Consider the following 288,358-nt stretch of genomic DNA (forward strand, 5'->3'; position numbering starts at 1 on the left):
TTGAGGTGAATCTGGCTTTTTACATGAAGAATTAAAGTCAGATTAAAGGAAAGTTTAAACAAAAGTCTGTAGCTGATTGTAGTTTAAAGCTAAATAAAGCAGGACACTCAGTGAAAGGTAACCAGAATGTAACCAACAGCATCACAGAGCAGCTGTGAGTTCACTAACAGAGATCTACAGCAGCTGATTTGTTACTTCCACCACTGCTTTGATAAAGTCTCTGTGTTTTAAACAGGACAGTACAACCTGGATTTAGTCACTTACACAATCATCCAGAGCCCAAGAAGAGAAATGTAGCTTTACTAAAACATTTAAAGGAGAACAAAAACGTTTAACACTTTTAATATCTAGCCTGCACTCTAAACGAATCACTGTTCTTATGTTATTTTTCTTTTGGAAATGGCTAAAAAGCAGGATGTACGGTGAACCTGAAATTGTTCCACATGTTCCTCACATAATTGAATGCTGTCTTAATGTAGCTGGAAGAAAACTGGCAGAGCTGATATTTAATGGAGCTGAAATAATAAAAATTTTTTAGGAGGAATAAAAAAGGAATAAGTGATGTTCACCGAGGTCCACTTATAATATTTGTGTAGGATTATATACCAAAATAGTCATAAATCATTTTTCATCATCATTCAATGTATTTATTTAGGTTGAATAAAATTAGTTAATTTTCTTGTTACTATGTAAAATAATATTTTTAGGCTGAATTGGTGAGACATGTTTTACATGAGAGAGAGAGAGAGAGAGTTATTACAGCATGTACCAGTACAGCTCTTCATGAGTGCATCAGTGTTGTTATTCTTGTGTTCTGCAGTGCTGCACAGGGTCACTAACTAAGAGCACAAATACAATAACTACAGCTTCACTCAGCTTCCTTTACCACAAATACAAAATGTTACTTAACTTCACACAATAGAATAAGTTTTTCCTAAAAGGAATATTTCATATTTCATTTTATAACATTTCTGCATAATTAATTGGTTAAGATGTAAACAAAGTCATTGAGAGGAGATTAATGTGAAATGCACCATTCTAGAGAAACTTACTGAAACAGAATTGCTCACACAGTCAAAGTCAGCTGTCATTTCTTCTATCACAGATAAATATAATAAATACAGTCACACCATACAAACATTATAGAATACACTTTTCTGTACAATATACAGTAACTATACACTACAGCACCATGAAGCTCAGGAGAGCAGAGAAAAGAGACAAGCTGTTGGTCCACAGCAGCAATAGGGTGTGTATTTTTTATGTATTTTTATTTTTAGTTTTCCTCCAGATGGGATGGATGTAAACAGTCTGTGTGATGGATGAGAGAGATCCTTCCTAATGCTGCACACTTTTCTTTTATACTATTGGGTGTAGATGTCCTTAATGGCAGGGAAGCTTGATCAGTGTGATGAACTGGGCAGTCGCCACTTCCTGGCACTTTCTGTGAATAAAGAGTTTCGAGGCCTAAAATAAACTATTTTTTTTTCGTTGGTGTTTTTTGATAAAGTATTAATCAAACTAAGTGTTTAAAATTTAAAAGTGTACTACATGAAATGTTTAAAGGCTATGTTCATCAAAATATTACTGGATAACAGGGATGAGTCCTTAGATCAGAGTTAAAGTGAGTAACAGGGTTAAACACGGAGATCATATTCACCATTAAGACGAGATTCACGCAGTAAAAACATAAAAAGTGTGATCTTGACCCTGTTCCCACTTCAATGCTTAAGATAGTTTTTGATTATGTTCACAATGTTGTTTTAGCTATTGTAAATTGTTCTCTGTCAACAGGTGCTTTTCCAGACGCTTTTAAAACTGCCTTGGTGAAGCCTCTGCTAAAAAAAACAGTAGCATGGATCCTTCCACACTAAATAATTTTAGACCAATTTCAAACCTGCCTTTTTTTTAAGCAAAGTCTTAGAAAACGTTGTTTTCAAACAAATAAATGTGCATCAAATATCGAGAAGTTTCAGTCAGGTTTTGGTTATAACCGTACTGAGACAACATTGATTTGCGTTGTAAATGACCTCAGACTCAGCACTGATGCACAAAATCCTTAGTGCAGCTTTTGATACCGTCGACCGTGAGATTCTACTCCAACGTCTTGAATGCTGGGTCGGCCTCTCAGGCACAGTTTTAGAATGGTTTAAATCATATTTAGGTAATAGGCAGTTCATGGTTTCTGTGGATGTGTTCTTAGACTCTGGGCTCTGTTTTATCCCACTGTCACTAAAGTAGCTTTCTGTCATCTGAGAAATATTGCTAAAGCTTGGCCTTTTCTACCTCAGAGCGACACAAAGAAACTTGTTCATGCATTTGTTACAAGCAGACTTGATCACTGTAATGCTCTTCTTACTGGACTTCCTAAGAAAACAATACATTCTTTACAACTCATACAAAATATGTAAGCATCCTAACAAAAACAAAACAGAGAGATCACATCACAAGGGTTCTTTAGTAAAGACAAGGGTTCTGTCGAGAACCATGAGCACTTTCTTTGTATGCTGACATAGTTCTTCAGATTAATGGAGAATGTGCTGTAGAAGGTTCTATATAGAACCTTTTTATATATATGATTTTTCTAGAGCAAAAACAGCTTGTAGCCAAAATTTTACACCAACTGTTTTAATGAAAATACTGTTAGTAAACATGCACAGCGACTCTTTAGTGCCCATAATAACATCAAAGTATGGAACTGCTCTTTTGTCTTATTGCATCTGCAAGACAGACAGATAGAGAGACAGACAGATAAAGAGACAGACAGATAGCAAGATAGATAGATAGATAGATAGATAGATAGACAGATAGATAGATAACCTTTTTTTCCACAGATGAATCATAAATTTAAAGGTTTAATTAAGATTTCAGGAGTCATGTTTATTTATTACAAGTTTATTTTAAGAAGGGCAGTTCAAAGTGCTTTACATAAATAAAAGCAAAATAAAAACAGCACAATAAAATAAGGGGGAAATAAAAAAATAAAAGGAACTAAAAAGAAGTGCAAAGTCTAAACAGAAAGTGTGAAAGACACACAAAATAAAAAGAAGAGTTCAAAGATGGACAAATGAGGGGCAGATCAGAGATCTTCTGGCAGCTGTTTCCAGCTTCGAGCAGCAGGCGAGCTGGTTTACTGCAGCTAAACAGACGTTTATGTTTCATATTTTGGCCAAACCTGTTTCTGCTTTATGTTGAATACATTCTATTCAAAGAAATAGAGTTTTAAGAGAGTTTTAGAGTTTTAGTTTTGGTACGTTGTGTGATGATTGGCCACTTTGGGTCAGTTTTGGGCAGAATTCTGTTGGAGTGGGATCAATTTTAGACTGTAAACTTATGTGGTTCAGGTCACATTGAGCTTGGACAGAAGGTTCTTAGCCAAAATTCAGATCTGGACTAAAATTTCAGGCTGGATTTAAGGTTTAATTTGGATCCGTTAGTACACCCAGGTTTCTGACTTGGTCTTTAATCATTGGAGCTCTGAAGTGCTCACTGACCTTCAGTCTTTCCTCCTCATTGCCAAATAATATTACTCCTGTCTTTATTTAGCTGGAGGAAATGTTGACAGATCTTTTAATTCAATTCAAGATTTATTTCTAGAGCACTTTTTACGAGCGTCACAAAGCAGCTTTAGAGAAAATCCGGGTCCGAGCCCTAAATGAGCAAGCCGAGGGCGACAGTGGCAAGGAAAAACTCCCAACAGCAAGAGGAAGAAACCTTGAGAGGAACCAAGACTCAAATGGGGAACCTATCCTCCTTTGGTCGACTCCGGATTTGCACTGAGCACTGACACACAGTATCTGTGGGACCACAGTCATTTGGTGAGAGAGCGAAGTAAACCTGGGTGTCGTCAGGATAACTGTGATAAGTGATTTTGTTTTCTGGCAGGATTCAGCCTAACGAGAGCATGAAGAGAGGTGAAGAAGATGATGATGATTAGATAAACAAACTTAAAGAGGAATGAGGCAGCTCATTTCCTGAAGCAGGAGAACATCCTGGTGCAAATGGAAGGTCTCCAAGGTTTCTCCTTTTTTGAAGTCTCACTGTTGGCTCCACCTGCAGAGAGAAAATCTCACATTCAGTGTTTGCCTACCTAATAATTGAAATGGATATATTATTATCTATGAAATGTCTACTTTTAAAGTTACATTGCCATTTATTTCACCCCTTTTGCACGTTATTAAATCTAAACTATATATAAACTAGATTAACAATGCAAACTTACTCATATCAGCAGTGCGACGACTCTGCAAACGGTCCTGATCTGAAGTATGAGATCTGGCATTATTGTCCTTTTTGGATCTCTGTGATGTGAGACATTAATCATATTATCAACCTCGTAATCATTTAAGTCTTATCACAATTAAAATGTTAATACTAATAATGCATATAATATTATGCTACTAATATAATGCAATTAATATCACTGGGATAAAATAGCACAGTAAAACTACTCAAAAATTATTCTTTACCTTTTTGAAGATGTTGATTTTTGGCATCTTGAGATGGAAGTATAGGCTCTTGCGCAAAATATGTGCAAATTCCATCAATGACAGAATCGACGATTGCAAATGCCTTTACTGAGCATTCAGACGGAGTTGGTTTCACACTGGAATCTGTCTGGCTGGTGTGAGCACTCGTGAGCAAATGGAAAGAACTAACAAGGCAGCTCTCTGAAGACTTCAGTAGGATTTGACTCACTTCCTGAGCTGCCTTGTTTCGAGAGTCCTCACTCAACTAACTCCCTGATTGTGATGCACATCTTGGGAGGGTAAGTCAGATCTGTCACACTTTCCCTCTTGAGTTCTTTAGCTTCATTGATGGAGAAGATCTCTCGTATCACCTCTTTAGCACATTCCTGAAGTGAGTGATCTTCAAACGTCAGTTTCTTGGGTTTCTCGGTCCTCAGCTCAACAGGCAGTGACGAATGAAGGCGCTCGACTGACCTATGTTTGGATGCCAGGAGCTCAACCATTTCCATCACATTGCTAAGGAGCTCAACCATGTGAGAATCCTCCTTTTCATCAAGAGAGCCACCGATAGTCTTCACAAAGGCATTGACTACATCTTTGGTGACCGACTGCAAAGAATGACATGAAGATCCTGGTCTTGCAAAGAAAAGCGTCTGAGAGTCCATGTTCAGGACCTCTCCAAGCTTTGGAATGATGATTTTGTGCGATACGGTGGTCACAATCTTTACGATTCAATACTGACTCTTCTTTCTGTAAAAGACTTCTGCAAATTTACACACAAAATTTCAATATTTAAAGAAAATAAAGGCGAAAAGCTCTCCACACTAACTTACTGCATCTATTTCTTTAAGATCAAAAGCTTAACAAATTGCCATTTTGGGCTTGGCCAATTTTTTTGCCAAGGAGTGTAGATATTTTATTTTGTATGCATAGCAATGTTATTGATAGGTATATTTAATATTCGTATACTTGTACATACATTTGTATATTGTGTATGCATGATACTGTTTATGTAGAGTAAATTGAATTGAATTAAAATCCTGGCTGGACCACTCAGTCCTGCGTACATACCGATCAGTCAGGCTCTGCAAGAAACGGGAGACGTCCAGTGACAAAGCCGAGTCATCAGGCTCCAAGAGAGAACCTGCTGCTGTGTTAGGAAGTGCTTCCACCGCCATGTTAGACAGCCCTGAGATTTTAAAACATAAAAAACAAGAAATCAGGGAAAGAAATACAGGTAAACCTACCAGATTACACCATTACACATAGTTACCGACTTTATCCCACAGCAGCCTTTGTTTTGATAAGACACAAATGTTAATGTATTTTTGTCCTGCTGACAAAGTAGCATTCTCCACAAGTGGATGCCATTAGCAATGTGTGCGTTATACCAGTTTAGCAGTCACATCATTTTAAATGCATTACTGTCTAAAAAATCAAGCATAACTAAAACAAACTAGTAACAGATTATCAAAATTACAGCAGAAATCCTGTTTGCACAACAGACAATGTAGCATTTTCCACAAGGGATCGATATTAGCACAGTAGTTTTTATGTGCATCATTGAAAGGGGGGAAACCAACAACAACAAAGTTTGAGATTTTAAAACAAAAGTTTAAATCTGTGGATATTATTTTGGAAGATGTGTTAAAATTGAGTATTTGTACTCAATTACAAAAGTCCGGAGAAAAAAAATAAATTTTACTTCTTCCATTTTCGTTTAAACCTTCAAAGTACAAATCTAGTGGTAGCTTGTACAAGACCTTTTAAGTGAGTTTTGGCCTTGAGTTTTCACTTAAATATCTTTTTCCTGAAGTAAGCTGTATAAAATCTCTTCAGGAAAGTGTTGAAAGTGAAAAAATCCAGATTTGTAGCTGAAAATGTAAATTTAAATATACAGCTTTATATTTATCCATTAACCATTACTATTTGATTGGAGGTGAATGCTTTTTTTCTGTGTCAGCACTGACTGACACAAGCATCATAAAAGCTCGTTCTACACCCTCCGCAAAAGGTTCTACTGGGTTCCACTATAGATACACATCATCGAAATACATACAAACGGACATTTAGCAGCAAAAAGGTTCTGTGACTTGTAATAGTGGAACTCTGGTTATGGTTATTTAAGGAAACATACACATATAAGTTCACCACCATAGAGACTATACATGATAATAATAATAATAGGCCTAGTAACAACTAATAATAATAATTACAACAACAACAACAATAAAAATAATAATAATAATTACAACAAAAACAACAATAATAATAATAATACATTATGTAATATAGAAGACAATAATCAGCGTCATAAACTGCAACATAATTAGCACTGTACATATAAAAATAACCATTTTGTCAAATGCATTTTAGTGTTATCTATATTCTGCTTCTTTTACTATATTCTAGTTATATTCTAGTATATATATTACAGGGAGATTCACTCGAAAGAGGCCTATTCTGTAATAACTCTATCTAGGATGAATCAATCTGACCGAAACAATGTGGAATGAGCTCCTCAGTATATGGAGCTTTGAACAAGCCGGGATGCCCCTGCGTTGAAGTGATGAGGAAGGCGCCAGACAGCTGTTGTGACGTTTAACCTCCATTTGCAACTTCCGAATGCATACCCCTGTACCCCTTCATGTGTCTGGCAGAAAACGGAGATCACTTCCAGCATCACATGTAATGCAATCGATTACACATACGTCAAGGTATGTAGGGTTTTTTTTGGTTCAGATTGCTTCATCCTAACGGGAGTTACAACAGAATATTTGGGGCCTCTTTCGAGTGAATCTCCCTGTATAATATAATACTGGTTCTTCATCTCTATTCTGGTTCTTTATTTTTATTATAATTCTTTATCTATATTGTTTTTTTTTCTCTTTTTCATGATTAGGGTCCTGATTTGATTTTTCATTTTTGAATTATCTTCTATTCTTCCTTCTTTTTGTGGGAGTGGACAAGTTTAAACTGTAGTCACTTTTTATCTGATTGTGTACCAGAGAAGTTCCACGTTGTTCTACATAAGAACACTTTGGTTTCTACATAAATATCGCACATCCGAACATTACACGCTCAACTAACTGACTGAACACGAGGCCGGAAACTACAGCTATTTATGAGAAAGTCCCGCGTCTTCCTAACAGTATTCTATTGAAAAGTCCTAACTAACTCTCCTATAGCGCTTGTCTGCATAGGCTCATCATGTTAATCCTGTATATTTATCTTGTTTAATGGCGCCATCAGAAAACATTACTTATACCGTGCAGTTTTATATGGACAAAAAAACCCCTCTTTTCAATGAGTACAGGTAGTAATATGGTTCCTCATATTTTGTTTGTTAGACATAATACTGTTTTCTAAGGCCCATACATAATGTATTTTCCTCTGTATGATGTTCACACATCAGTTACTGTAAATCATTGATTAAAAATATCAAGCACACAAACTCCAAATATAAAGGATATTTATACTCATTCTCAGCTCTTTGCTACCATCTCTGAATTTCCACCAATCCCTTTGAATAAGCAGTATACTCTAAAACCCTAACATAAAAATCGGAGTGGAAGTTTATTGTGAGTGGTGTGCAAGGAGTCATCACATTACTGAGAGAGAGAGACAGACAGAGAGAGAGAGAGAGAGAGAGATACATAGATAAAGACGGAGAAAGAGAGAAGTTGGAAATGTAGCTATTTCAGCTAGAGATTTGTTAAAGGATTGGATTGGGTTCATTCCATTTTTCTCTCTAATATGTGATGCGGAATTTTCTGCTGACATCAACGAAATTCCAATACCTGGTACTGGATCAGTGCCATCTGTAAACTAGAAGTGTAGGCAGGCCACATGTGTTGACCAGCTTCAATGGGGCTTCCAGTACTCATTGTCATGGGCACAGGCAGTGGTCAGTCCACAGGCAGGCAGGCAGACAAGAAAAATCCATAATCTGAAAACAGCAGGGGCCAAATCACAGAAAAACGAAGAACTGTAAACACTGAGAAAGTTGAACATGAGAATTACAAGATTTTGCAAAAGACGAGACCAAAGCTAGAGGTATTTGTTATCTCGTAAATGAGTTTTTGATTCAGCTGCAGGTGTGTGGAATGTTGAGTAGGCGGAAAACAGGATGGTGCTGTTGCTGATGAGAGCCAATGCAGGAAGAGAGACTGTGATTCTGGCTGAGCTGGAGACTGGGGAGACCATCAGAGCAGGAGACTGGAAATCTGGCTGGGCAGCTGTGAAAATTGGGGCTCATCATCATCTGAGCTTCAGACACCACATTCCATTCTGTACTGTGGGGCAGAACAGTCCAAATTCCTTATAAGAATTGGGATGGATGTAGTGGAAGCCATGTGTCTATTCTCTCTGATAGCTTAAAAGGCTATGAAATGTGGCCAACAAAGGGGCTGCAGGAATGGACCACTTCTATCCATGCATGGAAATATCAGGTTAAAAAGATTGCACCGTGTACCTGTATATGAGGCTCAGGAGGATTCACCAGCAGTCAGTCGTAGGCTGGTCATTTTGTGTTCTGGATGAGACATACAAAGATCTGGTAAAGACTTGTGCGTAATTAGATCATGGATCAAATAAGTAAATACATAAAGAGACAGTGTAATGCCCACCCCTTTAATGCCAATTTTTTCATGGATTAGAATTTTAACAAGGCTGAATACTGCAGGTATTAAGAAATAGTTCTTATTCCTACTGGGATCCTGGTATTGCTCATTATTGTAAATCCAGTGGTAAAAAACACACCGATATTCTCTTTTAACAACAAGTTAAGGCATGTTATTTTTCTTCTGATGTTGACTTTCTTAATTCAATTACCAAATATTCTCTAGGTAATATGTGAATTTAGTATACCCTTATATGTATGATTGAATATATATAAACGTTCAGCCACAGTCAGAATGATGTATACATTTGGTGTGTCCGTTTGTGGCTAAGACAGGGGCTTCAGGAATTGTCCGCTTCTTCCCATGCATGGAAAAATGTAATTAAAATAATCAAACCTTCAACTTATACCAGAGTTTCATCCAGAGGAGACTTGGAGGCCATAAGAGAATGACACTGGGAGTGAGGCTGGCTGAGGAGACTGCGAGGCCTTGCCTTACTTCCTCACCTTACATTTTGCTTTTCCTTTTTTAACTGTCTCCTCTGCCTTTCCATCTTCACTATTCTCCTCTCTTCTCCTTTCTTCCGCCTCTTCAGACCGGATCTGTCACAGACAACATTACCTTGCTTTTAGCGTAGTATCTAACACAACAATACACCATACTAGCACAGGAGTTATACAGAGGTGTGCACCACCATCCCACACACCTCTGTGCTCTGGTTCGTTTTACAGGGAGAGCTGGTGCGAGTTCCTGTCTTCAAGATCAAACTCTCCAGTAACTGCACCCTATCCTCTCCTGTCTCACAGTCCTCCAAGTCTTTATGAAGCTGTGACAACCTGAAAAACACAAATAAAACCATAAAGAGTTATAAATTGTTAGATTTTCTCAAACTTGTAATATTATCACATAACAAGGATTCTCACGAAAGTTAAATCAAAACTGGGAATGCTTAAACTGTTCCTAAATATTATATAGAGCTGCAACGACTGATCAAAATCACTGATAACACTGATAATGAAAGACTGCAAGGAATCCAATTATCAATTAGTTAGATTAGACTGAAAGTGTTTCCACTTCTCATTTACATCACTTAATTCAAAGGGAAAATGTAGATGGTAGACACTACAGTACAAGGCTGTGCACGACAGGAAAAGAAAAATATGGCAACACCACTTTAAGGTCATCTAAAAAGAGGGTTCTCTATCTGATGTTCTATCTGATGATCTTACCCAGCATGGCAGAATGACTCATTGATTATGACGAAAGCCACCACCCCTTGTAAAACCTGCCATCCCTCTTTCTATTTGATGTTGCACTAACATTATTATGTGATATCCAAGAAAGTGTCTACTATACATACTTTAATTCCATCCATATTAGAAATTTACTTGCCAAGCTCCCTTGGATGTAGGTGGACAACCCCCACTTCCACCAAGTGGTTAGAAATTGTATATAGAATATCACAGATGATGACCAAACTGTTTCTGTGTGGTTAGCAATATCAGATTTCATTATATATTGTTACCAACCACCCAGAACTATTTCATTTATTTTTGCTTCATCATTAGAGGATAAATCATTTGAATAGCAATGCAAAGTTCTTGTAAAATCAACCTGCCTGCATAATGATTGTACTGCCATTTAAGACTTGTTTATGTGTTGTTCCATTACTCTTTCTGCCCCATTCACACTGAGTAAAGCAGTGTTTTGGAGGGAAATGCAGATCTGTTGCTGCGCCCTTGATAAAAGTCCTTTTGGTTTTTTTTAAATACGATTTAAACTATATGGTAAGACATAATCCTTGTATTTTTAATTTGTAAAACATTGTGTATAATATTGTGAAATATTAATTTATTGGGAGGCTAATAATTGCATTTTTTATTTCTTTCAATGAGTGACTGACTAAAGAAAGTCATAATGAGCTGATTAGTTTATAAAAACAGATGTCGGTTGCAGCTCTACTCTTATGTGGTATGAATTACTGCACAGAATCACTATATAATTTGCCCTGGTCTAGACCAAGTTCATTGTGTGGCTTCTTCATGCTAGTCTCAGCTTAGGCCTTAATGAAGCTCGACACTGACCTGCCTCTCCTCTCCATGCAGTTCATTATGCCAGCTGATATTCTGCATTTATTGTCTCTCTGTGCGTCTCGCTGTATCAGAGATGACATGATGTTGACCGAGGATGGTCTGCAAGGGGTCGTCACATTGCTGACAGAGAGAGAGAGAAATATGTCAATTTGTTGAAAATATCAGACAAACATTAAATAAATGATGAATTATAGTGTTACTATTATTTACTGATAGTGACAGATCTTTGAATGTTTCATTAATAATATAAGACACAAGAGGCTGTATGTAACAGTGATTTTGCACTGAAAAACAGCAACTAAATACAATATAATAAAATATACGTATGTCATTACTGTGAATAATAATTGCAGTACAAAATTCTTCTGCTAAGCAATGTAGTTTGTTAACTGCAGGTTATGGATGCCAAACAAGATAATGTTTAAAGAATAATGATACAGAACTCAAGTGAAATGTGTGGTCATATGTGTGGCTCGTCCAATTGGATTTTAGAACTGAAAAATCTCTTTAGTAATTTCTATAATATAAATGCTTATACAAATATTATTTTAGTCATTGTTTTAAAGAATGTCTATATAGCTCACTAGTGTGGATCTCTTCTGTCCTCAGGAGGTGGGCAGCGGAGAAAGAGGGACTCCTCCACCAGATTCTTCATCTTTCTTCCAGGATGTTTCATCTGTAGTGAGAGAAAAACAATGTGCTCACTATCAAGATCTTCTTTTACTATAAGCAACAACATGACCACCACACTTCTATAGATATCAGTACAATCTGCATCTGTTCTGAACACCAACCTGGTGAGAGTACCCATAGCCAAAGGACCCGTATGTAAAAGTCAGGTCTGCATCCAACTTGCACACTTTCTGAAATTATAAGAAATCAATCTTACATCTCTTTTCTTTCACATAAACAGAAAAAATTCATGTAATATTTCAAAAGCATGACTTACTTTGTTTCCAAGCCTCAAATCAATCTGCTGGCTAACCGATGATTTCTGCTGGAAAAAAAAGAATCATTATGTTAGTCATTATTGGTAATTAGAGACACTGAGTGGCTTAAAAGAAAACTTTCTACAGATGTGTGAATGAGGGTGTGTCTCACAAAAAGGACTTCCTGCAGCTTGATGGTGGTGCTGCCCATGAGTTTGGGGGCAGCTGAATCACCACCAAAAGAGATTAAATCCACCTTCACTGAGCTGGACTCCTGGACCCCTAGAGCCCCTTCTTTTTGGATCTGCAAACACAGTCAGGAAAGCCCAGAAGGATTTCAATTATTTTGGCAAAGCAGTTCTTCTCATCTGTGCAGTTTCTAATCATGTGAGCAGCCACTTACTCTGTTTGGATAATAATGCAACTTGAAACAAACGATTATCTTTTGCACAATTATTGTGGTAAATAATATTATTGTGCTAAATTAAAATAAGAAGTATGACATGTGAGCATTGCAGTGCTTTACCCTATAGCTTGCATTTTGTGAATCATTTCTTTGTACAGCTATAACGTTTGGTTTAGAATCATAGTGTATTGTCTTTATTTGTTGTTGCTGCTAGCTGTGTAGCCTTTAAATGACTAATTAGTAAAATAGAAGAGTAAAGTAATGAAGTTGTATCAGCAGTCCTGTGTAACAGAAGGAGTAGTTTGCTAATAAAATGTTATGATTTTAAAATATTAAGCATTTCAAAGTATCTTAAAGCTATATTGCATATTTACAGGTTTGAAAAGGCAGTTGCTTCAGATTGCATTGATTTGTGACTTCTGCCGCTGAAGTGAACACCTAAATTCACTCTATCCCTCACCCCTTCAAGCGCCCATCCAATAAAATTTGTTTGTGTAAATACAGTAATGATACGACCCTTAAGATGGCATTGAGAATGATTAATATCATTTGAGTGATATACAAATTTAATAAAATCTTTAATTGTAACTTTACTTATTTATCTGTTGTACACAAGAAGAAGACACTAATAAGTAATATTAACCTGTATGGAGAAGTGTTTCACTTCATTGAAGGTCAGGTTGTCTTCGAAGGGCTGCAGTCTGGAGCACTTCACCATTCTCCCAACAGTGATCCTCACCATACACTGAGTGTCTTTCTGTATACGTGCTGGTGCAGGGGTCAGGAAAACAGCCAAACCAGAACCAGCACAATTGATCCATGCAGACAAAATCAACCGATTATAGTTTCATGGCTAGATATCAACACAAACCCACAGACTACACATATAACAGTGAGACTGGAATAAACTCTAAGGATACTGTTTTTCCTGAAGTCTCTGCAGCTTCTTATGCGTATAGTCAGGACCCCAGTCTGTGGAAGGAAAAAAACATAAAAACATCCATTCGCATCATTCCCTAAGATATTCACGATTAAGATGACTTTACACTTGATAGCATCCCACCATGCGGACAGTGAGAGAGCCAAGGTGTAAAATGCTGAAATAAAGAGACGTTTCAAAATATTTTAATCTACTTGTTATGCTTATAAAATTAAAAAGACAAACCGGAGCTCCGAGTGGCACCAATGGACGAGATGGGGACTTGTCCTTAAGCTCCTCTTTCTCATCTTGAACAGGCTGAATTGAGAATTTTTTCCGGAACTGCAGTGCAGAATCAAAAAAAGGTAAGCAAACAAAAATATACAGAGTTTCAGTAAATAAAATGCTCAATTAATTTTTGAATCTGTACAACAACAAATTTTAATGGTGAGACAATTCATTCAACTCCTTGAATGAAATACTGTTTATTGTTTTATAAAAGGAGCAGATTTCAATGGCAGCTTTCCATGAAAAATATCATGTAAATGCATCTTTTTGCACAGTGAGGGAGGAAGCAATTACCTCTATGAAGGACTGAACTCCAGAGTGAATACTGGACAGAACACTGGACAGCACTCTCTGCACCACATTTTTCCTAGACGTGCTGGGTGCTGCAGGCTCCATCTGAGAGATTCAAACATGGTTTTGTTTACATATTATATAATCAAGCCACGTTACCAACAGAGTTATTCAACACAACAAAACAGAATGTGTGAGTTCTAGACCTCTGTGCATCTAAACAACCATCCAGACATCAGCTGCTGAGAAATATGACTTTGTCTTGGTTTCAACATATTGGCTAAAAATGATGATATAATGGCACTTAGTAGACTCATAAAAATTAATAGTAGTTACCGAATAATAAGCACAAGGTTCAAATGGATTAACCTCTTAAATGGCCAGGGTCCAAAGCTTTATTACACACTGTTACATCGTAAGCATAGCTCAGCCAGTTTGCATTGAAGCCCAGAAGTTACTGAAAAAAGGCTTTAGAATGTAATAAGCCTGGGATTTTAAAGGGTTAAGTAAGTTGAAGGCACTGGGCCTCATTCACCACTATCTTCTTATGTTTTTTTCTTTCATTTTTTCTTGAGAAAGGTCCTAAGAAAAAGTCTGTCAGGTTCATGATGTGTTCTTAAAGACTGTTCACACCTTTGCTCTTGAGTGTGCATAGATTCTGTTCTTACCTAAAAAAATCCCAAATAAGAACAGATGGCTGAATGTCAGAATCTACATGAATACTGCGTGGGTGAGTTTTAGAAAGAAATTTCTTTTTAAGAACGGTTGGTGAATGAGGCTCGCTGTTTTTAACCCCGACCACTCCTCACCCCTGTATTCTTTTTCTACAGGCCCATTTAGAAGGTGGGCTTGAGTCTCACCTGTAGGTTCTCTATCTCGATCACAACTTCTTTTCTGCTTTCTGTTGCCTCCTGACTCTCTCTCCTCTCTTTCAGCTGTTCCTCCTCTCTCTGCTTCTCCATTTCCTCAAGCAGCTCTTCTTCACTCTTCTTCTCCTTTACGACTTCCTGCCTCTCACTGACTGTAGCAATCTTCCTATCATCCTGCTTTTCTTTCTTTTCTTCCATTTCTCTTTCTGTCTTGGCTACAGTAATGATTATTTCTTTACAGATGACCTCCCTTTGTCCTGTCCTCTTTTCCTCCCTCTGTTTTTCTTCCTGTATCATTCTTTCCTTCATTGCTTCCATCTCTTTCTTCCATTCCTGCTTTGTCTGTCTGGTTTTTGAAGTCTCCATCTCTACTCCTGCTATTTTCTTCTTCAGGGTCTTCAGCTCTCTTTTCAGCTCTTTCTTTCTCTCTCTGAATCCCTGAATCTCCTCCTCGAGCAGTCTCACTGCCTCTTCCAGATCCCTGATCTCCTTATCCTTCTCCTGCTCCATATTCTGAGATTAATTATGAAATTATTTTGAGAAATTTTAGGAGATAAGGTCACAGACTACACAGTAACTTAAATAGCAGTATGCAATGAAGAAATTCTCACTTTATAATTAGTGTGAGTTCCACTGCTAAGATAATGTTCAAGTCTGTCAACGCTTCAATGTTATGTTAGCACCAAACTAGCGGTGGTTGACATTCACTTCTCAAAGTAGAGTTCAACACTACTTTAGCCAGTCCTACATAAACGCAGGCATTTGAAGCAAGCTTGCGACAGACAATGCAGTATCATATTCTTTACTTTTGTAGGTTTTATAGTGAATTCTTCAGTAAATGCTAACTCTCAGTATTACTGGAATGGCCAGTTAGCCTATTAGCAGCAAATCACTTCATATTCTTGAAATCTATAACTAACAGTTACAAACATACATGCATTAGTGCAATCCTGCTGTTGTGAACATTTTCAGTGAGACTTAAAACAGCGCTTCGAATGCTAATAGCGCCCCCTTGTGGAGAATCTGCTAAACACAGCTTTATAATGACCTGCGAATACCCAGTATATCATTTCATGATGAACTAATCACTAGGCTGAATTACCTTCCTCTGCCTCTCCTTCTTTCTCTTCTGGGTGGTTTCCTTCTTAGTCAGCTCCGTTTCTCTCCTCTCTGTCTGAAGCTGCTCCTCCTCTTTCTGCCTCTCCTGCTTCCTGCCCTTTTTGCGAAACAGGAACATTTTAGGGATGCAGTTGCACCCGCAGGCTGGGGGACTGGGTGGGGGGCTCAGCTCTCGCTCCTGCTTCATCTCCTGTGGAGCTGTTGACTTTACAAAACAAAATGGCTGGATTCATTCAAGTGTGCTCCTTCAGAGTCTGATAAATAACTTCTGTGGATTATTAATGTTATACCTGCTTTGTCTTTCGGTGTTTTCTGCTTCTCTTCATGACTTTTCTCTCTTCTTTTCTTTTCTCATTCAATCACTGATTTGGAGAATCATAAATAAGTAAAACTCTTCAGTGTCATACATAACAATTTACAGTTTTTTTGTCTGAAAATGCAACAAATGTTTCATTATCGGACAGTTGAATGAGAAATAATTTACTCTCCCAATGAAGCATAAGGCTAATTTTAAACATATCTACATACATCATCTGAAAAGCTTAGACAAAGAAACTCATCAATATTTTCAGATTATTAACTTTGCTTAATGTATATTTATTGTTTTCTTCCTTCTCAGCAGTATTTCAAAAGTCTCTCATAATTTATAGCTCATTATTTCGCAACAATATATGACCATTATGGAAAAATAAGTAATTATTTGGAGATAGATCAATATTTTAAGAATATGTTATTATTTTGAGACATTATGTTAATTTCTCGAAAAAATAAGTGATTATAAAATACTACGTTAAAATTTTCAAAACCTAAGTCAATATTTTGACAAACTGCAGTTAGTAAAACCTTAATAATGAAGAATTCACAAAATTGCAGTTTCAGCATCGCGTTCCTTTAGATACTAAATTAACTCCGTAATTATCGTCTATCGACTCTTAATCCCACGTAAAACAAACATTACTCTTTTAAAATCCAGTGGGCTTTGTTCACAAACAGTTAGTGAACTTCGGACTTTTTTGTGTGAATAAAGCTGCATAAAAAGACTCAGACGGACCTGTTTGTGCTGTTATTGTTGTAACGACGCGTTTCTGAAAAGAAAAACACTTTTTCTGGAAGTGTCAGCTGGTAGCTCCGAGTATGACTGCACAATGGAGCGGTTCCGTGACGTCATCTCTCAGTCATGTGACTTTTTTGACGCTGCTTCTCAGTGTTGGCAGGGTTCCAAACGGGCCGGGATTTGGTTTTATTGGGAAAAAGTGCCTCGGCGAGTGGACAACAATGTTTTTGTAAAACGAATAAACTGCGAACTCCCCTCATCCAATCAGTTATCAAAAGACTGGCTGAGCTTTGTTCACTCCTGTTGAGAGGAGGCCGCTGACACGACCATCAGGGTCGTTCAGTTTCCAAGGGCATGGCGGAGATTATTCGGTTCACTTGGCATTAATAACTGCTCATATTTCTGATACAGTGTAAAGTTGGAATGAGGTGTGATCTGATCTGATTCCCTCGTTTCTATCAATATTATTGTTAGTTATTAGCATGGGATCATCCTATCATATACAACACATTCAAACTAAACAACGTTAATAGACTGAAAACATTGATGGGTTTTATTTTATCGAAATGAGTTTCTTTGTCCAAGCGTTTTTCTGATCGTGTTTGAGACTCTAAATGACACAAAAGCGTTTGGTTCTTTGTACCAGTACCAATAAACACAAAAGAGTGACAGCGCCATCATCGTTTATTTAATGAGACCACAGGAACCCAAACTGGCTTAAAATGAAAGTGTTTACACAGGACAGACTCCTTCATAGGCGGGTTCACTGCCTCTGCCCTCACTAAAAATAAAAAAATAATGTGAAAACTACAGCTGGAGACTTCTTTACTACTATAATAATTATATCGCAGATATGAACTTCTTGTTTTTTTTCACTGTATTAATGATTGTTTGTATTTTTTTTATTCTGAAGTTTTCCAAGCATAATTTTTCTCACGTCTTTTTGTCTCTAAATTCCTTTGATTAAAAACCTTTATGTGGACATTGACTTTGACGTTGTGACAGTCTGTTGAGCCTCTTTTAGTAAAAATGCAGCTTTTTCTGAACTTTTCCTAAATGTTTGTGTGTTGTCAGTTTTACAGCGACATCCTTTCTATATCTAATGCTTCAAGTTTAAAATATGTCCGCAGAAAACGATAGCGCACTGCTAATGAACTAAAGACTGGTCTGAGGTAATGAAAGAAGTTCTGGTCAAATTACTGATTAAAATGACAAAAGAACATGATTTTTTGCTCCGTTGCAGAAGTGCTGGAGAACTGCACACAACAGCACTGTCCACCTCAGACATTTAGCTCAGAACGGCCACAAGAGGGCAGCACAGTTCAGCATTAAACAACCCAGTCTCACAGAAAAATGTTCACATACAACTTAACTGCAGCACCTGATACACGTTGCTGATCAACTGTACTTTAAATCCACTCCAACTGTAATATACAAGAGAAAAACACTTTTCTCAGGGCTCTGGTTAAAGATGTTTCCCCTGTATTCTCAGTGTGAAGGTGGTATAATATGACAGTTACTGAGTGAAGAGATCATGCACAGAAAGCGATTATCAGCATCATTATTGTACTTTAAATACACTCCAATTGTATCTTTCCAAGGGAAACCACTTTCCAAGGCTGCCAGTAAAACTTCTTCCCTGCTGTATTATTATTAAACGGAAAGGATAAAACTTGTTGTATTCAAAGGTAAAACAGAGGCTCACGATCACTATTGTTGCATTTTAATTCAATTTCAGTTTTGGTATATTGTAATATATTGGGAGAAACCTTTTTCCATCAGTACCAACTGTTCCCTCTGTGTTTAAACAACTGTGTTGATGAAAACTATAAAGAAAAGACACATCACTACCATAAGATTTAAGACTTGAGCTTCAACAGACTGTAAGGGAAACAATTTCTTAGATCCACTTAGATAAGTAGTCCTTAAAATAATAACAGACTAATTACTGTGCTGTGTAATTCAGTTTATTTATTTCAGCAATAAAAATAAAAACTGACGAGGCTAAGGGACATACAATACACCTCAAAAAATCACTTAAGTCTCAACAACAGAATGTGTCTATATTTATATGTGTGTATATATATATATATATATTGAGAAATGGCGTGCAGACTGCAGGTCACATAGCAGCAAAGTCTCATCTCGCTAGTAGCGAACGAAAAGGCAAAGAGAGAGATTTAGCTAAGACAAACATTTGGAGACGAGTGGACTTTTCGCATTTATAAGCGGCGCAGTTTCCTGGAACGTTAAATCTGCAAGGAGAGACTGTCAAACACTAAAAAGTTGCGAAGATGAAGTCGCTTCTCTTTCGAATTTCCCCGTTCCACCTTAAATGGTGCAGCAGCTACATTCGGTGCCTCAGGCAGAATTTAAGGTGGAACGGGAAAATTAGAAAAAGAAGCTGGAGAATGAGAAGCGACTTCAGCCTCATAAAACAACCGAAGACTGAGAGGCATTTTACAATAAGCTGCTCTACTTCTGAGGAAAAGTTTCCTGATGGAAAGGGGAGGAAAGCGGCTGTAGCTGAGCTAAAGCTTGAAACAGAGCGAAGTAAATCTGCGCTCTCGTTTATATTTTAGCCTATACTAGGACATCAGCACACCCTGAGACATACTATACATTAAATGTTGTGGGTCCCAAGCTGGTTTGATTTTTGCTTAAAGGACAAAATGGCTCTTATTATCATTTGGGTTGTGACTCCTGATCTAACCTGGCTTTAATGCAGAGTGTGTATTTCTCACTCAGTTGTGTTTTTGTTATGTGCCGCTACAGACTGTCCGGGCGCTGCCCTTACCCACTTCCAAGTTCCGCATTTTACATTCCGTCAACATTACGGAATAAATAAAATATTTAGAAAATCGATTTTTGACATTTATGAATCGATTCAGAATCGTTCACGTCCGCATCGCGATGCATCTAAGAATCGAGTTTTTCCCGCACCCCTAATATATATATATGTGTGTGTGTATATACGGTAATAAAATTAGAAATGGCTCATTAAATCTGTTACTCAGAGTAGTTGAAAGCAGAGCAAGAGCTAGCATTAGCAAGTTCACTCGCCTTGAGTTTGAGCATTAAAACCTCTGCCAAACCATTTTACATGAAAATTGTGAAACGTGAAAATTCTGAAACGTGAAAATTCGCTCCCTGAGAAATAGAGTAAAATAACGGTACAAACACGAACGAATTAATCCTATCTAAGCCCCGCAGAGGCTGAAGACGTCATGGTTTTGACTTGTGCAATGAGGGGAAACGGGGAACTGAATTTACCCTAACAGGTCCGAACATCTGTTTAGCTGAGCTGCGTATGAAGCCGTTGTAGAATAAACGATATGCCCACACCTGTTGCAGCCTCACAGTAACTGAACTCTGTATTAGCGCGTCACGTCATGAAAAATCCTTGTGCTGTTAATGGAATAATCTTTGAATCTAATGCTGCTCTCATGGACCACCAAGTATATTGATTAAGTAAGAACCCATCTTTTGTTTAAACTGATGGGTTTACAACTTATTTTCTTGACTAGAACTAAGCTGGTCAGTTAGCTAACAGGCTAAAAGATAGTGGACAGGCTCAACAACTCCATCATTAATATCACAGGCTTGAATTAAAGTACTTACGATATAATTCACTGTAAAACAGCAGTATAAAAGTCTAAAGAATGTCACTTGAATGGATTACACACTTTAAATGTCTGTGTTCGTCAGTACTCCCTAAATAGTGTTCTAGCTATGGAAGTTTAGAAATTCTAGCCTCTACAGCCAAGGAGGGCAATATTTGGTGGTGCTCCAAGTGGTGTTCATCGCCATTTTGTTAAAGCCATTTGAATTTGCATGATGAACATGCATTCATTATAAATGACCACTGGGTCCCTAAGACCCTTCTAGCATAGAGACAAGTTCAGTGACTATGATTCTTTCAGCAGAGTTGATTAATTTTAAACATTACTGCCTCCATACAAGGTCAAATCCATCCCATACAAGCACCATAAAGTGTAGTCATAGAGGCAACCTGCACATAAAACACAAAAAACACCCAATGAAGCGTTGTGAAGTGCGAGGAGTAAAGAAAATTGTGTATAAAAACAAAGTGGAAGTTAGATCGAAATAAAAGAAAATAGGGCAAATTAATTCTTTTATTAATTAAGTCTTTAATAAAGTATTATGTAAAAATACATGCTCCTAAGTGAAGTAAAACTACAATATGATTCCTCGGCAGATATGTAAGTAAAAGTTTATTTACTACTTCCATTTAATACTACTACAGTATTGTAAGTGTTTAGACAGTGGGCATTAGTTGGCATTAGTAATCAGTTGGCTGATGCATAGAAAGGCTCCCCGCATTGTCGCGCAGCCCCTATGGCCTCGATACGCTCTCTCAAAGCTGCCTCCCAGTTCTCCCCCCGTCCCAAATCTTTACAGCGAGCTTCCTTCGTCTCCAACACTCTAACTGCTTCTGGAAGGTCAATGGTCAGGCCTGCTTTTTCAACCGCCTCCTGAAACTTGGCTGGAGAAGCTGTTGCAATGCAACACCTGGGTAATGGACATCAATAGTTTTTAACAGATAGTATGAGACCCAACCTGAGATGCATATGGATCTTTACTACTACTAATATTAGCACTATTACAGTACTGTGCAAAACCCAGAGACCAACCTTTATTTGATTTCCAGTCAAAACAGCCAAAGTTTTCATTTTCAGGAGATATTTCTGAGGAGATTAGATATAAGGAAGGGAAAAGTCAAAAGAAAATATGTGGAAAAAAATCTGAAAAAAATTCACAGGTGGTTCTGTCCATCCATCCACTGTGAAAAGTCAACTCAGCACTATAAGTCAGAAAGGATGTGTAGCTGACAATAAACCATTACTGAGAAAATGAAGTTTTTTCCTGACACAAAAACATTAATAACTCAATGGCCGTTTTGGAAATTAAATACACAAGGGTGGTCTCTGACTTTTGCACATTATTGTACTTCTACTATAACTACTGGACTGGCAACCAACAAAGTAAACATAAGCAAAAGCAACAGAAGGAGACAGCAAAGGAGGACACCAGACGCATCATGAAAGGGTTTAAAAACAATAAAAAACACAACAGCACAGAGTGAACATGAGTGATTTAACTCCTTAAAATCCCAGGCTTATTACATAAGACTTATCCAGGCACTTCATCGCAAACAGGCTGAGCTATTCTTATGTTATAGAAGTGTGTAATAAAACCTGGCCATTTAAGGGGTTAAAAGCTGGGACAGAGGTCAGATCATGAAGACTTTAAGGGAGTAAACTCCAAAGTTAAGTAAACTGTGACACTAAGCTACTAAATTGTGTTTGCTCATCTTGTTACGATGATGTACGCTTGCCTTTCTGTTTGCTGTAATGTATTTGCATTTACTGCTGAGGAATTAATATTGGCAAATAAACATTTGACAATAAACGTTTGGGGACCTTTTTTAAATGTTTGATTTTCTTTATTTTTCCATTTTCAATGTTTGTTGTTATTTTAATTAAGAAAAAAAAACTAAAGGCTTTGTTTATATAAAACAGTAATTTGCTAATATTTTGGATATATTTAGCAATCATGTCCATCAAAGTAAAACTAGTACTGTCTCAAATAATGGCATAAATAATGTCACAAATATTTACAAGTGCAATAGTTGTCATTTAGGGCTACAGCAACTAATCAATGTTATTAATAACACTGATAATGGAAAATCAGTGAATCTTGTTATTGATTACTTGTCACTGATGTTAGTGCTCCCCGTTTACATCACTTGAATAAAGAAGGTAGAACACAGGTGATGGAGACTACAGTAGAGGGTTAGACATGACTCAGAAATAAGGGAACACTAACATCTTAAAAATACGAAAAACATTCAAGGTAGAAGGAAGCTTTTGGAAAATGTTCTCCAGAGTGAAGATTTTAAAAACATAATTTTTCTGTGTTTTTATATGGACAGATGTTTTTGCAAAAAGATGACATTGCATGTGTGCTTACTGCAGTTTGATGAGTGGTGAGCATGAGCCCTGAATGTCTGATAAGTTTCACTAGTATTGCTTTGACAAGGAGAAATAATTCAAATAGCAATGCAAAGTTCTTGTTCTCCATAATTGTACTTTGACTGCCATGTAAGATTTTTTTAATGTGTTGTTCCTTTATTGTTTCTGCATCTTTCACACTGAGTAAAATAGCGTTTTTGAGTGCAGAAGACATCTTGTGGCATTGCTGATCTTGATGGAGTGTCTTACGCTTTTGCAAAATGAGGAATAATCCTTGCATTTTTAATTAGTTGAAACACTGTAAGAAATATCTTCTTACTTACAGACAACTGGTCTTAATTATTCTTTTCCAAATTAATCTATTAATTGTTGCTTTGATTAGCTGGGGGATCATCATTAGCTGTTTTTTATAAAAATAAACTTGGTTAATGATTAATATTGTTATGTTACTGTAAACCACAAAAGAAAACATGCTGATTTGTTAAAAAAAAATGTTGAGAAGCTTGGTACACCCAAACTTCTGAGAAGCAGTGTTGTATTGTAATTTGTTGTATAGTGAGTGAGTGTGTTTGTGTATGTGTGTGTGCACGCATGCTCGTCCAACCTCTTTTGCTCGGGGAGGACAGGGCAGTGGTAGTGATGCCAGAGAGCCACAGCAGTATGAGGACACACCAAATACTGATTCTCCTCCCAGCACCTCACCATGGCCTCCATTATACCCTCATCAGACACAGAGCCTGAAGACAACATGGAACACAACTACACAGACAGACAGAGATGAACATCATTGTATACTTTTAAGCCCCAAAGGTCTAAAATAGGACCTTTTTATATGAACTAATGAACTCATAATCAATTAACCTGTAAATGTTAAGAGCTGTAACAATTAAATGTCTGGCAGTGTTCTGGTAAACTGAGGTACTTATAACTCAGTAACCACTGTGTTGCTTTATTTAAGCCTGCCTGTAATTTTGAGCTACAGATTTTTCTGTTACACCTTAAATGGTACGGCAGTCACCTTCTGGCACCCATAATCAGTTAACCTCTTCCGTTTACTCCTCTCATTTATTTACTGTTTTGCTGCTTTGACACTAGCAGGTTTTCTATTTTCGGTGGTTGAAGGAAACATGACACGTCCATGCAAAACAGAATTGCATATGTTGTATGTACTTCTTATTCTTCATTTTAAAGCAGCACTATGTAAGATTTGGGGATTTGGAGGCCTCTCTGGTGGAAATGGGTTATTGCATGCAAGAAGCTGAGGAATGATTTTTAATGTTGGTTGTGCTACAGACCCCTTCCCTGAGCAGATGATTACCAGTAAGTTAAAAGAGTATTCAAAAAGTCAATCAACTCAGTCAAAACTGGTCCACACCTGCAAAATCCAACTCGATGCCTCTGACTTTAAAATGACTATTTCCAGGTACTTCTTTCCATTTTAACAAAACATTACTTATTACTTATGCCAGCCCTACATCAAAAGAGTTCTCAAGCGATTTTACTGTTGCAGACAAATTTCATGAGAGTCTTGCTACAGTTAGTGTCATCTCGATCGTTTAGTGTAAGGTGCTCAGGTTGCCTGTCTAAAGTCACTGCGACAAAATCAACCGTGTTACCCTAATTGTAGTGTCTGGCGTGCAGGTTACTTTTTAAGTTTTGCATAAGAGATCCAATACTAATGTAGATAACAAGTAATGAAAGCTTAAGATTACCAATTACCATCATACAAATTGCAAGCCTAAATCATCAAATAGACTAGTCTATTTTGTATATTGTTTATATTTTTATTATTTTATGACAGACCTCAAAAGTCCTTAATGAAATATCAGGTCTGAAGAGGATATATAACAACACAGACCTGTCTGTGGAGTGTCTCAGGAACAGAAAGCCTGTGAGTCCTTTGAAACTGCTCCATCATGTCCTTTACTAATGCTCCATCTTTCCCCGACAAAAGCCAGAATATACGCTCCATGTTATAAGGGTCCTAAACAAAGGCAAGTCTGTTGGCATACATGAATTACATACAAAAGATCTATTAGTGATCCTACATTGGCCATGAAAGTTAGAGCACCTGAATGTCAATGGCTGGAGCCAAAGTTTGCTGGACGCTCCCTGCCATGGAGAAGTCTCCACTCTGAACTGTGCGGTGCACTATATCATTGGAATTCACCATAGCGACGAGTCGCAAAGGTATCCCCATCTGTTTCATGATGCATCCAGCTACAACGAGGACAACCCAATAATACAAACCCACACAACAGAAGTGAAAAATGAAGAATACAAATCAAACCATTTAAAAAATGCCCAATATTACACTCAAACATGTTAATCACATCTAACTATGTATGCTGATTGAGTCATTAAAGGAATAGTTTGCCAAAAAAAAATCACATTGACACCATTTTTCTCCTTATCCCAAATGTACTCAATCAGTTAAGCCATGTTTTTAGTCTATAGTTTGCTCATTTAATTTTGCATTGGAGCTACAGGCTAATGTAATTAATGAGTAATTAGCAATTAGCATGGGAGATGGAAGAGAGGTCCAGGAATGCACAAATCCCTGGCACTTCATGGTTCAAACCGATACTGGGTGCAACAGTGTGACTATAAAATGGTTCATTTTGCACCTTTATAGCCTACATTGTGATTTTTACCTAAATTTGGCCATCTTCACAGGTAGCGTTAGCTTTTAGTTGAATGTAGCCTATGTGGCATTACGTAGTTACGTTTCACCATCTAATCCCTATTTGGATTGGATTAGTTTATCAAGGAGACATCCGTAAAAAAAAAAATTACACGTCTCCTCAGTAATAAAACTCCAGACGGCAAAATTATTAAAGGAGGTGTGAGTTTTGGACTGTAATTTTCTACAAACTTAGATTTTTGTGTCACACGTGTTGAACATGCTCCATTTACATGAAAAATTGAAGATACTGTGCAGACAGAATGCTTTGATGATATTATGTAGCCTTCAGTCAGCCTCTGAGTTCTCACTTCACTGATACCTTATTTTGTTTCTGCTCCTACTCTCCCAGAGTAGACAGAATTGAGATGTTCTACCACCCAGGCCAAGTTTATGGTTGAAAGGCATCCAAAGCATCCACTGTTTTACGATTTGGAAAATGTTTAATATGGATATGCGCCCAAGAAGAATAAATGTGGCAAGTATTAGTGGTCCAAAAAACTATTTTTCCAATGTGTTAGCTTGTTTTGCACTTGAAATTGTTTTGATCTTGAAAATTCAGGACACTTTTAAATACAGGATACTCCAGTATTACTTTTAAATGTAACCCTGTCCAAACAGGTTTAAACTGAAATTAAACTGCATTATTTGATCTTTGTATGCAATATTTATTTATTTTTTATTTTATTTTTTTTGTAATGCAATTTTTATTTTTCACAAATAATAGCCAGTGGCAATACAATTTTAAAATTAGATTCTGTACACTCAAATAACATTTATAACATCAAAACATGTTTGATGTGTCTTATTTTATTTGTTTTATTTTATTAGTTACCTGGACTAATCATGAATGGACAATGCTATGGTGGCTATGGCCATTTAAAGCTGGCCCATCTGAACACAGGCCTGTGTACCTGTTATGTTGCCTGCGCCTCCTGTGGGCACCACCACCTCCAGATCTGGCAGACAATCTCCCTCAGTCTTCTGTATGTCACTCAGCTGAAGGTAGGCATACAGGAAGTGGGCCAGCTGCACCAGAATCCGCGACCAGTTTACTGAGTTCAAGCTCATCAGACCATGGCGCTTCACCAGGTCCAGATCTGTAAAGAGCTTCCTCAAGGGCACATCAATGTCGTCAGAGCTTCCATCCGCTATCAATTTATTAGAAAGAGAGGTATGTGGAGAAAAGGTGGTTCAGCAATAATCTGGAGTAAGTTCTCCATAAGCATCATAAAGCAAATAATAAAACAGCAAAAACACTTAAAACTTAGACCTAGAATTTATGAGTAACTTGAGAAAAAAAGCTTATTCTGATAAAATGCACTTAGATGCTTAGTGTGGATCTATCTTTTTCCCTTGTTTTAATTAAATGAAAACACAATAATAATAACAATACTCTGATCTGACCTCAGGGGATGTTTGAATTTTGGAACTAATATCAACACATAATAATACCCAGTTAAGCCATCCTGGAAAGAATAAATTCTAGAACAAACAAAGGAAATACATCAGAGAATGTATTTTACATGCGTGCGAACAGAAAATGAGTAACTACAGCTTTGTGCTTTTTGCTCAGGGGTCTTTTCAAAGGAAGCTTTGAAACCCATCAATTTACACTGTGATTTGGAGATGAAACATATCGAATAGGTATCTAAAACTGTCAAACTGAGCAAGAACTTGGTTTGCAGCTTTCCTCTGTTCAGCCTGACAACCTGCACTTAGTAGCTACCAAATTAGATGAGGTAAAAAAAAACAAAAAAAAAACAAAAACAACAACAATTTAAATCTTGGGGCCACGGAAGCTTTTGTGGTCATCTGTGTGGCCAAAAGTTGCAAAGGTTTGGGATAAATGTTTTATTCTGTTTCTTCTGGTTTTGTTGATATTAAATAATATTTCAGCTTTCAATTACCTCAGACTTAGCCTTTGCACTTGGCTAGTCTTAACAACAATTTTCAAGTCCACTTCATCCCAAGACCAAGACGTGACCAAGTTCAAATGAGTCGAGAGTTTATGATCTTGAGATCGGTCTCGAGACCGAGATTAGACTTGAGTACTACAACATTACTGGCACGGAAGATGCAAGTTTGTTTACTTGGTCTCCTTCAAATACTTTTACACTTTAAATGCATTTTGAGCTCCACTAACATTAACTGAAATGAAAAGATAACAAAGGCCACTAACTAAAGCAGTATTAGGCCTCTGTGATAAGTTCTTACACTTCACTGTTCACCTGCAAACACATGAACATTGTCCTCCATGTGGGTGGTCATCTGTCTCTCCTGTACTGTGGTGATGCGGCCACTAGGAAAGACGACCACCACGTCCACTCCGTTCAGTCCACATACACTGCTGATGGCTGAGCTTCCGGTGTCCCCAGACGTCCCTTCATAGAGAATGTAAAAGATCATGAGCAGAGCCCGCAGCTATGAACCAGCCATGCTCAACTTATTATTATAGTCTCCTATCAATTAATCAACTCTGCAACTGGCTGTGATGAACTACGGACTGTAGGGCTGTGCTGACACAGTTTTATGTTATTATTAAGTCTTTATTTGTGCAGCCTGGCTGGCTGGAACTTTCTTTACTTATTTAATGGACCAACAACGTAAATTTTTTATAATTTTTTACTTAAAGCTACACTATGTAAGATTTGGGGATTTGCAGACCTCTCTGGTGGAAACGTGTAATTGCACACAACACTGATTGTGCTTCGGACACCTTCCCAGAGTGGATGAATCTGACATTTGTGAGCAAACTGAAAGTGTTCAAAGAGAACAAACTTGGTGAAGGATGTATCTTTTGAAGATCTAATTGAATGATCTACTATTGTCATCAGATCCTTATCAGTATGATGCTGATTTTTGCGTTTGAGACCTAAACATCGATTCAGACCTTTTTGATCCTTTGTGTGTGATGTTAACACACAAAGACGCACGGCGAAAAACCTTTGTTAAATCTGTCTCAACAGATCTGACATGTAATTCACTATTTCAGGCTTTACAGGATGACCTGCAGCACACACACCATATTTAAGCTTGTTTTTTTTACTCCTGACTCAGTAATGCTATTTCTTTCAATTTTAACAAAAAAACTGTGCATTTATAATGCTTGTGTACAGTGTTTCTATCTGTACCTTTAAAACCTTTGTATATGCACAATCTCTGTTCTGATTGGATGATCCTTTTACAAGTGATTTGAGACACAGCACAATCAAAAAGGAATCCAGAAAGAAGTACACGGAACACAATGTTAAGTTTGAACTGAAATTTTTAAAGATGCTGTGAAAACCCACTTTTTTCAGTGAAGCTTCCATTCCAAAACACTGTACATCAATTTGAAACAATTTTGTAGATAAAGGGTTTTGTAAACAAGTAACAGCTGACTTTATTCGACAACGCATTCTTATTTCTCTTATAAAGGTGGCATTAATCACAATATTGCATTTATATCATGGGAAAAAACACAATTCTAGAAAATGATCTATTGTGTGTTTTGCAACAAAACCTATCAAGTATACAATCCCGACTCATGAAGGGCTTGTTAATTAGCTGATGGATCCTCTGTGTCTGATCAGGAAAAACACTAAAATATGCACAGCAGGATTGCTCCGGGACCGGGAGCTTGTCTCATGAAGCAGGAGTTCTATCTTATTCAGTTAATCTTAAACTTAGTTTGAGACCTTGGAGTGGATCATAGTACATGCAAAAACCAAAAGAAAAGAATGGCAGGGCAGCCACTTTGCCCTGTCCCCCTTTGTAATGTCTGCAAACAGATTTTGAAAAACATTGCTTTCCAACAAAGAAGCAAGGAATCATACTACAGAACTACAGAAGCACTACCATTAATATAGTGGCAGCAGCGACAGTGTTGCATTTTGCTGTTATACTTGTTTTACCTTTTTTTTTTTTGTTCCTCATCTGAAAAATAAGACACTCGACTCCTCCTCATGTTGCACATTATTGGCTGTTTGTTTTAAACATCAGGCTGGCATGGTTATTAATCCTAGAGCATCATATATCTGGGTTAACAGAGAAAGCTGGTAACCGCTGCTGTAAAACAAGGTTTTCGAAGCCACTGAATTAAACATTGATTAACTGTTTTCCTGCCTACCATCTACTCCTATAACTCTGCAGTGACAAGTAAGTCAGTTGCCAGCTGCAGTAACAACTGTAATGGGACAGAACTAGTTAGACGCTTGCGGGTACAATTCACAAGTGAGGCTTTACTGGTTTTAGCATAATCTACAGATGTAGTCGAATAACAGGCAAAGGTCCAGACAAGCCGAATACAAAAATGGACAAACATAACAAAAGACAAACCCAGGCAAACATAGTCCGAAGGGAGAAGGCAAAAGGCAAAAGGCACAGTCAAAAAAAATATATGAGCAGGGGTCAATGAACAGGTAATCCAAATACATAAATAATGCTCAGTATCTCTTGGAATAGAAACAATATCTCACAAAGAAACTCTGGAACCAAACAAGCTTAAATAATAAGAAACACAAGTGCAAAACATCAGTACTCAGGTGAGGCAGATCTGTGATAGGACGATGACTGTGGGGCGAGAGTCACATGATCACCGAGGGAGTTCCGGGAAATTGAGTCCATGAGAGAAGCAGGGCGGAAGGGATGCATGACAATAACCATCCTTATAACTTCAAAAAGATTGTACAGTTTTACCTGTTGTAGGTTGAACGGGAGATCCTGTGTAAATATGTTTATGGTTGCAACATTATAACTATGATGAATTCAAAACACGCCATTTTTGCAGCTTCCCATGCATGGACTGTACGAACTGGGATATACAATTGTATGCAAAAGTTTGGGTGCCTCAGTCAAATTACATATTTTGTTGCTTTTTTAAGTCACAAAAAGTACACAGCCACTACAGAGAAAATCAGTCTGCATAATTTAATGCACAATTATTGTTTATTTGCTGAATTTAACATGTTGGAAAAAAAACTATATAAATATATTTTTTTACAATATGTTAAAGCTAGTAAATAACTATAAACTGTACACTGAAATGTTCATATATGGTACAGCAAATAGTATGTTGTGAAATGTGCTATGTTTACATAGTACATAAACATTTTATTTAAAAAATAATGTATATATAGCTACTGACTGAGCACTGGACAGGACCAATTTGTGTAGTCCATGAGCTCAGAGCTTAGATCATCTAGTTGTAGTATTACTCAAACCAATAGGGCTACACAGATTTGACTGTAAACTGAGTATGCGAGTTACTGTGGGGCTTGCTTACCCACTAGGATGGTGGCACGACTGTTCTCCTTGCGCAGGAAGTACTCCAGGAAGCGTGTGGTGCACATCATGGCCAGATCTTTAAAAGCTAGTGTCTCTCCGTGGAACAGTTCCAGAATGGACAGAGAGCCCTTCAGTCTGACCATCCTCACTGCATCTGGCACAGCAAACTTGGACAGAGCACTTGATATGAGGGCTGGAATGAGGACAGAAGGAGAGATGTTAGGTGCCAGCGACCGTGTCACATCTGAAATCTGGTTTTGAAGATGCCACTTTGACTGAGCACAACACATTTTACACAGGCTTCCCCTTACCTTAATCAGCCAAGACATGTTTGGTGTATGATGTTTATTTCTTTATTTTTTAGAGTGGAGCAAGAAGTAATGGAAGCTTCTACCCGCTATTGTGCAAACTGTGTGCTTAACCTACATGTGGAAAACAGACAAAAGTACGGACACAATTCAAGGCATTAAGATTGCTGCTACATAATGTTTTAGCTAGTGTTTTAGTGTTCTTTTGACTTGGCTGATCAACTACATTTGAGAAAAGGAGGAAATTGTGTAAATCTGACATTTCGCTGAAGTTTTTTTTTGAAAATTTTGTTTTATTGTGAGTTGTCTTTTAGTTTAAACAATATGTCAGAAAAATCTAAAGTGTAACAATGCAATCAGATAAGACAAGAGAAATGCAGATGTGTATATATATATATATATATATATATATATATATATATATATATATACACACACACACACAAAAATAGTAAAAGATGTGACCCAGTAAAAGTGCATTTCAATGCTTCTGTGCATATTTAAGAGCAAAAAACATTCACACAGTTAAACAAAAAAGGCTAAGAAAAATTGTTTCGGAAAAAAAAGAATTTTTCCAATATTGGGGGAAAGCTGAGGTCGCTAATTGTTGCATCCCAGTGGCAAAATATGTCCTTTAAATTATTCTTATATTGGCATAATTTGTGTCTGGTATTTAAAAAATTGACTATGACTGCCTTTTAACATAAGTTCACTGGATATCATTGGCCACTTTGTCTCAAAATCTAATTCCTCGTGTCCTTTCATGCAAGCTTCAAGACACACTTAGGGTTTAGCATTAGTAGCAGAAAAGGATAAAGAAGGAGCATCTCTGTTACCTTCCAAGTCATGTTTGGGGATGAGCTGCTCAGGGATGAAGAGAGAACAGACTTCACAAACCAGCTGCTGGTAGGACAGAGAGCTCCAAGTTCGGAGGGTGGCAGGGACCAGAGAGGGAATCATCTCAGGCATGAACATGCCCCCATCTGGAGCATAGCCTGAAAACAGCACATCCCGAAAGGTCCAGCCCTGAACCCCTCCCCGTGTGCTGCAGTACCGCATCTCTCCTCTCTGATGAAGAAAAATGTGTGGTAATACAATATGAAACTGTAAGACTTCTGTAGAGGTGAATAGTACTTCAAAGTGTTACCTGCAGGCCAAAGTTAGCCTGTTAGGATGTTTGAACCTCACCCCTCACCCAATGAAAGAACAAACCTTTTCTGTACTATGTATAATTTATGACATTCTTAATGTCCTTTTAAAATGAAGTATTTTATTAACAAAATATAGTGTGATGCTGAGAAACAGTACTGTGCATAAGTTGCAGACCACCCTTTCCAGTCAAATTGGCCATTATGTACAAGTCATTCTTTTTGCAGTGTCAAAAAACCTCTAAACATATATTTAACAGGAAATTTCTCTGAGGCCTCAACAACTCCATGTAATTCCACATTTTCACTAGTTACTGTGCCCTTTTTTATAGTTTCCATTCTTTTTGGGAGACTTGCTTTCAGTTTTTCAAAGAAATCAGCAGGGATTTTTTTCCACACCTTCAAAGTTCAGTCTTAGAAGCTGGCTGCATTGTCTGCTCCTCATGATCCAAATAATCCCAAACACATTTAGTGATGTTAAGGTATGGACTGTGGGGTGGTCAGTCCATTGTTCTGAGAACACCAGCAGCTTTGTTTGAGTTGAAAAGGTTCTTTTTTGTCTATTTTCTTGGCTTCTTGGCAGCAACACATTCTTTAGGACTCAGTGTTGAGTTGTCTTCTCACAGTGGAAGGATAGACAAAAACACTTGTGGATTTTTTCAGATCTGAAGCAACAGTGGAGCTTGATTTTCTCTTCTCTCTCAGAGATGAAAGCTTTGTTTATCTGATGGTGACAGCTTTGGTGGTCTACCAGGTCTTGCAGGGTTGTTAAGAGTCTCGTTTTCTTTCTCCTTCCTTATGCAAGTCGATTATTTATTATTTTATAGCCAATCTCCTTTAGAAACAACTCCTGAAAATGAATAACTTGTAACAGCTGTTTTGACTGAAAGTTAAATAAATGAAGGCTGTTCTCCGACTTTAGCACAGTACCTTATCTACCTTGTTTAGTACTACAAAAATTTACCATATTTTCACCTCTGTATAAAATTCCTGTAGAGCTATGTGTAGTCCTACAGTGAAGATAGCAATTGTCTGAATGTATTATTCATTCACGATTAATACGCTGTCACAGGAGATAACAATTGAGAGAAGAGAAGTTTGCCCCCTTTGAAATGAGCTGGATTTCGGAATGAATGGCTCATAATTATTATTATTATTATTATTATTAGTAGTAGTAGTAGTAGTAGTAGTAGTAGTAATATAACTATTAAGAGAATACAAAGTGCAAGAAAACAGTAGACACATTTATGATACAGAAGAAAAATACTTAAATGAAAATAACAATAACAATAAAAACCCTAACAAGTATTAGCATTTTTACTATCATATACATTTTACCAATAGACTCCTAGGTGACCTATGTTCACATTTTATACAGGACTATCTACTGAAGGAGTTATTCATGTACAAATCCACCATTCCAAAACTTTTCTCTAGCTTGTCCTTACAAACTGTACATACATTTACAAATGTAATGCTTGTACGGTTATTATGAAGAGGACAATATGATGAAGAGGACAATAACAACACAGTGTAATGACCACTTCCATAGCGGATAACTGTGCTTTGAATTTTGCACTGTTCTACATACAGAACTGATTCAACACGTTGTTAATCACTGACATATGTCAAAAAAAGTAACAACAAACATACCAACTACATTGACTATGATATTTTACATTTGTTTATGACCTCCGCATTATTTTACTAATAGGTAATACAGAAATACCTCAGAACGACACCACAGTAGGAAGGAGAAAATAGTCTGCGCACAGACGAGCACATTTCAGTGTAGCACCGCCTCAAAGTGCAAAGTAACGCATCTCTATCGCCCCTTTGTGGTTAAGACAAAAATAGCATCTAAAATCTAAAATTTAGAATACTTGGAGATTAAAAGATTTTATTTCCCCTCACTCGTTCACATTTTTTTTCTCTGCAGTGTTAAATTAGTTGGTAAATACTGTAAACAGTCAAAATGGACTGCAGGCTATTTCGTTCCGTTCAAGATATGATCTACTACGTTATAAGAAACTGTAAATTTGTTTTGTATAATATAAACTTGGTCTTGCCAACTATTTAGCCTCATTTGAACCATTCTGATTTCAGTAATCCGGCCCTAAACCGCCACCATGATTTCGTTTCTTCAGTGACAAAAAGAACGGCCTTCCACCTGCCAGCCTTTGTAAGACTAACCTTTGAAACACCTCATTCCACAGAAAACAATGGCGACATTTATCAGTGGAATAAGCTGCCTTTTCTATAACCTCATTGTTTACTGAGAGGTTTAAAGCTATGATGCAAATGAAAGTGATTAAGAACAACCTGACTCACTTTATTTCTTGCAGGCTCGCTCAGTTCAGCTGGAAATCTTGAATGGTTGAGGTTGAACCTGCTGAGGTGAATGACAGGTAAGTTTCTGGTGGGTGTCGTCAGTGCTTGTTCCAGTTGGCCAGTCTGTTTGTCAGACTTGTGCTACATACTTTACTTAAAGTGACCAGGTATCATTTTTTCTGCTTCCAGTTATTGCATGCTGAATACATATTTCAGGACTGGGAAACATGAAAAATCACAAATTAGCTCTGTGATAGCAGTATTGTAATTCTGGAACTGTTCAGTTACTGACATTTAGCTTTGTGGTTTACTCTGTTGATTGTGATTATTGTAAAAATGTAACTTGATTTGAATTTGTTCTTTGTCTTTTCTCCAAAGCACACAATGGCATTTTCTGGGAAGTATCAGCTCGAGTCTCATGACAACTTTGAGCCTTTTATGAAGGCTGCTGGTGAGCAACCACAGAGCTATTTTGAGCATTTTTATTGAATGTATTAAATAAAATTCAAGTCTCTTGATTCGATTATGTGTCTACTGTCTTTAAACAAAACGTTTAAAAAATATTTAACAAGTACTCTAAAGTAAATATGTCGTTCTGTATTGCTTGATATGAAAACATCCAACCTGATCATCAGAGCACATATTTTATCCCTTTATCCTTTTAATATTGCTTAAATGACACTGTTTCTGAAACCACTGCTTTCCTGCAGGTCTGTCCGATGAGCTCATTCAGAAGGGGAAGGACCTCAAGAGCATCTCAGAAATTGAGCAGAATGGGGATGACTTTAAGGTCACTGTGACTACTGGCAGTAAAGTCATAGTGAACTGCTTCACTGTGGGGCAGGAGTGCGAGCTGGAGACTCTCACTGGAGAAAAGACCATGGTGAGATCATTTCTGTAGTGTGGAAATAGAAATAACATGGACATGCATACTCATTTATAATATGCTATGTATGTACATATATATTGTGGACATCTGTATAATGTGATGTAAAAGTGTGCAGCACCTTGGCGTCATATGCATTGCTTTATATTATCCTGATTGAGGTTATCCGAAACCTAAAATGTGTTCTTGTAAATGAATTTACAATACAGTGGCCACAAAAACTGTTTGGACATTTGTGCCATACTTAGAAATGCATTCAGTTAATTGTGTTAGGAAACATTTTAAACCAAGTAGCATTCATTTAAATTAATCTATTCTAAGACCTTTCATAAGAAGACTGGTGTTTCAGATTGTTATTGTTTAAGCAGTTTTTTACAGACTTCTGCAGGTTTATAGTTAATTCTAAGTTCATGATCCCATCAATGAACACAAGTTCGCCGACACCAGCCCAAGCCCCAGACTTTGGCATTTCCACCTCTGTGCTTTACAGTAGTATAGTCTGCGCAAAGGGTCTACCATCAGTTTGATGTTGTGCTAGAAGTGTTTTTCCCTGAAACAGATATCATTTTGTTAAAGAGTCCATTTCATGAAAAACTGAATTTGTGATGTAGTATGTAAACATTGTTAAAGTTTCAAAATGCACTGTTCACTTGAGAGTCCGTATATGGAAACTAAGCGTTATTAGTTATTTGTTTTTGTGATGTCACAGAAACCAACACATTTACATCTATCTGCATATTCAGCAAACAGCAGTTTCATCTCACCCATTCATGCTGAAGTTATAAGGATTGTTTCAGCACTGCTTTCTGAATGAAGCGCAATACAGGCAGCCAATCACAACAGAGCTGATTTACATACATAAGTCTTAAAGGCACAGTAACTAAGACAGCTTGTTTAATTCTAAGGAATAAGGAAAGGTTGGAAAATGCCCATGTAATCATTGGTGCACAAACCCACTCAAATGTTGTAAAATATAAGAAAAAAAATAGGATGTGGACCCTTTTAAACATTTTATGAAGTAACCTAAAGAAAGTTTACCAATGTCCAAATACTTTTTGGGCTCCTATATGTTCTCCATTTCTCTGTGTTTTACAGGCTGTAGTGCACATGGATGGGAACAAACTGACCACTACAGTGAAGGGCATTGACTCTGTTACTGAGATAAATGGGGACACCATTGTTAATGTAAGTAAGAATTACTGCATAATGATAGATGGCTTTTTATATGTTGCTATTACATGTATTGAAAGGGCAGTACTCTGCTGTAAAATCAAATATTCACAGTTTATTCCATATATAGCACCTCCATGTGAACAATGAACACTGAATGTTATCTTTTGTTTTGCTTCCTTTGCATTTCTAGACTATGACACTGGATGGCATTGTGTATAAGCGGATCAGCAAGCGTATTTCCTGATGTGCCACTTGATAATTTGAAAATAAACTGCGCACTGTGAAAATCATCCATTTTTCTTGCCTCTTGCAATTACATTAGGTCACTTGTAAAACCGTGAGTATAATGAACTGGAAGCACCTTTAATAAAAACTATTACTTGATGATTTCAGTGTAGTCCAAGGTTTATTTACACAAAATAATCCAAATCATAATCCATTTAGGCCCATTTACAGCCATTTGACATTATTTGTCTTCAGTCACAATATTACCAAATGTAGTAGCCTTCATTAATTAACCACTTTAAAGGTTAGTTCAGCATTGGGTTGGAAATATCCATTTCGCCTCATGCACTCAAATGTGCAGAATTGCAAAATATGCTAGAATAAGGAACACTGAATAAAAAACTGTGATATATGTTACCCAGCTTGGTTAGCAACTGTGCATTAGGAACAGTGTGCAAGCATTCAAAGGTCTATTTGCTCTTGAACATGTCTTTACTGGACTTTTCCTCCTCCTACGGGCTTGCTGCTGAGGACTGCCTCGCGCATGCTGTGGTACACATGCTCGTTCTCCTTGAACAGACGCAGCTCCATCTCTGTCTGCATGCGCATTGACTGGGGAAACAAAGACACATTTTATTCAGTTGATGATTGATCTGTACTGTAAGTTTTGATAAGTGCAATAAAATAAATACAACCATTCTTTTCTGGGCAGACTCCATTAGTCTGATTTCACCCATGGAATACATACAGTCATATGCAAAAGCTTGAACACCCCTGGTCAAAAACAAATTTTTGTTGATTTTCTAAGTGAAAATAAATTAACATGTCGTCTACAGAAAACAAACCGTGTATCTCCATTTGTTTTTTTTTGTTTTTTTTTAGGGTTTGGAAATGCCAGTTGCTCTTTATAATGTGTAAAAAATCCAAAAAGGAGCAAAGGAAATGTTCCAAAATAACGTTGAAAAAACAATCAGGCTCCATTAACTTCCCTTCAAACTTAGAATGTTTTTTTTCCTTCTCCTGTAAAGTTACCATTTTGGACAAATTTTAGTATACAATTGTGCACAATTTCTGTTTTTTTAGTTTAACATATTTGAATAAAAGAAAATACAACATCAGGACATGATAGCCCTATCATTGGGAGATCACAAGTGTGATCCCTGCTAATGCTATAGCCATCTGTGGCCAAAAGTCCAAGAGAGCACAATTGGCCTCGCTCTCTCTGGATGGGGTGGTTGGCCCTCCTTCTCCCCATAACTCAGTGCGATACTAGCCAGCACAGGCATCTTTTAGCTGGCGCAATAGAACTGGTGGTTAGTGTTCTCCTCCAAGCGTGTTCAGCTGTCCAAAGATGTTGCGTTAATGGCAGTTCAAAAAGATGTGGTGGCTGGGTTCACATCATTCATAAGAAGCTTGTGTTTACCTTCACCCTCTTAACGCTGGTGGCATCGTGTGATTCATGTGATCATGTGACTAACTAGTGGGTGGAACTGGATATGAGTAAACCGGGATGGAAATTGGAGCGAAAAAAAGAAAATCAACATGTAATTTGACCAGGGGTGCCCAAACGTGCCTACGACTGTTCATACAATATACTAAAATTGTGTCTCTCAAATGGTTGTTTTAGTTAATTAAAAAATATAGATAAGCTTGAAATGTGGGGCTTTTTGTGCTGGAAAAGCTATGTTCTGTATGCCTTTAAATCAGAATCAGATCTGTTTAGCAATTCATTTCTTCATCAATGAAAAACATATTTTTATAGCAAAAAGTTTAAAATATTATTAGTCAAAAATGAGTATTCAGCTGATGCATTACCTCTAGATCCTTTGTGATTGGGTGGTGGGGGCCATGGGTAATCATGAGGATTGCATAAGCTTTGCAGATCATTCCATGGCCCACCTCAATCAGCCCAGCGTGCCAATGTATCACACCTGCCTTCATGGTGGCCATGCCCAGATGAGCATTGTTCGGGTGATAAAGTTTCCTGATGGAGGACAGGAAAACAATCAGTTTAATTCCAGGTCACTTCAAACACTGATGCACTCAAGTTTCCTCAAGTTTCTAGATACCAAAACTAAGGTATTAAGACACCTGCTCATGCAACATATCTTCTGAAACGAAGGCAATCAATAGGGAGTTTGATCCTTCTTTGCTGCAGGAACAGCCTCTATTCTTCTCGAAAGGCTTTACACTAGATGTTGCAACAATACTGTAAGGATTTGATTGCATTCAGCCAAAAGAGCATTAGTGAGGTCAGCTACTAATGTTGGATGGTTAGGTATTGCCCAGAGTGCCTCAGCTTAAGAGCTTGAAATATTCGTCCTAACCCAATGAGGCCTGACTATACATATACTATGGACATCATTCCACAAATTTTGTCAGGCTTGAGTCAGGTTCAAAGTTAATATTCGTCCTAACCCAATGAGGCCTGACTATACACATACTATGGACATCATTCCACAAATTTTGTCAGGCTTGAGTCAGGGGTTTCTTACATCTTTAGCAGATTTTGGCCTGTGTTTACCCCTGCTTTAGATTTGGCATTCTGGAGTCACACTTCTTGTTGGCCATGAGGTCAACCAAATCAATAGCCTATGTAAAGTTTATCCACTCTAAAATCTTTTGGAATGTTGTTTGAATGCATTGACTGATTAATATATTTGTGGAAAAAAGTGGTATTTCAACTTTGTCACACTGATAATTTTCACTGATAATCTGATGACAGCTGTCATTGTCGTTAAAATAATTTAGCATGCATTATCATGGGGAAAGTAGAGTTGTTACTTGGTCGCTTGTCGGTTGTGATCACGTTCAGGTCAGTTTTGGGCAGAATGTTGTTCAGTTTTAAACGCTGGTGCTCAGGTTTGTGCAGAATGTTCTTGGGCTACATTCAGGTTTTGATTAAAGCTCTACTTCAACTCATCACAATGTCAGCGGTGGGGTGAAAGTCTTATTTCATTGTTAAGTTTTGTTTGGAAACCAAAGGGTTAAACTTTTTACATGCCCAATGGAAAATGATCTAATTGGAATTTTTTTGTGGGTTCTAGGTGGACACGGTCATGATAGCTCCCCCACTGGTTAGGAATTCAGGAGCTGAACAGAAGACCTAATTTGTCAATTTAACCCCAATATATTTAGGAAGTGACAGTGGAATCAGTCCCCTTTTGATTTCCAATGAGTTTAACCAATTTTGTGAGAAAAAACATCACTTTAGGCCTTCTAGGAGATACATCACTGAGTGCAAGAACGAGTGCTAGCCTAACCGATGCAATTCAGTCAAATGTTAGAAATGGAAAACAGCAACAGCAGCTCAATGTTAGGATTCTTTACTGAAAGGGTCACTGTAAAACTGCTACAAGATCAAATATGTATATCTATTAAAAGCTTAAAATAAAACATGGAATGTTTGTGTGACTTGTCACTAGCTTAGTGCTAACATACTACTAAAAAACCATAGCAGCTCTAGCAGAAATTTGCATTATCGTTCTTTTTTTCTTAGTTTTGACCTGTTATTGACATATATGTCCTGAACTGACAGCCTAGCTCTAATAGTCACGGTTCATCATTGTGTGTCAGCCAAATTCATTTATTAGAAGAGGTGTATGTATAGTTTTGGACATATTTTAGCAGTTTCAAAGATGAAATATGGAATATCAGACGGATCAGCAAGGAATCGTTTGAAGTGTCCGGCTCAAACATGCATGCTTACGTGTAGCCTTCCACCATTCTGCGTGCATATTCTGCAGCCTCCTGAAACATCTGCAGATAGGAGAGCACCTCACTGGCAATACTGAGCACACGCAGCAGGTAGAGATGAGTGTCTGCCAGGACCGGTTCCTGCTTCTCCAAGCACTCATGGCAGATTTTAATCACCTTAACCGGGTAATTTATAACAAAAAAAAGCATAAAAATGTCTACATTAGAACTTCAAGGAATATGTGTTTGTCATGAAAAAAATGGACCAAACCCAAAAATTAATGTTTTTTATGAATGGTTTTGGTCTGGTTGGAGTCCACATTTAAACCCTATACAGAATATTTGATCTCACATTAAACACAAACTAGTTTGCCAATGTTTTTCAACTGTTTGAAGCCATCAATGCTGAGTGGAACACTTCTTGCTGTAAAGAGCTGACTGCAAATTTAACCACAAGACTTCAACATTTAAAGAAGTCAAAGAGAAAAACTATTGCATACTAAGTTATTTATTAGAGTGTACATGAAAGATTACTCAACATCTAAATTTCATCATTTTTTTCCATACTTAGCCTTAAACAGAGATGCATGATGCCGTTGAATACTAGTACTGGCAGATACCCTGAACAGTATCAGACATTTAAATATTTAGATTTGACTAACAAATCAAACTGATATTTCATGACGTATTTATACGTTATACTACAATTTACATGTATATTGGCTTTGGCAGAAAATAAAAAATATTGGCATCAGCCCATAATTCCCATAACAGAGCATCCCTCCTTTTAAAGAAATATTTAACCCAAATAAATGCTATATGTCTTTATATGTCTATATTTGTCTTTTCAATTGACCTACCTCATGGAAATTTCCTACAGTGCGGGCTTCCTCGATCTTGGCCAGTGCCTGCACACTAAAATCTGTCACCTCTTTCACCAGCTCAGCAGAGGGCTGAGGACAGAGAATGGCGACATTAGACCATCTCCAAGATAAATTAAAGAATAACAAGACAAGCAGTCTGACATTGCTAAATACAACGTATCCCTTCATTTTAAAACACTATAAAGTTGTGATTCTAGGGTACAACAGGGCCGTAAAAGTGGGGATGCCAATTTTAGTTGGAGGTTACGTCAACATCAACACAGCTAACATCAACACAGCTAATTAGCTAGCTAACATTAAATATCAGGAAAAACTAGCTACCTAGCATTACCCTAGCCCCTGAAAACATTACCTGTCTAGCAGATTTAAACTGCCTTAAACTCTCTTTGCTCTTTATGTTTCCATACATGTGTTCACTCTTGTCACCTCTGGATTGGTCATTTTCGTTTCACTGTTTTTCTTTTCTTGGTTTGCCTGGCAGTGTGAGCCATCATAGGCAGTGATAGAACTGGTCACTTTGGTTTGTTTTTTTTTGTCTGTCATCTCTACTAGAAAAAACATCGTAGACCAGCATGGCTGGTCACAAGAAAAACCAGCATATGTTGTGTTTTTGGATGCTGGTATGCTGGTCACCAGTAAAACCAGCACAGCATCGCTGTCCAAAAGAATGTATCTTCATTTTCTCTAATTTTTACTTTTCTACATACACAATAGCTGTTCTTTACACTGAGTGAAAATATCATGATGAATGGACCAATAGAAATGCTCCAAAATTGCTTTGAATAAAATCTCTTTACATCAACTTACATTAAAAGTAAAGAACGTTTTTGCTTTCTCCTGTAAACTTGAGATGCTTGTTTTTCAGCGACAATATGTTGTGTTTTGGATGCTAGTATGCTGCATACCAGCATCAAGCCAGCACTAGGTGAGCATAAACCAGCATCAAACAGGATGGAATTCTTGGTGGTCTGTGCTGATTTTTTCAGCAAAAATTGTTCTTAGAAGAACTAAATGGCTGTTATAGGGGGTCTTTTCAATACTCATGCTTGTAGCTTGCTAGCTATAAGACTAGCCTATGGCTCTCTGGTCATGCATAGTGGTGTAACTGGCATCTCATGCCCCCCAAACAAGTTGATGCTCTCAAAGCATTCCACGCCACCCACTAACATCTAATAGTAGCCTTAATTTTCATGTTAGACTATCTATTTAAAATGTGAAAATGATAAATATTGAGTATGCATTTTATAGACAGCTGCCCAAATGTAAGGAGAATTTCCTTAAATTTTACATTAAATGTTACACAAAAATGTTCTGATATAAATCAGTGACCCCACTTTTAATTAAAGTGATGACATACCCACAATGGGTGGCTATGTAATAAAACTGTAAAATGTTTTCTACTATACTGGTGACCTAAATACAGCAGCACTACTGTAAATCCTGTCACAGTCAAATCACACTATTGGCTATGGAAAATTGTTTGGGATAAAAATGAATAGGGCATGCATAAGATCCTCAGCTGCACAGTCTTATAGCCTTTTAGCCTTATATGTTAGGCATGATCCATAACTAATTCTCTAAAAGTCACATTTCTCTGCAGTGTTCATTTCCTCAACTTAAAGGAAGAAACAAGGCCATTGATTTTACAGGCCATGTCCCTTTTATGCCCATGCTACTTCATGCCTTTTTGTCTCCAGAGGTATCTATTTTCACAAAACAGTGTTTTTTTTAAATGCCATAATGTCTTCTTGAATAGTTCTTAGGATGTTTACCAATGTGACAGCATAAGAAACATTGACATGTTGTTCATGACCCCACCTTTTTACCGTCCTTCTCTTTGACAGCATTCATAAGGTCATCCTTGATGCCTTTGCTGCAGTGCTCGCACTTGCAGTCGAAGTAGTACTGTTGCTTGAGCAGTTGCTGGCGGTCCTTGGACACGTTCAGGAAGTCCACGTAGCTGACGGTCAGCTCCTCACCCTCTGGGATCTTTCCCACGGCACGCAGCTCGATCCTGGCATGAGAAAGGCAAGAAAGTATAGTGGATGAAGCATTGTGGGGAGAAGAACAGCCGTTTATTGATTATATCTGTGGTGCTCATATTTAATGTGTGTGGTGATGAAATCTGTAAATGTGCTAAATATACAAAGCAACATAGAAGAAAGGAAAAGAAGTCATTTTGTCCTCAGAAGCGGTGGCGGTGGGTAGTGGGGGGTTGCATATACAGATATAAGAGTTTACTTATTTAGCACCCATATTCTACATTGTCATTGCTTTTATTTTTCCCCCCTAAGTCAACATACAATGCTGATTAATGTACTACAAACAGTTTGAATTCATTTTTGTGACCATTTTCTAACCTCTCTATTTCATAACTTTTGTTACTGTGCCTTTGTCAGAACAGAGGTAAATGACCTCTGTTCTGACAACATTTAATCATTTTCCAACCCACTTCTTCTATTCCTATAACTTTGCTACAGACTGTCTGCAGTAAAACTCCTTATAACTTCAAATTAGAGTGGCTGAATAGGTGGTCATATGTAAATACATTAATAGCTGTGACATCAGAACCACGATGAAGTCAAAACAGGCTTTTTGGTTAGCTTAGTTTTCATATATAGACAGTATGGACTACACTGTAAAACACAGTTTGTCAGTTCAACCTAAAACAATACTTCTTCAACTTAAACAAAAATTTTGAATGAAACAATGCAAAACAAAATACATGAGTTGGATAAACAAAAGCAATATTTTACATTAATTTAAACCTTAAAATATCTTCAAATCAACTTTTTACAGTGTAGGGAGTATGTTTTTAGACTTTAAGTTAAAATGTTTATATAGTACTTCAAAAGCTTGTTTAAAAAAATGCAACACAATTCAGTTTTCCATGATATGGTCCCTTTAAAATTAAAGATTTTAAATGTAGCAATGTGTAAAAAAGATATTACTTAATTCAAGCATGTGTTTCTGAAACAGTCAAACAGAAAGTGTTAGTGAATAAGACAAACTGTAAGTTACAGTTCATTAGAAGTCACAATGCAAGTCACGAATTCAGGGTACAGCAAGACACAAAGCGTCGCACAAAGCTTATCACAAAGCTCCATTCACACACATGCCTTTAGGTTACATACATACACTTGAACTGAAAGTCCTCATAGGGATAAACTGATAAAAATGGATTATTCCACATTACACGAGCCATTCAGTTTAGTAACATTAACAACAACACTCATGATTATGAAAGTGGCTTCATAAAAGCCACGTAAGAATGAGTTTGGAATTCTGGATTCAGTCCACAGCATTAAAGTCAACATGAATCGGAAATCATAGCACATCTTTTGTCCCTTATTTGACATATTTTTCTGAGTAAAACATGGCATCAGGCAGGGCTTCTGCACTAGCTGAGCATTTCCCTCAATAACATGTGAGGATGGTGGAAAAACATGATATTATTGGTGGAGATTGTCTTTTTCCACTTGTTGGTTCTTGGTAAGGTAGTCAAACATCGGACTATGTTTTAAAGGCAGACAAAAGTCATTACATTTTTTGAAAGATTACAGAAAAATAAGAATTTAGCCTTTTTAAAGATATGATGTGAGGAATCATGTTTCACATTAGCCATAATATTTCTTTTGGAGAAGGTCCCTCAGTTGAACTATGCCTTTTTTTCCTCAAAAAATGTAAACTGAATATATGTATAATTAATTAATTATAAATATAATTATATAATTAATTGAATTCATTTATAATTACAAAACCATGAACTGGATTTTTGTCTTTGCAGGTGAGCAAGCAAGTCAACAAAGAAAAGTGTTTTCATTGTATTTAATTACTATTTTTTTGTGTATACAATTCTTTTGATAACAAGAAAGCTGCAGTTGTGCTGTCCATTTTATCTTGGCCCGGCCATCTGTGGAGAGGTGTGAACAGTTTTAACTACAGGGGGTTCTCACACCTCCCCTCCGCACTGCTACTAGCAGCTCAACCCAGAGTCACAAAATGTCTTAGTTAATGTCATAACAGTAGCAGGGGAAAATTACACTGATTAAAAATATCACTCGATTTCCATTACGCCAGTGGAATGGCTGCTAGTGGGCCTGCAGTAAGAGCATAGACATAAATTAACAAGGTAAAAAAAGGTCAATTCTGATTTCAGGTTGACTTTAAGTAATCTGTCAGGGGAGAAAATGCAAGAACCTTGTGAAGATGACTAGCAAAAGAGGCTATATGTTCATGAGATCAATGCTTAAAGGTTAGTTTATGCTCCACTAACCCACCTCCTCTGAGAGTGGAGAGCTGTGTCCAGAGCTGTCTGACTGGAAGAGAAGGCAAGAAGCTAGATCACAGATAAATGCAGAGCAATACCTTTTACCCACCTAGCTTAGCATGACTGGGCACTACGTCAACAAAAAATTACAGATTAAACAAGTATTCAGTGTCCATTTTCAGTTTATGGACAACGCTGTCAAGAGCAAAAGTCAAACATACTTTGGATAAACATTATATGAATTTCTTTCGGACCGCATGACTAAGCAAATTGAGAGAGTTATAGCACATAATGAAAATGTTCTACTCACTTGCCATGGTTGAGTATAACTGTACAGTTAGGCCAGCAGTCATGGTTGACCAGACAAAGGTTTGGGAAGATGCCTACGCCCACTGCCTGAAGCCCCTTCTGGTCACTCACAGTGAAGCCATTGCACTTGATCTGAAAAGAACAAGCAGATGTCAAACTTAATCTTCTTTAAAAAGCACACAGACTGCTCTTGTACCTCATTTACCGTCATATCAAGTACAACAAGTTATGAGTTATTATACGTGTACTTTGGAATTGTATTTAGTGTTGTGTTCAGTTTAATTGATAGTTGGTAGCCTGTCAGGCTCCTTTGGTTTCTTTTAACCCACTACTTTTTGTGTAAATGCAGAGGCTTATTGGATTCAAGGTAGTTGTCCCTAAAATTTTTATACGCTCTGTGTATCATAATCACTAATAATCAATAATGTAGCCATGGCCAAATATGTTGAAAACTAGCTTACTCACATCACCTACAGCAGTACAGTAATAGTCTCCTGACGGAATTTCTGGTTTAAAAACAAGGAAAACTTGCCTTCTGCAACTGCAACTGCTTCAGGGTGGATTTTTGGTGGCAAGCTGTTTTGAAGACTTTATTTGTTTTGTTTTTTGTGAAAGCAGATGGAAGCAGAATATCTTATTGCTGTAAAACTGTAGTTTTTGTAGTCTTCAAATCATCTTTGTAATAGAGAGAATGGATTACTCAAATGACAGAAATGATTAGTCAGATTATGAGGACAACAAGCTAAAAGCTAAAGTTAGCAAGGTAGCTACCTGGCTATCTTAGTTTGGTTTCTTTTCTCTGAGTGAAAGTGACATTTGTGGTGTCTGCTAATGCTAACTTATTTGTATTTATTAGTCTATATATCAACAGCTAGGCTAGCAGACTGGATTGGTTAACGCCACAGGGATTCACATAGGTTATGTCATGTGTTTGTGTAATGCATGCTGGGTATTGTAGTGAGAGAACATGGATAACTGAAAACATGAAATGATGTAAAATTGCGAATTCTGTCAAACCAATGAGGCTGAGGGATACCGTGCTGCGCTACAGGATAATGCATACCATGACAAATAATATATTAAACTAGATGCCTCTTAAATTTTGTATTAACTGAGGGCAGACAGAAATGGCGTGCCTACCACACCAAAGATATGCGAGATGTACTCGACTCCAATCTGCTTGCTGTTGCGTGGCCAGTACTCCAGGAATTTCTGGACATCCACCTCGAGTTCTTTAAGGTCCTCTGGAGCCATGTCGGAGATGTGGTCCTCCAAGAGGTCAAGGGTGGTCAGCTGACTGTCAGAGATCTTGCCAGTGTGCCTCTGCATGCGCCATAGAGTGCGAGCTGCCAGACTGAGGTGGAGTCAGGAGAGCCATAACAGTGAAGCTCATAGTTTACATTGACATGCATGAGCATGGGCTAATGTAAAAGCTTTAGGTAACTGCCAAAATAATGGAAACCTAACTACATTAATTACTGCTACATTGACAGACACTTATCTGTTGTATACTCAATTGATATTGTGAGACTTAATTTGAGATCCTACTGGTTCCAAGTTAAGTCACTGGTCTTAAGAGGTGACGTTGTTGGGCCGAGGGATGAACTGCTGTTGCTTCTCATGACTGTTTTCTATTTGTTGTTTTTTTATTCTTAGGAAAATTTCATAATGCCCAAAGGGACCACATCTGGTGGATCTGTGTGGAAAATTATGAGCTTTAACTGGACAATGGCTTGTGTGGGTTACTATAATGAATGTGTGATAAAGAAAGACATGCAGCCACAGTGTGTGGAACAAACTAGCCTAAAGCTTCCTCTGAATTTACTAGTTTACCAGGAGGAAGTTGCTAACAAAGTTGCAAATACAAGGGGTAGACTGGGGTTCCATGTTTCCTAAGATCAGGAGTGAGCCAGGACATTCTTTGATACCATGTAAACACAGTAGACCAAGCTGGCATTAGTTCATATGTATTGCTCACTTGTTGAATTTACGAGTGGCCAATAACCATCCGACTGTAGTCAAGTTGTAAATACAATTTGGTGACAAGATAATTTTCTGACTTTCAGTTGATGATGTTCATCTGAATGTACCATGACCTTGACACAACTATTGGAATTTTGTCAGCTGCACTCTCATTGGCTGTTTGTACCCCAAACTTTTGTCTGTTTAATGAGAAAGAAGCTTTTGTTTATGAAGCCAGTAATAGCTAGTTGCCTGCTCTCCACACTGTGACAACAATGCATCTTTCTCATGTATCTGTTTTTGCTGTAGCACAGTTTTGACAGTCGGTCTGCGGTTGGTTGTCTTCCATGTCAGTCAGCTGGCCCCTTTGATGTCGGATAAGGGAGTTCTTGCCCATGTTGAGCAATGAAACACACTATACTTTCTGGTAATAGCCAGAAGTCTGGTTTCCATGGTGAGCTCTACTTACCGCACGTTTTCACTGGGTGCTGTGCCTTGCTGCCTGACAGCAGCGCACTCCAGCTTGTGCTCCTCCCAGGCAGCACGCTGGCATGTGCGGTCGCAGTAGTGTGCGAACTTGCACTGTGCGCAGCGGTGCGGGTTGGCCTGTCTGCGGAAGCAGTTGTGACACACCTGCAAGTACATACTAGAGGGAAGAGAGTAAAGGGGTCAGACAGGACAAACCTGTGGTCAAAACACAAAGGTCTAATGTAATCCAGGTATCAGCTGTCAGCTGAGAGTTTTACCATTATCAACATTACAAATAAAAACTCAAACACATGTAAGTCAGGTAATAGCTAAGACAGCTAACAAATTGGCTGTATTTCTGTTGTAGACATTCCAATACCTGGTTCCTATCAGCATCACTGTTAAGAAATCATGTTATGCATACCTTTTGGAATTTTCCTTTAGTTAGGAAAATCTACCTATTTTTTAAGGGTCTGGTTGGAGAGTGTGCAGTACCAGGTCTATAGCTATACCCCACAAATATATAATCAAATGGGAATACAGACAGACCATCTGCTTATTAATTTGAAGTTAGAATACAATAAATGAAACATTATATGATGTATAACCTGTGTTAGAAGCTCAGCTCATCAACAACATTCTTGTGCAATGTGCAAAGTAAAGCCACAAATCTAATAAATAATCTCCAGATGACCTCCCGCAGTCTTTCCTTTCTTTTATTTAGCCTATTTGTATGTGTACACCTGCCAGCCTCGGTTAGTTAAATAAACATATACACTTGACCCATTGGCTTTCTGTTGTCTTTATGGCAATCAGCCCATGCTAGCAGACAAGAGTACTCCCACCCATCCCTGCCATAACACAAAACAAATATGCTGTGGACCACCCTTTATAAGGGCAATATTGAACTCTGATCTAATCCCAAAGGGTATGATGTCAAATAAAGAGCCATCAGGGACATGGTGGGAGACGTTTTTGTTTTATCTTTGACCTATTAAAGTCACCATCCTGATTTCATTTTAATAACTGCTTGTGCTTCATTTAATATAGGGCAGTGTGTTCCCATGCTTTCATGTATATCAAGTCATTTCTGGTAATAATGCTTTAATGTTGACCACTTTGAAAATAATTGAAAAACAATTTTACAAATCTAAGCTTTGAGTTGTATGCCTCAATTTCAAAAAAGCTTGGTCAGTATGTGAGGTGCAAGTAAAAACAGAAAGCAGTGATGTGTAGATCCAGTTTGACACATATTTAAATAAGAATAGTATAAAGAGAAGAAATGTAATGCTTTACCTTTATAAACTTCCCTGAATAATATAAATATATGTTCATTCTGAAACTGTTGCCTGCAAAAACATTGGGGCAGGAGATTTAATATTAGGAATATTGGTGAAACGTTCAAAGAAATCATGCTTGGGTATAAAAGGATCTTCCAGGAAAAGCTTAGTCCTTTTATAATAAAGAATGGGTTGAGGGTCACTTCAGTGAATAATCCAACAGTTCAAGAACAACTTTTGCCCGCCAGGATTTTAGATATTTCACCTTCTACAGTGGATAATAACATCAAAAGATTTAGGGAATCTGGAGAAATCTGTGTGTGTAAAAGTTGAATGCTGAATGGACATCACCAGATGGCTCAGAAAATCTTTGACAAACCGTTTGTTGATGCATTCACAAGTGCAACTTAAGACTACACTATACACAGTGGCAGCCATATGTCAATATTGTCCAGAAATGTCACAGCCTTCTCTGGGCTTAAGCTTATCTGAAAGTGGACTGATGCAGTGTCGAAACATGTATTTTCGGTCTAACAAGTCAACCATTCAGACTTTCAACCTTACAGTATATGGAAATAATGGATGTTCTCTGGGCCAAAGAAGAAAAGGACAATCCAGATTGTTACTACTATAAGGTTCAAAAGCCAGGGTCTGTCATGGTGTAACTTGCACATTTGTGAAGGCACCATTAACGCTGGAAGATATATACACATTTTGGAGCAACATATGCTGCCTTTTAGGCAATGTCTTTTTCAGGGACATCCATACCTGTTTCACCATGACAATGCCAGCCTCTTCACTTGTTACAAAGGCATGGCTGCATTAATAGAGAGTGTGGGTGCTAGACTGGCCAGCCTACAGTTCAGACCTCATCTTGCGCTAAAAATTTGTGTTGCGCATTATGAAGTATGAAATACAAGAACAAAAGCCTGTGCAATGGAAAAATGCCAAAGATTTCTCCCTTTAAAACTTGATCACTTGGTGTCTTTAGTCCCCAAATGATTATTAGATATTTTTAATAGGAAAGGTGATGTAACAAAGTGATAAACATGCTGTTCTCTCTATTTTTTGGAAGGGATCAAATTTGGAATGAGCATAATTTTTACCAAAAAACTATAAAGGTCATGAAGTAAAACATTAACTGTCATGTTGCAACTCATACAATACAGGTCAAACAGATTTTCATAACCACTGTTTTCTGTTTTTATTAGCATTTCACATACTGTCCCAACTTTTTTTTGGAATTGTAGTTTGTACTATAAGCATCCTGTCAGTGTAATCTTACAATCTTAAGAAGTATTGGATGTTGCCAGTGTTACGCAGTTGTCTATTTTAAGAAGATAGTACTGTACCTTGACGACATGTCAACGCATATACACTCTCTAAGTTTCTTGTTCCTCCAATTTGGAAGTTACTGCATGGCTCTATTGCTGCTATGCCCTGTCATCCACATCATTCAAGCAATAATGGAAACAAGTGTTTCTGTTTACAATGACTTTAAGTGGAGAGCTCTGTGTGCTAGCTTCTGTCCTGCAGAAGCCAACCACTATGCAAACTCTCCTTACTTTTTATGGAGGTGAAATGGTGATCCAGTCACATGAGAGTGGAATCTCTCTCACCCTTTTGCTGTTTACAGTACATAAACAAGGCTAAATGTTAGGTGCCATGGCTAGTCTTGAACCTACAGCACATTAATTTATTTTATTCAGAAAACAAATAGTAATCTGTTGCCTTATTAGAAAGGCTTAGCTATTGCCTTTTTATAAATGCTCACCTATTGGCTGCTCAACAGATTAATAAAGGCATAATCCAGAGTTTTGTTGTAGGTGTAAACCATAGGAGTCATACATATTTGAACACTGAACATTGCTATTGTCTAAGAATAGTCCTAAAGCATGTCGTCATCAAGTCACAGGGTTTAAAACATGCACCTCACGTAACCCACCCCTCCTGCCACTACCACCCATTCACTACAGCCGAACACTAGAACCAAAACAATGCTCAAATACCAGCTGAAACTAACATGTCAAACATGTCAAACATGGCAAGTCGCTTGGTCAAAGATCCCTTTCCCACTTTGCCAGGCTTTCATTGCAGCTAGATGACTGCTGAAAGTCAGCAGGCAGAACTGCTGTCTAAATTAGAGTCAAGAGAAGGCTGACCATTTTGGCCAAAACATCATTGCCGGATAACATGAACAGAGATGGCAATTTCCAGTGTCTGGAATCTGCCCTGACACTCTCCAGTAATTTCCTAATGTCACACACTACCATTCATTTAAACTGATGACTATGTTTTACACTTGCAGTTGCTAGTCTACCAACGCTTAAAGTTTGCCAGCCAGGGTATCATGTGGTCAAAAAATGTGCCCTCAAAGCACTGGCCCCATCTGTGAAGTGCATAGGCCCAAAGTAGAAAGCTTCCACCGAGCTTTACACTTCCAGATAAGTTCTATTAGTTTACTGTAGCTCTATTAGTTGCCTATTAGCTTTTCAGTGCTAAATATTAGCAGTAGCCATTTACTTTTCAAAATCAATTACATTCCAATGCTGTGTTGTACTGACTAAAGTCATCATGATTGTATGATGTTGTTACAGTGTTAGTACGCTCACAGTGTTAGCACTAATTGTGAATATACGTAACAGCAACTTGCAAAGCTCTTCTAGAGCCTGGTTTCAGGATGATGATACCACAAGTTCCCTGCTGTGTGAGATAGTTGTCATATATTTCAAGCCTCTGGTGCAGAGATGGGGTATCTGTGATCAGCATTCCAAAGGCCAAGAGACTTCTTACTGGTCTAAGGTTAAAGTCAAGACCTAGTTCAACCACTACCCTGCTGGAAAAAAAGCACAGACCAGCATGCATACCATGCTGATCTAAGCTGGTCTAGTGCTGGTTTAGCTGGTCACCCAGCATAATCATTCTTGTTTACCAGCATCCGAAACACAACAGATACTGGTTTTGCAGGTGATCAGCCTAGTTACTTCCATTGCTGTTGACCAGCATACCATCATCCAAAACACATCGTTTCTGTCCAAAGAAAAACATGTATCTCATGCATGTCAAAACTTGGAAAAAAACTGTACAAGAGAAGGTAAAAACATTCTTGGCTTTTAATGTAAGTTAATGTAAAGAGGTTTTATTCCAAGTGATTTTAGAGCATTTCTACTGGTCCATTCATCATTTAAAAAATTCCACACAATGTAAAAAAAAATGCTCAAACGATGAAGAAAAACAAAAATTGACAAAAATAGAGATAAATGTTTTTCTTTGGACAGCAACAATATGCTGGTTTTGCTGGTGACCAACCTTTTTGCTTCCATCCAAAGTTTCCAAAACACATTGCTGGTTCTGCTGGTGACCAGACATGCTGGTCTGTGCTGGTTTTTCTAGCAGGGAAGGTCTAGTTTCTACCGATCCTGGATCCGATGTGAAAGAGTAAATATAAGATAACTAGCAAGACCTTGCTCTGTGTCCTATAACTAACCCCCAAAGCCTTCTTGACCATGGTGAGACAAAAAGGGAAATTTACAATGTAAGTACAGTGCAAATTTAAATGTCAAGATAGCTTTGGAATTTCAATGCACCATTTTCTCTGTCATCTATTTGTATATCAGGAACAGTCAAGTTAGATCAATTGGCCGCATTGTAATAGATCAAATTGTACCTTACTGCAATGATATGCTGATTTTTCCCAGTCCAGCATGATAGCTTTTCATGAGGTAGTTATTGTTGGACCCCCTTTTAATATTACAGTCGACCATTCAGTTCCTTCAGTTCTTTCAAAATTCCTGCCAGATACAAACCGCAAGATTAAATTGCTAACTAATGTCTTTTTTAAAGGTGCTTCCTATTCTACAGCCCTTTCATCCAAAAGATAAACCAAATCTTTGGTTGCAGCCCTCAGTGTTGTTCAGTTGGTACATTAACTACAGAAGTAGACAATCCAAACAGTGGGCTTACCTATCAAATACTACGGCAGCAAAGCTGGCCTCCGTGAAGACCACTTCGCCAGCCTGCATCTCCTTGGTGGTCCGCAGGCCCCGGCCTTTCTCTCCAGCCGCAAACACCTCCACGGCATCCTTCTTCTGCAGGGTCATTTCACGGAGACAAACGGGCTGCTGGCTGCTGCTGCTGAGGGAGGAACTGCAGTGCACACACTGACTATCCCCTGAACTTACCTAGCCACGCAAGCCCTTTCAACCCAGCCAAAAATAAACACACCCCTCACTTTCTGAGCTGTATGTGCCCTATGAAGGGGGGCTGGAAGTGGGCCTATGGAGATGGAAACGGAATGAATACTTCGGATGTGTGGGAGGAAGGTGAATACACTTGATTCTATGAGTGTGTGTGTCCTCCCCTTCTTTGGGAGAAGCTAGGCCTGGCCTCTAAGTGTATTTTTAACCAGCAGCTGTGTCTGCCTGTCAAAGGAGAGATGTAGAGAGGAGTGGTCAGACGACAGATAGACACTCATCACACAGGCTGCAGCAGTCAACTTCACCACCTTTCCTTACAGTTATTTCTGTGAACACAGTGTATTGAATAGTTTCACAGCAGCTGTTTGTCATCAGTGAACAATATATTTAACAGCATTTAAAATTATTGCACAACTAATTTAGTTGTTTATTAGTTGTTAAATTTTAGGCTAGGCTTCTTTTCTACATTTCAAATTGATGTAAATGTTAATTTTCCTAGCTTTCCTAGCTATTTTCTTAACACATTTACACATATGGCTGTTATTTATTTTTTTCTTTTTTCCACGCCCGAATGAAGAATGTCCTATACTAGTTTAATGGTTTACTCCCATTATGTGAATTGCAGACTCATTGTAATGTTTACTTCTCAACAGCTACAGTTTCATTGTGGCAACAAAATGCCAAAATAAAAACATGAAAACATGTATATGTATTGATAACATGTATAGGCATTTGGGAATAATTGTTACCCTTGTAACAGTGGAATTCCACTGATTTCACACACAATATATCAGCATAATTCAAAGGTAAAGATGTAAACAAAGTCATTCAGACATGTTTGATGTAAAATGCTCTGTTATAGAGGAACTTACTGAGTCAGAAGTGTACACATTGCTGGTTATAGGAACCAGACAGACACAGCTGAAACCTTTTTCACCGAAAACTATTAAATGAAATGGTAACAAACATGTCTGATGTCTAAGACACTGTTTTACTATAGTTTAAAGAAGGTTTTGGTCAAAAATGTATTTTTAAAATCTATTCATGGTGGAATGTACATGCAGTGCACTGTAAGATTTTTTTTTTCAGATTTTCCATCATCAACATTACATATAAAACTCAGAGGACACAGGTGAGTTCACTGGTGGTTTTACTATTTACTTTGTGTTGTAGACATGGTAACCCCTGATTCCTATCACCACCACTGTAAGGTTTTTCTACAATTAAGCATTTTGCATCAAACCACTCTGAATGACTGTGTTTACATCTCACCCACTGAATTATGGACGATTTTTAGAAAACTTGGTGGAATTTCCCCTTAAGCATAAGCACGTCACTCAAACCTAGAAACACTGAAAACAATACTGAATCCAAAATTCTAGACATCATTCTGACAGTAATGCACTTTGACCTTCTGTGAAATAAGCCTTTATGAATTGCAGCAGAGTTTATATTTGAGTTTATATGTGAGAGTTTTTTATTTGGCGCTTCCACCAGTGATTAATTTTCGGAAAAAAGTGTCATCGCTCCAAACAGGCGTAAATGTTTCCATAATCTCACTGAAACAAAATGTTTACAATAGGAGTGCGGGAAGGTGGTGCATGTGTGTTGCATTTGGCCAGACGCTTTCCAGAGGCTGAGGAGGACTGGGGAGGATCAACAGAGATGTAAAAGGTGCAACAGTTTGCAGAGTTTGTAGTCAGTGGTGACAGGCATGAGATGAAAGAGTATCTGGTACTACAACTCATAGTGTGACATTAATACTCCCTTCACTCATATCTCCAAAGGCTGCAGGATGGAAAGCAACTGGTGGCCACTGCAGGGAAGAACATCATTTTTCTAACTCGGACTGCTGCGAGTCATCATGTCTCATCACCATGTTAACACCTGAACCTTTCTAATAACTCGTTCTTTTTTTATCTTGACAGTGTATTTAAAGTGAAATCTCTACGTTGTTCAGTTGTTCATCAACAACGTAAATATAGTCATTTTAATTACTACCCAATATGTCCGGTGAACCAACATGTATCCTCTGAGTTTTTATGTACAGCTTATAATGATAAAAGGGTAAATCTGGGGGAAAAAGTTTTCTTTGGGGATTATGTTTCTTTACAACGCCTGGGACATACTCCTCCCCCTTGAATCTGAAAAACAATGACTCAGGCATCAGTAACTGTATTCATAATGATTAAAGATAATAGCTCTCTGTGAGGGAGCTTTTAAAGGCATTTAATGCTTCAGATGTCTTATTCCTATTATCACCATTGTGAAAAATTCTGACTCAGTACATTTCTTTAGAACAGAGCATTTTATATCAAACCACTATGATTAACCCTGTTTATATCAATTATTTAATTATGCAGAAATTTAAATGTACACTTACATAGATTACAAGCATAAGCAATGCTTTCATAACTAAAGGCTTAATTATGAAATGCTTAACAGAAATCAGTCAGGAAAAACTGACCTAAACTGGCACTGACTGATAATTAATATTGACAAAACTATTAAAACATTTAGCCCCTGAATGAATATTAATAGTTCTAAAATGTATTTTACATGCTTGCTTATGGCAAGCTGAATAGCTAAACCATAAAAAAAAGAGATGTAACTGCCATTCATAATCACAAGTCAGCAGAACTCAAATGCTGATTTAAGAATAAATATTTATTCTGGAGTATTCTGTAAGCAAAAGTAATTGGTGCCTATTATTACATTATAATGATGCTTAAAACAGATAACAAGCAAAGAAAATGACTAGAGATGTCAATAAAAATTTCAGACCATAGTGATTATAAAACATTAACTTCAACTTGCTTTACACAACTTCTATTCAACAAGACAAGAGGACACATGGTTGGGTATACAGGTGGCAGGAATGAACTGTGCAGACACAGTTGCATGTTGGTCATATGTCTCTGAGATATGTATTGAGACATTTAAAGATAAACACATAGATTATATATAATTTTGTATTCTAAATACAAAAAGGTCACAAGAACAAAAGTGTGTAAACAATGCACTTCTGAAAAGTAAGGTGATTATTTGTATGCTTGCTTTCAGAAGTTAGGAATTGTTGGCAAAAGAAATTTCAAGGAAGGACAATTTTCCCTTCAATTCCATGTAAGCCGGATATAAACAAAGAAGTGAGCATGTACTGATCCAGTTTTTTGCCCCTAATTTAATGTTGATTATCAGCTGATACTGACCTGATTCAATCTTGGTATGTTCATAGATCATATGGCTACATGTTTTAAACAAGATGTTGCTGCTGTCAGGACAAAACCTTGTTTCTCCATATCCTTTTAAACAGAATGTTAAAATGCCATAAAAAATGTAAAAGTAAAAATTAACTTCTTGCCATAGTTTTTGCCATAATTAACAGAGTGCAGCAGATATAGCCTGTTCTCAAATGTTTGGCATCATAACATATACCCCTAAATGTGTTACAACTGACTGTTAAGTGTATGGCAGCATATTTATTGGGTGCAGCTACAAAGTAAGTGTACCTAATAAAGTGTCTGGTGTATGCACGGCACTTTGAGAATAATTCAAAAGTCATGGGAATCATTTAACAATTATGCATAGTCATGAGAATAAAGTTTCTGTTAACACAGAACAAGTTAATATTATAAAGGAGGAGACAGGTCACTGGTTGAAATATAGATAGGAAAGCTCACAACACTCAACTCAATTGCGTCTGTATATAGATAAAGTTGCGTCCTTCAGTAAAAACAGCCAATCAGCCTGCTGGTTAACGTGCAAGAAGGGAAAGCCCCCCTCCTCACTGTGGAGATCTATGCAAGTAGTAGCGCAGTAGCCAGAACACCTCCAAAAAAAAACAATTTCTGCCAAACGCTACAGACCGTTTAGGTTTTTGCCAGATTTGATCAATGATTTCAAATATTCCTAGTCCATGTATTTATTCCATACCAACCCTGCTCACGAGCCATTTTATACACAAACTCTGGTCATCAACTCCTGAGGCAGGAGTCGACTCCAGAAGACTGGGAGTCGTGCACCACTACATGACTATGCACAACTGTAGCAAACAGACAGAAAGCCATATAAATTTGGCAGAAAACAAATGGTTTTATTCATTCACCACATTAAGGCTGGTGGTGGTAGTTTTGTTTGTGCTTTTATTCCTCAGTCATGTCTCGAGTCAGAGTATCTTGAGTGCGACCTGAGTCTGCTAGCTTAAGCCCTGTCACTGTTGCTGAATAATTTATATTTCGATACTGATTTGTATCCTCAAATTTGTCATCTGTTGTATTTGGTAAAATAATGTCAAATTTTTTGTGGCTTCAGAAATATTTTTGGAATTATTTTATAAGGCCAAAACTGTAAAAAGTGCTTCCATTAATTTAGGAGAAATACTGAACAACTTGTAAAATAAAGAATTAAAGTAAAACAAGTAGAGAACTAAAGTTATATTAAATTAATAAGGCACCAAGTAGCTCAACCCACTAAAACTACAGCAGTAACAAAAGTAAGGTCAGCATCAATTTAACTCAAATGAGGTTCATTATGTCAATCACCAGCATAATTTGGAATGTAACAGCTATTGGATTTGTGACAGAGATGCACCGATACCATCTTTCCAAGTATCTACCTGTTGTAATCTGTGGATAATTGTGTACAAACTCTAAGTGTTTCTTTTTCTACTTCTTTCATTCTTGCCTAAATAAAATGCCCACTCTATCTGGACTATAGATGAAAGTAGGTTAGAAGATGAAATTAATACAACATAATGCTATCATTATTACCGATAACCTAATACTCCTGCCACCAATAAAGAGTGTTTTTTGTGTTGCTTGAGATACCAGTACTACTATCGGCATCGGTGCCTCTCTAATTAGTACAACAGAGGTTTTCTTTTAGTAATGCACCTACAAATCGTAAAAGTCTAGGTGGGCTCCGGAGGGGTAGTCATCCTCCAGCAAGACCTTTATCAGCTTGGCAACAGACTCCTCACAGGTGAGCAGGCGGCCCTGAGAGTGCATATCAGCAAAAGAGTTCCTCATGTTGGGGTCTGCTGAGCTGGACCGGGCCTGGAGCTGCATATCTGTGTCCAGAGGGCCTGGGAAAATATAATGAGATTAATTCAGATCAGCAGTACAGTGCTGGACAGAAGCTACTGGCTACTGTTGAGCAGAAAGCATGTGATAAGTATAACAATGGCATACAAGTTTCCAAAATCCTCATTTCGTACATTCTAGACAAATGAGCACTGACTCAATCTTAAAAGAATAATTCAGTCAGAAAAAGCTAATATTGCTACCTGTTGCTAATGAATGAAAGAAAACAGCCTTCGACTATCCCAAAAGGACTTATTCAGTCAGAAAAGGCTAAATGTTGCTAATAGCTGTCAAAGAATGAAAGCAAATTATGCAAATAATGTCATCCCAATTAGGTGCTGCTAGTTGCCATAACCCTCATATTTGTTGTCCATTTCAACAAACCATTAAAAGATTTTAGTACATTAGAACATTTGTTGCCAACAATGAATGTATGCAAATGTCCACCAATTCGAATTAAGTTGAAAATTTAAATTGAAAATTACATTGGGCCTCATTCACCAAGAAATTTCTTCTTAAAACCCACTTACACAGTTTTATGAAGACCATTCTGCCAGTACATTCACCAGTGTTCTCCTATTTGGGATTTGTTCTTTGGTAAGAACAGAATCTACACACACTCAAGAGCACAAAGGTGTGAACAGTTCTGTAGTTTAAGAACACGCCATAAATCTGATGTAGACTTTTCCTTAGAACCTTTCTCAACAACAAATTGGGAAAAAAAAGCAACTTATTTTGACAATATTGGTGAATGAGGCCCAGGGTCCTGATTGGTGGCTTCCCCATCACTGTTAACCACATTAGCATGCTTGGTCAAACTATTCCTTTAAAGACAGCTCTAATCAGTTTCTTGAAAAAATGTATATGTTCTAGACAAATGACTGGACCCTGCTGTGTTTCATTCCAGGTAATGATTGCTAGCCTATACTTTCAGCAAGTTGCTAAAGGTTTTGGGTGCTTACCAGGTGCGTAGTTGAGCACCCTGAGCTCTGGCTCTTCCTCAGCCAGGACACGGAACATCATGTCACGTGCAGCTTTACCCGTACAGTACAGCACCCAGGATGGAAAAGGCTTCACAGCACACAGTGAGCTCACATTCACTACACAGCGCCGCAGACTGGAACGTTGAGGAAACTGACCCAGAATGCTTGACGTCAAGCACAAGGCCGAGCTCACGTTGAATGACAAGTAGGAGTCCACTTCGTCCATGTCTGTGAAACTTTGTGCATAACGAGACACGTCACCAAGTGAAGCTATTGGAAAAGAAATGTTTTGAGACATAGATTAGTAACATTGGTCAGGCAGATATGGTGCACAGTACAAGAAGCAAAACCCTTTGAACTAGACTACAATGCTCAAACGTGGATGATTTTGCACATACAGTGTGGGTCAGTGGGTGGATGGAGAGATATCATTTTTAGCCTAATGCAACTAACATTATGTCACCATGTTAAGTTGTTCAAGGGTATCTAAACATACATTATTGTTCATGGAACAGCCTAGCAAACACTTTAACCTCTTTGAGGCAGGAGTGTCAAAATTTGGTCCTGAATGGCCACAGCCCTGCAACAGAGTTAAGCTTCTTATCTGAATTTAACTTATGAAGGCCTTTGTAATTAGCTGAAAAGTTGTTAAATGAAGTAGTATGATGAATCAGGCAACCTCAAAGTGCCAATAATAGTTTATGATCGTGTTTCTTCACTGATGAGTTCAGGATTAGTTGTGTCGTGGCAAGGAATAGAGACTAGAGGTGGGTAGCAGGGCAAAAATGTAATATCACAATACACAAGACACAATATGGCATGACATTTTCTGAAACATTGAACAGATTGAATTCAATATTTCACATACTGTGCTTCACTAAATCCACTTAAACAGGACTAATTATGCTCTCTTTGCAGTCAAACATGCAGTGGTGAAGTGTTTTCAAGTACTGATATCCACGATATGCTCAAAAAAAGCATTTTGTGACATAATTTCTCACGATAACTATAAATATTGTCAAATTGCCCAGCCCTAAAGGAGATCCACAGTTCTGACTGAAATCTGACTAACAATCTGACAAACTTCTTTACTTGGTTTTGCCTGATCTGAAGCCCACAGTCTCGCTAAATAAGTACTGGCAGAGCTGACCAGCATTCGGATCCACGCGGCTACCAGATCAGGCAAATTTGCGGAAACATAGAAGGAAGTGTCACTGATCTTTTTGTACGCTCCTGTCTGACAGGTAAAACTGAGATTTAATCTTGTCACCTGCGTTATTGAAAAGCAGCAGATGGTCGAGATCCTCGCCGGGCGTCTCTCTGACCTCTCTTATAACGCTCTCCACTCCCTCTTTGTGCCCCAGGTCCGCCACCACACAGCGGACCAGCAGTCCGGCTTTGCCCGCTTCAGACGAGGCTAAATCCGCCTGCAGTTCCCGGAGTTTATCGCCGGATCTGGCAACCAGCAGCAGCACGGAGCCTGGTTTGAGGAGCGCCGCTATTTCTCGAGCCAGACTCCAGCCGAAACCCCTGGAGGCCCCTGTTATGACACAGAGCGCTCTGCCGAAGTCTCTCACCTGCGACGGAGCCATGTCTGAGGGGCTTTCGGCCTCCATGCTATGCTGCGGACTGAAAAACACCGGCGGTTTATAAACCGGGCTGTTTCGTGATAAGCATCTACAGCACTTCAACGCCAAAATAAGATCGCCACACTTCCGGCACCTTGTCCAATCATCATCCGCCACGCCCCCCAAAGTATGAGCGATCGATATCCATGCTGAAAATGCAGCAAAACACGAGTAATTAAAAACGGAGCGTAAACATTTCAAATGCGATGTTCGAAATGTCACGCACATTTTTACTCACGATCACATGATTAGCTAATTTCACATGTATACATACATCAACCTGATTTTGGTCTGGTCTCACTGCTGAACTCTACCAGTATCGCAGGCTGGTCACAAGCTCTGGGCTGATTAATGCTGGTTTTCCTAGCAGGGATATCAGAGGTAAAGGGAAATGGGGGAAATGGGCCCTTAAAAACAGTGTTCGTTTACTGTAAAGCTAAACCACATTGGTGTCTTTATCAGGTACAAGGTGATGATGCATAAACCTATGCACAGTTAGGGGAAATAAACTGGGACAGCAGCCAGTTTTGTTCTTAACAACACAAAGAAGAAAATCTTAAAATAGGACATCTTGCCTCACTACTGGGGCCACACACAGTGTACAGCTTACAGTTGTGTACAAAAGTTTGAACAGCCCTGGTTTTCTTCATTTTCTGAAAGTGAAAATAAGTTAACATTCTCTTCAGGGAACAAACCCGAAATGGCTTTTTTTTTAATTATTATTATTTTAGTGCACAACATCTATATATTTAGTAAGTGTAACATACTGAGAAAAAAGGTAAAATGTGCCATAACTTTAGCACTTTTTTGGCAAATATGTTACATTCAGCGAATAAACAGAAGTGTGTTCTGTGTAGCGCATGTGTTGACTTATTTTCACTTTGAAAATCAACAAAACATGTAGTTTGACCAGGGGTGCCCAAATTTTACATATGACTGTAAATGCATGGATCACTTTTCACCCACTTTTAACCCAAAATGTTTCTGAGGCAATAAATTCTAGAAATAGGTATACATACATTTTAACAGCTCCATTTACCATATATACACACTTTGTAGTTCTACAATTACAGACTGTAGTCCATCTGTTTCTCTGCATATTTTGTTAGCCCCATTTTACCCTGTTCTTCAATGGTCAGGACCACTGCAGAGCAGGTTTTATTTTGGGTTGTGGATCATTCTTAGCACTGCAGTAACACTGATGTGGTGGTGGTGTGTTAGTGTGTGTTGTGCTGGTACGAGTGGATCAGACACAGCAGTGCTGCTGGAGTTTTTAAACACCTCAGTGTCACTGCTGGACTGAGAATAGTCCACCTTGTGCTGCGACCCATTCTACTGCCAGTGTCTATGGAGATTGCATGGCTATGTGCTCGATTTTTATACACTTGTTAGTAATGGGTGTGGCTGAAACATCTGGACTCAACAATTAGGAAAGTTGTCCATATACTTTTGACCATATACTATATACATAATGGTTAAGGCAGACGGAAAGACTTTAATATTACTACACATGAAGAATAGATGATAAATTGTTTCAATTTCATTACAAAAATAACAGTAATTGCAATCCAAATTAACTTTTATCAGATATTGTCCTTTGCAATAAGTGAATATGAAACTTTGTTTATGTATTTATATGTGTTTTCATGTATTGTACATGTATTTATAGTGCTTGTACTAAAATTAATTCATTATGCCTTTCACTCAGATTGCCCCACATACATACATATCAGTGTGACCAGTGCATTCACACAACCTGCCAACCTTCAGTTCCAGACAATAACTGTAGATTATTAGCCTGACATAAATTCATGGGCACACTTGACAACTAGCCAAGATCAACATGATCTTTTGAGAAAATGAATAATTACAGCCAATAGCATGCTCTAGTGGCTAGCTTTGTGTATCACCACCACCTAATTCTATATTGAACAGTTGATTTTTGTTTAAATGAAAAAATTAATAGATAAACACTCAAGTTTAAAAGTATATACATACATACACAGACCGTAGGTGAGGTCACTTAACATTAGGTTTGCAGTTTAAAGATCATTCAGAACAAAATGCACAAATCTAACATGCATTTTTGTGTATTTGTTTAACCCATTCATATCTAAAATTATCTGTTGTAAACATGCATTACTCACTTCCTACAGTGGTGCCACAATAATCCTGAGAGTGAGATTTTCCAGTTTAAGGACTACAAAAAAAAAAACTCTGAGGGCCGGAGGAGCATGTGTTTTGGGTACTGGTATGCTGGTCAACTAACTTAATCATGCTGGAGGACAAGCTAAACCAGCACCTGACCAACCTAAATCTAGACCAGATGGCCTAAGCTGTTTTAGCAGGGAGAAGAAAGCCATATAGCTGAACGTTACTGCTAGAAAGCTGAATATCACATCTGCATTTATTAGCCTCTACATTAGTGATTCCTAATGGTTGTATGACATAAGAGCTGAGAGAAAACTGACAAAAACACCAAAAGCATACAAAATCGTGAATTTTGTCTAACTGAGGCTGAGGGATGCAGAATTTGACATAATATGACTAATAACACATTAAATGCTAGCTTTAGGCTGAAATGCCCCTTTAATGACTAACTGTATAAAGTAAATCTACTGTTTTAAACATCAATTACGTTTTCTGTGGTTGCTCCTCTTACACTGCAGACACAGCAGGGGGCGGTAAACAGCGCACATTGACCTCAGTGTATCAGCGAAGAAGACTTAAACCGTTTTAGGAAGAAAAAAAAATCACACGGGGGACGCAAGCATGGCTGTGGACATGAGATTACCGACTGTCCGAAGACAGATAGCTCTGTCAGGATCCCAGTCCATGGACGGTAAACACTTGGTTGTTCCGGGAGATGTTATTACCTCCGACACAGGTTTTATGAGGTAAATATGCGTTTAATGTAAGTTAGGGGTTTCTTCAGGAGCCGGTTTGATGCAGGACCCCCTGTCTGATGTTAGCCTGCTAGCCGACTGATGTTTGTAATTCCTTATTGCCTGCTGGCTAAATATCGATTAGCATCAGCTAGCACAAATTAGCACCTAATAAATAAACTTACATGCTAGCTTCCGGCTTTCAGCGACCTCTCAGAATCGGAATATTCATTCGTACACGTGCAAGATGTACGAATACTTTCTCTATGTGCAACATAAATTTCGGAAATATAGTATACATAGAAAATACCTAGCATTTAATACATCAGACTATAGTATTGCAGTTCATATATGCTTTTACCGTGTAGGTACACTTTGTAGTTACAGACTCTAGGCCATTTGTAGTCCGTCTCTGCAAAATTTGTTAGACCCACTTTATCCTGTCCATCAGTGGTCAGGACCCTCACAGAGCAGGAATTATTTGGGTGGTGGATCATTCTCAGCACTACAGTGACACTGACGTGGTGGTGTGTTAGTGTGTGTTGCGCTGGTATGAGTGGATCAGACACAGCAGTGCTGGTGGAGTTTTAAAACTCTAGTGTAACTGCTGGACTGCGAAATGTCCACCAATATCCAGGGAACAGCATTCTGTAGGCAGCATCCTGTGACCACTGATGAAGAACTAGAGGATAACTAACACAAACTGAGCACCAGCAGACGAGCTGTCCGCTCTAACTTGTCTACAAAGCAGACCAAAGCGGCAGGTATGTCTAATAGAGTGGACTGTAAGGGTGCGTCCACAGTTGGCAGATTTGGTTTGATTAAAACAGTTCTTTTGCGAAATGTACCAAAGACATCTAAATAGACCAAACACGAATGCATTTATCTTTTTTTTCATGAGCTTTTCTAGTCTCTAACTTTACACCTACAATGTGGACAAGCATGGAAGGAGTGTTAAATAATGTGTACACAGTGTTTGGGGGGAAAAATAACGTCAACACTGCTGTGTCTGGTCCATAACGCACATCATTGCGCTGAGAATGATCCCCCACCAATATAGTACCTGCTCACTGGTGGTCATGTAGGTTTTTTTGCAGTTGGTTAAAGTGCTTATATGCAACTGATTGTAGAAGAGGGATGTGAGAAGGGCCCTTGTTTAGCAGGACAATAACTGGGGAAGGAAATTGCACAGGTGGCAGTTTCGCTGAGTCTTTATCTTCAGTCTGTGTTTCTTTTAGTGATACAGCTTATCATATGTTTATCATACACTTTAATTTTAGTAGCGCATTATTTCTCATGAGTACTGTCTTTCAGGGGCCATGGAACCTACATGGATGATGAGAAGCTCACAGCCTCAGTGGCGGGGGAGGTTGAACGTGTCAACAAGCTGATCTGTGTGAGACCACTCAAGACTAGGTACGAATTTTGATGATGACTGATCCATCCACATAAAAGTTAACACAAGTGTGTTTGAGATTATATTCTTTATTTTTTCAGGTTCAATGGTGAAGTTGGTGATGTGGTAGTAGGCAGGATTACAGAGGTTTGTGAAATGAGTTCTGACAGAGAAAAACGAGTTGATATGCTAGTAATGGACCACATGAGGCTAACAAGAATGTTTGACATCTCTGTCGTATTGTAGGTTCAGCAGAAACGTTGGAAAGTGGAGACCAACTCTCGGCTAGACTCTGTATTGCTTCTGTCATCAGTGAATCTTCCAGGAGGAGAGTTGGTGAGCAGGAATACTGTTTTTATATTGATGCACAAGCTGTCCTGATTTTTGTCTTGAACAGCTAAAGTTGGCCTTACACAGCGAAACTTTCATGCATGTAGTTGCGTGCTGTGAGTTGCATGCAGCATAATTTCCATAATTTAAAAACACCTAAAGTTGCAAGTAGAGCATTCAGTTAGGCTGGCTTTACACAGTAAAATGTTCATGCAGCAAGTTGCATATTGTGAGTTGCCTGCAACCTAATTTTAGTGCAACTTGGCAGTTACGTGAAGCAATTCAAAAACAATGCATGCAACACATTTGGATAACTTTTTTAATGGTTTAATGTTGTTTTTGTTTTTTGGATAACTGTTTTAATGCTGGTAAGCTTTTTTTTAATTAAGGTAATCAGAGCTATCAAAATATCTTTCCTGGAGTTTCATGTATGCCGCTACCTGTAAATAATTGATACGGTGGGACATTTTGACAAGTTAGTCTATTCCGTCAGTGGGTGAAGGTCACGAAGATGAATCATAAGATTTGAAGTGTTGCCCCCTTTCGCAGTGATTTTCTTTCTGCATGTTCTGCAGACTGGGTGACTATCTTCAATCAGGTTTCCCTCTGCACTCTTAAAAAAAAAAACAAAACAAAACATGACAACACTTCAGATGTGGTCCTCTTAGAAGGCTGAAAAATCTCTAGTGCTGTCACTGGCCTCTGCCATGTTTACACTGAGACAAAACAAACCCACGCTGTGTGCTGCTCCTGCGTCTGGGATGCTGTTGCTAACCTTGTTGCTGGACAGCATTTAACTTGATTTTTTCAAAGCTGGTATTCAACCACGATTTTAATGATGCTTAAAATTGAAAAAACGGTATAAACCATCTGTAATTTTACCGTGGTTTATAGTGAAACTGGATAACCGTTTAATCACTAGTTGCATGAAAGTTGCTAAAGTTGCATGAAAGTTTCACCCTACTTCAATAGTCAGCCCAATTAGCTACTCATTTGTGAAACATCACATTGTTCTTGCTATGTAAAATCATCTGTGGCGTGTTATGTTTGCGTGTTTATCGCATTGTTGTCATCTTTGAATAATTTCTTTAGCTGTCATTGCTGTTCCGTTTTCTCTATTTATATATGTTGTAATTATTTGTCTGTTATTTTGTACTTTAAATTAGATGGGTCTAAAGAACTTTAAATTAGATGGGTCTAAAGAGAGGTGAGAATGAATAATCTTGTTCAACAGTTACAGCAGGCTAACAAAGTGGAATAAACACTGGCACAAACAGTAAAGCCAGATAGCTACAGAAACATTAGCCTTGAGAAACTCGCGTTTGTTATTATGCCTCAGATAACTGACATTATGAAGAAAAGCTAAACTTGCATAAGTTTATGCATCCAGTGTCTGAAAAAAAACAGCTTCTATTTTATATTCTTGATCAGATCAGTTGTTTGAAATTGTCATTCAGTATGATCACAGTGCGTTACCCATATTTTGATTGTTGACTTCATTAAACTTGTTTTACAAACTTGCAGCTGTTGCAGCTGAGTTTCAGACTGCTTGCAAATTACATTGCCTTACATTGCTGTAAATCAGTCCAAATTATTTTTGTTTAAGCTTCAAACAGTTTAAGGCTGCCTAAGTGTTATGAGCTGCTATACTGAACTCCCAGTCAATGATTTTCAGCAAACCTTGAATGTTGATTTCTTAGAGGAGGCGTTCGGCAGAGGATGAGCTTGCCATGAGGGACTATCTTCAAGAGGGGGACCTCATTAGTGTATCCTGACAAGTACTGATTTATTCATAATGTTATAAGGACTTTTTATCATGCAAAAGCCCTTTTCACAATAACCCTGTTGCTTCTGATTGTGAAAGAATTTCCTTGACTCATTCAAGGCAGAGGTACAGTCTGTATTTTCAGATGGAGCCCTCTCGCTTCACACACGCAGCTTGAAGTACGGCAAGGTAAGGACAACATCTAAAGACTGTTTTGAGGACTATGTGTTTAATTGAACAGGCAGAAAAGATGCATAGAGCCCCCCCAATATGTTAAACTCAAAGTAGATAGAAATTGTAGACTTAACTTTGCAGAAAAATATTTGTTTGTTACTTGTAGAGGGTGTGTTACATTTATTTTCACTTACAAATTCAACAAAATGTTATTTGACCTGGGGTGCCTAAAATGTTGCATACTGCATCTATCCGTCAAAGACACAGTAACAAAAACAGCCTGTTTACTAAAGTAGATGGTCATAAAAAATTAAAAATCATTAAAAATAATTTCTGCCTGTTTTTGGTGTGTACATCTACGTAAATGTCATAAATGGACCTCAGGGAAAAACATAAAACACAAAAATGTAGTATATGGGCTGTTTAAGTATAAGCCTTCTGTTCCATGAATAAATGTATATTAGTGTGTTTTTGTTTGTGTTTATCTCTCTTAGTTGGGACAGGGTGTACTGGTGCAAGTGTCACCCTCTCTTGTGAAACGACAGAAAACTCATTTCCACAATCTGCCATGTGGAGCGTCCATAATATTGGGGAACAATGGCTACATCTGGCTGTACCCTACACCAGGGCAGCAAGATGAGGAAGCAGGGGGGTACTACACAAGCCTGGAGGTGAGGAGAATGTCTGATATGATTGAACAAATAATGGATGGTTGAAATGCATTGTATTACAGATTGTGAACTGGGAATTGTAACGTTCCATCTGTGTTCAGGGCAGGTTTTGAAATATCCTCTTTCAAAATAGCAGTTTTATGCAGTACAGTTAACAGAACAATGAAATCGTAGGACATTCTGAGAGTCCACATGATGTATAGAATTATAAAGTTTCATCTGGAAGTAAACCCATACTAGAATGAAAACAAAAGCAGACTATTTTAGATACAAACACTTTTATCCTACATACTTAAATATAAAAATTATATAAAATTTAGATTTTAAATATACTTAATATATATGAAACTAATTCAGTGTAATACAATGTAGCAACAATTACCCAAAATGTTGCTGAATGCCCTGGTATGGTATTTGTATTATCTTGATATGTCACACTTAATTGTTTCAGATATATATATTTTTTTAACTTCATTTTAAATGTAAATGGAAAAAAACAGTAATGCATTCATTGAGACTTTATGGGACTTATGAAACCAAAAAAGTTCTTTTAACTTGGGGCTCTAACTTGATTAGCAGGCAGCACTGGGCAATGTTTATGTTTATTATTTACAGTTTTTAAATGATCATTTCATTTATTGAGGGAAAATATTATCCAACACCATTTGGCACTGTGTGAAAATGTATTAGCTCTCTCAATCAACCAATTACCCAAATTTATTTGAGCATCATATGAAGTAGGCTAAAAGGTCTCAACGAGTAGCGCACCATGCTGCGATCAAAAGATATTCTGGAAGAGAAGAGAAAGAAAGCTAATAAAATATGCCAGTCTGGAAAGGGTTACAAAGCCATTTCTAAGGCTCTGGGACTCCAGCAACCACTTAGTGGGACAAATTTGCAAAAGTAGAGGAAGTCAGGGATCAAATACTTTTTCATGTCAGTATAACTGTATTAATGTAACCTGATAAACAATATGCTCTTCTGAACCTTATTTCTGTCTTGCTTTGGTGTGGCTCAGCCTGTTCCTCTGCCAGATCGGGAGGTCATTTCTCGGCTGAGGAATTGTTTGCTGGCCCTGGCAGCCCACAAAGTGCTGCTGTATGATACCAGTGTACTCTACTGCTATGAATCATCCCTCTCCCATCAGGTATTGCCTGACCCAGAAAACAAGATTTAATTTTTTTTTAATGTGAATCAAAAAAAAAAAAAACATTTATCAAGAATGCATAACTCAACAATAACTTTTATACATCTTTGGAAATAGCTCCCTTTCTTTACAATGTCCCAACAGAACTTGTTAAAAGAAACATTGTGTATAATTACCTGCATGTGGCATAAAGTATATATACATAACCGAAAATCTGACCTGAGTTTTAAATAAATCTCGAATGATTCAGACTAACTGACATAACTAGCAGCTAACCTTTACCAGTCAGACAGCGGCAAGTTACCTGTCTCTTTAGTTTGCTCATGCGTAGTAGCTAAAATGTTATGATATTTCCCCAAAATTGGCTTTAACAACATAGTATACTGTGCTTTTGTCTTATACTAATGACACCACCCAAAAAATACACAGCTAGTGCAGAAGCATCTCATACTCTGCAGTAATACAGCATTTAAATACATTGTTTTAGGAAATGATCACAAACAATTACATCATTCACATTTTCTTCTTTCCAGTTGTAATTTTAACACTGTAAAGTTTGGTCAGTAAAGGGAGCGAACTTTATAAACTTGACTTCAAACTGTAACTATGAGCACAACCGCATAGTTGAATTAGGGCATGCTACATGGAAATAATATGTAAATAAGGTGTTGCTAGGCTGGCGCTTGGTTAAGTATTGAAGCTTATCATTTGTGCTCAAATCTCAAGGTTTAATGAATCAGACGCAGAGAAGTTTGTACCCCATTAAAGGTGGTCAAATCTATGCACTTTTTTTACGCAGCTTTGATAAGTTGAGGGTCGATGTGTTCTTGGTGTACAGTGACTGTGTTAAGATGTGTGTTTCTGTGTGCTTTCTGCAGATCAAGGATATTTTGAAACCAGAGATCATGGATGAAATTGTGATGGAGACACGGCAGCGACTTCTTGAGCAAGAAGGGTAGAGTGCTAGTAGTGGACAACATGAATTGAATACAAGTACCGGGCAGCTGACTGCAGGCGTGGCATTCCTCCAGACCTTTGCACACTAACAACATGGAAAAAGTTGTCTTTTCACTCAGGGACAGCAAAGTTGTTAACAGTTAAAAGTGACAGTGAGTCTTGGCATGTAGAAATGTGTTCTTTTTTGTGTTCTAACCCTTCTCACCTAGATGAGTTCTCTGAATTCTTTGCTGTTCCTTGGCATTTGCCTGACTGAGAAAGAAGACGCAGCTCATATTCATCAGTTTCAGGGAGATCCTCAGCCCTACAGTGTTTTCTCGGGCCACATATTACTTTCATTTGCAGATTTTGGAGGTGCTCGGCCTTGAGCGCTACCCTTGGAACAGCACCCCCAATTTGGAGTCATGTCTTTGAGCTCACACATCATTCAACTAAAATACTGAGGCTAAAGTTAAAGGAGAATTCCACCAATTTTTCAAGATATCTGCACAATTCAATCGTTGAGATGTAAAATTATTTAGAGTGCTTTTGTATGAGGTGAAACTTACTCACTTGGATTTCTTTACAGTGGTGGTGATAGGAACAAAGGGCTGTTATGCGTACAATGCAAATATAGCCATTTTATTTGCTATCCAGAATGACCAGTATGCCTACACACGTCTTCAGAGTTTATATATATAATGTTGATAATGGTAAAATAGTGGCAAATACGAAATAAGGTTTTATTTGGGACTATATTGACATACAATGCCCTGTGTGTGTTTCTGTGCCCTGAATATATTTAAAAAAATGCATTTCAAGGTAAAAATGTGTCTCAAAACTATTTAAAACGATATCTCAGACATCAGGCAATGTATTTGTAACCATTACATTAAAATACTTTCTGAGACCTAGCTTTAAGGTATGAAACTCTTTGGATGTCTGGTTTCTATCATTATCGTTGTGAACTATTCTGACTGAAAGTTTCTCTAGAATAGAGCATTTCACATTAAACCACTCTGAATGACTTTAGTTTATCTTACCAATTGAATTATGCATCAATTTTGGAAAAAGTCATAAGAAAGGATTCCTGCTTTTACAGCAGTATTTTATGATAGTTTTGATACAGTATAAAGGTTTTGTATATAGAAGCGTTTTTGATGCTTTTGATTCTTGTTCAATAAATTGCAGTGCCTTTGACACATGAATTGGTCCAGTGTGTACTGTGTTGGCACAAACTGGCTGGATACAACGAAAAATGACACGCATGATTCAGTACGTCACCGCAAGGGGGCTGTGTTCGAGTATAATTATCGGTCTTCGTACGGCTGCCCTCTTGCTGCCGCAAATAGGATTACACCACAGCTTAAAAGTATAACTTTAAATACAAGACGGCAAAACTTTATAGATATCGAAAAATAAATAGCTATATGTATGATTATATATGAAAGAATGTGGGTATTTTATGCAAGCTAACATTGGCTTCTACCTCTAAAAGATTCTTTCCGTTTACTATAGCTACGTTAGTCAGAATTAAAATTCAGTTTAATGCAGGACGACGTTTAATTCGTCCTCTGACCCCCCTAACGTTAGCAGAAAAATGTGAGGTACTCTAGGCACATATAATACAGTTTTATACAAAAGATTTATACAAATTTAGAGTTCCAGCAAGTTCTAGTTTTCACAGCCTTCTTATTGCAGATAGTAGATAGTTTTTACATAACACTCCACATCTTTGTTATAACATAACCAAATAATAGATTACGTAAAAATATTCATCTTTCGGTTCTCTATAATAATTAGTAAACCCAAATACAACACTTTAATAGTAGTTCAAATCCATTCGGAATAAAATCCAAAACAGAATTATACATATTTTTCCATGATCTTCGAGCCAAAAAAATAGTCCTAAATATGAGGAAAAAACTTCTGATACTATTTTGCCTTACAACGCCCTAAAATAATTCAGAAGACACGTGTGAAAAATAATCAAATGATATAAGATTACTGATTTTCAATTCTTTGTCATAATTAGTGAACCCCTCATACATTTTTTGTGGAAAAATATAGGCTAGTTTTTTTGTATAAATTCCAAATCAAAGTTAAAGATATTTTACCATCTCGACTAAAACTATTTTCTCTGTTTTTATGTGTAATGCTGATCATGGCAAAATAGTCCTAAATCCAGAAAAAGTTTTCTCTGGGTGCGACTTTACTTACTACAGCTACTTCACTGTACACTACAACAGCCTACATTAACAAGGCATGTGAAATAATTAAGTAAAAATATTCATTTTCTCATAATTAGTAAATCCAAATACATTTTGGAAAACTGTAGTTTAGCTCAATTCCAGTTTGAATAAAATTAGCAGTAAGTTTGAGATGTTTTGTTATTTTCGAGTCAAAAAAAAAATCTTTTTTTTTCTGTTGGCGGAAGAAACGCACCGTCTGACGTCAAACGCAAAACGAAAAACCAGCCCACCTTGCGTACGGAAACATGGCGGCCCCTGCGTCGACGACTGTTCGATAGGCATTTATCCCTCAAAAAATGGTGTGAAGACTCAGAAATACAGGAGGACACTGAGCGCGTTTATATCGAGAGTGTGTGCCTTACTCGTGCGGGCGGTTTAAGAGGGGAACCGGTCCGAACAGCGCCCCGGAGAGCGGCAGGTTGGGTGGCCGAGCTGCAGTGCTTGAGCTCCGGGTGTAATCTGGAGCCCGGGGGGAGAGACGGACCAAAAACCTTCGGACGCGGAAGTTGAGGGAAGGAATTTGGCATCGAGTAAAAAAGCTGCCGGTGTGTCTGAATTGTTTTGAGCATGGGTTCGGTCTGCAGTCGTGCGTTATGGTTATAACTGCTGCTCAGGAGTTGCTGCAAAACTTGCCAGCTGAGGTAACCTGTTGTTGTTGAGCAGCGCTTGAAGTTGAGGCGGAGTGTAACACAGACTCAGGCTCGCTCAGTTCTCTGACACGTTCCCAAATAATTTTATACTGTAACGTTCAGTCGTAGGCGAGTAATATATAATATGCAGAATTCTCATCCTGTGAGTCTGTTGAGTGATAGCTCGCACAAATCAGAACAAAAAAACAAAAAAAATATGAGGATATGCGTCCATATTCATTTGGAGATAAGAGACCAGTTCTTCCCTTGAGACAAATCTCCAGTTCCTCCCTTTAGGTTAATAACCAGTGTCTCCAGGTAACCAGTTCTTCTATTGAGATAAATATCTAGTGCCTCCTAACTTCTCACAGCCAACTACTGACTGCTGTTAGGCTTGAGATGTTCTGACTATTCAGTTTGTGAAATATTATTCAGGGTTGCTGTGAAATATCAGATTGCCAGAATATTCTAAGTGCCTTAGATAATCCAGAGACATACATGCATTTGTCAATCAAAACTTTGCATATTAATAGGACCTACATCTCTGCACATGTTGAATTGTTAACAATAAGAAGACAAAGAGTGTTGGCCAAAGAACAATGATGGTCTTCCCAATTTTGCCAGAGTCCTTATAGCTGCCTCATACATTACTGTGCACATAGATGTTGTAATTGTATCGCAAAGGTGTTCAGATTGATTATCAATATTTGATCTAACAATACCTCAGGGGCGGTGCTGAGTTTGCCTGTTTTTAGTGGTCCATCTGCAGACATTCACTGCTAATACTGCAACCAGTTACTGTCCTGCTCATCAACACTACTATGCAGAGAATGTAGTTTGTCCTTAGCTTTGTAACTTTTAATGTGTTGTGGTGTGATTAGATTTTTTTTCTTCACTTTAGGTGCACTACAGTGTTATGTAGATGTTGAGGATGTGTTGCGCTTGTGCATGGTAATGTTGAAAAAGCCATGCTTTCAGGTTAGAGTCTGAGGTTAGTTGGTTTATAACAGTCAAATAAGTCCATCACTCAATGCATGACACAGACAAAGAGATATCAAAGATCTGGGTACAGGGTCTGCCTTACCACACTGGTGGACACCAAAAAATATTTCACTGGTGTCAGAAGTGGAATTCGGGATCTGGAGGTCCTGACTCCCACCCTGCCACTCAATCACCAGCCACACTGACGAAGAGCACGCTTGTTGAGGTGGTCTGCACCAAGCTGGTTTCCTTCAAGTTGGTTTCAGTCTGCCGTCTGCCTCCCTCCAAGGCCGTGACTGACATCAGCGGTGCCTCCCGGCTACGGCCTGGCAACCTGCCCTTATGGGGCAGCAGCCAGGGAAGTTTGTTGGGGACCAGAGGAGACCAAGTCTGCCTGCTCTGAACTTCATCAAGGGTGGCGGGAAGCGAGACTCGTCACGGCATGGCGCTCAGCACTTCAATGTGTTTGCAGTTCACGGTAAGAAAGTTTCAGTTCTTGTTTGCTAGCACCTAGCCTTGTAGTTCTGCATAGAGCCCAACCAGTACAGGATTTTCAAGACCAATTTCGAAATTTGAGCATTTAAAAATGTGTTATATCTTAAATATTGGCCAATGTTATTTTTTTCTTCAGAAATACAGAACATAAACAAAGATTTTCCCTAACATTTATTATGTGTAGTTATTTAAGAGATCTCACCAGATTGTTCAGAGGAGCTTTCTTCTGTCTCTCCATTTCTTTTGTGATTGTCATTCATTGGCTGGTAAAACACCAATACCAGTTTATCTGCAAGTACCTCATAATGGCCTATAATATCAGCATGTCGATTTATTGTTTGGGCTCTAGTTCTGCATTTAACACATTGTTGTCGCAGTAAAAATGCTGTAATGCACAGCCCGAATGACAGCGAGAACAATAGAACATTATAAAATCCCGAGTAATGTTAGATAATGTTTTATTATCAATAATAATCGCAATAAACAGTTATTCATCAAGCAATATGGTTTTGGTTACTGTGGTTGCTAATCAGCATAATGGTTGAAGAATATTCCAATAACAGCAAATATTTTTAAAATACTTTGGTGCATTAATACAGTTCAGTTATTGTGGTGTGGTCATATACACAAAATGTGGTCTGTGCAAAAAGAATGCTTTTGCTTTTGAGGAAAGCTCAGCCAATCAGAAATTAAAACCAGAGTTGTGTTTTATGAATGTCATTGTTTTATAGCACTTGCCTAATCTGAGTTCTTTTTCATATAGTTTTTTTTTTTCCCTCAGGATTTAGGATACGTTGTCTTTGTCAGTCTTGAGTTATGATGTTAGCTCTAACTGGTAAAAATGTTGGCTTTGCAATTAGATCTGAGGAGATCCTGCTCTGCTGTGATGTGATCATAAAGCATGGTGTTTTTTTGCCCTTACTGTTATCAGTAATTTGGTGTGCACTAAAGCTGACATTGTTTACAGAATATAGCATAGGCTAATTCTAGTCTCACCAAATAAAAACTTTTTTCAAAAGACTTTAATCAGTGCAAAATTGTATATCCTGAATACGCAACCCTCATGAGTTCTTTATGAATCTAATAAAATACCACACAGTCTAATTCAAGATTTATATAAAAAAAAGCATAATGAAGTTTTTTTGAAATAAATAGCTTGAGTTTAACTTTGTTAACTGATTATCCAAAGCACTGCCTCAACCTTTGTTTTTGGAAAGCCTGGATGACTTTTACGTCCTGCTCTAGGATGCCTGTCCACATCGATCCATGACCTGGATGTGTGGGCTGGTGATAACAGGATCGGTGCTGACTCCCCTTTTGTTTGAGAGGCATACCAAGCCTGACTGTCCTCAGCAGTTCCTTCCCATAACATGACCATTGTCACGCCAGGCAGAAAGATCTCAGATTCTTGGATTCTGGCGAGTCTTCTTGCGCAACAGAAGTTTGATGGGTTGGGGGGGTGGGTTGGCAAAATAACAAAACCTCCTGCCAGCTGCCAGTAAGCAGAGAGAGAGCAGCGGCTTTTGTAAATTAACAAGAGGGTCAACAGTGGGATTATTTTCGTTGTCTTTTAGCGTTGTTCTCCTGAATGGAGCCGGAAGAGTTGCGAGGGGATATGAGTCACTGAGTGAGCACAGGGCCGTGTCAGCAATGTGATCCCGAGTGCTGTTACGGAGCCTACTCTGGTTGGAGTTGTCTCTCACCAAGCAGGTTAGAACTCCACTTGCTCTGTAGTGGGACAAGCAAAAACCTGTCTGACACATCCATGTATGTGTGCTCTATCCATCGGAGTACTGTGATGTTATACACTCGTACGAATAAAGGTGCTCTGGAGCAGTGCCATAGAGCAACCACTTTTGGTTCCCTAAAGACCTTTTCAGTAGATGTGTTTTCTTGTTTATATTTAGCATCACTCTGCAGAACCCTTTTTTACACTTTTTTTTTTAAGAGTGTCAAACCTAAAGTGCAAGGCAGTGATGGATAGCTAGAAAAATATTTTCCATATTTTTGTATGCAAGGTTCACTTTTTAAAAAAGGTGCTACTGAGAGTTATTTGAGTAATGCCATAGAAGAACTGTATAAGAAACTTCATATAATGTAAAGGTTCCAGAAGCATGGGGTGAGCAAACCTTTTGTCTTAGGGGGCCAAAGTGCGCTGTTTGTGGTGGGCCAAGAGCCAAAACGACAGAACAACATACAAAAAAAGAACATAGGTAGGCTTCATATTGTGTTTTTAAAAATCTTTCTATAACATTACACTATATTTTGTTACTAAAACCTCAAAAAGATAAGAATTTAGTAAGTTATGTATAGTATAAAAATGTTCTCTCATCGAGTGAGTAGGTGCTGTTAGGGTAACCGTCCTATTTCCCGTGGGCCACACTGTTCTATACCAATTGAAGATATCTTCCTAAATGTTTACATTACTTTGAGCTTCTTTAAACTTTAAAAATGTTCTTCACACTCACAATCACATTTATAAAAATTGTTCTCTAAGGAACCATCCTTTGAAATGTTCTTTAAGAAACTAAGAGTGGTTCTTCTATGGAATGACATAAAAAAAAACACTTTTAAGCCCCTTTGTTTTTAAGAGTGTAGGGTTGCAATAATGTGTTGACCAAGGCTATTAGTTGTCAGCAGTGCTGATTATGGAGAAATATTGGTGTGCCTTTTACTGAAATAAAAAAGCACTTTATGATGTTCATATGATACACACAGTCATTCCAACTGATCACAGGGCACGGTGGCTTCTGTTGATTCATTATGCCGTAAAAAAAGAAATTGATTGTCGTACAGACAGAAATTTAAATGATGGTGGCGCTGTGTCGGCCAAAGTGAGAAGAAAGGCGTAGTGGTTTGATTGTTCAATTATATCAGATGACACTTGTTAGATGAACTGATCATATAAACAATTGTTAGTTGCAGCCCACATGTCTTGTCTTCACGTTTTCAGGCATTTTTATACATGTAAAAACTTTTTTGTTAGTGGTGGACAAGCCTGCTCAGTTGACTTGAGTATGATCATGCATGTTGTATTTCATATGAAAGTTCATGCTAAAAGAGATACAGTTCTAAACCAAGCTCTGTTTGATGGATCTAGTCGTTATGGTAGTTCATGTCAGCCTAGTAGCGCAGTAGTACAGTACGGGTTATGGGAGTAGTTAATCACTGTAAAGTAAGAAGACACATCAGGATGATGGTTTTGGAATTGAAAAAGAAAGCAGTAACTGAAAGTTGATAAAGCTGTCTCATATAAGTGAGTAAGTAATCATTTTCTGAAGATGACGGAATTTGGATTTTCATTCATTCATCCCTGCAAGGTATTTACCTAAGCGGATTGTTATTTCTTTATCAGATTTTGGAGTGCTGTGCTATTGTATCGCCACTCTTAGCTTTGTGTTAGCTCTGTGCCCAGATTCCCCTCTAAGCCAACAGCTGTGCTAAACATGTATGGACTGTGGTGGAGTGGACCCTGGCGTTTCTCACTTTTTTTCCCCCCCTTTTTTGGCTGGAACTTGTGGAATCTGTACAGTCTAGACACCAAAGCTCCCCCATGATTCCTATGGGTCTTGGAGACATGGGTTTATTTTCGACTAGGGGGGTTGAGAGGCAGGCGTCTCCTGGTAAGATTTGCAACTCGTCTCGGCCAGCTGTTGGGTTACGGTGGCTTGCAGTGTCCTGGACATGTCGCCGCTACTCAAACCGCCGTTTTACAGCTACTGCTGTTGACACTGGATATGGACCGGACTAGGGTGTATCGTCATGGATTCCTTTTGTCTTTTAGAAATGCAGTTCAGTCTTGTACATATCTGTCTGCCTCACAGAAAAGTGAGAGTGGGGAAGTCCAGTAAGTGGCAGCTGCACTAGGTATCACTTGCTGTCTTTTTGATTTTGGCACCACTTTTTGTTTACCCTAAATTAAACTAACTGTAGAGTGAGTAAATTGTGTAATTCAAATGTTCTCCTCAAAATGTAATCTATTGACACTGCTTTATGCTTTTTACTTCTCTGTTTTGTAAGGAGAGTGAGATGATGTTTCAGGTCTGCAAAGATCACCACAACACAGCAGTGGTTACATGCTGATCACTGTGTTGGACACATCACTATCATAACCCGGCAATGTTAGCTGAACCAGAAGAAACAACCACACCGCTTCTGAACTACACACCTTCTACTCTACTTGTAATCTGCTTCTGTGGTAAAGTCAACCAGAAACAACACAGACTTTTTACCTTGCTACTTTACTATTCTTTAAAGAAAAACGGGCATTTCCAAAATAGTAATTGGACAGGAGAAGGCAAAAATGCAAGTTAATGGAAAAGTGTTTTATTCCAAGTGATATACTTTTATTGGTCCATTCGTCAAGAAATTGTAACAACGATGTGGCAATCCATCAAGGCGAATATTCTGTTAATTATGCCATTGAATGCAGAAGCATTGTTTGACCACTAGTTTTCATAAACAACAAATCAACGGCCCATACTGGCATTTATTAGTAAGCTGTGCAACATCATGGTTATAGTGATCATTTCTCATGATCCAAATTTTATTCAGAATATTATGAGAATATGAATTGTGAAACCAGTATTGAGAATAGAATAAAATCTACCCTCGTGTTGAGTGTATCCTTCCACCCGTTTTCATCGTTTCATTTAAAAGACGAAATTCTACCTTTCACTCCCAGATATCATCCATTGAAAATGCTCAGCTGGCTCAGACCCTCCCTGATACCATGTATTCAGAAACATCACAAAAATCATCTAAATCATTTTGATTTTAATCCATTTGACCTTTTATACTGGCTATGTGATGAGCAGTGTTTGCTCTTATAGTGCAGACTGGCCGCAAACAGTAAAAAAGAGGCATGTATAAAATACATTCCCGCAATTTTTTATGGACAAAATGGGCAAAAACTCATTGCCATGGTTTTCCCAGGGCATGAAGCAGGGTGAAATCGCTGTGAAATCACTTTGCCTCGAGTACAGCTTTCATTAAATGTCAAACACTTGGTGCATTAATATGTTACGCAATTGATGTGTGTGGTGATGTGTGTAGCCTGTATATGATATTTTACAATGCTTTGAACATGCCTAAACTACATTTCAAAACTGAAACTGTTTATAGTTACTGATACATAGCCCTTGAAACGATGATAAATGCACCCACATGTCAAAACAGTGCCAGAAATTCGTCCATTGCACATTTAAAAACTGGTTTAAAAACAAAAGCTTTGGAAAAATGTTCTGCTTTGCAGCTATACTGCTTTGCTTCTAGTATAAAACAAGATCGTGAGATTGCACTTCATTATTCTATTCTGTTGATATTATACACTTGCTGACCACTTTATTAGGCACATTATATTTACACTTTTTGTATAGATACATGTCATACTTGTGCAGTTACAGATTGTAGTCCCATCTTTTTCTCAGCATGATTTGTTTTCATCAACAGTCAGGAAACCTACGGGACCAGGTTTTTATTAGGTGCTGGGTCATTCTCAGCATTGCCTTGACACTGACATGGTAGTGGCATGTTAGTGAATGTATTTATTGCTGGTGTTTTTAAATCCAGTGTTTACTTAGGGTGTGTTTAAATTTGTAGTTTGGTTCCCTTGGTCTTGACCAAAGCAGAAAATGATACATTGTTGCATTTTATTTCTGGTTCACTTAGTTCATGTTCACACTGACTTCGACTTTGAAATCAAACTGAAAGATGTGGACCAAATGGGCAAAAACTCGTTGCCATGGTTTTCCCAGGGCATGAAGCAGGGTGAAATCATTGTGAAATCACTTTGCCTTGAGTACAGCTTTCATTAAATGTCAAACACTTGGTGCATTAATATGTTACGCACTTGATGTGTGTGGTGATGTATGTAGCCTGTATATGATATTTTACAATGCTTTGAACATGCCTAAACTACATTTCAAAACTGAAACTGTTTATAGTTACCGATTCAGAGCCCTTGAAACGATGATAAATGTACCCACATGTCAAATCAGTGCCAGAAATTCATCCATTGCACATTTAAACAACAATATATAGAGAGGAGATGACAGTATATTCTGTTTGGTCCATTTAGATATCTTTGGTTCATTTTGCATTCATGTTTGCAATGAACCGTGCCAGCGTTTGTTTGGAAGCGCACTTACATATTTTAACAAACTATGCTAACTCAGCAATTGCACCAGGGTTTGTTTTAATCAGAACAGATCTGCCAAATGTTGACATGCTCTTACTGTCCACATTTTTTGACAAACCTGTTGGTCCACCCAGCATGCTTGGGTAAGCTAAGCTCTAATATGTCATCAGCGGTCAGTTTTTGGCTACAGGATGCTATTTGCTGGATATTTTTGGTTGGTGGACTATTCTCAGTTGTTGTTTAAAGAGTTGGTTAAATGGCCACTACCATGTCAATGTGTCTGCAGTGCTGAGAATGATTCACCGCCCAAGTATTACCTGCCCTGTGTTGCTCCTGTGGGGGATCTGACTATTGATAATGGTACATTTAAAAGGAGGGGCTGACACTGAAGAGAAATAGAGTGCAAAATGCACCTATATGGTAAGTGAGGCTGATAAAATGGACAGTGAGTGTAGATATGAGGTAAGTGTGCCTAATAAAGTGGCCAGTGATGCGCACTAGGTATGAAGAATGTAATTGGCCTGTTTTTTTTTTTTTTCCTGAGGTTTTTAATGTGTGCTAGCCTACCACAGTACTTAACACATTTATGGTATCAAATATCATGATAGTAAGACATCCAAACGTCATGGTGTTGAATATTTCACACCACAACAACTTCAGTACATGTGCTGTATTTTTTTTTTTTCTGGTCTGGTCAGGTCCTGACCACCTGGAAAGCAGTTGTTGTAAGTTGTGACACTTGTGCACAAGGACTGACAAAAGCAGGTGCTCAAACCTTGGTGCCCTGAGGCTCCCAAAGCTCCCTGCATGCACTTCATAGCCTCACAAGCATGACCCCATAAACCTAGGCCCGTTCAACTCCTGGGGTTACTTACTGCAAGCTCTGCTGAGTCTGCTCAGCTCACTTTTCTGCTCTGCACTCTCATGCCATCATGGTTTTGCTAAGTTTTCTTTTTGCTGGATTGGGACCATGCATGTCAGGTTCAAGCCAGGTCCCACTGATTGACCATAATCTCTTCCCCTAAAGAGGTTAGCCCGCACCTTTTCTCAAGTGTTGTTAAATTACAGGGCACTTACTCGCAGAAATATTCACATTGTCCTAGTGCGCTAGACAGTCACTGAAAGAATAAAGTTTTTGGTTGTTTTAAGACCTTTTGTGAGCCACAAGATTATATCTTTTGGTATCGAAATGCGATTTTCAAAACACATTGAACTTACCAAGGGGTTCACTGGTGTTTTCTCTAAAACCTGATATCTGCGGTTTGAGAAAATAGTACACATTAAACCTAGTGAGTGATGACAAAGTTTGGAAGGCTAATGAGTTTAGTCTCAGTGACCATCTTATCCTAAGACCCTCTGGCACTCATATACCCATTGAAAAAGATCCACTTTTGTCTGAGCAGAAGTGCAGGCTCTTGAGTAATTCTGCCTGTTTTGAAGGCATAGTTGAACATGGGGCAAGCCACAGCAGTGGAGTCAGGAATGTGACCTCCTATGCATTCCTCTCAAGTCTCTCTCTCTGTGTCTTTCTCTCTCTGTCTCTCTCTCTCTCACTGTCTCACTTTCTTTCTCTCCACTGTCCTGTCTCTTACTCATTATAGCCAAATGCATAGCTATGTATTTAAAACAGAAATAAAATTACATGCTGAATACAAGGCTTAAAGTAAGACAGCACTTGCTTTTAGCTTTCTTTTTTGAACTAAAGAGAGCATTTGAGTTTACAGCTGATTGTTTTTCTAGTATGATATGTGTGTTTCAGTATTTGTATGTTAGGATTGTGTTATTTTTTGTTATCCAATGAGAAAAGTTAAACATGCAGTTCATATGTTTTCAGACTGAGCTGACATGGTCTGCTAATCAAATGATGAGCTATATGGAGGTGTTACAGTGTGTATGTTGAGCGCCATTTACTCCCATTCAGTGAAGACTCCATTGCAAGTGCCCTCTGCTGTTTAGCAGTCCTGTTTTTGATATAATGGGGGGAAATAGGAAGTGGCCAGGCTCCTCATAAACCAGCTCTGGTCAAACTCGAACAGTAAAAGGGCCATATTAAAAATCAGAACAGGCCACTGTTTATTTAAAATATGCCAAAACTGCAACAACAAAATAGGCTTTGAATACTTATACAAAAATAATTCTAAATAAAAAATAAATTGTTTTAGGTAGTTTTATTTTAAACTGCCTATTGTGTTTGACACATGGGTTTTAGCCTGATGATTTCTATTTTAGCCTCATAATTGATAGATAATGAACATTGTCAATGATGCTCATAAAAAAGTGGTGTCCCTTTCATCCAGCTGTTTTGTTTTTATTTATACTTTGTGGTTTTTATGTAATTTTGTGTATGTTAATATGTTTCGGGACAGTTTTGGGCTGTTCAGAAAAAATTAGTCTGGAGCGCTGGAAATGTGGTAGCGATAAATACTGTCATATTACCACCCCTGGTCTGACAGTATACCTTTCTATTGAAATATGTGAATTGTTCTTTGGCTGGGAATGAAGTGAAAAGCTTGGTGTATTCCTCCAGTCATATTTGCCTATTCATTGCATTTTTAAAAAAAAAACTTTTGAGCCATGCCAAAATAATCAAATCAAATTGAATTGTGGAGAAATTTGTGGTTTCATGATGCATTTCCTAAAGACAGGTTGCTCAATTATTTAATCCTGTTGGCTATGCAAAACTGTTTTGGTATCAACTGATCATGCTTCAGTTTTTAACCTGATATTTTCTTCCCGTGTCATTCTGCATGCGTATGTATGTGTGCACATGCACAAACGCAGAAAGCGCTGTCAGGGTCCACAGTACCACTCAGCAGCACAGCTGTTGTGCTGAGCTTTGCCCCTCTTGAACCCTTTCTTACCTATGATGTGAATTCCAGCCAGTGATAAAAATTCCGTCTAGTCACAGCTTGTTAATGCTAGGCTCTGTCCTTTTGGAATGCTGTGGTTGAAGATTCTTTTCAAATCTGCTCTCAGTTTAAAGCGATTTATTTATTTATTTACTAACTTTCTCAGAGAAGAAAAACAACTTAGGTTTTGTTTTTCCAAATATTGCTGCTGCCCCATCTTTTTGCCATTTTTTTTTTATTTTGTGCTTGTACAGGGTGTTTAAAGTGCTCTGTGATTATTAATAGGCATTAATTCTTGTGATTTTGGTCTTTGCATGGCAAAGTGCTTTTACATAGACTACTACAAATGGGTGTTAAAAGGAATCACATAAATTTTCTATGAGTGTTCTCAGAGTTCAGTGGCTGGAGTCTGACAGATATTCACGTTCACATAGAGTGTCTCAATAATCAAAGATTTTCAGAAGAGGTTTAATGCCACAGATTTTTTGTTTTAGGATTTGTTAGATTTTTTATATTTTAAGTGTTAAAAGTGTCTTGATTTTACGGAGTTCGAAAGTAACGAAATAAACACTAAAATTGCAGCCCCTAGAATTTATAAGTGACTCCAGAAAAAAAAAGCTCTAAAAATCCTTTGAGTGTGGTTGTGTGCATAAACCCACTTCCCCATCCCCTCCCACTTTACTCTGATCGGATGCAGCCAGATGCATAGTCTGCATTACTGAATTCACAAAAGGTGGCAAATGAGTAACCCTCAGAAGAGACCGAGCGGCTACCAGCCATCGATTCAAGTGTCTGTTTGTTGTGTCTCAAGTCCCTCGAGTGCCAGGTATTGCATTGTATGAAAGTAAACCCCTACTAAAAATCTGTCAGGTTCAACACGGCTTCAAGTAACAAGCCTTGTCATAGAAAAATCCTCAGTCTGAACAACAGAACTGAAGCCCTGAAATGCAGTGTTCAAAGGAAAGAAGCAACTTGAAACGATTGGTTAGTCTGTAGTTTGTATAGCAGCTGTGCTAACTAGCATAATAGCTAATCCAGCAAAGTGATCTGTAACTCACTAAAAATTAGCTAGATCAGCTGAAAACTTAAGGTAATTTAGCATTTGTGCTAGCTGGCATACTTGATGTCCAATCTACAAGCTATCCAGCTGTTTCCAGTTGTTTTGCCTCATACATTGCTTTTGCAATTTGTAGCTATTTTTCTGTCCATCAGATTGAAGGCTTTTCTGTACTAAAAGGGTTGTTATTTAAAGTCCCTCTCAAGGTGGAATTTCATGAGTCTTTAGTTTTGAGTCTGATTCAGGTACTCAAATCTGGTATCGGCATACTTTTTATTTATTTTTATTTTCTGTTAATGAATCAAAATCATTTGCCCCTGAACTTTCAAGTATGAGGACTTTCCTCAGAATAGTTATTTGGATGTACATGGTCAGTGGTGGAAGGATGATAACTGTCCACTGCAGCCTGTACTGGGAGGGTTGCTGGGCTTCAGCTGGTTTCATTTAACTTTGAGACACCACGAGAATGAGAGAGACTGAGAGAGAGAGAGCTCAACACTGCAACCACTGCCGCCACACTCTCCACTGGCCTCTACTGCTTCTGCCAAAACAACATCTGCAGGACATCCCACCATTGTCCCCCACATATAAAGGAGTCGAACCCTCTTGTCGCCTCTTATTGCAGTTAAATTACTTACAGTTCAACCAGCGCTGCTGGCGGCAAAATGTTCTGGTGAGGCACAGGCATAGTTGTTAATTTTAGGTTTTAAAATGGTACATTCTGTTAGGGTTTTTTTTTTTTTGGGAGATGCGTCAAAATAAACACTACTTTTGGAAAACAGTAGTTTGATATGTGACATAAATTATGTGGAATAACATATTGCTAAAGCTATTTTTGCAATTGTTTGTAATCCAAAGTAATGAATTTGATCTAAAACTTAAAATATCTAAGTTTGTTCTGTTTTTGTGTACTTCACATCAGCTTCCATAACTGTCGAACATTTAGTCTGATTTAAGTAGTTAACTTACCATGTAACTTGAAACATAGCATTGTTATGTAAACAGTTGTTAAGGTCCGCTGTTGCTTCCAGTCTCTAGAAAAGTGCTTGATGTGCATGTCTTGGGCTGTCTCTCTATTCTCTCACTAGTTCTGTATGTAGTGAATCGGTACACAGTGAATACAAATTCGGTCACTTGTTAAGTCTCTGGTAGCAGGTACTTCGGGACACTGGCAGTTCAATTACATGTGACACGGATGCGGAGACAGCACGGCACCAATAACATCGACTGAGAAGCTCTCCCATTGTGTTGTGCTTAGCCATTCTTTAATTTTTAGGATGGGATTCGTCATTTCATGAATGTTTTTGTTTCGTTTACTCCGAGACCCAGATACAGCCATGTGTCGGTCACACATACAAATGTTTAATGCAGTTAAGCCTTTCTTCATTTGATTAACACAGCTAACATAATGCTTCTTTCCAATAGTACTGGTATAAGGTTGTCCAGTGTTTTGTTAACGCCAGACTAACCATGGTTCATCCAAGCAATTTATTTCAGTGACATTTTCATCTGACCCTTTCAGTACAGATGTAAACTTAAAGCCTGTAACTGAAGATTTGTGAAGGGGCCTAAGTAGCCCATTAGCTGTTAGCTATTACTCTATAAGCAGGTCAGTCTGAAGCTGTTTGAGGTCTTTAAGACACACTCTTGGAGAACTTGCTTTGACTAAAGAGCTAGGATGGTTCCATTCTATTGGTGGGACAATGAAAATTTACAGCCCCATTTCCAAAAAAGTTGGGACGCTGTGCAAAATGTAAATTAAAACAAAATGCAATGATGTGCAAATCATTTAAACCCTGTATTTCATTGAAAATAGTACCAAGACAAGGTATCAAAAGTTGAAACTGAGAAATTTTCATCATTTTTTTTTTTATTTGCCCGTTTTGAATTTGATGCCAACAACACGTTCCAAAAAAGTTGGAATGGGGCAACAAAAGTCTGGTAAATTTGTGTATTGCTAAAAAAACACCTGATGGTTAATTGGCAACAGGTCGGTAACATGATTGGATATAAAAAGAGCATCCCAGAGAGGCTGAGTCTCTCAGAAGTAAAGATGAGGAGGGGTTCACCACTTTGTGAAAGACTGCACAAGCAAATAGTGCAACAATTCAAGAATAACGTTTCTCAATGTAAAATAGCAAAGAACATTTGCTTTTCATCATCTGCAGTACATAATAACATTAAAAGATTCAGAGAATCTTTTAGTAAAAATAGACAATGAATACATTATGAAATGAAAAATATGACAAAGGAGACCCTGGACTGTTGAAAAGCTGAAATCCTATATCAAACAAGAATGGGAAAACGTTTAACTTTCAAAACGTCAGCAGTTGGTCTTTGTAGTATTTTCCTTTAAAAATATGGTTTACATGATTTGCATTTCATTGCATTCTATGTTTATTTACATTCTGCACAGTGTTCCAGCTTTTTTTGGAAATGGGGTTATACTTCCAAATGATGATTTTCTACCTGTAGCCCCATTCACTTACTTTTCTACTGGGAAAACTCTGACTATTAGAGGTAGGCCTTCAGTTTGAACCAAAAATGAGGAAAACAACCACCTCTAAGATAATATTCATTTCTGCTGTCGTCCTTTGTAATTTTAGTAGTATGTTGCTGCTAAGCTAAAATTGATTAATAGTGATTCTTGTGAACTTTTTTGACATTTGAAGTTTGTACAAGACATTCCATGTTTGTTTTGTTTTTATTTCACAGTAATCATTAGACCTTCTCTGAAGGCCTAGAAGGCCCTGAGGGTACCCTGCTGATTTCTGGATGGCTTTTTTGTTAACTCTGACGTTATAAAGCTCATATGTGAATTGATTCTTCTAGTTTTGTTTTTATCCATCTAGCGAACAGTGACGGCTCTGGAGACATAGACATAGACTACTGAAATGTTACCCATAAACCATCTACCACTATTTACAGACCCAGCCTCTGTTATCCATCACAGAGTTGAGGTCATGTTAACTGTTTGAATGTTCAAAGTCATACGCACTCTGTCATCTTCTGCTGATCTTTATGTTATGAAGCTTTTGGGAAACGGGTCCTGCATGATGGGGCCCCAGCTCAGACCTTATCTTTTGTTCTCCATGCCTCTCTTAATTTGTTCCGTGTGATTTTGGGTCTGTTTGGTCTTGCCGTGTCAGCTAATGCATTGATTTGGGCACGCTAGCTTTGTAGATGAATTCTCTTTTCCAGGAATGTCAGCTGGACCATAAGGGTCAGTCATTTGAGGAGATGTTGAGTGTGTCAAGGAGATAGTCTGTGGTGTAATCCCAGTCTTTGACAATGTGATGTAATGTTATGACAAGATTAATTGGGCAAATGACTCTTTACGTCCTTGTCTTAATTAGGGTGCTTTTACGTTCCTTGTGTAGTCTTTTGTTTCGCCAGGGATTCTGAGCTGAAGCTGATCTGTTGTCTACTTCAGCATGCCATAAATATTTCAGTGCTGCAACTTATCATCTGAATAGTGTTGCATGCCATGTCCTGCTTCCATCATCTTATCTCTGTTTTGTTAACATACTGTCGAGTCCTAGAATAAGCAAATTTTGCATTGAGATAGGCCTTGGTGTTCGTGCCTAGACAAACCAAGTTGTCAAGGAAAAGCTTGCACCCTTATTTCCTGTGAAAAATACACTCAAGCACAAATACTATCTATAGCAGGAACTGGCAGTAGTCTGTAAAATTGTAAAGCTACAACTTGCAAAGTAGAAAATATTTTGTTTGAATATCTTACAAGCTTCAAATATCCGTGTTTAATGCTAAATCTAGTGTTTGAAAGTAATAGTGAACCGTCATTTGGTTGGTGCTGGGTGAATTAAAATGTTACTTAAAGAGTAATTGCACCCTGAAGCCATTATTCCATTGACAACTGAAATATATTGTTTTGCAATAACAAATGACATTGCAAAAAATAGTTACACTCCCACCTGGTTGAAAAACGTATGCTCTCTTGAGTGCCGTTTGCATGCTTTGCTCTCTTTTGTTTCTCCCCTTGTCTGCTGATTCACAGCTCTTTCTCACGGCTGACCACTGATGCTGATTTACCTTGCTCCCTCATCCAGTGCCGACCAGGACCAACGGAGTGGAACCCTCCTCTCAAACTATGGGCGCCGACGCTTACCAATAGCCTACGGTGTCTGGCAGCCAGTGGTTGGTGCGTCAGGGTGCTTATATTCATGGAATTTTAGCATGTGTCTTTAACCTCGGCACTCAAGGAATGAAGTCATTTTGCCCACATTTGTTGACTCTGAAATGATGATAACCACTACCCGTCCCTCGGCTCTTCTCTCGTTGCACGTGCATCAAGCTAGTGAGCCTCTGGAACTCAAAACGCAAGCTGAGCCTGGGCCAGAAAGGCCCCAGACACCCAGATGGAATGCTCCAAAGGGCCCTGGATAAACACTGTCGAATAGCCAGGCTGGTTGCTGGGTGCCTGGGACTTGTGACTTGTGAGAATTCTTGCTAGTGGTGCTGGTGGGATGATGTGATGGAATGAACCTGGTGCATAGCTTTGTGTATTAACCACAGCTGGGCCTCCACTCTTCTTTCATCATATTAGCATGCTTGAGGTAATATCTTGACTTTCCCTGACCAAATTGGGTAGGCTGGGTGCCAGAGTTGATGCTGGCTGACATTTCTGACATTTCAGACATTGTAAGGTGGTGTGGTGTTTCATCTTTCAGGGTCTGTGGGTGCAAGTGTGTGCTGTGTGGTGCGTGGTTGTGTATGTGTGCAAAAGTTTGATCTCAGTCGTGCTGTGATGTCCCAGAGGCTTCCTGCACCTGGCTCACGTTTTCCCTATCCATTAAGGCTGACCTTGCTGTGAGCCAATGTTGAAACCCTGCAGACTTTCCAATTTGGTGAAATGCTTCACATTTAAAAGACCTTTTAAAGGACGATAGAGCTGTATAGGCCAAATAAGCAAGCGGTCCGTGGGCCTTCGTTTGCTGGTGCCCTAGGGTTTGGAAAAAGAAGTGAGCTAAGAGAGTGAAAAAAGAGGGGAGAAAAAAAAGCAAGAGAGCATACTGTGTACGTCAGCTAACTGTTAACATACTGAGAGTGGGATTATATAAATCGCAATGGAGTGATTCTCCTATGAGCTCATCACAAAACAATGTGCTTCATGTTTCTCCATCTGCAACCTCCCCCCACTTCTCAAAACCTAGCCTCTCCTCGCTCACTTTGCTTTGTGGCCGAGTCGAGTTTCCAAGCGGTTGAAGTTGCTTGTAGGTGGTTTCGAAGTTGAACGTTTTAATTTCTCTTTGATTAATGTATGTGCTTGATATGAGGCTTAGCTACATAGTTAGCATGCCAGTGATTGTGTAAAAAGTCATAGAGCTCCATGTATTACACTCAGGTTTATCCAGAGATTGCTAACGAAAGCAGGGTCATTCGCTGCTAAATCACTGGGTCTTGACATAACCATAATCTCAGTTACAGATCTATGAGAGATTGCATTAAAAGTTGGAAAAGTGTGTTTGAGCATGAAGTTTCTCAAAATGCTTTGTTCTCAAAGCACTTTTAGGAAATTTTAATCAAAAGTTACAAAACCAAAAACACAAAATAATTGACCAAGCAATCAATCATTTTTTAATCTTGAAAGATTGCATGCAGTTTAATTGGTTTAGCACTCAGGTCGACTGACCTTTTTTGGTATGTGGACCGTAGTTGCTTTTGAACAGAGATCATTTCTACTGTTAATGAACCAAGGAGACTGGAATACCATCAAGCCCTTGTTGCAGTCTAGGTGGTACGGCTCATTTCATACCTCAGTTCTATTCTCATTTAACTGGCCAGACTACAGAGGTGGAATTGTATCATTGTCACATTTTCAGCCATTTTCGCTCTCTTATGACTGGAAAGTCAAGAGAACGTATTGGCTGGCCAGCACGCCTCTGGGCTTGAGTGCTGCCTGGGTTCCCGCCTGTCTGGAGACACCAGTTGAATGGTGTAGAGGCTGGTGATGTCAGCTCCAGACGCTGTCCCAGAGAAACACTAATGCCCCTTTTCCACATGCTCATGGAGGAAGATCGTAGCATGGAAATCAGTATTAACGTGGAGATGCACCTTATGCAGAGCTACACAGTGTTGAGTTATCTCTGGTTTTAAATAAACAACTTTGAGTTCTGGTTTGTATCTTGACTCTTTGAAACTGAGACTACTGCTCATGAACAATTAATTGTAGATTTAAAAAACAGACAGGTGACAAAAAATAAGTGCACTATTAACAGTTTTTTGTACTGTCTTGCACGTTGCATGACAAATGCAATATAAGTTGAAAGTTGAAATCTATTTGCTTATTACACATGTTCAAATGCAAGACTGATATCATATCCACTGGTTCTGAGTAATACCAGTCTCAATACAATATGTAGAATTTTTGACACACAACCAAAATATTAACGAAAAATACTATTTTGCAAACATATTAACAGAGCCTGCACCGATATGAAGGCTTGAAGTAATAAAGAAATTCTAATAACTCATATATCAGATAACAATTTTATGTTGTCAAAAATGAAAGTCTTTAAATGTTTTAAGTGTTTTTTCACTGACTGATAAGTTTGTCAGTTGTCAGCTGTGAATTGTCAGATATATTTGTAACAGCATGAGTTCATATGAGTTTGTCACCATGTTCGGCCCCTCCACATCTCTCTGCTGGTTTACGCTTCTGTGTCATTTCTCTTGTGAAAATGAAGGAAAAGAACAGGAACAATATTGAATGTATCTGGGTCAGTAAACAATCTGATACACTGTTTTTGTTGCATCCCTGCTCAGATGATGTAAATTACGTCCAGTCAAACATCTTCTCGCCAGATCTTGAATGTCAACAGTTACGTATAACACCAAATTATTATGTAAAGCTGTTATGTATTAAAAGGAGAGAAAAACAGCCATTGGTGCCTCTCTCTGCTTTCAGAGAAAGTTTGAGGCATATGACAAAGACCATCTACTTTATGCATGCACAGAGTGGATCTGGCCGAGCTTTCCATTGAGATGAATATAATGTTTGTAAGCAGATGCGTACCCCAAGTTCTCAGTTGTCAGCAGAAACTCAAAGTCTTGAATGATATAAATATTATAGTACAGGGGCGGAGCCTCCGGGACCTTTTGCCAGTTCCGTGGGTTTCTGTTAATTTGTTGTTTTTTTCTATTCTTCTTCAGTTTTCCACACATTTAGTTGTTGTGAGCTTGTTGCATTTTATATGTTTGGTAATTCACTTGTGTTTACCAGTTTAGGCTGCGTTGCTGTATTACAAGTAAGCAGCCGATAAGGCTTAACTTAAGTTTCTGTCCAGGGTTTTATAAAAACATTAAAAGAGACCATTAAAATCCTCAAAAAAGTGATTTACCCCACATCAGAGGTGTATTCATTATAACATTAAACAAGTTAAAACAGCTTAGGCAGTAACAGTGTTTCATTGACAGTATTTTCGTTGCTAAATAGAACCCTCATATCAGTGATGCATTTGTGGTCATGCAGTCCTCATTTGTGCATGCCTGCCAGGCTATAGGTTATCCCGCATCTTATGGTGTTCAAAGGTCACTCATGTACACCCTCTGTTATGAATGGGTCTGAGCACTATAAACCTTATACAGTATACACCACCAGAGGGTCAAACCTGCATCTTATGTTTTTGACAGAGTTTCTAGTTTAAGTACAAAGAAGGAAGCATACAAAACCACTACTGCAGCAGGCTAAAGGCTGCTGCACACCAGTCTAGAAGGGGCTGGGTCTGGGTAGGAGATGATCAAAGCACAGCTATAGCACATATGAAGTGTTGAAGAAAGGCGCAGAAAAACAAGAAGCTCAAGCTCAGTTTTCACTGTACTTGTATAGATTTGATGAAAAAACTTAATTTAGTATTGGATGTCTGCTAACTATATCATTGGCAATCTTCCTGTTTTTGAATTCAAAGCTATGAGGTGAAATACAATGCAATTAGGCTTGTAATGTAAATATGTGTGAAAACAGACATTTAGCAAGTCAGTTTATCTTAAAAACTTGAGATTGAAACCTTTCCTCCATGTAAATTTAAGCCATACAGTCTAATTTTTGTTGTTGTTGAGTTTAATATAGTACAGTATTAATGAGATGCTGATTGGCATCACTGTCTCTGGTGTCGTCCACCCAGTGCGTCTGGTGTGCAGTAGCCTGTAGACCTTACTGGGGTAGTGATGGTTAAAATATTTTTCGAATAATGCCTTAAAAATTTGAATGTCAAATTTGACAGAAACCCTATATATACCCTCTGTGCACCCTTTAGCACGGACCACATCAGTCTGGTCCTGGAAGAGGACTACAGGGCTTAGGGGGCGGTTTAAGGACAGGTCTACAGAAACAATAAAACATTGATTGACAATGTTCTGCATGCATAGAATTTTGCCTGGCTGGTTGAGCTTGTGAGAAAAATGTGTAGCTTTACTTGCACAACTTTTACCAAGCACAGCTAATTTTATTAATGAGCTGTAGCTTTACTTAATGAAGTGGCTAAATTCTGTCACTAGCTTGAGGGATACATTTTAGATAAAACTGAAAACATTGACTGACTCCATTGTGCCACCTGGTCTCTGTTCGTGTTCTGATCATGTAAATCATTTCTTTAGTTCCCAAAACGGCCTGTTGCCTAGTTAGGCTAACAAAACAAAAAGGAAGAATGCTTGTCATGACACTTCACAGCACACTTGGCAGCCACAGCTTCAGGCGCCTTTCTTTGAAGCTGTAAACATTTCAGAATAGAGCAAGAGACTATTGGTGCCTGAGAGAGAGAAAGAGAGAAAAGTGGAGATGGGGGTTGTGGGGGAGGGAAGAGGTCTTCCATAAAATGCCTTGTGACTCTCCAGCAGGAACGACAAAGGCAGATTCCTGCTGTAGCCTTCTTGTAGCATATAATTTCCCAAAGTCTGACTTGTGGTGGTATTTCAGTGCAGAGTGTGCCTTGGTGTTCCTCTCTGTTGATGTGTGCATGTTTGAAAGTATGTGTGTGCGTGCATGGCTGTGTTTGTATGTGTGTTTTTGGGGGGGAGGTGGGAGGATCCAGCCAGCTGATGTCATTCAGTACAGCAGGCAGTGCCTGAAAGGGGCCCTTTGTTGGCAGCGAGCAGCACGAGCACTCGGCTTCTCCCGCTATCATACTTGCAGGCGACAGGACAGCAGGATGGCAGGATCAAGAGAGCACGTCTTTACGTCAAAGTGTTAGATTTGGCTCTTGACTACGTCTCGGGGACAAGTTGCCCGTGTTTGGATGGGTATTTTCCCAGCGAAAGAGCGATCGAGCGAAAGCAGACTGGGGGAAAAAATGGAGCCTCTTGGACTGGAAACTCGGTAGTACAGAGTCATAAAGTGGATGCAGCTGTGGAGTTTTGGGATGTGGATATCGGCCTTTTCTTTCGAAAGTTGGTTTCTGCATTTGTCTCCGCTTTGTTGTCGACTTAGGACACCGCTGAACCCCTTTTAATTTTTTTATTTATTTATTTTTTTTAAGTCGGTAATCAACTTTTGGATGACGGATTACTAGGACGTGTAACTTGAGGGTAAAAATTGGACTTTTTCTTTAAAGTGGAAGCGTAAGAAAGCAAATGAAAATGTTGGAGATCTGTCTGAAATTGGTGGGGTGTAAATCTAAAAAAGGCCTCTCGTCCTCTTCCAGCTATTACTTCGAAGGTAAGAATTTGGGGTTGCGTCGGAACAGATGAAGAAAGCTAGCATGACTAGCTGGGGGTGGGGGGTGTTGGGGGAGGTGTTGCTTTTTGCGAAGAAGAATCTCAATTACAGAGGAGGGTAGTCTGAAGAAGACCCAGGAGCATAGATAAAGCAGCCGAGGGGAACTCGGGTTGATGGTCTTGCGAAAATCATAGACTCCAGCTTCACTTTGAGGCCTCCTAGCTGACTCTCCTTCGCCTGGCCGTTAGGAAAGTGGAGGGGGGAGGGGGGTGCGAGCAAAGCCAGACACTCTGGCTCGCAGCAAAAGAAAGGGAGGAAAAAAAAGTGAGGGAGGAGAGAATACTAGGAAATCTGACTCCTGCCTGACTGCCTGTGTAGGTTTGTTTTAAGCAAACAGTATACAGATATTCATATTCACATTCACGTGTGTAGATCTAGAAATGTTGTTCTTTTGCTATTTTTGTGTCTGTATATTGTTTACTGAAGTTTGTTTACAGAGGGGAAAAAAGAAAACTTTTAAAACTTTGAAAACTTCTGAACCTTTCTTGGATATATAGCAAAAGGTTAAAGTAAATGAAAAATCCTAGAAAAGATCTTGAGATTCTCCAATCCTTGTTTTTGCATGTCTTGTTTCTTTGTAAGCAAAAATAATAATGATACTTCCTTATGTCTATGCTCACGTAACCAAGGTTAATAAGTCTTTGTGTACGGTAATAATATGCTAGGAACAAAGGCTATTGCTGGTGAAAGTCCTGTGGACGGTCCATCAGATGTATTAAGCTGCTCATTAAATTATTACTGTTTTCAAGATATAGTTCATACATAAGTCCCATAAGTTTTTTCTGAAGAACTGTGTGGAATACTTTCCTGTTCTGGGTGACGTTTTACTTTTACCTCGGCCTTTTGTGGTAGATCTCAATCACATTTTCTTCATTTTAGTATGAGATTAGTCTTGGTTCATGCTTCCTCTCTAGTCTTATGAATGTTTTGAGAGTATTCCTCATGCTTGGGCTCATCTTTGGCACTCTGCCTCCAGCTCTTCATGAGAGATTTGCTGTCCCTGTCTCTGCTAATTAAGTTTGTGTCTCTTCCTTCCACCACCATCTCTCTTGACTTCTTCTCCAGCCTGTTGTGGTGATGCCACACTTACTGAGGAGATCTTTGGTTCACCATGTGGTCAGTAGTCCTCAGGCTCATATGTGGTTCAGTATCTCCATTATACTCACAACTAGGACCCCAACAAATACTCAAACAATAAGTTCTTTATTAGATAAACTACAAGAAACATGGGCATGAAAAGAACCCTATTATGATGTTAGTTTGTCCAGTCCCCTTTTGTTCTTCAGCTCTTGCTTAACAGAGGAATCACAGCCAGTTCTCTCTCATTTGTTTATCTTCTGCTATCACAGACTCATTTCCGTGCCAGGCCAGACGCCCCCGTAATGTCTCATCTTACAAATAAAACCATTTTTCAATACGCAGGTCCATTAGATGACGTCTCTTTCAGCAAGATGTATTTGATTCCTGGAATTTAACAGTTCGGAGAATTAAAAACTAACTGCAGACGTTTATCTGTGCCTAAAAGTACCAAATCCTGGAATTATCAAGGAGCACAGGTTAATCAACAATGTTAAGTTTTCCATAAAATAACCACAGCTTCATTTGGAAATGGATAGTATCACTGCCATTTTCTATTGTTTTTCAACATCTGTGTGAGGTCCAGGGTTCTTTGTCAGTCAAGTTAGTGTATAGCAAATGCTATGTAGTGAATAATGAGTTAATGAGTGAACCATTCTGAGCACAGTGTATCTACATAATATTAAAGGGTATGTTTGGGAGTTTTTTCTGATGCTTGGAACCCCAATTGAGACTTTCAGCATGGTGTGGTTCTTCAGACTGAGGCTGTGTGTGTGCGACAGAGAAGCATAAGGTGACGGAACACGTGCGGGGACAGCTGAGCAACTTGTTGACTGTGACTGTGCATAATGAACTCACAGTGTGGGCTATGCTTTTTTACACCGCTTAATTTCATTTATCTAATCAAGCAGAGACATATTAGTGTTCAGTTATGTAAGGGTAGAGGAATTTTGCCAATGTTGAAAGTCATACCATTTCTTAATCCATTTTGCCCTGGAAACTGCAGGTGTATTATTCAGTTATTTACCTTAAAGATTATTGTTCAGTAACTGCTGTGAGTTATATGGTAACTACTACAGGACTGTGCAAAAGTCAGAGACCAACCTTCATTTGTTTAATTTCCAGTCTAGATAGCCATTAAGTACAAGTTATTAATTTTTCAAGAAATGTTTTTGAGGAGATTAGATATAATATAGTCCACTTGTCAAAGGAAGGGAAGAAATAGGACCCCTAACCACCCTATAAGACCTGGTAGGTTACCAAAATTGTCACCCTCATATAGACAGTACTTTCATCTTTGAGAGATAGGAGAAAATGAAACTCCACTCTTACTTCAGATATAAAGTCCACAAGTGTTTCTGTCCATCGTACCACTGTGAGAAGACAGCTCAGTGCTAAGGGTCTGAAAGGATGTATAGCTGTCAAGGAGCTGTTACTGAGAAAAGGAAATAGACAAAAAGCAGGAAGAATGCACTAGAACAGTGAAACTGCAGAAATTGCAATGAACTTCTAAGACTGAACTTTGGAGGTATTTACAAGAAGCATGGGAAGAGTATTTAGTGGCTGTTTTGACTGGAAATTACATGGAGAGGTCTCTGACTTTTATAAAAACGAATGTATAACTTACGTAGTTACTAGAGTGAGGAAGTGAAAAGTGGGCCTACATAACCTTGCAGGTTAAGCATTTACTGAGTAGTAACACTGTAAATTGCCTGACTACACTGCTTGGAAAATTGTTAAATATTGTTAGTGATATGAACACAGTAGGTCTTTCCATTACATACATCTGTGTTATTAGTTTCTAAAGTCTGTATGTTGTTACTTGTAGTGATTCACTTTTGTTTTGCACTTTCATTTGCAGAAGCTCTTCAGCGGCCAGATTTTGAGTCCCCTGGTCTGTCTGAGGCGGCACGCTGGAACTCCAAAGAGAACCTGTTGGCGGGGCCCAGTGAAAATGACCCAAACCTGTTTGTTGCACTATACGACTTTGTGGCAAGTGGTGACAACACACTTAGCATAACTAAAGGTAAGGCATCAGAACATTGTGTATTCATGGCTTTATTTTTTTTTCCTGTAGTTGTTTGTCAGCTAATACTTTGTGAGAACATTTAATAGTGCCAGCAGTGAGTCAAGAGGTTGTCAGTGATTTCTCAGAAACACATCCTATAAAAGAATGAATTCAATATCACCTGTTCACATAGTAATACAAATGACATGCCAGCAGTCATTAAGAGTAATCACTGACACTAATAAACATCAGTCAGATACAAAAGTGTGTAATCAACCTGTTCAAGTGTAACCGTTGGTGATATTTTTTAGTTTATTATTATTTGTTTTATTGCCGCTTGCCATGTACTGCATTGACTAATATGCCATTTAACAATAGAGGAAAATCCTTGCCCCCTCCTGTCTGGCTCTAGGAAAACATTAGCCATGAACTCACACATTCAGTTTACCTTACTGAAATCGAATCCCTAATCATTATGAAACAAACAGCAGCGCAGCCTTGGATTCATCTGAAAGAAGCATAGTCTGCTATAGGCTTTGAGCTGAGAGGCCTAGCGCATCCTCTCAGGGGAGGCGAGTGACGCTGCTGCCTGGAAATCCACATATTTGCCTCACATTCTCTATCTCCCCTCCGCTTCCTTTATTTTGTGCAGCACGCGAGTTCTTTCCACTCAAGTTACTGAAAAACAATAAGGCAGCTGCAGCTTTGGCCTGGCTAGTCAAAGCATTTCGTATAAAGGAGAGTTAATGCTTTATACTTAATGTACTTGATATTAATGTATTTATTAATTTAGTATGCTTAGATAACATGGCTTTTTCTTGCATATCTCACTAGTTAGAAAAATTGAGTATATTTTAATGAGTCAGTACATTTACCTTCAAGTTCATACACATATGGAACTTAAGTGACCCACATCTTACATTTGTCTTGTACTTTTGTCCCCCCTAAGGCCCACTTATGCTGTTTGTGTGGGTTTATGTACCAAAAATATAATTCATTTTTAACCAAAGGTCATTCATTTTTATTTTTAGACCTTTTTTCAACCTCTCTGTATCCCTTACAATTAAACATCCTTTTTATTACACTGCCTTTAAGATTAAGAGTTCAAAATGGGCTGTTATTGAGGCTTAATTTCCATAGATGGACCGTACGGAGTGGGAGGTGAATATTACGCTTTGAAACTCTTTCAAAAAAGTTAGGAAAATTCAGTTTTCCATGATCTTGGCCTTGTAAGTTCTGTGTAGGTTTGCGAAGGTCACTTCTCTAAGTAATAAATGCTTTGCTTATTGCTAATACCAAGGTAACCATTAAAAAGTTTTACCACCGGATGAATCTGCAGGCAGTAATGTCAACCACAAGAACTTGTAATGACACATGGAAAAACCTGTGCATCGTGGTTAAGGCAATCATGACGCAATTGAGAGGATTCTAGTGTGCCAGAGTCACAGCCCTACCAAGGCATACTGGTCATTTACTCAGCATGAGTCTGTTCCAGGTCATGTCAGGATGTTGTTATATGAGTCAAGTGTGATTGTGTGCTGGTCTCTGTTTTGATTAGGTCAAGAAGGCCCTTTTGTTTAGGTGTTCTGTGGCAGAAAGTGGTTATTAGTTAATGAAAAACTGTCTCTTTTCTTTCTGCTTATAGCAGCATCCAGTAAACCATAATCAAAATATTGTGGTACATTAAATAGTGCTTAGAACATTAAATTATGGATGGCCGAATAAAATTTCTGTACAGTCAGATTGGCCAATATCCAAATTTTTGGTCAATTTCTAGCAACCATTCTAAGCAAAAGTTCACACTTCTTGGGCTAAGTGAACACATGACACACGCTAGCACATTTCCAGTACTTTCTATTAGCTAAAGCCACAATGGAAATAAAATTGTGTGTGATATGTGGGATATTTTAATGGGCCAAACTGTAAATGGGAATCAGTTGCATGTTCAAATAACAAATGAAATGCTACATCAGAAGTAAGAGGCAGCTAGCTGTTTAGTGCAATGAGTCATATATAATTAATGCTCTGACATTTGTTATAGGTGTAGCAGCAGCATTCAGCGACAGAGCGAATGCACTTGCCTCACTCACATAATGAATGCCACTAAACTGCAACACAGATCTGCCAACATCAACATAATGAATTGGCCAATTGCCAATCAGGTTGTTGAGGACCAAACAGATATATGTGCTATTTTCTGGTATTTTTTTAAACATGTTTGAAAAGTTGTTAACATGGCTGATGTAAAGGTACTAAAGATTTAGCTAATATAGATGCTGTGTAATAAAGTATGTAGTCGGTGCAGGTTCAGCCTAAGTTAGCTGACAGTAATAGTGTTTAAATGAAATAGTATCTTCAGTCCTTTACATCTCTAGAACCAACTTTTTAGGTCAGTAGTAAGCAATGAGCAAGAAAAAAGTAAATCTTAAGGCATTTTGTATTTAATCAGTTAATTTCTACGTTTAATAGGCCTACATGCATAACCGTTTCTGAGTAATCACTGAGTAAAATTGCTCTGACACCCACTTCTACATGACATCATGTGAAGTCACAGCATATCAGAAGGCTTTAACAATCACTTTGTTCAAACCTAATATCCTGTGTGTTTTGAAAGCTGAAGGAGGAGCAATGCTGTCATGTAACGCCACATAATGCAATGGTGCAATTCTCTGGTTTCTCAGGAGAGAAGCTCCGAGTGTTGGGCTACAATCACAATGGGGAGTGGTGTGAGGCGCAGACCAAGAATGGCCAGGGCTGGGTGCCCAGCAACTACATTACTCCAGTTAACAGCCTGGAGAAACACAGCTGGTACCACGGGCCGGTATCGCGCAATGCTGCCGAATACCTGCTCAGCAGTGGCATCAATGGTAGCTTCCTGGTGCGGGACAGTGAAAGCAGCCCAGGCCAGAGGTCCATCTCACTGCGCTATGAAGGTCGGGTCTACCACTACCGCATCAACACTGCCTCTGATGGCAAGGTAAGAACATGAGTAGGCATTCTGTACCTTGAGTGGTGAGCTCTTGGCTTGTTTGAGACATTCAAGTTGTTTGATTGTTGACAAAGTCTGGTGTTTCATCCTTCAACATGGTAAAGAACTATATACAGGGTCATTTGACTGACCCTGCAAAATGACCAACAACGAACTCTAGTTTTTCCATGACGTGTAGAGTCAGGCGATTCTCAAATTACAGCTGTATGCAACAAATTTGTATGTGTTGGCAAACATAAGGATGTTTGGCTTAAATTCTACTTAAATGCTTCAGACAATTGTAGAATAACTTTTTTTTTTTTTCTGATCAGACTGATGAATGGTGCAAGGAAGTGCTTATGGCATTGTGGTCAATGGCACTGGCATGTGGTCAATGAGCATGGAGCTGACAATTGCAATAGTATGGCCAGCTGACTATACAATAAATACCAGATATCTTCATTTGACCCCCTGTGTGACTAGCTTAAAAAAAAAAGGTTTAAAACATTGACACAATTTTCCCCTTACTCTAAATGTAGCTGATTAGCCAAGATAGATTGCTGTCAAATGTTTGCTTCTTCAGTTTTGCACCAGAAGTACGAGACTAAAGTAGCTAATGAGTAATGGAGGCTTAGCATGCCTAAATCACTTCCTTGTCTAAGATTGTGTTGATATGTCAAGTAATCTCTATCTGACAATGTATAACAATGGCCTTCTTTACACTTGACTTTAACATCCGATTGTGGTGATTGGATCATCATCCAATCAAGAAACAGGACATTTACATTTGCCCCTCTAAAATGTACTTTCTGTAGTCATATATTGATTGGACCTCATTTCCCCACTCAGTATTTATGTTTTTAAATCAGATTGCTGTGGCATCAGCGCAGATTAGGCGGAGCCGGTATAAGTTGTGCTCTGTCTAGTGCTTTATAAAACATTTTGTTTTGTTGTACAGAGTGTTCCAGGTATTTTAAGCTACAGGGAAAGATAGCAGTGATCATTTTGCATAGCAACCACCACTGAGGTACAGTTGAAAGAAAAATATGCATTAAAATACAGTCAGGATTGGTGACAGAAATGTGTGCTGTTCTTTACAGCCGACAAATGCCATTTCAAATTTCATGTTTGTAAGTCTGTGTTTCAGAACACTTACAGACACCTAAAAGAGTGTATTTAATAAGAGAGGCGGCAACGAATTAAAAGCGGTGCATGGGACGCATGTAATTTTAGACCACAAATGTAGCCTAGCTAGTCTTGTTGTGTTTACACACTCATACAGCCGATCTCAATGCGTGCTCAACTACCTGTAGATCAAGACACTTAGATTCAAACATGTGCCAAACACAAACATGATTTCTCTTGCCTTTTAAATGCAAATATAGACAGCATCCAGATACTGGACACATTTTATTGCCAAAGTTAAACCCTTTAATGCTTATCACTATCCAACATTAGGCTTAAGCTAAATTTGGAAAACTCTTAACGTTTTGAATCGCTTGTTGTATATTAGAGTTCCCCATTAATTTTACAGCTCCAGATTCTTCCCAGTGTGATGCACCCTTTAAGAGCATCGGTTTGCACCCTTTAAAAGCATCAGTTTAGTTGTGATTGTACATTTTGCCAGCAGACTTTAGTTTCTGTGTTTCCCTCTGAGAGCGCTCAGCGTTAGATACCTTGCTGCACACACCAAACCACCCATTCCAAGCAAACTCCTCTGGCCCGTTAAACTGTGGGAAGGCCAGACAGATTCTACAGCGGAGTTAAATCACCCCTGGAGAATGCTTTTTTAATACTCCCTGGCTGTGTGCATGATGCACTCCCGGCCCAAGGCTGCCAGCCCCCTAGTCCAGCTGGACAGCGGTGGGGGAGCACGTCCTGTCCACTGTAGTCCCACATTTCTCAGTGATCTGAGGTGAAGCTGTGGAATGGCATGCACGAGAAAGATGCCTGTGGTGGCTTTTGGGTTCATTTCGTGAAAAGAGGACGTGCTTCCCCTCTTCAACTCAAACTCTGAACCCCACAAGACAAGCTGAGCTTTAAGCAGTCACCTGTTTTCTGACCAAACTGGTTAATTAAGTAGATTGAATAGCCTAGATTCTGTCTTGATTTATTGAATTATATGCTTTTAAGGCTTATATTGACCATCCAGATAATTTCAGGCACTTCACCATCAAGAAGTGCTGGGTGGTATTAATGAAAAATCAGGTTTTTCCAAATATATCTCACTATTACAGTATCAGATGATATTTTAAACTATTTTAAAATGACACAAAAAAGAGCCTTACACAGTACTGTAAATGTTAAAAGACGGAAACTGGATTTCCAGAAAGGAAACTTGGTATTGATTTAGTTTTCTGTATTTTGAACAGTTCCTTCAAAACAATCTTAAGCATGTAGTAAATAACTGCAAATAACAAAGTTTTGGCCATCTATCAATAATGCTAAGTCTAACAGTCTCTATCAGTATTAGAGATGTCTGGGTATTGGTATTGGGCCGATATCAAATCTAACCTGAAATGGCACAGGATTGCTTCTAGTACCACAAAGGAAAATAAATCCTGTTATAATATCAGTAGCCACATGATCATTTCACATAGAAACAGTAAGGACGGTACTTTTAATATATAAATATATATAAACATGTAAATGTTATAATTTTAAAGCATAGTAGTTTCTGTTTTAAAAATTTGGATCAGTTCCAGATGATGGTTTCATTGTCCGTATTGGGGGAAAAAAAAAATTGTATCACACCATCTCTGAATACTGCGGCGTGATACCAGTGCTGTTATGTAAGTATAGACCAGGGGTATTCAACTAAAACTTGGGTAGGTCCAGTTACATCAAATTTCTTGCTTACTTGCCAATAATAAAATGAAATAAGACACATCATATATGTTTTAATAAACTGTTTCTTTTTTTTGTACATATTTTTTGTAATTTTATGATCATTTTGTGCTGATCTCAGTTTAAAATTGTATGAGTATCTGCTATTGGAAAATTGAAAATCTTTTTGGAAGAAAAGATTCTTAAAAAGTTTTAAAAATCTTAAGTACTTGTCCTCATTTTGTAAAAATAAATTAGTTCAAAATAAAATTAAAATAAATTATAAAGGCTATTATTAATGAGAATTTCACACTCTTGTGCTGTCAGGGAATGGACAAGTACTCTGGAAGAGCTTTTAGGTTGAGCCTTGGGTTTATTTTATTTGTCCTCAGAACTGTTTTTTCAGTAGGTTAATTCGAAGTGATTGTTTTTGCAGTGGCGCTGATGCTTAACAGTTTTACCTTTTGAATCTGAACAGATGAGACACATCAGGGACAAAACGCAGTTCTTTGTTTAGTAGTTTTTAAACACTTTTTGTCACTGAGTTTTCCTTTTTTTAAAAAAAACACTGTGCTGTTACTTCACTCCACAGACCAGAAATTGTAAATAAAATAAAAAATCAAAGAAAATATTAACGTCTGGCACGCTGTTTAGAACCACGAGTTTAATATAGAGCCATTTTGTGCTAAAATGCTTCTTTGCATGGTGAAATGGTGCTTCAGATTGATAGGGAATGTGCTGTATACAGTACTATATAGAACCTTTTAGAAAACAGTTCTATACAGCACCAAAAGGGTTCTTCTATTGTTACAAACTTGACATCATAACAATAGCAGAACCCTTTTTGGTGCTATAGAACCATTTTCAAGCATTTTCTTTTGTGTATGTTATTTGAATCCAGTATTCTCTGTTAATGTTTAAATATAATCATCATTATGCCAGTATTGAGTCTTTCCTTTATTTTTTTTGCCATACATACAAATGCAATTACTAACTGATTTTTCAATTTATTTATTTATTTATTTATTTATTTATTTTTTTTAAAGATTTCTCAGACCAATGTTGTTCAGAAAAGATTTGCTCACTATAACGTGCACCAATAATAATCCTTGCCAATTATATCACAAAACAAGTCAGGCCTTTTGATTTTCTTATCTCCTCCACCTCATCCCTGCACAGCTATACGTGTCTTCGGAGAGCCGCTTCAACACGCTGGCTGAGTTGGTCCATCACCATTCCACTGTGGCGGATGGCCTCATCACGACGCTACACTATCCAGCACCTAAACGCAACAAGCCCACAATCTACGGGGTTTCACCCAACTACGACAAGTGGGAGATGGAGCGCACAGACATTACTATGAAACACAAGCTGGGTGGAGGCCAGTATGGCGAAGTGTACGAGGGAGTCTGGAAGAAGTACAATCTCACTGTTGCTGTGAAAACACTAAAAGTTAGTATGCCTGTGTTCTTTTGCAAATGTATGCATGGAACACAGTGTTTTTGTCCAAGCATAGCTATAATAGTGAGTTATAAATATGTATAAGAGCGTATACAAAACACATCTAAAATGATACTAGACTGTCCCCATGGATGTAATACGTCTTCCTGGCAGCACTGCTTGTTTGAGCAGGACTAACTTTTGCTTTCTCCTTTTCCTTTGTCCTGTAGGAAGACACAATGGAGGTAGAAGAGTTCCTGAAGGAGGCTGCTGTCATGAAAGAAATCAAGCATCCCAATCTGGTTCAGCTATTAGGTGAGTCTAGTCTTGAGGAGAATAGAGTCATAAGCTTAACTATCTGATTTAGTCTTTAATGAATGCTAGATTGGAAACCAAATGGCATCAGATACTTTACAATACTTTAGTTAGATTGAAAGAAAAAACCTGTTCAGTTACCAGTGTTTACAAATAAGATTTTTTTTATATTTTTGTTCATTATTTGACTACCTTTTATAAAAGTCAACGAGCGCTAGCATATACGAACCTCTCTGTCTTAGGTGTGTGTACACGGGAGCCTCCTTTCTACATCATCACAGAGTTTATGACCCATGGTAACCTGCTGGACTACCTGCGTGAGTGTAACCGTGAGGAGGTGAACGCTGTGGTGCTGCTCTACATGGCCACTCAGATCTCCTCTGCTATGGAGTACTTGGAGAAGAAGAACTTCATCCACAGGTACTGACCGAAAACCAGATCCCTTCAAGTTGAGACATGTTAAAAGCATGTTTACCAAGGCCTTTGTCAATAACAGCTTGTATTTAATAACATAGTATATTTTTTTCTGTTTCCATGTGTACACATTGTCTTATTCAGTTACGCATTCCTTTAATATAATAAAGTTTTTAGTTTGACAGCTTTCTGGCAATAACACTAAATTTCACCGGAGTGCTCTTGTTATATAATTTTCGTAATAGCTTGACAATAGATGAGCTCCAATCCAATCCTTGTAAAGCTGCTTGGGACAGTTGTAAAAAGTGCTGTATAAATGAACTTGAACTGAACTGAATTGACAGTACCAAAAAGCATTCAATCTGTTACTGTTCTCATGGAAATCTTCATATGAAATTAACAGATACCATTTTGCATTCCTCCTTCAGGGACTTGGCTGCCCGCAACTGCTTGGTTGGGGAGAACCATTTGGTGAAGGTGGCAGATTTTGGCTTGAGTCGTCTGATGACGGGGGACACATACACAGCCCATGCTGGAGCCAAGTTTCCTATTAAATGGACTGCGCCAGAGAGCCTGGCGTACAATAAATTCTCTATCAAGTCAGATGTATGGGGTAAGAAGATGAAATTCTTTTAAATTAATTGCAGTAGCATGCTGCAAGATACCTACTGTTGTCAAGGTGCCATGAAATAACTGTTGAACTTATTTAAACAACTGGAATTATGTGCACTTGCTAAGTCCTTATTGTTCTGCCTGTGCCTCAGCTTTTGGAGTTCTGCTGTGGGAGATTGCCACCTATGGGATGTCCCCATACCCTGGGATTGATTTGTCGCAGGTATATGAGCTATTAGAAAAAGACTACCGAATGGACAGACCTGAGGGATGCCCGGAAAAGGTCTACGAACTTATGAGAGCCTGTGAGTAACGACCATTAGATATTGCCACTTTTGAGGCAACATAGTTATTTATTGCAGTATAGCACTTAGTGTTATCTTAAGCTGCTTTTCTGTTGCACTGACCTGGTCTTTGGCTAATAGGTTGGAAATGGAACCCAGCAGAGAGGCCATCCTTTGCTGAGACCCATCAAGCTTTTGAAACAATGTTTCAGGAATCCAGCATCTCAGATGGTAAATAAACATCTCTAACTACAGAGTAACCATACTTTGTGTTTGCTTTGTTCCAGTGTATAATAGACAATTTTCCTGACTAACATCATGTTCTTTACCTTTGGTAGAGGTGGAGAAAGAATTGGGGAAAAAAGGTAAGAAGCTGACGCTTGGCACTATACAGCAGGCCCCGGAGCTGCCTACCAAAACCAGAACACTACGTAGAAACATGGACAAAGATGGGGACAGCCCTGGTGAGTATGCCATCGGTATCATGCACTGTTGTAATCAAATTCTGGAGAAGATCAAAAATTGTATATTCTTAAATTTGTTTTTAAAGTTGGAAATTTTGACATCACAGTGTCTCTAACAAATAAAACACAAACAAATAAGCAGTATACAAGAGTAGCCTACAGCTAACAAGTGGTTATATTGTTTTGATGTGTGTGTATTATTACCAGATGCTGCTGACGCAGAAGTAGCCATATCACCAATGCTTCCACGAAAGGAGAGGCCTTTGGTAGATAGCAACCTAAATGAGGATGATAGACTGCTGCCCAAGGACAAGTCTAAGAGCAGCCTTAACCCCTTCAACTTGATCAAAAAGAAGAAGAAAACTGCCCCTGCTCCTCCAAAACGTAGCAGCTCCTTTAAAGAAGACCGGCACCTTGACCCCAGGGGCTTGGGCGCTGACGCTAGGGAGGATTTCAACAATGGCTCCCCGATTACTGATGCCAATCTAGGCATGGATCATTTAAAATTCCTTTGTTCCAATAATAATGGAGCTGGAGGTGTCACCAATGGAGCCCCCACATATCCTGGTCAGATCTTCTCTTCGCAACCACGGAAAAAGGTCACACCAGCAACTCCTGGCGCTGGTGGGAAGATGGCCACAACACCCCCCAGCGAGGAAGATTTCATGACATCCAACTCCAAGCGCTTCCTGAGGTCCTCTTCTGCTTCCAGCATGCCTCCAGGGCCTGACCGTACAGAATGGAAGTCAGTCACGCTCCCCCGTGACCTGCAGCCTCGCCACTTTGATTCAGGTACCTTGGGGGGCAAGCCCGCCCTGCCTCGAAAGAGGGCAAATGAGGTCAAACCAGAGAACGCCCCACGTGGCGGAACGCTCACTCCACCCCCACGCCTGCCCAAGAAGACTGAAGATGCTTCGGATGATGTTTTCAAGGATGCTGAATCTAGTCCGGGATCAAGCCCCCAAACCTTAACCCCCAAGCTGGGTCATCGGGCACAAGCGCAGAGTGACAACTCAAAAACGAGTGCCCTGCAAGCTGACCTGCTCAAGTCCAGCGCATTCCCTGCAGTTGGGGCAGCTGGAGAGGAATGCAGAGCACGCAGACACAAACAACCTCTAGACCTTTCTGCTCAGAGGGAGAGGGATAGGGGGAAATTTTCAAAACCCAAGCCAGCTCCTCCGCCGCCACCTTCGAGCGTCAAATCTGGAAGGATTTCGAGGAGCCCCACTCAAGACCTGTCCTCTGACTCTAAAGTCAAAGGCACTCCTGACGTAAGCCCCTCAAGCTCTGGCTCGGTTGAACAAGGAAAGCCCCTCGCATCTCAGGAAGGCACCAAAAAACTTGCCACCTCGAAAGGACAGTCGTCAAGGACCTCTTCGACTTCCCCTACTAGTCCACCACTGGGAGTAGGGTCAAGCTCTCCTGTTGGTGATCAAGCGTCGGCCACGGCTTTCATCCCTCTCATGAATACCCGCCGCTCCTTGCGAAAAACCCGTCAGCCGACCGAACGCATCTCCAACTCGGCCATCACCCGGGAGATGGTCCTGGAGAGCACGGAGCTCCTGCGTGCTGCTATTAGTAGGAACTCTGAGCAAATGGGCAGTCACAGTGCAGTCTTGGAGGCTGGAAAGAACCTGTCCAAGTACTGCGTGAGCTACGTGGAGTCCATACAGCAGATGAGAAACAAGTTTGCCTTTCGCGAGGCCATCAACAAGTTGGAGAGCAGCCTGAGGGAGCTGCAGATCTGCCCTACAGCCACTGGGGGTGCCAACACACCACAGGACTTCACCAAGCTGCTCTCCTCGGTCAAGGAGATCAGTGACATTGTCCAGAGGTAGCGGAAGTGCCTGAATCCTACGCTATTTCTTTTGTTTTTTTTCCCTCTTTGTGGTAACCAACAGATTAATGATCTCATCAAAACAGATCTAAAGCGGGGAAGCTTTTTCTGAATGGCTGTGACATGCTATATACTTTATTTACACTAAACAGACTGAAATCACCTCTTGCTTTCACAAAATACTGGAGGACTCACAAAAAGTGTCTTGTTACTGTGCACAGATTTCAAAGGAACCCGAATGCCTGTAGGGTTTTGTCCTCAAAGAATCTTGAAATATGAATGCGATTCAGTTTGGCCTTCTTGAAAAGGTCCAAGCCCGTGTCTTAGTTACTTGAGAACAGTTGGATCCTTAATTCCACTTCTTATCTCTTAATGTTTCTTAATGTGCCTTCTTTCACATTGCCAGTGACAGTATCAAAAAGTCAAACCTCATATGCCGTATCACCTGGCTCCCACTTTACTGGGATCAAGATAAATCCAATTTTCTAGGGATCATGATAGATCCATTTTAATTACACAATAAACATGGTTTTGATAAAGACCGTACGTATGGCTGAGACATGCAGCTTTCTTCTAGACTTTTGCTCCCTATCTAGGCTTTTCATTTCTTTCTTGTGGTTGCAAATGTTGTAAAGGGCTTTGGTGAGTGATGTGAATGGTCCCATGATGTGAGGAATGGTTGTTCATATTGAGCCCAGTTTTAAGTATTATGGATATAACACTGTGCCATGAAGATTCCAGATTAGTGTGGTTCTTTTCACTGTGCCACTAGACTATGGAACAAGCGTGCCTTAATTGCTATTGCTTGAATCACATGCAGTCGCTCTTACAGACTGTCTCACCAAGAATCAGCAACACAGCTTAGGGAAAAAAAAATATATATATGTATGACTGAACTTTATAAATTATGCATTCGTCTACGGTAATGGACATGGATGATTCTGAACACTACTGTCTCCAGCAGCTGGAGAAAGACTAGTAACTAAGACCAGCAAGGCAAGAACCTATGGAACTGAATGTTTTATTTCATATAATGTTTTGAAAGGAACGCCAGCCACCACTCATGATGTCATTTCATAATGCTCTGGACACCACTCTCAGAACTGCCAAAAGGCTTTAAGGATTATAATCACTTTAACATCAAGGATGTCCCTTGAGGTCTTCTGCAGCAAGTCTCATGGTTCAGCAGCACCATCACTTGTCTTATAAACGTCATTGTTAATAGTAAGGATTGATGTATTGAGCTCTAAGAAAATGATCTGCTTAACAAACCAATGAACCTTCACTGCTAAGTCAGAAACTCATACTAAAACATTTGTTTTTGTTTTTACTTGTATTGTTGAAATAATACAATTGTTTTACAGTATTAGTGTTAGCATTTCCAACACTTAGCCCTCTGACTGCGATGCTTGAGGATGAAGCCAACCACAAGCTGCCTTTGTTTCAACATGGTACTGCCAATGTTGATGTCTGTTTTTTTTTGTTTTTTTTGTTTTGTTTTGTTGTTTTGGTCATAAAAATCATGCCACTACTCTTTTCTCTTTTGTACGCGAGCACCACAGTTTTGTACACTAATATGCTCGCCCTTTGTAAATACACATTTCTTACTCTTTTTCTTTTTCCCTCCCTGTAACCATGGTGCAATTTGTTGCATAAAATACAAAGCAATTTTGCTACTTGAAAGATCGCAGTTTTTGTTAATGGGTAATCTGTACTGGAAAAATCAACTGATTTTCACTGATTTTCACTGAGAAACGGCAGTAGTTCTAGGGCTTACACATCACAATTTCATTCAATATTTAAGGTGGAGTTCCACTGAATATTTTTTTTTTAATGTCTGCATAATCAATTGCTTAAGATATAAACAAAGTAATTGAGAATGGTTTGATGTGAAATATTCCATTCTAGAGAAACTGGATAGGAACTAGATGCCTGATGAGTTTAAAGCCTGTAAAAGCTCTCTCATGGGATGTTAATAGATGGACTGGTTCTAAATACATCGGCTGTATGTATATAAGGTTTTGGCTTAAAACATTTTTTATGCATTTGCAGCGGAGAGGTACATGCAGGGCATTAAAAGGCAAAACAGTCCCCAACGATTTTTTTTTCTTATTATTTATCAGTTGTTCACCATTATCAACATTACATACAAAAACTCAGACACATGCAGATTCATTGTGGTTTTGGATAGTATATTAAATGGCTATATTTGTTTTGTAGACATTGTGACCCTTGATTCATCACCACTGTAAAGAAATCAGAGACAGTTTTTCCACATTGTACATTTTAACACCAAACCACTCTGAATGACTTGGTTTACATCTCAGCAATTGCATTATGCAGAAAATTACAAAAAAATGTGGAATTCCCCTTTAGGTAATTATACAAGTGAGAAGTTTGCCAAAGAGTGAATTCTTACAGTGAGAATTGTGTCTGAAATAGGAATCATGATGCATAGTGTTGTACTTTGCAGCATATTTATACTTCCAGCATTAAGTGTTGCTCTGAGCAGCATGAACAGTTGTTGCAGTTACAGGGTGGACAGTAAGGTGAATGTTAAGAATCCAGTTGATGTTGATGTTAGCAATACAGTACTGCCCAAGCCTGAGCTATAGCACAAAAAAGTCACACTCAGTAGATCCAGTAGAATGTTTTCTGTCTAGAACATTTTATTATCATTATTAAAATCAAAATGTCAACATTTTAAAATCATATACACGCAAGAACGCATTTTAAATGTTAGCACAGCTCCTTCAGATTTTATACATATGTATAAATTTATACATACGTTTTAAACTTATGTGAACATATAGAAGTGGTCATTCGGACAGCAAAGAAATGGACAGAGCACAAGGAGGACTCCACCCTAAAACCAAACTCTCAACCACTCCTGTTACCAGACAGCACAACCTCCTCCTAAACAAGAACTTTGGGCATAAGAGTTCAGTGAGGAGATGGACAGACACATTTTGTCACATATAAGCCAGGTTTCAATTGGGATACAAATTGAGTGCTGCACCAATCCCTGCTTTCTGAGTCTGCTACTACTTCTAGCCAGAGAACAGGTGCATAGTGGAATCTCAATAGAACACTCAGCACAGAAAGAGTCTGTCCACGCACGCACACAATTAGTCATAGAAAATGTTAAAGAATTTCCTAGGCAAGAGTTACCAGTGACTCATAACAGCTGTACATTGGAGTCAGTGCTGCTGTCTGTCTTGCATTATCACCAACAGATATTTAGCCATATATACAGCTGCTGAATACGAAGTATTTTATAATGGTACATGAGTCAGATTCCCCATTCTAACACTGCAGCGGAAGCTGGTTTGGTGGGATTTGGGGTTTGCGCTTTGCTGTGTTATTATACAAGCCTATATGACAGCAGCCAGTCAAATTTACAGCCAGAATGCGAGACAAGCACGTCTATCACACAGCGTTCACTAGAACTTTTTCCTGTCACACTCTTCTCCAAGAGCTAAAATAAAATGTAGCGATATTGTAAAACAGTATGTTTTATTTTGACAGAAAGAAGTCCAATCTGCAGTATGTAGAGCAAGCGCAACAAAGTAAGATTAAACAGTGATGGTAATAATATTAACATTAATCATAACAATAAGGCAACAACAACAAAAAATGCTGGTAAGGACAGATGGAGTTCTAACTGATATGGTTGAGAAGAAGGGATAACAGGTGGAGGAGGGGTTGGTGCAATGAAACAAATAGTCAAAAAAAAAAAGTCATGTAAAATGCAGGGTGGGGGGAGGTGTCTTTCATTAAAGTGTCATTATCTGAGTGAGAAGACTCCATCCCCCCATGACCCCCAAGAACTAGCAAACGCAATGAGTTTGTCCCCCCTCCCACCCAACCCATCCACCTATTCATCCATACGTACAAGATTACATTACTGCAGATTTGCCCCATAACCTTTTCTATCATGTTCTCCCTCTTGTTGAGAAGCTGTATTCAGGTGTTGAGGTGGCTGTTTCGCAACAATTCAGCGTTGTCAGGATCTTCAGCATTTGGAGGCACTGTTTTGAGATTCTGACTGGATGTTCTCTCAGAGTTACAGGCCCTTCCGGACTACTTGACAGTGTGGACCACAGATAAGAATTCTCGTTGACCAACACCAGCTCACGCTGCTTTCACTTGGTCCCTCGTACACACTTTCAAATGCCTTAAAATGAACAGTCAACTATTACATGCCACAGCATTCTCCTGTGGCTGCCATACATGAATATACAAACATCTCTATCCCTCGACACTGAAGGCTGAACGTCATTATTGAGTTCGGGAGAATCTAATTCTCATTTTCTTGAATAACAATAAACTAAACCATGCGGGGGAGAGACATAAACCGAGCACTACTTCCTATGATGCTCTGGATTCTCAGAATCTCATGAAGAAAACTGATGTGTAAATTATTGAGCTATAAAATAAATGAATAAAAAATAACCTGCTTGGTTCTCTCAGCTGTCTCTCAGACAGTCAATGACCTCTGTTCTTCCTTTAACAGGTCTGTACCACGTGATGTATCCATGGATAGTGAACAGTGACGGGTATAGTCAGAGCATGACAGGGAGGGAGAAGACCAATGGGGGTAGACAAACAGGTGAGAGTGAGAGAGATGAAAGGGAAGGAGAGGATAAACAGCCAAGCCTGTCCGTTGTTTCCTCCCTTGTCGGCCCCTGCTCGTGCTCCCCTGCAGGTCAGGACAGGGCGGACTGAGGCCCAAATGGGATAATAAAAGAGGAGTAGTAGATGCGGAGAAGGTTTGGGGTTGGTGCTGGGTAGGATAGGTAGGCAGGCAGGCAGGTGGTGCTGGTCATTAGCAGCCGCATCCTTCCCTCTGAGGTTGTGGTTCGCTGGTTAGCCGGCCACCCTGAGGCGCAGAGGGCTTGTGTTGGACCCCTGATTCAGCTGCATTCAGGTCAAGGCTGCCATCCTGAATGTTTTGGTAGATCTTTTTTGCCGCTTCCAGAAAAGCATCCTCCACATTTTCCCCTCTGTCAGAGACAGACACAGGTAAGACAAGGTAAGACAACTAGAAATGGTCCCTTACAGTCACAGCAGCAGTGGCTCCCAAGGAGATACACCCTCCTGAGAGGGCATGTTCAACCCCAGCTCATTAAAGCAATGGCTAAAGCCAAAAGTCAGAATTACACAATTTCCGCTTGAATCCAGATGTAGTTGACCAGCCAGGGCATGTTTGTTTCTTTAGTCTTGCTCTGGGGCTATGTAGCAAAAAGTAATGGGAAATTACAGACAGACACACTAAAACAGCAAACCAGTGTCCACCTATTTGAGATTACTTGACAACTCATTAAGATTTAAAGTAATTGATTTAGGCATGCAGTTTGCATAATCTTAATCTTTGGCTGTAAGGTTATATATAGTTGTTGGCTACATTAGCTGCAGTGAAAAGTAGCAAACTTTGGATACTAAACATGCCTTGGCTTATCGACTACATTTGTGAAAAGGAACAAAAACTGTGAATCTGATTTTTTTGGACGAACCATCAAATCTGCATATGAGAACAAAGACAGCTTTGGGCTGAACTAAAAAAATCAGCTCTCATCTCACGCAAAACACCACAGTTATTCTCGGTACTGTCAACTTACGTTTTTGCACTGGCTTCCAGGAATAGCAGACCTGCAGAACAAAGGACAGACATCAGTAAAACCAGCAATTCTGTATAGCACTTTTTTTTTCCTTTTTCAGGAAGCTGTTAAGTTGCAACATATTCAATCATAGTCATTTATACACTGTATGTCCAAATGTTTCTAGATGCCTTCTCATCCAACATTTCTTCTAAAATTAAGAACATTAATAGGGAGTTTGTTCCCTTTTTGCCATGGTAAAAGCCTCTACTCTTCTGGGAAGGCTTTACACTAGATGTTTGAACACTGCTGTGAGCATTTGACTGCATTCAGCCTCAAGAGCATTAGTATCAGCACTGATGTTGGATTATTAGTTCTGGATCACAAATGCCAATCCAAATCATCCCAAAAGGTACTGGATGGTAGCCCATTGTTTCAGAGCACTGTTCCACAGCTGAGGGGCTTTTTTGCTTCTATTCAGTGCTTTGCATTAGGAATTGTGACCGTAGACACATGTATGGCTGCTCCAGAGCATCCCATTCTATTGGCAGTGCTCTTCTATGGAGATTTTACAAGCCAGGTGTGCAACTGAGTACATGTGTCGGTAATGGGTGCTTCTTAAAGTAGATGAATCTGGATGCTTTTGGACATAGTTTATTTTATGCTCAGTGCTGCTTTGAAATAGTAAAGACAGCTGCGCCTGGCATAACCCATCTCACCATTCTCCTCAGCAAACTGTTTGGCTTCTTCATACGTCACATCTCGCTGGGCCTCCAGGTCTGCTTTGTTGCCTATGAGAATGATCACCTGACAGACACACACACAAAATTTTACTTTCATGTCCAAAAATAAATAGCCTGACAATGACTGGTTGAATCTGAAGACATTCATGGTTGAGAATGAAACACCATAACAATGATATTTAATCACTAAATTTAATCACAGTGTTGTTCCACTCAGCAAAACAAAGGCGGCCCTGGCTGTCTACTCACAGTATTAGGGTTGGTGAGGTTCCTGGCATCAGTAAGCCAGCTGCTGAGGTGGTTATATGTGCTTCTCCTGTTGTATACACACAGAAAGAGAAAGAACACTGGTTGTCATGACAGCAGTCAAGGACACAAAGCGCACCAGCAGAGCACTGCAGACAGATGGCATATAAACACCTGTCATTAGAGACCCCCAAGTGACCTATCAAAACAGTGCTGACACTAACCTGGCTGCTGCAGCGAATCTTTGGTTTAGCCCAAAGTTTTGGATTCACCAGTTTCAACTATATCCTGTAACCAATAATCTTCCTTTACAAAATGTCCATTGTACAGAGCTGCCTTCTAGAGCATTTTCATAAGCAGAAAACACAACTCCAGCGTCTGTTCTGAGATCATGAAGGAGGAATGGACATTAGTTGTTGTATTATTTGCAGACAGCTGCAGGGAACAAGTAACACTTCTCTTCAGCTTATTTATCTGTGGTACTGATCTTATTCATATTATCCTTAAAAAAACACTTGAGGATAAGTATGCATCTAAAGTAATAGTCAAAAATAGGCAAAAAAAAAAATCGAATACATAAAACTTCCCTCAAACCACTAGGGGAGCGCGAATACAATTTATTGCATAGCGTGGCTGCATCTAGGGATGCATCGATACCATTTTTCTTCAGACTGAGTACATGTACATATTTTTTTTAGTACTCACCGATACCATACTGAGTTACCCACTTAGAATTAAGTAGTTGTTAGTGTAAATAAGAGCAATGAAACTTAACAGTTAAATCATTAAAATCTAGCTGGTTTTAAATGAAATGTATTAGCTAGCTATGCTATTGAGTAGCGCTGTAGTGGAGAAAAGCAGGTTTTGTTCCATGTCAGAAAAGCACTTCTGTAGTTTTGATCTTCATCTGAACTTTTCAGCAAGAGTCACTGTAGCACACTGTCAGCAGGAATCACATCCAAGGTGTTCACGTGTGGAGTCTGTGTCTTCTCTCTGTCTTTTGAGTGGCTGGTTGGGCTTTAGTTGATTGTCCTCTGAAGCCAGATATACAATGCGTGATAGTGAGAGCCACTACCTCCACATGGAGAAAACACTGAACAGTGGTGAATCTTCCCAGAAGTGGCCAGCCTACCAAAATTCGTCAAAGAACACAGCGACGATTGCTGCAGGAGGTCACAAAAGAACCCAGATGAACAGCTAGGGAACTGCAAGCCTCACATTCTTGATTCTACCATCAGAAAGAGACTGGGCAAAATGGTATCTACTGGGGAGGGTTGCAAGGCGAAACCCACTGCCAAATAAGAGAAACATAAAGGCTCATCTCACACTTGCCAAAAAACACCTTGATGAAGCCTTTTGGACTAATGTTCTGTGGATAGAGGAGTTGAAAGTGAAACTTTTTGGAAGGAAGGGGCCCTGTTACATCTTGCAAAAAGCTAACACAGCATTCCACAATAAGAACATCATACCAACAGCCAAACATGGTAGCGGCAGTGTGATGGGGTGGGAATGCTTTGCTGATTCAGGACCTGGCCAACTTGCCATAATTGACAGAGCCATGATTTCTGCTCACTAACAGAAAAACATGCAGGAGAAATGTCTGGACAACAATCTATGACCTAAAGCTCATGCGCAACTGGGTTATGCAGCAAGACCATGATCTGAAGCACAAGACCAAGTCCAGCGCTCAAGAAACAAATTTAAGAATTTGGAGTGGCTTATTTGAAGTTCTTACTTGAACCCCACTGAGACATTGTGGCAGTTTATGCTCGAAAGCCCAAAATGTGGCTGAATCAAACGAACTCTGCAAAGAGGAGTGTTCCTCCACATCAATGTAAACACTGCTCTTCAGTTACTGGAAGCATATGGCTGTAATTGATGCTGATAAAAATGGCACAATCAGGTGACATTTGGGGGCAATTACTTTTTCACATGGGAGAATGAAATGCTTATTTAAAAACTGTTTTGTGCTTCTTCACGTCCTCCTTGTATTATATTACGTTCTGTATGAGGATCTGAAACCATTTAGTGTGGCAAATATGCAAAAATAGAGGAAATCAGAAGGAGTGCTGTATTGTCATCTATAAAAACAGACAACTAAAAACAGTAGTAGCAACCATCTTGAAGTGTGCACTGTGTGTGTAATGTGTGTAATGATTTATGTGTTCAGTTTGTTCAAGGGTGACTGGTGGGGTGTAAGCTATCATTTGCTCTTGTAGGTCCAACACAAAACTGTAAAAGTAAACTTCAAACATCCCAAAAGAGACTACATTTAGGGTAAGAACACAATTGTAAAAATTTCAATGTAGCTCCAAGTAGAGGCCAACATATATAAATGTCTGTTAGAATTACAGAGTTGTCTATAGAGGAACCCTATGTAGTGTTCTTCTTGTTTTTTGTTCCATTACAGTTCCAGTTGGAACCTTTGGCCTAAAGCAGAGCGAGGTGAGATCAGGTAACACACCTGGTGATGTCGTAGACCATGAGCGCTCCGGCGGCTCCCCTGTAGTAGCTGCGTGTGACGGCCCTGAAACGTTCCTGCCCTGCCGTGTCCCAGATCTGCAGCTTGATCTTCTGCCCGCTCACCTCGATTATCCTTGTCCCAAACTCCACGCCGATCGTGTGGGGGCAGTCTGCCATGACTGTGGGGAAAGAAACGATTTAGGATTTGGATTTGAAGACACATCCTGAATGAAAAGTATTTCATTAAAAAGTCTACAGACAGAATTGCTCCTTTGAGAATGGAGACAATTGGAGGATCACTGGAAACACATGGTCAATTTTTCATGAGGCATTTGCTGACATCTTTAGAATTAAATCATCATGTGCATGTTTTTTTAACAAATTAAGTGCCAATTATAAAGCATCCTTGACAAAGCACAGTACCATTCAACAATCATGCGATGCATTACACAACCTAATAATGCAGTGGTTCTCAAACCAGTCCTCAGGGCCCCCAGAGGGTCTATATTTTTGGCTCCAACCTAACACAATGCAAACTGTTAGATCAAAAATGTAGACTGTCTGGCGGGGCCTGGCAAACGGTTTGAGAACCCGTTTTCCAGGCTGGCGTCATTCATACACATATATTGACATGAAAACTTGCAATGAAGAAAATAAGTAGTTCAGAAACCAATCCACTATAGCAGGGTTCAGTGGCATCATTCGTAGGAGAAAATGTTAACTGAATGTTACTGAAACTTATGGTGTACATTGAAACTAAAATACAGGGGTACGTGCTGTGGAATTACTTGGTTCACAGAGTCATGTCCAACATTTTTACAGTTTTCTTGGTTATTTTTGATTTTTTTTAGTAAAAATCTATTGCTTACCATACCATGTTCAAAAAGAACAATTTGTAACATGTTTTGCAGACATCTTCTTTGGAGATCCCACATCTATTATAAATAGAGGCCATTCTAAAAACTATGCCCACCTTTTGTGTTCTACTGGTTCCATAATGGCACTTTGTGCTTGGATCCTGATGGCCACCATTTGTAACATAAACTGTAGAAGGTTGCAAAGCTCTCATAGGAGTTACGAAAATCTACAGAAATCAATGTATTCTGCATCACTTTCAGGCGAAAATTAAATAGAAGCTGATTGTCTTGGTTGGTAACATTGATGAAGCTACTGAAGAAAGGATTACAAATATGCGAAAATGAAACTTCTTCGCTCACAAAACAGCTGTTTTCATGTTTTGGTAAAATTCTGTCAGTTCTGATTTGCTCATAAAGAAATAAATACCTCATCTGTAGGTAGAGCTGGGCAATATGGCCAAAAACGTTATCACGATAAACAAAATTCATATCGTTCTATATCGATACATATCGCGATAAATGTCAAATCATGATTTCTTTCACGTTTGAAGGCTGATTTTGCTCCTGGGTGGTTAATTGTAGTTTTAAACTATCACTCATGGTCCGATCATGACAAACACTCGGCAAACAGTGGAACATTTCACTAATCTGTCATGGGAGAGTGGGAGAAAGTTTCTGAGCTGTTTTTATCAGCTTGAAAAGCACAGCTGCAATTTTTGTAATAGTCATGATTTAAGAAAGAAAACAGATTCTTTTTAGCTGTCTGGTGACGAGCACTTGGCTACCCCGTTACAAATGCTAAACAAGTGGCCAACAACAGTGCTAAACTCTTTAGTTTCTCAACAACGTCAACTACGGTTCGGTAGGTCACTGCTGTCACTCCTACCACATCCATGTCAGAGTATATCACAGTACTCAGACACCAGCTAGCGACGACTTGATTTCTCTATGCTATCTTAGTAGTTTAAGGGGTGAACCGCAGTATATCTGACGTTCGCTGTGTAAAAGCATTATCTGCAGTGTGAATCTCTCACACCAGTCACAGAGTCCTCCTTTTAGGCATGTTTAAACTGAAAGCGGTGATTTTGTGTCTCGTTTGATTTACAGTATCATCAATTCACCGTGTTGTGCCGGAGCGCTGCTTCAAGTTAGCCAGCAGCTAAAAAACAGCTAGCCTGGAAAGACAGCGCTCTCCCGCTCTCCAATGCCTCACAGCTTCCTCAGTTTACTTTCGAACATGAACCCACTTCTTTCTTTCACTTTCGTTGCTCAAGAATGCACTAATACTAAAATATGACAGTTTAGCGCTGTAACACGGCGCTGTAGACGTGATTTAACACCGCTAAAGTTGTTAGGATGCACGGAAAGAGGTGAGTTCACTGTAGGACAGTACAGTTACACCACTGACCTCGTCACTCACACTCGGTCACAGGAAAACAGATCGCCGGTCGCTCAACTCAAACAGGGACTGTATAACTCCGCGTTTCAGCTGTTGCTAAAGTATATTTGGCGACCCTTACTTGTGGCCCCCTCCCTCTCTAATCAAGTCGAAAAATTCGGAAGTGCGCCCTCTCCTGGCGACAGCAGAGTAGTGTCGCTTTCCTTGCAGCAGAAAGCGCCACCAGGGCTTTCGCTAAAACGTGGAAGTGTGAGAACGATGTATTATATTGAACATTTATCGAACCCGTCTTATCGCTCTATCGAGGAAAAGTTATATCGCGATAATTATCGTTATCGTTTTATCGCCCAGCCCTATCTGTAGGTTGGCTTAATATTGACTGTAAACTGCTGCTGTGTTGTATTTGTGATTCACATGAACTGCCTGTTCATCATTCAAAATGATGAGTTTGCATGCATGCATATAAATGAATGACACAAGCTGACAAATATTGATTTAGCCAAATAACAGGCTAAGAGACAGCTGGCTGCCTCATCGGCATGGACAGCTGAAGGCCATGTTGGAGATCAACACTAATAAAATGCAACATGTGGCTCTCTCATTCCAGGGTACTTCCAACTTGACTCCATTGGTAGAGCTGTCCTTCCAGCTGTAATTAACTTGCTTATTTAAAGCTTTAACACAGTAATTCTACCAGTTCCAATTCACTTTCTCCCAATGCAGCAGAATGGTCCCACTGAGACACATAAATGCTTCATCCACGCACATTTGCATAAACAGACATGTCTGGGTTCATTTTTATTCAAAGGAGTATATTTCTGTAACTATAAAGGGTTGCAGACGTACACCACCAAGATCGTGCCAGCTCCCACAGAAGAAGACAAAGAGGCCAAACGAAAATGAACAGCAATATCTCTCTGCCTCAGCGAAATGAACTAAAACCCTAGAGCAGCTGGGGTTACCACTTAACACACTAATTCTCAATTTCTATGCCTTTTTCTCCTTCTGTTGCACCCTGCAAGCCTTTCTCTTCAGAGTGCACATGAGGAGAGGCAACTCTTCAGACCTGAACCTCCACACAGTTCTCGTTTGTTTCGTGCTCTCAATGGATCGCTTGTGCACCATGATGCAGGATGCGTCCTCAGTGAATGATGAGCGCCGCATCTGCAGTTCCGCTCGCTTATTTAAGGACCGGCTCTTACAGTGAAAAACTGCAGCATTTTCTGGCACACAGACACCTCATCGTTCTCCACATGAGCAATCATGCACTATTCACCATTGCCTATTAAGAGCACCATCTACAGCTGCATCTACATAAATTACCAATTTAGAAAAATATTATCCTTACTTGTCTTACATATAAATATCAATGAAGACACCTTATGAAGTTTGATTCAGAAGGGAAAGGGGAAAGAGCGATACTTACATTTCTTTTCTGTAAACTGGTGAAGCAAACATGACTTTCCTACCCCCATATCCCCTGAGGAAAGGACAGAAGGAACAGGTTATATCCCACACAGAGCCATAATGCCAATATTTCACAATACAGTGCCTCTTTCTGATACTGCTGGTGAGAAAGCTAATGATGAGAGAAGGCAGCTGAAAGGAAGCAAAGGTAATGAATGCATAGTCATCAGAGATCAAACATGAATGGAATGCCGGCTGCCAGCAGAGTGCATGAAGTGTTAGCTATGGACCTATATAGTTATCTCCATCTGACCCACATATTACCTCTATGTTCTCTCAGTCTTACTCACCAATGATGATGTATTTAAAAATGTAGGAGTAGTTGTACGGTGCGGTGGCCATTGTGGCTCTGAAAGAAGAAAAAAAAAAAGGACAAACAGTCAAAATGCTAATCTAACTATTTTCCTGCATGTAGATGTCACAGTTTTCAACTGTGTAACAGATTCAATGGTTTAATGTTGAGCTGCACTGCATCCATTAACTGCATTTCACCGTCTTTCAAATATGTACCTGAGGCAACTCTGTAGCTGCACATAACATGCATAAACACTTGAGGAACAATCTACTCAGCAATCTACTCAGTGAAGCCATTTACACCTTTCATTAACAGTTACATTTTTCACTGCGTGCCCAGTGCAATCAGATGAGCTCTGCTTTTACTTACAAAATGAAGAATTTGTGGCCAGGATAACAGAAACATGTTTATTATATATACATCGTATTTACAATTAACAAACATGCTTCAGTACCAAAAAAGTATCAGGCGTTGCTTTGAAAAAGGACATATTTTTTAAAAACTTTACATTAGTAAGAACACTGCTGTTGTGGTGAACCCCCACCTGTCTGGTCCGCCCCAACGTCATACAATCTAGTTTGTCATGAGGTTCTGTTAAGCTACTGCAGTGACAGCCTCTTGCTATATCATCAGTTTATTTTTATTTAACACTTTATTTTATTTGAGATCTAACTTCACAGAGTGAAGCTAATGGAACAGCATCTACGGCGCCAGGCGGACCAGCTCAGTGGAGGGACCATGTAACCATGGTGGTTACAGGTTATGAATTCTGACAAAATCTGATTTCATGCAATTAGTTCCATTTCCAACCAGATAGTTTCTTAAAAGAGAAGGCATTTGGCCACTCAGAAACATTGTGGCCAGGGGCACTAGGCATCCTGGTGGTGTCCGATTTACTTCTGTTTACTTTTTTCTCCCATTATATGAAATAAACAGACAAGCTTGGCTTAAATGTCTTAAATCGTAAAAATGCACTTGGTTTCAGCTTTGCTGGTTAGTTTGGTTAGTCAGCAGATGCATTTCCGCTCATGTAATAGTATGTGGACATACAAACCTAATTCTAAAAAAGTTAGGACAGTTTGTGAAATGCTAATAAAAATAGAAAGCAGTAATTCGTAAATTCAGTTTGACATGTATTAAAATTAAATTTTTGTCAATATATGTTCATTCCAAATTTGATATTTGCAACACATTCCAAAAACGTTGGGACAGGAACATGTCTAGTACTGTGTTATCTTTCCTTAAACAACACCTAGTAGCCTAAACGTTTAAAAAAGACTACAGACACAAACTGATCCAGTTTTGAAAGCAGAATGTTATGCCATTCTTCTGTTACACAAGCCTTCAGTCTGCAACCGTACAGGGCCTTCGCTGTCTGATTTTGAGCTTAATAGGACACACGTTTTCAATGGGAGACATGCACCCACATTCTCTGATTACATAGTCATGCTGTTGTAACATGCACAATGTGGCTCGGTGTTGTCGTGTTGAAATAAGCATGGGTGTCCCTTAAAAGATGGCGCCTAAAAGGCAACATGTTGCTCCAAAATGTGTTCAGCGTTGACGGTGCTTTCACAGATGTGCAGGTTACCCATAAATGCCACCCTACACCATGACAGCTCCTGGCTTTTGAACTTCATGCTGGTAACAATCTGGATGGTCCTTTTCTTCTTTGGCCTGGAGAACGCAGCATTCATTATTTCCACAAAAAATCTGAAAGGGTGACTCAGACCACAATACACATTTCCACTGTGCAACAGTCCATTTCAGATGAGCTTGAGTCCAGAGAAGTCGGTAGCATTTTTTTAAAAACTTTTGACATATGGTTGTGACGCTGTGCATAATACAGTCTTAACTTACAGTTGTGGATGTAGCGACAGATAGTGTTTACTGACAGCAGCTTGTCAAAGATCCATGTGGTAATATCCATCACTGAAACATGCTGTTTCGTTTCCCTTAATCTTTTGATGACAGTACGCACTTTAGAGGGTGAAATACCTAAAATCCTTGCAATTGCTCATTAAGGAACGTTATTCGTAAACTGTTGGATTTTTTGCTGATGCGTTTTTGGCAAAGTGGTGAGCCTCAACACATCTTTGCTCATAAAGGACTAGGCCTTTCCTGGATTCTCCTTATATATCCATGCATGATTGCAAAACCTGTTTAAGATGTTTTTTTGAATATTTCACAATGTTCCTAGTCTTAAATTGTTCCCTTCCCAACTTTTTTGGAATGCGTTGCAGGCATCAGTTTCAGATGTATGTTTATAAAGATAAATAAATAGTTGATCAAAAAAATAAAACATTATGTATCTTGGCTTTATATTTGTGTTCAAATACAATCCAAATATGGTTTGAGTGATCCAATCATAATCAGATCAAAATGTGACCCGATCATGGTAAACGCATGTTCATGCAAGAGTAAACAGCCTCAATACATGATGCTTAACAACAGTTAAGCATCAACACAAATATATACTTTTTGAGGGTATGGCAAAAATGTCATGACTGATTAAGCCGAGTTGGTTACAATCCCAAAATTATCCATAACCACACCAAAAAATGTGCTGGCTATGAGTAATGTCCACTAAACTATGAAACTCAAGATTTTTTTTGTTCCATTTCTGTGTAATCTTTTTAGCTGGATTATTGTCCTCACTGTTTAATACAACTACTTTTTAAGTGGCCCAAATAATTTATTACTGCATTATGTATAAATTAAGACTTCAACCAAACTCATTTTATTTTCCCGCCGGTCCACTTATGTTTGTATGGATTTATGTGCCAAAAATGATCGCAATTCATTTTTACATAATCTTTATCTCTTCGAATTACACAGGCTGTTTTTGTCATTGCGTCTTTACGACCAATATACATAAATGAGATTTGTTTTGATTGCTGCTTCATTCAAAAAAGCAGTCTAGTGGCCTTGTGACTTTTAAGTAAATGGATGGATGTAAATGTGTAGATCTACACATCAATTATTTCCAAACTGTTTTTGCAGAACAGCTGGACTCTAAGACTAGGGAGTGAATGGCATATTTTATAATGTTAAAGTTTACATACTACTTCTAACTTCTTAGTTTAAAAAAATGCTTTTCCCTGATATGGGCCATTTAAGTTGACTCAATTAAATTACCAAAGAAGTTATAACCTCATGGATTGTACCTGGCTAAATAAAGGTTAAATAAATAACAAAATAACGAATCAGAGCCAACAGCAGCGGCAGAGAGCGGCACTTGCAATACAGAACTCCTGTCAGACTCTGCTGAAAAAAATTCCAAGAATCACTAATCCAATTCTGTTAGGCAAGAAAGCAGACAGCACAGACTGTAATAAGAGGAGACAAAAGCCAGACTCCCAAAGGTTATATCATTGTGTTACGCCTTAAGAGCTATATTTCCAGTAGTAATCTGACCTGTCGTCCATCAGCTGGAAAGAAAACCTTTGGAATATGACTGAACAGTGTTCTATGCTTTTGGACAAGGCCTAAATAACAAGCATAAGTTCTATAACATTACTGCATGACCCAAAAAGCCACACAAGCACAGAAACGAGTCTTTAAAACACACCAAGTGGCCTAAATATTATTTCATGGAAAAACAATGAAGCTACACATCAGAGCAAAATCTGACTTTTGTGGAAAGTCTTTTTTGGAAATCTCACACTGAACTGCAGCAAGCTTTTCTAAGAAATGGTGTCACTGTAAAGCCGTCAAACCAGTCTTTGAGATTATCATCAATTTTAAGAAAAGTATAATAGGCTACTGATGAACAAGCTCATCTTGCAATGCACAAACCTGACAAACTGAGCCTATGACAGTTACACTGGTTCAAATCCTTCCTATGTAGTCACAGACATGGTACCACAAACATTATTTTACGGAAGGTCCCTAGAATAAGCTCTAAAATGCTCCTCAGCCTGTTTCATTGCCTCCCCTCACATGACCCTACATCATGAGGTGCATTCATTAGAACACATCTGAGGCATGGCACAAATCTACTGCCACATTCCCACTCTCCTTCGAAACCTTCCAGCATCTCATCAGTGAAGTGACATGCACCCACCGTCCTTCACCCTGAGCAGCAGCTAATCCAAGTCAAACCATAAATCTGAGCTCAGAGCAAGGAAGGAATGAAAACTCTACTAAATACTCCACAACACTGTAAACTGATAAAATATAAACTCTTTCCACTTTGAACTTCCTGAACAGGGCTAGGGGCATCCATTACGGAGAGGCAGAGGAAAGCATGTGATCAGACTGCAGCCTCAGCACTTCCCTCCTCTGATTCAGAAACCTTACATCTTCCCTCAAATGCCTTTCTATACTGTTTTCTCTTTCAACACCCTTAACACAAACATTCAATAGATTAAAAGATTGCAATAGCTTGTCGTTATTAAGGGCACTGAACTGTGTGCTAAAGTGACTAACAATGAGATTAACCAAATGTATTAAGAAACAGTACAATACACCCACAATCAGGAGCACTGTAAATCAACAACCCTTCCCTACACAACCTCAAAGAAGACTGACTTTATCAGTAGCATAAGCCACTGAGTATCTGAAACTGAAATCTGGCAAATATCGATAGAGGCTACCAGTAAAGATGACGAATCATTCTCTTACGTTAAAGATCATTAGCGAGATGTCTACAATAAACCTGGCGAGAAACTGAGTCTGTGGTTTCTCTCGGGCCTACTTGTCACAGTTCTGGTACGATAGTTAACAGTGAGCAAAGACTGATGGGACATCTAATGCACTTACACTTAACCCTATTATCTACATTTCTCAAGCAACACTGGGTGGAAACTAGTTATCCCGTTTCAAGAGCCAAGTTAGCTAGCTGTAGCTAGCCTAAGCTAACGAACACTGTACGACAGTCGCTTAGTCAGGACAGTCAAAAAAGGGGTAGCTAGGTACTGACTTAACCTAGCTATTTAGCTAACTAGCATAACACTTATCATACAGCACTGCATTAGTCGGTTTAGGCATTTATCTATAAATGTCACAATGCTTTTACTGAGAGAAGCAGTGGCGTCAATAAAAGTAACGTTATGCTTTAGAAAGTTAGCTACTGATAATAATGGTTTCTCTGCCAAGCACCGATTAATAATCTCGCTATGGCAGATAAATTAACCGGACACTAAATGACACTCATGACAACCAAGGCTGCCGCAACGTTAATGTTAACTGAATAGCTGTCCCTCTGCCTCTGCCTTAACCAACAACCGTTAACGTTAGCTAACCTAAATATTATCTAACGTTAGCCGGCTAGCTAGCAAGCCGAACAAAATAAAAACATCCCAATACTACAACATAACAAACTCCGTCAATTAAGGCATAAAACTGGATACATACGACCGGATACTGACTCAAATATAACAGACCGAATGTAAGTTATGACCAAAAAATAAGGACATTTGGGTGTAGTCCCATCACCTCCTTCCTGTTTTTCCTAGCGACACAAACTGCCCACCAATTTCTCTTTGCACCAGCTAAGCTAGCTTGCTATCTATCTAGTCTAGCTAAGCTAACTGAAAAGCTAACTGAAAAGCTAGCTACCTGGACAAGTTAGTGGTGTAGCTATGCTATCTGGCTAGCCAGGTGTTGTTCCTCCAAATGTTAGGCTGTGAAAGGTGGACAAGAGAGACGTTTTTCGTGCCATCGGTACCGTAGTGTCGGACAAAATTACGAGCTTCTACTAATACTCTCTATGTCCTTACCAGGGATTGTGTTGTTTATTTCAGCGCCTTGAGCTTCCCGAAGGGATCTGCAGGTTTTCCTGAGTTGAACACACACAGAGAGAGAGAGAGAGAGAGAGAGACTGCTTCCAAGATGGCGGTGCGTACGGCACAGGGTTTCCTCTATCGTATACAATGGGCTTGTGGGACAAAGGGCATCTGTGCAGAATGTTAATTCGTTTAAATTTAGCAAATACATGATGATGCTGTTAAATTATTTAGCGTTATAATCTTCTGTTGAAATAGTTACAATAATTTTACGCGTTGTGGATTGATAAAGTTTAGAATGAAGATACATCCATATCGATCGATTTCAGAAATCACAGCCTGGAGACAGGAGGCCAGTTGTTACAAAAATAATATTGCTTGAAAAGATAAAGTAGGTATTTCTGTATGTTTGTTAGGCAAAACTGTGATTTAATGGACTTATTTTCTAAACATTTGTTTAGAAAATGTTTTGTGGGTTTATGTACGAGATACAGTCAATTAATTACCTTTCAATATCCCTCACAACTTAAAAGACCTTTTTGTTATTCGGTCTTCATATATATAAAAGAGCTCTATTCTAATTTGCTGCCCTGTGTTGTGCCTCATTCAATAAGCAGTCCACGCTGAAATACTCCTTATAACTTCACTGAGAATGGGGCGGGGCTAAAGTGCTGTAGGCTGAATAGGAGGATATATGTAAATATGTTGGGTTTCATGACATCACAAAAACAATGAATTCAAAACAGTGGTTGTGCAGCTTATTTTCCATACATAGACTGTACTGACTGGGGAGTGAATACTGCATTTTGAAACTTTAATAATGTTTAGATACTACATTAAACTCTGTTATTTTAAAAAGTGAGAGGACGATTTTTCATGATTTGGGACCTTCCGCTCACCCACAACCTCTGAACTCATTAGTTAAAGGTTGGGTATCAGTAGCAACTAAAATAGCAAGTAGGCCAAATCTATATGTGGTGGTTAATTATTCATGTTGTTTTGTAATGGAAAAAGTCACCACTTGTGTTTTAAAGGTCAGAATAACTTTTATCTTGAAAACAAATACACATCCTCCAGTGATTTCCTCCATCCAGAATATGGCTGTTCCACCTCTTCAGGGTCCTTGGGCTTTGGCCTGATGAAGACTTTTTATTAATTGACTTTCAATTATTTGTCTCAAACTATAGTGCTAACCAATATATCATCTATAATGGTGTACAGTATTGACACTCTGTGATGTTGCTTTTCAGTTTTTGCAGTATATTTGATAGCTAATGGGCATGACATCTATGACTCCAAAAACAGCAGTGTTCCTGTTAACCTAGCAGTCATACTCTACTTTTTGCACTTTACACATTTCACATTACGCTTACAGTTAAATGCAAATTCCACAAATTTTTCTAAATTTCTTCATAAATAAATGATTATGATGTAAAAAGAGTCATTTAAAGAGGTTTGATGTGAAATACTCATTCTATAATCTAATACATTCTAGAGAAAATGACTACATTGGTCACAGTGGTAGTGATAGAAACCAGGCGTCTGAAACATTTAATGCCTCTAAAAGCTCCAACACCTAAACTCATTACATGAAATGGTTATGAATACACTGCTTGATGCCTGACATATGCATTAAAAGAATTTTGAGTTAAGCTTTTGGCCTAAAAGATATTTAAAAAAATCTATTAATGGCGAAAGCATACATGCAAGCAAGTTAAAAAATAGTCCCCAAAGAGCCCTTATTTTTTCAGATTTCCCCCTCTTGTATCATTATCAACATTACATAAAAAGACGTGTAGGTTCACTGGTCATTATGGATAATAAATAAACCTTGTGTTGTAGACCCCTGGATTCTGTTACTACCACTGTAAAGAAATCCACATCTGTAAGCTTCTTCATAGTGCACCATTTATTTATTTATTTAAAACAATTTAATTAAGCAGCATATGTAAAAGATTTGTAAGAAATCCCCTTTAACTGCAATGAGTGTCATTTACTGGGTGCTGTATTTGTAAAATCTGTAAAAAACTAAATAAATAGAAAGTTTACTTTCTGTGAATGGTTCATATTAATGCAACTGTGTAAGGTTCCCTTTGGTCCAGTCTAATTAAAACAAGCTATGTCAAGGCTGTAAGACATTTTGTTACCATACAGCAGCAGCAATCAGGACACATGAGCTGATGAACTTCATTGATGCAAATTTAAATATAATCTTAACAGGATACATATCGGAAAATATTGTGATGTTGAATTTGATTAATACTGCCCAACGCTAACATAAACTAACACCTGAAAACACTTTACATCACTGTTCCTGCTGTACAGTTAGAACATCAGTTCATTTGAATCTCAATGAGAAATCACCAGAGCGGAACCCATCAGGGCTGTGTAGGCCTTCAGAGCTGGCCTAATGATTTCTTGGAGCAGAAAATACATGTAAAATTTTTTTTTCATGTTTATGCAACATAATCATGCTTGTATTTAAACACCACAAGTATTCTTGATTCATTATTAAATTTTTGATGGAAACAGAAGGGTTATATTCTTGAAACATCCAGCCAATCAGGAATTATTTGTCTCTGTGGTATCTAGGTATATCTACCTAATCCAACTTTCCTTCAAGAGCTGAAGCAAAGTTCTAATGCCATAGATTAATCACCAGCATAATTTCAAACTGACAGTGGTATCAATCAACCACATTTCGATTTCCAATAGGTGAGACCAATTTTATGAGATAAGACAGCACTCTAGGCCTTTTTGAAGTCCTACATACCTTCACTGACAGTGGATAGTAGGGGCGGCCTTATTTAGTGGGCTGTTAGAAATGGAATACCACAGCAGCAACTCTGTACTAGCCTCTCTATAAAACGGTCACTGAAAAACTGTTACAAGGTAAGATATATGCTAATATGTCTGTCACAAACTTAAAGTAAAACATGGAATATATTTTAGAAGCTTCAATTGTCTGTGTTTAATCTTGAATGGCCAAAACACAATAATGCAGATCACTGTTTGCTTAACGCTAACAAACTAATAGAATCCTATAGAGCATTTTAGTACAGGAAGAGAGACTGCATCCCTGTCCCTCATGGCCACAGGATGAGCAATTTAATCCCATATTTTTAAGTAAATGTGTCCCAAAGTCTGAAAATCATGGTGTAGCCTATGAATTGTCAGTACCGAAACATATTTTCTGCAATCAACTTTTTGTGTTTTAATGAAAAAATATTATGATTTTATGTGTGTACAACTGTTCAAAGCTGTGTTTGCAACTCATGTACTGACTAGCATTTTTGAGTTATGCTCAAAATTTGCTAAAATTGTCACTAGCAAAACATCTGGTAAAGTTCTGGAGCTGTTATTATTGTATTGGTAGTGACAGTTCTTATTATATTATGTTTAATAATTTCTTTTAATAAAAGAATGATAATTAAGGTATAGGTTAATTGAAGCAAAAGGATTTTAGTCTAAAGTCCAAGTCAGTTAGAAGTCCAAAATGGGTTTTCAACTGTGACTTTAAACAACTTTGGAAGAATGATACAAGCAAATCAAAGTCATTGCCTGAATTTGAACTTTCTGGGTGTCTTGAATTAATGATACAAACAATGACCCACTTTCCTTTAAAATTCTTTAATAATAATTGTATTTAACTGTAGTAATTTTAAAGATCTCTTCATTTATATACAGTCATAAAACAACAACAAATTCATGCAATACATGGGACTTAGTATCAGCCCAAAAAGGACTATCTGTATATGAAGAAAATTCAAAATATTTGAAAAACCACATGATGATAGAAAATGTAGTCCATGCAAGAACATGACTGGCAAATGACATCTGATCACACGGCTTTAGAAACAGACCTTATTCATGTTCGTAAGAGCAATTGCACATCAGTAATGATAAGCAAATAATGGTTACAATGACCAGAACACAGTTATTTACAAAAAGCACAAAACTTTTCCACTGTCCTGTACTGCACCACACACCCCTCCCCCCTTCCCATACTGGAGGTCCAGATTTGTCTCAAGAAATGATGGTTGATCTGAGTTGTCCAACCATCTTCTGATAGTGCAACTAAATTTGAAAAAAAAATTAAACTTGTTTTCATGTGGAATATGAATTCTGCCCTTCCTCATGTAATTCAATTCCTTTCCTGACTGGCAGTGGAAATGCAATATAATGACACGTTATTCAAAGCATAAATATAGAAGGACAAAACATGAGAAAATTTTGTTTTCCATTGAACTGCCACTGATACTATTTCCAGGGAATGGTTGTAAACAGGTCCTGTCATCCTCAGGCAATATCCTCATCACAGTTGCATCCACACCATGGTTAGGCTGACCAGCAGGCAGATGTAATGCAGTAAGCCTGGGTGTCGGGAGGGGGCGCCGTTACACAAGTCAGAATCGCAGCAGTGGATGCTCACTCCGGGCAGCTCCTGTTGTTGGCAGTGGCGGGAGGTAGCGCAGCCACTAGTCAGGACAATGCCCAGAGCCGCTGTGGAGGCAGGGAAAGAGAGCAAGTGTTAAAGTCAATATGCAATCAAAACTGACCTCTGGTAGTTCATGTGCCTGGTTATGTTATGCACAATTCCTCATATCATTTAAAAGACAAAATTCTTGTTTTTGTTAGATTTTCTGACTACGTTACCAAGCAGAAGCAAGCAGGGAAAAACAATATTAACCAGTATCATGTTTCACCTTCTACTCCCACCACACCACCTTTCACTGAGCAAAATGATCAAATAACTGAAAGACCCTCCCTCATGCTGTGTTTTACTTGGAAATCATGGTACAGAAGGGATATTCATTACAATGTCCTATTGTTGTTGACTTTAAAGGAAATTCAGCAGTTAAGATGTAAGAAAAGTCATTCAGAGTAGTTTGATGTGAAATATTTCATTGCAGAGAAACTTACTGACTTGCATTTCTCTACAGTGGTGTATATGTAATGTTGATAAGGGTAAAATAGTGATAAATCAGAAAAAATAAGGGGACTGTTTTGCTTTACAAACATCTTGCATGTACCCCATCTACCATGACTTTTAGGCCAAAATCGTGTCTCAAAACTATCATTAAAAATGTCTCAGGCATCAGGAAGTGTATTCACAACCATGTCATGTAATAACTTGCTGTGATGGTGCTTTCAGAGATATTAAACCCTTCAGATGTCTGATTCCTATCATGACCACTATGAACATTTCTGACTCGGTAAGTTGCTTATTAGAACAGAGCATTTCACATCAAACCACTTTGTTTGTTTATTTATTAACCATTGAATTAAGCAAAAGTTTTGAAATATCAGTGGAATTTTCCCCTTTCCCCTTTAAGAATGCTGACATTAGTCTACAAATGACATCGCCAGTACTTCAGAAACGAAAAGGGAGGGATGCAAGAGTATGCCAGCCTCTAAATTCTGTTTTCCATTCAAACTAAAGATGGCACCGATCTAATCCCGTATCAGTATCAGGCCAAGATCAGCAGAAACTACTGCATCGGAAATTGGAGTTGATGTTGTTAGTTGATGTTGATGTTGTAAGCTGTGCATTTCTTCCTGTGGGGTAGTAGCGTTTTTGAGTAGTTTTAGATGCACGTCTCAAATGAAGTGCTTCAATTAAAGATTCAATTAAAGAAGCTCATTTCAAGCTTAGTATTTTTAATGAAAAATATCCAACTGGTATCAGCTAATAGATTTCAATATCAAATATTGTCAGCATCTCCAATTCAAACTGCTTTCCCATAGCTCTTCTTCTTAGGTTTCATCAGAAAGGCTCAGGCTGTCTCTTTTCACAGACAAAATACACTTATGCATATATTTACAGTGGTTATCTGTTTAATGTAGCAATGCAATCTCTTGTTTTAAATCCATGCCCAATTGTCCATATTCAGCAAGCTTGAACAAAGCATTCTCTTGCCTACTCCAAAGAGAAAGATGAATGAGTCATTCCTATTGCAAGTCCAGGTGGACAACAATTGCCTGGAAGTCAAGGTGAAATTCAAGGAATCCTTGAATAGTCATCACCTGCTCTCATTATGAGTTCTTATGATGAATTTTAAAGAGTCCAGGCAAACCAGTCACCTGGAAACAAAGGCTATTTCAGCTACTTTACACAGTAAAGCAGTCATTGTCATCACATATTTACAATCAAAAACGTTTTTTTGAATATTAAAATTATTATAACAATTCAAATGACATGTTGGCCTTTTTGTGATTTGATTTGTTGGTAGACTTTGACATGTCGGTGGCATCTCAGTTCAATTCACTTCAGTTGGTTGAATGAAATGATAAAGTAACTGAATTTTATTTTTTCCTCTGAGGTCCACTTATATCATTTATGTGGATTTAGGTACTAAGAACAGTCATAACTCATTGATACACAACCATGTTCCAACCTCTCTATATCCATTAGATTTAAACAGCCTATTCTTTTATGGTGCCTTCAAGACTGATATTTGTAAAAGAGCTCTGTTCTGATCGGTTGCCCTGTATTGTGGAGCTCTGTTCTGATTGGCTGCCCTGTGCTTCATTTAAAAAAAGGCTGAAACACTTCAGTACACAACTTCAGTGTTAACGGGCAGAGCTAAGCTTCTATAGGCTGAATACACAGGTATGTACACCAATCAGGCATACCATTATGACCACCTCCTTGTTTCTACGCTCATTGTCCATTTTATCAGCTCCACTTACCATATAGGTGCATTTTGTAGTTCTACAATCTTCTCTGCATACTTTGTTAGCCCCCTTTTACCCTGTTCTTCAGTGGTCAGGACCCCCAATGGACCCTCACAGAGCAGGTGTTTTAGGGTGGTGGATCATTCTCAGCACTGCAGTAACACTGAGGTGGTGAGGGTGTGTTAGTATGTGTTGCGCTGGTCTGAGTGGATCAGACACAGCAGTGCTGTTGGAATTTTTCAACACCTCAATATCACTGCTGGACTGAGAATAGTCCACCAACCAAAAATACCCAGCCAACAGCATCCTGTGACCACTGATGAAGAACTAGAGGATGACCAACACCAACTGTGCAGCAGCAGATGAGCTGTCGTCTCTGACTTTACATCTACAAGGTGGACTGACAAGGTAGGAGTGTCTAATAGAGTGGACAGTGAGTGGACACAGTGTTTAAAAACTCCAGCAGCACTGCTGTGTCTGATCCACTCGTACCAGCGCAACACACACTAACACACCACCACCACCACATCAGTGTTACTCCAGTGCTGAGAATGATCCACCCCCCAAATAGTACCTGCTCTGTGAGGGTCCATGGGGGTCCCGACTACTGAAGAACAGGGTAAAAGGGGGCTAACAAAGTATGCAGAGAAACAGATGGACTACAGTCTGTAATTGTAGAACTACAAAGTGCACCTATATAGTAAGTGGAGCTGATAAAATGGACAATGAGCATAGAAACAAGGAAGTGGTCATAATGTTATGCCTGATTGGTGTATATATTATTTGGAGTTCACATAAACATGAAAGGTGAATTTGCACATGGACTGGGAAGTTAGTGGTATATTTTGAAACTTTAACAGTGTTTACATACTACATCAAAATCATTTATTTAAAAAAAGCATAGACAACTTGGTTTTCCATAATATGGGCACTTCTGTAGCTCTACTTGACCTTAGTTCTGACAGCAACCAAGACAAACATTACAGATACATCCTTGAAAACTCAAGCTAGACTAGGCAATGAAGTAATATCAAGGTAGATCAAAATGTGACATTTCCACTATCCTGGTTCACTTTCTGCTGAGATAGTTGCTAGTAATTGCTTTCAGACCCCTTTTTCTAAGAAGTGCAGTTTGTATTAATACACAATGTCCAGGAAGCATGGTGATAGTCCAACCTTTCGTGGTAATGGAGGACAAAGGAGTGTAGGCGGCTAAGCATGTTACGCAACTGGCCCCTAGCAGGAGCGAAACGCTCCTTTGTTGGGATTAAGACAGTGTGCAGGTCCAGATCAAACCCAAGACAGTGTTCAAAGGCGTCCTGCTGCTAGCTCAAAGCAGCCTTGTCCGACATGTCAGTCTACGTACTTACTGACGAACTGTCATCAGCAGTCTCTGACCCTGTTATTTCCCTGAGCCGGTAGAAAACAGTGCTACCTCAGCCGATTGCCAAACACATCCAGCTCTCCAAATGTCTACAAGATTGACGCTGCGTCTTGGGTGCACGTCAGCATGATTCATTATTGACTATGTAAGTCTTTTGAGGTTCTGCACCCATGCAGAAAGATTAGTGGATCGGGGATGAATTTGGCATATACTTTATGAGCTCATGAGTTTAATGCCGTAATGGCAAATTAAGGTGATCATTCTGTTTGTTTCTAATGGGATGTGAGTTCTACAAGGCCTGTTATACCCATTGTCTTATCTGTAGTGTCTGTTACAGATAAAGAGCTGTGGACATCGAGAACAGGGATTATAACATCATATAGTACAGATGTATAGTCTTTAAGATTAGGATTAACAAGGAGGCTGTATGTGCTAATTTTATGTAGAATGGATAAACATGCCCCTAGACTGAAGATTAAGATCGAGGATTTGCAGTACATGCAGATGTAGGTCACTACAGATTGATTCACATGACGTCTTGCAGACAACTGACACACAGTGAAATAAACAGATTTTCTTGAATTTTCAGGATGGTGAACTGTCAAGGAAACTGTTGACAATCAGCAAACCTTATACTAAAATACTATTTAAATAGTAATACTATTTTAATACTATTTGATGGATGGACTTTTCTGCTATATCTCTGTTCAGATCGTTTGTCTTTAGATCAATATTACTATGAACTGTAAAAAGTACTTACTGCTCTCTGTCTTGATGCAGAAGCGGTGCTTAAAGCCTTTGTGGGAATGAGTACAGGTGATAACCTCAGGGTTGGAGCAGCCCACATCCACATACCTCTGCCCATGGATAACATTACAGCCATAGCACTGCAGTCCATGGACTTTAAAAAGAACACAGAAGTTTATTTTGAATAAGTGCATTTGCATGTACAAAAGTGTAAAACTGAATGGAAAATGTGTGGAATTGTGTAGTTTTTCTGTTCTCTCTGACATACGAGTGAAGAAGCAAGAAGAGTATGGAAATTGAGATAAAGGCATATAGAATCTGCTCATGAACAAGGAAAAAAGGCCTCAAAGAGGCTTCACAAGTAACAGTTCTCACTGTAACAGAACCACATGAATATTACAGTATAACAGTAAAACTATTTAGTTGCACTGCCTTTGCATCAGCTTCCCCTTTCCCTCCTGAAATTATTTTATTCCAGAAATTGACCACTAGATATGATCCAGCACTCTAGCTCTAACTGCAAAATCTCAAGGATTCATTTCAGATGAACTACTGCTCTGCACAGAATGATGTTTTAGTATCTTATACTTAGTATATGTATGCAATATTTCGCATTTTGATCATACAACTTGATCATTCAGCAGGCATCATTTCTGAAAACAAGCAAAATTATCTGCCAATTAAATAAGGCACTTTTACTAGACAAAATGCAACATAAAGTTGAATAAAAGATCTCAAAATGAGAAATACAAGATATTTAGACTATTTGAAAATGCTACGATATATTTTTGCAATATATTTGGTTTGCTCAGACCTCCTTATTTTCTCCATTGACAAACGAAAACCTATAGTTTCCATTAAAAACAAAATCCTTTTGTTCTGCTCTAATGGTCATTATGCAAAATGTGAGAATCTGAGCATGTATAATCTTCACTCTTGTCTCCTTGTTGATTGAATGTGCCATCTTTGCAGTTAACAGCAAATGCAAAGCATTTACATTCATTACATACCTAATACATATCAAATACATTGATTAGATCTTAAAATGACAAATATCTTTTCTCCTGAGCTACAAGTAGAAGTCTTTATGATGATGCAGGCTCAGCTCCTCATATCCAAGTCCTTATCTCAGAATTGTTCCGACCAGCCTATACAGCAGTTTCTCCATACAATCAGCACATGGGCAGAGGCATCAATCAAATTTGTAAGCATGAAATTACCACATTTTCAGAGTAATGACCCTGGAATGAGACCAGAGTCACTGAGACTGTTCTAGTGTTACATGCTTGTAAAACTGTTGAACTTCTCATTTCTTACATATTATCCCATTTCCATCCAAAAGACTCTTGATATATCAACTACTCATGAAACAAATACCACTCAAACACGTGATGTGCCCATATCTAAGTTTTAAGTCCAAGCTATGTATAGTTCAGAGAATTACAGTAAATTGCTGAAAAACACACCTGTTTATCCAAGATAGATTTGTTTTGGGCTATTTTTAGAAACTGAAAGTAGTACCAATAGTAGTACCAATTTCAGCATTTTGGTGTTCCTAAATTGTGGTCCTGCATCTAGTATCTTTTACAACATTGAAGCAAGAAGCTTATAATAGCATAGAGAATAATTTACAGAAAAGTATCATGAAAAAAAATAACTAGGTAATATTGTAGAACAAAGTATACAGCCTAGACCTTGTCCCGATTTGCTTTTTAATTAATCATATTAGCTCAAAAACATCACTCAACTATGATTTGAGTACAGACTTCTCTTGGAAGGGTTTAATGAGTTTAACAATATAACTGATTGACTTTATGAAAACATATTATGGAAGTTTTTTCACTACGCAGCACTGAGTTGCTCGACAGTACTGTGTAGGGGTAGTTTAAAGGGATGTGGTGGCATTTGTTGTGTATTTCACATGAAAGATGGTATGTAAGAACCTCAGCTCTCCAAGGTGCTATCACATAATAGGGAAGAACCACTTTTGTTTCCTTAAGGGACCTTTCAATGCACGGTTATTCGAAGAAGCATTTTTGTGAATGAGGTATGTGAGTGTGAAGAACATTTAAGCCAAGAACCATTTATGGAACCTTAATTAAATAGTCTATGTGGAAACTAACCTCCATAACGCCACAACATAAGTACCCTGGGATAGTATAATAGAATATTTGTCCAACGAATATTTTTGTACACCCAGGAATATATATGTTTTTTGTGCCTCTATAAGGCATGTAGTATACTTGTGTGAGGTTTTTGTGACGAGATGTAAACTTGTTTATGCCAACCTCTAAACTATCCTATCAGACATGGTGGCTCGGCTTATGATAGTGGAACTTGAACTGTATGTGTCCATCATTGTAGAACTACATGAAAGATGACTTTGTTAAGATCATCTGGGGACCTTCGAGGCCTAGGACCTGACTGAAAGTGACTGATCAGGATGCTCATTTGAGACTCATGACAGATCTTTGTTTTTTACAAATGGTGGTGTCAGGAATCAGGGGTTGTGATGATTACAACACAAATATAGCCATTTTATTTATTATGTAAAACTACTAGTGAACGTATTCTTGAGTTTTTATATATAATGCTAACAATGGTAAAATTGTGGGAAATCTTTCTCGGGGGGACTATTTTGCCAACAATACCCTGCATGTACCTCTCCACCATGAATGGATTTAAAAAAATACGTTTCAGGCAAAAACCTCAGAGAGAACCAAAAATTTCAAAATTACCGTACATATATACATTATACATTAAACCACTCTGAATGACCTTTTTACATCTTAACAGTTAAATTAAACAGGAATTTAAAAAAATGGAATTCCCCTTTATGTCTTTGTATGGGTGGTTATGTGTGTTTGTGTGAATGTGTTGACCTGTGTTTTTTTTCTGCTTTTTTATGCAATTTCTTAATCATATTTCCTTTTTATATTCCTGTAATTCTGAACAGCACTTTTTTGTTTTACAATCTTTCTCTTTGAATCTCAATTTGTGATCTTCTCTATTTTGCCTTTTGGGATCTATCATACAACCCCATTTGCAAAAAAGTTGGGACGCTGTGCAAAATGTAAATGAAAACAGAATGTAATGATGTGCAAATCATTTAAACCCTATATTTAATTAAAAATAGTACAAAGACAACATATCAGATGTTAAAATTCTGTATTTTTTATTGTTTTTTAGAAAAATACGAATGAATTAATATTTGAATTTAATGCCAGCAACACATTTCAAAAAAGTTGGGACAGGGGCATGTTCACCACTGTGTTGCATCATCTCTTCTTTTAATAACACTCTGTAAGCGTTCGGGAACTAAGCAGACCAATTTCTGTATTTTCCATGTGGTTTGGCATTGTCTTTCTGAAATAAGCAAGGCCTTCCCTGAAAAAGACGTAATCTGGATCGCAGCATATTTTGCTCCAAAACCTGTATACATCATTCAGCATTAATGGTGCCATCACAGATGTGCAGGTCACCCATGTCATGTGCAGTAATGCACCCCCATTTCATCACAGGTGCTGGCTTTCGAACTGTGTGCTGATAACAAGCCAGATGGCCCCTCTCCTCTTTAGCCCGGAGGATGCAGCATCCATGATTTCCAAAAAGAATTAAAATTTTTCTCAGACCACAGGACACTTTTCACCTCAGTCCTTAATCTTAAATGGGCCTAGCAAAGGCAGGATTTCTGGATACTTTTTATATATAGTTTCTTCTTTGCATGGCAGAGTTTTAACTAGCCTTTGTGGATGCTGCAATATACTGTGTTCACAGTAGTTTTCAGAAGTGTTCCTGAACCCATGCGGTGATTTCCACTACAGAATCGTGTCTGTTTTTAATGCAGTGCTGCCTGAGAGCCCAAAGATCACAGCCAGCCAATATCGGTTTTTGGCCTTGTCCCTTACATACAGAGATTTCTCCAGATTCTCACAATCTTTTAATGATATTATATACTGTATGGTGAAGTTCACGTTCCTTTACATTGAGAGACGTCATTCTGCTGACACACGGCACATGTGGCATGGCATCCAGGCCATCACCAACTACAAATCACCTCCACCTGCTTGTGACAGTGATGCCTCCCTTCCAGACGCGCTAAATAACTTCTATGCTCGGTTTTAAGCACAGAACGGCACGACGGCGAGGAAAACCACTCCTCCTCCAAGTGAACAGGTACTGTGTCTGTCCACAGCTGATGTGCGGAGAACTCTACACAGAGTCAACCCATGGAAAGCACCAGAATCTGACAGCATACCGGGCAGAGTGCTCAGAGACCGTTGTGCCGTACAGCTGGCTGATGTTCTCACGGACATATTCAACATCTCTCTGAGCACTGCAGTCGTTCCAACGTGCTTCAAGTCCACCATCATCATCCCTGTGCCGAAGAAGTCTCCAGTGTCCTGCCTCAATGACTACCGCCCCGTTGCACTTACTCCAATCATCATGAAGTGCTTTGAGAGGCTTGTCATGAGGCACATTAAAGACCAGCTCCCTCCTTCACTGGACACACTGCAATTTGCATATCGTCCCAACTGCTCAACAGACGACGCCATCTCCACCACACTCCACCTGGCTCTCACCCACCTGGACAATAGAGACACCTATGTTAGAATGCTGTTCATAGACTTCAGTTCAGCATTCAACACCATCATCCCCAAGCAGCTGATTGGAAAACTGAGCCTGCTAGGCCTGAAAACCTACCTCTTTAACTGGGTCCTGGATTTCCTGACTGAGAGACCTCAGTTAGTCAGGATAGGTAATAACATCTCCAGCACCACCACACTGAGCACCGGTGCCCCTCAGGGCTGTTTGCTCAGTCCGCTGCTGTTTACTTTGCTGACTCATGACTGTACTGCAAAGTACAGCTCAAACCACATCAAGTTTGCTGATGACACAACTGTGGTGGGTCTGATCAGCAAGAATGATGAGGCAGCGTACAGAGAGGAGGTGCAGCGGCTAACAGACTGGTGCGGAACCAACAACCTGTCTCTGAATGTAGACAAAACTAAGGAGATTTCCGGAGAGTACGAGGTGACCACCGCCCACTTAACATCACTGGCTCTGCTGTGGAAATCGTCAGGAGCACCAAGTTCCTCGGTGTCCACATCACAGAGAACCTCACTTGGTCCCTCAACACCAACTCCATAGCCAAGAGAGCCCAGCAGCGCCTCTACTTCCTGCGGAGACTGAAGAAGGCTCATCTCCCCCCTCCCATCTTCACCATGTTCTACAGGGGGACTGTGGAGAGCATCCTGAGCAGCTGCATCACGCCTGGTTTGGGAATTGCACCGCCTCTGACCGCAAGACCCTACAGTGTATAGTGAGGACAGCTGAGAGGATCATCGGGGTCTCTCTCCCTTCCATCATGGACATCACGCCACACGTTATATCCGGAAAGCCACCAGCATTGTGGACGACCCCATCCATCCCTCATACAGACTTTTTCACTGCTGCCGTCTGGCAGAAGGTACCGGAGCATCCGTGCCATCACTGCCAGACTCTGCAACAGCTTTGTTCCTCAAGCAATCAGGTTTTTAAATTCACAAGGACTGAACTAAATCCCCCTCCCCACCCACACACCCACACACACCTCTTTTGATGCACTGGAACATTGCTGCTAATACTGTGTTTACACTGTTTTACTACCTCAGTAACTGCTGTGCTCACGTACGTTATCTGACTGCGTAAACTCACAGATCACAGCACGTTAAATATCTCTGCACCTTATTCCACTACTTCATGCTCAGAAATGAGTGCTGTGTCGGCGCTGCACTGTCCTGTCTGTTTACTGTGTCTAATGTCTGTTTAATTTATCAAATTTATTGTATTGTTTCTAGCTTAATTTTTTGTTTGAACACTATGTCTGCACGTTCGCACTTTGTACTTTTTGTTCCTTGTTGCACCTTGTTCTTGGAGGAACGTAATTTCACTCCACTGTGTACTTGTACATTGATGGAATGACAATAAAAGCCTCTTGACTTGACTTGACTTCTGAATTGTTGCACTTTTGCCTCTGCTGTCTTTTACATAGTTCTCCTGAAAGACTCAGCCTCTCTGAGTGAGTGTTCTATACCCAGTGATCTTACTGACCTGTTGCCAGTTAACCTAATTAGCTGTGAGATTTTACTTTTACTTTTATCTTTTGTTGCCCCTGTTTCAACTTTTTTGAAATGTGTTGCTGGCATCAAACCCAAAATGGGCATATATATTTTGAAAAAACTAAAAAATCTGTCATTGTCAACATTTGATATGTTGTCTTTGTACTATTTTCACTTAAATATAGGGTTTAAATGACTTGCATATCATTGCAGTCTGTTTTTATTTACATTATTGCACAGTACCCCAACCTTTTTGGAAACAGTGTTGCATCACAGAAAGTGTAATTTGGTGTTTTTCCATTCAATTCTACATTTTTATCTTCATCAGCTTGCTGTGGTACATTGTCCAATATAATTAGCAAAGCAAAGAGAGGAGAAAACTGTGTGTTAGTACATGATATGGAGAACACAATGTCCAAGTCCTAAGACACCTTAGATTCCCACGGTTACTTTTACTTTCTTAAGTATCTGGCAGGTTACCAGCATTATTCCTTTAGGCCTAAAAGGATTGTTGGTGTGGTTGGGCCCTTTCAGCACCTGCCAATGACCTCCTGCAGTCTTGTGAAGTAAACATTTGTATATTCCTCTCCCGTGCCTGTCAAAACATCCTCTTCATCCCCTGCCCCTGAAGCGCTCTGCTATGGGACTCAAGCTGCACTATCCCGCCACTCCGTTAAATAGCCAACCCAAAAGCTCTCAGCCAGATTTCAGAAGCCCATTAATCCCTACCAAATGCTCTTATGAAAATCACTTGGGGGGGGGAAACTGTTGAAATCAATGTAATGCCTTAAGGGAACTAAAGCCAGGTCTCATGAAGTATACACTCCTGGAAATAAGGTAGCTTTCCTGAACATACTAATGTAGTAATATAAACTTTATGAAATCTCTTTAGAGGGTTGGATGTATTCAAGGTTGCTCTTTTTAAAAATGTGTGCATTCTCTAAGAGGAGATTTTGTCAATTTGGTCAATTAATAACAAAGCAGTTGATGTTGTGGACCTGTTCTCAATATGACTAGCACATTTTAGAGGTTTATTGCTGTTTAATTCCCCCATTAGCTCAGCACTCAGTTCAGTGAATTACTCAGTCATGAATGATCGATGCATCTTTTATATTTGGCAGGCAAAATGGATGTGACTTCATTCAGTTTTCCAATTCCTCATTAACAGCATTAACATCAGCAGCATTATTTGAATAATTGGCTCTCATTTTAGCATATTGTGAAAGATAATTTTAATGTTGGCATTGACCTATCTTTCTTCAAAGAAGCATGTTTCTCATAATGAGAATAATGAGAGTCTTTAATGTAGTACAGTTGCTGCAGATTGAAAATAGAAGTCTGGGTGTGCAGGTGCATATACGTACAGGTAAAACAAGTGCAATGTCTGGACTTAATGTTCACAGAATTTTGTTTCACAGAATTAATTTTCTTGCCATTGTCAAGGTAACTACTCTCATTCCATTGCATGTCAGTAGTGCTGTTTTAAGAGCTGAAACGTTGTAAGTTAACCTACAACACAAATCATCATGTTTTAGACACAGCAGTTTATCTTAAATTTCAGCATTTTCTCTCCTACATGTGTCACCATTGAAGTAACTGTCCTTTAGAGACCTAGTCCTTAGTGTGACTGTTTAAATTAGTTTAAGGTGAAAAAAAGGCATTTCAGTCTCGGTAATATACATTCATTCATTTGTTCCACTTTGCTGTTTTTCTTTTTCATCATTCTTACACACACACACACACACACACACACACACACATTTTCTTTTTGCTCTCTTTGTATGGTGTCTCTACTGACTTTTGCATTATTGCAGGTTTCTTTAGTAAAGGGATTGGTTCTACTAGGACCATGAGTTCTATATGGAATCGTTTCATGCTTAAATGGTTCTTTGCATGCTGAAATGGTTCTTCAGTTTGATGAAGAATGTGATGTATATGGTTCTATATGGAACCTTTTTGAAAATGGTTCTCTATACCACCACAAAGGGTTCTTCTATTGTTACAGGCTGGACATCATAACAATAGAAGAACAGTTTTTGTGTTATTTAGAACCATTTTCAAAAAGGTTCTATATAGAACCATATACAACACATTCTCCAATAATCTGAAGAACCCAGTCACGATGCAAATTACATTTACACATGAAATCGTTCTATATAGGACTCAAGGTTCTAAATAGAACCATTTCCTTTACTTAAGAACCCTTAAATGACCATCTTTTTTAAGAGTGACAGAAGCCTGACAACTCACTCTTTTTTTTTTTAATAAAACCCTGTACTGTTACAGGTCCAATTACCTTTTTGGTGAGAGTGTACACCTAGATCAAAGTCTAGCTTTTCCCAAAGGAAATCTTTTTTTTTTTTTTTATATTTCACTTTATCAAATAAGCATTTAGATAATAAAAGCTTTTAGATTTAAACGTTCATAGTTTCCATGGTCCCAGGGTCATTCGCTCCCCACTGAGAGCTAAATACATGGCTGCCCGCACACTCCCAAATCCCAACTTTGCTTTCAGCCACTGACTCACCGTGTGTGATGAAGAACGCTGATGCCAAAGTGAATCCAACCCCGTACAGCAGCCAGGTCTGTAAAGTCATGGGTGCAGCTGTGCTGAGGGTCCCACCGTCAGGGGGCTGGAATGCAAGAACCAACGAGCGAAGCGCCGTTTTCATCCGAGTCCCCGTCTGACTAGAGCTCCATGGAGAGCGCGCGCTGACCTGCCTGCTCAGCCTCGCGGAGGCGCGCGCGCTCTCAGCGCGAGCTAGCAGCGGAGGGCGGGAAACGCATGAGCGAGCTCGCGCAGTACAATCACCTCTCTCTCCTCTCGCGCTGCCCTTAAACTCACAGAGGATGACTCTCTTAATGTGTTTCTGACTGAAAACCAAAAAACAGCCACGTCTCCGGCTCTGTGCTGCTCTCTCCTCCTGTTTCTGAGAGTTTTCCTCAGAGTCTTCGACAGGAGAGTGGAGAGGGAGGAGAATGGGCGAATTTCCTCATAGATTTTCGAGTTTCTGACTGAAATTCGTGACTGAAACGCGAACAAACGACGTCTTTAACACTGTTTCGCTCACAGAGGGGGTTTCTCCTGTTTCTGAGGAAAACGCGACTCTTCGTCGGTCTGTCGAGAAGAGAATGGAGAGAAAAAGAAACATGTTCATTAACACGTGGGAAGACTAAAAAGCGAGATCCTCTCTGCTGGAATGGAGACGAGAAAGGGGATTAATTTTTCATTGATAATCCACGATGTCTAATAATAGCTCTATCACATTGTGTAGGTGCCCAGTGCTGATGTTCACCGTAATAGCGTGGCGAGCTCGCAGCGTATTTTCTCCCTCTGAGCTGGTTGTATCTGTTCAGTCTATCGTCCCGCTTTCGTTCAGTAGAGACATTCTATCTAATCAAGAATTAAAGACTAAATCCTTTCTTAGAGTCTGTAATGCTGCGGATAAGTCAGGCTTTGCGGTAAGCTCCCGTCCCCTCTCCACCCAAAGCAACATATGGTCGCGCTTGATAGATGATTGCCCGCGATTCTCTCTCATACCGAGAGAGATATTTACAAAGATCGTGACATATTTCACTCAGGACGGCTTTATTTCTTCTCTGTTTTTTAAAAAGTAGGCCATTCATGGTTGAGTAAGAGCGAAGGGGCTTTCTGTGGCCTTATTCTCAGCGTGGGTGAGTTTAGTGTCCTTGTGGAGGGAGATGGTGAGTGCTAAGGGCTTTTGGAATCCTTATCAATATTCAGCTCAGACCTTTGTGGAAATGGCATGTTATTTCCCGCTGCCACAAGCCGTTACACTGTCAGTGTGTTCCAAGTGTTTTGGCAGGAAGATGTAGCTACCACCATCTTCGAGGGGGATACAAAGATGGGACATAAGGAGGATCTATACTCCAAAAACTCAGTTGTATGTTGTATGGACTATACAATAATGCCGCACATTTCCATTCAGTCAAATTGAGTAGAGTCAGTATACACAGATTTTGTTACCTCACGTAAAGTTCAATTGCTGGTGGAACAAAATTGAAACATTCCAGTAAGATTTATTTGGGTTTCATTGGAATGAAATTCTCTTTGGATCAACGTTTTCATTCATTGCCATGTACTTTCTTTTTTTTTTGTCCATTTTATGTAAACCAGAAACTTAAAGACAAAACAATTTGTTTATTTGCTGTTAACGTTTTTTCAGTTTCAGGCAAACAACTCCGGTTGTTTTTTTTTTTGTAAGTGTAGAGGGCTTATTGGGGAAAAACAAAACAAAACTGCCCCTTCCAGTCAACATGTTTAATAACATGGATGATTGGTTCATCTATGAGGAACGTCAAGCCAAAATGTCTAGAGGCCAACCTGACCTTTCAAGCAAGAAATTTGTATTCAGGGGGGCTAACACATCTTCTGAAGCCTTTACTTCCGATGGTGAAAAATGGTCGGGCTGTGCCGAGATGAAAGCAAGCCTCACTTCAGCAGCTTGCTACTTATCTAAAGTCACACACCAGCTTTTAAAAAGTCGTCCCTTTTAAGTACCTCAGCAGAAGAGTGACAGCTATAGAGGATATAGCTATATTGTGCAGGTTGCTGAACTCTCAGTGAAACTGCAATTAATGGGATGGCAGGAGTGCAGCTGGAGGCGCTCAGAAAAAGAGCATATTACAGAAGTGTGAACATAAAGCGTGAAATGTTAAAAGAGGCTCCAAGGCTCTTCTTCCTAGCTTCTGTTCTATCTTGTGCCTCCCTTTCCATGGAGCAGCTGATTCATGTGTGCTTACCAATCATTAGAGGGCAATACATTGTTAAATGATCATACTGGATGGTTAAAACACCACATCCATTAATTCTAGAGGATTCCATGTGTATTAAGTTTGCATGACTGAATCGCTATTGGTTTAGTCATAGGCAAAATCCCACCCTGCCTCTGTGGCACACTCTAGGGATAGATTTTTTCTCCTGCTTTTGTCACATGCGCTACGATTATCGCCTTAATGCTGGCACTTGGAGTGAGATTAACAACTGAGGACTAGGCCAGACAGAGGGGCCTTTTGCTGCCGGAACATGTGGAGTAATTGAAAGTTCAACTGCATGGTGGTGCCTCTGCAGTTTTACAAAAGAGGAGGGAGGAAGACCAAATCCTATGTGACCTTAGGCAGCAAAGAGCTTTTTTAACAAAGGGGCCAAGCTGTTTTTATGAATGGCAAGCAATGTGGTATTTAAATGACAACTGACATATGACAGTGCTTTTCCTGACTGAAGGACCCTCCATGGTTCATTCGGCAGATGCATGTGACAAAAAATATTCACAGTAGCAAAAAAATACAAGGCTTGGGTTTTCAATCATAACCTCTCTGGTGATAGCTTTTTGTTTGTCCACAGTCACCCAAACAGAGGCCATGATTCTTAATGCATGAACTGACTCTGGAATGATGCCTGTAGACAGAGCTCGAGGGTCATCCACCATCTGTGTGTTTTCGGGTGAAGTGCTGCCATGTATGTTGTGCCAAACCAGTTTTTGGGATCAGACTGTCCTGATGCTGGACTCACCCCTGAAATTTGTAGGTCTTGTACACTGTCGGAAAAAGCATGCTGTAAAAACATTTTTGTTCATCATTGTACAAACAATGAAAACCTACCCTCAAAGGTAGAACAATGGTCTAAAGGTCAGTTTCTGATGGGGAAATGTGTATATCCGTACCTTTTGATAACCTCATGTTTTAAAATAAATAATAAAAAGACTGGAGACAGGATGTATGGGGCCACTGCAAATTAAAAATATAGAGTTGCAATGGAATATACAGTTATGTTCCCTAAAGGTACTGAAGAACCTTGAGGAATACAACCCCAGTGAAAGTTTAGTACCTTTTTCTCTGAGAGTGTATCATAGGATCTTGTGTGTGTAAAACACATTTGATTAAAGCTACATTATGTACGTGTTGGGGATTTGGAGTCCTCTATGGTGGAAATGTGTTATTGCACACGTATTATGTCCAAGATGATCAGTAGTCTGCCAGATCATGGCCAGACTTATTTATCATTCATCTCATTCATTTTTTCCTCTGGATGATCTGATAGCATCTAGTTAATCTGGTTAAGTTACTTGTAAACTTGCATGTATAATAAATACAAGTTCCACATATCATTATTCCAAAATCCAGTGTCATGCAGAAGAGGGTGGGGTCTGCTTTTGAGTCTTGGTTTCTTTAAGGTTTCTTCCGTGTTCTGTTAGAAAGGTGTCCTTGCGACTGTTGCCCTTGACTTGCTTTTGAGAAGTCTGGACCCAGATTTCTGTAAAGTTGTTTTGTGAACATGTCTGTTGTGAGAGGCGCTATGTAAATAAAATTGAACTGAAATGAGGGAAAGAACTGTGTGTTATCTCAGTAGCAATATAATGCATAATGAATTATATATAGATCCAGTTTAAAAATAAAAACCCTAAATCGTAGATGATATTGTGGTAATTCAGTTTACTTTGCATTTTACATAAAAGTGGACATTTAATTAATGTTTTAAACCCTATTATTATTATTATAACATTAATTACAGCACTTGTTATTGTTGCAGCATAGCATTATTACATTATTCATGCAATGTGGAACTAGTATTCATTAATGCAACCTCTAAGCCAGGGGTAGTAGATCTCCAGGACCCAATCCTTGTCCTGGAGATCTACTACCCTGGAGAGTTCAGATCCAACACATATGGCTGTAATGTTCAGATGCCCCTGAAGACTCTGATTACCTACATGAGGTGTGATAGACTAGGATGGTAGAGCTCCAGGACCAGAATTGGGCACCCCTGCTCTAAGTCATTCAGTATTTTATCATTTTTATTGCCTCTGTGGTACTGATGCCATGAGTTGATGTGTTTATACAATGTGAGACTATTTATAGGCCTAGATTCGAACTTTAACTAGCTGTTAAGACTGACATGCCATTTTGAATCAAGACTCCAAAATGACAGCCCTGTGTCTTCTAGAGAGAGTGAATCCAAACTTGCTGGTAAATATGCTCCTCTCGCCATGTTAATTGGACAGTCTATTTTAACATTAGCTGAACATACGGCTGGGCTTTTAAGAGCTGCGGATGAATAATTAAACTGACACAGATATGACTGTGTAATGTTTAATGGGGACTCACATTTACAGCTTAGTGTTGCCATCTGCTTTAAATCTTTTCATTTAAACGGTTCCCACAGTCTCTCAAGCTTAAAATGCCTATCCGCTCGACACAGTCTCTGCATTCATTAATGTTATCATCATAAATGTTGTGAGCAAGAACATGTTGACATTTGTCTGACAACCCTAATGATGTCTGTTATGAATTTACTGTGCACTGTCTTCCTTTTGCTTTGCTTAAGATACTGGAGATACTGTACCAGTATGTCAACATACTGGTTTTGTGATGTACATTCACTATAATTCATCTTGAGTGCTGTGTAAAAAGTGGGGCTAGTTCTTCAGAGAGATTAAGCAGTCCATGAGTAAATGGTGATGTCCCCTTTGAAATCCAAAACAGCATTGGAATAAGCTTAAAATGCATGAGAAAAAAAATTCTCTTTGAATACTTAAAAAAGTAAACTTCGCACCATTGTGAGAATTCAGAAATTGGGATAGAATCAGATTTGAAAAGATTGCATTCACATCTTCAAACATAATACATTTAATACAATTCAGATTCAAGCAGCCAGTCTTCAGTGAAACCTGTTATTTGACACAAAACTTGCCAGACATATGTGCTAATACCATGAGGTTTATCCTCTAAAGCTCTCTGAGAGCCAAGCCTGATCCTATGGAGGTGGCAAAACAGATCCACCCACTTCAGCATGCAGCATCATCCATGTGGGTACATGAGACAATCTGTGAGCTTCTCAAATACCAAATGAGATAAACTGCAATCATACACGTTGTACTTACTCGCCGGTATAGGAGCAATCTGCCTCGTAGAAAAGAGGACAGATTTTTTATGTTATAGGCTATTACTTGATGAGTGACAGTAGAACAAGTGGGTCGTCTAGCCGGAAAATGTTCACTTGAAAGAGAATAACTAAGAGTTTATGTCATTTTTGCTGTTCATCTTGCACCAGATGCTTTGAAATTAGGTCGGCGCCCAGTAGAAATCTGTTTTTGTAATGCATTATACACAACGTCCCTGCATCTGATTCAAGACTGAGCTGCACATGCTTGGTTAGAACTTGTCCTTCAGAGACAGCTTGAAATACATTTACAACACACAAAACTAAGATGCCTAAACTATGCCCATTTGTCTGCAAGCATGTATTCAGGATTATTTCTGATTCCCAAAGCCATATTTTGTTGCTCAGTTCAGAAATAATCAGATATGAGATTAAGGCAGCCAAAAAAAAAAAGTTGTGAATAACCACACCATATTAAAACCCCTCTGTGACTTCAATTTCTTTTGAAAGGTTGGGCCTCGTATTCAAGGCTAGTGCAAGCTTGATTGAAATTTATATGACATCCATCAACAAGAGCTTTGGGCCTCGTTTTGCCTCTGGAGGGGGACTTAGTGGGTTCTTCTAGTGATTAATGTCAGTGAAATATTAACATCAGTTAAACCATTCACAACTACATGGCAAGGTCATGACAGTATCTTGCATTTCAAACATCATTAAGCATCATTTTAGGCAACTAGAAAAATAAAAAAATATGCTTCTGTGGCCAGTCAGTGACCCTAGTGCTGTTGTTTTGTCCTCGTGTACGGGTGAAGACTTCTGTTATGTTTTTTAATCATGCGTGAGCACTGAAGCAGGGGATTTGCAGCAAAATGCCTCAAAAAAAATTCAAAAGCCTTGGTTGTGAGAGTATTTATAGTGTGTCAGAAATGTTGAGCAATTGTTTTGTTTGCCTGCCAAATCTAAGCTTTAATTATAATTTATCTCTTCTTTATCTTGGGGAACATTTTTTCTTTTGAAGTGAAAAACATAATGTTACACCTTTGGGGCAAGAAGTCCCCCCAAGCCTTGTACTAATTTGTTAAGTGCTTTGAATGCTGTTCCTTTGTTTAAAATGTTATTGCCATTATCGCTGCCACACTATTACTACTACACCTAATAGTATAGTAATATATACACCGATCAGACATAACATTATGACCACCTCCTTGTTTCTATGCTCATTGTCCATTTTATCAGCTCCACTTACTATATAGGTGCACTTTGTAGTTCTACAATTACAGACTGTAGTACGTCTGTTTCTCTGCATACTTTGTTAGCCCCCTTTTACCCTGTTCTTCAGTGGTCAGGACCCCCATGGATCCTCACAGAGCAGGTACTATTTGGGTGGTGGATCATTCTGAGCACTGCAGTAACACTGCACTGCACTGTGGTGGTGGTGTGTTAGTGTGTGTTGTGCTGGTACGAGTGGATCAGACACAGCAGTGCTGCTGGAGTTTTTAAACACTGTGTCCACTCACTGTCCACTCTATTAGACACTCCTACCTTGTCAGTCCACCTTGTAGATGTAAAGTCAGAGACGACAGCTCATCTGCTGCTGCATAGTTTGTGTTGGTCATCCTCTAGTTCTTCATCAGTGGTCACAGGGCGCAGCCCACAGGACGTTGTTGGCTGGATATTTTTGGTTGGTGGACTATTCTCAGTCCAGCAGTGACATTGAGGTGTTTAAAAACTCCAGCAGCACTGCTGTGTCTGATCCACTCATACCAGCGCTACACACACTAACACACCACCACCACGTCTGCAGTGTTACTCCAGTGCTGAGAATGATCCACCACCCAAATAGTACCTGCTCTGTGAGGGTCCATGGGGGTCCTGACTACTGAAGAACAGGGTAAAAGGGGGCTAACAAAGTATGCAGAGAAACAGATGGACTACAGTCTGTAATTGTAGAACTACAACGTGCATCTATATAGTGAGTGGAGCTGATAAAATGGACAATGAGCATAGAAACAAGGAGGTGGTCATAATGTTATCAGTGTATATATATATATATATATATATATATATATATATATATATATAGTAGTATATAGTAGTATCATAATATGCCAATTAAATAAATATACAAAATATCATTATACATTTAATGTAGCCACAGTAACACCTTAATTAGTGAGAAAAAAAATTAATTTCAAATATTTCTACTTCCATTTCTCTGTACTATAAATCTATATCCAACAGCTTGCCTGTTCTTGCAGCGGGTGCTACCTACTGATGCATTCCACGGTAAACCATTCGATTAAACCTCAATACAGATTTCATATATAAAGCAGGCTATATAGCCTGTTTAATTTGTACAGCAATGAAATGTAAAGACTTCATCTAAACAATTGCCAGCTCATTTAGGTGTAGGTTAGGTGGAGGTTATTATTTAATGGCCAGAGCTGGTATTCAGAAAGCAGTCTTAGGTTAGAGGACTGATCTTAGATCAGATTCCTCCAAATTTGTGATGCTCATGTGCACAAAAACTGATTCTATGTCAGCACTTATACTGATGAAGTGGTTTATGAATATAAATCAGAATATTTAGATATAGAACAATAGATGATTATTACTCCAACATAAGATGTCAACTGTTTGTGAAGTTGGGCCATTTTCTCCCATCTTCTTTGTTACTCACACTTGGTAATATCTGACATGGGGTAAATACAAACATAAGATCATCCAACATAAGATCTTCATTTATAATCGTGTCCAAACCAAAGTAGTTTATAACAAATAGGCAAGTGTTTCCATGGACTATTTCAAAATCCTGTAATGGAACCCAGTTTAAATCTTAGTGATTTGAAATGCTTTCCACTTAGCCTACAGCTCTTGAACAGTAAAAACAAAACCTTGTAAGGGATCATTTTTAAATGCATATAAAACTAGATAAATGCATTTTCAGACTAAGTGGTGAAGCATTAAAGGTAAACATTAATTAGCCCCTTAAAATCCTAGGCGTATTACATACTAAGGCTTATTATTCAATAACTACAGGGACTTCAGTGCAAACTGGCTGAGCTATTCTTAGGTTATAGAAGTGTGTAATAGAACTTTGGTCCTGCTGGTGGGCCCTGGCCTTTTAAGATTATCACATTAATATTCTATGCTGTAGCTATTGTTGAAAATCACATTAATCAGGTATTCTGAGTCGTTCCTTTCACGTTTGCCAAATATTTGAGAAAAGTGCAAGGCCAGTGAAATATCATTTCTCACTGAGCAAGTTCTCACAAACAATGTTTGGTAAGAAAAAAAGGGAGGAGTATTTCCTGGAGACATTAACTACCAAATCAAACTTGAATGAGGCTTTTCTTCTGAGTCTTCCAAACTCAACACACTCAGTGATCATGGGGCTGGCAGTCCTGCTCTGTGTATTTGTTCTGCTTTGCAAGTCTATAGACAGAGAATGATGCCACAGTAAAGTGAATATTGATATAACATTGGTAATATTTGTGGTGTTTCAACTTATCTTACTGTTGCAGGCTGAAGTTAATATAAATAATAGCATATATATTTTGTCTGAAATTTTGGCATGACAGGCGTTTGACATTTGATCTATACACTCATCTTCTTCAAAGCAAATATGGATGAACCTTTAGGAGGCCATTGTTTCTGTAATGAGAAAAACTTTGTAGTTCCTCTATTAATACACCACATAATTACAATTTTTTCATTTATTCTATGAATACATCTCATGATCACTAAATACTCTTAAACATGTTTGATTAGTTGTTACTTGAAATGTTAATGTAGGTTTGAAGTAATAAATCCACAGAGAATGCTATTGCCATTATTGATGCTTTGCTTTTACTACTATACTTAATAATAATAAGGATCGTAATAATACTGTTAAATATACATCATATCATTATGCCTTTAATGTAGTCACAATATTTAATTATTGAGAAAAATTGACATTTCAAATATTTCTATTTCCATTTCTCTCTGCTATAAATCAATATTCAACAACTTGCATATTCTTGCAGGATGGTTGCCACATACTGAGGTGTTTCACACCAAAACAAACACAGATTTCAATCATGAAGCAGACTGCATAGCCTGCTTAGTTCTTACAGCAGTGCAATTACCAGCACATTTAGGCTAAGGCTACTATTTATTGGCCAGAGCTGGTACTTGCAAAGCAGTTTTAGGTTAGAGGACTGATCTCAGATCAGATTTCTCCACATTTGTGATGCTCATGTGCACAAAAACTGATTCTATGTCAGCACTCATACTGATGAAGTGGTTTATGAATATATATCAGAGTGTTTAGATATAGAACAATAGATGATTATTGCTCTAACATAAGACCCCATCCACTAATATGAAGTTTGGCCATTTTCTCCCATCTTCTTTGTTACTCACACTTGGTAATATCTGACATGGGGTGAATACAAACATTAGATCTTTGACATTTATAATTGTCTCTGAACAAAAGTAATTAATAGTCCATATGTAGTCCACATATATATTGTCCACAGACTATTTCAAAATCCAGTAATGGAACCCAATTTCAATCTTTAACATATTACCACGTGTTTGTCACATGATATCACAAACGTGATCACATATTATTCGCATTATGTCGCATATTTACTCTTGAACTGTCCTTTTTAGACACTTCACATGTGAAACGCATGTGACCTTGTGAGGGATCATTTTTAATGTGTTTAATTTAGTGGTGAAGCACTATTGGCAAACAGTAATTAATTCTATGTGGTTCCTTTCATGTCTTCCAAATATTTGAAAAAAATGAAGGCGAATGATACGTCATTTCTCACTGAGCAAGTTCAAACAATGTTGAGTAAAAAAAAAGAAGGAGGAATGTTCTCTGGAGACATAAATACAGAGATCAAACTCAAGTGAGGCTTATCTTCTGAGTCTCCCAAACTCAACACACTCAGTGACCATGAAGCTGGCCGTCCTGCTCTGTGTATCTCTTCTCCTTTGCTGGTCTGGTGAGTGATAATCTCTTTGATAGAGAATTATGCCACAGTAAGGTGAATATTGATATAACATTGGTGAGATTTGTGATGTTTCAGCTCAGGCTGAACTTAATATAGGTTATAGCAGATCTGTTTATTCTGAACCATTCACCGTTTTTTGTCTTACTGTTTAAACTTATTGTGTTGGGATACGTGCAGGAGGTATTATGTATATTATGTATACAACACTTTTGGCATGACAGGCATTTGAGACTTGGAGTATACACACATCTTCTCTAAAATAAATATGGATGAACGTTCAGGAGGCCATTGTTTCTGTTATGAGAAAAACTTCATAGTTCTATAAATGCATCACATGATTACAATTTTTAATACGTGTAAATATATTTAGTTAGTTACTTGAAATGTTAATGTAGGTTTGAAGCAATAAACCCACAGAGAATGTAGGGGAGCGTGGGGGGACTAACGTGGGGCACATTTTAACATGGACTTTTAATGTTGTAATACAAGGTCAAGCGTTTGCTTCTGGCCACATTAACACATTTCCTAGCCACATTCTCGTGTGAAAATTCAGAGTGATTCATCAGCGTTTTGAAGAAATCTGTGCCAAAGAGTGCTTTTAGGGCATGTAAATAATTTTTTGGTTACTGAGCTGTTTGTGTAAATCACAAATCCAGCCTTATATTACTTTAATCACCATATTGTTGTCTAAAACCTAGCACAGTCCTAAAGCATATGACAAGCTTGCAGCAAGTGCTAGCTAGGTTGAAGTTCAGCCTCCAAAAACTGCATCTGAAAACAGAGATTGCCTTCTACTTTATTAGAATCTTTCAGATGTTAGTATTTTGGTTTAAATAAGTATATGAATGAAACTGACAATAATAGCTGGTAAAGCTGTAGTTATTAAGAAACAATGTTCCATATTTCACTGATATGTGATGTTTTTTTTTTTTCGCTGTCCTACACTGGACAAAAAATGTGTCATTGTTTGACACACAGTCTAATGTCTCAAGTTTTCCTCGTAGATAGATAATATATAATGCAGTATGGTTGGAAAATATATTTGTTTCTTATAACATAGAATTATATTTAATTAACTTGGTTTGCACTAATTCATCAGTTTTCTAGCAAGTGTTACAACAAACCCTCTGTCTGTTACAATTAACCCCACCCATGGGTAAATTGTAACAGTGCGCTTCCAGTCATTTTCAGTGGAATTAGTAGATGCTAGAAACAAAGTTGCAATATTCATTTGTAGCAGAGATGTATATGTTGCTTGTATATAAACATGATTATTACAAATTAAACATTTTTTTTCAAATTATTTCACAAAATGTGTTAGGTTGTGCCCCACTCTCATGTCTTATGGCTCATATTCACAAGGCTTCTTAGAGTGCAAGTGCTGATTTAAAAAGTTATTTACTTTGGCTTTGCTGAGTGGAACAGATCCTAGATCAACACTCCTTATCTGAGAAGTTAAGCTAAGTCATTGTTTGTGAGAACATATACCTGTGTATAAATGAAACTTTGAATTTTAAACAAGACTTAGTCATGTCAGTTAATAAAATGCAGATTCATTGTATCAAGTTATCTCACATGCATTGGTGGGTCTAGCAAAGTGAACATAAATGAAATAAAGTTATCTGCTCAACCATGTTCTTTAGAGACTAATCTGAGCACACAGGTTATGTTTGACAGGTTGAATTTCGACGTGTAAAAGTTCTCTTAAATTGTATTTCCTCTTTACAGCTTTCACAGCAGCGGATGAGGCTTATAAGGTAATGAAAATGATCAACCGCATTAATGAAAATGATAAAAAAAAAATATTTTTTCATTAGTAATATTAACATGATGTTGTGTGAATGTAAACAGAGAAAATGTATTTTTTTAAATGAATTATTAAAATGTTCCCTCATCTGATTTCTTGTAGCCTAACTGTGCTCAGTATGCAAACTCGGTATGCCTCCGTTACATTGATCCAGTGTGTGGTGACGATGGCAACACATACCCAAATGAGTGTGTTCTCTGCATGGAAAGCACGTAAGTTACAACACAGCTAGAAAAACATAATCAGTGAGTGAGTGAATGGATGCCTTTTCAGAACATAATGTCTAGTACATGAAATGTGTGTTTAGTATGCCAGGACAGGGAGTGTGAAAAATCGCAAGGAGCAAATCATTTTAAATATATTGGTTCAATTTCTGTGCATTTGCTCATTTATAACAGAATATTAAAATCTGAAACTTGTTCTGAATTTTTCTTCTTTGCAGCGTCAACAACCAGTATGTCATGGTGGCGTATAAGGGAAAATGTGGCCCTGTGTGAGCCTATCACTCATCAGAGCTGCATTATATACAATGCACTACAAAAAATGAGCTAAATAATCTATTCAATAAATGTGAGGTAACAATCTGCACTCAGTTTGTTTGGGTAGATTTCACCCCATACATACAAAAAGTGAGTAACATTAACATGATTGTCAGCAGGCAATTCTTCATCTACTTCATATTTATTATTAATCAATCTATATGACTAATTAACCATTACTTATTCAGGGAAGTTTAGCTTTACATAAAACAAAAATCAGACACAGAAGATGATATTGACTGTCTGGAGTATCTAAGATTGCTGAAATAAAATTAATAAATAAAGAAAAAATAGTTAAAAGTAAAATAAACATACAGTGGTATCACATCTAATCATATGTATATTTTTAACTCTGTGCGCTTGTTTGTAATTTGTAAAGTGCTTATGCTGTGTCTAATTTAGGGAGCAGAGACACACGATTCAATATAGACAATGAGGCACATTTCTAAACTTGTTTTGAAGTGAAGAGAATCAAACACTGCTTAAGCACAGTCAGTACAGAAGTCACATCTGGTTTAATGGGAATGTTCCTGACCAAGCGCTAAGGTTAAAATATGTAAACAACCCCAAAATCAGTCATAACGTCAGATCCCATTCAAACATGACATGAGTCATATCCAGAAAAAAAGAATAAGACATGTAAACAGGTGGTCTGTGCCTGAACTTAGGTACAAACAGTTCATTCCATTAGCTTACTTTTGATGCTGTGGACCCTCTTGAGCAGTATTGCTCTGTCAAGCTCCAAAAAAAAAGTTTCTGGAAAACTTCAAAAGTGTGCTTGAGCTTCTTGGGATACTCAATGTTAAGGGGATAGATCAACCCCATCAACAGCATATGTGCCTTGGTTTTGTTTCTACACCTGTTCAGCACCTGGATGCCCTCTGTCACAATAGACATGTCTCCTGGATCACCCTCGGCCATAGGATTATGGATCTCCAGCACCTTCATGGTTTGGTCCTTGTGGCCTTCACGTTCATCCTCCATGTTAAAAAGAAACAAAAAGCTTATGAATTGTAAATTTAAGCACATAAACAAGATATATTCAATATAATTCAATTTTCCTCATCAAGCCATTCATTTGAATGCTAGCACCATTTTTTGTATTAATCAGCACTTCAATACAAGTAGGTGACAAATTGAAAGCAAAACCTGAATGGTTGACCCCAGTATCCCATAGTAGAACATTTATCAATCTAACCCTTTGCTGTAGATCAAAAAATTGTCATGCTGGAACAGACCGCTCCCCTCAGAACAAAAATGTGAGCATCATAAAATGAAGGCATAACAGATCTGACACTAGGCCTCCTGAATATAGGGGTGTACCATTCAGATTTCTTATAATTAATGTATCCCCCATCTGCATCTTTCATGCACTTAATGTAATGTAATGTAGATCAAATCAATAAATCAATATCAAACATTAACTGGTAAATGTTCCCCATCAAGTGTTACTAATTATTAATCAATGTACAAATAAACAGAAAATTGGCAATGAATGTCAACAACCCATGCAAAATGTTTTCTGTGACTAAAATGTAGGTATTCTGACTAAAATATAGGTATTCTGAGCAGTTTGTAACAAGATTCTACATGGCTAGCATGGTGGCATTTCTTTTTAAAAAGGTGGACTGTGCTATACACCGAAAAGAAAAACTCTGACCCCCCAAACCCAACCCCCAATATACACACACACTTGACAGTTAATGTCAAGCATAATTACTGTTCACATATGTAATTCTTAAAATGTAAGACCTAACAAGATACCAAGCATGTGCTTTAAACCTTTTTATAATAAACAAACAGTTTTGTAAAGGGTAGGAAAAGTGTACAGTTTTACCCTGAAGGTTAGGTATCTGATTGGCTGATTGGCTAAATCACAGTTCTGTGATCAGTATCAAAAATGAAACAATGGTATCAGGGCAGCCCTATGTGTATCCCTGTGAATACCTCAAGTTGATCAATCATTTAATAACATGCCTGGCAGTCTTGGACGAGCTCTTCTTGGTGTCCCCCAAGGTACTCAGTTAGGCAACAGACAACCCTTCTTTCTCAACACACTGAGGCTGTAAGAAGATGCGTTTTAGTAATAAGACTTATTTCTGCAAGTTAGTTTTTGCACTTTTGTGAAAAAAGTTAAACAAAAATATGCCTAATTAACAGTGTTCAGCAGAGGATACAACCTGGCACCAGCGGCTCCTCCTTTGGCATGCATCAGCTGCAGAAGTCATGGTGCATACCCCTCAAGCTTCAGCATGAACTTCCACTTCCAGGCTGGGAGAACCAGTCATCTACACTCTTGTACATATACATATGAATGATCAGCTGCAACCATAAGACCACTGAGAGATGAAGTAAATAACATTGATTATCATGTTACAATAGCAGCTGTTGTGGGGTGGGATATATTAGGCAAGTGAATGATCATTTCTTGAAGTTAAGTTTTGGAAGCAGGAAAAATGGGCAAACACAAGGATGTGAGTGACTTTGACAAGGGCCAAATTGTAATAGCTAGACAACTGGCTCAGAGCTTCTCCAACTTGGCAGGTCTTGTGGGGTGTTCCTGGTACACAGTGGTTAGTAACTACCAAAAGTGGTCCAAAGAAGAAGATTTAAGGTGGCAGTGGATTTAGGGTATCAGTAAATTTAAGGTGGCAGTGGATTTAAGGTGCCAGTGGATTTAAGTTATCAGCAAGGTGGCAGTGGATTTAAGGTAATAATAAATTTAAGGTGGCAGTGAATTTAAGGGGGCAGTGGATTTAAGGCAACAGTAAATTTAAGTTGGCAGTGGAATTACGGAGGCATTGGATTTTGGGTGACAATGTATTTAAGGTAGCAAGAGATGTAAGGTGGCAGTGGATTTAGGGTATCAGTAAGTTTTAAGTGGCAGTGAATTTAAGGTATCAGTAAATTAAAGATGGTAGTAAATTTAAGGTGGTAGTGAATTTGACATACCAGTGGATTTAAGGTACTAGTGGATTTAAGATAGCGGTTGATTTAAGATATTAGTTGATTGACGGTAACAGTGTGTTTAATAGCATAGCAACCACCTAGCAACACTTTAGCAACCACTTTGGATAGCATAGCAACTGCCTATCAACATCTAAGTAACGCTTCAACGGTGGTCCACCATTTTAACATTTTAATGTAATTAACTGACTTTTTAAAACCAACTGAAAGGTCATTCACCAACTTTCCCTTTGTAGTCGGAGGGAGATAATCTACCTCTGCTTTCTTTGGCTTTTTCACATTTTTGGCTGGGGCTGTGTCGGTCGGTACCTTCCATACATAAGATCATCAAACATAAGATCTTCAAAACAGAGCTATTTGTAGTCCACATATATTTTGTCCATAGACTATTTCAAAATCTGGTTATGGAACCCAATTTAAAGTTACTTTCAGTGCTTTTCACTTTATAACCTACAGCTCTTGAACAACACTTTGTGCACAGTAAAAACAAAAAGATCAGAGGCTGTGCATTGTTCATTCTTCTAACTTTACATCAACATTGTGTGTCTTTACTGTTAACTTGTACAGGGAGATTCACTCGAAAGAGGCCCCGAATATTCCATAATTACTCTCGCTAGGATGAAGCAATCTGAACGAAACAGTGCAGTGTGCTTCTCAGTATATGGAGCTTCGAACAAGCCAGGATGCCCCTGTGTTGGAGCGATGAGGTAGACGCCGGATAGCCGTCAGGACGTTTAACCTCTCTAACACTTGCCGACATGTTAAGGAACATGGAGCGTTGTGTCGAACTGTGTCTGGCAGAAAACGGAGATCACTTCCAGCATTGCATGTAATGCAATCGATTACACATATGTCAAGGTATGTCGCGCAATTTTTTGGTTCAGGTTGCTTCATCCTAACGGGAGTTACAACAGAATATTCGGGGCCTCTTTCGAGTGCATCTCCCTGTATAATAAAGTGAGGTTTGAAGATTTTCTCTTATTGTCTTCTTTTGATCATAGAAGAACATGACTTCCTCTAACATTATATCCTTTAACTAATATTTGTGACATTTCACACATTATTTTTCACACCCTACAGCATCCCTTCATTTCACATTCACGTTTGTGATTTTCCCACATCAAGAATCATTTATTTGATAATGATGTAACAAAACCACGTATTAGTCACATGATACCACAAACGTGATCACATATTATTCACATTATGTCACGTGTTTACTTGTGAACATGTCCTTTTTAGACACTTCTTTTTCATCAGGTATTCTGAGTTGTTCCTTTGAGAAAACTGAAACGTCATTTCTCACTGAGCAAGTTCTCACAAACAATGTTGGGTAGGACAAAAGAGGGAGGAGTGTTCTCTGGAGACATAAATGCAGAGATCAAACTCGTGTGAGGCTTATTTTCTGAGTCTCCTAAACTCAACACACTCAGTGACCATGAAGCTGGCCGTCCTGCTCTGTGTATCTCTTCTCCTTTGCTTGTCTGGTGAGTGATAATCTCTTTGATAGAGACTTAGGCCACAGTATAGTGACTATTGATATAACATTGGTAACATTTGTGGTGTTTCAGCTTACCTTACTGTTGCAGGCTGAACTTAATGTAGGTCATAGCAGATAAATTTATTCTGAACCATTTTTTGTCCAATCTGTGTTGGGATATGTGTTGGATTATGCTTATAAATAAATCTATAAGAAACAGGACATTAATGGTGGTAGCAGTAAGACAGGTTTGCCATGTAACACTTTTGGCATGACAGGCATTTGATATTTGATCTATACACACGTCTTCTTTAAAGCAAATCCGGATGAATGTGTAGGAAGCCATTGTTTCTGTTATGAGAAAAACTTCTTAGTTCTTCTGTAAATACATCCTATGATTACCATTTTTCATCTATTCTGTGAGTACATTCCATGCTCACCAAATACTCTCAAACATGTTTAATTAGTTAGTTACTTAAAATGTTAATGTAGGTTTGAAGCAATAAATCCACAGAGAATGTATACAAAAAGAAAATGTCTCACAAACATTGGCCCACGTTCACAAAGCTTCTTAGAGAACGAGTACTGATTTAGGAGTGCTGCTTTAAAAAGTTATTTTCACTTTACTGAATGGGGCAGATCCTAGATCCGCACTGCTTATCTGAGAAGCTTTGTGAATACAGATCATCGTTTGTGAGAACATCTAACTGTGTACAAACTTTCAACTTTAAGCAGTCGGATTAGTAAATAAAATGCAGATTCATTACATCAAGTCATCTCACATGTATTGTTGGGTCTAGCAAAGTCAACATAAAAGAAAGAAACATAAAATACCTGCTCATCCACATTCCTTTAGAGACTAATCTGAGCACACAGGTTGCGTTTGACAGTTTGAATTTTAACGGGAAAAGGTCAGATCATTTCCTTGTTTGTTTCTCTTAACTTGTATCTCTTCTTTACAGCTTTCACAGCAGCGGATGAGGCTTATGAGGTAATGACAATGATCAACTGCATTGACGAAAATTATGAAAATTGTTTATTTTTTATCATTTTGATTGATTGTGATTGATATTTGTATGAATGTAAACAAAGAACATTTAACGTTTTTTTGTGAATTACTAAAGGTTTTCTCATCTGATTTCTTGTAGCCTAACTGTGCTCAGTATGCAAATTCAATATGCACCCGTGAATTAGAGCCAGTGTGTGGTGACAATGGCCAAACATACCCAACTGAGTGTATTCTCTGTCAGAAAAACACGTAAGTTACAAAAAAACTAGAAAAACATAATCAGTGAGTGAGTGAATGGAGCCCTTAATATTTCTAGTACATGAAATGTGTATTCAGTATGCCAGGACTGGGGGTGTGAAAAATCACAAGGAGCAAATCATTTTCCATTTCTATTCATTTGCTCATTTATAACAGAATATTTAAATCTGAAACTTGTTCTGTACTTTTCTTCTATCAGCATCAACAACCAGCAGGTCAAGGTGGCGTATAAGGGAGAATGTACCCCTGTGTGAGCCTATCACTCATCGGAGCCGCATCATATAAAATGGCTGTGCTACGATGTCAAAAATCTTTAACTATACTCATGGAATCTATTACCGTCAAGTCTTTTGACAATAGACATAAAATTTGTGATTTCAAGTTATCATCAAATTAAAGCCAAGCATATTATTTCTTGTTTTTTTGTCCTGTTGTATAAATCAAAAGAAATTCAGAAACGTTGAGAGTTAATATATAATGTGTAGAGCCTGCATGTAGAATAAAGACGTTTTGGGTTGTGAAGGTTTGTCAGAGTTTTAAAATTTCACATTGAAACATTGAAGGGCTTGAGCACACCACAAAGGCAGCATCAGAGCAGAATCAGTTTTATTTTTTCAAATGAACTGCATCAGTGATGCTCTTTTTTACTGTTCAGCAGTGGTGTCTCCTGCACATTCAATTGTAGAGCACACAACTATGGAGCTAGTCATCTGGCTGTGAAAACTACAGAGCCCTGCTGGCGACATCATGTCTAAATAAAAATAATGTGTGGCCATGACTTAGTAAGGTGTGCAAACAAAATAATTAAGTCGTGGCTATGACTTACTAAGGCCTGGGAATGAGGTCCTAATGCATGGCCACAACTTAGTAAGGCACGATCTCGTTCCCACACCTTACTAAGTCGTGGCCACAACTTAATTATCTCATTCCCATGCCTTACTAAGTCGTGGCCACGCATTAGGATCTTGTTCCCACATGTTAGTAAGACATGGCCATGCATTATTTTTATTTAAATAGGATGTCACCAGCAGGGGTCTGTAGAAAACAATATGTTTAAGAGTTTCTTTTTCACTACAGAACATATTTCTATGTACACTGAACACCTAGTTTATTCAATCAATCAATCAATCAATCAACGTGTACTTCTACTTGGAAGTACACTGAGGATAAACCTCATTTACAAAGTAGACGAGCAAGTTAAACAGGGATAGAAAAAAAAGCTAAAATAACATTTGTCAGCTAAAACAAATCAAAATCACCAAGACAAGACAAGGAGATTTATAAAGAAAATAAAAATAACAGCTCAAATAAGAAAATAGGCATAAATAGCAACAATATATAAATAAAATATAATGAAAACAAATTCAAAGTAAATAAAAGAACCAAATAAGATAGTAAACAATAAGAAAACTAAAAAATCTTAGAAATTTTTTAATAATGTAAAAGAATTAACATCAAACAAAACAGTTGCAGGCTGAATGGAGGTAGATAGATATTAAAAGTTTCAGTAAAACTTTCAAGTTTTAGTAAAACCCAATTCAGTAAAAACTCTTGGAACATGCTGCAGTTATTTGAGCAGGTCTGATAAACACCATCATTTACAGAGAGCATAGCTGTGATAGATGGCATGTCACTCTCAGTTCTAAAATATAAATAATCCTACCTCCAGCCAATCAAAACATATGAAACAACAGATTTGACATGAATCATGGCGAATAAAAAATGGAAAGAGGAGGGAGGAGGAGCAGGTGGAAGTTTAGCTGTATATTTGTAATCAAGCACCAACGTTTGACCAACTTGAATGAAACACTGTTGTCTTTTTGTTATTTAAGAAAACACCCTCACAATATTTGACCAATATTTCTCCACTATTGTGACTATTATTGTGCTAAAATCAGTGCGGTAATAATTTTCTGCCAGTTTGGTATCAGTATCAGTCTGGTATCATTTGGGCCCTTGGATCAAAAAGTGTAAAGACCTCAAGTTTACTGGATTTAATCTCATAACAGCTCCATAACAATGCTACATATAGTTCTAAAGTAGCTGACAAATTCAAACACAAGCTGTCTAAATGAATGAATAAAATGCACCAAGAACTTTATTAGAACTGCATTTGGTCTCAAGTTAGTGTTCAGTGTTTCAGTTAAATTCTTCTGAAGGCATGAATGGAAAAATCTTGTGCAGTTGAATTCATGACTCACAATTTCAATTGCAAATGGACTCTTTAAAGCTTTTGGCTAGCCTATAAAATAGTTTTGGTTAAACATGTAATTTCTGCCTCATTACAGTAGACATGCTTTGAAATAGGACTAAATTCATTGCAGTGAAATCTACCAAGTTGTACATAGTTATTGTTTTTGGTTGCTGTTGTTTTTGATATTTATTCATGAATCTATAGTAAGTAGATCTGATCTATCTAAAAAGATGTTGCCCTGTAAATGAAAATTATGTGAAGACATATAACTGCTGGCATAAACACATAGCAAAAGTAACACACACTAGGTGTCACATCAACCCTGCCAAAACTCACCGTCAGACCTGTGCCACCCCTGGTAAGATCCTTCTAGATCCTCCAATGTGAGGCACTTTCTTTGTTGGCTACAGCTCTGCAGCCTAGTTAGATTAGCCTGCACAGTTCTGATCTTCTAATTCAGAATTGTATTCCAGGGCCTCTGATAGTACCTAGTAAAGTAGTAATGAAGTCTTCCATTTATGGTAAGCTTTATGCCATGTGCACCTGGCACCCTTGAAAATGCATTCAGAAAATAATGATAGTACCGAGGAGGTCTGAAGTAGGAAAAAGGATAATTGCTTCCTCCAGTGAATTATTTTTCTCCAGGCAAGGTTGGGTGCACTCATTGAAGCACTGCTCAGCATTACAGAGGTTTGCACATCAGCTGCAATTTGGTTCCAAATACTAGCTTTTGGAAAAGACTTCATATGCATCAGACTTAGTGTATGTGGGTTGGAGGCACTGTCGGGTAATTATGCAAAAGCTTGGAGAACATGCAGGGAACTCGCTACAACTAAATTAAATGAATAAAATGAGAACTTAATTAAATTAACAAAAAGAAAATGCGTCAACTTTTTTTCCTATATTATTCATGTATTCCATTTATAACATTTGTGTGGGTTTAAGTATCAAAAACAGTCATGAATAATTTTACATGACCATTTTTTTTACGTTTAAATGAGCTTTTTCTAAGTGGCTGCACTGTATTGTGCATCACTCAAAAAGCAATTTGGGCTGAAACACTTCTTGCTGTGACCTCCGTGTGAATGGGTGGAGCTAAACTGCTGTAGGCTGAATAGGCAGATATATGTAAATGAGTTGGTTTTCGTGACGAAAATACAAAAACTATGAATTCAAAACGAGCTGTTTTCATAAATGAATTGTATGGACTGGTGAACCAATGTTTTGAAACTTAACACTTTACATTACATCAAAATAATAGAGGTTTACATAATACTTCAAACTCTTTTATTTGAAAAAAAGTGAGGAAAATGTGATTTTCTATGATTTGGACTCTTTATTAAACAACTTCACTGGGAAAGTGAGCAGCTGAATTAACTCCAAGATGAGTGGCATACACCTTGTCTAATGTGCACAAATGTATGGAAAGGTTTGGAATCACATATCAAAATATTTAATTCAATATTACAAGGTTTTTGGGGAAATGTTATTAAAAATGTGCTAAATGATAAATTATGGACGGTAATTACATAATTTTGTTTCAAATTGTAATTTCCTAGCTGCCTGGGATTTGATCATGCTTCAAATATGAGCCATTCTGGATGTTCATTTTATTACAACCTCATTCTCAATGTTGTACAGCTTTCTCAGTCATTCAGCAATCATCTACTGCTCCAGTCATCATTCTGGACCTGTCTAAAATGTCTTTTTTCTTTTACTTCTTACAAGATGAAACCTGTGAAGAGAAGTAGCATCACAATATAATCATTCCATACATTTCTTTTTTGTGTTATTGAAAACAGTGACCCCAAATTTTTGGATGGTAGTGTATGTGAAGCTCAGTAAACTCACTACTGTGCTTTAACAAGGTTGGGTACAGCAACAGAGTACAAGTATTGGGAATAGTTCAGTTTTTTTTACAAACACTGAAGTTCCTGCTAAAGTCTGAGTAGACTGATCAATCAGTATGAGCCAGTAATTATTCACAGTGTTACTAAAATCTTTTGAGGGATGAGGAAACTGAACAGTCTGATGCTGGATGATTAGTTCTGCCACTCCAAATCATCCCAAAGGTATTAGATGGAGCTCTAGTGTTAAGCCTTCCCAAAAGAGTTGAGGCTGTTACTTCAGCAAAGGAGGAACAAACACCCTATTGGGACCCGTGATTTCAGAAGAAACATCAGATGAGCAAGTGTCTATAAATATTTGGAAATATAGGACCAATATTTGTCTGTTGTAGATAACAGTACTGTAAGGATCTACAAGGAGCGTAGCTAGAGCTTTTAGAATGGGGTGGTCAGGTAAGACCCAGAGATATTTATTGGGGTGGCACACTGCAAAGGAAAACATAATAATAAAATAGTGTTACTCTATTAAAATGTCATATAAATTAATTCAATGTTTCTTCTATGTACATAACTAAATCTGTCCATCGTTTTTTACATGAATAAAATATCAATGCAACTATTGCTGAAGGTAAACTGGCAGAAAAAATTGTGTTGATGTATATCATTCATGAGCAAATGATGCATTTGAATCAAGCAAATTAAGTACATCACTTTTTTCAGTACAAAACCTTTACAGTAAGAAAAACATTTAACTAACACAGGCCATAGAAGACAGGTTATTCATGAGTATAATGACTGCCAGATTGCACTATATAAAGGAACTGACAACACTTACTTTATTCAACTGTAAAAATAAATGATCATGATAAATGATTATAGCTAACTAATTGATGATAGTTAATGAATCTTACCATTGAATATCATACTTTATAATGTAGGTCAGAGAGTAGCACTGCTGAAGGGACCCAGTGCACATTCAATAACCTGTTTACTAAGTAAATTAGCCCATCACAGCCAGATACACTCATAATTAATTGGTAACTACCCTGATTTCACCATAACACATAATCAATGTTTCATTCATGATTGCTGACTGATGATGGCTGATTGTCTCATTTTCCATAACCGGGGTGCCAGAAGGGTGGCTATGCTTTATTCTTGGGCGGCACTTGCCACCGCTGGCCACACCTCTGAAATCAAAATCTAAAGATATTAAAATGAAGAAACTGCTGATTTAGACCAGATGAATTAGAACACTCAAGCCCCGTTAACCCATTAATGTCCATAGCTGAAATTTAAAAATTCCTTTGTCCAAGTATTTTTTGAACACAAAACTGAAGAATTTCTTTCAAATCAATCAAACCATACAGCTATATTCATGAGTGTTTATTGCTTAATTTATCATTATATAATTATATTCAATGGTTTGGTCACTTTTTCTAACAAAACAATAGAAAATCTAATTTAATACTTTACACAATTATGAAAAGTACACATAAATCAACAAAAAATCATTAAGTTTAGTACTTTGGTCATATGCTGCTACTGATTTTTTAAAACAACAACAACAAAAAAATTAATTTCCTTGTGAATGAAAGCATGAAAATTACATGTAATCCAAAAAAATCTGAATTCATTGTTAAATTTAGTATTTCGGTTACATGGTACTGCTCATTTTTAACAAATTTGACTGTGAATAAAGCAGGATATTTTCATATGATCTAAAATGCCACCACTTTAGACCAATCAGAACATGCTCTGTGGCATTTGTCCTCATCATACTAAATATAGCTCTTAAACATGAAAGGGTTAAAATGAGAACCAACTACTGTCTTACCTCAAAATCCCTTTTTAGGTATTTACATATGTCAGTGTGTCACACAAAGTCTTCTATCTTCTCCTGTCAGCTCTGGAAGGCGAAATAGTGATATCGCACCTGTAGCTTATTTCTGATAGGTTAAACGAGAGGTGTTACAACTTATCTCATACTACAGCACTCCCCCAGTGTCCTCTACCCAGGCCTTAGAATACTGAACGATGAACGTTTTAGGACAATGTAAATTACAAGTCAAAAACAAAACACATAAATCCAAAAGTGAACACAAGATGAATCTAAACATAAAAACACTTGAGATTTGATTCTCAGTTGTGATTTAAAATGGGAAAAGCATGATTTAATGCATGATTTAATGCACTCTGATGAATGACTGTTGGAATGGAGCATGAGAGACTATGGAGAATATGCTGATGCCAAAGAGGACAAGAAACATCTGCCGCCCCACTTACAGATGACTTCAGAGTGGCATCCAGAATTAACCAGCAGTTACTTTATGTAAACTTGTTCTGGTGTTTGTGGTTGAAAGTGATGGGTGTGACAAATCTATATACTAAAACATTACCATAAATAAGCAGTTAACTAGATGGACAGTAAAAGTATTTCTCTAAATTAAAGACTCAAGTAAAAGTAAAAATATCTCTCCAAAAAAACATCTTCAGGAGACATACAAAAGTATTAGGTCAAGAAACTACTTAAGTACCCTGCTTAAAAAACAGCACAGACCACCATGAATTCCATGCTGATCTAAGCTGGTTTATGCTGGTTTATGCAGCACCCGGCATGGTCATACTGGTTGACCAGAAATACCAGCATCCAAAACACAACATACGCTGGTTTTACTGGTGACCAGCATATCAGCATGCAAAACACAACTTACACTGGATTTGCTGGTGACCAGCCATGATGGTCTATGCTGTTTTTTTCTAGCAGGGTACTGAATTGCACAGAACTGCAACAGAACTTTTTGCTACATCCAGCATCTATCAGCACTCCTGCCATAGAAGCTGTTACATTAGGCTACTTTCACTACAGGTATGAGTTTAATCATTATGCTCTAATGATCAGAAAGCTCAGCACTGTCTTTGGAAGCCTACAACACATGCATGTAGTCTTTTCATGTGTAAGTGTAAAAAGAAATTTTTTACACTTGTAAGAATTTTTTTCACGTGTAAATGTAAAAAGAAATTAGTCAACATGATAAACAATTATAGTTGACCAATTTTTCATAGTTAACTCACCTTACTATCACTTAGCCTACTTCATAATGTAACTGACAGAGCAGCACACCTTTGTTGGATCCTGGTGGCATTCATAGTCACTAATGGTGCTTTGTGTTTTCCTGATGGGTTGATTTCACAGTGTAAAGCAGGGGTGTCAAACTCAACCACTAAAAGGGCCATATTAAAAAAACCTCTACATATCTGTGGGCCAGAGAATATCTCTGTGTTTTTATTTGTTGTTAAATAACATTTTGCTATAACCTGAGATGGCCACTGTTTATTCAACACACACCAAAACACCAACATCAAAATAAAGGCAGTTGTAGTGAACCTTGAAACATTACATAATGAATACTTAATATATGTTCAAAACGTAAGTAAATAAATAAATAAATAAATAAATAAATAAATAAATAAATAAGGTACAGTACACAACAGTATGGCATTACAACAGGCTATATCTGGCTATATTACATTACATTACGCACATTGTGCTGCAGTGCATGCTGGGGATTGTAGTGCAGCGTGTAGTGCAGCCAATATTAATAGAAAAGGAAAAACAATTTCGTGTTCTGGGACTGATTCCCTTTGATGGTTTCCTAATGGGATCTAAAGGTGTTGGTTCTAATGGTCTTTTTTCAGCAGGGAATTTAATTGAGTTTGGAAACAAAATGTCAAACCAAGTGGCATTTATTTTTAACAGATCATTCCAAGAATGTAGTTTTTCATTTGGCAAAGTGTTCTTCTATAAGACGGCAGGTGTGCTCCAGATCAGTGTCGTCTAAGCAGTTTCTCCGCACGCGTCTGTTTGTTTAACAGAAAACTGCTTAAAAGAGAACGTAAAGTTGGGAAGTGCTGCCACCCTGCGGTCATTCACAGCAGTACCCGTTAACGTTCATACGTCATACTGTGCGCCGACAGCAGAAAAGTCGAACCACACGTGTTCCAAAATGTCGCTCTGCTGTGTTTTGGTCCTGTGTTGATTCACGTTTAGATTTCGCGTATTTCGTTAAATACCGTGTAGAAAATTTCCCTCGATCACTCGAGGGCGACTGAATAAGAGGTCAACAAAGCATTTCGCTTGTTTACACGGCAAAAATGGCACAACGAAAGAAGAAACTGACGAAAAAGAAGAAGAACCCGGCGCACAGAGAGCCCGATGCTGACTCAGATGGAGGAGATTTCGAATTGGCAGCCGAAATTAAAGACGACAGTGTGGTGAGCAGTTGAATAAACTTAAACTTTACTGGATTATTTCCACTGTGCTCGGGTTTGTGACCGTCACTTGAAGAACAGCTTCTCTGGTAAACAGCTAGTTAGCCAAAATGCTAATGTCTCTCCAATACGATTACAAATTGGCTTCTTTTACAATTCATTGTGAAGCTTGACCATTTAAAGTATTTGAAGACTTTGTAGTTCGCAAATGAAGCCCTGTTTTCTTTGTATGGTAATTATTTCCTTTGTGCTTCATTGCTAATCACATGAACAGTGTTTTCATTTTGCAGTTATGCAGTTCAGGACTGCATAAAAAGCATGCTTTTACTCGTCCTTCAGTGGCCGTACTGAGTGAAGTATCATTGTCAGTGTTTTAACATAATGAAGCATGGAAATACTACTAGAACTGTTTTAAAGGGGAATGCCTACGTTTGTGGCTAATTATAAACTTGTCATAAAATGAAGGAAAAACTACCACGTTAGCTAATAATATGTGCTCCACACTTCTAAAGCAAAGCAGTGCCCTGTCACATGTCTCTTGCTTGTTTCAGCATTTCATATGTACTTGTACATAGTGCCTGCACTTAGGGCAATGTCTTTGCTGTTAAGGAGTGTTACTGTTACCAGTATGCACTGATAATAAAGCATATACAGCAGTCATTGATGATGACCAACAACCGGTTTATTTTTCCCCACCACCTTACCCACACTTTACTGTCTAATTTCCACTGTCCAGTGCCATCAAGCTTACTGTACAGTATTATATAGTAAAGTTTATTGTATAGTGTTTTGTACAGTTTATGTCTTTGTTTTTTGTATTTGTTGTGGGATATGTCGATGGATATATGTAGACACCCAAACCAGCTATTGGTAGACAAGGAGACCAGTGATGGATATATAGGTCCAATATTCATTTGCCATATGTTTTGAAGAATATAGTGTGAAAATGTACAAGAACACATAAAAAAGTTAATTATAGTGTAAAATGTACAGGAGTACATCAGTAAATAGACAAAAATATCCTATAAGCAGCTCTTCACGATAAGAATAACAAAAAATATGTCATAAAATAATTAGCTCTCCAAAATCAAGCACATAAAGTTTAAGTCAGGCTTTGATTCAAGCTATGCAGTGTAGTGAGCTCTTGTATATTTAGTTTGCGTTAAAGCTGTTTAAGTGTTTCTCATTATTATTCATTATTTTTTGCAGAACTTTTGCTTGTAATGTGACATAGATCTGATTTTAAAATCTTTTTTTTTAAAATCAGATCTGAGCCTTTTTCGTTTCTGTCCCTAGATTGGATACCTATCCGATTTGTAGCCATGTGACTTAAATGAGAACGGTCAGATTGGCCCCTAAATCTGCTTGTCTGTTGTTGTTTTGTGTTAAACGTAATGCTCCAGTGTCTCAAAGTAACTGTATTTCATTCCTCACTCAACACATGCTGTGGAATGACAGCGCTAACTTTGACTCATCTGCTCCTCCACAGGTTGGTACAAAGCTGCCCCGCTTTCCTGCCTCATCTGATTGCCTGTCGGATGTGGAGCCAGACACCAGAGAGATGGTTAGAGCTCAGAACAAGAAGAAGAAAAAGTCTGGTGGCTTTCAGTCCATGGGTAAGACATTTTCTGACACATTTAAGGGTATTTAAACCAACTTGTTTACTAAAGTCCATCTTTCATCTGTCTAGGTCTCAGTTACCCTGTCTTTAAAGGAGTAATGAAGAAGGGCTACAAGGTTCCCACACCAATCCAAAGAAAAGTATGTCTGTTGTCCCTGTTCAGTCCATCATTCTTGCATGCCGACTGCATTGGGACTCTAATGACTTGCGTTCTTTGTCTTAGACTATTCCTGTAATCCTGGATGGAAAAGATATTGTCGCCATGGCAAGAACGGGAAGCGGAAAAACGGCTGCATTCTTGGTGCCCATGTTTGAGAGGCTGAAGGCCCCTCAGGCACAAACTGGTGCTAGAGCTCTGATCCTTACACCCACTCGAGAACTGGCACTGCAGACCATGAAATTCACCAAAGAGGTCAGTAGTGACAGTGATGTTATATCATAGTTTTTGTGAAAAAAATGTCACATTTGTGTTTTTGTGGGTGTTTCATGGGTATCATCAGTGCCTCTAGAACACTTAACATCTGCATGGATTGTAGGAAGACAGATTTATACTGATTCTAGAGGTCCTCTAAACAGCTACTGTATTTATAGTATTTGACTGTGAGTAGTATGCCATTAGGAGTGCCCTGCCGGAAATTGAAAGAAAATATTAAAAAATAAGCTGGCGAATAAGAAGCCAATGTCAAGTTTGTTACATTTACACACAACTAAGAGAGATTTTGCAAATGTTACAATCATTTGTAGATTTCTAGTTTACCTAAATAAATGCATCCGGGAATACCCATATTGATTTTGCTTTAGATGAACCACTAAACTTTTGCTTGGAAAATTTTAATGAGCATCTAATGAGCAGCACAGCAAGGCTACTACCAGCCATTGCAGTTGCAAGTTTGTGGAATGCGTCTCACTGGCTTACTTAATGCTGCATCCCAAACCATGCATTTCTTTACTGCACTAATCATTTCTAATGATAATGCACTTTTTTTTACTCACTATTTAGCATGTGGTTTGGAACACAGCAGAAAATCTCAGCTGTTCACATTTCAGCTTCCATTTGTTATCACTACAGCAACAAATCAAATAAGACAAAACACTCAAATATTTTGGTTGATATAAATAGAAAATAGTTTTAAACTGTTTGTTCCCCCAGAAACCATGTTTTACTGGTTTTGCTGAATTGGTTATGGCCTTGTTACATTATAAGAAACCATCACTGTGCTGCAGAATGAAAGTTGCCTACCAAAACAGTGGTAGCATGATTGCGTGATTTTATGATAAACGGCATAGTAACAAGCAGCTGATTGGAGTCAGCCATTATACCAGTGTCTGATAAAATTAAATTTGTTTTTCCCCTTTGTCTTATTAAATAGTTTATTGCTGTTTGATTTTGTAAAGGAAAAATCCCTATTGAATTGGAACCATTGGTCGGGATTCTTGTGTGCATAATCTGAAAGTGTGTGGTGTTTCATTCAGGGCAGATCTTATAGGGTGGGGATGATTAACAAGGACCAAAGACAAAAAAATAGGTGACAAATGTCAGTATGTGTGGGGTCTCTCACATTTTAAACATCAGTTAGATTTTTTTTTATGTAATCCTGTAGGGTGGGCCAGGCATTAGTCAGTTGGCATTTGATTTGAAGGCTGCATATCAAATTCATGTGTTAAAGTTATGGTTTATTGCTGTTTATTTATCAGCAAAGAGACTTTACTAACTGTCTGTGCTTTTATTTCAAGTTGGGCAAGTTTACTGGGCTAAAAACTGCATTGATCCTTGGTGGAGACAGGTACTTTAATCAGTCTCTCTTTCTGTTGACTTTTGGACCATGTGTATAAGAAGCATTGACATCTGCTCTTGTCTTCCAGCATGGATGATCAGTTTGCTGCTCTACATGAGAATCCAGACATGTAAGTACATCACTGAATCATTACTCTTGCAAATACTAATAAAGATTTGGACAAAACCCCTTTCCCTGTCACTGCCATTGAACCAGATGGGCTGTATGGCCAAAAACGTGCCACCAGGCTTGGAGGAGCAAAAAATAGAGATCTCACACAAATATACAACATATAAACTTTAGCCCTAAACTGTTCACAACATCCCCCATATAAGGTTATGTTCAACAGCTAAGGCCTCATCCCCATGTATCCATACAATTTGAATTTTGTCATACACCTCAAGAAGAACATGGTGAGCATCTGCACTGTACAAAATACAAAGTCTTCTGAGCAAAAGTCTGATTTTTCTTGAAAGTAAAAGCCATAAAAAATAAAAGAACGCTACTGCTTTCCGTGGGGTTGTTTACATTGCCATGCCTACATCACTGTCTCAAAAACAGTCCTGATCAGGCTAGAAAAGCTGAGTTTTTCACCCCATTTGAATTGTAGAGTTAAAATTTATAAAATGATTCTAATTAAATGATCATCAAGTCATATCCTTAGAATCATATCCTTAGAATCAAGGGATTTTAATATTTGCAGTTAGTTGAAGTGACACCCCATCTACAAGGACTGAGCACAGTACATTCTGACACCTCCATGTTAGGCTTTAATAAAAGGGTAAAGCCATTCACATATTAACATGTTATCAGCAGGATCACTTCTAAATTGCTGAGCACATAGAAACAAGTCATATTTCAGACATGGTTCAGCATAATTAATAAATGAAAACATCTACAAATGTATGCAAGTTAATGGCGTTATGTCAGCATTTTTAAAAAGCTGTGTTTTACCCGTCAACACAACAATGCTAAATTTTTTGTAGTGAATGAAAGTGCCATTTTTGTGTGGATAGGAGGCAAAATGCAGAAGAAAAAAGTTTTTCCGGAATATCTGAATATATGTGGTCGGAGACTCAGTGTAGGCTGAACAGCTCAGCATTTAAATAACTTACTAACAGTTAATTATAATATGTTATGATTTAAATCCAAGACATTAATTAAAATAGTAATAAGCTGACTATATACAACATCATCATTTATAGGGTACTTTCTTTTGGGGGGCTATTATTAACCCTTAAATTTCAACTTGTGAAAATAATACTTACTTTTTTACATTGCCCACACAGTGAGCATCATCATGTGGAGAATTTATTTTTTATTTTTTATTTTTAATGATTATTTTATTGTATGCATTATTCAATTATTCATGAATTTCAATGCTTAAAATGGGGCTATGTACTGTTATTTTATTCTGATATGAAAATATGTTAAAGTATAGTTAACAGCACTGTTTAAGCCTATTATGCTTTTACGCTTTCTTACGCCATGTAATAGCCTACCAAAGTTCTAGTGCCCAGCATGAAAAAAAAATTCTAGTGGAATCGTTGCCTTCAAACATCTGGAGATGTTTTTTCTTTTAAACATGCCACAATAGACGAAACCTGATCAGGATGTTCTGACTCTCTTGCTCGTGTTCATTCAACTCTGTTATGTTTTAATGTTGTGTACCACATTTGTCAAATAGTAAATTGTATAAATGAAATTTTGTCGAACTGTTTTGCTACTTGCTACTTACTAATTGTTCTCTGTATGTCTCCAGTATCATTGGTACGCCTGGTCGTCTGATGCATGTTGTCATGGAAATGAACCTGAAGCTGCAGAGCGTGGAGTATGTGGTGTTTGATGAAGCAGATAGGTAAGCACGTAAAGGCTTGTTTTTTTTTTTGAGTGTTTTCAGTGCTTGCCTTACCAGAGTTTCCAATGCAGATTAACACTTACATGTATTATTGATTCTGCTTTGACAGCTTCAGTTAACGTAAAACTAGACTTATTTTTCATCCATATAGAGCTTTTACATGGTTAAGGTCATATAGTCAAGTGTGTCACTGTTGTGGATATTGGCAGTTTTTAATAGGTATGTGATATGTTAACTCTATGTAACTATGTAACGTAGTACTGTGTTTAAGTCTAGGCTTGAAATTGGATTTCTAAATCAGTTCTTGCTGTGGTGTCTAACAGGCTGTTTGAGATGGGCTTTGCCGAGCAGCTGCAGGAGATCATCAGACGGCTCCCTGAAACTCGACAGACCCTGCTGTTCTCTGCCACGTTGCCCAAACTGCTTGTGGAGTTTGCTAGAGCTGGTAAGGGCAATTGTTTTGAAAGCATTGTTTATATGGCATATTATATACAGTATGAGTATCAGCAGTAGAGAATATGGATACCATGAAGCAATTTCTGATACGCATGTGTGATACTGAGTGATGCTTGCATGTCCGCCAGTAAATAGAGCTTAACTGTAGCAAGCAACGTTACAGTGGTGTGGGATTATTTTACATTTAAGATAAGCGGCAGTAAATGCTTGTTGCAAAATCTGTAACACCAATATTTTGAGTGGAGGCAATAGTGGTGGTTGGAAGGTATAGTTTTGTCCTAAAATTTATAGCGGTATGCCACAAATAAGCACAGATAATGCAATGTGTGGAATGTATGAGAGAAATGACTTGAGAAATTTGAACGTGAAACAACATTTAGCACTGTTATTGCCAGGTCCAGAGAAGCTGCTGTGTGCTTATGCGTACACGTCATAAATTTATCTAATTTTTTATTTTATCTATGTTTAGCTATTAGCTTTTGTTGTTAAATGTAGTTTTTATTGAAAAGGCACTCTAGAACTGTTGACTAACAAATACGTTGTCTTAAGCATCTAAAGTGGTTTTATTGGTGTGTGTGTGTGTGTGTGTGTGTGTGTGTGTGTGTGTGTGTGTGTGTGTTTCAAGTTTCAAAAGTAGAATGGTATAATAATCAGAATATATGGGCACCTACTGAGTACTTAGGTTTGACGGATCAGGTAGCAGGTAGGAAGTTTCGGAAGGGAAAGGTGGTATTGGGGCTTTGCTGTTCCTCAGTTTGACAAGCCTCTGACAGCACTGTATAATGAACTCTGTTCTTGCTCCTGCAGGACTAACTGATCCAGTGTTGATTCGTCTAGATGTAGATACCAAGCTCAGCGATCAGTTAAAGGTAAAGTCAATCAAACATCAGATTCAGCAAAGAGTACTTACAAATTATACCTAGACTAAGTTGCTTTAAGACAGCTAGAAGGTTGAATGCCACTTATGACACAGTCCCTTTTTTCCTCCCATAAGCTGGCATTTTTTCACTTGCGCCTGGACGACAAGCCAGCACTGCTGCTGCATCTCCTTCGTAATGTAGTTAAACCTCAGGAGCAGACAGTGGTATTTGTAGCTACTAAACACCATGTGGAGTACTTGAACCAGGTAAATGCTCATGCAGTTTTATTGTTGTTTTGTAAATAAAATATTGTAAAATGTCTTGTTCTGTTTGTTTATCAATTAAACAAATTGATACTTGTGTAAGGGTGGTTTCAGCTCACTGACTGCTGTAACAGTAACAATTAAACATACAGTACTGTGCAAAAGTCAGAGACCATCTTTCATTTATTTAATTTCAAATTTTAGATTATTCAGAGGAAAAACTAGATTTCGGAAAACAATTTAAAAATGTAGAGAAAGTGGGACGCCCAACAACAGTGCAGGAGCTGGTAAACCACCAAAACTGTCACCATCAAATAAACAGTACTGTAATCTTTGAGAGATAGCGGAAAGTCCAGGAGAAAGTCCTCCCATGGTTCAGATCTGAAAAAAAATCCACAGGTGTTTCTCTCTATCCTTCCACTGTCAGAAGACCACTCAACACTGTGGGTCTGAAAGGATGTGTAGCTGTCAAACCATTAAAGAGCAAAGAAAATGGCAAAAAAAAAACTTGCACTCAACACTGAAACTGGACGTCTCAGATGTGGTGTAAGGTTTTATGGATTTACTAGTGTACATTTGTAATTGGGATTAGTTGAATCATAAGAAGCAAGACAGCGCAAACAATGTCTAATACTGAACTTTGGAGGTATTTACAAGAAGCATGAAAAATTATCCCTGAAAATTTCTTTGATAAAATTTAAGCAGGTCTTTTTGTTTTTTTCCCTGACAGTAAAAAGTGAATAACTTGAACTTAATGGCTGTTTTGACCAGAAATCTGACTTTTGCACTATACTGTGTTTACCAAAAAGTGCTTGAAGAGATTTATATCTTCATTACACAGTGATGTTGACCTCCACAATAACATTCCATCTGTACTGTCTCTGTTTTAGCTGCTGACTGCAGAAGGCATAGAGTGTGCCTACATCTATAGCGCCCTGGACCAGACAGCCAGAAAGATCAATATTGGTCGTTTCGTCCACCGTAAAGCAATGGTTCTTCTCGTGACTGATGTGGCAGCTCGTGGTATCGACATCCCTCTCTTGGACAACGTCATCAATTACAACTTCCCCTCTAAGGCCAAGCTTTTCCTGCACAGAGTCGGTATGTGCACTGCAGTTCCTTGATTTAAGGTTTTGTAGGCAGATCTCAGCACCTGAAAAGAACACGAGGTTTGTGGTTCCCATGATTCTCATGCTGTGTTCTGATTGTTTTGTATCGTGGTGTAGGTCGTGTAGCCCGTGCTGGCAGGAGTGGTACCGCTTTCAGCTTGGTGTGCCCAGATGAAGTCCCATTTGTTTATGACCTTCACCTCTTCCTTGGGCGACCTATGGATCTTGCGACCCTTGATCACCCACAGGGTATCTCACTTCCATTAGATTCTGTCTCATTGCTCATGTTGATTATTGAAGTTGATAAGGTAGTGACATAATGGGCTGGTATGCAGTTTATGCAGTTACTATACACTGGTTGGTGTTTACTGTCTGTAATTCCACTAAATCTTTGTGATATGTGCAGTTGTTCAGAATACTACAAGTACTTAAAATTGGTATGAAATAAGGATATTTTGACATAATTGATCACTGTTATTAAAGTGTATGGTCATGTTGTCTCACGTCTGATTATCAGTATTTGATGCACTGAAACAGGGCTGTATATAAACTTTTTGAGCAGGCAGCACTGGTGCTAAAAATAGTCGCAGGCGTCACAAATTATAATGTAGCAGTAATAAAAAAAAAACAAAACATTGTAATGCTTCTAAAAAGTATTTATTCCGAAAGGTGGAACAATGTGTCATTTTAGCTTTTAAACAACAGAAACAACATGCATAATCTTTGAATTTTAATGTTCATTTAGTGAGACATACACAGAATTCAATTTCTCCACAATAGCAGCAGCATTTAAACAAAACAAACCCAATGTAGCAGAACCTCATAGAGACATGCATGCTACATTATAAGCAAAGTTCCTGGTATGTTTACATTCTCTTCTTCCTTTTGTTTACTCTTTTTATTTATTTATTTATTTTTTTGGTCTAGATGCTGATGGTGTCATCGGCCGTGTTCCGCAGAGCATCTTGGATGATGAAGAGGCACATCTCCTCACTTCCCATGAGAACTCACTAGACCTCCAGAACCTCAAACGGGTCTCGGAGAACGCTTACAAGCAGTACCTGAAGTCACGGCCCAGCCCGTCACCTGAATCCATCAAACGAGTGAAGAGCTCTGACCTGTCTTCCATAGCTGTTCACCCGTTGCTAGGTTTACATGATTTCTTATCAGTTATTAATTGTTTTGGACTATTTATGAGAACCTCTACCAGCTTAATGTCGCATTTCTGGGGTCCTTTCAGGGTCGGGACTTGAGAAGATGGAGCTGGAGCGATTGCAGATGGTTGACTCCATCAAGGCTTACAAGTCAAAATCTGTAAGTCAATATATGAGCAATGCTCTTTTTCAGTGTAGTAAGAATTTAGTAGTGTAAAGGCCATTGCACACTGAATACGGCGCCAATAAATGGCATGGAAATCTGAAATACACTGTTTTTTCGCGTTAGAAATACATACACGGCATTAGAAATACATACACGGCACGTGATTTGATTTTTTTTGCTTTTCATGTAATGGACAAACTGGGACATGCTGGATGCTTTCCACTTTGGAAAAGCACAAAACAAACAGGCAGAATAACTTCAAGTGCAAATAAGACATACTTTGCCCTGCACATAACTGGCAAACTGACACTGCACAGGCTCCTTTCCATTTTGAAGAGTCGAGAGCTTCATTGCTTCATTCATCATCAGAGATGTTTTTACACATATAACTCTGATGTTCATAGCCAAGTTTTGTGTCACATTTGAACTGGTTTTGGAGATTCTAATCTTTTTGATGATTGCACAGAAATTGCTGGGGGACAGCCATTCCGTCAGCTTGGTTTTTGCCATGCTAACACTAAAGTGACTGGTCAGAGAGTTCATATCATAGGTTTGCAAAAATCGGAAAATGGTGTTTTAAATAATGTGCGTTTTTGCTGTCTGATAAAATCATATTTGACTGTGAGTTATATACCTGCTCATACTGAAGGGGATTTTTCTAATTTCCAGCATAATTCAGTCATTAAGATGTAAACAAAGTCATTCAGAGTGGTTTGCTGATATGGTTCATTGTAGAGAAATCTACAGTCTAAAACCACCAGTGAACCTACATGTGTCTTTTTCGTTTTTATATATATATATATATATATATATATATATATATATATATATATATATATATATGTGCTTGATGATGAAATAGTATTAAAAGTATTAAAAATCTTTACAGCTTGTTTTGCCTTATAGCACCCTACATGTACCTCTCCACTATGAATGTATTTATGTACAATGCTTTTCTGACTTGCCTTTTGATTGTCTCAGACTATATTTGAGATCAACTCTAACAATAAAACCAATGCGAGTGAGGTGATGCGGGCGAAGCGGTCTCGGGACAGCCGACTGGTGGACAAGTTTCAGAGATCAAGGGAGGAGCTGCTGGCGGAGAGTCAGCTGAATAAGCCAGTTCCTCGGCCTGCTAGCTCAACTGAACCGCAATACAGTGATGAAGAGGAAGAGGATCTTCGGGTAAGTATAGAGGATACACTTGCTGAGATTACCTCTGAAAACATTTATTGCTTTTATGTTTGAACTAAATGTTGTCCAAAAATGACAATAAATAGCCTGTGTATCTGATTATTTTGCACCCACCAGATGGTGGAAGGTATGTAGATGCAAAAGTAAACACTAGTATGATGTTTATCAATGATATGAATTTACAATTTACACTATTGTGGGTGCGGTTGTCACGTTGTATCAGCTAAAAGTGGAAATACTAGCAGCCTTTTTGCCCCCTGAAAAACATAAAAACCATGCAAAAATCTTTCCACAATATGTCCAAAAGTTTGTAGATACCTGCTCATCTTCTAAAATCAAGATTATTAATAAGGAGTTCTCCCTTTGCTGCAGTAACAGTCTCTAGTCTGCTGAGAAGGCTTTACAAATATTGTACATTGCTGTGAGGATTTGATTGCATTCATTTACAAGAGCATTAGTGAGATCAGGAAATGATGCTGGATGATTAGTTATGGATCATAAACACCACTTCAACTCATCCCCAAAGGTTTGAATAGTGCTCCATCACAGAACACAGCTGGAAGACTTTGTTTGATATATTGCACATAATGAACTTAAACTCATGTGCAGCTGCTCCAGACCTTGCCATTCTGTTGATCATATTGATAACTAACTGTGGATAATAACCATGGAGATTACACAAGTGGGAGCGATTGAACAGCTGTCAACAATGGTTGCACCTGAAAGTAACTGAATTTAACTGAAAGTAACTGAAGGAGTGTCTGGATACTTGCAAAAGTATTTTTTTTAAATGTATTAATTAAGCAAATAACTGACTATTTTTAAGACATCATGTTGTTATTGTTCTGTTGATATCATGATATAAACTTAAAGTTACAGTACTTATCTCTATTACCAGGGCGTGTTCTCAGAGGTGGTTGGAGGAAAGAGACGGAAGCAAGATGAAGAAATGGAGGTGGACAGGCCTAAGAGCAAGAAGAAAAGGCAGTCAGGTCAAGATGAGGAGTTTTACATCCCCTACAGACCCAAAGACTTTGATTCAGAGCGGGGGTATGACTATAATCTTCATAATGCATTATTAACACATGGTCATCTGTAATGTGGCTCCTGTATAGCCGTGCAATATGTATGCTGTGGAGATTGGCGTTCTGACTGTGGTGGCCATTTTTTGGCAGACTCAGTCTTGGGACTGAAGGCAACACGTTTGAGCAGCAGGCTTCCTCGGCAGTGCTGGATCTTATGGGCGATGAGAGCAACACAATGAACCAGCACAAGAGCATGATGAAATGGTGAGTGGACAGACACCTTCAGACCTAAACCCAGCAGATGTACAGTCTGCAACAAAAAATGACTCAAACGTTTTCTCTGACTCTCCAGGGATCGCAAAAGAAAACGTTTCATCCGTGACACAGGAAAAGAAGATAAAAAGAACAAGATAAAAACGGAGAGCGGACAAGTAGTCAGTGCTAAGAAAAAGAAGAAGAACTTGTATCCTTTATCTGTTTTACTCTGTGTAATTATGTCGATGCTGAATGGATTTGATTGTGTGATGAACTCTTGCCTTCTTGAGCGTTTCTAGTGCTGTTAGGATTCATTCCTTTACTTTGCTGCAGCTATGAGGAATGGAAGAAGAAGTACAAGGTGGATGATGATGTGTCTGATTCAGAAGGAGAGAATGGAGGAGGGAGGCGGCAGAAATTTGCAGGTATGAAATCATGCCCTCATCCACGGGCTAAAGTTTAGGATTTGGTTCTCTGTGTGCTAGTTTTGGGTTTTCCAGACATAAATATTTGATTATAAGACAACATAGATTATTTATGGGGTTATTTAGGCCAAGAGAGACACTCTGGGCAAAATAATGTAATCATCACGGCATCTGTTGTAAACATGCCTACTCGCCTCATACAGCGGTGCCACAATTTTCTCTAAAGCTGTGTTTACACTGAAGGTGTAAGTGGCCTAAATCTGATATTTTTCTTCATATGTGACACAGATTTGTGACAGCATCTTCAAAATGACTGTTACTATGGTTACGCTTTGTAATTTTCATTTTGGAGGAGGAGACAAGCATGAGCAGTATACTAATGAAAGAAATTGGACTAATAGCTATTCAAAATAACGTTTTCCTCAAGGACATTTTTCAAAAATAGAAAGAGTAGGTGCTTCACAAAGATCAAGTCCCCTTATCAAATATGTATCCTATTGCTAGCTTTGTTCTTCATGGCAGGCAAACGAAAGAGACTGACATTCCTTTCTCTGCTAGATCAGGTTCCATAATTAAAACAAGCACGAAGAATTTGTATTCTTTTCTGTAAACTTTGTCCTGTATGGCCGTTTTGGTGTCTGCTGTTTGGAATTTAAGATTAAAGCAGCAGTTTACACAAGTTAAAGTCACATTAACCCCTTAAAATCCCAGACTTATTACACACTAAAGCTTATTTTTTAGTACCTATAGGGACTTCCATGTAAACTAGTTGAGCTAATCTTAGGTTATAGAAGTGTGTAACAAAACTTGGGGACCTGCCAGCGGGCCCTGGCCATGTAAGAGTTAAAAAGATAATGTGAACAACCAAAAAACAAAATGTGCATCTGAACGTAGCCAGTTCAAAGTTTTTGATGATGTAAGTGGGAGGAAAACACAAACCCCTTTATCTCTGTTTGGGGGAATTCCCATTTGTTGTGTGATGCATTTGCGTAATGCATGCTGGGTGTTATAGTGAGAGAACTTTGATAAATTAAAAGGGATGCAAAATCATGAATTCTGGTAAACCAGTAAAGATGAAGGATGCAGTGCTGTGCTACAATATTATTGTGTAACATAAAAAATCACGTATTATGTGCCAGTTTAGGCCAGAATGCCTTTTTAAACTCTGTGCACAAAACTATCCTGATGACATTTAGTATATTGATGTGATGGGTTAAAAATATAGTTATCAGCATTGGTGAGTTGCCAATTTGCATGATGATAATGCATGTTTTACATTTTCAGTTAAAATCAGACCCTATTACACATTCTTTCACATGCACTTTTAAACCCAATTTCTTTTAAACAAAGTCTTTTCCAGTATAGTATTTAAGAATCTTTGTAAAGATCCTCATGGCTTGCTGTTGTTTGGTTAAGTCCTCTTTTATTGTTTGGCCTCTTTAAAAACCTCTAGGCCTGCTGCCAAAGATGATTTAGTAATTAATGGGTTATTTTATCAGTGCATCTAAATTATTGGTTCTCACCACCCTGCACATTTTAGAGTTTCCCTGCTCCCAACACACCTGACTCAGTTAACAAGCTATGCAACAAGCCCTTCTGGGGTGAGCAGGGACAACACTACAACATTAAGTACTTCAAGACATTGAAACATTTGACATATAACTAACACAGTCTAATTACTGTAATAGGCTACATGGTAAGCTTTAGCCATTTCATTATTCTGACAAATAATGACAAATGAAGAAACACAAGCACGTTTATTTCCTCTGGTTTAAGCAGGCTTCTCTCTGTTTTTACCATACCACCTGTCATGCAGAAACAGGTTATGGGAGAAATATGCTGTAAATATTGATTAAGAGGTTCCTCAGCCTGTACATTAGGGTTAGAAGCAGACTAAAATGTTAATTGTCTCAATAATATGTTGATTATTCTAGAGTAGTGCAATCGGTACTGATAGCACTAATAAAGAGGTTTTACTACATAATGTATGTGTGTGGACATCTTTCTCAGGTCGGAGGGGCCGGAGGGGAGGCAGCTCTCAGCCCCAGAGCAGGAGCGGCTCACGGGTACGTTCAGAGCTGAAGAGCCGTGAGCAGATTCTCAAGCAGCGCAAGCAGCAGTCTAAGCAGCAGTTCCTGCAGAGTGGAGGCTTTAAGAAGCTACGTGGCAGAAACAAGCAGCGTCTCCACGAGGTCATGAAGTCTGGCTTCGGCCGTGGCCACTTCAAGAAAGGCAAGATGAAGAAGAGACTGTGAGACTCTAAGGGTCGAGTAGTTGAATGCTGGCCAAATTCCAGTCTCAGTTAGCCACAACAGCTTTTAACCTGTGTCACTTTTGCTACGGGAAACGAATGGGTTGGTTTTAAAAGGCCGCTATTAAATATTTGTCTTCAGTGGCATATTATGTGACAGGTGAAACAGAGTTTAATGACCCTACTGCCTTATTTCTCTCACTTCTGTTGAGGTATTGTGTTGGGCAAATGGGAAAGGACAATATAAGAGTAATAAAATGTCAGAGACCATTTATAATGATAAAGACATCTTATACACTGCTACAGTTGTATGCAAAACCTTGGGCACCTCTAGTCAAATTACATGTGAAGAGGTTCATTCTGAAATGCTGTATGTCCATTTGTATCAGTATTGGATATAAGGACTTTTTTGAAAAGAATAACAGATTAACATTTGTATTTCTGTAATAAAAGTGGTATTGATCATAAGTTGGCTTCCAACGCCAACATGCTGCTCTTCATTGTCATTTTATTTCTGTTAGCTAGAACCATGAAACTTTGTAGAGCCTGTATGGGAATAGTGTGCTTACAGTTTTTGTACAGCATTTGTTCAAACACTTTTTTTTCCATAGAAAATGAATGGCTAAATGTTCAGAAAGTTCAAAACTAACTACCCCATATAATGTCACAAAGAACTTTTCACACTCCACCTATTAATCGTTACATACAGACAGACAGACATACATACTAGCACACATATACACACACCTTAGCAACCACCTGGGATAGCATAGCAAAGTCCTTGCAACCACCTGGGATACCATCTCAACAGGTTTGTCATGCCAGTTTAAAGTTTCGTTCACAAACTTTTTTCTTTTTTTAACTTAAGTTAAAAAAAGCTTTTGAAGTGGTCTATAATGCATTTTGCAGCCAAACCCTTCATGTATTGTTGATTTTCAAAGTGAAAATAAGTACATATCCTCTACAGAGAACATACTTGTGCATATTTTAGTGCACAATTATTGTTTATTTGCAGAATTTAACATATTGAAGGGAAAAACATAAAATGTGGTCTGTGCCAAAGTAATGGCATATTTTATATTTGTTCTTTCCAATATGTTAACTTCAGCAAAGTAATAGAAATTGTACACTCAAAAGTGACATTTAAATTTGTTCCCTGTAGAGAATGTGTTAATGTAGAAAAAAGCAAAAAATGTCATTTGGCTGGGAGTGTTCAGACTTTTGCATGTAAGTGCATACCTGAAGACAAGTACTCTGTAGAATTCAGTTCTAGCTGATGCAACATCAGTGAGGGAACTTTACAACCTATAGCCAATGACTTGTGTTAAAACTTTGTTATATACAGTTTGTACATGAGTGTTTTTTGTATCTGTGGTCAATACAGATGCTAAAGACAAAATTCCACTGTGTCTTTGTTGGCTTTGTTAAAATTGTATGGGTATTGAAGCGTAAATTCAGTCATTTGCAGCCAGTGGGATTACAAATCATGATCAGGGCCTGTAGTGATGAAGCTTCTCAGGGCAGGAGTGCTGAGCTAGGCTAGATCTGTTCTGATCAGTAAGGTCATAGTAAATAAGAAAGGAGTATAAATCTAGGATCAGCACTCCTACTCCTGAAGAGTTTATCCACAAGATGGCAGCAACCTGCAATTTGTTCAATTTATCCATCTTCATCCATATTAATATACAATGCCGGGTATTACACTGCTCTAAAGAATAATTTGTCTTTAAAAGAAAGATGAAAAATCAGACCTTAAAAATAGAAGGTCTTCAAAAAATTCCACAGTGGGAGCCTTGCTGGTTCTACCACAGAAGTATGCAGTCAGTTTCTCGACATGTGTGGAGACCTTTGATGGGGCCCATCTGGATGTACTTAGATTCTCGCTGTTGTTTAGTGATATGTAACCTGTGTTATCACTGGGTTATCTGTGGCATATCTGAGTTATGCCTGGATCTGATTGACCACAATGATGATTTGTGAATGGCCCTTCCGACTCTCAAATATCGTAGACCTACAAACTGTACTGTTACAGTGAGTTGCATATCTGATAGGTATTTGCAAAGCAAGCAAATTGCCCTGGTGCCTCACAGACCCTCGCTTACAGTTAAATATTCAGGATTCTTTCTGATAACAACCGAATGTCAGACAGCATAAAAACACAATGATAAGATGTACTGACCTTTTGCAGGGTTTTTGTGATTTAGTTTACCGACTGCAAGTCGTTCATTTGCCAAATTCTTGATATATTTTGATACGATCTGGTGTTAAGTTATTGCCATAAATTGCTTTTACATGTAGTTAGCTTGATAAGTAGCTTTTTCAGAAAACTGTATTTGTGCGACTCACCTCAGTAAAGTTATGCCATAAAAGAGTTTGGATCACATGAAGAGTAATGGGTGAAAGCTTGGCTTACCAAATGTGGCAGGTGTAATAAATCATACAGCACATACAGACAAACAGATGCAGGCAGGAGAATCACACAAACATTTTTGTTGGTATGTATATACATTTATAAATACATTTCAGACTTTAACTGACTTGCACTGTAGACTAAAATCATTTTGCATTAAATGACTCTATCCCTTATTTAAGTTTATTTTATTAAAACAAATGGTTGGACATTCCATTTTGTCACTAACAGAACAATTACAACATTATCAAAACCTTACTAAACGCTTTCAGTAATGACAAATTTAGATAATTTTGAACATAACTCAAAGAACGCTAGTCAGTACATGACTAGCAAACACAGCTTTGAACAGCTGTACACACATAAAATCATAATATTTTTCATTAAAACACAAAAAGTTGACTTAATTGCAGACAACATGTGTTTCGTTAGTGACAATTCTTAATGTTACACACTGATTTTCAGACTTTGGGACACATTTACTTAAAAACAGTGGGATCTAACTGTTCACCATGTGGCTGAGGGACAGGGATGCAGTCTCACTTGTTGCTCTAAAATACTGGGGCGTGGCTAAAATACGCCCGACTATTCACTAAAACTGTGTTTCAGTAGTGATATAAACAGTATTTTTTTTTTTTAAACTTTTGATATATATATAAAAAACCTCATGATAAATCTTCACTGTAAAAGAAATCAAAAAGATAAAAAAAGTATTATTTTCACTAGTTAATTTAGGGGGTAGGGTTTGGGACAGCCACCTTTCAATAGAAAGTATCTATGAATGATGATTTTGCACATATTTAGCTTATCACTGTCTCAAGTAATGCCTTTGGTTTATATAGACGATAACATAATCCTTGTAAATATCTAAGCTCTGAATATTTTTTTGTGAGATTGCACTTTAAACTAATTCAGTGGAACAGTTCGTATATCATGTAGCATTCATTCATTACCATTTAAACTGCATCAGTTCAGCAGCATCTCATTTTGGTTTTTACTAACTATATATTTTTTTTATTGTTGATCAAAATTAATAACTTTTTTATACAAGCAGCACACGTTTGCAACAAATGAAAATGTAGACATTGCTCTGATCACCAGCCATTTGTCAATAATTCAGCTGAAAGTGGTGGGAGTGCAAATGTTTCAACTTGCCCCATAGGTAGTGTCAGTTGTAGCAGACTGAGGGGCTAGTAACATTCGCTAGAAAAGTCAGTCTGGCAAGTACAGGTCTGTGTTGTTTAATCCAAATATTCTTTCCAACTGAAAGGCATAAAAATATACACATCAAGACTAATGAAAAGCCTGTGTGAGAAATCTAACAATTATTTTTGACCACAAATTACAGCAGCAAATATAAGCATGCTAAAAGACATGTTATCTACAATACTTCTTCAGGTTTTCATTCAGTGAATAAAGAAAAGGCAGTGTTGAAATTATGATGGGAAATAACCTGCTCTTATTAATATTTTCAGCAATTTACTTGTGGCCTTATATTAAAACTAAACATGCTCTCTGTGGAGGCTGTACTTTAGCCTGTCTAGTGCTCTCTGTGAGTTGTTTATATGCTTTACAACAGTGGTTGAAATTCTATATAAAGCTTTAGAAATTGAAAAAAAAAACCCCACTAAATATAACATTAAAGCCACCTCCTTGTTTCCACTTTGTAGTTCTACTTTTTTATTACAGACTGTGGTTCATTTGTTTCTCTGCATTCTTCATAATACATACTTGCTTTGCATACTTTGTTAGCCTCCCTTTACCCTGTTCTTCAAAGGTCAGGACCCCCGCAGGACCACCACAGAGCAGGTATTATTTGGGTTTCTCAGCACTGCAGTGACACTGACGTGGTGGTGGCGGGTTAGTGTGTGTTGCGCTGGTACAAGTAGATCAGACACAGAAGTGCTGCTGGAGTTTTTATACACTATGTCCATTCACTCTCCACACTATTAGAAACACTTACCTTGTTGGTCCACCTTGTAGATGTAAAGTCAGTAGCTCATCTGTTGCTGCATAGCGTGTATTGGTCATCTTCTAGTCCTTCATCAGTGGTCATAGGACACTGTTGGCTGGTTATTTTTGGTTAGTGGACTACTCTCAGTCCAACAGTGAAACAGATATTTTTGGTTAGAGGACTACTCTCAGTCAAACAGTGACACAGATATTTTTGGTTAGAGGACTACTCTCAGTCCAACAGTGACACAGAGGTGTTTACAACTCCAGCAGCACTGCTGTGTCTGATCCACTCGTACCAGCGCAACATACACTAACACACCACCACCACGTCGGTATCACTGCAGTGCTGAAATCGTACAGCACAGAAAGCACAGAAAGCTTTCTAAAAATGCAATTCCTTTTTAACAAGCACTTGCATGACGTTTTATTCTGAACCTTAATTAGCACATAGAAGCTGCACCTAAACAAGGCATAATGCTTAACTTAGACGCTTTGCCATGGCGAGCGAGCCACGGTGAGAGAGCCTGGACGTGCGAGTCTCTCTTTGCGAGGGTGCCTCAGATCCGCCGCTTGCCAAATAACTTTTGTACGAAAGTCACTCATGATGCAGAGCCAGTTTGTCCGATAGAGAAAGTATTTCAAAATTAACGACAAAGCCAATTAGTTCAATGTGGTGGCTGAATCACTAGCCACTTAAATATGTATAAATGAAAGTTATGACTGATGTTTTAAAGCGTTCTAAATCTAGTTATGTGTTTAAATGTGTAACGTGAATCAAAAACGTAACTGGCTAGCTAGCATGTTTTTTTAAGCCACTGTGAGGCCGGTGTACAGAGTAGCGAGCAGTTAGCCGTTAGCTAACCGAAGATGATGTAGAGGTAACCTGTTTTTAAGTGATTTATTGAAACGAAAATAATCGAACAAAACGAAGACTTTAACATGTTTCACAAGCAGAAAACAACAGTTATTTTTAGTACCGAAAGGCGGACAACGCTGGAGTACGCTAACTAGCTGTCAAAGCCGAATTTATACGCTAGGTTAGTTTGTTTACTTGTGTTGGAGTTTTCTGGAAGGTTCCAGTAGCTACATCAGAATCACCTCTCCAGAATAGCCAAAGTGAAAGACTGAACTTCAGTCCATCTTGCATGCTGTCATAAAAATGTCTTTTATATTGTGGTCTTCTGTTGTGGAAACGTACGTAGTAACAGCTGACAACTTCCTAATTTATACAGTAGGTTTTGATAAACTTCTAGATGAGCCGCTTTATCACAGTGTCAGTCTTACATAGATTCCAATATTTATCCTCAGGAAAAATGCCTCTCCTTTGCTTGGGAGCCTGCATGTGAGCTATTAAAACCCCTCAGATAGGACCTAATCCCCGGGAGGGACGAGAGACCACAGCACTCTTGAGTCGTCCTATCGCATTGCTCTTTTCGAAACCCCAGCTCTATTCTGAAGTGAAGAGAAGCGACCACGTTATCTTCGTTCCCAGGGCTGACACAGCATCCACTTGAGATAGGAGTGAGAGACTGCTGCTGCACGCCATGGTGAGACCGCAGTAACCCAGTAGTCTGTATGCTTGCGAGGCTTTGTAATGAACCCACTATCGAAAGCTGTATAGTGTGCGTTATTGGCCTCTATGGGCCTTGTCTAACGTTAATTGCAGTCTATGAAAACTACTGTTGTGTAGTTTCAGCAAAGTTAACATCGAAGGTCATAGAGTGATCTCGTTGAAGGGCTGATGGACTGACTGCCCTTCAGCACTTTTTATAGATATCCATTCTTCGGACCATCCACTAAGTCCGATTAAGGCCAGGATGACTGACATGCTGGATTGATATTTCCTGTTATTGCCTTGACCCCTTAGCTGTTGAATGTCCAGGGTGCAGAGTTGTTGACATTGCATCTCAACAATGGGAGCCCTTAACTTTTAGTCCTCGAGGCACACGATTCACGATGCTTCTTGTTTCAGCAATCTACCCTGTCATGGATGTTCAGACTGCATTTTTCCTTTGGAGACTTAAAGGAGAATGCAATTGATTTTTTAAAAATTCCTGCATAATTTAATGGTTAAGATATAAGAAGTGGTGGTGACAGGAACTAGATGTCTGAAAAGTGTACTTGCTCTAAAAGCTCTCTCTTAGAATGTTGTTACATAAAAAGATTATAAATATGTTGGACGATTCTTGTAACAGCATTTTTCAGTACTTTTGAAAAAAAGACCTAAAATGTATTTTCAAAGAGCCATTTGTGGCAGATATGTACATGCAGGGTGTTGTAAGGCAAACTAGTCCCTAAAGACAGATTATTCTGATTAACCACCATTTTACCATTATCAACATTACGTATAGCAAGAGACATGTGTAGCTTCATTGGTGTTTTTGGATAGTAAATGAAATGGCTATATTTGTGTTGTAGATGTTGTGACCTGTGGTTCTTATTACCAGCCCTGTAAAGAGTAAGTAAGTTTTTCTAAGTAAAGGCTAAGGTAAACAAGTCTGAATAACATTGTTTACATCTCACTGATTGAATTTTGCAGAAATTTTAAAACATTGGTTGAATTCCTCTTTAATAGAAAGCCTGGTAGCATTATTCAGCAAGTGGAGTAAAGTTATAAAGAGGCCCTTCATAATATCAGTTTTGATAGCTTTCGATAGTAGAGCAAGCATCACACTGAACATTCTCTCTTCTATAAGATTGTCTTACCACTTTGGAAAATTGGGCCTAACTTATCCGCTCACTCACTCACTCACATCTAGCAGACTGAAGATTCTCACATCTAACAGGCTAAGGTTCTCTATAAGGGGAGCTTTTAGCAGTTATGTAGCTGTTGGTGCTTCACATCAGAGACACTGTGGGTCCTTATTTCTGATTTGGCACTATTTTACCATTAACAAAGAAATTTTTCCATTACAAAGAAAAGTATAGGTTTACATTTAGTACATAAAATGACTATTTGACTGTTTGGATCACAAGCCCTGGTGCCTCATTTCTAAAACATTTTTGTGCACAGACTTGACCTTAAAAAAGTAGTATGTGAAATTTCACGTGTAAGTAGCTATTTATAAAACGTGCATAGGTAAGTGCAAGTTTTTAGCCTAATGTACGAATGACAGTCCGAGAGAGCCGCAGTGATTAGAGTATGTGATTTGTGAATGTAGTTTTTATAAGACAGTTATATGCGGTTGCTAAGAACATATCCTTACAACAATTTTAGAATGAAATTGAGAATGACATTTTATATACGAGGACCCTGTCTCTAGTTTCTGTACAATGAACCAGTTCACATCAGACCACCCTGAATGACTTTGAGTTATGCAAAAACTAAAAAGGAAAACTTTTTTTTTAATATGTTGAGGCTGTCTAATTTAGAAAATGTATTACAAAAGTAGCTTAAAGAATAACTTGAAGAAAATTGTACACATCCTCTACCGATGACATGTTGCCCATCTCTAACACCAGGGCTAGTGAACATTATCCACAAGATGGCACTGACTAGCATGAAAAGCGCCAGTTGCTTCAACCCCCTTGGCTGCCCCCTCACCTTTGTTCTATGCTCTTCAACTTTATGAGGCAGGCTTAAACATAATCATTTACCTAGCTTGTCCTTGTTTACTTTACTTGTTTAATCCTTCATTTTGTTCTGGAGGTTCTTCGCTCATGGTTACCATGGTGTGCTTGATGTAGACTCTGCTAATTGGGACCATAGGACCCACTCTGTGAATTTACATGCCTGTGCACCTCTGTAAAGGCCTCCAACCCCCTATAGGGAGTAAACGCACAGTGCAGCGATCTTATTGGGCGACCAGGAGCCAATGGTGCAGTGACATGAGATCTGTTCTTCGTGTGTGGAGTCGGGGAATGTAGACTCATACCTGCTGGGCTTAAATCAGCTTTCTGGTTTTTAATGGCGTAAGTGGGCATAGTTTTCAAAGACCTTTTCTAGATCTATGGGCACCAGATGCGAAGTTTGTATGACTCTACCGAAATACTAGAGTAATCTTGACTGGTAGTGCACTTGCTTTAATCACCCAACACTCTACAGCTTGTAGCCTGGGTCCGAATCAAACATTTTTGCTATGCCCTCAGATCCTAATTATTTGAGGAATTTTATTTGTATGTTTAAATACCACAATTGTATTTCCCTTCCTACTTTGAAACTTTTTGGAATAGGCTCAATTTATTTGACCTTTGGAGTTCTCTTGTGCTTCCTCCCAGCCTTCCAATCTTTCCCAATGCTTTGTGTCTGATGATGTGCTTATGGCATACCATACACACTGAAATCCCATTTATTCCAATAAAGCAGGGAGAATTAAACTTCTTCTCCAGCTCCTGCTACCACCTGTCATTGACACATGAAATATGGGTTAAGCCCACTGTGAGGCGGGCTGCAGGATGATCTACTCAAGTCTTTTTTTTCCCGCTACGATAAATCTGCACGCACCCTATTCAAATGGCTAAGTGAATCTGAAGCGCAGGCATTTAGTTACACCACACGGAGAGAGAATGTGCTCTGTCTGCTCACTGGAGTCCTCTCAGCACGCGAAGCTCTCTCTCACTCCTCCTTTATAGTCTTCCCCTTGTTCCCTCTTTTTATCCCCTTTTTTTCCTTGCCATTTGGTTAGACTATAAGTGAACTGAGGTCTGCTAATAGTTTTGAAGAACGTGGATGAGGTGGCTAATCATTTCCATCAAACACTGAAGTTTTTTTTATCTTTTTCTGTGGGCACAGCGCATATAATGTGTAGTTGTATTAGACTTCCACTGACTCAAATCTTAAGCTGCTAGAGTCTTATGTATAGAGCTTTATTAGTGTCCAGTATAAGAAATGTTTTGCATTACAGTGAATAGTCTCTGTCTGTCTATCTATCTATCTATCTATCTATCTATCTATCTATCTGTTTGTCTGTCTGTCTGTCTGTCAAACACTTTATGACCGATGTCGATATTAGTTGATATCCCTTTCTTGTGTATTTTACAACAAGCTCACGCAAGTCAGCAGTGTGCGCTGCAGTGTTCAAGACAGGGCAAAGATAAGGGATGGTCATGAGTTTTAATGGCTGGCTCCAATTCATCAATTTTTATTAACCTTTTCATTTAACCCAAGCTCACATTGTGTAGTCTAAATTAACAAATGAAACACGCCAACACTGTCCTGTATTTTCTGTTAGCCAAAGTTACAATATAAATAACATTAAATAACATTGTAATGGGGCAGACTGGCATTTTAAAAGGAATGTAATGTGAAATAAAAATAAATTGCCTATTTAAATACCATGAAACAATTAAAAGGCTAACATTGAAAGTAAGAGGTAATGTAGCACAACAAGGAGACATGCATAATTATGCTACAACATTATGGTATATGTATAGCGGCATCATAAGTGCACTTAACCTGGCACATGTTATACACTAGGCCTGTCACAATTATTACATAATCGTCTTATTGCAGTTATTTAAGCTGACTAGTTATTTTGCACATTTGTTAGCTTTCACACTCATATTTACCTTGCAACAAACAGAATGTGAATTGGATGCATTTTTATCTGTTGGGTTTATGCAAATGCACGTAAATAAATGAAAGCATAAAACACATTTAAAGACAAAAACTTGTGACTCATGTAACACTGTTAGAAAGCAGAGGTGAGTAACGTGTTAGGAGCTACTAAGTATTGGCAGCTAGGAAGAAAGAGCAATTTGGCCACTTTAGGCTTGTACTACTATAGTTACATACAATGAACAAAAACACAATTAAATGTTAATCAGTTTTTGATATAGCAGTTTGTTGTCAGCAGAAATTTCATGATTGTTACACAATAGCAGTACAGATCTGCCAAAATGAAAATAATAAATTGGCCAATTGCATGTTTGGAGTATAAATCGGCATTTTCCGATTGTACATTCGCGTAAAGATGGATCACTAACTACTGTGTACATCTAAACTATTATGTAACAATAGTTTATCTTATTTCCAGATACTTCCAGAGTCAGTTACAATTGTGGGAGAAAATAGTGATAGGAGTCTTGCCGAAAGACTCTTATTTGTAATTTTTCTTTTCTACTGGGAATCTCCAGTTTCCTTTGTGTGGGGTGGTGGTGGTAAGTGAGTTGAAAACAAGGCAAATGTCCAGCACTAGTTACTACATGTGCCAGAGTATGCATGAGCTAAAAATAGGGCCCTTATTTAGTGGTTTTAATATTGGAGTGGTAATAATAATTACAGTTTCCTGTGTATTGACAAGTAGTATATCAATTGATGATATATATTGTGCACTATGTGATCTCAATTTTGTGACTTGGAACATAGGCACTTTGTGGAACCTATACTGTGTACTATCAGGCTATAGGTCATGCTCTGAAGGGTTATTTTGGGGGGTGCTCAGACAGTCATGGTCTGATGAGAAAGCCCTTATAAAGACGTCGGACCGACTGGCAGTGGGAAAAGTGGGTTATCACTGCAACCGCTGTGCCTCGTGACACTGACTCGTTTGCATCTAGTCAACACCTTCCATCCATTCCCGGGCTGACCGGCCCCTAGCTTCCTAAGGCAACCTCTGTCTTTCTTGGGCTCTCCTCATGCATTAGGGCCTGGAAAAGAAACCCCTCTCTCCATGTGGCTTATATTGTTCATGAAAAATCACTGGCCTCTGGCATGGCTATACCAGCGTTAAAGGTTTGCATTGTTAATGGCTTTTTACTGTTAAAACTCTTTTGGAATGACTCACTGGTGAGAGCTGATATATTTTGAATGTGAATTAGATTCATTTTCTTATTTGATTGGTAAGAATCAAGGTTTACTTCAGAGGTACTGCTCGTGTTGTTGACGTAATATGTTTTCTTTGTCTATCATTCTTTGTTTATTCTCTTAAAACACTCTTAAAAGTGGAAGTGCCAAAAAGGTTCTTTGGAGCAATACAAGAACATTTATTTTCCCTAAAGAACCTCACTGGGGCCTTTTTTGTAAATGACATGTGAGTATAAAGAACATTTACAAAGTTCAGAGAAGTTTCACATAATGTAAAAGTTCTAAACCGGGGTATCCAATCTTATCCTATCGTTCTAACAAAGCAGAATCTTACATGATAAATTGTTGAAGACTGAGACCGAATGATTAAACGAGTGGAATCAGGTGTGCCCCTGCTACTTTGGACTGAAAACCTGCAGCCACTCCGGCTCTTTGTGGATAAGACTGGACACCCCTGTTCTAAACCAATTTAAGTTTATGTATTTCCACACCAGGAACCATTTATTAACCATATTGTAACAAGTTTGGTTCACTTATGAACTTCTCCAATAAAGGTTCTTTTTAAAAACACTTTTGTAAATGATATATGTCAGTATGAAGTACCTATTTGAAGTTCAGAGAAATTGCACATAATTAAAAGTTTTATATTAAAGTAAGTTTTTCCTAGAACTTGATGTCTAAGCCAAGAAACATTTACAAAACATTTAGGAACACATTTGTTTCCCATAGAACCTCTCAATTGAAGATTCTTTAAAGAATCACTTTTGTAAGTGAGATATGTAAGTGTGAAGAACCTTTTTAAAATTTATAGAACTTCTATATAGTGTAAACGTTCTAAACCAGTATAGGTTATGTACATTTTTTTTAAGCTAGAACTGTATGTCTAAACCAAGAACCATTTACAAACTATCTAGGAACACTTCTCCATTAAAACTTGTTTAAAGAAACACTTTGTAAATGGGATCTGTAAATGTAAAGGACATTTTTCAAGTTCAGAGCGTTTATTTTTTAACCATACTTCCAAGCTCAGAAACAATTTTAAGACCAGATTGTGGCAAGCATTATTTCTTTAAAAATAAGGCAAAAAAGCATTATTTCTGATGTCATTTTAACCAATACACAAATGTCACATTTTTTTATTGTGGGCTTGAGCCATTTACCACTAATATCCCAGTAATTTACTTACAGTTTGGCTTTACTGATTATTCAGACTGTTTCAGTCGTTTTATTTAGTAATGTAATTTTGAGACATTGACAGTGTTTTCTTCACTCACCCTCAAAACTCTTTAGTCATGCATTGAGTGACCTGGAACAGTTTATTACTATGGTGGGTCACAGCCTTTCTTCCTTTCCACGAATCCAAAATGAAAACCAACCATCCCTCTTCTTAAGTTCTTGCTTTGAGAACTCGTTGTGTACAAGGTAATGTTACAAGCATGCCTGTTTTTGGCACGGCTCCTCGGTTTCCTTTTATTCTGCGGATCCCCTTCTCCCTCTCACTCTTTCTCTTTCTTTCTGGTTGTCTGGTGTGGCCGTGTATTCTCAGAGTCTCCCCGTAACCGCTCTGATGTGCCCTGCCCCTCAGCGGTTAGACACTTCATTTGTCATTGGAAGGATCAGAGGAGGCGGTGAAAATCAAAATAATCATTGGACAAAGTCGCTAGAAAAAAAAATGCCAACCCCGAGATAACAAGACCTCTAGGGTTGTATTCATAAAGTCATGAGAGAGAAATTTGCAATAGATTTTTTTTGCCTGATTTGAATGATAAAAGTGAAAAAAGTTGGCAACTCTTTCCTCGTGTAAAAATGGCTAGCTTATTATAAATGGTCTCAGTTGCAAATTAAAACAAAAAAGCTAGACAAAAATGTTTGGTGTGTATTCTTACTATAATCACTGCTTTCTGTTTTGAAGCAAAATGTTTTTCACACGTGTGTGAAATTGTGATTATGGTAGGTACGTAGGCTCTCCTCATTACGTCCTCAAGCAGGCGGTTTAGAGTTCCGGGGTAAAGACTTAATAGGTATATGAACTGTTTTATTTCTCAGTCAGCATTACTACATAACCAAGAAATCAGACTATTCATATATTTACAGGTACATGTGTAATACTGAGTAAAAGTTAGTGTTTTTATTTTGCTTATTTGTTTTTGTTTGTGTATATATATATATATATATATATATATATATGTATGTGTGTGTGTGTGTGTGTGTGTGTGTGTGTGTGTGTGTGTGTATATATATATATATATATATGTATATGATGCAAGATGAATTTACTGATGAAGTTATATATATATATATATATGATGCAAGACGAAGTTGCTGTGATAGAAGATGAAGTTTACAGAAATCTTTGCATAAGTGGCCAGCAGAAATTTATACAGTTGTCATCAGTTGTACAGCCTAAAAAATAGTTATTAACATTTCATAATTTGTAACCTCATACAGTACTGTGTAAAAGTCGGATAATAGCCTTTATTTATTTATTCTGTGAAAATGGCCATTAAATATAAACTATTTATTGGTCAACGTCAAAAAAAAAAGCAGAAAACACATATTTAACAGAAAATGACCCAGCCCTGACAACTAAATAAATCAAATGTGTAATTATTTTGTGTGTCCACCCTTCCCTTTTTGCTTTCAATTTATTTATATAGTAATATTCTGTATATTTTTCCACACCTCCAAAGTTCAGTGCTAGAAGTTGGTTGTATTATTTGCTTTTCACAATCCCTGTAATCCCAAACACATTCGTTAATTGTTCTGTGATCATCAGAAGCTTCTTTGTTTGATTTCCTTATTTTTTCAGTAACAGATTTTTTCACTTATTTTCCTTGACGTCAGCCTTCTTTGCTTCCTGCAAGTGGATCTTACCAATCCTATATCTAATCTCTTCAGAAAAAAAGAAGAACTTAATGGCCAGTTTGTCTCAAAATGAAATAAATGAAAGCTGGTCTCTTGACATTTGCACAGTACAGTATCTGTGGCCTGTTAGCTTCATGCATAGCGCAGCAGTAAATGTGATTTAATTTAAAAATATTTCAAATTAACATAAAAATAACCTCCAACATTGATGTGTTTAAGTAAGTCTTTTGTACTAGTGCAAATACAGAAGAAACAGATTTAGTGAAAATCTTCTAGTTTGTTAATGAAGAAAAAAGCAGAGCTATGACTCCTTTATTTATTTATTTATTTATTTATTATTTTTATTTATTTAGAACAGTTTAAGCAGAGACTATTTTCTCGTATATTTGACAAGACAGCAAAATTTTTTAATCATTTGGTGGGTGACAAACTAGTGGGAAACACCAATAGTTGACCAATGATTTACTCATAGGTTGTTGGGCAGCTGGCAAAGGCTTTTGACCAGCAATGAGAGGTGAGCGCTACTTTGTGCACTGAAATCCACTGACTACCTGATCTGCTTCTCTGATTTGACTGACTTTTGTTTAATTAGTGATTTGTCACTTTGCTACATGTCCACATCACAATAGAGCAAAAGCAGAATTGTATTTTTTACTAATTCTAGCACATGCAGTTGAATGCATTTACTGAAATAACAATTACTGTCTGTTTCTTCTGCTGTTTAAATACTATCTTCTGCGTGTATTTAGAAAGTATAATCTGCTTTGATGTGTAGTGTAATCCCCTCTTCTGATGTTGTTGGAGTTGCCTGTTGACTTCATTGGTTGTTGTGGGTTAGGTTACCATAGGGGGGCAGTGCAGTCATTTCTTCAGGATTCATACCTATATGGACTCAGTTCAGCTTGTGTCAGAACCTTTTGTCGTAATACACTTTAAGCTGTTTTTAATTTATTTATACGTGGAAGAATAAGTGAATGTTTATCAAGCTTTTTCCTGGTTTTGGCTACTCTAAAATAATATCAGAAATCTCTGTCCTTGTAAAGAAACATTGCAAATCCAAGAATATTTTTTCAATAACCAGTTGGACAGTCTTTAAGTCTTTTTGCATCATTCATGATTAATCTGTAGATTCAAAGCTTGACTTCGCCCTTGATCTGCAAGGACCTACTATCGCTTTTACTCAGTCCAGTAAAGCCAGTCACGAGAAGGCGAGTGACCACCGGTGCTGCGTGGCGCCCAGAAAGGCCGAGAGGGGGCTGGGGCAAAGACCCTGGACATGTTGTGGAAGTGTGCAGTGGACAGGGGGCAGACAGGACATGACCCGTGAGAGGAAGTCTTGTGCCCACTAGGAGGAGGATTCATCCATCAAGCCCAGCCGAGACCAGTGGCTGAAGCCTCAAATGAGCTGGGAGGATTAGTGGGTGACTCATGTGTTTATTAAGTGTATGTAGGCCGACACTCTTTATAATGTAGGTTCCTTAATGGTTCTTAGCTTGGATGTACGGTTTTAGCAAAAACCTTTTTAATTTGCATAGAACCTTGGCATTAAAAAAAGTTCTTCACATGTGTCATTTCCAAAAAAGTTCTTCAAAACACCATCCATTCGTACATCATTATGGAACAAAATTTATCGCAATAATGATAAAAATGTCACCTTCTTGCCCACCTCTAATCTCTGCCAGTTTGTTTGGTAGCTACAGTGGTAGTATTTAAAAAATAATAATTTCAAAAACTATGAACGCAAAACATTTTTTTAATTCAGTGTTTCACGCTGCACCAAATCGAGTTAAACAGGACTAACTATGCTCTCTTTATAATGAAACATGCATCTGGCCAAGTCCTGACATCCATGATATACTCAAAAAGGCACCTTGTGATGTGCGACATACTCTGGGCTAGAGTAGAGAGAGATGTGAGAATTCCTGGTGGGCAGGCAAGTAAAAATAATTTAACACATTTTGAGTGCACAATTTCTATTTATTTGCTGAATTTCACATATTGGAAAACCTGAACAAAAATAATGGCATACTTTTTGCTCAGGCCACATTTTATATTTTTGTTGTCCCCAGTATGTTGAGTTCAGCAAATAAACAGTAATTGTATATTAAAATATGTAAAAATGTGCTCTCTGTAGAGGATGTGTTAACTTATTTTCACTTCCAAGTCAACATGAATTGGTGTTATTTTTACAGGGACAGCCAAACGTTTGCATATGACTGTAAGTGTAAACCCATGCATACAGACACAAGCACACACAGACAAACTGTAACATTATAACCAAGTATATGTTTGCAGTACTCTAGAGGTGAAATCAGTGACCCCCTCAACAAGTGGTCATTATAGCAAATAAATAAATGTAGGAAGTGAAGAAGGTGAAAATACCCAGATTTTAGATAAAAAAGCTAATCTAATTTGAACACAATATTAACCAGTCTTTCTCTGCTAATTTTTTTTTTTGAAGAAGGCAGTGTCGTCTGTGTGTATGTTGTCATGTAACTCCTGGTCTGAAACGAGTCTTCTCCAGGCCCTGAATGTAATTCATCATGATAACGATATGTGTCGTTCTTTTGCCCACTCCTGCTACCCATGCTATTGTTACACTCTTAAAAAATAATTAAAGCTAAAAATGTTTTTTGCGATGTGATACCATAAATACAACCACTTTTGTTTCCTGGAAGCACCTTTCGGTGCATGGTTCTTTAAAGATTTCATGTCAAAATTGAAGATATTCAACCTCTAGAGGTTAAATAGGTGAACTACAACAACACTGGAATGATTTCCTGCCCATCAACACAAATCCCAGAATTTTTATCAAATCACATCATCCAAGTTCTCTCCAAATACTTCGCTGTATAGCAGCAGCTAGAGCTAGCATCAAACTCTCGTGTCTCTCGTGTCTGGGTTAACATTGAAGTTACACGACCATAAACATTTGGCATACGGTTCATACTGATTTGCTGCTGCAAGAATTGTTGAGAGTGTCTTTGCTGTTCTGTTTTTTTTTTTTTTGTTATGAGCTCCCATGAGTTTTACACTGAACCGTCACTATCAGACAAATATAGTCTCTTCAGCAGCATTTAACATGGAACGGAAAGCCAACTTGAGCCTTATCTAATTAGCTTTGCCGCCTGCATGGGAGTTTGATACAGTTGACTATTACATACACTTACCGAGCACTTTGTTAGGAGTACTCTACTAATACAGGGTAGGGCCTTTTTTTCTCAAAACAATTCTTCGTGGCATGGATTCCACAAGATGTTGAAAACATTTGTTTAAGATTCTGTGGCCATATTACAGAAACTTCTCAACTATGAAATCTTATCTGTTTAGTCACCATGACAACTGAAGTTAGGACTGAATTTAGGACAGTGGCTATTACAGAATAACAGTTATAACAAATTCTTAAATTCATAATCTTATCCTAACTCAGGTAAGAAAACAGTTTTACAGAAAGACCATAACTAGACAAAATTTCCTGAATTCTGTCCTAACTTTAAGATGTCCCAGTGGTGCCCTAACGCCTGTTTTGACTGTCTTATTTCTGTTGGTTTTTAGGCAGCTGTGACAGCATAGATTCATACTCGCATAATGATGTTACATTTATTTATATAGCAAAATGGTGGTTTCAGTTGTGAGATGTGTTGTAAACAGATACTGCAAACGTGATTTCCACCGTCCTCTCTTATTACCTTTGTGTTTTAATGTTGATGAAAACTCATCTGATAAAATATTACAGTGATGGTAGTGAATAATGAGACACAGCTGAACATGTGGCTGTTTATTAGGAGGAAAATGTAGCATGACTCGCATGCCGACTAAAATGAAAACTGCAACTGCGGAGCGGCCACTCTGATAAACAGCATGGGGAGAGCTCACAATATTTTTAACTTCCAGGTTATTGCACTTTAGTTTTGTTTTGACCTTTTTTACATTGGTAACGGCCCAGATAGCAAGCATATATTGGTCTGCTGGCCTGATAATGTCAGCACCACACCGACTGTATGCCACTGCTGTTTCATCCTCTGACCATCCAGATTATTAATTTGCGTAAAAATCAAAGTGGTTTGTAATCTCCTCGAACAGATTTCAAATGCACATAGCCTTTAATTTTGGTAAATAAACTTCAACAAATATTACGAACAATTGAGAGAAAAAAAAACTGACTAGGCCTAATATAAAAAGCTTTTGTTGAAAAGCATTGTTGTTTGTTTTGGTTGCAGCTGTATTTTTATGATATTGAGTGATTAAAAGTGGCATTTTGTCTCATACCCTGTTTAATCACCAGTGCGCCTCCCAGAAAACGCTGGGGAAAAAGCCAGTGGGCCACCAGCTTTGTTGTCAGCTGGCCATCAGTGGCCTGCTATCTTTTTGGTGTCAGGGGGTAGCTGTAACTTACATTTTTAACATTATTTTGATTGTCTTTGCTTACTAACAGACATGATAACAGTTAATTGCCGACTTTGAGTAGTTTGAGTAGTAGAAGATTTCCTAACTTGAGGTAAGATGCTGTGAGAGAAGATTCCTAAATTAAGCTGAGATTTGCTTACCGATCTTAACTTAAGACAAAAAGATTTCTATAACTTTCTGTAATATGGCCCCAGATCCATGTGGTCATGAATCATGCAATTCCTGCAGATTTCTCAGCTAAACTTTCATGGTGTGAATCTTATGTTCTACCACATCCCAAAGATGTTCCATTGTATTCAGATTCGGTGACTGAGAAGGCCACTGAAGAACACTAAGCTCATTATCTTGTTCTTTAAACTTATTTCAGATGGAAGTAGCCATTAGAAGATGGGTAAATTGTGGCCATGAAGGGATGCACATGGTCAGCAAACAATACTCAAATAGGCTGTGGCATTCAAGCGTTAAGTGGTATTAAGATTCCCCACACCATTACATGACCTCTGCCAGCCTTGACTGTTGAGACCATGCTGGAAGCACCAAATTCTGATTCTGCCATCTGTGTGGCTAGGCAGAAATCAAGATTTTCCAGACCGGGCTACGCTTTTCCTGTCTTTAACTGTCCAGTTTTGGTGAGCCTGTGCCCACTGGAGCCTCAGCTTTCTGAACTACTGCTCACTGGAGGTTTTTTTGTTATTGCACCATTCTAAGTAAATTCTATAGACTGTTGTGTGGAAATTCCAAGGAGATCTGCTGTTATAGAAAGACTCAGACTCAAGCCCATTTGGTAGCAACAATCATGCCACAATCAAAATTACTGAGAACATGTCTGATTCATGTATTAATTCCATCTTTGAAAAGCACTTCCAGTGATGATTCTTGCTTTAGCTCGTTTCTTGTTGTTTATTTACAGCAAAATGTTTTTTTCCCCACAGTACTACAACTTGCTCGCATAGGTTGCTAACTGGATTCCGCCATGTTTTCTTAGCTGAACAGACCGAGAAGGTGTAGGGGAGGTTCTTGACTCACAGGAGGTTAGTATAAACACAGACAAACCTTCCGCTCTGCCCTGCAGTTTTCCAAACGGGGTTTCTCAGGCACACTTGTGCTGATGCCGTTGCTAAAACAATTACATTTTTAGCACATTCTACATATATTCTAGGTTACTTGTATTAGTAATTAAATAAATAAAATGACTAATGCACCTTTAAAGAACATTAAATATGTGGATGTAAAGAACCATTGTAAAGTTTTAAAGAATTCCCATGTAATATAGGGTTTCTATACCAGTTATTTTTTTTTTACTTTGAACTGTACATCCAAGTCAAAAAGCATTTAAGAATATGGCCCTGTTGTGTTGCCAAGTACACAAAAATCAATAGATTCTCAAACTAGACACAGTCAGAGAAAGGGACAGAGGTCTGAACAGTAATTCATAGATCTACCACTCATTAGTATTGTATTTGAAGTTTCCCTTAGTTAAATTGGTGGTATCTGAATCATTGGTCTGTCTTTTGAAGCAGCTCTAATTCGTCAGAGGAGGTTCATTACTCCAGCATCAAGGCCAGGCAGATCAAAGAGGTAAGGTCGTTTGTGTGGCCACAGAGTAACATGGAGCCAGGCTGGTTAGGGCACTGGACAAATAGCCCAGAGGTCATGAATTAAATTCCTGCACCAGGCAAAAAGACCATATGCTGATGTTTCTTGCTTCCCTCATTCATTTCACAAAATAGAGGCATTTTGTTTAGGAAACAAATGCCAAATAGTTAATTTCACCTACACTGGCCTGTAACAAGTCTCTCCAATCTTAATGTAATAAATATCTTTATATTATGAATAGCTTAGTGCACTTCACTGTATTATAGTTACGCTTTGATAAATGTAAAGATGAATAAATAAAATAAACTGATCATAATAAAATAAACTGAATATAAAATGAGATGTTCAGTATTCACACATTATAGAATTGCATAGTTTTTTTTTTTCCTAAAATTTTTTCCATTTCAAGGTTTTACTGTTATGAAGTGAAAAATTTAGCTGCCAGATTATTGGTGCACATGAAATACCCTCAAATGCATCTGAAGGAATGGTATAATTGTGCTTGTTTTATTAGCAGGCCAGAGAATTAACTGCCTAAAAACTAAACTAAAAACCTTACTCCACATCAAAGATGTCCATTTTCGATGTTGTAGTAAAAATGTTTTTGAATTCCACTGTATCCTTTACACTTCATCAGTTAACCGTATATTAGTATATCAAGATTGCTACTGCCACATAATTGGTTCACTTTAATTACTACTTGTGAATTTGCAGCCATGCATGTTTATATAGAGCCAGCTTGTGACTGCTCAGTCCAATCTGTTGCAGTGGTCCCCTGAAATGTCTCGGATAAGTGGGCCGACGAGAGGGGCAAGTGCTCAGGCCTGATCGGCCGTCTGGACCTTGTTTCCTCTTCTTCATTGGCCTGCAGTTCAGGACTGGTGTTCCTACTGTGCTTCCGGCTTGCTCCCTGTACTGTGCCTGTTGTGGGGGCATCCAAAGCTTGGGGAACCTATGCTTATATTAATGTGTGTCCTTATTGAGGCAAAAAACATTATCATGATACATTAATCAAGTCAAAAGGCTTTTATTGTCATTCCATGTACAAGTACACAGTGGAGTGAAATTACGTTCCTCCAGGAACAACAAGGTGCAACAAAGAACAAAAAGTACAAAGTGCGAACGTGCAGACATAGTGTGCAAACAAAAATTAAGCTAGAAACACACATTCTGGACATGAGGTAGTGGAATAAGGTACAGACATATTTAACGTGCTGTGATCTGTGAGCTACACAGTCAGATAATAAACATAACCACAGCAGTTTCTGAGGTAGTAAACATTGTAAACACAGTATTAGCAGCAATTATGTCAGATTATTCAGATTATTAATTATGTCAGATACTGCAATGATGTTTGAGTCGGCTGCAAGTCTGGTGGCCTTAAGAGTAAATTTCAGGTTACTTGCTGACAGAAGTGTTTGGTAGACATTGTTACTTTGACGTTAAGTTATTGTTGACTGGACAAATAGAATTTATCAAAAACATTTAAAGGATCACTTCACCAAAGTTAAAAATGTAACCATCACTATATCTGTTGTACACATCCCTACTTATGTTCTGTGATGGTGCCACAGGAGCCTGAACAGTGAAATTTTCTTTTTACAGACTAGTAAAAACCCTCCTGTGATGTATTTTGAAGGTGGGAGGAAGTTTTGAAAAACTATAAGGGTTTTGGGGGTGTTCGAAATGTTTTATTTTACTTCCATTTGCTGGCTGAATCAGAAGGAAGTAGATAGCTAACAAAACAAGATACAGATAGGAAGCTGAATTTCTCATCCATATTAGTGGCCATGCTAGTAGTCAAGATTTTATTATTGCCACGGGAGGATTCCCAGTGGTTTTATAATGCATTTGTTTGGTTGCATGCTGGGTATTCTACTGAGAGAGCAAAGTAAAATTATCTAATAGTTTAAAAAAATAGGCCAGGTCAGGAATGGAAATAATGTGGTTGTGGGCAACAGTGTTCACATAGTACATATGAATAACATGCTAATGAAATCCACTTCCTGCTGTACCAATACAATGGGTAAGAAAAAAAACCCTCCTTATGTGCCCCATCTCTTTCACCTTGCCCGCTGTCACTTTAGAAGCCCTTGTGTTATTCGCTGTTGTAAAAGTGTCATCCTGCTGCTTTAGAAGACCTTGCTCATCTTTTTACAGTTAATCCTCTATCATTTTTTAATGGGGCAATGAGTGTGCCATAAAGGGCGTCTCCCTGGGTTTGCAAGTAATGTATCTACCTACACTTTTGGGAATGTGGCAACCTGTCCAGTAGTCTCTGTCTGTCTTTACTGACTGTCTGCTTGCAAAGAATGGACTAGATTTGAACAACAACAGTGCTTCCAGTGCACTTTGCCAGTTAATGAAAGCTAGTCTTAAAATAATAGTGCCATAAAGGGTTCTTTGGAGGATGGCATAGAAGAACCACCTTTGGTTCTTTTAAAAGCTTGCAGTGCATGATTCCTTAAGAAACCTGAAATCACTTTGTTGAAAAATTGTTTAGGGAGCCAATTGTGGCATCTTTATTTAACCACATTGATTTGTTGTCATCATGTTTGTTTCTATCATCAGCTTCTAAAATCTGACTTTTTGAAGAGTGTCTAATGCTTGAATCACTGGCCAAATGGTTATTGACTAGGATGTATGGTTCTAGGCAAAACCTTCCTTTGATGCGTTACGTGGAGGTTCTTTAAACTTTAAAACAGTTTCTTCATGCTCCTGCATCACCACTGAAACATCCTTTGAAGAAACCAAAGTGGCTCTTCTATTGCACTGATCTGAAGAGCTCCTTTTTTTAAAGTGGCCATATTTAGATTTTTTTTTAAAAAAGAGGACACTGTGGGCAGGAGGGAGGCACAAATGCATTTTTGAGGTCCCAAAAAGAGGACACATCCTGAAAAATGAGGGCGTAAGTCACTCCACTTTTTTTAAAATGTGCAGCAGTTCGATCAGTTGGATTTTTATTTGCTATTGTATTGGTTCATCGTCAGCTCCAAAAATCTGACTTTGTGAGGATGGCGTAGATGTAGTGTGTAAGTAGTTGGTTTGGATGAACGGATCTAGGAAAAATATTTCATTGGTATGAATCTTTGGCGTTATGTGGAGGGTCTTCAAGCTTTAAAACAGTTCTTCACTTTTTTGAGGAAACAAAAGTCGTTCTTCTATGGCATCACCCTAAGTAGCTCTTTTTGGGACCATTATGTTTATGCAGGTACTCTTAAAAAGATGGCCCTTTAAGGGTTCTCTAGTAAAGACCATGATTCTCTATAGTGTTGGACTGATGTCAATACCGTATCAGTATCGGCACCAACGCTGGCATCTAAAGTACTGGTGTTGGTGATAGGGATACCGATACCCTGAAGCAATTTCTGATGCGCACACATGCTGCAGCATACATGCATGCCAGTAGATTAAACTTAACAACAAGTTGATGATGTGGGTTGACAGTGAGCAGTAAAAATGCTAATGGCAGAATTTGTAATGCCAGTATTTAGTGAAAACGCTGTGGTAGTTTGTGATATTCCAGTTAGGATTCTTCCTAAGCTATTGATTTCACCGATATGTCACAAATACATCAGATAATTTATAATGAATTGTATAAACATTATGACTTATAAGCTTTTGGGTTAGATAGAGTTGGTATTGGTATCAGTACCTGGTATCGGCTGATACTCAAGGACCAGGCATCTGTATTTGTCTTGGTATTGGTATCGGGCTTCTCTAGTTCTAGACAAAAGGGTTTTTGTATTGTTTCAAGCTTGACTATCTATTCTGGTGCTGTACAGAAGCCCTTTCAAAAATGTTCTATGTAGAACCTTATACAGCACGTTCTCCATCAATCTGAAGAACCATTTCACGATGCAAAGAACCCTGTAATCAAACAAATGGTTCTTTGTTCATAGTTCTACATAGAACCATTGTTTTTTCTAAAGAACCCTTGAAGAACCATCTGTTTTTAAGAGTGTAGCAATAATATCAATTGGACTTCATTAATGGGGACCATGTTCACCTGACTTGCTGCTGTCATTGTTTTATCATCAGATTGCAAAGCATGGAAGATAACATTTGCATCACTGACCATTAGATGCTTAAAACCTTTTTATAGTTATAGCATGGCATTGTGAATCTCTAGGCCTATTCCCAGCGTGTTCCTATATCTATTCCTCAGACACGACTCACTGGCAGCTCTTGAGTTATTGTGTTCCAGACCTGGCCAGAACAAAGCAAACGAAGAGGGGCAGACAGAATCTGGTAAGGACGAGCCCAGAGGAGCGATAAAAAGCGTAGAAAAGAAAAGCTGAAAATCTGCAGCGAGTTACTCAGCGAGCTCTGTGGCTTGCGTTAGTGGGAGTCTGGGGAGAGAGTTAGAAGTGTGTTGAAGCCGGAGAGCGGCATGATGGGAGACAAAGAACAGGCATCCACGGCAGACGGCCCTCTCCTCTGACAGGACCCAAACTCTGGCCTGTAATGTAATGGATGAGAACTCCTGCCCCAACCACTTCAAAGGCACTAATGGATCACTGATAACGGCATTATACAGCATTTTTTGGTTTCGCTTTGTGGTAAATGCCTACGTTGAAGTGCTTGTCATAGGCTGTATGCCACCATGAGTTTGTCAATAAAGCTGTCATGCTTATATAGCTCTGAATTGATTTACTGTACTCTTTCTAAAAAATAAAGGTGCCTAAATGGCATAGTGTTCTCTTACTACAATACCCAGCATGCATTACTCAAATACATAATGCAAACATTTGGAATCCATGTGGTGTCAAGCAATGCTGACCAAAGCTAGCCACTGATTAGGCTAATAAATACAACCAAGGCAGGATTAGTGTATCTATTACCTCAGTCATCAAACAAAATCATAAGAAAAACAACAGTTCCACCTTTATTCAGTACAAAATATATGCACTTCAACCAGAGGAAACAAGCCAAACTAAGGTAACATACTATATCTAGAGCTCCAGGTAGCTTACTAGCTGTCCTCATCTGACAAGTAATTTCTGTTGTTTAAGTAATCCACTCACTCTGTTTTAATGATGATTTGAAGACAATACAATTATACAGCTCCACTAGTTTTGTAGCATCCTGCTACCGGCTCGTTTGGCCGTGGACACACAAAAGGCGTAGCCATGCTGAGCGACAAGCCCCCTGAGAGAGTGCTGGACACGAAATAAGAGAGACTTAAAACATGTAAATAGTTGTTGTGGCTTAAACACTGTACATATGTGCTTATTGGGCTATTCTGTGCTGGATCATGGAGTAGTTGTGCAGTGTTAGTGCTTATCATCCTGTAGAGGTGTGTTGTTATTCATGACCTGCTTGCTATTCCAGCCGTACCGTAGCGCTGACCAGTGGTGGTGTTCTGCCGCGTGTTGAATAAAACGGCCTTCCCTTAAAAGCACTATGGTTGTTTCATCTCCTTCTTCGCCAATTCGTCGCATTATATTCAGCTTCCTAGGGGTAACCGTAACGATGTGCCTTCCTTCTGCTTTTATTAGCCAACAGGAAATACAGCTCAACCAACAAAAATTTGCCCAAAAACAGCTGTAGTTTTTCAAAAGCCTATTCCCACCTTCAAGATATGTCATTAGGTGAAGGTTTTCCTAGTCTTTAAACTGTAAAGTCTCCCTCCAGTGACCACTGTGGCACCAATGCAGGAGGCAAATAAGCATATGTAGGGATGTTTTTTTTGTTTTTGTTGTTGTTGTTTTTTTGGCCAGAGCGTCCCTTTAATTTGGATAAAATGAGTATAATACTGTAGTGTTTTGAGAATGGCATGCTTTCATTAAAAACATTCTTTAATAATTGTTAAACAATTACAGTGTTGAAGATCTCACTTTTATAGGTTTGCGATTCTTCTGTTGAAGATTGAGGGCCTAATATACTGCATTATTTGAAGCAGTTTCAAGTGCAGATTGGATGCATTCTGTCCCTGTGTTATGTACAAAACTGATGCACAAGCCTTAATGCGCAGTATATGGGCCATATGCATGTAAATGCAAGATTCATTTCTCTTCATCATGCTTATGCATTTGACAAAGAGCTATGCAAGACATGAGGTACAAAGTATGCCATGATGCGGGCTCAATACACAGGCATCATTCGCATTATTGTTTCAAAAACTGTTTCTCTCGCCGAAGTACGGTATCACCCCTGTAGAACGTTTTGGTGAGGGAAAAAATCATTTATTAGCACCGCTATGTATTCATCACTAAACATTTATTTTATGATTTGTCTCCAAACATTTTGACGGCTCAGCTATTTCACTGCCTCTTTTTAATCCTACGCCTCACAAGTGAGCAATTAGTGGGCATGCATGTAGCCCTGCCCACTAACTGATAAGCTGCAGTCTTAGTTCATTGAACGTTAAATTTAGGTGAACTGTGGGCGCGTTTTTCATTTTTGTATGTATCTGGCCCACAGTGTTCAGTTAGAGCAGTGAATGCAGTCTTACCTGAGCATGTGTGTGCTTTCAGGAGCAGGGGAGAGTATGCAGCATCTCTAGTATAAGGCATAATTTGTGCCAGCTTTATGCTAATGCACTTGAGATGTACTTCAATGAAAAAAAGATTGGATTCGAGGAAGAACTGAGTGTGAGGTTTGCGGAGATGGGATCCTTGCACCCCTGTACACGTCAAACAGGGCTTTTAAAGCGGCAACACATGCTGTTTAATTTTTAATGGAAATCACATTTCAGTGCCCATGCTTGACGTTGTGCCTGCAGTCTTTTTCGCTTCGGCCATGTGTGCTGCTTGCTAGATTTTGCTCAAAATAGCAGTCTTAAAATCTGATCGATTTAATTTTGTGAGAAGACTGATGGCCCATCGTACTAAGCCTGTTGTGCCTATTTAAGATGGAAATTGGATGCATTCTGCCTGCGTGTTATGTATAAAACTGGTGCACAAGCCTAAATGCGTAGTTTATGGGCCTTGTGCATGGTAAAACGCAAAATGTGCTTCTCTTCATTATGAGGGAGGATCATGCAAAATTGAGTGGAGATATTACAGGTACATTTGTGTTAGGGTCTCAAAAGAAGTGTTGTTGTAAGACTTCCTTCCACAGTGGCAGCACAACACAGAGGCACAAGCCTCTAACATGGGCTGAAAGAATGTTTACATCAGAAAAAACTGTTTAAACTCTTTAGACCAGATGTGAGAAGACAAAGCACAAAATATGCTGTGATGCGGCCGGCAATATGCACGCGCCATTCGTGTAATGGAACTTCAATATCACCTTGTATTACCAACTCACAAAGCGCTATCTTATTGTCACGGCACTTACTTTTTCTGTTGTGTCTTGAGTTTGCTGATGGCTCCAGTATTTCACTGCACTTTTAAACCCTGCGAGCAGTCAATGGTAGTGGTGGGCGATATGGCAAAAATATAAGATCACAATACTTTTGCTCTCTTTGTAGTCAAACATGCAGTTACAAAGTGTTTTATGCTCAGATATGCTCAGAAAAGCATGTTGTGAAACATTGTGATATCATTTATCATTACGATAGTGATTTATAGTCATGATTTTATATTATAAACTACGATAGTGATAAATGTTGACATATTGCCTAGCCCTAGTTATTGGGCAGGGCAGTCATAGTATATTGAATGTTAAAATCAGTCAAATTATGGTCAGAAAGTGCGATCGCATCAAGGCACATTTCATACATATACAGTTAATTTATATGTGAATTCCACCATCTCTTTCTAGATTTCCACTTAATTTCCATTTAATTAAATGGTTAACACACATCGATCATGCATAACATTATGACCACCTCCTTGTTTCTACGCTCATTGTCCATTTTATCAGCTCCACTTACTATATAGGTGCACTTTGTAGTTCTACAATTACAGACTGTAGTATGTCTGTTTCTCTACATACTTTGTTAGCCCCCTTTTACCCTGTTCTTCATGGGTCAGGACCCCCATGGACCCTCACAGAGCAGGTACTATTTGGGTGGTGGATCATTCTCAGCACTGCAGTAACACTGCAGACGTGGTGGTGGTGTGTTAGTGTGTGTTGCGCTGGTATGAGTGGATCAGACACAGCAGTGCTGCTGGAGTTTTTAAACACTGTGTCCACACACTGTCCACTCTATTAGACACTCCTACAACACAGTTTGTGTTGGTCATCCTCTAGTCCTTCATCAGTGATCACAGGACGCTGTTGGCAGGATATTTTTGGTTGGTCAACTATTCTCAGTCCAGCGGTGACACTGAGGTGTTTAAAAGCTCCAGCAACACTGCTGTGTCTGATCCACTAACACACCACCACCACGTCTGCAGTGTTACTGCAGTGCTGAGAATGATCCACCACCCAAATAGTACCTGCTCTGTGAGGGTCCATGGGGATCCTGACCCATGAAGAACAGGGTAAAAGGGGGCTAACAAAGTATGCAGAGAAACAGACGTACTACAGTCTGTAATTGTAGAACTACAAAGTGCACCTATATAGTAAGTGGAGCTGATAAAATGGACAATGAGCGTAGAAACAAGGAGGTGGTCATAATGTTATGCCTGATCAGTGTATAAACAAAGTCATTCAGAGGAGTTTGGTGTGAAATGCTCTGTTCTAGAGAAACTTACTGAGTCAGAATTGTTCACAGTGTTTGAAGGAACCAAGATTTCAAGAGTTTAGTGCTTCTAAAAGCTCCTTTACAGAATGCGATCTACGTGAAATGGAAATAAATCTGCTGATGTCTGGTATATTGTTTTGTGATATTTTTTTCTGGAAAGTTTTGGTCTAAACTGTATTTTTCAAAATTGATTCATGAAAGAGAGATACATGCAGTTATAAGCCAAAATAGTCCTCATTTTCCCCAGATTTACCACTATTTTACCATTATCAGCATTACTTATATAAATTTAGAAGACATGTAGGCTTGTGTTGTAGACATCAAGACCCTTGGTTCCTATCAGCACCACTGTAAAGACATCTGAGTTGATAGGTTTCTCTACAATGATCTATTTCACATTAAACCACTCTGAATGACTTTGTTTACATTTTTAACACTGAAACATGCAGAAATTCTGCAAAATCGGTGGAATGTCCTTTAAAAAAATATTGTCATTGGACAAATGTTTGGATTTGACCGATATTTCAAACCAGTGTAAAAAGAAGTATTTATTATACTCTGGAAAAGCAGAATATTTAGGTGGCACTGGGCTACTGTGTTAAAAAATCTAAATTGTATTCATTTTACTGTATTTATAACCCAAAAATAAATGAATGTTTTCTAATGTAGTTCCAATTTTCACATTTTATAAATGTTCATGCATTGCCATTTTTGAATTTTGGCTTTTTCCTGCAACTTCCATGTCTCCTATTTTGTGTAGGTGAATGAGTAAACAGACTAAAATATTAGTGTCAGTGTCATGTTACTGGAATTTTTATACCCTTTTGTTTACTTACTACAAGTCACATTGTATCACACAGTGTGTGATGTTGAGTTATGACTGGAAATTGCGCATTCGGGCAAGCTTGTAATGAGGTTAATGTTTCACCTCATTCATATGGCTGAGTGGTGAGAATTTAGCACCGTTCCACATATGCTGAGTGACTGTACAAGTGGCACAGAGGAGTTAGTAGTTAGCTGGTTTGCTTATTTACAGTTTGTGTCTCGACTTCTCCTTAAGTACTGATGACAGGCCACAAGCCAGAAGCAGCTTGGTAGACGTGTGGTGAGCAAGTTCTGAAAGCCAAATTCTCTGTCTTCTTTGGCAGTTGTCTGTAAGAGAACATCCAGACTACATCATTTTTGGAAGCTGGCCTGCTTGATTAGATGGTATAATGGAGTGCCTGGGTGAAATGTTCTTGATTCTTCTGAGCTCAGTTGAGCTCTTGTCGACTCAAGATTCAGTAGACTTTAAGAGCAGTTCTGTTATTCATGCTTTGTTTATGTATGTTGCCTTCCAGCTATGTATACTTTGAGTGTGATGTTAGATATTTCTGAGCTTTACTGGTTAGAAAATGTGACTTCCATTTACACTTCCATGTGTATATATATGTGTGTGTGTGTATATATATATGTATATATATATATATATATATATATATACGTGGAAGCTTTTGCTCATGCCACATTTATTGTATGATTTTTTTTGAATATGTTAAATTCAGCAAATAAACAATAACTGCATTAAAATGTGCAGAAATTTGTTCTCTGTAGAGGATGTGTTTACTTAGTTTCACTTGGAAAATCAGCAAAACGTTGCCCAACCTTTGCATAAAACTCTGTATTAAACTAATTCAGAATAGTCTGCCAACCAAATATTAAGCCGACAGTGGTGACAAAGTGAAACACACTGTAACGTCAAATCCATATATCTTAAATTGTGTATTTATGTTTTCAGCTGTCTGTTTGAATGAAATAGATAGTAATACATGCCATGTTTCAGTTGGTGGGCATTGTTGCAAAGTGGAAATGGTGTTATCTTTCCTTTGTTGAGGTCTTAAAAAGTTGATAAAAGCAATACATTTGATTAAAAAAATTGGTCACCAACCCTGTAGAGACATTGTTGTAATTTTAATAGGTATTAATTGTGGTCTAATTAGGCTCCTTTTTAATATGAATTCTGAACTTGTGTTGAAATGCCGACTTCAGTAAGTTTACAGTGTTCTTTTTATGTAATTATTAAGGCTGTGATGATACACTCAGCTCACAGTTTGATTCATGATACTGGGTGCACAATTCAGTATTCTCATGATATTCTGAACAAAATTCCACAAAAAAAGATGACTATAGACATATTGATGCACAGCTTACTAATGACACCAAATCTGGGAGGCAGGAGGAGTGCTGAGGTGAGGTTTTAGTAGGTGCTGATCGTTTGCAAGATTTGTGTTTGAAAAATACCGATGGCATAATTAGTAGAATGTCCATCAGCCACGATGCACATGGTCACAGTTTTGTATCACAATATCATGATGTATTATTAGTGCTTATGTGCAATAAATAAGGCATTTAAAGGGGAATGCCATTGATTTTCAAACTTTTCATCATACTTCAATAGTTTTGATAAAAACAAAGCCATTCAGAGTGGTGTGATGTGAAACGCTGTTCTAGAGAAACTCACCAAGTCAATATCGTGGCGGTCACGTCTTAAGTATGTAATGCCTTTAAAAGCTCCATCACAGAAAGTTATTACAGGAAATGTTTACAAATACGCTGCCTGGTGTCTGAGACACTGTTTTACGATAGTTTTGAGATAAGCTTCAGGCCTAAAAAGAAGTTAAAGCACATTCATGGACAGGTACGTGGAATTGTTTTAAGGCACACAATTTTTTTTCTTTAGATTTACCACTATTGTTATTGCTATCAGCATTACATATAAAAGAAACATTAGTGAATAGTAAATAAAATGGCCATATTTGCAATGTAGACATTGTAAATCCTGCATTGCAAAGAAAGTTAAGCACATTGTTAAGTTTTTTCTACAATGCACCATTTCACATCAAACCATTCCTAATGACATCTCAACAATTGAATGTAACAGAAATTCCCATTTAAAAGATTGTAAAGCATTAATAGGAATATGTATAGGAATTACATTGAAGTTATCTTAAATCCAGTGCCATTGGTTTTTGTAGAGTGTGGCTGTAATGTGCGCTTGTGATTTTATGGCTTTACTCGTTAGTCATTTTATGGAATTTCCAGTGCTATTAACATGGATACAGAAAAGCAAAAGATCCTTTACCATCACTTTTTAATTGGGGGTCAGTTTGGCGGGTCTGTGAACATGCTTTTGTTACTGGCATCTTTGGCTAGGTTCCCAAACGGCTGTGTCAATACCAGAGACGGAAATCTAATTCCCGCTGTGTTAGCTCTCACACTAGATGGTGTGTTTGGTGATGGTAGGTGTAGACAGTGTATCCCAGGTTTAGCTGGCCTTTTTAATGAAGCATATTGGTATACTGTGTTGGGAAGGGTTGACCCTGAACAATGAATTGTCTAAGATTTCTCGGAAAAGAAGCATAATCACTGTTGCAGCCGCTTGGTTGGTGTGCTTGATGGGTACGTTATAGCAAAAAACCTAAAGCAATTTTTTTCATCATATTAATGGCTCAACGTGCTATGTATGAGCTTTTCACCCCATTCCTGTTCATGCCTCAAAAATAAGCGTCATCCTTTAAGAGGGGTCATGCAGAGGTTGTAACACTGCACTTGTTTTTTGACCGGATCACCACTGGGGGGAGTTTGATAATCACTGCTGCTGTTCATCCACCCTTTGAGTCGGGGGTGGAGGGAGAGGGAGAACGAGAAAGCACTGGTTAGTAGGGGGGGCTCCGGGAGCGGATTCTTGTCCAAACATTCTGCACGCGGATTTGTATTCATTGCACCCCTGCTGCTATTGATATCATTACGCAGGGCTCTCCAGCTGAGAGAAGGGACCCCAGCTGGGCGGATGGGGGGTCACGGAGCCGGCAGCCCTAATGAGAAGTGACACTGGCTCCAGGTCGGCCAAGCATCCACCGGAATTCAATCGGAGCCGCACTTTCCCAGTCAGCGCATTAGATCAAAGATCATTACCTGCTAATCAAAACACATGAGCTCGAGGGCTCTCCCCTTTCATGGCGCTTTGACGGCAGTGATGGTGGCAGCGGCTACTGGTTCAGAGACGCTCTGCCCTCTGGAAAATGGGAAGCCGCTCTGACAGATCTTGCTCTTACATAGCATGAGGCTAAAACCTTTGTAGGACCGAACTAGCTTCCAAACCGATTCCCTTGCCTGAATATGATGTCTTATTCTGACAGCATTTATGCACAAACAGCTACAAAACTCTTGTTTTCTGGAATGAGTTGAACGCGTGTTTGACTTTAGTCTTTTTCTTTCGAGGAACACTGCAAGCCAGCAGGATGAGTGTCTGTGATCCCCATCAGCACCAGCACCGCCCTACCCCACCAAAGAGAGATTTATAAAAAGAGTCCAGGTCTGTGGATTACTGAAAAAAAGAAACATGCATAGTGGGAATTACAGTGAAATCTCAATGAGTTCGGCTTAGGCAGTGACATCATACACGGCAGGTCAAATTGCGGTCAGTCTTTAAACGTGGCTCTATGATGCTCTACATTGAAATGACTGTGGCTATATACGGTAGTTGCCAACAGAGCCAGAGGATGCACTTGGCTGTGATCTGTACTGTGCACTCTAGTTGAACTTGCCCCGAAGTGCTGCATTTGGATCAGCCTCTTCCTCTGCTTGCTCAGTCTATGCCACGGTTGTTCTAAGAACAGAACTGATTTGAGAACTGCTTTTGAAGGATGACTCTCTTATAGCAGGACCTCCATCTTGATGGGGTGGGGGTGGGGGTGGGGGGTGGGGGGTAAGCTGTGGCCTAATAACCCCACTCTAATCCCATTTGGGCTGTGCCACTACTGCTTCATTAGGTCACAGGCTCCACCCGAGCGTACTGAAGCGACTTTGAGCTTCTGGAGCTCAGAAGAGATTCGAGAAGATCTCCGTCTTCGATGCAGAGTGGTTCTTGCTTTTATACCATGCAGCATCTACGTAGCACGACTTGACGTCACCTCTGCTGTGTCCCCTTCATTTGCTTTTTCTCATTCCCATGCACACGCGCATAAACAGAGAGATGACAATGCTCTTCTCTGATTGGTCCACACTGAATAGCCATGTAAACCGATTTCATGTTGGGTCATGTAAGGTCTTTTCTGTTCTTGGATAACACATATTCTTGTTCGGAATGGTTGTTCTGTCATATTTTGGTTGATTGCAAATTGAAATGGTTAATATAAATTTGACAAATGTGGCTACCAGCAACAGCTATTAAACAAAATTTCTGACTTGGTAATTTAATGTAATTTCAAAATGGAATAGCACCTATTTGTGTGGGGTTGCATGGCTGTCATCCTTTGAGGCTGCTTTTGGTTGACTTTGCTTTGGGGTCCTCCAGGCATGTGGAGCTTGGGGAGGGGTGATGCTTGTGGTGAGTGGGGGAGGGGGAGCCAGAAATATGCCGTGTCTCTACGGTGGCTAGAGTCCAGAGATGCCAGCGTCAACCAACAACGGTGTGTGGAAGATGAGAGGGAAAGGGAGGCATAGGAGAATGGGAAGGAGGAGGAGGGAGGGATGCTGTGCTGAAGGGTCCATGGCCCATTAATCGTTTGTTTGAGTTTCCGCCCTGGTGAGCATGTCATGTCTCCATTAGCAAGGGTTTGTTTCCTCCTTTTGCCCGCCTCTAGGCAGCAGGGGGCTCTCACACATCCCGCTCGACTGTTCACTGCTGTCTGGTGCCATGCAGACTGTCTGCTGTGTGTGTGTGTGTGTGGGAATAGGGTGGAGATTAATATCTTTGGGTAAGACAGGACGAGAAGAGAGATACAGTTTACTTTTCTGTCCAATTACTTCTGTTTGAAAGGCTGAGCCATCATCACCATTTTACAGTTTGTTATGCCATTAACTGGTATTTTGTCCTTCTGTTTTTGACAGTGTTTTCCTAATTCCTAATTAGTTTATTTGTTTCATATCCTTTTGGGTACCTTTCTGTGTACCGGCATCATGTTCCATTTTCAGTCCTCAAAATCTGAACAAACAGCTTTTACACCATTGTAAATCAGTATATACAGGCTACTAGGGAAGTACTCAGGTGCTTGAGGAGTTGATAAAACATTCAGCATGCAAGTATTCAAATATTTAATCACTATTTGGGTATTTATTGCATTTCATCATAGGATAAAAGAAAATACATAGATTAACAAATTAGTGAAACACTGATTTTATGTTTTAACAGAACTGTAAAATGTATTTGTGAGTAAATATGTTATGTTATACTTAACGTTTTTTAAGGATGTGACTAAAGAGGCAGAGATCTCATGGCTTTTATTGCTAATTGGGCTAGGTTTATGTTAGGTCTGGAAACAGTTAAAGATATTTCTCTGACAAACTAACATGTTGCCACATCGTCCGCTGAAGAGAAGAAAAACGCATGTAGATGACAGCGAGTCTCCATCAATATCCAGTGTTATACTGGCTGTAGTTTTAGTTTAGATGTAGTTTTAAGTAGCTCAACTCCATTGTGTTATTCATCTGACACAAAAAATACTAATTTTTCTTGGTTGTTTTTGAATAATAAAGAAAATGTTTTGAAATGTATTCTCCTGCTAATTTTTGATGCAAAACCAGTGTTGTCACCTAAAACGTACATTTTTCCAGCCAAAATCAGTTCATTTATTTTTACTTTTTTGGCATTGTTTTTTCCTTCTCTGCCATTAACCAGACATTTGTTCATGAACTCTTTCACGTACTCGAATATTAAAATTACTTGGAATGCACATCCCCTATGTTTACACAATGGAAACAGCAGAAAAGGAATTCAATCGGACAAATTCCGAGCAAGGTGGGTCTTATCTGTGTGGCTTGCACTTTGCCTTTAGGCAATGCCATGCTGACCTTCTTTATAGATCCCCAGCAGCCTCTACTTCTCTGTGTGCCCAAAGCTCTGATAATGAGGCATACTAATCGCCTTGTCTCTGGTGCAGCTGTCTCCTTGTGGCCCACCATATGACCTGCAGTGTCACTATGTATCTTGATGTTAGTTTGACCTTTGACTCAACCCCCCCTCTCTTTCCGTGACCTGCCAAATGACTGCTATTCTCTCAGGATGACCTACTGAGTATTTTCATTGCAAGAGGAAATATAACCATCCTGCTGGCCCTAGTCAGCCAGTTAGCATAGGGGTAGAGATTAGTATGGCATAGTGAGGCAGGGCTAATGGAAAGTTCTCTTCATCTACAGAGCTCTAGTGAGGACAATGTTTATGGAGGGTAAGTGCTGGAAAACTGACCATGCACGAACCAGACATGTACATTTGTAAAGGATTTGCATAAAACTACAGATTTTGAGTAGGCTACTTCCAGTGCTATAGAAACCAGCCCCCCACTGAGTCAGAGTTACTGATGAGTTCTCATGAGCTCTTCATGAAAATTGTTGTTACTTCCTTTAATTCTTGAGGAGCATAGTTGTATTCAGCTCTGCAGGAAGAAACAAAGACTTCTCACTACCTCTCTCAATATCTTTTAAAAATTCATTGCTAGATTAGGAGGAATCTGCGCTTGATTCTGCAAACACCTCTGTCATCTCAGTTCTCAGACAGGTGTAATGGAAGTTCACTGCAGTCTGTAAATAATTGGACAGTGGCCCAGTTGTTGTTGTTCTTGCTCGTTACATCATCAAATTGGATTTGAAACATAACACATTAAAATGCAGAATGTCAGCTTCAATTTGAGAGTATATACAGCTATGGGTAAACAATATAGGAATTGTAGCTCTTATATACTCAGTTTTTGCTTTTTAAGGGGCCATATAGCACTGTGCAGAAGTCAGAGACCACCCTTTGCAGTCAAAACAACCATTACATTTTCAGTCTTGGGAACAAAAGCAGAAAACATATTTAACAGTAAATTATACCGAAGCCCCACAGCTAACTATAATATAATTTTTTCAGTATTTAGTTTGTCCAATCTTTGCTTTTATTGCAGCTTCCATTATTTTCAGGAGACTTACTTTCAGTTTTTTAAAGAAATTTGCATGGATATTTTCCACACTCGAAAGTTCCTAGAAGCTGTTTGCATTGTCTGCTTCTCACAATCCAAGTAATCCCAATCACATTCAGTAATGTGGAGGTCTGGGCTCTGGGGTGGCCAGAGGGAGGGGTGGGCAATATGGCAAAAAAATCATATCACAATATTTAAAAACATTTACACAATACACAATGTGTATTATGATATTTTAACACAGATGCACTAATAGTGCCACATTTAAAAACTGCCATCAAAAAATTATTTGAATTATTTTTCAACATTTCACATACTGCAAAGCTTTGAATCCAAACAGGACTAATTATGCACTTTTTATAATGAAACATGCAGCTGTTCAGTGTTCTTTAAGTACTAATGATATCCACCATATGCTCAGAAAAGAAACTTGTTTGTCATGATGATAAACTGTATCATGGTCATGTTATCGCTATTCCTACTTTAAGAACACCAGCAGGTTCTTAGCTCCTCCTATATTTATTTATTTTTTTTATATATTTTCTTTCCTTTTCTCTGTAATGGCTGCTTGACAGCTACACATCCTTTCAGAAGACGTGGATTATCTTGTATCTAGTCTTCTCAGAAATACCTGCTCGAAAATGAATAACTTGTCATTTTGACTGGAAATAAAATAAGTGGGTGGTCTCTGACTTTTACTCAGTACTGTATGCAATTAAAATAATTGACATGATAAATCTGTCATGTTCAGTACTTAAATCCTTTGCAATCTATGTCTCCCTCACATCTGTGACCCATAGACACCAGATGCTGGGTGTCCTCCACCCTCATGGATGTTTTCTAATATATGAGGCATTTGAATGGATCTGAACAGTTAAGATTAGTCTGTACTGCTAAGAATTCATTTTGCTGCTGCTACTGAAAGCCACAACACGAATGAAAAACAAGTGAGCCTCTTCCATTAGTAGCCATACATGCCTATGGCATTTGTGTTTGGCGGTTGAAGTGTCATGCTTTGGATAATGTGTAGTTTTTTTTCTTTCCTCCACATATTCCTTATTCCATTCTCTGTTACGGGTTGAACTTCATCTAATTTATTCATAAAACTTTGCTGCCAAGCTGTACAGTCTTTCATATGCACTTTTGACAAGCTGTGCTCTTGGCAGTCTTTGACACATATGTGGCTGCATCCTGGATAGTGTTGTTAATCTGTTCCACAGGCTTTATTCCCTATTAAAAGTATTCCTAGAGTCTTCAGCCAGATTAGTTGCTATTGATAAGCTCACCAGTGCGTTCCTCCTCTATAGCAGTGCACCAAATGCTTTAGCTATGTCTCTGATTAATTTTATTTTTTTCACTCCAAAAAATGGTTGGCATTGACACTTCTTCAGTCCTCGTGAGACAACAGCAACAGACTCCATATTTAATACCACATGTGGAAGCAACCTTAGATCTTTTATTAGCTTTGTTGTGCATGAATCACTAATACAATGATGACACTAAGTTGGCCAAGAAACAAATGAAAAGTCAGTTGTCTGGGTACTTGTCATCCACTGAAGTTGGTTTTCTATGTATAAAGCAGGTTTTATTCCTGTGTGGTGCAACAGAGAACCCTTGAATTAAAGCTGATGTTTTGCACTTTAAAATTTCAGATGCACTGTCCTGGAATACAGAGGCAAAACAACAAAAGTTATGCAACTTTTTAATTATGTACAGACTGCACTGTGTTCTTTTTTCAGATCTTTTTAATGTAGTCATAGTTTGACTTTTGATGAAAATGTCTTTTAAAAATTTTGTGTATTTTTAGTCAAAACATATTGTATAATGTATCAATAATGATTAAAGTCAGTTTTACTCCGACTACAGTGCCAGATAGTTATAGTCAACAATAAACTACCATTTTTGTCACAAAATTGTGCATATTTATCTGTTACAACCCAGGAATTTTACATTTTTACTAACCCAACATATATGTCCCACTTTCCTAATAACCTAATCAGTGCAGGGAACGAACATTAGTTAACCAGCTAAACAGCTCTGGTAACTCTGCCAAACAATCCACGAAGGCAGCACTTAGGGCAGAACCTGCATTGCCAGCTAACAGGCTAACACAAGTGTGTCCAGTCCATAAAAGGCAGATGTAGCTGCAGGTTTTTTGTTCCAAACAAGCAGGAGCATACTTGATTCTAGTCGTTTAATCACTTGGTCTCAGTCTTTAAACAATTGCTCATGTGCTGACCTGCTTGGTTGGAATAAAAACCTGAAGCCACACCAGCCCTTTGTGGATATGGTTAGGCTGGGCTGACAGGTTCCTCCAATCATATTCAGATATAGACTTCAAATTCAGTGTTTTACTAAGTCACTGTAAAAGTACAACATACAAAGTAAAGAATATTACTTGAATAGGTACTACAAGCTTCAGGTATCCATGTTTGAGCTAAACTGGCATAGGTAGCATCAAACCAAGTGTAGAAAAGTGATCATACACCACCACTACCTTGGAGCTAACATAACATTTAAAATTGCCTAGGGGTGCTAATGCCAAAATAGTATTATTGCTGGGATGTTCCCCCATTGAGCTGTCTGCCAGCGATTAGTGATTGTCTGTGATTAGAATGATTAGATTAATTGAATGAAGCAGAAAAATCGTGAGTGTAATTTTTGTTATGTAGTGTAATTTCCATCATCAGTGCATTGAATTTAAAATGGATTTTGATATCATCATGGAGTGGATTTTTCATCTTGTCATTATCTTTTGACAATATTGAAAAATATTGTTGACAAGATTAACACTGGTATTCTGGGAGTAAAGAACATGTATAGTTATTAGCATTATGTTACCTTGACTTCGAAACCCACCTTCTTCAACTGATAAGCTTGTCCAGAGTTCTTTAATGAAGATCAAGTCTTAGCCTCTAAGCCCTGTGTCACATGAGGACGTTACATTGTGGTAGGGCCACAAAGTTTGGGAGACATGACACCTCACCATAAGATTCAGTGAACCCTTGATGGGAACATGGTCACACCTGGCATTGTTAAGCAGAGCTACCTTGTGTATTGATTTCTTATATGTTGGCAGCTCCTCTGCTTGACTGCACCTGTCCCCACCACCTCTTTATACATTTTGCTAATCTTTACTTGAAGCGTAGGGAGTGAATCAAGTCAGCCAGTACTCAAAGCTTTCAGTCCCTATTTGTGTCTTACTTGCAGAAGTGAGAGTTGTCCTGGGATGTCTAGTTCATCCATCCCAGACCATTATCTCAGTTTAAGAACATCTCATCAGCTCCACCAATGGTTCCTGTGGCCAGCTCCTCACACTTTGGAAGTCTTGTTTGAGAATGACAGCTATTTTTTCATGCCCCTGTGGACCAGGGAGAGTGCCATCAGATCCCTTGTGAATCCACTGTTTTCTGGTCACCCAGTGACAGAATCAATAGTTTACTAGAGTGGAACTATCATGGGCTGTGAGCTTCCATTTTTCACCTTGTCAGACTGAAACCCAGCTAATGTTTTCCCATGTCTGTGTGCGCTGGGTTGATATCTGTTGCACACAAGAGGATGAGGCTGTTGTCAAGATGAACTCAAGTTTTATCAATAAGAGGCATTTAGTGACTTTCGATCCACTGTGTAGGATTCACGTATAGTGGTTGACGACAGCTGAAAATTTCTTTTTCGGTTCCTATAAGGGTAGATCTAAATTAGGCATACTACTTAATATGTATTACATATGATTAAGCACGTTTGTTGAAACTACTGAATAACTGATTAATCTATCAATAACTTACATTTGAAAGATGACATGTTTGCTTGTTTGGTTTTCTTTTTTAGGTTACTTAGTCAGCTCACTAGACGTGTACAGTTAACAGAAGCTTGTCAAAATAGCCTTGACCAGATTCAGACGGCACACCAAACAAAATGCTAAACCAGTTGATAAGATTGACAGAGTGCAGAGGGAGTTATTTATACCCAAGCATCTACTTACTGTCCATCGAAACAGATAATGAAGATGTTCTAAGAGAGGTTGATTAGCTTAAGCCCATGCCAACCCATATTCCATGCCAGTCATATTCCAGCCCGCATTCCCCAGAGCAGAAGCTACTTTGTTAAGTACTTGTTAAGAGTGTTATTATGTAGGATGCACACAAACATTGCCCTGGTGACTGATCTCTCTCTCTCTAGAGAGAACGTGGGAGGAGAGTGGATAACATTATGCACCACTTCAGGCACTTTGATCAGTGTACATTAACTGTCCTCCACAGAAGAGGTCTTGTGTATATTACAGTGACAGCCAAAGTTATTATTAACATGTCCACAGCTGTATCAGTCCTACTTTTACCAGTGAACGTACTACAATGAGAGACATTAGCAGATGCCCTGCGAAGCAGCAAGCATGAAGAAAAAAAAAGTGTTTAGTGGCTTACACAACATATATTTATTATTTTTGTTTAAAAAGAGTTGACAAAAAAGTGATTTTTGTTTGGTTCATTGATGTTTTTTTTTTGGAGTCTCTTTTTTTTTGGATTTCTTGACATAAGGTATATGATAACAGAAGTTCTGAAGTTTATATATTTGTTTAAGGGTAGGAAGGACACATGATATTATCATGATACTTGAGCCACAATATGATATTTTCTGAAGATATGTGATGTGAAGTACAACATTTGGGATGCACATTGGTATTTGAGTATCTGGTTCGACCATTCAAAGTGCTAGTGGCCAAGGATGCATTGTTAAAGAGGTGGCTGAGAAGGTTGAGATCATTAACCAGGCCAACTACTCTAGCTGATGTTAACTATGTCCAAAAACAATTTAAATATATTTCTCTGACAAATAACATGTTGGCACATCGTCCATTGAGGAAATAAATACGTTGAGTAGAAGACAGCAAGTCCTCATCAGCATCCAGCATAACACTTGTTAGCTCTGTTAGCTCATTTGAAAAGGCAGCCTCTGTTACCCATTCAACACGAAAACCTGCCAGTTTTCCTCGACTATTTTTGAATAATAAAACATTTTTTCAGGTGTATTCCTCTGCGTGGTGCAACATCAGTGTTGTCACCTAAAAAGGTAAGCCTACAGCCCTACATTATTTTTGGCCAGTTTGTTTTCTTTCTTTCTTTCTTTCTTTCTTTCTTTATTTCTTTCTTTTTCTTCTACTTTTTGTGTCATTGTTTTTTTCTCCTTTGGTCAATTGGAAATCTGTTTATGAGCTCTTACAGATATTAAGATAGGTTTGTCAGAATGCACATTTTTGTATGACATATTGCAATATATTATGATTTATTGCTTTTAACTGCAAATTGTTCCTCCCAAAAAATGTTTTATTTAATGAAACTTACATTTCAGTCTTTTTTACTAAAGCAAAATTGACGAAGTCAAAAGTGGACGAATGAACATTCAAAAAAATGTCCTTAGATTTTTAGCAGATGCTTTTATTTGTGAAGCAGACAAGCAACATTCAAAACTGGCTTTATCTTTACGCTAAATGTAAACGTAAATGTACTGAATACTTTTATCTAGAGCAGTTCACAGTGGCAAGTGAACATAATGAGTATTAGTGGTATGTTGTATTGGTGTTTCTGATTCCTGCCTGCATGGGTGGTTGATCCCCCTCTTCTCCCATGTGCGGAGTGATGATACATGTCCAGTTGCAACTTCGCCTCGCCGCATCCTGTTCATTTCAGTGGAGAGCTCTACTGCATCGCGTGGTACTTGATAGTTTGCGGTGCAATAAAATCTGCCACACTAGGCAGATAAGTGTTAAGCAGATTTAAAGACAAGAGTACATGAGTCTTCGTCATGAATAGCAGACAATTTTCTCCGTGAATACAGGGCAGGTAAACGATGGCTCGCATTCTCTTCTCTCAATCTATGACAGTTCTGCTTAATAATGAAAATATCTGGTTTCATACCAGATATTTGACAGTGACAGTGAAGGTTTGGAGGGGATGAGTTTGACTGAATAAAGTTTACATGGTTTGAGTGGGAAGGCAAAATTTAAACCATATGGAGCTTATAAGTTAATTGCTATGGGAGCTGTTTAACGGTAACATGCTAATGAGATTGAGTGAGCCAACTCTCTAGCTTGTGTGGAGGTCAATGCATATATCAGTATTTTATTGCCATTGGAAGCTTCTGTGTAACAGTAAACAGTTGTTCACTGCTCCCACATACATTCAGTATGGTTCCTTCATTTCCATAAGAAATGCCCACATGTGGTGAGCAGAGAGATCCGGCCGGTGGACTCCGGCAAGAAAAGTGGACACGTACCGTGAGTGTGTTATCCACTGCCATATCCGACCTTTCCTAAAGCCGCCTTCGTCAGAAGCCTTGGTTTCACTATAAGGAAACAGCAAAATATTGTGTTTTAAGACAGAATGCATTTTGGTAATCTAACGGTGGGCTTTACTGTTAAAAATGTCAATAATTAAACAAGTATTTATACTTATGTGTCAGTGCATCGATTCTGTTCTTAAACTGAAAATGCAGTGACATTATATTGTATTGATTTTTTTTCTTCCACCCCTGTGTTCTATTGTGCATATCATAAATATCAAACAACATACTGATATTAAAATGTATAGCTATGGACCTATATGGTTGGATCTTGCAAAGCAGTTAGCGTCATTTTTCCTTATCTATCATGATTGTGGCCTTTCAACATAAAGAATTTCCTTCTAAACATGCCCAGGCGGTTGATCCTCAAAGGCAGACTAAACGAACACGGAGGATTTTTCAAACATAAGTGCTGACCAGCCACCTGTGCTTTCATCAATCTCTACCAGAGTCAAATCAATGAGAGATAAGCATGAAACTGTATACACGCTCTAAGATAAGACATAAGCCTTTGTAGAAATTACAAAGTGGAACAAAAGGCTTCGCTTCTGATATCGAGCGCCTCAACCTGGCCCTCGTACATGATTTTTCTCCACACTTTTCCTTGCTAATGTAATCGCTTCTATTTGTCTTCCCGTGATAGTGTTTTGACTTGTCATTCATCTGCATTCCAGGCCCGAGGCTGAGTCAGAGGACTGGACTGCAACTGGACTGCCATTTCTCATAATTCCATCCATCAAGTGCGATGTTGGAAACACCCGTGCTCCTCCCCCACACTTAGGTTAGTCCAGCGTACCGAATCTTTGAAAGAGTGACTGTTTCAGTCTGTTATGATACGAAAAGTCTCCTTCTGATGCCTGCTTAAATTCTGTTTTTGCAGGACTACTGAAAGCTTCTGAGTCAAGCCGCCTGGGTGCTGTGGATGTACAAAGCTAAAGAGAAAACAGTGAACAGCAGTGAGGCTGTTTCGCATGGAGAACAGTTTGTGTCTGAACAGTGTGCTAGTGTAGATACTTTTATTTTTTTCATTAGCATTCTAACCACAGAGTATCTCAGTTAGCCTAATGAGAAAATGAAAAGTGATGCAGTTTAAGTTTGAATATCTGCATTGATCTTAGGGTTGTAACAGAACACATATTTTATGATACAATATTGTGGTTTTTGCATCACATTTATTCGGTACAGAAGTAAAAATCCAACTTTCATTTTGCTTCTATATTTTTGATCAAAGGCCAAAGTCCAACAGTATCTGGTGAGAGCATGAGTAACCCAACAATTAATTTTCTTTAGAAAATAAATATGTGGTTTTATTTATGTATTATTTATTTGGTTTTTGTTTAGGAATATCATGAGGTGTTTTAGTAGAATCTAACTGTATTCAGTTCACAGTGTGACTCCCATATAAAAAAATAGACTAATATGCATATTTGAATAACTCTACAGTCTTAACAGTAAAGATTCCGAAATAGTTTTGGCTTAAATATTTGGTTGTAGGAAAAAATAAACATTTATATTGCATATAAAGGAATATACTTCACACTTCATTCATCTTTTATTTTTACTCTGATTAATCAAATCAGAAATCAGCTTTTCCATAGGGTCCTGAATGTGTGAGCACCAGTGCACCCAAAATAAAGGCAGCATGATGCTTCTAATAGGTAGTGATAGACAACACTGTAGTGTACAGAAAGCTCAGATTCTTGGTGCTGGTATACTTCACTGTGCCCAACTTGGACATGCATGTGGCTTAAAGACTCTGCGAACAAAGTTGAACGGGGTCAAATCCAAAGAACAGTGCAGCATATTGTTTATTATCAGCCAATATGTTAAGCTAACTGTACAGTCAAATGCAAAAGTTTTGGCACACCCAGTCAAATAACATGTTTTGTTGATTTTCCATGTAAAAATGATTACACATACTGGATTTGCTAAATTTAACATACTGGGGGAAGAAAACTTAAAAAGTGTCACCAACGGCACTAATATGTTTGTTTGTTAAGTTTGTTTCCTGCAGAAGATGTATTAACTTATTTTAACTTATTTTCACAGGCAAAATATGTAATTTGACCAGAGGTGTTTAAACTTTTCGCCCAATGACAGCTGGGTTAGGCTCCAGCACCCCACCGCGACCCAGAAGGATAAGCAGTTTAGATGATGGATGGATGGATGGATGTTTAAACTTTTGTATATGACTGTTACTAGCAAGCAGTGTAGCTAATGAGCCAAATTAGATGATTTAGAATGGCGTAAAACAAAAATTAACTCATTAATTGCAGTCATTTGTGATTCCAGCTGCCTCAAGCAGATAGAAAATGACCTAGAACCATATGTTCTATTGGTTTCCATTTGGATCAGTTTTTTGTTTTTAAATATGCTGTGGACAAAGCCTTCTTTATTTTTAAGTGTCCTGAATGTGCAGCATTGTACCTGAAGTGTACCTACATTGGAATGTTTGTTTTTTTAGCAAAAATAATGCATTCTTGCATGCATTTGTGACAGATTTCCCTCACATGCCTTATACATCAAACACAAACACAAGCAGTATGGTGGAGAGGAATAGCTGGACTGAGGAGGAGATGAGAGCATTTTTAAAATAAAGTGTTTTCATTTTTCAGCTCTTATAGAGAGACGTACAAAGAAGGGCTTAGACTTTCTAAATGGAAGGTGAAACGGGGTATTTCAAGTAACTGTGCTGATTGAAAAATAATAGTTATTATAACAAAATAAAATGATAAACAGTAATTGAGCGTTAAAAGTGTGTACGGATGTGTTACCTTGTTAGCATGTAGAAAATGTCATTTGACCAGGGGCATCCAAACTTTTGCATACAACTGTACATGGAGATGGAAACAAGTCAAACACAACTTTGCAAAATTGCATTCTTTTTTTGTGTTTTAATCTTTTCGCTTGCACTTTATGCAGAAAGTGGATATAAACGTGGCTTATGAGGTTTTATAAGATGTTATCTTTTCCTTTCTCATCATTACATGACTGCTCTGCCTCACGGAGAGGGTTAAGAGGGAAAGCAGTCCTTAAAGTGTGTGCCGCTTAACCTTGACCCAGTCCGGGCTCTTTTCAAAGTGTCTCTGTGTGACTGCAGCTGCCCCCCTCGCCACTTCACAGAGTGTTTACATTCTAGCGAGAAGTCTTTATCTTCCCCAAGCCTGGGATCTCTCGCCGCGAGTTTACACAGTGCGAGTGCAGACACACAGTCTTGCCGTCTTTCCATCTCTCTCTCTCTCTCCCTCTCTCTCTCTCTCTCTCTCTCTTGCTCTCTCTCTGTTACACACACACACACACACGCACAAGGCCCAACATGAGCCTCCCATAGAGATGGGAGAGAGAAGAGAAAGCTGTCACACTCTCATCCATCTTCACTGTAGCTGTAGCCAAGTTCCCTTTCTACAGCATAGCACTTTGAGGCCAACAGACCTGTTTGCGTACACACTCTTGAAACGTTATATATCTAGAGTGCTTGAACTATTTTTAGGGTTAAAATATGTTTTCTCCAGTCTGCAGACCAGTACTGTACCTCAACGTCAAATATGTGTTCGGATCCAGGTCCTTTAACCAGGCCCTTGAGAGAATAACTTTATTCATGAACAGATTCCAGCTTTGCAATTACCTTTACTGCATCTTTAAATATTCACAGAACAAAGAGTGAATAATGATTTGGCATTGGTTTATCTCCTGAAAACCTTTCCATGATCCCGTAGAGATTTTGAAAGTTCAGAGCACTCTGCTCATATGAACTTTTTGTTGCCTTTGTTGCGTCAAGTTCGGTGTAAAATACAGCACTGGGCACAAGTCAGAGACCACCCTTTCATTTATTTAATTGAAAACAGAAGACTTAATATTTACCAGAAAAGTACACAGAAGCCTCAGCATCCATATAATATTACATTTTTCAGTATATACACCCTTTGCCTTTAGAACAGCTTCCATTTTTTCTTGAGAATTGCTTTTTTTTAAGAAACATGCTGGGATATTTTTCCAAATCTCTAAAGTTCAGCCTTAGAAATTGGTTGCGTTTTCTGTTCCTCATGATCCAAATAATCCCAATTACAAATGTAGACTCATCAGTCTATAAAGTAATCTGTTCTACCTTTTTGTTTCTTTTCTCAGTAAAGACCTTCTCAGTAAAGGATATGCATCCTTTCAGGCCCATTGCATTTAGTTGTCTTCTCACAGTGGAAGAATGGCAGATCCACCTGTAGATTTTATTTAGATTTGAAGCAAGAGTGGAGCTTGCATTTTTTGTAAGATGAAAGCTTTAAGAATCTGTATCTGATAGTAACAGTGTTGGTGGTTCCCCAGGTTTTCTGACTTTGAAAACTGAATTACTGGTAATTAATATGTGTTCTGACTGTGAATAAAATGAACGGAAGAGTAATGTTTGATTTTTGCACAGTACTGTATTCGGATTCTTTGCGACACAGCCTTGTCCAAATTGTTGAATCAGTCTTATTATCTGAACTGTAACAGCACTCTTATGAACCAATCATGTTCTCTGCCTGCAGATTGTGAAGACATGATTGTCAGAAGGACTTAAGCATGCATGTCACTGTGTAGTCCTGTGGACCTTCAATGGTGTCATACAATCAGCATGTGACTGGCCTCCACTGCCCATTCATCATGATAGGGCGTCTGGTATGGATAGCTGAGACAGTGAGTCCTCTTCCCTGTTTGTGTTGTCACATGGCAGTCTTGTTAATGTCAGGCAGACACGACAAGTCTCTCTTAAAGTAACCTTAACCTGGCACTTGCTTTAGCAACTGCTGAGCAATTCGTGCAAATTAAGTTAAAGTTGTATCAAGGGTATAAATGTTCAGCAGTATGGCAAATTTACAGTTACGGAGAATGGGAACCACACGGAATGAAATGTAACAGGGTTTATAGCAATAACAGGGATGATATCAGTGTTGTACATGTTGTACATCTCCTGAGCTGACAGAAGTTGGAAGACTTTGTTTGAAACATTGATGTAAATGCAGTACTGTGCAAATGTCTGAGACCTTTTGTATTTATTAATTTCCAGTCAAAATGGAGATTAAGTACATCGATTTTTCAGCGTCAGGAGAAAAAGCAGAAACGTTATTGTACAGAACATTACACAGAAGCCTCAATAATGGCACATCACATTTTTCAGTATTTAGTGTGTCCACCCTTTACCTTTCTTACAGCTTCCAGCTTCTTTTCAGGAGCCGTGCTTCCAGTTTTCAAAGGAATCTCCATCCTCCATTTTTCCATGTTTCTTGTAACCTCCAAAGTTCAGTCATAGAAGATGGTTGCATTTTCTGCTTTTCATGAAGCAAGTACAACTTTAGACTCTATTTCCTTTTCTCACTAATGGTTTTTTTAATCAGGTTGTTTAAGATTGAAAAGTAAAGAAAAGATTGGACATATTAAATATTAACAGACTTGACTTTATAATTACTGTAACGTTCTGTAAGAAATATGTTTGGTGTTTTTTTTTCCTCACACTGAATAATGAATAACTTTTTGACTGGTAATTAAATAAGTGAAAGGGTGGTCTCTGACTTTTGCACAGTACTGTAGGTAAAAAAAAATAATTTTGAGGTAACAAAATACAATTTGATGTTTGTATTAAAATTTGTTTGGCTCTTGTTTTAGTGCATATGAAATGTTTTGATTTCATATAGTGTAAATAAGCAGTTACTCAAGTTTAATGTGATGTGTAAAATGCATGGCTGTTTCAAATGTACATGCCAGCAATACAAAAAGCAAACAGCAATGTTGCGACTGACGTAGTTGGGGTAGGTGGTAACAGTCCCTTTCTGTTTGTTAGGTTTAGGAAGTGGTGGGCTCACAGAGGCTAGAGAACATGTTGCATTGCTGCCTTCTCTCTTTCACACATACACACAGTTTTATGGGTTGAAAATGTATCGATGTAGACTGTTAGGTTCAGTTTTAATGTTTTTCCTGTTTGTCTCCTGCCATTCAAGTATGTTGGTAAGTACCAAGTCAGTTTAAAGAAATTACAATGAAATGTCTATCAGGTTCTAGCAATGAAACCTAGAAAGGACATAGTGAAATATCTCATAATTATTTGGAAAAACAAGGTGGTTGATACGTACATATACACACACACACACACACACACACACACACACACACACACACATTGTCACTGTAATGCCATACGTTTAAGATCAGCAAAATGTAAAAGCGTATAGCTATTTTTGAAATCATATTACAGTGTGCTTGGGTGCATAGGGTTAAACTTATTTCTAGTAGTCTCACATCAATATGTATTATACTTAGTTATTATGAAGAATCATGTATCAACTTGTTGGTTAACTGTGACCTATGAATGTAATTGCAGCAAAGAATTAAGGCCATATTCATGGTATCATTAAGCCGATCATGAATATCTTGCATTTCAAAGAATTTTCATATGTCAAGATCTGCATTGGCATCATGGCTTTGACGCCCAAACACTGGTCTGCCATCCACTTGTCTTCCCTCATCAGTGACAGATTGTTTGGCTTTGGTAACAGTTCAGCCCTCACCCTCCAAGAGCACATACTCACCTCAGAGCTGTGGGTCTGCATGTGTGTATGTTTGAGGGGCACTGTTATTCTCAACATGCTGGTGGTCCAGCACCACATTTGCCTTACAAACAAACTAGGCCCTTCATCGCTCCAGCCCTCGGCACAGTGTTAAACAAATATGCCTGGACTATCAAAAGACCTCGCAAGGCGAGTGAAGAATCTCTCACCCAGCTTGTCAGCCTCTCCCTCGCTTGACGAATTTGTGTTTTCTGTTTGTGTTTCCAATTAAGTGCAGCAGATGGGTTGGTGGAGAGGCCCTCGTGCATGTCCTGCTGACAGAGTATTTGTCTCTCTCCTCTGATGCACACATTGTGAACAGCAGACACCATCAGTCATAGTGATGGACAATGAGAGCATGCAAAGCACACGCTACTGCAGAGGAGTGGTTCGTTCATGCCAGGTATCGTGAAGGTTTTTTTTTTGACCTGCTGGCTTGGTTTAATACAAAAGTACAATAAGCTGTTGGTTTAGATGCAATCTGTAATTTCATTTGTGTATTAGGGAAGACCAAGGAGCTTGTTATACTTCTCAGCCTAAGCATAATTCAGTGGTTGTATGCTTTCAAATCTTGAAATAAGATACTCACATTTGTCTATGTCAAATAACAGTACTGTAGAAATGTACAGTAATACTTACTTTTACAGTTCCTTAAGTTCTGAAGTGTGAAGTACAAGTTAATTGCTGAAATAAGTGATTATTTTAGGGTAATATGATGGTGAGTTCCAATATATATATATATATATATATATATATATATATATATATATATATATATATATATATATATATATATATATATTATTATTAACTGGGTTTTATATATGAACTCTACAAATATTTTGGCTAAAAAGTAAAGACAAATTATTAAGCAATAGTCAGAGACCATACTTTTTATATTTAATTTCTAGTAAGTACAAGTTATTCTTTTTTGCTGGAGATATTTCTGAAGACATTAGATTTATGATAAACAACTTACATTAGGAAGGGAGAGGTCAAAGGAAAATAAAAAAACAAAAAAAAACAGTACATAAAGGTTTTTGAGAATATTTGAGAAATAGGAGAAAGTAAAGCTCCACTCTTGCTTCAAGTTTTTCTGTCCATCCCCCAACATCTCAGTGCAATGGGTCTGAAAGTAAGAAGCCATTACTGAGAAAAGGAAAAAGCCAAAAACTTGTAAAAACACAGAAGCTGCTGTTGTTTTCACAGCAATGCAGTGACCACTCCAGAGCCCACACCTCAACATCGCTGAATGTGTTTGGGTTTACTTGGATTTGAGACAAACAGAAGATGCAACCAACTTCTAAGACTGAACTTTGGAGATGTGAAAAAAAATCCCTGCAGATGTCTTAGTTACTGAGGCTTATATGTGAAGTTCTGTTAAATATGTGATTTCTGCTTTTTTCCTGACACTGAAATTTTAGTAATTTGTACTTAATGGTTATTTTGACTGGAAATTTAATAAACAAAGTGTGGTCTCTGACTTTTGCACAACACTGTATGTCCTCCTTTTCAATCTGCAACAAATGTTGTTATAAGGAGTGTTTCAGTGTCAACTCAGTTTTGACACACTCAGAGCAGAGATCATTTTCATATGTGTAATAGTATCAGTAATAAAAACAGCCTGTTTATTCTAAGAGATAAAAAGATGGTTGAAAAATGGTCACATAAAAGTAATTCTGACTGTTTTTCAGACCTCTTTTTTAAACAGTACCTTTCTAAAACTAGAACTTTCTGTAGTCTGCAAAACTTCCTGTGAACCAACAACCTCCAATTTCCTTTCCATTCAAAGATGACCTTTCTCTAGACCTGCTCGCACCCTGTGTGACCATACCTTTCTGCACAAGTGTCAGCATGCACTTCTCCAGCCCAGAGGGCACATGCACGAATAAAAACCCGGAGATGTTAAGTTGTATGGATCGAGACCGCCAGACAGACCAGAGTGATATTGAGTGTTGGCATCCTACAGTGCCGCTTTCGGTCGAGGTGAGTCACGAGCGACGCTCCATCTGACAGCAGTGGGTCGTGACTCCAGTCTGTAGCAGGAGGGAATTTTATTGATAACATCAAATCACACATTGGTCTCTTCAGAGACTCCTTGCTGTCTCGCATGGTGTGCAGAGGCAGGTGCTCTCGCGTTCAGACAGTCCAGAGGCTGTTGTTCCCACAAGAGAGCGAGGCTTCCAGACCCCTGCATTTAAAGAGATCAATACCCCTCAAATAACAGCTTGAGCAATGTCGAGGGACAGGCTTATATCGACCTCTGACTGGTGTTAATAGAGCAAGCAGATAGAGTTGGTAAGCATGGTCTTTTCTTTAGACAGTACTGTATATATTTACCTTTGGTGAGAACAATCTGTGTTGTGTTGTGAATTTGTGAATGGAACAGCTGTTGCTATTGGTGGTTAATTGTTAATGTTAACAGCAAAGTCCAATTAAAGAATCTTATGATTGGATTTTGTATGTTTGTGGTGGATCAGTAGTACAGCCTGAGCAGTCGATGGAAATAAAGCGTACAGTAACAATGTGTTCATTAAGTCGGAGGGAATGACTAACTGCGAGTTAATTGACTGCAAATCTCATCTGTGGTCAAGAGGTGTCAGATTCATCAATAATACTAGCTGTCTAACACCATATCAGATGACATTACATGGGTGTTTCTGGGATTTTTTTTTTTTTACGTCTGAGTTGTGTGGTATTTGCTGGGTGCATTATTTGGAGCCACAAGAATTTGTTGATGAATAAACTTGTTGGCAAGTGTAGCACGAAGAGTTGAGTGAAGTCCAGTAATTAGAACCTCAATAAGAAAGTGCTAGTCGTCTTTTTAGCAACCACAAAAAACAATATAGTAATGACAACAACAACAACATCGACAATAAAACACTAACAAGAAGAGAAATTCCTAGTAGTTCACTAAAGCTGGTGCCCCATAGCGATGTGGTGAGACTCATTGACCTGTTGTGTTGGCCGATCTTTGGGGACACTGCAGGGTGTCAGTCACCAGGTAGTATATTGATTCTTTGGACTGCCTCCACAGGTTTCCTGTAGGGCTTTGCTGGTCCTCAGATGTTCTTCTCCAATAGCTCCATGCCCCTTCACAGGATATCTCATCGTCCATATACCATGCTAGACAGCCTCTTGGATGGGAAAGTATGTGCACTCCTGTCACAATCCCGGTTCACACACAGCTCTTATATGACCACATTACTACTGCCTCATGTCACTAATGACCACAGATTGCGAATGACACTGCCCCTATTCATTCTGCTTCAGTTTGTTGTGGACAGCCAAAACACGATAAATCAGAGCAACCATGTACAAGTTGTCAGACACCTGGTGTATGTGTAGTATTTAAATTTAAATCATTTTTGCTGTGAACAGTATGCAGAATGAAAGTAGATTTTAATCTTCATTTTTTTGTCCTGAGCAAAACAGACCAGGCCTGCAGTGGTCAATTTATATGTAATTTAGCCCCCAAAAATGTCCCAGCTGTACCTTTATGAGAATGCGTGACAAGAGAATAGCGAGTGAGAGTGATGCTGTCAACAAATAATGAGAAAGACAGAGTCTGAAATGACGCAGACCCTCTACGTAATATCCACCCACCCTCCAAGCAAGGAAGGAGCCTCAATGTCTTCCATATGGAAGACAAATGCAGGTGAAAGAACTAGCTGGGTGTACCAGAGCACCCCATGGGCCTCTTACCTTTTCCCACAGACAGCCTATAGGTGGAGGGAATGGGGTGCCTTATCAGCCCTAATGATTAGACAGCTGGAAGCCATTTTCCAGACCCATCCAGGCTAGATTAAGCTTTGAAACCTTCACTGGCCCATCCAGCCGTTCCTTGACAAGGACAAATGGATGCGCTTTGACATGCATTAAAAATCTGATATGACTGCATTTTACATCAATGCCATTATTCCACCCTTCGTTATCTCTTGGCCTTTGATTTTCACCTTGCCATCAATCACATGATCCTGTTTGGATCTCATGAATCACACTGCAAGAAGTATAATGATGAAATGAATTTGAGATTAGCCTGAGTGTTGGTGCACTGTGTTTGTTGAGGTGATGACGAAAGCAGAGAAACAGCATATTAACTTGGATTCATCTTCGTCCTTAGAGATTAGGGCTATCATGGTTTGATTGTGATTAGTTAGGGATTATTGGTGAGCGATATGGCAAAAATACATCACGATACGGCAAGATTCACGATATTAAGTCGATATGTGATATGCATCACAATATTTTATGAGGTTTGATAAGTCGGATCACAAAAAAGATTTTTTGAAAAAATGTTAATGCTTGTTAACACAATAATATTTATTCAGTGTTTTACATACTCTGCTGCACTAAATCCAATTAAACAGGCCTAATTATGCTCTCTTTGTAATGAATTATGCAGTTGGTCAGTATTTTTTAAGTAACTATGTCCATATGTTCATACAAGCATATTGTGATACAGTGTGACATAATTTATCACAAGAGTGGTAAAAGTCCTATGAGGTATGTGTTTGTATACGTAATTTATTCTCAAATTAAAAGGCTGCAGTATCCCTACAAAATTAATTAGCGCATGCTGAATGAATTATGTCTTGAAGCAACATCATGCAAAGAATTACATTAGTTCACTGAATTCATTTGTTGAGATTAGCCCTCACCATTTTTGTTAATGCCTATATTTTTGTGTAAAGAACTGCATCTCAGATCAATTCCCTTTAAGTCTGACAGCGTTTGTATGGCTCCCGAGCTTAGCAATTCTCTCTGTTTCTCACCCTCTCAACACCCCTGTTCTTCCAGCTTCAGGCCTGGCCTGGGTGCTGAAAGACTCGATGTGGGGATAGGTGGAGGGCCTCAGTTCCCATCTCAGCACGGCCAGGTCACAGAGCTAGTGCTGTGCACAGATGCTGTATGTCAGCTGTGTGAAGAATGTCCCTGTTGATACGCTAGACATCTTTACATGAACCAGAAAACATACTGTTTGATGGAGCTTGGCCTAATGCAGTGCTCCTTAATCGCTCACTTGCGTGGTCTGAGTGAATGGTGGTGAGAATTTTCTCCATCCCCTACTTTCACGATGTGGTTGGTAAAAAATCCAACTTGACAAATACTGGGCATAGATTAGTACTTAAATTTTCTTAACTTACTCATTTTAGTGATTTATGAGTTAGTATGTAACCATGGTAGCAGGTAAGCAAAACAGCATGCCAAGTAAGCAGGCTTTGTCTCCAGGCTGCTAGCCTGCTCATACCTCAAGCCATGTCTGATACAGCCATCTGAGAGGCCAGAGCTGTCTGGGAGCGAGACATTCTGCATTTCTAATGATTGGGCTTTGACTGCTACAGTTCGGCCTGAACAAACTTTTCAAAGCAGCTGTGCGACTCCCGCGGCAGATAGATTTGTCTCCAGGACTCTTCCTTTTTGAACTAGTCATCCATCACTGGCTGGCCGCGTTTCAGTACATCTTAATAAAGTAATCCCCCCCTTTCTCGTTTTTTTTCTCTCAACTTTGGAATGCTCTTGTTCTGTCTGTTTCTCTTTGCTCATTCAAGGCACCCCAGTGATGATTTGTTTTCGTTTCAGATTCTGGGTTGAGAAGGGCCATGGCTTATCATTACTCCAACCTGACTCTGTATCTCTTTTGAAAATCTTCAGTTTGCTGGCCGTGTGATACCTTGAGTGCTACAGAAAAAGCTTAAAGCCTGGCCAAAATAAAAAATTCCGCACGGTACAATATTTGTATTAATGAGGAATCATTGCTGTAAAATATGACTGGAATTGTTACCACAAAAACGTACGTGCCAAAAGCCAACTACAGTAAAATTCCCTTTATCAACATCTGAGATTTCCAGCTTGCTAGTTTTCTGATTAATGTACATATTCTGTATCCCCCCCAACTCCCAATTTATTTAATTTGTTTCATTTCAGTGGTCTGACAATCTTGTTGTCTTTAACCAGGCCTATCAATGACCACTGTAGAATCTATTCATTATTAATAATGCTAACTCTGACCACTCAAACTGTGACAATCAGTTGAACCTATGATTTGGAAGAATTGCTTTGAAAATTGACCCTGGCTTAAGACATCTTCTTAAAAAAAGTCCATGGAATAATCTATCTTGGCTTACGCATACATGTTTGTCTGATCGAAGGATGTGTGGGGTGGGCATGGCGATAAATCAGACGTTAAGCAGTAAGACTGGGGCTGGGGGTTTGCAAGGTTAATGAATTTCTCTGGCCTGCGGTGGGGGGATGTTGAGGATTTCAGGGATGGATAAGACTGGCCGCGTAGGAGCAGGTAGTCCAAAGAGGCCCCATCTATCAGATCAAAGGCATCTGCAGAGAAGGTCACCATGTTTGGCCGAAGACCTGCCCAGAGAAAGGGAAAAAAGGAGGGAGGGAAGGGAAAAAAAAGCAAGACGGGGGGATGGAACTAAGAAACGGTCTTTCTGTGGTTCTGCTTTCACTGCTGGCTGTCATTCTGCACTTTCTTTAAGTGTAGTCGAAAATGTAGACTCTGGATTCCTTGGGAAAGGCTACCTGGAATGTTCTGGGGCATTGCTTGATATTGCGTGTGAATAGGCTTTCTTTTGGTTTGATCTTACATTCTGTTTGCATTGTAACTGCAGTACTTGGCAAATTACATTCTTGTGACGTTAAACTTTTAAATTTGTACATTTAATTTAAAAAAATATAATCTAATGATATAATCCTTTAATTAAAAAAAAATAAATATATATATTTTTCAAATCTAAAATATTTGCTGTGGACAATAAGTACCTTAATGTAAGTAGGTTAACATTTTCTCGTTCCTCAAGAAAAACTGGAATGAACATGCCCTAATCGCTTCAGCTTTATATCTCTCAGCAGGCCTTGCAACATCTAGTGCAGTCTCATATTTGTGCTCAAAATCTGTCCTACTCATCACTTCCCCCATATTCATAATCATCATATCTTCACCTTAGATGATACCACCAGAACCATAGTTACCAAATCCACATTTGTAGGGATGTATAATAATATATTTTTCAGTGGTAAATGGAAAAACATAATTATTATTATTGGTTAACTCTTGGAGTTACTGATAATTACAATTAGAGATCCCACTGTTGAAACCATAAGTATTACTAATAAATAAGTATACTAATCTGATGTCTTTTTAAAACCACTAAGCTTTGGAATTGAGATATTTTTAACTGAAACACTTCACTTGAGACAAGCACCTAAAAGTAGATTATCATGCTGAAATTACTTACAACATACAACAGCATGACATCAAACAGTGTGGATGTGTGAAGGCTAGTTTTGTTAGAGGATTGGATCAGATTCATTCTTTTTTCCCACAAATATCTGATCCAGTATTTTTTTCCGATCCAGCATCAATGAGTATCGGTCTGATACTAATACTCATTGATATCTTACGACAACTGATAATTTTAGCTTACATGACTATATAGTGACACACCACCTCTTACTACAACCGATAATTTTACGCACCTGAATGAGAAGTAACATGCCATCTTTTACAACTGATAATTAAAGCTCATATGACTGTATAGCATAGTGGATAACACCACTGTCCCAGACCAGGATTTAGTTCTGCGTCCAGGCAAGCACACCGATGTACATATGAAAAACACTATTTTTACACCAAAAAGAGAATGACACAATAGTAACACCTGGCATTAACATATGTCTTTGGTGATCTGATCATAAGAGGACAGCGCAACAAATGAACACGGTTCAGTGCGTAATAAATGACCATAGTACCCTTCATCACAAACTCCTTATATAATGTTCACCTGTTATTGTGAGTGGCTTTACAGAAGAGTGTCTGCATAAGGTAAACTTAAAATTAATTAAATTATGAATATTTAATCATTCATTACAATGATCTGTTACTGATATCGGGACCAACCACAATGAAGTGTTAAATATCAGCCCAGAATTTCCATGTTTGTGGTTCACTTCTTTTGAGTCTGTTAGTTACTTGTAGTCTAATACTGTGACTGTGTGTCTTGAGATCAAAGTTTAACTCTATTTGGCTCGAAGTTAAGTGGTTTTAAGACGTTTTGGATGAGAGAAATGTTCCCTGAAGCATAGCTGTGTTGCAGTAGAGTTTAGACAAGCACCCCTGTAATCCAGGGGATTTTCCATTCAACCGCAAGATTATATAGAGTTATTCATAGGTTAGACAGACAGTATTATAGTATCCAGTAACAAGAGCCTCCCCTTTATGTTGTGCTGAAGAAATGAATGACTATCAGAGCAAAGTATTTAGGATGGAGATTTTAGTTATTGCAACCCTTTTCTTATTTGCAGCTCAAATCACATTTGTAGTAGTCTTGTGACATCAGACGTGATCTGATAAAAAGAACATCGGGGACATCTAAAATTTTGGGCCAAATGTGGATGGGAATGTAGACTTAATAGGCTGGAAACAAACTGAGTGTGAAATTTCTAAACCAAACCAGTATCTTGAGAAGGCAGAGATCGAAGTAGAGGGTTATGGTGAGCTTGTCAACATGGTCCAAAAAGCAACAAGCCTGTTGTTAGCGAATGGATGTGTTGTAAGACAGCATGGTTGAAAAGTCCCTCCAGAAAAATTCTAATTAGCTTGAAGAAGCTACTTGTTTTGCTGGTGTTATTGATTGTTGTTATATTCGGATGTTAAAAGAAAATGGAATAGAGGAATTTGGGAGTGGAGTTCAGAGGGGATGTTCCCCTGAATCATAGCATAAACATATTTTGCATAAATAAACAGTACAAAATAAACTTCAATAAAATCAGTTTCAAGGAAGATCTTTTAGATTTATTTGTTCTGTTTTCTATGTACAATTGTATTTTATTTACATCCAAGTAGTTCATGTTATACTGTATCTTTTGTTCTTCTGACAGTTATCAATAGGTGTTCAGATTTCTTAAACCAGCTTGTTTTGTTTTCCTGAAGAAAAGAATAGATATCTAAGCAAAACAAAATTACATAGTAACAGAAAAGACAAACTAACAAATATTTCAGATAAAACAATCAGAGGTTTTATCATACAGGGAAAATAAATACTATTAACAGGGAGAGATGTGGTTACAATGAGCATCTTCCAAAATGGACATTTGTCTATATCCAGCCATATTCCTGAATAAAGTGAAGATTATTTTGAAGCTCTTCTTCTGTGTAGTTTATTTAGATTGTTCTATGGTCCTCATATAAATGACATTCATATGAGTTGAGTGTTGGGTGCATACAGCTCCATGTAGTTCTGCAAGCTATTACTTATAATCGTATGACTTACAATGGCCTAACTAGTCCATGACAGCTTGCATTAGCTATAATAGTGCTATTAAAAAGTACTGATTTACTCCATTAAATGGAGATTGTGGGGTATCACTAGTGGTACAAATCATATGTTTATGCCTAGCGGACATGCTCTAGATATTGTGAGAAGTTGAATCTGTTTTTGTTTTTTTGTAACGGTCACTTTAGCCTAATAGATTTAATGAAAGACACATGATACATTTGATCGGGTGATCAAAGATCCGTGCAAACATGTACCATATCCCTGAATGTGTAAAACTACTAAGTGCATTCATCTGCGCCAACTAAAAGTTGTACATCAAAACAGAGGTTGTGAATTTGACATGTGCTCATTGATTTAAAAGGCTTTTCTTTCAGCTTTGAGTTGTAATGTAGTACAAATAGTAGAACTGGTGGAAAGTCAACTCAAAAAGTTTTCTTATAAACACTACGTTTTAAAGACTTCTACATAATTTCCTCCAGTATTTCAGAGTACAAAAACAGAGCATAACACAAACATCAAGATGAAAAAAACTATAAAACTGGACTTTTTAAGAAAACTTTGTCAGTAAAACTGTGGGCAGATCGATGTGTGTCCTTCGATTAAAAAGGAATATTATTTATTTCATTTGTCTTCAGCCCTGATTTACAGAATACAGTATAAACTTTCATTCATTACTGCCCATACTATGAGAAAAAATCTCTGTTGTTTTTTCCTGCCTTCTAGTACAGCAAACATGCTGCACTGCTGAGACATTCATTGCTGTTTTAGCCAGTTTGTCTTCCTTCCGAGCTGATGCATAAAACATTTGTGTCTACATCGACGATGCCACACGATTGCACAGAGCGGTGGAGAGCTTAGAAATATAAATATACAATTAATTTGCATCGCAACAGTACTTCATACTTCTGTGTGAGAATCCAATTAGCTGCCCTCATTCCATTCAGGCATGATGCTTACGCTGTGAACAGTATGGTACTGGTGGGGGGACAGAGTGCGGGGTATGCCGTGAGTGTACAAGTACTCATTCCCCTGCAGGCTGCCACCTGGCGACTGGATCCCTGCTCCAGGGCTGCACTGACGGCCAAGAGTCTGGTGTGGCATTGAGCCCTGGTACATGGCATGGGCGTCGCCTAGCTGCGGTGAGGCATGGCCCGCCACTCCGCTCAGCCTAGACACCAGTGGTCCAGAGGTGAAGTGGGCAGAGAAGTGCTGGTAGGGCAACCGCTCCATTGGTTGCATGGTGGTCACAGAGCAACTGCTGTAAGGCGAGACGCCAGCCCAGGTGTTACAGCTGATGTCTTCCAGGCTTGGCTCGGTAGCTTGCGAAGCGCTGGCGTACATGCATGCCTGCCTTTGTCCTGACTCGGTCCGATAGGGGGCACCGGTGAGGCCCAGGCTCTGAGAATAGCTGACAGGACGGTAGTAATGGTCGTCTTCACTGGAAGAGCTCTCCATGTAGGCCTTCTTGTAGGAGTGATCTCCTGTGTGGCAGTCATCTTCAACTAAGGGAAGAGAAAACAGGCAAATGAATGACTGCTATGGTCAGCATGGTATAAAAATAGCATGCCATACATACACATTATACTATAAAGATCTATTAATACTAAAGACAGTAAGTCATGTAGTAAGTAAGTCACGGTTTGACATAATAGAAAACAGTGGCAGACTGTGTCTGTTAGAGCTAGGCCTTTAGTTTGGGCCATAAATGTCAAAACTTGCTCAAAAATTAGATTTATTCTAATTGTGATAATGCTAATTTCTGCTAGAGCCCCCATGGGATTCTAAGAGTATGTTTGCATGTAAGCTAAAAGTGATTCACATTGCGAGTATTTTTTAGCTATTCTAGACTCAAAATGGACATCTGAACCTAGTAAAAACATTCCATATGTTTTATTTTAAGCTTGTAACAGACATTAACATACATTTTACCTATGTTGCGGTTTTATAGTGACTCTTTCAGTAGAGACCTGGCAGAGAGCTGCTACAGTTGTTTCCTTTTCTAATAACTTACCGAAACCCATTGGTTGGACTACTACTAGTACTTAAAGTCAGTGACGTATCTAGGATGTCCTAGAGTGCAGTTTTTTCTCATGAAATTGGTCCCACCTAGTATAAATCAAAACGTCATTGGTTGATTCCACTGTTAGTTCCTAGTAAGGGTTTATCTCCTGAAGTCCTAACCAATGGGAGAGCTAGCTTGACTGTATCTACCTAGATACCATGGAGAAAAAAAATCAGATTGGACAATTGTCTATTGGGTGTTTCAAGAATGTAACCCTTTTATTTCCAAATAAATTATTTCCAATAAAATTTAACCATGAAATCACTGCAGTACTTGCAAAGTTTAAATACAACAAGCATGTTGATCATACTAAAATTGTCTTATTTCACAGAAATTCTTCTCTGAAGGCCTAGAACACAGAAAGTTCACCACTGGTAGTAACTTGACTGGAACTATTGCTTTGTTAGTAAAGGTTTTACTGCTAAGACCTTCGGTCCTTCCAGATTTACTGTATACACTTAATGAACACTAGCAGCACTAGCAGTACTGGCCACTACCAATAGGCCTGAAGCATGCATGTGAAATATAGATGCCAATCTCCTCACCTTTTCTCTTTATGCAGTGATAGTCTTGACTGTGCTCATGGGGTAGCGGGTAGGAGCTGGACTGGGGCAGGAGATCCTGGGAGGTGCTGGTGACCCCATTCTCACAGGAGTACTGAGAGCTCATAGCACTGGGAGTAGGCATGCCCTGAACGTCCCCACTGAACGGACTTTGACTTGTGCCCACTCTCTGACGCACTGTGCTTCGAGGAACCACTGGATATTCTTTAGTGCTGCAAGAACAGACGAGGATTTCCTTAGCTTGAGCCATTAGCCATGCATCGTCACACACTTACATGCAGTCTTTCACTGCCAGATCTCTGAACAGTTTGAATGGTAACTAACCACATCCGCTACCAATAGGCACCACTCAGTCATATTAGGCTCTCAGCCATTTGTAAAGTATGTGGGTGAAAGACAAGGATCTGTTTTATTCCGGTTAAACTGTGAAACTCATAAAGGCTTCTCTTTTTTTCCGTGCTTCCTTTGCTGTTTCTTTGGCGTTTGGAGCTAGGGACCTGGCTTTTGGGTGTTGGTCCAATTCCTAACTAAGAACAGATCTGCTTTTCTTCAGATAAGGAGGTGCTTGAGGACTGAAAGGGTAGCAGGACCTTTGACTGATGTGTGATGAAGAGGACAAGGACGGTGTTTCTTTACACATTTGCTTATTTTGCAATGATGCTTCTGCTTAGTGGTTCTCATGAGACATTTTTTGTAACTTCAGAGCCATTTAAATGATAAAGAGTCAATTTTTATGTATAAATGAAACGGATACTCTTTTAACATTTTCCATCCCTCTCTTGCAGAAAGGGACTGTGCCATATGGAGTGGTGATAACTCAGGGCTTTTGTACTCTAATGACAGAATTTACAGACTTACCATAGTGAAGATGGGAAGACTGGATTATTGAATATGCTAGCTTGAGGTACTGTTTGAAGTCTTCAAATCATTATCTTGAAACTCAATAGAAAGCTATCCCTTAGAGCTTTTTATGTTAGACATTAGTAAGTATGCACTTCGCTTGGCTGAAAGTAATGACAGACAATGTTAACTACATCATGGAAAGCCCAGTCCCATTTCTTTTCCCTTAAGTATTGCTCCTTTTAGAGAGGACAACGCCTTTGCTGGCCGCTACGAGCCATAAGACCAGATTTTCTGCTTTGAAAACGTGTTTTTCCACACTGTATGGACGCGTGTTATACAGCAGTCATCTGGAGCGAATAAGAGGAAAAGCCATGTGGTCTTTGCCTCCAAAAGACCAAGTGCAGCACTGCCGCAGACAATTGTTCGGAATATCCATGGAAAGCCGAGGCTTTGCATGAAACTAAGATGTTGCTGTGGTTTCAAGGCCAAGCCAGATCAGCCATAAAAGCCATCAGCCAAAAGACTGGCCCTTCTTCAAGAGCTACACTTACATCACAACCCTCCCATTAGGAGAGACAACTTCTTTCTGAAAACAAGCACTTCTGGTTTGTATCTGAGAGGCTGTTTGTTCAGGGTGTGCGTGTGCATTGATTAGCTCAGCTCCGTTTGGTGATAATTAGGGAGCTTGTTAGATTGTTGGCTCTTCCTGTAAAGCCTGGTCTATCTCGTGATGCCAATCAAGCCTCTCGTCAGGGATGCCCTTTCAGTGAGACCTGTGTATTTATGGCACCTCTATCTACCGGGAAAGTACTCACTCCAGCTAAGCAGTTAGCGCAACAAACAAGGCTACACTCAGTTTCAAACTCACTGCTTAGGATAGTGAACAGTAAACCAATTCTAGTAGGGATAGTAAGGCACAAACTTAGCACAGGATGAAATAGATATGTTATGTAGTTAAACAGGTGCTCATATCCCTCATAGAAATATCATCTGTGGATTTTGACAGCATATTGGACGGATATTTCTCAAAATTCACCCTGAAGACTTTTGATACCATAAAAATATATATTTTTAAAATCTCTGAGGTGTATTTCATACCTATATTATTTTAATCACCCTTGGAGGCTCTAATACAGCACCATTTTGAAGCATATAAAAAACTTGCGATGAGAGCTAGCCTGGCTAAAGTACAGTCTCCACATGACAGGTTTAGTTTTAACACAGTGTTACAACTGAGCCTACCAAGGGAAACAATGGGACTAGTGCTTATGCTCCCTAAATTCAAAACAGTCCATTTATGGCACAGGTTGATCAAAAGTGTACTTTAGATATAATGTAAACAAAATGTATTTCAGTTATATTGTGCTGATATTTGCTGCTCTACCGTGTGGTAAAAATAAATTTGTTAACTGTCTTTTCACTGATCAGATTTATTTAGATGCAGATATTTTTATGGCTTTGGGTGGGAAAGCTCTTCTGGTTCAAACATAGAACTGTATTGAATTATTTGTGTTTTGCATCATTTTACCAGTTTTAGTGACTGTTTCAACTAGCCCCTGCACTTGTTACAATGAAACCCAACAATGGAGTTAATTATAACTTTTGCACTCACTCCCTTTCTAGCTGAATTGTTCACAAACAGTAGGTGTTGGAAACAAAGCCTGCGTTTCAATTTGTAGCAGGTTGATTGTATAAAAATATGATTTATCTTGCTCAAATAGTTTTAAAATTATTAAGCAAAACCAGTATGTGTTAGGTTGTGCCCCACTCTCCCTACCAAAAGCCTATTGCACAATCTGATGTGTTCATAGAAAACAGTTTGACTTATTCAAGTTGCTCTTATTTATGGTCATGTTGATATTTGTACAGACCATACATAAACTCTTAGGAGAGCCCAAATGTGAACCCAAGCTTTTTATGAAAACTCTTTGAGTAAACCTAACAAATTAAAGTTCACGGTGTTAGATTCTGTACTTATAAGGACGTTGGCTTTCTGTACCTTTGCATTCTTGACATGCGATGCAGTTCCATATCATCACTGCCACGAAAGCCCTTTGCAAACGGGTTGTTCTCAATCTTCAGCTGAGTAATCTGCAAAAACAAGCAACATATCAATATATAAAATTGATACGAGATTGCATGTGTTTTGTCTAGATGTTGGAAATGAAATGCTGCCAATAGCAGTTAACCAAGGGGGAATAAGCAAAGACATGCTAAGACATTTTTGGACATATACCTATTACACTAGAAACATAAGTAGTGAATGATTGGTGGGTGGGTATACAAACATAAATTGTTGACTTTACATAAATAAAAATATGCAAACTGCAAACTTATTGCTTTGAAAAAAATAGGTAAAGTTACTTAACATGTTCAAGCTAAAATAACTTATATATGAGTTCTAGTTACTTTAAAATTTTCAGTGATCCACACCCCTGCAGTAAGGTTAACTCCAACAGCTCAATAATTGGGTTCCACTGAGCTGGCAGTATGTTCTTTCATGTTCTGCTTGCTCTTGAATTAGTTAGGTTAACTTGAATCAAGTACTCATCATTGCCTAATGTATTTGCATCAATTTAAACACCTTTATATTAAATTGATTGTAACAAATGAATGGCTTAGATAAGACTAATCAACTATTTTTGAGGCATCTTAATGCATATTCCATTAGCATGCATGATGAGAGGCTGAACTGGTAAACCATCATGGTGAGAATAACAGCAACATGTAAAATTAACATTTTGCAAAGAGTATTATATTAATAAATTAGAAGAATAAGAGTTAACAGAACCCAACTAAACCACTAAGAATGCTGTGAAGCTTTTTGGGCAAATTCCTCAGTCTGTAGGACTTAAACAAATGAACTGATCTGAACTAGATTTACCTTTAAGTAACTAAGGATTATATAAGAAATAGTACATGTTACAAGATTTGTAATAGTAATTTTAACAAATAAGTAAACCAAAAAAATAACAATTATTATGTTTTGCAGTGAGGAATGTACTGAAATTGTGTTTTTAGCAGTTGATCAATGCTACCAGAAGTGAGACAGCTCCCCTTGTCCAGTGATCTTCCCCTTTGGCTAAAGAGCAATTAATGACTTTGTTTTGCCCTGAATTGAAATGGACAGATTCCTCTGCCGTGGAGAGTGTAATACAGCATGGCTGATGTCCGCACGCACTGCGGTTTATTTGATGCCGGTCTTGAGTAAAGAAACAGTTTGGCGGATCAGGAGTAGACGCAGCTAAATTTAGCCAAACTGTATTTCAGACTTTTCTCTCTGGATGTACACAAACACGTTTAAAGAAAGATATAAAACCAAAGGTTAACAGGGTGAAAATGGCATCCTGTGCGTAATTATGGAGATTATTATAGAGCTATGGTGCATTTAAATGTAAGGCTGGCCTCGGTATAGTCATGCGCGCACACATATGTGTACTCTCGCACTTTAATCTTATACACAGTGTGTTTCGATGGTGTTGAAACGATCTACCAGCTTTCTGTTCGTTTCTCCAGTGTAGGACTGATAATGTAATCCGCAGACAGGCCTGTATGTGACCAAACAACCTAAACTCCAGCTCCACATGAACACGGTTTCTTCTTGTGTCATTTAGTTAAGATGAATTAAAGAATGTTGTTTTGCTTGGAATAGTTTTGATGTCCATTTTTGCTGACCACGTGCCCAGTTTTAGCTTTGTTGGAGGGGACATTTGGAGACCTGACTTAATAAAAAACACGCAGTTCTGAACCATTTGCGCCAAAAACAAAGAGACATTAATTCAGTAAAAAATAATTTAAAATAATTTCTTTTTTTTCAATAAAGTTATTAATAGCTTGTGAACTGGTGAGTATATGTTTCCTTGACGTCCTCAGCCACCACACAGATTTATTCAGTTCCATCAGCAGCACACCTCATTTAACTTAATGAAGGGCTGATAAGATAAACAAAGGTATTGAATGATAACTAGCTAACTAGAATACTGGGCTTCCTTTAGAAAAGGCTATTGTATTAATGTTATCCATTAGTGTTCTTATATATATATATATATATATATATATATATATATATATATATATATATATATCTTGGCAAACAAGTGTCAGAAAAAAAAAACAATATATATATCATTAGTATAGATTTCTCTAGGTTCTGGATTTCTCCTCGATGCCCCCCGCCATCACGTAGATTTATTACACACCTTATTAAACACCTGATTCAGTATAATGAAGCACTGATTACCAAGTATTGGATAATAACTACAGATAACACTGGGCTTCCACGAGGAGAAGTTTGAATGTGTTAAACCAACATATTGACATTTTCACTACATGCAGTGTTAACTTTACTTGTATTTATTCTAACGCGTTTTTTGAAGCAAATAATGCTTACCGTCTATTTATCTTTGCGTCTAATTTCTGTAATTTCTGATGCAATTTCTGTCTAATCAAATGTAAAAGTCTAAAGACTTATATGTGTGTGTGTATATATATATATATATATATATATATATATATATATATATATATATATATACACACACACAAGATGTATACACACAAGCGATATAAGCGATATAATTGTAAGCAAGCGATTCTATACTTCTATACTCTTAGAATTGTATTGTATATATTAATATAATTATTGTTACACATATATAATACTATAAACTTCTTATTTATTTATTTATTTATTTATGAATGTGTGCTGCGCTACAATCAGACACGGTTTAGAAATAGAGAGGATTTTTTAAAGGTTCTGCTCCCTTTGAAACGAGATCAGGAGGACCAGAAGAACATCTTTCCCGAGCAGAGCAGGCTTTGCTTGGCAGGGTGTTTGGTGGCGGGTGTGGTGTGTGAACTTTGACTGCGCTCTGGCGCTCACTTCAGACCTTGTAAAAGATCTCCATGTTGGGACGCGCTTTTAAGCTCTCGTAAACGCGCTGAGCACTTGGCACGCGGACAGCGTCTTTCAAATATGGTCATTTTGTGTAGGCTACGCTTATAATGCCAATAAACACAGGGTTTATTTCTGAGCACACTGCGCTGAAACTTAGTTAAAAACTGAATCAGAGCGTCGACAGTCTAAGATTAGGGTGCCACATGCAGGTAGCTGCCCATTCTCAAATAGGTGTCTTGTTACTTTAATGAAATAATAACTTGCGTAGAAATAAGTAGCTAACAAAACCGGTTTGATTAACAAAGTCCCACAGAGCTGCAGTGGAACCTCACCCAGCATCTATTAACATAGTGACTGAAGGGGGTTAAGCGATTTTCTCTTTTTCTGATCATTCAGTTTAAAATGAAACGATAAAGCAACAGCAGCAACAATGAAAGAGGAACTAGGAAGTGAATATGAATGACTAAAATAGAACTGAATGAAAAGAAGCCTTGAGAATAAGTAAAATGTGTTATACACAGAAAAAAAATCTGAGAAAATATAACGTCGCTGTACGGGACAACTGAAACAAACTTATTTCGTATTGATGTCTGTTCAAATCAAACTATGTTTAAACTGTTATATGATAAACTGTATTCATGAGTTTTCTTTTAGTCTGCAATGATGTTTGAGTTACTAATCAGTCATTTTCGTAACTACTGATATTAAACTCGAGCTGAATATCTGGTAATGATTTTGCATAAGTTTCGTAAACCTTTCAGGCAATTTGTGTCGATTAGAAAACGATTCATTAGAAAAATTGGTAACATTGTCACATCTTCGATGTAAAAGAATGGCTGAATAAACCTAAAGTACAGTTGTAGAGTCACGTATGTTGGCGCGAACGCTTAAGTCAACAAATAAGTAAGGTAGCTGGCTGAATAAATAAATAAATAAATAAATAAATACACAAAAAATAAATAAAATAGATACGCCGACTGACTAAATTATTAAATAAACGAATAAATCTATAAAACAAGCAACAAGTCAATAAATAAATAAGGTAGCTGGAAAAATAAATACAGAAAACACGCTGGCAAAATAATTAAATAAGCAAGTAAACAAACTTGCTAAATCAATGAATGAATAAATAAATAGGCAAGCAGCAAGTCCGCAAATAAAGAAAGTAGCTGGAAAAAATAAATACATAGAAAACAAGCTGTCTAAATAAATAAATAAATAAACAAATAAATAGGCACGCAAGCAAGCTAAATAAACTAACAGGCCAACAAACTCAGGATTTAGGGAATATTTTATAGCTGTCGTTACGAAACGCCTTTCCGAGTTTCCAAAGCTAGTCTGGAATAAAGGCAGGAAGGGAATTTAGCTGCTGGAACCCGTCAGTTAAGTCGCTGAATATAATGAGTGTTAGTGGGTTTTCCTGCGCTGAGCGCAGTGAGTTGTGATTGGCTGCTGGCGCGTTACGAGCAGCTGCCTCCCACCGCTCAGTCCAGCAGTCCAACACTAGAACCAGCCGCCGCACCTGCCCCGGCCTCGCGCTCACTGCGAGGATGTGAAACAGACACGGCAGGAATGTTTCTCCAAATGCCCACCACAGGAAGTCTGAACATCCATCTGCGAGCGTTTCTGAACGATGGCTGCTCGGGTCTGCCTCGAGCGGCTCTCATTAGAGATCAGCAGAAGTCATTAGCTGTTTCTTTAAAGCGTCCTGGAGCAACAGTAATGACTATTCACTGCTGCCTTGTCTGTTACACATCGGAAAATCTAATCACTGCAGCGAGTGAGTTAGCTGGCATAAACTGACGACTATACTTTCTTGTTTTACGACAACCCGAATGGCTTTCTTGAGACCACTAAGACCACATAAAAGCTTATACAGTACACTGTCTAATTAACTAATTAATTAATTAATCGATCAATTAATTAATTCATTCATTCATTCATTTATTTCACTGTAAAAGAGAAAGTAGCTATTGAGATATTCTTTAATTCCAGACGTACGTACTAGTCGCTTGGTGAACGTAATGTACACAATACTTCATGAGCGAGATGAAAACAAATAAATACATAAGTTATTAAAAAAAACATTAAACGCTTAAATTCTTACCTGCGTATTCCTTTACATTTTAACATTTTTACATTTTACTCTTATGCAACGGACCTGTCCACTATAGTCGCACAAGAAGCCACAGTTCCCGGATGAAACCACCTGCTGCAAAGCCCCCTTCTCTTTGCGCGAGAAGTAGAAATGCTTTTAAATATGCCTTTTAAATGGTAAAACGTTTCCCACTAGATTGCGGGAAGCTTCGTGTGGTGGCAGTCATGGAGCTAAAAGCTGTATTAAGTGTACACATGTGGCGCATGCCAAAGATTTTGTCTTCAAACAACTGTTTGTTAACAGCCAATGATGGAACATTAATAAAAGAATGCGCGTTATTGAATTTACTAGAATAAATCTCGCATTGTGGTCCATTGCTGAGAGTGCTCAACGCCTAAACTTTATTCAAGTTATTCACCTTTTAGCAGTCAACTGAGACCACATTACCTCTACTTACACTCTTAGCGAAACGGGTTCTAAAGAATTCCAACGAAGTTTCTATGACTTCCTTGTTCTATGCTACATAAAACCATTTTAAGAAGGACAAGAACCATTTATGCATTCAGTTTTTGGTTTGAGTGTTCACAGTTCTACATATAGCCAATTCATTTACTAAAGAACCCTTAAAGAACTATTTAGGGTGTAGGCTGTACACACTTGTCTGGGGCGTGCACAGGGCTGATTGTCCACTAACGGTCTGATTCACTCATAAATGGGCAGTTAAACAGTATAAAACAAAACAACAAACAGCGAGAGGAATTATTTTTTGAGAGGGTTCCGACCACTAAGACGCCCCCCTTTTAAAGGGAAAGTTGACTGGCTCCACTGTTATCATTTCATAATGGAAATCACCACTTCTACTCCAGAGTGTCCACAAACATCTGCTTGACCACTGAATAAACTTCAGCGAATCAGAGAGAGAGAGAGAGAGAGAAGAGAGAGAGAGAGAGAGAGAGAGAGGGCAACTTCTGCCTTTGTATTTTTCTTTGAACCGTTTGAACGAAGATCAACTTTAGTTCAGACCACAAATCCACAAATCAGCGCTCGCCTATCAGGGTGTGCTAATGAAGCCACATCGCCAAAGAATTAACGAGCTTTTTACTCCCTTAATCACAAGCAGCCTTAAGCACTTTAGTGACTTAGACTAAGTAGGCTGCGCTTAATGCATTCGTCTGAAAGCTTTAATAAAGCCAGTCGTGAAATGTACCCAGTTTATTTACCCACATTACTGCGAAATATACCAAAACAACACCAAGAACATTAAAAACAAACAAATACATGAATAAATTAATTTAAAAAATCAGAGCTTTCTAAAACTTTTCATTGCCAGTTTTTATAAGCATGTTCACATCTATTCTGATCTGTTTCTTAAATGAATAGTCTATATGGTTGATGATTGTTTACCTACTACACACTTAAAAATTATGGTTCTTCAAGGGTTCTTTAATAAAGAAAATGCTTCTAAATCGAACCATGAACACCCAAAGAAAAGATTCCTTTAAATCGTGAAGGGGTTCTTCAGATTGATGAAGAATATGGTTCTATATAGAATCTTTGTGAAAAAGGTTCTATGTAGCACCAAAAGGGTTCTTCTGCTGTTACGAGGCCAAGCTTAAACATAGAAATAATAGTAGTAATAAAAGAAAAAACACTTTTTTGTTGCTATATAGAACCATATTCAACATTCTCCATCAGTCTGAAGAACCCTTTCATGATGCAAAGAACCCTTTAATCAGGCAAAGCGTTCTTGGATTTTTTTATGGTTCTGTATAGAGCCATTTTCTTTAGTAAAGAACCCGTGAAGAACCAACATTGTTAAGTGTGTAGGATTTATCAACCTGTCACTGGTTTGCACTCTTGGTCGCCTGCGACTGATTATGCAGTGACCTGGCTGACCAGCGGTCCACCCAGTCGCCTGTAAACCGTGCAGTTTATTTATTTGGCAAACTGTCCAGTCTTCAAATGTGGCTACGGACTTTTATTTTAGAGTGTTAATTACGCACGCGCATGCTCACTGATCTATGAGAAAACTAAAAAATAAAGCATAATAATAATAATAATAATAATAATAATAATAATAATTGCTATGTACATAAACTAGATGTGTATACATCAAGCGCTGCTCTTACCTTATGGTTCTGGTAAGAAGTGACCGCTATAAAGGCCGTTTCGGGGAACACGTGGGTGCAGAACGCCGTGTTTTTGGAGCCGAAGCCATTATTTTCATCCGCCTTCACGATGTGGATCCTCGGCTGGTATTTATGCATAGAGTTCAAAATAATCTAAAGGGAGAAAAAAGGACCACAAACACGTTAACTCGAAAAAAGTCACTGTACATTCTTTTCCACACTACATTCTTTACCAACAAACATCCGCAGCGTGCACGTGTTACTGTTACCGTTATGACTGTTATATAGAACTGTTATAGAACTGTTGTAGAACTGCTATACTGGTAGATCGTCTATGTATAAATTTGTACCACTGAAATGTGTCAAACAGTCGGTTTATTCCTGTGTTGGTGAGGCACATTTTATTCATCTGCAGCCCATTAACATTTGAATAGTATGAATCTAAAGCACTTTTTTCTGTGCACGGTTTTTATTACGTTGTGTAGCAAACTTCTTGAACCTACATGTCTTGAGAAAAGTATTTTGGATGAAAAAAGTACTTTTAAAAAGACTCACTTCCTGTAATCTGCTTATCATTAATAAACTATAGTTAGGCACGAATGGCATTGTTTGTTAATAGCCAGTGATGGGACATTAATACATATACTGAAATTATCAGAATAAACGGAGAGGTCTTGCTTTGTGGCGGAGAATGCTCACAGTATAGACTCAGAAGTTATACAGAGACCACATTACCTACATACACTGCTAGCAAAAAGGGTTCTGTATAGTTTCAATAAGGTTCTTTCACTTCCTATTTATTTGCTACGTAAAACTTGTTCAAACTGCTTACTGTTAATAAACTGTAGTGATCATGAGTAACTCTAACTCACTCTCAGAAAAAAGGTACCAAACTATCACTGGGGTGGGAACCTTCTTGTCACTGGCGTGGTTTCCTTCAGTACCTTTAGTTAGGGAACACAATTGTACCGTATTCCATTAAAGTTATGTATTTCTAAATTGTATTGACTCCACACATCCTGTCTCGCCTCAGGCTTCATTTATTGTACTGTTTTAAAAAAAGTATAAACAATAAAACTTATTTAAAGTACACAATTCCTCTATGCTTCTCATTGTATTCTATTACATTGTGGAACAGGCTATGCGGACCTATGAGATTCGAGAAAAGCCTGTCATATTTCCAAGTGAATAAATAAATAATAAATTACTTTGTCCTTGCGAATCGTTGCTCTGGGATGCAAAGGGGCAATGCAAACAGATCCTGCGCCGCTCTACGTGGCTGTATGATGTTTTTTCTATTCCCCGCTGCGATGTTCGGACACCTTCTCCCTGCTTGTGCTTTCCTCCTGACCTCCTCTGACCCGCGCTGGCGCGGCGACACGGAGACGCTGTTCGCTCAGTTGAACTTGAGCCCTGCACCTCTACTCTAAAGGCCCCTGTTATCCGCAGGCCTAAGCCTAATTGTACTGACACGCTCGGGAGTCGTGGGCATCGGCCGTGAGGGATCTAATGGCTTTTAATGTCCGCTTTAACGTAGCGATAGCAGAACGCCCACCTTCCCGTAAGGAACCCCTACACTCAGTTTGCAAAAGGTTTGCTCTGTTGCCGTTCATGGCCAAAAACTGAATGTAGTGTGATTAGGAAAACCACAGAATTTGTTCTGATTGGTCGAAAGTGATGACATTTTGTATAGTTGTGTCTTGTATAAACATCTAAGAGTACTGGAGTTATTTTCATACTTTTCTTCATAGTTTTCATAATAAATGATCAGTTTCTGTTGTGGTGTTATAAATTACTTTATAATTTTATTTTGTAAAAAAAACTTTTTAGCCATATAGTTTATCAGTTGGAAAAATGCTCATGCAAGCTCAGCGAGCCTATAAAATAAAAGTCGGACTAACTTAAAATAATAAAAGTTTTGTAAGCTGACCTTACTTTTACTTTTCACAGTGCATATGGACCAGAGGAAATTAAATATACAAAATGTTTAGATATGGACATTAATGAGTTAATGATTGCACATTGCACATTGTTATGCACTGTACTACTAGACAACAGTGTTAAATGTTAAATTGAGAGTTTTCTTCTGAATTACATCTATAGCATGTTATTGTTATTGTTGTTGTTGTTCTTGTAGTAGTTTGGCTCTTCTAGTTCTTATCACATTAATTTTCCAGAAGTGCATAATTATTTCATTATTTTACAAAAATTACCTTTTAGTAAAATGAGACATCTGATCTGTCCCCATTAATATTATTAAATTTTACTCTGTGATTTGCTGAACATCACTCAAGAAATCATATAAACTCTTCTGGCATTCTAAATGCTAACTACACTGGAGACATGTCCCTTCTGGTCAGTGCCATCCATCGTTTCCCATTGCGGTGGTCTTGGCTGACCACGCTAACTGAGAATTTGAAAGCACTAACTAGTCACATAGCTTTCCCCTGTCTACTGTAAACTTTAAACACTGTGCTCAGCACCAAACAACCACTCCCACCACCGTTAAACCTTATAGAAAAAGCACTGTTAGATTGTTCAGATATATTATCCCAACTTCTTCTATGGTACAGCAGAAAGTTACCAACATAACAACGTAACATAAATGGTACAAAATAATTGCTGCATGTACAATTTACAAAACTCTACCACAGAAGTCCACCAGTATTTGGAAATCTGTGTTGATATCAGGCAGAGGACAGTTTTTCTAGCATGCTTGTGGCAGGACCACCCACTAGGAGTGCAGCATTTTTCTGAGTTTGGTGCCCCTGTTGCTCTGTATCTCCGTTCGCCCCCAGCTCTGTATGATAGTTTTTAATGATAGCGAGGGATCACAGAGGGTCCTGAACGCTTGGCCCTCTCTTTCATGTCCCTGACATCACAAGGTTTCTGAAACCCTCCAGATTAACAGTCTTTGTATACCTTTGTCCATCACTCATCTCGCACTGTCATTAAAACATAAACAGTTTGAAGCACAGTTATCCAAACTCCGCCATTTTGACTCAAATATTTCTAGATGGCTGTGAAGGGGGGGAGAGAATGTGTAAGCCTATTGAGGGGATGATGAATTGTACTAAAATGATCAAAGCTTTGGGTGAGTTAGATGAGAAAAACAAGAAGTCCAAAAGCTCAGAGGAACTGAGGTTCTTATGATCTGTCCTGGTTATAACTACGGTCCTTCACCAATGCAGCTTTTTTTGTAGTTTTCCCTTCAGAAATCTTCGTCTCATGATGTGAGCCTAATTAGGATGGATCTCAAAAACACTGGCCCCGTTTTTATGTATTCCCTAACTGGATCCAGCCTACAGCATTGCATGTTCAGCTCCCATCTCGGAGGTTAGTAATTATAAATAGGTCTGAAATTATTTCAACCACCTGGAACAACAAGTCGATGGATTGTTATTTTGGTAGAGAAGCCATACTTCATTTATAAATCCCAGGGTGCTCTTTCAGCACAAAAAAAGAGGAGGGGGGGTGGCATGCCAAGAACCACTGCAACCAATCAAAAATGCATTCTGGCCAGAAATTTACAACACTGCTCACATTCCAACTGGGCTCCAGTTTCACTCTACCAGCTGGGGTTTGGCAGGACAACAAGCATGATCAACTTTAAATGCAAGCCAGCGGAAACTTGTGATCAGCACTAAATAGTGACATAGGACGGTATGCTGCATCTCTGCTCTTGGAACAGCATTAAAAAGTCAAACAACACAGATCCGAATCGTTCAAGCAGGCAGCATACGGACGTTTCGAGGCTGATTAAGCCTGGTTCTAGATTTGAACAGATTTTCAGTGGAGAATTACCTTTGACAGGATAATGCCATGCAACGGTCCTTAATCTGTCTGTGGTCTCTAGCATCTGAAGTTTAGGCAAGTAAATGAAGCGCCAGGCCTTTGTGAAAGGTTCTGAGCTGCCCAAAATTAATATGGAGAGCTAAAAATGTGATGCTGTGCATCATGGTATTGTAATAGATTGTGCAGTAAGTTCTTTGTTAGGAACTAATTGCAGCATAAAGACATTGATGCATTGCATTGGCTTGTGTGCATTATTTCCACATGAATTAAATATATTATGTCAACACAGTCTTGTCTTTTAGTTTACTTACTTTTGCCAATAATTGTGTTGGTGTCATATTTTATTCATGTGGAAAGGATGTAGACATGTGAATCAATGCGTTACTTATTTCAGTGCATGCACACTATGTAAACATGAAGATCTGGTTAATTTCACCCACTCATCTTTATATATCATGGAAAACTGAAGTTTTCTCATTTTTGTTTTGAATAAAATGATTGGATGTAGTAAGTAAACACTGTTAGAGTTCCATACAGTTCAAATATGGAATCTAAACTGGATTGTTTTGAATTCACTGTCAAGAAAACCAAGGCATACAGGGCAGCCAGTTAGGACAGAGCTCATTTACATATATCAATCTTAAAGGCGCAGTAACAAGAAGAGCTTGTTTGGTTGTAAGGGATAAAGAGAGGTTGGAAATGGACATGAAAAAACGAATCAGGACTGTTTTTGGTAAATGAAACCTCACAGATGTCATAGGTGGACCTTAGGGCAATAAATAAAATAGAAGCAAAAATGTAGGACATGGGCCCTTTAAAGGCGCAGGTTCCTGCTTAAACAGAATAGAGGCATTTCATTTCAGATCCAGCACAAATGGATCACTTCTATGGCACTGCAACTTCTAGAATAGGCAATTCTCCCACCAATTTACAGTGACTACATTTTTAATCCAGTTTTTAGAGTACATTAAAAAGAACGCCTTCCACATCAGAGGCTTATTTAACTATCATAGCTGCCTTTTTGGTTTTCACAATTAACATTACTGCATTTAAGACGGCTTTTTTATTAATGCACGAGCACTGGCATTTGTCAGCAGCGCCTGTAGAGGGGCGTTCTCTCTCTCCTTCTCTTCCGCATGTATTTTGCGCAAAAAAAAAACCAAAAAAAACACGTTTTGTTGATTATCTAAGTGAAAATAAGGATCAGAAATTATGAGTTGCCTTTTTGTCAACAGAAGAATACTGACAGACAGCCATATATATATATATATATATATATATAAGTATATATATATATATATATATATATATATATATATATATATATATGTGTGTGTGTGTGTGTGTGTGTGTGTGTAATTGTAATATACATGCAATTTGAACGGAGCTGCCAAAACTTTTGCACGATTGTACTCATAAAAACAGTGATATTAGAGTAAATACAGATAACATTAATACAATAAGTAGTGATTTTATGTATGTCAGTGTGCTCCTTTAACCACTTTCATTCAATACCTGTTGTATCAGGTGTGCTGGTGATGGTGGAATTTAATAAATCTATGCGATGGCTCTGGCCATACGTTTTTGTTTACTAGCAAAAGCACATTTACTGCTGAGAAATGACTTTTACAATTTTTCGACTGCTAAGAAATCATTTTAAATTTGCTTATAAAAAACACACTATATCATTAAATTAAATGCACATAAACATAAATACAATTGTTTTTTTCAGTAAAGTAGTTAGTATCTTGTGAGAAAAAAAGTTTCAGAATTTTTTTGCACCCAGCCATCACGCAGATTTATTAAATTCCATCACCAGCACACTTAAAATAAAAAAGTTTTGGTTATATAATATCAAGTTTTGATATTAAATATATATATATATATATAAAAGATTGGCAAGCGGTAACGCGTACTTACATGTCCGAATGGGTCGAGGTGATTGTTGGTCAGTTTCAGTTTCTGGAAGGAGACAAGCTGGCGCATCCAGTGCGCTCCGGTAGCTGGAGAGTCCGGGTGCACGTAGAGCCTGCCAGGCATTGCTGGCTCTGCTTTCCCTGTCACTGACCTGCGCCACAGAGCGAAAAGAGCTGCGTTTTTAATCCATCACCCAGTTCCTTTTTCACTTCCTATGTCTTCTCTGAGCTTGTCTGATATGTATAGAACGCCTCTAATCTCGCAGAGAGCTGATTACGCATGAATTTCGCTCTATATCGTTTACATTTTGATAACAATGACAGTATAACAGTGTCTGCGCCTTTTACACACTGCGTTGAATGCACATGCTTCAAACGTGAATAAAATATGACATAAACGTTTAATTATTTTGGCAATAACGTGCCACCGGACTGGCGCGTTTGAATCACGGAAACGCAAAGCAGCGTTTACTTCTAGTGTGATCCATACGCGCGTCCGGTTCACTGCAACAGGCTGTGATCTAATTTGCGCTGCGCGTTGTGTACGGCTCAATAGCCTGCGTAGTGGCATACTGACACGAATACGGATTCTCCACCAGCAAGGCTCGACTGATTTGGGAAAGAGATGAAAAAAAAAACTGAATAAAACAGTAGCTGGTCAAGAGAGTGATTCGTTTCGGTGTGTGCACCGAACAGATAATTATCAGTGATATTGGCATGTGGGCATCCTTGCCGAACGAGCGTCTATTGGAAAGCGCTGACCCAGAAAAGAGGTGACTCAGACAAGCTGCAGAAGCAGAGATCTAACCCTGAAAGATCGCCATTTCCATGTGCTTGCAGAAAGAGAGAGAGAGAGAGAGAGAGAGAGAGAGAGAGAGAAGAGAGAGAGGGAGAGAGAGAGAGGTGCAGACAAAGTGTTTAAAGGCTCCCTTTCTTAATCCTTCGACTTGTTTCGTCCGAGAAATATTTAAGACATTCCGCTTATTTAGCAGGGAGCAAGGTTTTGGCAAGACACCCTGTTACGCTCACCACACACACATACACACACACATGGTGTGTCAGACTGACATCAAAAAATGAGTAATGTTACACCTCGAAACAAACGGCTTTAGGCAAAGTTTCTTGCCACACTGTCAGAAAAAGGCTACTGAATAGGTACATTTGGTCGCAGAATGTGCAAGCAATGTAAATGTACCCTCAAAGGTACAACATGGTCATTAATGTCCAGTCATGGCACCTTAAAAGGGTTTTAATGCATTCGTTTTGCATACACTTTAGTTCAAGATATTTAAAATGTAAATGTTCCCCTTAAATGTACAACAAGGGGCTTAAGCTCCAACAATAAGTCCGTAAGTAAATCATAAAGGTGCTTTCTCAGGACCATATTTGTACCATAATAAGAAGCTAAACATTTTAAATAGAAAAATAAAATTAAAGTCTGTAATCAAGACAGTGTATACGGTGTCAGTGCAACTTAAAAATGGATTATGGTACAATTATGTTCCCTGGCTAAAGATACTAAAGACTACTTAGGACCACCCAAGTGAGCATTTAGTACCTTTTTTTCTGAGAGTTTATTTATAAGCTGCATATTTGTAAGTTTTCATAACTTTTTAAAATATAGAATGAAAAGCTTTAGTCAAGACAGGATTCAAAACCTAAAATCAATAAATACATGAATATTAATCGTAATAATAATAATAATAATAATAATAATAATAAATATTGTACACAAATTTCACTACCTAAAAGTACTGAAGACGCACACTTGAGGGGAACCACCCAGTTTTAGCGTTTGTACCTAAATAAAATATAGTTCACTAACTTTTTTCTTGAGAATGTAAAACACTGTAAAAAATGGCTCGTCAGATCTACCTAAAGAAATACTTCATATAGTAACAAACACTTGAACTAGTTTTATTCAACTCGAAAAATTACACCGATCCAAAGAATTGTTTATTCAAAGTATTCATTTAGGTTGAATAACCAGTTAATTTACTTGTTACCACATTAAGTATTTTTTTAGGTCGATGAGCCATTTTTACAGTGTAGTAACTGTATTAAGAATTGATCATTTGTTTGTTAATGAGTCTTTTATTTATTTATTTATTTTCAGTTATTCTGCTCGATTTTATGAAAATTATTTTCCCAATTGAAATGTGTCAGAAGACTGCACGTGGATTAAAAGAAATAAACTGAAAGACTGCACTTGTGTGAACCGACAGATTTGAATATTTTTCACTGCAAACAGTGCGCATGTACTCTGAGGCAAAGCGTTCATTTGGGACAGAAGTTTGGTGCAGGCTCATATCTTATAGTGTAAAATGTGAGGCAGTAAGAAGTGACCTGGACATTTCATGTGTTGTGTTACTAACATGCACAAGAACTGCGCCCATTCCCCCCCCAGCTAAGCAGAACTCCAGACTACACTGGAAAGCCTGAAACTTTCTCTCTTTTTTCTGAATGTGGTTCCTGCTTCCTGAGTCTTCCTAAAATATTCTTCCCTTCAGCCTAGCTCTAAAGGATAAAAACACTTCTGTTGACCGTGCAGTTCTGCTATAGGCTAGAGAAAGTTCATCTTAACGTACATAAATAACTTTCAAAGGTATAACAAAGGTAGTTATTGTTACGAACCATTTATTATCGGCGAATTTATAGCGGTGGTCGTCCGCTGGCACGACATCCATCAGCAGAATGTATTTCGTTTTGGGGTTCAGTCCAGTGACCTTCACTTTGAAGCTGGGGAACATTCGCCTGCGGACGAAAAATGGGAACATTGTAACGCTGGAAATACGACATTGCCTGCAGTGATGAAGGACAAAGTGGGATTCCCCTCCGTCCCTGTCCGGCTTCCAGACTCTGTGTTTGCTTGCTGTTATTCTCAATGACATCGGCGGTAAGACAGTGCAGGTTTTGCACGTTCATTGAATTTGCCCTCCAGATGGGAGCTCTGAACCTAAGAATTATTCTGGCATGCTAACACGTTAGCTAAACGATTTCAGTTTGCCTTTAGGAAACGACACAGCAACATTGCTTTAGCCTCTCTCCTTTTTATCAGGGTGGATTTAAACATGATCAGACATCAGGTAACACTGGGACAGTGTCAGAGACAGGCTGTATGCTAATTTGGGACAGTGTTTTATATGGGAATATGGGTGATAGGTCTGTTCACTCTCCCACATTTTTACAATTTTTATTAGCCAATTTGCTGCAGCAAGTATTTAGTACATTATTTAATTCAGAAGGAATTCATAGGAAAAATAATTAGGGAAAAACTAGTTGTTTCATATAACCTGGTGCCCCATATAACCTCACTCCACTCTACTTTTTTATGGCTCGTTCTGAAAATTAGACTGGTTAAAAGTAGAAAAGATGGAAATATTCATTTGCTGTGAAAGAATGCGCTTAATTGGTCGACGATGTTGCAGTGGTGGTGCATAAAGGCATAAACCCTCTTAGAACTCTACGAATCTGAATCCAGAACTTTAGCAAATTTGCAACACGTGGCTTTCAGAATTTGTTCTTTTCCATGATGCATGTTGATCCACTCACTCGCATGTGGACGTGCATGCACAAAAGCCCATACAGCACATTTGGGTCTGGTCATTACGGTGATGGGGGGTAGAGGGGGTGCCTGTGTCAGGCCGATTGGAGCCAGGCAAAGGTTGTTATAACACCAGACCTTCGGGAGCTGCGTGGATGAAGCAGGGAAGGACGGCTAATATGCTACAGCTAGAACGGAGAGGAAATGAGCTGGTTTATAAAAGCAGCATTATGCAGCTAAGTTGAAGTAAATAAATAAATAAATAAACAAGCAGCTCTCAGTGCAAGCTTACTGCAACGTGGTCGTCATAAATAATAAATGCCTAAGACCCACAGGACAATTTGTTAACATGCACATGTCCCATCGACATCCTGAGGCCTTCGACTCGAGGCTGGCACAGTCCACTCCTGAAGTTCTTGTTTGTAGGGAATTTCCTTTTATTTGGCGTAATAGATCGCCACTCAGGCATGGACAATGACGTAGCAAAACAAGTAATGACCTCAGACTGCAGTTCTACATTTCAACACGTTTATTCCTCAGTTTTAAATTTTAGGTTTTGCACGATCGCAGAAAATTTTAATGATCCTTGTTTAATGTCTTATTGTAAGCGATAAAAACAAAAACAAACAAACAAACAAACAAAAAACAGAAATTATTGGCAACTCGGTAAAAAACTCACATCATTGTCCAAACTACAGAGCACAACACGCCTACAGGCTACACGACTTTATACCAATATTTGGAAAGACTGAAAAGGCCAACATTTGATAAAAAAAACGGAAAACGCAGGAAAGGAAAGGTGCGCTTCCAACGCTTCATACGGTGACTAAGATAATCCCATAATCTCTTCGCTCTACAAAACATATCGTACTTGCACACGAGGGGAGAAATGAGCCTTGGGGTTAAATAAACGAAGATAAGCGCGTGCAATAATAGGCTAGGCCCAGCTTGGGCATTTCTTGTAACTGTAATCCAGGTTTGATTCTGGAGGGATTTCTTCACAGCGCGGGCGTTAAAAACTGGAAGCTAAACAGGCTCAGGTTTTTGGTGTTTCAGTAGAAGTAGCTCCATATATATCTCAGAGAAGCCCGTGTGGTTATTAAATGACACAAACAGCAGCAGTTGGCGAATTTATTCATTTCGTGCAGGCTTAAACATGAGCCACCTACCTCCCTGCTTTGGTGATGATCATTTCGGTCCCAACTTCATGGAATTTCATCCACAACTCTCGTTCATGTAAGTAAACCTTGATTCCCTCCATTCCCTGGAAAGGGGAAACATTTCAAGATGGAGCATGAGCATAATATGACACTGTCATCTGCTGGAGCCATTGAATACAGCATTTAGAGCACAACAAGAACAAGATGTAGTAGAAAAGTGTAAAGTGTTACTATTATATTTTTCTTATACACCGTACATATTTTTTACTGTAAAAATATAAGAATATTAGCTTCTATTAATCTCATTAGGATTTTTTGACTGACTTTCAGATAGACAGCTGAGAATATGGAGCAGCTTTAGAGAAAATAACATCTGGAAATGAAAAATTAAATAATAAGTTGATATAAATTTAACACGAACTCACTTTAAATGCTCTGAAATCATTACAAATAGACAAAACACTAGAAGTACTGGTATCTAATTATGAATAACTAGTAATATACATTTTTATAAAACGTCTTATATCATTTGCCCGCACGATTTTGAAATATTTGTTGCGAGTTAAATGTCATATTTGACTAATCTGATATAATCCGTTTGATTCTAATCGGTTGTTGCATCTTATGATTTGGATCCTCTGTTGGCGTGATTTAAGCTGTAGTTTGTGCAACTGGTTACAAAATAGCGGAGACAGTTAAACACAGTATTTGCTGGACTTATTTATTTGTACGTGTTTATAATTAGCAGACACACAGCAGCACATGCACAGCACTCACCTGTTGAATGTAAGTTGTCTGGGATGATGGAGATTTGCTGGAGCTCCCATTCTGTTTCTCAGATTTACTCTCGTGTAAATCCTTAGATTGGGTGTCGTTCGGAGAGTTTTGAAGCCCGAAGCCTTCTTCGTTGTCCGCCATGTCAGAAGGCCCGTTGCTGCTTCTACCGTGAGGCCTAGATGACAGAATTATCTGATCAAATCGCGAGACATTTGCAGGGATATACACACAAAGCTGACCAATAACTAAACAAAGAATTCAGCCTACAGCCTAATTCATTTCCCAGGATGCCATACACTTCTGCAAAACGAGCAGTAAAGAAAAGGCCTGAAAGGTGCACTAAATATTCGCTTTCCAGAGCCAACATGGCCCAATAACGAAGGCCAGACCATTTTTTTAAAATCATCATTATCTTTTACATATATTAATCTATTACCTGGCTTACAATTATTTCATTGTATATATCATAAAATTGTAGTAGGTCCACTTAAACATAGCTAACTTGGATCGACAACGAAGGCCATAGATTATTTTTCTTTTAAATAGTCATAATCTTTTACGTGTCATTTTAATCGGTCACTATTTTCTCACTCTTTCCAAACAGTATTATTCTGTAATGACTAGGGAACGTATAGTTAGTTTACAAAGGCTGATTAGCTTTACAAACAAATTATTATTATTATTATTATTATTATTATTATTGGCAAATGAATTGAAATCACCACCCTCCTTGCATTTATGAACTCAGACTAAGATTTTTTAAGTGGTAAAAAGAGCCAGAATAATTCAATCATGTCATGCCAAACTTTCTACTTTCTTAGGGCTGCAGGCAAACTCTACGTCGAGGAGCCCTTGATTAATGGTGCTCTCGCTCGAACAAGGACAACACGAAATAAACAGGACGCTTTTGCTTTTAGAGTACACCAGCACGTAAACATGTCTTGGAGATACATCTGCAGTGTGGACACGACAAGAAGAGGTTATTCCTCCTGAGGCCCTGTATCAGGACTGGGCTCGAGATAACAATGACTCGAGGGTGCTAATAACAGTGAAAAAGCCAAAGTAATGGTCAGCAGTGGAGATGGTATTACCTTATACGCTGATGCGAGGCGTGCAACGTCGCGACCAAGCGCTGCTCAATAACCTAATCTTCTCCCAAAATACGTTGCTGGACAGCAAGCCTCCCTTTTTTTAACGCCACATATATTCCAACCGCGCAGCTCACCGAATGCTACCCTGCGAACCCATGCGGTCTGTTCATGTCCACCGGGGGAGTTCTTCGACGAATTCGCCGAGCTTTGCGTGACCAGCAGGCGCTCAGGACGAGCCGCTCGCGTGCAGAACGGCAGCACCGTGTTTCGGTGGACCTAGCCTAGTGCTCTCGCATACCATTGTAGTATTCCTCCTGTAGGAGAGCAAGCTCTGTCACCGCCTTCCCCCTTCTCTCTCTCTCTCTCTCTCTCTCTCTCGACTGGTCAGCTCTAACTGATGCGTCGTGGAAAACGGAAGACGAAAAGCGGAGGGAACCAGAGCTGCTAGCGACTGTGGACAGCGCTGTGCCGTCATAGCGCTCATTGGTCCACCCTCAGTGCTGTACTCCATATCTCCACCCCTCCTGCCTCTCGCCCCCCACCGACCGCAAAATCTACTCCACTTCTCTGGGGGAGACCGCTTTCTCAAAATTAACTACAAAGTCCTGTCATTGATAATCACACGCATTTCTGAAAAGCCCTATTTGTATACATAGCTTAGCACACTGCAAGTATGCAATTGTAATGCAATGCAATTCAGGTGAAAATGTTAATTGAGACGGAATAAGCTGTTTGTTATTTGACCCCTTTTTCTGCTCTACAGTGATTAGAAACCATGTATTGATGCAGAGAAACTGCACGCAAGCAACACCTGAAAACATAGACAGTCGCCGAATCTATAGGAAATTTCAAGCAGCAAACAACGAGCACGAAACCGTGCAGTGAACGACGCCTCTGTGCACTGAGTGAGTTTTAATTCTCTCGTTCTGAACCTAATCTCAGCAGGCCGCGAGGTAAATAGGCAGCCTGTTTGTGAGGAGGAGCACATGGTATTGTCTGCAGTTGCTATTTTGACAGAACCGCTATTAGCCACGCGAGCGTCACTTCAAGGCGAAAGATATGGCCTGAGTCATGATTCAGCATGCACCATGGAATTCAAGTCACCACTAACCACTCGGCCATCAATGAGCATGTGAAGCGCCATGGATAACGTGCCGATCAACTGGTCTGAGTGGAGCCAACCGACTGTCGTCCTACATGATAATTAGTTAATTAATTAATCATTCATTTTTGCTGAAACGCTCACCTGTCCTTGCCTTTATGGTGACATTGTCAAATCATCGCATGTATCACAGCGAGTGTATTTGATTGACTGAATCAGTAAGGCAGTGTTGCAAAGGCGGATAATGCAGGTCCAGCTCATGCACTTCTAAAGTATTATGAGGAATATTATTCCATGTGGTATTTCTTTTCCATTCAGTTCCATTCCAATGTATAGTATATGTTTAACTTCAGGCTACATGTTTGGATTCCTTTAGAAAAAAAGGGTACTGAAATGTTATTTGGATGGTACCCCTAAAGTCAGATGGTTGGTACCCCTCAAGGGTATTGTATGTATGTATGTATGTATTTATGTATGTATATATATATGTATATATATATATAGACATATATATTTGTATGTATTTAAATTACTAATATATTTGCTTGATTCAAATACATTGGTTGCATGATAAGAAATATGTTACATATGAAATATAACGCAACAGCGCAATTACTGTCGTTCATTTTACTTACATTTAGCAATTATTGTGTTAATGTATGTATGTTGATGTATGTATTTTTAAAATATGGAACACATTAGTAATATATATATACAATACTCATGTGTTCCATGTATATATCATTTAGGGTGCACAACTGGACTTTAAGACCATTAATACCATTATTTATACCTTGGTGAGTAAAACTCTACGTGTACTGTACCTTTTTACTGACCCTTTTATACAGGCAAATAAGATGAATAACCACAAACCTACCTCTGCAACACTAATGTGGGCTAATCTTTGTCAGCATCGCTGATAATGTGGGTCTGCTTACCTACTCGCCATTCGACGTCCAACAATATTTAAAGTAGCCTGTTAGGTTTTTGGATTACTGCTGATAAAAAGTCAGGCTTTTATGTGACTTGTGAATGAGCAGCTAAACCATAAAGCCGCTTCGTGTTTAACTTGCAACTGATTTGGCCGAACGAAATCAAAGTCGTGGTTTACTTTGTTTGTTTATTATGGATAAAGTCTCATGGCACCTTTACGCGTCTCATGGAGCCTGGCATCTACAGCAGCACACCACAACCCAAAGGTCTTCCAGAAGCGAAATAGCACACGTGGGCTACTAAAGACAAAAGGTCGTTTGCTGTGCTAAACGATGATACAACAACAAGCATGCTAATGTGCCTGGATAGAGCCCGGGGCTCAGAGCTAGCCCTGCTCCCAGCTCTCTGAATGCTCTCGGTGTGCGTGTCAGGAGATTTAGCCCAAGCCCCGTTTCTGCCAGTTCAGTGGCAAAACTGCAGACGACTGTCCTGATAGAAACAGAAAGATAGTGAGTCCGGTTTGACCTCGCTAGTTTGTTCAGTTTAGCCTGTTCTTCGAGCAGCAGGAGACTGAGCAAATGCAAAAAAAAGTCAAATCAACATGTGTATTTATTTATTTTTTATTTTGTTACATTGGTGAAGGAAAAGTAGGCCCTCATCATATCACGCCCAGAAAGCAAAATCAAACCACGTCGTTGTCATGACTGGGTTCATCATTATACACTCTTAGCAAAATTGGTTCTATATAGTACTGAAAAAGGGCCTTGTAACAATAGTAGAACCCTTTTTGAACCATTTATGAAAGGGTTCATTGAAGAACCCTATACAACTGAATTTTCTTCATTGAGAAGAACCATATGACCATGCAAAACTATTTATACATTCAGATTGTTCTTCGAGTGCTCATGGTTCTATATAGAACCTTAAGAGTGCTCGCCAGAATTTTCTATCAACACGAATTGTTGACGTTGCTAAGTAAAGAAAAATCCTTTATTACTGATGATCATATCGACGTCATTAGGTGTCATAAATGTCATAAAGAACGTTCAATTTAAGCAGGAGATATACTGAACATAACCCACCTGCTGAGTTCAGTATTTAGAGACACCCATCCATCTGAAAGAAGTTCTGTGCTGAAGAATAAGCAGCCTGTAAAATGTCACTTTATTTTGGAATTTGCATCAGTTTTTCCTCACGTGGTAACACCAGAATGTTGAGAAAATGCGAAATTCTGTGCAGTTTACTATAACCTTTTCCTCTTTCCAGATGCGCAGTACAAAATATAATCAACAATTTTGGCGCAGCTTTGAGTTCAGAATTATTTTAATATTTTACTTCATTCTAAATCAAGCTTCTTTTAAACGAACATCAAAAAGTCTAAACCCCACGTAGGCTATTGCTCACATTCTGATTTCGCCGATTATACGTTATAAATTCATCAAACAGTGCTCGTGCGCTCAGAGAAAAAAAAAAGAAAACGTTTTTTACAACCTTTTTGGAAAGTTGGGCAAATTTCTGTGACGTGACTAAATCGCTGGATTACGCCTCATTTGTTACACACTGATGCTTGATTGCATAGACATACAAAGGATGTCAAGCTAAGGGTGGAGATTTGTTTTGCTCAGCAGATTATTTAATAATTAGGATAATCCACAACCTGTTCACCAACTCATCCAGAGTTTAACTGAATGATAGACAACTTAACACGAGTTATTCCACTATGTGAGTTCATTTCATACTGGTGCATTTATTAATGTTTTGCTTCCATGAGTAACAGAAAAAGTGCCGTTTTTAGCTCATGAAAAAGATAGTGATGCTACAGGGATTACAGAGAGTATTACAGTGAATTTGCACAGTTTATAGTACACACAACGATTATAGACTATGAGACTGCATTACACAAGTATAGTAGAAGGCGCAAATATAGATTGTTCTAGAAGTATTATGTAGCATTATCTTATGCACTTTCTTATAATACTACTGTAGTGGAATTACGAAATTACGGGGTTGTTTTTGTTTTGTTTCAGTTTTCAGCAGGTCTATACACATTATTCTAAGTAGCTTACTAACTTTTTACAAAGGAAGATTATTGTGCGTCAAGACAGCGCATAGACTTCCCACTCTGAAGAACTCGTTGTCCACACGGATTTGTGGTCCATGATTTGTTTTCACCTTGAAATCTTTCTGTTTGACTGTGTAAATATTTATGCAATTAACTCACAAAATTTCCTGCAAAATTGCTACTTATTTCACTTCCTTTTTGTCTTTGACTGTGTGGTTCCAATAGAGCGCTGCACATCATCATTTCTTTGAAACTGCTACTCGCGCGTTGGGATTGTGACTTCAAAGGCTCCCAAAAAGCCATCCAAGCCGAACCACTCTGAGAATCATAGAATAAGCTTTGAAATAAAGTCACAGTATGTATTCGCAGCTCATATGAAGGTAGATGTAGGTGTGGAGGATCCCGAGCCAAATGAATTCTACTACAGAGTAAAGCAACACGTGCTCAGTCTCCCTTTGCCCACAGCTCTTTAAGCAGCCCAATACAAGCGCGCTTAATGTTACAAGCACTAATATATTCCACATTACTGCCGTTTACTTGCACCAAAACACAGAACGCCAGAGCAAACACGGAACAAACACGCGCACTGTTTAAAAGAGCGCTCTGAAGTTCATAACGTGGGATGCATTCCGGTGGAAATTTTAGTGAAATCATGTCACTAGTAGGCATTAACTATTCATCCACTGCGCAAAAAAAGAAACGAAAAGTTCACCACTATGGTCAATAGAGTGACCACTAATACTTTTCAGAGCTTTTTACACTGCAGACTTTATGTCAGAATAAACATAATAAACTTTTAAAAGATGTTTCATGATGCTGCAGCGTGGTAGAAATCTACAGACAAGAAACAAGTAAACAAATAAACAACAAGTGCAAAATACAATTACTTTTTCCTGCATTAAATTTGGATTTGGATTGGATTAAGTTGGAGTTTCCTCACCTTATTTGGATTTCTGCAAATACTTTTTGCATTTGCTTATTCGAATTTATGTTAAGATGAATGCTATACTTAGTAAAAATCCTTGACGCCTTCAGACAGAGCAACTAAACGATTCGTGAAAACTGTTTTTCATTGGCTAAATAAGTTTGAATTATATTTTAGGGAAAAAAGAAATAGCATAATGCTTTTTTCATTTATTCTGTGTGATCTATTTTATCTATAACGTCACTGTCTTAGATTGTCTCCAATCCTCTTTTTTTGTTCTAAAATGATTTAATAGAGTACAATGCCAGATTTTCATGTCATTTTTGGAGAATTAGTCTTATTCTGTACAAGACTTCAGAGTGATCTAAAAAAAGAAGTAAACAAACTCAAAGCTGATTTTTTTAGGAATAGGTTTACAGTTTCATAATCTCCTCAATACACTGTTACATAATTTCATGTGATCATTGGTGCATGTTTAGTGTTCAAAGCCAGTGACTCTGAAGATCCTAAAGTCAAAATGAGTAAATCCCCCCAAAACTTGTCTAAAAAGATGGTAAAGGCTGATGAAAAATCTCTATATAGTGCGAAAGAAAAACTTAGCAAGTGCCTATGGAGGCATGATAGAATGGAAGTTGCTACTTCCGACCTGCTGACAAGACTAGTATGTGAAGCCCGATCACGTTGGTGGGCATAATGAGGGGCACACATGCTTGTGTAATCAGAGCGGGTTGAGGTGGCAGCTGGATGTGAACTGCATGGTGCACATATTAACTTGCTTAAGCACTGCCCACGTTCGCTGCCAGAAAGGAAGAAAGCAGTCAAATGAAAAACAGGCCAAAGAGACCCACCACTGGTGGAGTTTCCGTGAGATCTGTCATTCCTTGTGCATAACTTTGAAATACCCTGGATAATAGTCTTTACTCTACTGTTACACACACATACACAGACATATTTCTTAGCACCTCAATGGGAATATGCTGGTGGAGATCTTTTTTTTGTATATGTGTGTGGCATTCCCATGGGTGATGGATGGATGAACCATTAGGAGCCTGGCCTGATTTCCAGATCTGAGCAGGTGTTGGAGGTGGGTTTGGGATTTGTTACTTATGTTCCTGTATGAGGAACAATAAGAAGAGGAGGCTGCTCTGTGCTGTGTTCAACTAAGAAACCAGAAGTAATCTACAGAGTATATTTTGAACGTATTCTGAATTGTCGGTGATGGGAAGAGCACCCAGCACCCAATATATCTTCCACATATTGAGAGTCATGTTGTTAAAGGTCCCATATCCTACACCTTTCTCTGTATGTTATTTCCAAATCCACTTATACAGTTGTATGCAAAAGTTTGAGCACCCCTGGTCAAATCACATGTTTTGTTGATTTTCCAAGTAAAAATAAGTTAGCACATGCTCTGCAGGGAACAAACATAAATATGGCATGTTACTGCAAATTTTAGTGCACAATTTCTGTTTATTTGCTGAGTTTAACATTTTGGAAAAAATAAAACATACAATATCAAATGTGGCATAACTTTTGCACATTTTCCCAATATGTTAAGTTCAGCAAATAAACATTAATTGTGCATTATAATGTGCAGAGTGTGTTCTCTGTAGAGGAAAATCAACAAAACGTAATTTGTTCAGGGGTGCCCAAACTTTTGCATATGGCTATAACATTTCTGTGATTTTCATACCAATGACTGTGAGAATTAAATTTTACATGACCATTTTCTACCTTTTCTTCATCGCTTAGAATTAAACTGGCTGTTTATGTTATTGTGTTTTTAGTACTGATATATGTAATTGGCTTCCCTGTATTGTGTTTTATTCAAAAAGCTGTCCAAGCTGAAACTTTCCTCATACCTTAATCTCAATGAGCAGAGTTAAACAACTGTAGGCTAAGTAGGCAGATATTTGCAAATGTATTGTTTGTCTGACATCACAAAAAAATCTAACTTTTCATGTATACACTGGGAAATAAATTATATGTTTTGAAAAAAATAAGTTTCATTCAAATAAAAGCTAGGAAAAAGAGTTTTTCCATGATATTGGCCCTTCAATGCAGTGAGCTTTTGGGTGGGATCTAGGATCTAAGTTCTGTTTTTACTTTTCATGTCCTAATGAGCATGACTACATAGTTGACGATTGATGGGTGGGTGTAGATTGGATCTTAGAAGATGCGGCATGTGCAGTGAGCCCGGAGGTACATTCATATTAAAGCCATTAAAACATTAGAAACATGTTTGAGGAAACTCCTTAGTCTATAGAAACATGTTTGCCATTAGATGTTCCTTTCTTTCCAATTATAGTGGACATCTGAATTGTAGTGATCGCTTGTTTTTTTTCTGTTTTATCCAGAATTTAGAAAGTATAACTCTAGCATAGAAGTCTTTGCTTTTGCAGAACCAATCCGGAGTCTCTGATGTTCTGCAGTCCAGTCCATGTGCATGCACAACTGGTGCAGAACCAGTGGTTGGACCTCCGGGTTCTTAGCATCTGACATGGCCACACATGGCCATCCACTGGGGCTCCCACCGCAGCCCATCCTCCGTTCGCTTGTTCCACTAAAGGCAGGGCCGATAAGGTATCTGGGGCCTTACTAGAGCGCACCGCTCAGCAGCGTCGTCCCCCACACCTCACGCCTCACTCACAACTCCACAGCCTGTCTGGGGCCCAGGGCTCTGGGGTTGGTGGGTCTGGGCTGACACATTTCTGCTAACAATCACATCACACACCGGACCAACATTCCGCTTCCCTTGTCCTTTGCCTTTTTTTTTCCATTCACTTCCACAAGCCTCCCACCAGTGGGTTCATCAAATCGGACCCCCCTCCCCACCAACACACATGCCAGGCATGCACATGCACACACATGTACAATTGAAAGGCTAGAATAGCCTGCAAGTGCTCAGAGGTCAAAGTCATTAAAAGATCCAGAACATGTTCTGCATGTGTTTATGTCATATTCAGGATGCATTCTGGGACATTCTGGCCATCTGAATTTTTCTACTGCTAGTAGTGGGAATCAGAGCTGTATGTCAAAATGTACAGTCTTGTGCAAAAATGTAAACACTTCCATTCATTTTACATATTTTCTTTGATTTTCTAAATGAAAATAAGTTAAAACGTCTTCTACAGGAAATTTATATATGGAAATATTTATTCATTGCTAGGTTTAGCATACTGGAAAAAATCAAACATAAAATATAAATTGTGCCATAACATATGCAGGACACATTTTATGCTACATTCAGCAAATAAACCATAATTGTGTATTAACATTTGTAGAAGTGTGTTCCCTGTGGAGCATGTTTTAGTGTATTTTCACTTAGAAAATCAACAAAATGTGTCATTTGATCAAGGGTGCCCAAACTTTTGCATATGATCTAATAGCCAATCAGTTCTGCTTTTAATTGTAAAGGAAAAAGTCTTTTCAATAGCTTTGCTATTATCTTGTGCTGCCCTCTACTGATCATAAGTTGAAACATCCCCAATTACGCAAGACATGGGCAAAAACTTGCTGCATATTACTTACAACAGTAACCCCACAGATGGTCCACAGTTTTGCTCAATCCCAACTCCCAACACATAGTGATAGAGCAAAAATGTGCACTGTCTAGGGTTCCTTGAGGACTGGTGTGAGAACCAATGACTTACAAGACAAAGCAAAACAGTTTTTTAGGTTTTTACCTTTTCTCACAGAGCAAATGAGAAACACTTAAACTTTACAATTGGTATAAATATCAGACTGATGTCAAAACAAACAATTAAATGGGAAAGCTTTGTTAGACAATACATAAAATGAAATATTCATATTTATTTCATGTCCCTTCACAATCTCATTATAGTCCCTGAGTGTTCATTAAAATAATTGTGTCTAAAGAAGTACACAGATCCAAAGTTCTCAATGTTTTTGCTTTACCGTTCTCCAGGCAGGTTAGTCCTCCCCTCTTGCTTTTTTAATGTTGAGTTTCCATGCACTCCTCTGCTGAAGAGATGATAACCTCATACATGTGAGTAGCTCAAAAAGAACAAGTAGATTGTTTGTCCTGGAAGCAGTCATAGGTCTCTGCAATATATGGTTTCTCCAGTGGTCTGGGGTCAGTACTGTGTGTGTGGAGGGTGGTGGGTTTTAGACAGGGGTGGTCTGTAAGGGCGGTGGGATCTGTGTGCTGTCTGCCTCACCTGCCCTGGTAGGTCAAGCCTCTCTGAACTGCATCACCTTCCTCTAGCTGTCTCACACATTATTTATGACTGCTTGTTGGTACAACACTGTGGGGTTCAGTGGTGGACTTGAGGTTAATTCATGACCAACTGATTTGAAACATCCTTTAAAGTGACCTTTCCTTAAAAGTGACCTTGTCTTTGGAGTTTCTCGCAACCAATCAACATTCTCATGTTCCGGTATTTGTCTTCTAAAACTGGATTAGACCTTTATAACTGAACAATTACTTGGTACAAGGAGCTTTAACAAGCAGAGTATAGATGTTGCCTGAACTGAGGAAAAATATATTCTGCAGCCTTTCAGAAACAAATGTGTAATACTAATAACTATTTCTTTTTATTAATTATGATTACTGTTAATCATTCTACCAAATTAGTTCAAGCAGCGGTCCTAAAGTAAAAAAACAAACAAACAAACAAACAATCAAAAAACAATGAAGTGTTGAGGCTTTAGATATTTGCAATAATTGTGTTATGATGTACAGATAGTAATAAGCTAAAAAAAAACAAACAACATCTTTATTTATAGTGTACTTTTTATTGGGAAGTGGCTGTCCCAAACCCTAACCCCTAAATTTCAACTTAAAAGGATAACACTAATACTTTTTTTCTATTTTTCTTTTTAAATAGATTTTTTTTTAAAGTGAAGTTGAAATTTTTTAGATGTATCATTTATTACATTACATTATTATAGCCACACCCCTGTAGAGCAGGAAGTGAGACTGTATCCCTGTTCCTTATGACCACATAGTGAGCAGTTAGATCCCACTGTCTTGAAGTAAATGTGTCCCAAGGTCAGAAAATCAATATGTAACCTTAAGAGTTCGTCACTGCCAAAATATATTCTGCAATTACGTAAATGTTTTTGTGTTTTAATGAAAAAAATATGAATTCCTGTGTGTACAGCTGTTTAATATAGCATCAAATTTAGTGTGTCCATCATTTGCCTTTATTACAGCTTCAAGGAAATTTGCTTTCAGTTTTTCAAAGAAATCTGCAGGGATATTTTTTCAACACATCCGAAATTCAGTCTTAGAAGTTGCTTGTATTTTATCCAGTCAGCCAATCATGTGGCATCAGTGCATTGCATAACATTGTGCACAGTACTGTCACTCAAAGGACCACTCTTTACAACAGCAGTGATAAGAAAAACATCTCAAAATGCATATGTTAGACCTTGAGGCAGATGGGTTACAACAGCAGAGGACCACATCAGGTTCCACTCATGCCAGCCAAGAACAGAAATATGATGCTACAGTAGGCACAGGCTCACCAAAACTGGACAGTTGAAGATTAGAAGAGCATTAATTGTCTGATGAATCCTCATTTCTGCTGTGACATGCAAATGTTGGGGTCAGAATTGGCATAAAGAGCATTAATCCATGCACCCAACCTGCCTTGTTTCACAGCTCAAGCTGGTGTTGGTGGTGTAATAGTGTGGAGATGTTTTCCTAGCACACATTATGCTGCCTAATAATAATATGTATTATGGTGCAGCTCTGTTCCCTAACTGAAGGTAATGAAAACATACCCTTGAAGGACCGATGAAGTCCAAAAGTTTGAGACCACATTGAAAATCTGTCATTTAAACCTGGAAATAAACAACAGAAAGTTTTAGAATCTTGAGCAAATTTAGAACAAAGAAAATTTATAACAAATATAATGAAGAAGACATAAAATATTCAAAATTCTGCACTATTTCTAGGTCACTATTCATATTGAAGCAAATTAGTGAAATTGACAATGTTAAGGTTTGTACAAAAAGGGGTGTGCTTTTTTAGTCTTAATCCTTCCATTGAAACACTTGTTCAGAGGATTCTCAGGTGGATTTGATCTACTGATCAGAGCAGTCGACTAGCTCAAGTGCATGTTGTTATTAAAGCAAAAGAAGGACATTTCAAACACTAAGATATCCTCAAACTCACATGAACAATTAAAGATTCTATTTTTTTACTCAGATTGTTATGCTGATAATATTGTTTGTGCTGAAAATGTAATCATTAATAATTGTAATAAATTAGAAAGAAATGCAGAACCATAGAATGCAGAACCATAGAAACATTTTCACCAGTGGTCCCAGACTTTTGGACCTCACTGTATGCATCTTGTGGAATCCATGCCACGAAGAATCAAGGCTGTTTTGAGAGCAAAAGGAGGCCCTACCCAGTGCTAGTATAATGTTCATAATTAGAAGCCAAGTGAATATAATGTTTAAGTATCAATGCAGAACATATATTTTTTTTAATCCACACTGGAGAAATTATTGGAATCCTTGTGTAGTAACTAGTACCTGAACCAAATCCCACCTGAGGTTAATTAAAGCTGCTGACAATATTTGATTTCTTACATTAACAGCTCTCTTCAGGTCATGCCAGATCATCTCAGTTGCCAGATCATTCATATATATATATATATATATATATATATATATATATATATACACCGATCAGACACAACATTATGACCACCTCCTTGTTTCTATGCTCATTGTCCATTTTATCCGCTCCACTTACTTTATAGGTGCACTTCTTTGTAGTTCTACAATTACAGACTGTAGTCTGTTTCTCTGCATACTTTGTTAGCCCCCTTTTACCCTATTCTTATAGTAGTTAAGTCACATGTCGCATTGTGGTTGACTGCACAGACTTGCTTAATAATTATATATATGGAGGTGCAAGAACATAAATAATTACTTTACAGTCAAATTGGACAGTGGACATTTTTTAGTCTTTTAATTTAACCTGAAGCTCACACTGGTTGGGCTAAATGAACACATGAAACACTAATATATTTCCATTTTTTTTTCCATTAGAGCCAAGTTCCAATAAAATGATTGACTAAACTTACATTTAAAATCGTCAGTTTGTTATTTAAATAATGGGAATAAAAGAAAGTGCTACATCAAAAGTAAGAAGCAAGCGGCAATCTGCGGGGTCCAAGCACCTGGAAGACCTCGAGGAGTAAAGTAGTGGCCCCCGGTCGTAGACTGCAGCAGATCTTCAGATTTTTAAGAAAGTTCTCCTTTTCCTATGATTAAGAGCACTAGCTGATACATCTGCTACAATCTACGCAACTCATTTCAACATCCATGACGGGGATTCGAACCCACGACCCTAGAGTTCAAAGGCAGAGGCTCTAACGCTGAGCCACAAGACGTCTATTTTTAACAGCAGTTTTTGAAACAATTTATTGAAAGGACAACAAGGACCCACACACCATTTTAGGACAAAGCAGCAGCATAAACAAATTTCATGTCTCTGGACATAGAAGGCAGCAAATATTTGGATTTTTAAGAAAGACCCTTCATTAAGATAATTAAGCGTGTGTTCACAAGAACTGCTACAGCACCATCCAACACCAGTACAGGGAATCAAACCCACAACCTTAATCTTCAAAGGCAGATGTTTTCATGGTGAGCTACACGAGGCCCACAGCAGACCTATTTTTTTGAGAGAATTTATTGGTCTAGAGCAATAAGGAACCTGGCACCACCCCATTGGGAATTAGTTTCCACCTTGCAATTACTGTGACTATTGAGTAGTATAATTTCAAACGAGATCATAATACACTGTCAGTTTGTCATTTTGTATATTTGTATCAAATTTGGTTATATTCAGACAATTATTGGTGTATTATTAGCCTTTTATGGCAGAATAAGCCAATTCACACCAAATTATTCAACTCTTCAGCCACACTGTGCTTAAGTCATGATATTTTCAATATGATTGTTTTAAGAAAAAATTAATTTGATTTAAACTCAAGAATTAGTAAGAAATGTCTATTCTCCATCTTTTTTCAACCATGATATTACTGAAAGTTTTTTAAGACTTGTATTTGCAAAACTGTTAGGCTTAGTGAAAAACATAACATTCAGAAATGCTCTTCGCTTAAAGACATACAGTAAAGCTTTCCATGTATATGTCAACAATGACGTGCAGTTACTGATTTGGCTCCCTCTGGTGGCCAGAGAAAAATCTGACCAAAATTTGCTGAAGTCAAATTATAGGATTTCCTGTACAGTACAACCTACACATTATGCAAAGTGTTAATGTGTTAATGTGTTAATGTTAAGATGCATAATTTGAAGCAATAATCATGTCTTTATTTTTATCTTAGACAGGAATAATTACATTTTAGATTGTTGGCAGTACATTGAGCATTGTAAGAGCCAACTTAAGCCCAAACCAAATGTCATATGTTTCCTCAACTGATAATTGACAATGTATATATCAACTTTAGTCACAATCGGAGCATAAGTGACAGATTTGTGATCCCTTGTTTCCGAATAGGCTGGACCGCACTGATTGGTTCATAACTTGCAATAACATTGTGCTTAAAAGCCAAGGTTTTTTAAGTAATTATTGATCTTGAGACTTTGACGGTTGTTTTGAGACTAAGTTTGAGACGATGCAAAAACATTTCAGCAAGCAGTATGAAAACATCAGTTTTCAAACTCTGATGATTTACAGAAAAACAATAAAGTTTTTTAAAAGACTTGTATTTGCAAAATTGCTTGGCTCAGTGGAAAGCAAAAAGTACAGAAATTGTCTTGACCTAAAGACATAGAGTAAAGCTTTCACTAATAGCATATTTTTTATTAAATAGTTGAACATTGACATTTGCAGTTACTGATTTGGCTCCCTCTGGTGGCCAGAGAAATATAAAACACCTCTTGCTCTAATTAAAATTTGCTGAAATCAAATTATATGATTTCCTGTACAGTTAAGCAACCTACACATATTTGCAAAGTGTTAATTCTTATTAAGATGCATAATTTGAAACAATAATCATGTCTTTATTTTAATCTTAGACAGGAATAATTACATTTTAGATTGTTGGCAGTACATTGAGCATTGTAAGAGCCAACTTAAGCCAATTCACGTCAAATCTCATAGGTTTCCTCAGCTGATTATTTGCAATGTATATATAATTTTTGGTCACAATCAGAGCATAAGTGACAGATTTGTGGTCCCTTGTTGCTGAATCGGCTGGACCAAACTGATTGATCTATAACTTGCAATAACATTGTGCTTAAAAGCCAAGGTTTTTTAAATAATTATTGATCTTGAGACTTTGACGGTTGTTTAGAGACCAAGTTTGAGACGTTGCAAAAACATTTCAGCAAGCAGTGTGAAAACATCAGTTTTCAAACTCTGATGATTTACAGAAAAACAATAGAGTTTTTTAAAAGACTTGTATTTGCAAAATTGCTTGGCTCAGTGGAATACATAAAGTTCCTTTGCCGAAAGACTATGACCATGAGTATGTTTGAAGTCATAATTTGCATTTAATGCTGATGCTCCCTCTGCTGGGCAGAAAAGATATTACCCTTATTAATTATGTGGCCATCCTGGCTTTAACTCAAATTTCCACATTTCCTGTGCAATTTTAGACATATAATTGCAATGTTTTAGGCGTTAATAATATGTGTAATTTAAAATCATTATCTTTTCTTTATTTCATTCATAGAAGAATATAATGACATTTTAATAATTACGCACTAGATTAAGTATTGTAGGGGCTTATGATAATCAATTTAAATCAAACTTTGCATGTTTCATCAGAAAACAGTAGTGTACAATTTTACCAAGATTTATCACAATCACCTAAAAACTAAAGAATCTATAGCCCCCTAAGTCAGAAAAGGCCAGGCCGAACAGATTCATTGGTGTCTCATGGCTGTTCTTTGCAATAAAGTCAAGGTTTTTTTGATAATTATTTACCTATGGACTCCACGGATTGTTTTAAGACCAAAATTGAAACAGTTGTTTTAAAATCCACAGACTAGTTCGAAAAGCTCAATTTTCAAACATTGATCAATCAAAGAAAAACTTTACAGAATTTTAAAAGACTTGTATTGGATAAAATGTCATGCTCAGTGTAAGCAATGATATTTATTGATTTATTTTGATATATGATAAAATTTATAGGACGTATTCTTGTTTATACTCTGTAGCGCCACCTCATGGCCAATTGAGGTCAAACTTTATAGGCTATTAGAGATTGCCTATGTAGACACATGATATAATTTTTGTGATGATTGGCCAGTGCTAAGCCCTCCAAATGCCTGTTGAAAGCTTATTGGCCAATGGCGGCCATATTTATCAAATGATTCAGTTGTCCTTAATATATCTTGTAAATATTAGGCCATGGATACAGCATGCAAAGTTTCAGCTCAATTGGCCAAGCGGTTGCTGAGAAACAGATTTTTGGCTGTTATAGCGCCCCCTATTGAGGAATCAGTATCAACCTTGGTGGGCTTCCACAGAATCAAGTGGGGTACAGGACTGATAAGTTTGATGTGAATTGGCCAAAGCATTCTCGATCTGTAGCCATTTATGTGAATTAAACCAAACCCAGAGGGGCTTAATTGGCACGTGCCAGCCATACTGTTTATAAATATTCAATTTTTTTTGATAATTCTTGACCTCCAGACTCCCCTGACCATTTTGAGACCAAGATTGTGTTGATATCTTGAAAAACCTCAGACTAGTAGAAAAATGTAGATGTCACATATTTTGCCAATTATGATGATAAATTTGGGGGCAGAGCTAAAAACTTGCAGTGGTGTGTTGATGTAGAATAAAGCAAGGATTATGTAGAAGAATTTAGAGGGTAGCCCCTATGGTTCAGGAGATATGGGCAAAAATGTAAAATGTTGCTCTATAGCGCCACCATCAGCCAGCACCAGGCCAACTGGGGTCATTTCAGTTGCCTGAGTAGCGGGGGGAATCTACATCTACCCTCTAAGTTTGGTCTTTGGATGACTTACGGTGTCTTCTCCACAAACCGTTTTAGGGCAGAAAAAGAATAATAAGAAGATAAGAAGAAGAAGAAGAAGAAGCAGAGGAAAAAATCTGAGCAAAAGCAATAAAAGCACCTAAAGGTGCTTGGACCCCTAATTATAACATATTGAGACAGCGGCACCGGTTTTGGGAAAGAAACTTAAGGGGCGTGTTATGGGTATGCAATGTTAATGCTTCTCTATTCATATGTTCCCGTTAATCTTCCACTCATCAGACATTTCTCTAACCCTTAATTAATGTAAGCATATTAAAACATGAAAAACAGTAAATGGGACTGTGGGATAGAAGTTTATGGCCAGCTGTACAATACTAAATTTCTAAAGGGTCAAAGTGCTTGAAGGAACTGCTGTAACTGTGTTGTACAACACTAATTTGATTCTTTTCTGGCTAAAGAGTTCAGTTCATTAGTGAAATTAGGTGGTGCATGGTTGGAATGAATAGCTGTAGTCATTACAGCCTTTATTCAGAGCCAACAGTCTAGAGCAGTGTATATAATTAATAGAATAAGAAAATGAAAGGTTGGGATTTTACATTATTAATCTTTACTCCAGATTTCTCTGACAAAAAACCCACAGTTTCTGATAAACCTTTTTGTTAAAGAGCTTGAGTGAAGCAGCTCACAGATCTGCCATATAATTTGTCAAATGTCTCCATCATGTGGTAGTGCAGGGTATTTGTATTGGTACCCATTATTTTCACATTGAGCTGCTTACGTTGTGTAGAGCTCATGTGTCACAGCCATCATACACTTAATCAGCATTTCATTCCACATTCTTTCTGTCCCTACCCATTACATGCACCTTTACCTTTCATTTCTTCTCACATATACCATTCTGAAAGTAGCTCCACATAAGGCTTGAAGAGGTCACATTTCAAAATAAAAGCATACCCTCATGACTCATGGTGTAATAACTTTGATTTATTTCAGTTAGTTTTCATCACTTTATCTAAGCAAGTTGTGTGCACTCTCTGGTTGATAAATGAATTGTACTTATTTTATGAGAAAAACAAACTGAATAAGATAAGTTACAGAAGAGTGGCATTTAGTGGTTTTGTCGATTTCTATTTATTCATTTTTTATGTTGTCACATAAACAACATTTTCACATTACATTTTTTTATATTAGTTTGAATACACTTTACATGTTTTAGTTACTTGAACCATGATAGTGTTTTGTGTCTCAGATTAGGAATCAATTTGTGTGATCATAACAACAAAGGGGCTTTTTTCCCCTTTATCTGAACTTGTGATTTTTGCAACAGCATTTGATTTTCAAGACTTCAAAATGGTTTGATGTAAAATGGTTAATTGTTTGCTTTACAGTAGTGGTGATAGGAACCAGGGGATGCCATGTCCACAACCACCAATGAACCTATGCATGTCCTCTGAATTTTTATATGGAATGTTGAAGATGGTAAAATAGTGGAAAATTAGAAAAAAAAAGTTTTCTTTGGGGACTATTTGCCTTACAATGCCCTGCATGTTCATCCACTATGTATGGATTAAAATAAATGGATTAATAAGATGTTTTAGGCCTTTATTATAAACTTTATTACAACACTATAGTCAAACAATATCTCAGGCATCAGGCAACGTATTCATAACCATTTTGTATAACAACTTTTCAAACCAGAAAAATAAGGCTATTTTAAGAAGGGTTCCGCACTCCTTCTTCACTTTACTTCCATCAGGCTAGAGATATAGAACATTAGTATGTAAAACAGCCAGACAAGAGTTAAAATGTTTTATCCCTTCAATCATATCAGCCCTTAACAAACTATCCTGCTGATATGGATGTTCTGCCTGCTTTTAACCCTTG

The 288,358-nt window shown here is 38.3% G+C and overlaps 12 protein-coding genes and 1 long non-coding RNA gene across 26 annotated transcripts; 7 read left to right on the top strand and 6 right to left on the bottom strand.

The window, feature by feature from the left end:
- Window positions 1-2,872: 2,872 nt before the first annotated feature.
- Window positions 2,873-34,926, bottom strand: thnsl2 (threonine synthase-like 2). Of its 12 annotated transcripts, none has more exons than XR_005007730.1 (22): window positions 24,914-24,978; window positions 23,660-23,814; window positions 16,296-16,367; window positions 15,989-16,210; window positions 14,878-15,399; window positions 14,021-14,122; window positions 13,685-13,780; window positions 13,440-13,491; window positions 13,163-13,287; window positions 12,286-12,417; window positions 12,134-12,181; window positions 11,979-12,047; window positions 11,769-11,860; window positions 11,176-11,304; window positions 9,798-9,927; window positions 9,598-9,693; window positions 8,944-9,003; window positions 8,270-8,707; window positions 5,541-5,658; window positions 4,470-5,232; window positions 4,223-4,301; window positions 2,873-4,053 (listed from the first exon to the last, which is right to left on the bottom strand). XR_005007730.1 is itself a non-coding variant. In XM_036580162.1 (18 exons), the coding sequence occupies exons 3-17, from the start codon at window positions 16,329-16,331 to the stop codon at window positions 8,992-8,994; spliced, it is 1,863 nt and encodes a 620-aa protein (XP_036436055.1). In that variant the 5' UTR covers window positions 16,332-16,367; window positions 23,660-23,814; window positions 24,914-24,976; the 3' UTR covers window positions 8,229-8,764; window positions 8,944-8,991. The 12 variants fall into 12 exon arrangements, 3 of the variants coding, with proteins under 3 accessions (XP_036436055.1, XP_036436056.1, XP_036436057.1); XR_005007729.1 differs by having other exon boundaries at window positions 8,270-8,759; XR_005007728.1 differs by having other exon boundaries at window positions 2,874-4,053; window positions 4,470-5,219; window positions 8,270-8,764; window positions 24,914-24,976.
- Window positions 34,927-35,175: 249 nt separating this feature from the next.
- fabp1a (fatty acid binding protein 1a, liver) lies at window positions 35,176-37,139 on the top strand. The gene is made up of 4 exons (XM_036580166.1): window positions 35,176-35,244; window positions 35,504-35,676; window positions 36,775-36,864; window positions 37,043-37,139. Exons 1-4 carry the CDS (start codon window positions 35,178-35,180, stop codon window positions 37,094-37,096), a joined length of 384 nt encoding a protein of 127 aa, XP_036436059.1. The 5' UTR covers window positions 35,176-35,177; the 3' UTR covers window positions 37,097-37,139.
- A 93-nt stretch (window positions 37,140-37,232) lies between these two features.
- smyd1a (SET and MYND domain containing 1a) lies at window positions 37,233-54,247 on the bottom strand. The gene is made up of 10 exons (XM_036580165.1): window positions 53,910-54,247; window positions 48,668-48,844; window positions 47,377-47,590; window positions 46,238-46,368; window positions 45,938-45,976; window positions 43,476-43,671; window positions 41,634-41,726; window positions 40,787-40,950; window positions 38,893-39,061; window positions 37,233-37,689 (listed from the first exon to the last, which is right to left on the bottom strand). Exons 1-10 carry the CDS (start codon window positions 54,044-54,046, stop codon window positions 37,570-37,572), a joined length of 1,440 nt encoding a protein of 479 aa, XP_036436058.1. The 5' UTR covers window positions 54,047-54,247; the 3' UTR covers window positions 37,233-37,569.
- Window positions 54,248-56,790: 2,543 nt separating this feature from the next.
- Window positions 56,791-61,953, bottom strand: spra (sepiapterin reductase a). Its single transcript, XM_036580168.1, has 3 exons — window positions 61,477-61,953; window positions 60,186-60,476; window positions 56,791-59,225 (listed from the first exon to the last, which is right to left on the bottom strand). The coding sequence occupies exons 1-3, from the start codon at window positions 61,820-61,822 to the stop codon at window positions 59,035-59,037; spliced, it is 828 nt and encodes a 275-aa protein (XP_036436061.1). The 5' UTR covers window positions 61,823-61,953; the 3' UTR covers window positions 56,791-59,034.
- Window positions 61,954-64,582: 2,629 nt separating this feature from the next.
- exosc2 (exosome component 2) lies at window positions 64,583-72,346 on the top strand. Its single transcript, XM_036580169.1, has 9 exons — window positions 64,583-64,731; window positions 66,034-66,135; window positions 66,217-66,262; window positions 66,362-66,451; window positions 68,146-68,211; window positions 68,331-68,399; window positions 68,879-69,055; window positions 70,074-70,202; window positions 71,081-72,346. The coding sequence occupies exons 1-9, from the start codon at window positions 64,607-64,609 to the stop codon at window positions 71,159-71,161; spliced, it is 885 nt and encodes a 294-aa protein (XP_036436062.1). The 5' UTR covers window positions 64,583-64,606; the 3' UTR covers window positions 71,162-72,346.
- A 1,254-nt stretch (window positions 72,347-73,600) lies between these two features.
- abl1 (c-abl oncogene 1, non-receptor tyrosine kinase) lies at window positions 73,601-111,201 on the top strand. 2 transcript variants are annotated; one of them, XM_036580170.1, is made up of 11 exons: window positions 73,601-75,478; window positions 98,212-98,376; window positions 101,040-101,335; window positions 105,332-105,604; window positions 105,823-105,907; window positions 106,150-106,327; window positions 106,750-106,934; window positions 107,086-107,238; window positions 107,359-107,448; window positions 107,556-107,681; window positions 107,889-111,201. In XM_036580170.1, the coding sequence occupies exons 1-11, from the start codon at window positions 75,343-75,345 to the stop codon at window positions 109,517-109,519; spliced, it is 3,318 nt and encodes a 1,105-aa protein (XP_036436063.1). In that variant the 5' UTR covers window positions 73,601-75,342; the 3' UTR covers window positions 109,520-111,201. The 2 variants fall into 2 exon arrangements, with proteins under 2 accessions (XP_036436063.1, XP_036436064.1); XM_036580171.1 differs by lacking the exon at window positions 73,601-75,478 and adding an exon at window positions 94,328-95,213.
- LOC118814534 lies at window positions 77,050-80,609 on the top strand. Its single transcript, XR_005007736.1, has 2 exons — window positions 77,050-79,342; window positions 79,516-80,609. It is a non-coding gene; the product is annotated as an uncharacterized LOC118814534 (long non-coding RNA).
- Window positions 111,202-112,157: 956 nt separating the features above from the next.
- rab14l (RAB14, member RAS oncogene family, like) lies at window positions 112,158-128,445 on the bottom strand. Of its 2 annotated transcripts, none has more exons than XM_036580172.1 (8): window positions 128,312-128,445; window positions 122,584-122,642; window positions 122,253-122,306; window positions 118,572-118,749; window positions 116,111-116,177; window positions 115,838-115,925; window positions 115,140-115,170; window positions 112,158-114,524 (listed from the first exon to the last, which is right to left on the bottom strand). In XM_036580172.1, the coding sequence occupies exons 2-8, from the start codon at window positions 122,633-122,635 to the stop codon at window positions 114,347-114,349; spliced, it is 648 nt and encodes a 215-aa protein (XP_036436065.1). In that variant the 5' UTR covers window positions 122,636-122,642; window positions 128,312-128,445; the 3' UTR covers window positions 112,158-114,346. The 2 variants fall into 2 exon arrangements, with proteins under 2 accessions (XP_036436065.1, XP_036436066.1); XM_036580173.1 differs by lacking the exon at window positions 128,312-128,445 and adding an exon at window positions 128,028-128,075.
- A 3,528-nt stretch (window positions 128,446-131,973) lies between these two features.
- On the bottom strand, window positions 131,974-145,944 carry LOC118815027. The gene is made up of 3 exons (XM_036580959.1): window positions 145,755-145,944; window positions 137,140-137,280; window positions 131,974-132,820 (listed from the first exon to the last, which is right to left on the bottom strand). Exons 1-3 carry the CDS (start codon window positions 145,897-145,899, stop codon window positions 132,633-132,635), a joined length of 474 nt encoding a protein of 157 aa, XP_036436852.1. The 5' UTR covers window positions 145,900-145,944; the 3' UTR covers window positions 131,974-132,632.
- A 10,081-nt stretch (window positions 145,945-156,025) lies between these two features.
- Window positions 156,026-158,531, top strand: LOC118815028 (turripeptide Ici9.1-like). The gene is made up of 4 exons (XM_036580960.1): window positions 156,026-156,127; window positions 157,865-157,893; window positions 158,046-158,155; window positions 158,386-158,531. Exons 1-4 carry the CDS (start codon window positions 156,079-156,081, stop codon window positions 158,438-158,440), a joined length of 243 nt encoding a protein of 80 aa, XP_036436853.1. The 5' UTR covers window positions 156,026-156,078; the 3' UTR covers window positions 158,441-158,531.
- Window positions 158,532-162,790: 4,259 nt separating this feature from the next.
- Window positions 162,791-164,718, top strand: LOC118815029 (trypsin inhibitor ClTI-1-like). The gene is made up of 4 exons (XM_036580961.1): window positions 162,791-162,936; window positions 163,892-163,920; window positions 164,078-164,187; window positions 164,396-164,718. The coding sequence occupies exons 1-4, from the start codon at window positions 162,822-162,824 to the stop codon at window positions 164,448-164,450; spliced, it is 309 nt and encodes a 102-aa protein (XP_036436854.1). The 5' UTR covers window positions 162,791-162,821; the 3' UTR covers window positions 164,451-164,718.
- Window positions 164,719-172,392: 7,674 nt separating this feature from the next.
- ddx54 (DEAD (Asp-Glu-Ala-Asp) box polypeptide 54) lies at window positions 172,393-187,405 on the top strand. Its single transcript, XM_036580174.1, has 20 exons — window positions 172,393-172,512; window positions 173,999-174,125; window positions 174,200-174,270; window positions 174,354-174,542; window positions 175,865-175,914; window positions 175,994-176,035; window positions 177,668-177,763; window positions 178,087-178,208; window positions 179,027-179,088; window positions 179,214-179,345; window positions 180,233-180,443; window positions 180,569-180,700; window positions 181,379-181,600; window positions 181,692-181,765; window positions 182,753-182,956; window positions 183,864-184,015; window positions 184,141-184,254; window positions 184,343-184,453; window positions 184,579-184,670; window positions 186,681-187,405. The coding sequence occupies exons 1-20, from the start codon at window positions 172,393-172,395 to the stop codon at window positions 186,923-186,925; spliced, it is 2,568 nt and encodes an 855-aa protein (XP_036436067.1). The 3' UTR covers window positions 186,926-187,405.
- A 58,846-nt stretch (window positions 187,406-246,251) lies between these two features.
- On the bottom strand, window positions 246,252-270,956 carry tbx5a (T-box transcription factor 5a). The gene is made up of 9 exons (XM_036580962.1): window positions 270,492-270,956; window positions 269,401-269,575; window positions 268,633-268,727; window positions 266,554-266,673; window positions 263,924-264,071; window positions 258,209-258,361; window positions 251,084-251,175; window positions 248,224-248,453; window positions 246,252-247,118 (listed from the first exon to the last, which is right to left on the bottom strand). Exons 2-9 carry the CDS (start codon window positions 269,539-269,541, stop codon window positions 246,538-246,540), a joined length of 1,560 nt encoding a protein of 519 aa, XP_036436855.1. The 5' UTR covers window positions 269,542-269,575; window positions 270,492-270,956; the 3' UTR covers window positions 246,252-246,537.
- Window positions 270,957-288,358: the final 17,402 nt, after the last annotated feature.

This window comes from Colossoma macropomum, unplaced genomic scaffold, assembly GCF_904425465.1.
Source record: "Colossoma macropomum unplaced genomic scaffold, Colossoma_macropomum, whole genome shotgun sequence".
NCBI lineage: Eukaryota > Metazoa > Chordata > Actinopteri > Characiformes > Serrasalmidae > Colossoma > Colossoma macropomum.

What these genes read in the sequence shown, in the direction of transcription:
- ddx54 (XM_036580174.1), top strand. Translation starts at nt 172,393, where the DNA reads ATGGCACAACGAAAGAAGAAACTGACGAAAAAGAAGAAGAACCCGGCG. An exon ending in CCACACCAATCCAAAGAAAA is followed by an intron (nt 174,271 to 174,353) that starts GTATGTCTGTTG and finishes TCTTTGTCTTAG; the next exon opens with ACTATTCCTGTAATCCTGGA. An exon ending in AAGAAAAAGAAGAAGAACTT is followed by an intron (nt 184,454 to 184,578) that starts GTATCCTTTATC and finishes ACTTTGCTGCAG; the next exon opens with CTATGAGGAATGGAAGAAGA.
- thnsl2 (XM_036580162.1), bottom strand. Translation starts at nt 16,331, where the DNA reads ATGAAGAGAAGCAGAAAACACCGAAAGACAAAGCAG. An exon ending in AGAAGGAGAGGCAGAGGAAG is followed by an intron (nt 15,400 to 15,988) that starts GTAATTCAGCCT and finishes AATTAATCTCAG; the next exon opens with AATATGGAGCAGGAGAAGGA. An exon ending in GACAGAAGAGATCCACACTA is followed by an intron (nt 11,305 to 11,768) that starts GTGAGCTATATA and finishes TCTCTCTGTCAG; the next exon opens with CAATGTGACGACCCCTTGCA.
- fabp1a (XM_036580166.1), top strand. Translation starts at nt 35,178, where the DNA reads ATGGCATTTTCTGGGAAGTATCAGCTCGAGTCTCATGACAACTTTGAG. An exon ending in GCCTTTTATGAAGGCTGCTG is followed by an intron (nt 35,245 to 35,503) that starts GTGAGCAACCAC and finishes GCTTTCCTGCAG; the next exon opens with GTCTGTCCGATGAGCTCATT. An exon ending in TCACTGGAGAAAAGACCATG is followed by an intron (nt 35,677 to 36,774) that starts GTGAGATCATTT and finishes TGTGTTTTACAG; the next exon opens with GCTGTAGTGCACATGGATGG.
- LOC118815028 (XM_036580960.1), top strand. Translation starts at nt 156,079, where the DNA reads ATGAAGCTGGCCGTCCTGCTCTGTGTATCTCTTCTCCTTTGCTGGTCT. An exon ending in TCTTCTCCTTTGCTGGTCTG is followed by an intron (nt 156,128 to 157,864) that starts GTGAGTGATAAT and finishes TCCTCTTTACAG; the next exon opens with CTTTCACAGCAGCGGATGAG. An exon ending in GTTCTCTGCATGGAAAGCAC is followed by an intron (nt 158,156 to 158,385) that starts GTAAGTTACAAC and finishes TCTTCTTTGCAG; the next exon opens with CGTCAACAACCAGTATGTCA.
- spra (XM_036580168.1), bottom strand. Translation starts at nt 61,822, where the DNA reads ATGGAGGCCGAAAGCCCCTCAGACATGGCTCCGTCGCAGGTGAGAGAC. An exon ending in GCTGCTTTTCAATAACGCAG is followed by an intron (nt 60,477 to 61,476) that starts GTGACAAGATTA and finishes CTTTTCCAATAG; the next exon opens with CTTCACTTGGTGACGTGTCT. An exon ending in GGTGCTCAACTACGCACCTG is followed by an intron (nt 59,226 to 60,185) that starts GTAAGCACCCAA and finishes ATATTTTCCCAG; the next exon opens with GCCCTCTGGACACAGATATG.
- LOC118815029 (XM_036580961.1), top strand. Translation starts at nt 162,822, where the DNA reads ATGCAGAGATCAAACTCGTGTGAGGCTTATTTTCTGAGTCTCCTAAAC. An exon ending in TCTTCTCCTTTGCTTGTCTG is followed by an intron (nt 162,937 to 163,891) that starts GTGAGTGATAAT and finishes TCTTCTTTACAG; the next exon opens with CTTTCACAGCAGCGGATGAG. An exon ending in CAGCGGATGAGGCTTATGAG is followed by an intron (nt 163,921 to 164,077) that starts GTAATGACAATG and finishes GATTTCTTGTAG; the next exon opens with CCTAACTGTGCTCAGTATGC.
- tbx5a (XM_036580962.1), bottom strand. Translation starts at nt 269,541, where the DNA reads ATGGCGGACAACGAAGAAGGCTTCGGGCTTCAAAACTCTCCGAACGAC. An exon ending in AAATTCGCCGATAATAAATG is followed by an intron (nt 264,072 to 266,553) that starts GTTCGTAACAAT and finishes TCTGTGGCGCAG; the next exon opens with GTCAGTGACAGGGAAAGCAG. An exon ending in CTTCTTACCAGAACCATAAG is followed by an intron (nt 251,176 to 258,208) that starts GTAAGAGCAGCG and finishes TTGTTTTTGCAG; the next exon opens with ATTACTCAGCTGAAGATTGA.
- rab14l (XM_036580172.1), bottom strand. Translation starts at nt 122,635, where the DNA reads ATGGCCACCGCACCGTACAACTACTCCTACATTTTTAAATACATCATC. An exon ending in TTTTAAATACATCATCATTG is followed by an intron (nt 122,307 to 122,583) that starts GTGAGTAAGACT and finishes TCCTTTCCTCAG; the next exon opens with GGGATATGGGGGTAGGAAAG. An exon ending in CCAGTTTACAGAAAAGAAAT is followed by an intron (nt 118,750 to 122,252) that starts GTAAGTATCGCT and finishes CTTTCCCCACAG; the next exon opens with TCATGGCAGACTGCCCCCAC.
- abl1 (XM_036580170.1), top strand. Translation starts at nt 75,343, where the DNA reads ATGGGGCAGCAGCCAGGGAAGTTTGTTGGGGACCAGAGGAGACCAAGT. An exon ending in TATCAAGTCAGATGTATGGG is followed by an intron (nt 106,935 to 107,085) that starts GTAAGAAGATGA and finishes CCTGTGCCTCAG; the next exon opens with CTTTTGGAGTTCTGCTGTGG. An exon ending in GGAATCCAGCATCTCAGATG is followed by an intron (nt 107,449 to 107,555) that starts GTAAATAAACAT and finishes TACCTTTGGTAG; the next exon opens with AGGTGGAGAAAGAATTGGGG.
- smyd1a (XM_036580165.1), bottom strand. Translation starts at nt 54,046, where the DNA reads ATGACCCTGCAGAAGAAGGATGCCGTGGAGGTGTTTGCGGCTGGAGAG. An exon ending in AGAATGGTGGAAGGCTACAC is followed by an intron (nt 39,062 to 40,786) that starts GTAAGCATGCAT and finishes GTCCTCCATCAG; the next exon opens with GAAACTTTATCACCCGAACA. An exon ending in CAATCACAAAGGATCTAGAG is followed by an intron (nt 37,690 to 38,892) that starts GTAATGCATCAG and finishes TTGTTTCCCCAG; the next exon opens with TCAATGCGCATGCAGACAGA.
- exosc2 (XM_036580169.1), top strand. Translation starts at nt 64,607, where the DNA reads ATGGCTGTGGACATGAGATTACCGACTGTCCGAAGACAGATAGCTCTG. An exon ending in TCCGACACAGGTTTTATGAG is followed by an intron (nt 64,732 to 66,033) that starts GTAAATATGCGT and finishes ACTGTCTTTCAG; the next exon opens with GGGCCATGGAACCTACATGG. An exon ending in AAGAGGGGGACCTCATTAGT is followed by an intron (nt 68,212 to 68,330) that starts GTATCCTGACAA and finishes GACTCATTCAAG; the next exon opens with GCAGAGGTACAGTCTGTATT.
- LOC118815027 (XM_036580959.1), bottom strand. Translation starts at nt 145,899, where the DNA reads ATGAAAACGGCGCTTCGCTCGTTGGTTCTTGCATTCCAGCCCCCTGAC. An exon ending in AGCGTTCTTCATCACACACG is followed by an intron (nt 137,281 to 145,754) that starts GTGAGTCAGTGG and finishes TTCTTTTTAAAG; the next exon opens with TCCATGGACTGCAGTGCTAT. An exon ending in CTGCATCAAGACAGAGAGCA is followed by an intron (nt 132,821 to 137,139) that starts GTAAGTACTTTT and finishes CTGCCTCCACAG; the next exon opens with CGGCTCTGGGCATTGTCCTG.